At 40.2% G+C, this 288,358-nt stretch overlaps 1 pseudogene; it reads right to left on the reverse strand.

Annotated features, from left to right (window-relative positions):
- Positions 1 to 74,554: 74,554 nt before the first annotated feature.
- Positions 74,555 to 74,959, reverse strand: LOC133752239 (small integral membrane protein 14-like; annotated as a pseudogene).
- Between the last annotated feature and the right edge of the window lie 213,399 nt (positions 74,960 to 288,358).

Below are 288,358 nucleotides of genomic sequence, written 5' to 3' on the forward strand. Positions count from 1 at the left end.
TCCCTGGCCACAGCAGAGAGCTGGCCTGGAAGAGGGGCAACCGGGACAGGATCGGTGCCCCGACCGGGACTAGAACCCGGTGTGCTGGCGCCACAAGGCGGAGGATTAGCCTAGTGAGCCGCGGTGCGGGCGGCTGAAACTTATTTTAAGGATAAAAACAAAACCAGTACCAAACAGAAAGGAGTTCCGGAATCCTTTTCAAATGATTTCAGTGTAGATAGTGGATGAGATCAATTTTAAAGAAAAATCATAGTAGATTATAGTCTCGCACTCTAGAGGTGAGATTTATGAGCTAAGTCACAAAAATGCTCAGAGGTGAGTCAACAAATGTAAAGAAAGAAACTTTTTAACAAATGTAAAACAATCAAGTGTAACATACACACACACCACAACACAACAAGACAAACTCAAGTTAATAAATGTAAATCAAGAAAAATCTGACAGAACAGAGAGCATTCCAAATGTTTTGGTATTTGTTTTAAATTATTTTCTATCTAACCTAAATTAATTTGTATTTCAGTGTTTCGTGCAGAAATAGAGCATTTTTTTAGGGGTGGGTGTTGTAGTCCAGCAATTTCAGCTGCTTCTTGGGACACCTGCATCATGTTTGCTGAGTCAACCAGTTAATATAATTCCTCTCTCTCTCTCTCTCTCTCTTTCTCTCTCTCTGTTGCTCTTTCAAAGAAATGTAAATAAATAATAAACACTTAAAAAGTAGGGCATTTTTATGCTTATAGGTCATACACTAGACATACGAGAGAGAAGGACCAAGATAAATAATAGAAGAAAATAATTCAAAGAATACAAGCTTAATTTCATAGGTTCTAGGAGATGTTGCAAACACAAAAAGAGTAGATGCAATGGAAAATAATACACAGAAAACAAGAGAGGAATCTTAGAATTAACATTATAATTGCCAAAGTCATTTAAAATACTTAACATATCAGCTGTAATACATTTTCAGAACTAATGATTAAATATTTTGAAAGATAACTTCGCTCATCTTCTCAGAATTCAAATTAAATTGTCTAGGAACATTGACCAGAATACTTTCAACTAGCTGTGGTATCAGATAACTTTGCTTAAACTCATCCCCTTATTTTTTTTTATTTTTTATTACTATTATCAATATTTATTTACTTTTTAAAAAAATATTTACTTATATTTATTTAAAGACTTACAGAGAGGCAGAAAGAGAGAGAGAGAGAGAGAGAGAGAGAGAGGTCTTCCATATGCTGGTTCACTGCTCAGATGGTCACAAGGGCTGGAACTGTGCTGATATGAAGCCAGGAGCCAGGAGCTTTTTCCAGGTCTCCCATGTGGGTGCAGGAGCCCAAGGACTTGGGCCATCTTCCACTGCTTTCCAGGCCATAGCAGAGGGCTGGATCAGAAGTGGAGCAGTGGGGCCGACGCTGCGGCTCACTAGGCTAATCCTCCGCCTTGCGGCACTGGCACACCGGGTTCTAGTCCCTATTGGGGCGCCGGATTCTGTCCTGGTTGCCCCTCTTCCAGGCCAGTTCTCTGCTATGGCCTGGGAAGGCAGTGGAGGATGGCCCAAGTGCTTGGGCCCTGCACCCCATGGGAGACCAGGAGAAGCACCTGGCTCCTGCCATCGGATCAGCGCCGTGCACCGGTCGCAGCGCACCATTTGTGGCGGCCATTGGAGGGTGAACCAACGGCAAAGGAAGACCTTTCTCTCTGTCTCTCTCTCTCACTGTCCACTCTGCCTGTCAAAAAATAAAAAATAAAAAAATAAAAAATTTAAAAAAAGAAGTGGAGCAGTGGGATGTGAACCAGTGCCCTAAAAATGGGATGCCGGCCCTGTAGGCAGCAGCTTTACCTGATATGCCATTGCGCTGGGCCCTCATCTCTAATTAAAAGTCACTACTGAAAAGCTCACTCTAGACTGTGACTCAGAAATCCAACTTCACTCCATCTTTAGCTCAGCATTTATGGTTTCCAAGTTGCACTGGTGTCTGTCAGTCTTCAGATGAAAACTATAGAGTATCAGGTAGCTCAGTTAATATTTTACACCAATGTATACCAAAAAGGACATACAAAATTTCCATTAATCTCCCATTGGCCAGAACAAGTCACATGGGCCCTAATTATGAGCACAGGTGCTGAAAGTTATGCTTTACGGTGTTCCACTTAAAAATGAAATATGTTGGTAACTGTGTGGCTTCCATTTTCAGCAGAAGGAGACAGATAACTTAAGACAGAAAGTTAGAGTTATGAAAGAAATACCCAAAGAGTGCACCATCCAGCTAACGAGAAAGGACCGAACCAAATAAGGGGAAGGAAATCTTAAATTAGAACGGAAGTGTTTGGAATTAAGAAATAGTTATTTAATTGAAGTGCTCTGTAGAGTACAATGCAGAACTGAAGTATTATGAACAGGTACATATATTAAAATCCCATAACTTTGAATATAAAGGAAAAACTCTAGAAGCTTCCATAGAAGAGCAGAAATTTATTCATAAAGAAAACAATACCAGATAGGCCTTCACTCTTCAACTCAGCACATGGAAACCCAAATATAATTCACTTTGATAACTTCAAAATTTAAAGAATGCAAGTTTCTATTTTCTTCAACATGGTTTCAACTACATAATTTCACTGTTTTAAGAATGAGATATGCATTTACATAATCATAATGTTATGAATGTTATTATTGCTTTTGTTTGCTATATATCAACAGTGCTGGATACAGAAAAAAATGAAAAAAATTCTTAAATTCTGAGGGAGAGAAAAACACTTTTAAAACTGGACTTCTGGGGCTAGTGCTGTGGTATAACAGGTAAAGCCACCGCCTGTAGTGCCGGCATCCCATATGGGTGCCAGTTCAAGTCTCAGCTGCTCCACTTCTGATCCAGCTCTCTGCTATGGCCTAGGAAAGCAGTGGAGGATGGCCCAAGTCCTTGGGTCCCTGCACCCATGTATGCGACCCAGAGGAGACTCTTGGCTCCTGACTTTGGATCAGCACAGTTCTGGCCATTGTGGCCATCCTGGGAGCAAACCATCAGATGGAAAACTTCTCTCTCTCTACCTCTGACTCTCTGTAACTCTGCCTTTCAAATAAATAAACAAATCTTAAAAAAAAAAGAAAAAAAACTAGTTTTCTATATCTAATAAAATGTGAGAGCAAAAGACAATAGATTTACTCATGACAAATTTTGAATGTTCATTATCTAAGTAGATTTAATTAACATATTCATAAGCATATAAACTCATCAAAATTAAAATAATATAATACAGAGAATGAAATGAGCTAAAATAAACAACAGCAATTGAGCATTATATTGACTAGGAAATCCAGAAAAAAATTAAGTGTAATCTAACATGTGGAAATACAAGCATAATACCTACTAATAACTTCAAAAATTTATAGGATGTCAGACTACATTTTCTTCCACATTGTTTCAATGACACAATTTCATTGTTTTATGAATGAAGTATACATTTACATAATCATAGCAATATGAGTGCTATTATTGTTTGTGTGATGAAAAACCCAGATATAGGCAAAGCACAAAGAATTCAATGGTATTCAACAAAATGGAAATATTTTATATTAAACCTTGTCAATGTTAAAGTATTTACAATAACTTTAAGGGTAAGAAGACATACAAGAAATGATAAGGTCATTATTTTCTTCTGTTTTCTAGCATAAAATTAGCAGTTACTTTCAAAACATGATAAATCAAGTACAAGGTATTCAAGTTTAGTGTTTAGGCAGCACGCCGGCCGCAGCTGCCATTGTGGGGGTGATCCAACGGAAAAAGGAAGACCTTTCTCTCTGTCTCTATCTCTCTTACTGTCCACTCTGCCTGTCAAAATTAAAAAGTTCAGTGTTAAGCCCTAAATAAGAAAATCTTTGAAAAAAAATAGTAATATATCCAATAATATTGGAAGTGGGCAGTAGAAGACATAAAAAGGGGATGTGAATAGATTTTCTAAAATTGGGATAAAATAAAGTTCATCTAGAAGACAACAATCAGAATTGGAGTATACATGTAGTACATAATTTTAAATGGTAACAAAAGAAAATTAAAACCAGAAACATTTACAGTACTTTTTTTCTCTAAGTCATAGAGTTAAGGGCAAGCCCCTTACAGTTACATTTGTTTCTTCATAGTTGATATGTTTTAATTGCAAAAACATTAATTTTATACTTATGAAGTCAGAAGGATATAGTACAAATAACCAAATCAGTGCCGGTAGATCTCAAAGATTCAAAGATTCTGTCCTTTCTCCTAAGACAGTCTCTCAAGTTTTAATTTTGTTTTGGCTGGGAATATTCATTAATATTACTTATTTTTAGTAATATGAAACTTTCTAAAGATAGATACTATGAGATTGAATGGTTGTCTCTATTCTTATCAAATGTTTCTACTTCGAGCATGTAGTTGTGAGAAATTCCTAACTGGATGCCATAAAAATTAATTAAAACACTGACTGGGGCCAGCATAGGGCCAGATAGACTTCCCTTGGCATGGGTGAGATTTCCAATGCTCAGAACGCTCTTCATCTCCTCACAAGATTTCCCTGAGATGCTGTAAAACCTGTTGCTTCTGTACAAGTGTTACCCTACGCTTTTATCACTTGCATCGTTTCAAAGGGCATTTGGCTAATTAAAACTCATGGATAAGTTGAACTTGATGTTTAAGAATGCCTCAAAAAGTTTGTGAAAACTGGAATTAAAAGATACTATTTTAGTGCAAAGAATTTTGAAATCCATGCATGATTTTTTTCACCTTTTGAAGCTTCGTTGCATGCATGGATTCAAAATTTTTTACAGCAAACTGAATTTGCATCATTTAATTTCTTCTGCCATGAACTCTTTGAAGCCCCCTTATATTTGATTCCCTGTACTCTTCTTAGGAATTGCTGAAAATCAAACACACACACACACACGATGTGGCAGTCTATCCACAAAATATTCTTTATAAAATATTATTCTTCCAAAGAAGTCATTCTGGAGAGATCTTCTCAAATATTTGTCAGCACAGATTTAATGTAAAACAGTTTTTAAAGAATTATTTTATTTATTTGAAAGTTACAGAGAGAGGTAGAGACAAAGAGAGAGGTCTTCCATCTGCTGGTTCACTCCCCAAATGGCAGCAATGGCCAGAGGTGGGCTGATCCAAAACCAGGAGCCAGGAGCCAGGAGCTTTTCCCGGATCTCTCACATGGTGCAGGGCTCCAAGCACTTGGGTCATCTACTGCTTTCCCAAGCCATAGCAGAGAGCTGGATCAGAAGTAGAGTTGCTGGGACTCAAACCTGTGCCCATATGGGATGCGAGCACTGCAGGCCATGGCTTTAACCCGTTGTGCCACAGTGCCAGCCCTGGTAAAACAATTTTTAACCTAATGTCAATATGTGCATATTTAAAAAAAAAAGATTTATTTATTTATTTGAAAGTCAGAGTTACACAGAGAGAGAAGGAGAGGCAGAGAGAGAGAGACAGAGACAGAGACAGAGAGACAGACAGAGATAGAGACAGAGACAGAGAGAAAGGTCTTCCATCCACTGGTTCACTCCCCAGATGGCCGCAATGGCCGGAGCTGTGCTAATCCAAAGCCAGGAGCCAGGAGCTTCTTCCAGGTCTCCCATGCAGGTGCAGGGGTTCAAACACTTGGGCCATCCTCCATTGCTTCCCAGGCATATTAGTGGGGAGGTGCATAGGAAGTGGAGCATCTGGGTCTCGAACCAGCGCCCAAAAGGGATGTCAACACTGTAGAGGTGGCGGCTTTACCCGTTATGCCACAACACCAGCCCCAATCACATCGGTTTTAAAAGGCAACAAAAGTAATGACAAAAGACACACGACTAACAAAGAAAAAAGTAGTTTATCAAATATATATATATATATATATATATATATATATATATACGCTTACAGAGGATTAATTCCAGTTTTGTAATCATATATATTTTTTAACAAGGAACAAAAAGTTATCCAGAAAAAAAAATAAAGGATATAATTTTACAGAAAATAAAAAGATAAATGAACATTATGAATAAAACAAGTAATTTCACTTTATTCATAATTAAATATATATTAAAATAACCATAAATAGCACTTTCAATCAAATAGATTTGCAAAATGCAGATTATACTAGTATACTTCAAAAAGCTCATAGAAAATTGGAATTAAAAATCAAGTAGTATATATTTGTGCTAGCATTTTTGATTTTTCATGATGTTACAAGCTCCCTGCCCAATGTCCAATCATGCTCCATGAGGCCGGTTGCTTGAAGAGAGAACTTTAATATCGTTACCTTTGAGGAAGCAGGCAGGAGAAGTAGGTCTCCCACTTGCCTCTCTGGCTGAGGTCTGGGAGGAAGCATTATTAATGTGGTAGAGGAGAGCACAAATGCAGGATGCTAGATCAGGCCAGCAGGGTGAGATGGACTACGGCTGTGTCTGAGGGACCCCGGGTTTCTAAAAAGGGTCTGTCTACCCAACCTCCCCTGTTGCCCTGGCGTTTTCAATTCTGCCAGGCAGAGCCCCTCTCTTCTGCGCGTGTCCAGACTTAGCAGCATGGCCCATTCTGGACTCACTCTGCAAGCATACATCCGTGTCCTAAAAAGCAGACAATTAAAAAACATGCTTAGAGCCATTGTTAAAGCATAAAATTGGGAAACCATCAGGAAAAGGATGGAGAAGAATAGTACGAGGTTCTTGGGTTTGGAACCATGTCAAGGCTGAAGCAGGTAAAAAGGCGGCCCAACATCAATCACACGCACTTTGCATGAGCTCTTGGGAGATCTCCCAGACACATTCTGGAATCCAAGCATACAAAATGGCCCTTTCATGCAGTTTGTTGAGAGTGTGATAGTACTTGGACATTTGTTATTGTTTATCAAAATTTAAAGCCCATGCTCCGCTTGATCCACCCCACATTTTGTTTGTAGGAACATCCCCTCAGTGGAAAGACTGAATTTGTGTTGGAGAAGGGATCACTGTTAATTCAAAACACTAATGTAATTTCATCTTTCATTCCAATAATATTCAAACATCTAGGCCTTGTTCCTTAACGAATCCAAGGGTCCTCCACAAAGCACATGCTCCTTGAAGAGTGTCGTTTTGGGACAGAGTGGTGAACATAATTTGGTATTTTGATGCTGTCAGAGACCTCAACAAACTCCCAAGGCGGTAAAAGCCATTTTCTATCAAATGTCTAGAAGACAAAACTGTCCCAGGGATTATATACACTTTACTTCTAATATCCCATGCTCTTATCAAGGCAGATAGTCCTGTCTGCGCTTTTGACTAAGAGAATTTGCTTCTTAAAAGTGGGAGAGAAGTTTTGGACTCCAAAGGGAGGCGGGCTTTCAGAGGCCATGGTGGCATCCTTTGTGTAGGCAGAGAGGGGAGAGTTTCTGTATTGTCCAATAGTTGCTGCCTATGACTGAGGCTGGAGACAGGAACTGAGCATGGCCATATGCTAAGCTCTGGGTAGGTGCAATTAGTGCCTCCCTGCAAAAGTCATCAGACTTTAAATTTAGACTTATAAATGTATTCTCTTATTTGTCTGCAGTAGAAATGAAGATAGGCTTAGCTGTTCTTCATGCTGAAGCCAGACAGGAAAAAAAATCTTATCAATGTGTTGGACTGCTTATGTGAGGGAGGTGGGAGAATTCGTGTTTATGAAAGTCAGGGTATCACTGATGATAGTTACAACATCAGACAGTGGTTTTAAGAAACAGGGATTTCACAGCCTCCTATAAGTGGAGAGGCAGAGAAGATCATAAGTTGACAGACTGGTCAAATAATGTTAGGGTTTCTGGTCAGTGTCTCTGTGCCCTCCTCAGTTGACGAGACTGTGGCTGACAAGTGAGCACCATTTCCCCAGAAGGGTAGAAGGGAACTCTTAGATGTGTTTCTCCTTTGAAGTAAAGACAGTTACCAGATGCATTGATATCTCACTTGCCAGGGTGGTTTCATGTGAATTGCCATGGGTAGTTCACTTCAATCAACACTCAGTATATGGGACTGAACAAAACCCACAAAACATGAAAAAAAAAAAAGCCTAAGCAATGATGTCTGAAAAATTTGCATTTGATCACACTTTTAAAACTAAAAAAAATGTTTTTATTTGTTTGAAGAGAGGGCCAAGAATGAGGGACAGAGATTTTCCATTTGCTAGTTCACTATAAGCAGTCAGGGCTGGGCCAGACTGAACGCATTAGCCAGGGACATAACCCAGATCTCTCTCGAGTGAGTAAGGGACACATAGACCCGATCCATCACCTGCTGCATCCCAGGGTGAGCATTGTCAGAAATTCAGAATCAAGGTCAGAGTTAGGACTGAAAGCCAAGCATTCTGATCTGTGATGTGGGTCCCCAGGGCCACCCTAACTGCTTTATAAATGCATACGAGCAAAAATAGGGCTGCTTAAAAGTTTCAGAAATATATTTCATATGTTTTATTCACTTATGCAAGTTCTTATCCAAAATGTCCTTCTGTATGTTGGCACATTCATTCTTATAAATACAGACCTTATACATCTTTGGTAGTTATGTAACAATTTTCCAATCTTGATCTTTGACAGTAATGCTAGGATTGCTAGCACATTACTAAAGTATAAGTATGACTAAGTGTAACTTCCATAGTTGAGATGCCATGACATGCTTGTCTGTGAATCTTTTGGGTGAGTGATAAAATATCATCAATCACCCCGTTCACTCACTCCTTTTTTCAAATGGAACTTGCAATTCAGGTGCTTTCACCACTGTGGTTAATTTCAAAACCTCAGTACTGAAGAGGCTTAATAATTTGGGGGGAAAATCTGTGGATTTATTTTATTTCTACTGATTGAAATGTATTGGTTTTTAGAGGAAATGTCTTTCAGTTCCAAATTATGTATATTGTGCAGCCTCTGTATGTATTTTCCAAGTGATTTAAATGAATTTGAATCAGCTCATTAGGTTCCAGACTGGTGCTGAACATAATGAGTCATTCCTAAATTAATATTGTCTACCCTGAATTACTCTTGTCTAAATCACTTTAATAACTGGCAAGATTCATACTTTTCAAAATGATGGCCACATTCAAATGAATCCTGCAACAGTTCATTAAGTAATGATGTCATTTATGTTCCCTGGGTCAGCAAATATGCTCCTGCTCAGCTTTAAAAATGGACTGACTATGAGCGGGTAAACAGGTATTTTGTATGCATTGGACATTCCTACATGCACAGAAGGGAGTCATTATGTTGACATGAAATATTTTAATTTGGGACATTGCTGTGTTTCAGATTTAGCCTCATATTTTTCTTCTTTTCTTAGCATACCAGCTTATTGGATGCATGTTCCTGTCTTTCAGAAGCAGTTATCAAATGTTTTGCCACATATCACTGACTACTGGCCATTAGAAAGGATATGGGGGGACTAGCATTGTGATACAATCGATTAGGCCACCATCTGCACCACCAGCATCGCATAAGAGTGCCACTTTGAATCATGGCTGCTCCAATTCTGATCCAGCTCCCTGCTAACGCACCCGGGAAGGCAGCAGAGGATGGTCCAAGTGCTTGGGACCTGCCACTCCCGTGGGAGACCCTGTAGAGTTCCAGACTCTCCTGGTTTCAACCAGTCCCAGTCATGGCCATCATGGACATTTGGGGAGTGAACCAGTGGATGGAAGATCTCTCCTCACCCCCAATAAATTGAGATGGGGACCACATAAAACATACTTATAGGGAAAGCAAAAAGCTTGATGCTAAAAATTTTGTTTCTCTTAAATGAAGGTTAGTGCTTAACATCTTAGCATATAGATGAATGACCTCTACTACATCAACTTGTAGTAGTTCTAGAATAAAATCACCAGAAAGAATCCCTTACCCTCTCCTGAGAAGTTCCTCTCATAAGACACAAAAGTTATCTTAGTTCACAGTGCCAGATGATTTTAAGAACCTGAAGTATAACCATAATAGTGAATTTATTAACTTAATTCATTGAGAGGGATTTACAAGATGTAAAATATCTGTTATTGAGTAAAATGATGTAAAATAACTGCTGCATGAAATGTACACTCATAAACGTATATATTTGTTTGAAAGATTTATTTATTTGTTTTGAAAATCAGAGTTACAAAGAGCGAGAGAGAAACAGAGCAAAATCTTCCATCTGCTAGTTCACTTCCCCAGATGAAAGCCAGGGAAAAAGCTGGGCCAGGCTGAAACCAGGGGCCAGGAGCTTCACCCAGGCCCAAACACTTGGGCCATCTTCTGCTGTTTTTCCAGGCCATTAATGGAGCTGGGTGAGAGGTGGAGCAGCAGGGACTGGAACTGGTGCTCATATGGGATGGCAGCATTGCAAATGGGGGATTTACACTGGTGTATCAACACTACAAAGCTGGTCCCTTTGTGGTGTTGTTTAATTTCGGTTTTCCATGAACTTTTTGAAATACTTTCATATGTGTCCACTTATATCTAATTTCTGGTATACAGTTGTTCACAGAAATCTAATTACCATTTTCATATGTGTAAATATATATATATGGTGTATACATACATGAAATATTAGCTGATCTAAATGGAAAAACTGACATCAATAACAATTTTTTGAAGATTTATTTATTTATTTGAAAGGCAGAAAGAGAGAGAGAGAGAGAGAGAGGTCTTCCATCCTCTGGTTCACTCCCCAAATGGCCACAACTGCTGGAGCTGGGCCAATCCAAAGCCAGAAGCCAGAAGCCAGAAGCCAGGAGCCAGGAGCCAGGAGCCAGGAGCTTTTTCCAGGTCTCGCATGTGGGTGCAAGGGCCTAGGGACTTGAGCCATCTTCTATTGCTTTCCCTGGAGCATTAGCAGGGAGCAGGATCAGAAGTGGAGCAGCCAGGACTCAAAACGGCGCCCATATGGGATGCTGACACAGCATCGTCACAGTGCTGGCCCCAATAACAATTTTTTAATCTTCTTTTTTACTTATGTATTTGCATGCATTTCATAAATACAACATTAGGAATATAGTAATTATTCCACTGTACCTGTCCTCCCACTTACTCTCCCACCCCTCTTCCTCTTCCCTCTCCTATTTCCTGTATTTGTGCTGTATTTCACTAAGATTTACTTTCATTTAACTTTATATACGAAGGATTAACTGTATTCTAGGTAAAGAGTTCAACACTTTGTATGAGAAAGAAAAGGAAAAAGAAAAAGAAAAAACCAAACAATAAACTGTTCCTCAACAGTCCAGACAAGGACTATTCAAAGTAACTGCATCTCAGGGCCAACACTGTGGCATAGCAGGAAAAGCTTCCACCTACAGTGCTGGCATCCCATATGGGTGCTGGTTCGAGTCCTGGCTGCTGCACTTCTTATCCAGCTCCCTGCTAATGTGTCTGGGAAAGCAGACGATGGCTCAAGTCTTTGGACCCTGTACCCACATGAGAGACCCAGAAGAAGCTCCTGGCTCCTGGCTCCTGGCTTAGAATTGGCCCAGCTCTAGGCCAGTGCCGCAGCTCAATAGGCTAATCCTCCACCTGCGGCGCTGGCACCTTGGGTTCTAGTCCCAGTCGGGGTGCCGGATTCTGTCCCGGTTGCCCCTCTTCCAGGCCAGCTCTCTGCTGTGGCCAGGGAGTGCAGTGGAGGATGGCCCAGGTCCTTGGGCCCTGCACCCACATGGGAGACCAGGAGAAGCACCTGGCTCCTGGCTTTGGATCAGCGTGGTGCGCCGGCCACAGCGGCCAGTGAGGGGTGAACCAACGGAAAAAGGAAGACCTTTCTCTCTGTCTCTCTCTCTCACTGTCCACTCTGCCTGTCAAAAAAAAAAAAAAAAAAAGCATTGGCCCAGCTCCAGCCATCGCAGCCATTTAGGAAGTGAACCAGCAGATGGAGGACCTCTCTCTCTGCCTCTGCCTCTTTGTAACTCTGCCTTTCCAATAAATAAATAAATCCCTTTTAAAAGAATAAAGTTATTACATCTCAAAGGTGATTTCACTTTTTTTCCTTTCCACTATTCCCTTCCTTCCTCCCCCTTTTTTTTTCTTTTAGAAACTTAATTATTTTTAAAAAAAGAACCCAAGAAGGATACATCTTTTGCAAGCTGGTAGATAGAACTATAACTTATGAGACATAAGACTATCCTCCACGTAATGTTTTAAAAGGAAGTGATTCTTGAGAACAAGTTTTACTCTTAAGAAAAAATGATACAACTCTGTGAGAACAGAGGTCTTTCATGGAAAATTAGTGCACAGTGACTCTTGTCGTTTATTTAACAATTAACACTCTTATGTGTGATGTTGGTGATCATCCGGGCTCTTGACATGAGCTGCCGAGACTATAAAGCCTTTTGGATCCACTAACTCAACAAGACCGAAAACAAAGAGGAAGTTCTCTGCTCCCTTCAGAAAACAGTATGTCCTTCTTTGGTGGCCGTCTCTTTCCACTGGGGTCTCACCCACAGAGGTCCTTTATGTAGAGCATTTTTTGCCACAGTATCTTGGCTTTCCATGCCTGAAATGATACCCTGGGCTTTTCAGGCAGACCAGAATGCCTTATGGGTTAATTCTTAGGTCAGAGTACTACTTAAGGCAATTGTCATTCTGTGAGTACGGACTACTTCTCATGTTGGAGCATTTACTTCTTTGTAATTCCATCTACTATTATTACCAAACACTTAGTCCTATTTATATGATCACTTTACCACTTAATCTTTTCCATATGATCTCTATCAATAACGATTTTAGTAGGAGACTTCAATTCCACACTTTCAAAACATAGAACTTTGAATGCCACAGTTAATTTTGTAGGACTGTGCTGAAGATTGTTTAAAAAAAAAACAGAAATATCTTACCTGGAGAGTGGGACAGCTATAGTGGGAAACCCATGTTTGACCATGACAGAAAGTATCATGACCTAGAAAGCAAGATAAACCAGAGACCATATAACCATTTCCAAAATGGTAACCTAAGTTGGATTGGGACTTCCAGCCCCTACATTCTCTCTCTCTCTAATAGAAAAGGGTTAACCCTGTCTGGTTGAGCATTACATAATCTAAAGTCTCCATGGTTATTTTTACACAATCCAAACAAGAAACTTGCAAACTCAAGCCTATCTGACTAGTAATGATTTAAAAAAATAGAAAGTAGATAAGACCATGAAGATTGGAATGAGCAAAAAGGGCTTTTAATCATAACAAGATAGATAAAAGGTTGGGGAAAGAGATGGATAGATACAAAACTTCAAACAAAAATGTGAATCTGTAAAAAGCAAGTGGACATTTTGAACTAAATAATACAATAAGTGACTTCACAGACCTTAATGTTATGAGCACTGTTGCTCAGGAGAGACAAGTTGTTAACATGCAGACGGGATGGGTGATATTTTTTTGCTACTTATGAGGCATATTTCTGTATGTTAATAACTTGTTATGTAGCTGTTAAGGTATTGGAATTTGATAAACAAATGAACACAGGGCCCTTTTACAATAAAAATTCTATGAAATTAAGGACTTTAATGGGCAGCTTTGATAGTATATTGAACCTAGCAACATGAGTGAATTGAATGAAAGACAAATGAGGGGCCATCACTGTGGCATAGTGGGTAAAGCTGCTGCCTGCAGTGCCAGCATACCATATGGGTGCTGGTTCAAGTCCTGACTGCTCCACTTCTGATCCAGCTCCCTGCTGTGGCCTGGGAAAGCAGTAGAAGATGGCCCAAGTCCTTGGACCCCTGCACCTGTGTGGGAGACCTGGAAGAAACTCCTGGCTCCTGGATTCAGACTGGTGCAGTTCCAGCCATGGTGCCCAAATGGGGAGTGAACCAGCGGATGAAAGACCTCTCTCTCTCTCTCTCTCTCTCTCTCTCTCTCTCTCTCTCTCTCTGCATCTCCTTCTCTGTGTAACTCTTTCAAATAAATAAATAAATCTTTAAAAAAAATAAAGAAAGGGGGCAGCTCCAAAATGGCGGAATAGGGAGGGAGCGCACTGATAGTCTGGGAAAAGATAGTTAAATAAAAGTGGAGATACTGTAGTTTCAGGGAAGAGTTAGGGAAAAAATTGCAGAGGAAACTCTTCCAGAACTAGTGGGACATGGTGGACCTACATGGAGGGCACAGCCGCCCACAGCTAGGGACCCCAGCTGCCGAGTCTACGCACCAATGCTAGAAAGGGAGGTGAGGTGAAACCTCAATAGCCTGAGACACTGGCAGGAAAGTGGCAGGAAGAGCCTAGAGGTAACGAGGCTTGAGTCCCTGTGGGGGAAAGCTCACCAGGCTAACTAGAAGAGAGAAAAAATAAATAAAAGAGACTGGTACAGACATGATTCTCTTTCTCCACTCACATTACAAAGGCGAGCAAGACAAAGTGCAGGTGCCATTTTGGACATACATAACAGCTGTGCCACCTAAGGGCTGCGCCCGCCCTCAGCCAAGCAGGAAAACCTGACTCTGGAGGGAAGAAATAATAGGAGGTTAGGACCTAGTGAATGTGTAGAGCTAATGAACTGGGACTGTGAAAAAAAACTGAGGGTGTGTGGGAGAATTCACAGAGTGTCTGAAACATGAGTACTTGGTGGGAGACACCACAAACTCAGGTGAGAGATTGCAGGGGAATCTGAGCTTACACTGAGGACTGCACAGATCCTTTGGGTGGTCCTTGGGACAAAGCGGATGAATATTATACCCACAGAGGCTAGCCCTCAGGCACTGATTGCATTCAAGGAGAATAGCTCAGCTGTGTGGAATTACTTCCCTTCTGAATAATAAAAGAGAGAGAGAGAGAGAGAGAGAGAGAGAGAGATTGATTTACCACGCCAAACCTGGGTGTCACCTTTGGCACACCCTTAACCCTGAAGAACTAATCAGAGCTCTCTGGCCACACCCACCACAAGCCTCTAAAGAGTCAAAAAAGCAGGCAGTCCACTTAATCTATAGTCATAGTATAATTAGAAAAGCCACCACAGCGAGGAAAAAAAAAGAAGAAACCAAAGAATGTCTCCACAATGCCAAGCAACAAATATAGAGACCGAGGAAACAAGAACAAGGAAGACACTATTATGCCCCCAAATGAACATGACACTCCAATACAAGATTATGAAGATGATGAGATAGAAGAAATGCAAGATATGAATTTCAAAAAATGTATGATAAGAACATTTAGAAGTTGTCAAAAACAAATTCATGAACTACAGAAATCTTTACTGGACAGAATAGAAAATCTGTCTCTTGAAAATGAAATCTTAAGGAGGAATCAAAATGAAATGAGGAATCTAATAGAACATGAAATTGTGATATTGAAGATAAATAAAAAAAATTAATTCAATAGATCAAATAACAAATGCATTTGAGAGCCTTAACAACACAATCAGTGAGATAGAAGAGAGAATATCAGAAGACAGAGCACAGGAAAGTATACAGTCAAACCAAAGAAAAGAAGGGGAAATTAGAAATTTAAAAAATATTGTTGGGAATCTACAGGACACTATTAAAAAACCCAACATTCGGGTTCTAGGAGTTCCTGAAGGCATGGAGAGAGAGAAAGGATTAGAAGGCCTTTTTAGTGAAATACTAGCAGAAAAATTCCCGGGTTTTGAGAAGGACAGAGATATCCTAGTACAGGAAGCTCATAGAACCCCTAATAAACATGACCAAAAGAGATCCTCACCACGACACGTCGTAATCAAACTCACCACAGTGAAACGAAAAGAAAAGATCCTAAAATGTGCAAGAGAGAAACGTCGGTTTACTCTCAGAGGATCTCCAGTTAGACTCACAGCAGACTTCTCATCAGAAACCATACAAGCTAGAAGGGAATGGTGAGATATAGCCCAGGCACTAAGAGAAAAAAAAAAAAAACTGCCATCCCAGAATATTATATCCTGCAAAGCTCTCTTTTGTGAATGAAGGTGAAATAAAGACCTTTCATAGAAAAGAGAAATTGAAAGAATTTGTCACCACTCGCCCAGCCCTGCAAAAGATGCTTAAAGATGTGTCACAAACAGAAACACAGAAACACGGCCATCAATATGAAAGAAGGTAAAGGAATAAAAACTCCCAGTAAACGATCACAGGAAGTTCTTGCATATACTAGAAATATCTTTGGGAAAATGACAGGGCAAAGTTACTACTTATCAATAGTCACATTGAATGTTAATGGCCTCAACTCTCCAGTTAAAAGACACAGACTGGCTAAATGGATTAAGGAACAAAACCCATCTATTTGCTGCTTACAAGAAACACATCTTTCCAATATAGATGCATGCAGACTGAAAGTGAAAGGCTGGAAAAAGATATTACATGCCAACAAAAAACAAAAAAGAGCAGGTGTAGCCATCTTAATATAAGACAAAATAAACTTTAACACAAAAACTGTTAAGAGAGACAAAGAGGGGCACTATATAATGATTAAGGGATCCATTCAACAGGAAGATGTAACTATTATAAATGTATATGAACCTAATTACAGGGCACTGGTTTATTTAAAAGATTTGTTAAGGGACTTAAAGGGAAACCTAGACTCCAATACAATAGTGCCGGGGAACTTCAATACTTCACTCTCAATAATAGATCAACCGGACAGAAGATCAACAAGGAGACAGAAGATTTAATTAACACTATAGGCCAAATGGATCTAACAGATATCTACAGAACTTTTCATCCTACACTTAAAAAATTTACAATCTTCTCAGTAGTTCATGGAACCTACTCTAGGATTGACCACATGCTAGGCCATAAAGCAAGTCTCAGCAAATTCAAAAGAATTAGAATCATACCATGCAGCTTCTCAGACCACAGTGGAATGAAGCTGGAAATTAGCAACTCAGGAATCCCTAGAGCATATACAAACACATGGAGATTGAACAACATACTCCTGAATGAACACTGGGTCATAGAAGAAATCAAAAGAGAAATCAAAAACTTTCTGGAAATAAATGAGGATAACAACACAACATATCAAAACTTATAGGATATAGCAAAAGCAGTGTTAAGAGGAAAGTTTATAGCAATAGGTGTCTACATCAAGAAATTGGAAAGGCACCAAATAAATGAGCTATCAAGGCATCTCAAGGAACTAGAAAAACTGCAGCAAACCAGACCCAAATCTAGTAGGAGAAGAGAAATAATTAAAATCAGAGAAGAAATCAACAGGATTGAATACAAAAAAATTACAAAAAATCAGCCAAATGAAGAACTGGTTTTTTGAAAAAATAAACAAAATTGACACACCATTGGCCCAACTAACTAAAAAAAAGAAGAGAAAAGACCCAAATCAATAAAATCAGAGATGAAAAAGGAAATGTAACAACAGACAACACAGAAATAAAAAAATCATCAGGAATTACTACAAGGACTTGTATGCCAGCAAACAGGGAAATCTATCAGAAATGGATAGATTGCTGGACACATACAACCTACCTAAATTGAACCAGGAAGACATAGAAAACCTAAACAGACCCATAACTGAGACAGAAAATGAATCAGTAATAAAGGCCCTCCCAACAAAGAAAAGCCCAGGACCAGATGGATTCACTGCTGAGTTCTACCAGACATTTAGAGAAGAACTAACTCCAATTCTTCTCAAACTATTCAGAACAATCGAAAAAGAGGGAATCCTCCCAAATACTTTCTATGAAGCCAGCATCACCTTAATCCATAAGCAGGAAAAAGTTGCAGCATTGAAAGAGAATTTCAGACCAAAATTCGAGATGAACATAGACACAGAAATTCTCAATAAAATCCTGGCTAACAGAATACAACAACACATCAGGATGATCATCCACCCAGATTATTTGGGATTTATCCCTGGTATGCAGGGATGGTTCAATGTTTGCAAATCAATCAATGTGATATACCACATTAACACACTGCAGAAGAAAAACCATATGATTATCTCAATAGATGCAAAGAAAGAATTCAATAAAATACAACACCCTTTCATGATGAAAACTCTAAGCAAACTGGGTATAGAAGGAACATTCCTCAATACAATCAAAGCAATTTATGAAAAACCCATGGCCAGCATCCTATTGAATGGGGAAAAGTTGGAAGCATTTCCGCTGAGATCTGGTACCAGACAGGGATGCCCATTCTCACCACTGCTATTCAATATAGTTCTGGAAGTTTTAGCCAGAACTATTACGCAAGAAAAATATATTAAAGGCATACAAATGGGGAGAGAAGCAGTCAAACTATCCCTCTTTGCAGATGATATGATTATGTAGAGGATCCAAAGAACTCTACTAAGAGACTATTAGAACTCATAGAAGAGTTTGGCAAAGTAGCAGGATATAAAATCAATGCACAAAAATCAACAGCCTTTGTATACACAGGCAATGCCATGACTGATCAAGAACTGCTAAGATCAGTCCCATTCACAATAACTACAAAAGCAATCAAATACCTTGAAAAAAACTTAACCAAGGATGTTGAAGATCTCTACGATGAGATTTACAAAATCTTAAAGAAAGAAATAGAAGAGGATACCAAAAAATGGAAAAATCTTCCATGCTCATAGATTGGAAGAATCAATATCATCAAAATGTCCATTCACCCAAAAGCAATTTATAGATTCAATGCAATAACTATCAAAATGCCAAACACATTCTTCTCAGATCTGGAAAAAATGATGCTGAAATGCACATGGAGGCACAGGAGACCTCGAATAGCTAAAGCAATTGTACAACAAAAACAAAGCTGGAGGCCTCACAATACCAGATTTCAGGATATAATACAGGGCAGTCGTAACAAAAACAACATGGTACTGGTACAGAAACAGATGGATAGACCAATGCAAAGAATAGAAACACAAGAAATGGATCCAAACATTTACAGCCAACTAATATTTGATCCAGGATCTAAAACCAATTCCTGGAGCAAGGACAGTCTATTCAATAAATGGTGCTGGGAAAACTGGATTTTCATGTCCAGAAGCATGAAGCAAAACCCCTACCTTACACCTTACACAAAAATCTCCTCAGCATGGACTAAAGACCTAAATCAAAGACCTGGCACCATCAAATTTTTAGAGAACATTGGAGAAACCCTGCAAGATATTGGCACAGGCAAAGACTTCTTGGAAAAGACCCAGAGGCACAGGCAGTCAAAGCCAAAATTAACTATTGGGATTGCATCAAATTGAGAAGTTTCTGTACTGCAAAAGAAGCAATCAGGAAAGTGAAGAGGCAACTGACAGAATGGGAAAAAATATTTGCAAACTATGCAACAGATAAAGGATTAATAACCAGAATCTACAAAGAGATCAAGAAACTCCACAACAACAAAACAACAACCCACTTAAGAGATGGGCCAAGGACCTCAATAGACATTTTTCCAAAGAGGAAATCCAAATGGCCAACAGACACATGAAAAAATGTTCAGGATCACTAGCCATCAGGGAAATGCAAATCAAAACCACAATGAGGTTTCACCTCATCCCAGTTAGAATGGCTCACATTCAGAAATCTACCAACAACAGATGCTGGCCAGAATGTGGGGAAAAAGGGACACTAACCCACTGTTGGTGGGAATGCAAACTGGCAAAACCACTATGGAAGTCAGTCTGGAGATTCCTCAGAAACCTGAACATAACCCTACCAAACAACCCAGCCATCCCACTCATTGGAATTTACCCAAAGGAAATTAAATTGGCAAATAAAAAAGCGGTCTGCAACTTAATGTTTATTGCAGCTCAATTCACAATAGCTAAGACCTGGAACCAACCCAAATGCCCATCAACAGTAGACTGGATAAAGAAATTATGTGATATGTATTCTATAGAATACTATATAGCAGTAAAAAACAATGAAATCTGGTCATTTGCAACAAATGGAGGGATCTGTAAAACATCATGCTAAGTGAAATAAGCCAGTCCCAAAGGGACAAATATCATGTGTTCTCCCTGATCAGTGACAACTAACTGAGCACCAAAAACGAAACCTGTTGAAGTGAAATGGACACTATGAGAAACAGTGACTTGATCAGCCCTTGCCCTGACTGTTGATGAACAACTTAATACTTTATTCCTTTTAGTATTTTTTTGTTCTACTTAATACTAGTGGTTTAACACTTTAATTAACACACAATTATTCTTAGGTGTTTAAATTTAACTGAAAAGTGGTCCTTGTTAAATATAAGGGTGTGAATAAGAGAGGGAGGAGATGTACAGTTTGGGACATGCTCAATCGGACTTGCCCCAAACAGTAGAGTTAGAAATGTGCCAGGGGATTTCAATACAATCCCATCAAGATTGCACGTACCAATGCCATCTTACTAGTCAAAGTGATCAGTTTCAGTTCATAATTGATCATAATGATAGGATTAAGTGTCAAAGGGATCACATAGACAAGACTAGTGTCTGCTAATACTAACTGATAGAATTAAAAAGGAGAGAATGATCCAACATGGGAAGCGGGATACACAGCAGACTCATAGAATGGCAGATGTCCTCAACAGCACTCTGGCCCCAAAATCAGCCCTTAAGGCATTCAGATCTGGCTGAAGAGCCCATGAGAGTATTTTAGGCATGGAAAGCCAAGACACTCTGGCAAAAAAAAAAAAAAAAAAAAAACAAAACCTAAAGGAAAGATCTATGCGAGTGAGATCCCATCATCAAAGAAGGAGGTATCTTTCTCTGAAGGGAAGAGAGAACTTCCACTTTAACTATGGCCTTGTCTAAATAAGATTGGAGTTGGTGAACTCAAAAGGCTCATGACAAGAGCCTAGGGTGATTACTGATGCCATAAACAAGAGTGTCAATTGTTAAGTTAACAATAGGAGTCCCTGTGCACTTACTCCCCATGTAGGATCTCTGTCCTTAATGTGTTGTACAATGGGAATTAATGCTATAACTAGTACTCAAACAGTACTTTACACTTTGTGTATCTGTGTGGGTGCAATGTGTTGCAATCTTTACTTAATATATACTAAATTGATCTTCTGTATATAAACATAATTGAAAATGAATCTTGATGTAAATGGAATGGGAGAGGGTGCAGGAGATGGGAGGGTTTCGGGTGTGAGGGAAGTCATGGGGTGGGAGGAAGCCACTGTAATCCAAAAGCTGTACTTTGGAGATTTATATTTATTAAATAAAATTTAAAAATAAAAAAATAAAGAAAGACAAATGAAATATTTGAAACTGGTGCTGAGAGAGAAAAAGATAGGGGAAAAAGGTGAAAACACATGAATGACCCTCCGTAAGTCCAATTTTTGTGTGCAAATATTTTTGTATGCAAGTATTATTATATTCTTATATGCAAGTATTGTTGTATACTTGTATGCAAGAATTCTCATATTCTTGTATGCAAGTATTCTTAGGGAGAAGAAAGAGAGTACCAGTACAAAGAGGGAAGAAATAACTGCTGAATATCTTCCAAAATTGATCTAGAGTCAACAAGTCCAATAATGAAGCAATACATGTCCATGTCACATTGCAGGAAACCAAAGACAAACATAAAACCTTAATAGCAGCCATATAACAAAGACACATCACTTTCAAATGACAGCAACTTGGATTGGCTTTAAAAACAATAGACTTTTGAAAGTGACAAAGTGGGCTTTTTAACGTACTAAAAAATATAATGAGAATTCTATGTCCAGTGGAAAACATATTTTATAAGTGAAAGAAAATATAAAATGATTTCTGGGGTAGACATTTGACACTGTTTAAATCACTGCTTGGGACTCTCCCATCCTCTATGGGAGTGCCTGGTTCAACCTCTGGCTACTTTGATCCAGCTTCTGATCTAGCTTCTTGCTAATATACACCCTAGAAGGCAGCAGGTGATGGCCCAAGTAGTTGGGTCCCTGCCACCCCAGTTTGAGAGATCTGGATTGAATTCCAGGCTCCTGACTTAGACCTGACTCATCTTGGACTCTTGAAGGCATTGGGGAACAATTCAGAAGGTGGATGATCTCTTTCTTGTCTCTCTCTCTCTTTCATAAAATAAAAATATATAAATATAAAATGATTTTAGAGAACCAAAAACTACTCATATTTCTTAATGAATCTACTAGCAAAGAGGTTGAAAAATCACTACATATAGAGAAAGAGAATAATTGAAATCTTAGACAAATAGACAACCCATGGAAACACCAATTAAATTCATAAACACCTACAAATATTGATTAATAAAAAAGAGGAAAAAACAATTTACAGAATTAAGAACACAAAATAAGTCATTACTAAGAATATTCAGGCATCAAAGGAGTTGGCATTATGAACAATTTAATGTGAGTCAACTTAGGAAATTATATGAAATAGATATTTTTGAGTAAAAATCAATTGCCCAATTTAAAGTCTTAATCTATCAAAGAACTTGAATCTCCTGCCAGAAACACCATCAGAAAGAAATGTCCAGACCCATATGGCCTCAATCATTGTTTTCCAAACATTCAAGACAGAAGTGTTTCCAATATTAAACAAATTCAACCAGAAAGAAGACAAATGAGAGAACACTCCTCAACACTTTTTTTAAGTCCTAGGAAAACCCAACACTGGAACTTCACAAGGAAATTAAAAGAAAGGAAAATTACAGACTAATTTCTTTAAGTCATACAAATGCAAGAATCCTACATCTAATCCTACAATATATATCCAGCAACATATAAATAGGATAATATATCACGAAAAGTGTGGTTTATTCCAGGAATTTAAAGACGGTTTAGCATTTGGAAAAACACATACATATGTTCACCAAAAGACGTCTACATGAATATTCATAGTAGCTGTATGCATGAAGACAATCTCAAAACTAACCAAAGACCCTATCAACAGTAGAATGGATAAATAAATTGGGGTGTATTCACATAATGAAATACTCTGTAGCAATGAGAATGAACAGCTATTTACCAACAGAGTACTGAGGGAGACGAGTCAGAATGAAAACACACCCATTTAAGAGACATTGCACTGGAGTATAGAATTAGGTACAAGTGATCCATCACATTAAAACTTTGGATAACAATTCCCCTGGGGATGAAGGAAGGACCATGAATAGCTGGAGGCAGGTGGGGGACAATTGGAGGTCCCATAGGTAGTTTTACTTATCAAAGTCAATCAAGCTCTCCATGGATGATGTGTGCAGTTTTCTGTGTGCATATTTACTTCAATACCAAATTATAAAGAATAAATGGGTTCATGGCTGGTATCGCGGCTCAGTAGGCTAATCCTCCACCTGCGGCTCTGGCACACTGGGTTCTAGTCCCAATCAGGGCACTGGATTCTGTCCCGGTTGCCCCTCTTCCAGGCCAGCTCTCTGCTGTGGCCCGGGAGTGCAGTGGAGGATGGCCCAAGTCCTTGGGCCCTGCACTCGCATGGGAGACCAGGAGAAGCACCAGGCTCCTGGCTTCGGATCAGTGCAGTACGCCAGCCGCAGCGCGCCAGCCGCAGCGCGCCAGCCGCAGCGGCCATTGGAGGGTGTACCAACGGTAAAAGGAAGACCTTTTTTTCTGTCTTTCTCTCTCACTGTCCACTCTGCCTGTCAAAAAAATTTTTAAAAAAAGAATAAATGGGTTTAACTTGGAAAATATGCCTTATATGATAATGCTTTGTTTTAGAGATGCATGTCTAATAAGAAAAAAGTTTTGTCCTTTACTCCATTGCTGCCACCCATCAGGTGTGTTATTTAATGGAACAAGGAGATATGGGATAATGTCGTGGTATTTGAAGTAGGAGGTACTCTGTGTATGGTATGTTTACCTGATCCAGGATTGCCTCTACCTTTCAGTATTGATTATGATTTTACTTTTTCTTCAAGTAGAATTATTCACTATAGGATGAAAGTTATCCATTGATCAAAAGTAAGAAAGTAAGAAAACATCCCACAAATCCATTAGAGAAGTAGTTTAACTTTGAGTACCATCATTTACTGGATCAATCTTCTGGAAAATTTCCAAAAAAATTTTTTTAAGATTTATTTATTTTATTTGAAAGTCAGAGTTACACAGTTAGAGAAGCAGAGAGTGAGAGAGAGAGAGAGGTCTTCCTCCCTCTGGTTCATTCTCCAATCGGCTGCAATGGCCACAGCTGCACCAATCCGAAGCCAGGAGCCAGGAGCTTCTTCCAGGTCTCCCATGGGGGTGCAGGGGCCCAAGCACTTGGGCCATCCTCCAATGCCTTCCCAAGCCACAGCAGAGAGCTGGACGGGAAGTGGAGCAGCCAGAACACGAACCGGCCCCCATATGGGATGCCAGCACTGAAGGCGGCAGCTTTACCCGCTACGCCACAGCCCCAGCCCCTCAAAGTTTTAAAATATAGCTGATTCTATAAATGAAGTCCCACAACTGTGGTTCTGAGTTGATTTTCTAATTTTTTGGGGGTAGGAAAGTCAATTTGCATAATCAGTTTCTGAAACAATTGTGTGTATTTCCCCTGCTAATATCTGCCAAAAGGGGGGTATTCTTTGATCTGTGGCATTTGAGGGAGAAAGATAATTAATCTAAACTGCTGTCAATTCAAATTGATACTTATTTAAAAGCATCTATAATGTATTAAGTCCAGGAACTAGAGATGTGATGATTAATATGTTAATAGTGGTTACCAATTTGTAAATAAATCAATTAAAGCACAGCATACGATTGAAATTAATCTATATACAGATTGAGTAGCCATAGGAGAAGCAATGGTTTATAATCATAGTGTAGAGTGGGAAATGTTCTATTAACCCAGAAATGCATTAATACACATTTCTTAGGCAGGCACAAGCAAAGATATTTCTACTAAAAGAAACAGCACTTCTAAAAGTAGTATAATTTGGGGGCTGACATTGTGGTGTAGTGGGTTAAGCTACAGCCTATATGGGCACCAGTTCAAGTCCTGGCTGCTTCACTTCTGATCCTGCTCCCTGCTAGTGTGGCTGGGAAAGCAGCAGAAGACGCCCATGTCCTTGGGCTCCTGCCACCCATGTGGGAGGTAATTTTCAAAACATTATGTAAAATCATTGCTTTGCTCTCCTCCCCTTTCAAGAAATGTTAATGTACTGATATAACATCATTGAACTGGAAACAATAGAAAATTGCTCCATTCTGGGATAGAGGAGCTAAAACAAATAACAACTTGAAAATATACTAGGTGTGTTTCTGTCTTACATTATGAAGTTTAGTACCCCAAGAAATTCGCACAGGAATGGCAACACAGGTGAGAGGCAGCCTCATTAAAATGTACAGCCTGGTGGAGGCTCTGTCTTGTAACATTCCAGAAGACTTTCTTGTATTACTAACAAGAAAAACTCTAGTACCCTAGCCTTCTTCCACAACTTGGCCAAGATTTAGATCTATTTTAGTGCTTACATCATTATTCTCTTCCTGAATTCAAGTTATGAAGATTTGGTCATTGATTTACTGTACTGTATGGGAGCTATTTTATCATGGTAGAGTAGCATGCTGCTGTATGGAAATCAGAATTTCATAAATATCTACTATCAAAGGCTTGAGTTTAAATTACCAGTTTTTCTAGCCTTTAGGTTTGCCTTTCCCATCTTTGACTTTTCATTTGGAGATTTCTGTGAGGGGTGATTTGGTGTAAGTAAAATCCTTTGAGGGTTTTTTTTTTTTTTCTTAAAGATTTATATAAATCTTGAATTGGAATGAGCCAGGAACTCCATCCGGGACTCACATATAGGTGCAGGGGCCCAAGCACTTGGACCATCTTCTGCTGCTTTGCCAGGCGCATTAGCAGGGAGCTTGACGTGAAGTGGAGCAGCTGGGACTTGAATCTGTGCTCATAAGGGACAACCCTGTCTCTGGTGGTAGCTGAACGTGCTGCACCACAACGCCAGCCCACTTTGAGGTTCCTTAAAATAAAATATTTGGGATGTGAATCTCTCTTATTTTCTTAAATCAAAGAAACAAGTGAAAGTTTTAGTTTAAATTTATCTGCAAAATGATGCCAAAAAGCTTCAAAGAGCAGGCATCTAGGGAACAATTTGAGTGAAGCACACTTTTACCCCCATTTTTATACTTGCTCTCATGTAGGAAGCAGTAAAAAAAAAATAGCTCTGGCAAGAAAAAAAAAAAAAACAACTTCCCTTAGAAATTACACTTTTACAAAACATGAAAGTTTCTAGATACCTTAATTACCTAGGTAATTAAGAAAGCAATCAGAGTTGCATTTGGTAATGAGAAACGTTACACTTTGCATTTGTTTGACAAAATTACAGCAAAAACTCATTTTTTCTGATTCTTATTGAAATCTCCTTTTCAAAGATAATATCCATTCAAATTACTTTTAAGATATTAGTTTAATAGCCTTAAATAACACAGCTGTTTTGCATATACAAATAATTATTTGGCTGTGACTGCTTCTATTCTTTATTTAGAAAAAATAAACCTATTATCATCAACGTGTAACAGACTAGATGAATTATTACTACTTTCAAATGTCAAAATCAAGGCACTATTAATATTTTCTAGATCAAATATCCATAGGGCTATTAAATAGTAATTACTTCTCAGATGTCTAATATACCTAGAAATTTATGGCATTGTCTTCCTCTCTTTGTAACTTTATCCACTGTTGTCGTTACTGTCACTGACAGTGGAGTTTGGGTAGGTTGCCTACTCCTGTGCCTATTTGTTGATCTTCTCTTTTAAAATGCAAAGAAAATCAAAGCATAGGAAAAGATAAAAGAACAAAATTGACCCTTGCCCAAGGAAATGCTCCATAGTTGGTCTATAATCTAGCATTGCTGTTTCCCCTCATTCTTTTGACCTGCAGATTGTCAAAGGCGAGACAAGAAAATGTCTACACTGTAGATTTAATTCAACATGGGAATTCATGCTTGTGTTCCCTTATGTCCAACAGATTATACTTCTGTATGCTCTGTTATTCCTAGCACAGATCCATGTACCATGGGCAAAAGCTGATAATGTTAGCAATGGTGACAGATGATGGAGATGATAATGGTTATGATGATTTGATAAAGGCAACTTATACTAAGAAAAGGCTTTCAGCAAGAAGTTAGTAGTGTCACCAAGTGCTCATAGAAATTGAGTATGCATCAAAGGATTTAGCACATTACCAAAGAATAAATCTGCGGTAGAAGTGGTATAAATTGCAGTGCAATCTATGTGATGAAATACAGTGTAACATAAATATCAATTTTATACTATGTAATTTGGCTTTTGGAAGCTGCTACTGAACATTTTAAATGTATTCCAGATGCCTGCAAATTGTACAGTGTCAGGAATAGAACTTGCTGGGGTCCTTTCTGTTTAGATACGCTATCACAGTAATTTTCATCTGCCATCAATAAAGTGGGCCCATGGATGAAAAGACAACAGCATCTGGAAGTCAGTTGATGATATCTTTTTGGGCCTTGGATAATTTGCTTATTTTGAAGAGCCACAGCCAATATCTCTTTCCCCCATCAAGTTGTCAGGAGCATTTTGTATCCATGCATAGAGCTGTAAATTTCTGAATTTGTCGGCCTGAGTCCTTGGGTGTTGAGATAACAGACTTCTGTATTTTTTGTGTGAGAGATCCAGCTAACAATCCTGCCTTACTCATTGTTATATGCACATTACAGAGTGAGCAATTTTTTAAAAAAAAAGTAAAAGAAGGAAGAAAGGGAGGGAGGAAGGTAAGAGGAGAGAGGGGAGGGAGGTATAGGAGGAGGGAAAGTGAGGAGGAGGAGGAAAGAAGAAAGATTTTTCTTGCTAAAGTAAATCCAGATTATCATTCCAAAGAAGTGTTTTACATAGGAAATACAATGCAAACTACACCTACAACTAGATTTCTTCCATTAGTCATATTTAAACAGTAAAAAGTGAAACTAACTTTAATAATATAGTTTAGTTATTCCAAAATAGTACTTCAAGATGTAATCAAATTTAAAAACAGAATTTTCATATTTTTTGCACCACTTCTTTGATCTGGTATGCATCTTAAATTGTAGCATGTCTTAGTTTAGACTAATCTTGTTTCAACTACTTCATTGCCACATGCGCCAGTGGCTACTCTATTGGACAGTGTAGCTATAAGACCAACCTGTGGACATAGTTTCTAACTGTAATCATGTTGATGCTTGATTTCTCCCCCTGTCTTAGCCTACTTTTTTCATCCATTTCTTCCCATGTACAAGCACTGTACAAGAAAATTTAACTCAGAGACTTTGTATAGGGAAATTTAACTAAGTCAATGCTTAATTAAAAAAAAAAAAAAAACAAACCTTGTCGGGGCAGTGTTTAGTGCTGTGATTGGGCCACTGTTTGAGGGGTCCACATCCCATATCAGAGTGCCTCGGTTCAAACTCTGCCTCTACTCCAGTATCAGCTTCCTATTAGTGTGAGCAGGAGCCAACAGGTGATGGCTCGTGTATTTGAGTCCTTGCCGACCATGTGGAAGACAGGAACCGAGCACCTGGCTCCCCCACCATTTGAAGAGTGATCCATTGGATGGGAGGCCTCTTTCACTATTTCTCTCCCTCTCCCTCTCTTTCTCTCTCTTCGCCTCTCAAATAAAACAATGTTGAAAATAATGCTTACTTAATAATCACACATATTTCTTTTTGCTATCACCTTATCCTTGTCATATTCCCTGTCTCCCCATTTGCTGTCAAAAATCTACCCATTTATTTCCCTATCTCACTAAATGAATAACATATATTCTGTAGAAATGTTGAGCACTTGGTAGAGTAACAAACTCAGAAACTACCGATTTGGACTTTGTTTTCCGGTTAAGAGAACAATGGGGATACAAGGCATTTGCAGCACTTCTGTCTCTGGAGCAGGCTTTGCCCATTCTTCACTTCTCAAAATGAAATCCCTGGGTGAAGAGTGTTCAGTATGACTGATAAAAGCATTCGTATAAAATGTCAAAGCATAAACCTTTTTAAAAGACAAGTGTCATGGAAGACAGTTTGGAGATTCCTCAGAAACCTGAATATACCCTACCACATGACCCAGCCATCACACTCCTTGGAATATACCCAAAGGAAATTAAATTGGCAAATAAAAAAGCTGTCTGAACCTCAAGTTTATTGCAACTCATTTCACAATAGTTAAGACATGGAATCAACCTAAATGCCCATCAACAGTAGACTGGATGAAGAAATTATGGGATATGTACCCTATAAAATATTATACAGCAGTAAAAAATGAAATCTGGTCATTTGCAACAAAATGGAGGAATCTGGAAAACATCATGCTGAGTGAAATAAGCCAGTCCCAAAGAGACAAATATCATATGTTCTTCCTGATCTGTGACAACTAACTGAGCACCTAAAAGGAAACCTGTAGAAATGAAATGGACACTACAAGAATTGACGATTGATCAGCCCTGTGCTGACTGTTGAGGAACAACTTGCTATTTTATTCCTTTTAGTATTTTTTTTAGTTCATTGGTTGAACTCTTTAATTAACACACAATTATTCTTTGGTGTTTAAATTTAACTGAAAACTGATCTCTGTTAAATATAAGAGTGGGAATAAAAGAGGGAGGAGATGTACAGTTCAGCACATGCTCACTCGGACTTACCCCTAATGGTAGAACTAGAAATATGCCAGGGGATTCCAATTCAATCACATCAAGGTGGCATGTACCAATGCCATCTTACTAGTCAAAGTGATCAGTTTAAGTTCATAATTGATCAAAAAATAGGATTAAGTGTCAAAGGGATCACATAGACAAGACTAGTGTCTGCTAATACTAACTGATAGAATTAAAAGGAGAGAATGATCCAACATGGGAAGCGGGATACACAGCAGACTCATAGAATGGCAGATGTCCTAAACAGCACTCTGGCCTCAGAATCAGCCCTTAAGGCATTCGGATCTGGCTAAAAAGCCCATGAGAGTTTCTCAGGCATGGAAAGCCAATAAACTGTGGCAAAAAACAAGAAAAAGAAAAAACTCTGTGAGTGAGATCCCAGTGGAAAGAACAGGCCATCAAAGAAGGAGGTACCTTTCTCTGTAGTAAGAAGGGATGTTGGCAATTTCCTGCAGGATATATTTGAAGTTCTCCTTTTTATAAAGCTAGCCCAAGCATAGTGATGAATAACCTGGAAACTCTATCCAGGTTGGCAGAAAGTTGACTAACAAGGAAACATATTATCCTCTTCAAAAAGTACTGACTTGGAATAACACTGAAATTTTACACATGGGAGGTAGCTATTCACTTTAATTTATTGTACTTTTTTGCTTTTCTGTTTGTTTAATACATTTATTTATTTGCATAAATAGAACAGATTTCATGTATATCATATATATGGCTTTAAGAACATAATGATACTTCCCACTCTTCCCTCTTCTTCCTTTCTTAGTTTTATTTTAATTTGGGGGATATCAAACTTCCAGTTTACTTTATATTCATGAGCTAAATCCTCTACTAAGTAAAGAATTCAACAAATACAGAGTAGAATGACCACTGCTCCTCAGGAGTATAGACAAGGGCTATAAACAATAATGAAATCACAATAAACAAAAAATTCTGCTGACAGGCAAGTTAGTGAGGGCATTAACTAGATTTTAGAATCAATTCAAAAGAGGCTAAAATTAGAGAGGATGCAAAGTGTTTCTACACCTTGTGAATTAAACTCCAAATTGTTCTGTAGTGTGATCAAATCCATTTTATTCATGGTGGATCCACATGCCCATTTCCTAAGAAATCCTTTAGACTTTATTTAAAGATTTATTTTTTATTTGAAAGGCAGAGTTACAGAGAGCAGAGGCAGAGAGAAAGAGGTCTTCCATCTGCTGGTTCACTCCCCAGGTGGCTGCAATGGCCAGCTGTGCCAATCCGGAGCCAGGGGCCAGGATCTTCTTCTGGGTCTCTCACATGGGTGCAGGCGCCTAAGCACTTGGGCCATCTTCTCCTGCTTTCCCAGGCCACAACAGAGAGCTGGATCAGAAGCTGAGCAGCTGGACTCAAACCAGCACCCATACTGGATGCCGGCACTGCAGGCTGCAGCTTTACCCACTTGGCCACAGTGCCGGCCCCAGAAATTCTTTAGACTTGATCACAAGAAGAAGCTTGGGGAATGTACATGTTTTGTTTGTTTGGTTTCAAGAGTGAGGATAATCTATGAAAAAAATAAAGTGCAAAAATGGAAAAAAATGGGGGGAAAGAAACTATATTACCACAAACCAAATTATTAAATGAAGGTAGAATATCATTATGAATTTGGATTGGACATGGAGTCAGAAGATTTTCATTACAGTCATAATGTGTGACCTTGTATAAAACACTGAATCTCTTGAACCACCATTTTCATCTTTAAATAGGGTGATTGCATTCAATGATTATTAAACTCATTGGTAATGAAATTTTTGCATGATTCCAAGGTTCCAAGCAGTTTGTATAAAGAAGTTTGATATTATGCTGTTTGCTTTGCCCTTATTGGAGGTATATTCCTGGACCAAAGGGTATGACTGAGTTTTGGAACAGATAAACCCAAGTTTAAATTTCACACGTACTATTCAACTATATAACCCTGAGCAAACTACTGGCTCAGAGAAACAGAGATACTATTGCCTGTATCTCTGAGTTCTGATTATATCTTTGAATAATATCTGGAACAAAATTGTCTTTAAAAATAATTCTTTCTTTTCAGTTACTGGGAGGCCATTTTTCTGACTCATCTCTCTTATTAGCAAGAAAAGTAGCCCTTGGCTTCTTCTCCTTTTGCCTGTGCAAGGCAATATGGGTAGAAAAGGGGTGATTGTCTCTCTTTCCAGTCCTGGGAAATGATGTCTGAGGTTCCAGGAGAGACTGTACCTTATAAAAGATCACCTAAGAAGGCCGTAGGAACTCAGGGGAGCCAGATGGGTGTGTAAGCAAATAAGCAGAGAGATATGAAGAACTGTACTTAGAATTCAACATCACAAAAGAGCTCCAGAGAGAAAATTCACAACACTGTGGGAATGGAGGAAAGAGACAGGAAAACTGACTGGTGGATGTGTCTGACTCTACAGCAGAAATCTTTTCAGGTTTTCATGCGGGCACAGGGCACAAGCGACTTTCAGCAAGCCTGGCATTTTAATTCACACACCATAAGATAGGGTTTGGGACCTTTCCACATCAAAATTGCAAAAGAACCCTGCTTTGCATGTGTCATAATCTAAAATAAAGCCCGTATCATTGCAGTCCATCTCCCTCTGCATTTAGCACATCAGGTTAGCATATTCTGCATGATTTGTCTAGATACATGAAGGTATTACATATGTCATATTGTTGCTTATATCTAATATCTCCTGCTTAATGTGTCCAAGAACATAATTTTTTATTTGAGCAATTTGCATATGCATATTGCCTCATTATCTTAATATAATACGGTTTGGGAAGACTGATTCCTAAATAGATGATGGGAATACAATTACCTTGATGAGATCTGTTTTAAATCATCAGAAAACTTTCTAAATGTGTTTACATTCTGCTTTGTATGAATTAATCATTAAAGCAAGAAAACGGATACAGCAAAAAGGTTGTATGATTTCTTAAGTAGGTTTTCTATTTTTCTATAGACGCATCCCAGAACGTGTTCCGTTGACTGTATGTTATGTCTAGACTGAGAAGATGTACTGTCAGAGAAGGGGAGGTAAAGCCAAAGAAGCCTGATTTGAGGAGGATTACTTCAAGACAGAAGCATGTTGAATGTCTTATTTGCTTTTAAGAAATGCACATTTTTACCAAATACATAAACATTACATATGATTTCATTATTTTGGTGGAATTTATTTGGTTTTAGCACTCTACATTAGATAAGCCATAGATCGGACACTGTATATCGTATGGATTAGTGTTATATAAACTGCTTCAGGAATAGCAATTAGTGAGAAATAAAGGAGCATAGCTAATATTTAGTCATCCAATCATATATTAATTCACCTATGAAAATTTTTTTATTAAACTATTATTTAATGAATATACATTTCCAAAGTACAGCTTATGGGTTACAATGGCTTCCCCCTCCCAAAACTTCCCTCCCACCCACAGCCCTCCCCTTTCCCACTCCCTCTACCCTTCGAATCACATCATGATTCATTTTCAATTCTCTTTATATACAGAAGATCAGTTTAGTATGTATTAGGTAACGATTTCAACAGTTTGCCCCCATATAGCAACACAGAGTGAAAAAAAAATACTGTTGGAGTACTAGTTATAGCATTAAATAAGAGTGTACAGCACATTAAAGACAGAGATCCTACATAATATATATATATATATATATATATTTAAATTAATTAGTTTTCTATGCCATTTCAAATTTGACACCAGGTTTTTTTCTTTTCATTTCCAATTATCTTTATATACAGAAGATCGATTCAGTATATAATTAGTAAAGATCTCATCAGTTTGTACCCACACAGAAACACAAAGTGTAAAAATACTGTTTCAGTACTAGTTATAGCATCACTGCACATTAGACAACACATTAAGGACAGATCCCACATGGGATGTAAGTACACAGTGACTTCTGTTGCTGACTTAACAATTTGACACTCCTGTTCATGGCGTCAGTAATCTCCCTAGGCTCTAGTCATGAGTTGCCATGGCTATGGAAGCCTTTAGAGTTCGCTGACTTTGATCTTATTCCAATAGGGTCATAGACAAAGTGGAAGTTCTCTCCTCCCTTCAGAGAAAGGTACCTCCTTCTTTGATGGCCCCGTTCTTTCCACTGGGATCTCACTCACAGAGATCTTTCATTTAGGTCTTCTTTTTTTTTTTTTTTCTTTTCCATGGTATATTGGCTTTCCATGCCTACAATACTCTCATGGGCTCTTCAGCCAGATCCGAATGCCTTAAGGGCTGATTCTGAGGCCAGAGTGTTGTTTAGGACATCTGCCATTCTATGAGTCTGCCGTGTATCTCACTTCCCATGTTGGATATTTCTCTCCCTTTTTGATTCTATCAGTTAGTATTAGCAGACACTTGTCTTGTTTGTGTGATCCCTTTGTTTCTTAGACCTATCCAAGCCATCGAATGTGAACTGAAATTGATCACTTGGACTAGTGAGATGGCATTGGTACATGCCACCTTGATGGGATTGTATTGGAATCCCCTGGCACATTTCTAACTCCATCATTTGGGGCAAGTCCAATTGAGCATGTCCCCAATTGTACATCTCTTCCCTCTCTTATTCCCACTCTTATATTGAACAGGGATCACTTTTCAGTCAAAATTTAAACACCTAAGAAAAATTGTGTGTTAATTATAGAGTTCAACCATTAGTACTAGAACAACAACAACAACAACAACAAATACTAAAAAGGATAAAGTATTACATTGTACATCTAGAGTCAGGACAAGAGCTGGTCAGGTCATTGTTTCTTATAGTGTCCATTTCACTTCAACAGGTTTCCCCTTTGGTGCTCAGTTGTCGCCAATCAGGGAAAACAAATGATATTTATCTCTTTGGGACTGGCTTAATTCACTCAGCATGATGTTTTCCAGATTCCTCCATTTGGTTGCAAATGACTGGGTTTCATTGTTCCTTACTGCTGTATAGTATTCTATGGAGTACATGTCCCATAATTTCTTTATCCAGTCTCCTGTTGATGGGCATTTGGGTTGGTTCCAGGTCTTAGCTATTGTGAATTGAGCTGCAATAAACATTAATGTACAGATGGCTTTTTTATTTGCCAAATTAATTTCCTTTGGGTAAATTCCAATGAGTGGGATGGCTGGGTTGTATGGTAGGGTTATGTTCAGGTTTCTGAGGAATCTCCAGACTGACTTCCATAGTGTCTTAACCAGTTTGCATTCCCACCAACAGTGGGTTAGTGTCCCTTTTTCCCCACATCCTCTCCAGCATCTGTTGTTGGTAGATTTCTGAATGTGAGCCATTCTCACTGGAGTGAGGTGAAACCTCATTGTGGTTTTGATTTGCATTTCCCTGATTGCTAGTGATCTTGAACATTTTTTCATGTGTCTGTTGGCCATTTGGATTTCCTCTTTCAAAAAATGACTATTGAGGTTTGGCCCATCTCTTAAGTGGGTTGTTTGTTCTGTTGTTGTGGATTTTCTTGATTTCTTTGTAGATTCTGGTTATCAACCCTTTATCTGTAGTATAGTTTGCAAATATTTTTTCCCATTCTGTCGGTTGCCTCTTCACTTTCCTGACTGTTTCTTTTGAAGTACAGAAACTTCTCAATTTGATGCAATCCCAAATGTTAATTTTGGTTTTGATTGCCTGTGCTCCTGGGGTCTTTTCCAAGACGTCTTTGCCTGTACCTATATCTTGCAGGGTTTCTCCAATGCTCTCTAATAATTTGATGGTTTCGGGTTGTAGATTTAAGTCTTTAATCCATGTTGAGTGAATTTTTGTGTAAGGTGAAAGGTATGGGTCTTGCTTCAAGCTTCTGCACGTGGAAATCCAATTTTCCCAGCACCATTTATTGAATAGACTGTCCTTATTCCAGGGATTAGTTTTGGATCTTTGATCAAATATAAGTTGGCTGTAGATGTTTGGATTGATTTCTGGTGTTTCTATTCTGTTCCATTGGTCTATCCATCTGTTTCTGTACCAGTACCATGCTGTTTTGATAACAACTGCCCTGTAGTATGATCTGAAATCTGGTATTGTGATGCCTCCGGCTTTGTTTTTGTTGTACAAGATTGCTTTGGCTATTCGAGGTCTTCTGTGTCTCCATATGAATTTCAGCATCATTTTTCCAGATCTGAGAAGAAGGTCTTCGGTATCTTGATTGGTATTGCATTGAATGTATAAATTGCTTTTGGGAGAATGGACATTTTGATGATATTGATTCTTCCAATCCATGAGCATGGAAATTTTCTCCATTTTTTGGTATCCTCTTCTATTTCTTTCTTTAAGGTTTTGTAGTTTTCATCATAGAGATCTTTAACGTCCTTGGATATTCTCTCTTCTGCTTCACCCATTCTGTTTTTAAGGCTCTCTAATGTGTTTGCCATTTTATCTATTGAGTTCTTCATTTCATTATGGTTTCTTGTCACTATCACAGTTTCATGTTCTACTAGTTGTTTCATTTCATTTTGATTCCTCCTTAATACTTCATTTTCACGAGAGAGATTTTCTATCTTGTCCATTAAGGATTTCTGTAGTTCAAGAATTTGTTTTTGAGAACTTCTTAATGTTCTTATCAATGTTTTGAGATCCGCTTCTTGCATTTCCTCTATCTCTTCATCTTCATAATCTTGGATTGGGGTGTCTTGTTCATTTGGGGGCATCATAGTGTCTTCCTTGTTCTTGTTACCTCGGTTTCTACGTTTGTTGTTTGGCATGTTGGAGATAATTTATGGGTTGTTTTTTTTTTTTTTTTTGGCTGTGGTGTTTTTTTCTCGTTATACTATGCCTCTATGTAGGCTGTCTGCTTTGATGGATCCTTAGAGGCTGTGATGGGTGTGGCCAGAGAGCTCTGCTTGATTCTTCAGGTTTAAGGCTGTGCAAAAAGCAACTCACCCAGATTGTTCTCTCACTTGCTCCTTGCTGGCTCTCTCTCTCTCTCTCTCTTTTTTTTTTTTTTTTTGACTCAGTTGGGAAGTAATTGGCACAGGTGAGTGGAATTGAGGGTAGTTGAAATCTGGCCTCTGTGAGTATTCGTTTGATCTACCCCTGGGACCACACAAAGAGTTTATGCAGCCCTCAATGTGTTCTTAAGTTTCACCAAAGTTCCAAAGTTACTGAGTTTGTGTGCTCATTGGTGGCGCTTTACATATGTAAAATGTCACCTGCTCTTTGTTTTGCTCGGTGAGTGAAGAGAGAGGCCTCTGGGTTTCCCCCCCAATGTCTTGGGTTTCTGACGTTTTTGTCTTACCTCCCGTTCGTTCCCACACTGGCGAGATTCTGACACTCCGCTCCCGCGGTTGGGTTTCCACGCGGTGGGCTCCCTGTAGGTCCTCTGTGTCACATACACTAGATCCAGAAGCGTTTCCTCTGCAGTTTTTTTCTTGAGTCTTTTCCTGAGGCTACAGTAATTCCACTTTTATGAAACTTTATTTTCCCAAACTGCGGCGCACATCCTCACTATCCGCCATCTTGGCTCCGCCCCCTCCTATGAAAATATTTCTAATCATCTGCTGTATGTCAGGCATAAAGCCTTTAGAAGGCAGGAGTACAGCGATAGGAATGACAGAATCCGCCCTTCCAGGCATCCCTCTGCTTAGAATATCATACAGATAAATAAGCAATTACCATTGATTTTCACATGACCTGGAGCTAAGGGCAAATCCCTAAAAAGTATCACAGTGTTCCCCTGCTCGAAATTCATATGCCTTGCTCTCTCACTTGGATTACAAAATCTTAGTTTGTTCAGAAAGATAGGAATATGCTAGCTCTAGCCAAGATTTGAATTTTGTACAACGTATACCCTACCTGGTGCTGACTGTATTCCATTAAAGCATTTCAGAAATTCAAAGGAAGAAAGGAAGAGCGGTAGATGATAGGAGACGAGGGAAAATTATTTTACTATATATCATTGCCTGTACAGACTTTGTCGTCAGAAACATTAATGAATTTTCTATCATCAACTTCTGGTAGTGTGACTTGGAGAAAAAGCATTTAACCTTTCAGAGACTCATTTGCATATTCATATTATGAGGAAGAGGATAGTCATGCTATTGGGTGGCTATAAATATTGGAAAAGGTGAAGGAATCCTGGCAGAGCATACAATATCGGGGCATGAGAGCTGCCAGAGTTCTACATAAAATGATAAAATTCAGTACAGTCAGCATCTGATACTGAAATCTTGGGACTGAGTCAGAATTCTGATCATTCTCTTCTTGAAAAGCATTCTTGTCTTCCCAAATCCCACAGAAATTTCTAAAGCTGACTTTACCTCCATTACCCCCCAGAAGACAGCCTCTCATATACCAACCTTCCTTGAGATTCTCTTCTCTGAATATCCCCAAATCATCAGCAAATCATTGATAAGATGGATAAGTCCATGCCAGGGAGTTTGGTGTGATGAGCTTAACAGAAGAGACAGGGACAAGAGCAACTGATCATCATTTTCTAGGGGAGGGAAGTCATTGCTGTCTTTGAGCTTTGGTTTCTTGACTTGTGCAACAGGAGTAGAAATTTCTAAGTATTCAATGAACAATGGAATGTGCAGAATAGAATCTTACAATATGTAATCAACTTAACATTTCTTTATGTACTATTTTCATAAGGCTATGGTTGCAACAGAAACTTTATTCTCTCATAGTTCAGGAGGGTGAAAGTCTAAAATCGGGTGTTGCCAGGTTTGGTTCCTTCTGGAAGTTCCAAGGGAGTGTCTTTTCCGTGTCTCTCTTCTTTTCTGATTGCCAGAGAGCCTTGGCTTGCTTTGGCTTGTAGCTGTCTTACTCCAATGACTGTCTCTGTTGTCACATGATATCTTCTGTGTGAATCCTTTATGTTTCTGTGTCTAAATTTTTGCCTCCAGTCTTTTATACATATACAAGTCATGGGATTCAAGGTATATACTAATCTAGCATGATCTCATTTTAACTTAATTAATTCTATCTGCAAGTGTTCTATCTGCATGGAAGATCACAGGCTGAGGCTCCCAAAGGACATGAGTAGTTTGGAACATTATACAATCGACAGTTTCTTTCTACTATTGTGTTCTCCCACAGCATCTCATATAATGTTGAACATACACTAGGTGTTTTAAGAGGTAGTAGTTAATTGATAATGAATCTAAATTTGTCAGAAAATCCTTGACTCCATACCTAAGGACTGTGTCTATTAAGTTCAAATATCTCTCTGAAAACTTCAATTTATTGTTCACAAACAAGACTGAATCATTAACACAGCAAGACGAAAGTCTACTTCAAAACCCACACACTAGTTACTATTTAGTAATGACAAAATAATAACATGAAGGCAAGAGCCAGGAGCACTTTCTGCTTAGAGGGTACACCATGACTAGAGTTTTTCTAATAATATGAAAATGTATATAAAGGTTAGAATTGTAGCCTCATAAAAGTGGCAAAAATCCTAAAATAGATATTATTTTACTGGTAACTCGATACCTATGTTTTGGAAATAGTATGCATTTTTCCCCATGTTTTGGCAAGTTCTTTCAAAATGTGGACTGTGGGTCAGGCATTTTGTGTAGTAGCTATGATGCCTAGGACAACTGCATTCCATACTGGGGTGTCCAGGTTCAAGTCCCAACTACACTTCTAATCCAGCTTCCTGGCAATGCACACCCTGGGAGGCAGCAGGTGATGCTCATGTACTTGGGCCACCCATAGGAAAGATGAAGATTAAGTTCTGGGCTCTGGACATAGGCCTGGTCCATCCCTGGCTGCTGTGAACATCTGGGGAGTGAACAAGAGGATGGATGATCTCTCCTCTCTCTCTCTCTCTCTCACTCTCTCTCTCTCTCTCTCCCCCACTTTCCCTCTCTCTGTCACTCTTCCTCCCTCTCTCTCTCTCTCCCACCTCTTTCTTTCTCACTTTCTCTGCCTTTCAGATAAGTAAGAATAAATTAATAATAACTCAAACAAGCACAAAAAATTAAAATGTGGAACTTGTGAATTAGAGGACCGAGTTAACCAAATTAATCCTAGTATCAGCTTCTATAAAAGGTAATAGGACTCTCCAGACACTTATTTTACCATCAATTTCTCTTGCAAAGATGTAGGAACAACTGAAAACTAACTCTGAGGGGAACTGCAAAGATAAACTTTTGGCAAGTGGCCCTCTCCAAAAGCTGTTTGAAGTTTAACAGTCATACTTACGTTTCCACCTGCCACCTCTATTTCGTCATACTGTAGTAGTAGAAAATACTAATATTCATGATTAAAATAATATTTGTAGGCAATAAACAACACACATAGTAGGGGTTTCAGTATGACAATTTAGGCTGGCAAGAGATCCATGGGTGTTATTCAAATGCAGTATATAGAACCATTATGGAGATTGCTGATAGAGTTCATAGCTTTACTTTTGGGATAAAGTCTATAGTTGTTGGAATGCTGAACAACCTTTCATCATCCTGTCCTATTTGTCACTTGCCCATCTCCACCAATTACAACTCTGCCATAATTATTCCTTCTTGAAAACACATGAACTCTGACCATTTTTTGAAGACACCAATCTCTCCAGCCTATGTACCTTTATGTATACGGGTTTTCCTAACCAGAATATCTTCCTTTGGATTATTTGTTATGTGTAGTAAATATATATATATATATATATATATATATATATATATATATCTGTTATAGGAGGCATACTATATCTTTTTGTAATTTAGTTCTATAAAATTAGATTATCTTTATTTTGGTGATAAGCAACAACATAATAGTACAATCAGGGAATGAGGATTGGATAGAGAGTTGGCTTCTTATGTGAATGGCTCCAGCCCTGTTCTCTTGCAATTTTCTAACGTTGGCTGTATCCTCAAGATGTAGAAGTTTCAAGATATATATCCAGTCATGTCTGTTAGAAAAAAAAAATGACTTTTGTCTTGCATCTCTAAAGAGAAAAAAAAAATTCCAGAACCCACAGCCAAGTCCCCATGATATTCCTATGATTAGGATTATGCCATATGTTCCTCATTCCTGAAACAAACATGAGAGTTGCTGGAATTACCTGTGTTGAATAGGTATTGAGATGCTATGCTGTTGTGCCATATTATACCTTGGAAATAGGGATCGAAGTTAATTCAAAATATTCGGTATAACCTTTGAATTTATAAAGCCAGATCCATGGATATTTTATGGTCTTCTGGCCCCAATTTCAAATTGTGAGGAAGAAAGTAAAGTCTTCACTTGAATATTTCACTTACTAATTGTGTGATACTATTCAAATAATTTTTGCTTCTCTGGAAAATTGTGCCTTTGGATTTATACTAAAGATTTTTGGCAGGAAACCATGATTTCAGGTGTGTGTGCATGTGTGTGCACTTTTACGCTGCTATGAGAAAGTACATAGTCACTTTAATAAATGAGAGTAAATATGAGAGAGAAAATAATATGTTCAAGACAGGTCTGATGATATTACTCAGAAGTTCACATACATCATTTCACTTTTAATTCCCATTTTATATGAGCTTATAAAGCTGACTTTTAGCCCCAGTCCATCTGCAGAGACAATCCAAAGAATTTTCTGTGAAAGAAATATTTTATTTCTATGCTGTCCGATATAAGTGGTCACTAGCTATAACCATGGCTATCAAGCATGGAAAATGCGGCAAGTGTCACCAAGAAAGTGAACTTTGTATTGTATTTCATTTCCTCTACTTCAGATAAATAATAAAATTTAAAAATCAAAAGAAAAAATCCAATCACCCTTGACCATGTCGTATCTTTCATTTCCGAAATATAACAAATTTATCTCTTTCCTTCAGATGTCACTGTAACTCTCTTATAACCCTCATTCAGATTACAAATTTATTTACTTTTATTTTTCATTTTATTTGAAAGACAGACAATGAGAGATCTTCTATCCACCGATTCACTCTCCAAATGTCTGCAACAGCCAGGGCAGAGTCAAATTGAAGTCAGGAGCCAGGAAGTTAATCCAGTCTCTCACATTGGTGGCGGGGACCAATCTGCTGCCTCCTGGAGTGAACATTAGCAGGAAGCTGGATGCTAAGTAGAGGAGCCAGGACTTCAACCAGGAACTTTTGTTCTTCCAAGATATCTCTTTTTGATTTGCTTTCCTGATTTTTCCTAAGTGCAACATATTTTCTACAATTCAAATATGCCATAATTTACCTACATAAACATTTCTGTTGTTCCTTAATGACCACTGATAAACCTCTCCTGTTTCTCATTGGCGTATATGTTGCTTCAACTCACTTCCAGTTTCATTCTCACAACCCCAAGCAATCATCCAAGCTATCCAAATATTGCAGTTTAGCCATGAACAGAATTCTCTAGAATCTGTGCATTTTGATAATCTACTCCCTTGTCAAGAGCATCTTTTACCACTCTTTTTGACTTATGAACCCTCATCATTGAGACTTAAGTGAGTAGCTGGCATTATGGTGCGGTGGGGTAAGCCACTGCCTGTGATGCTGGCATCCAACATCAATAGTGCCAGTTTGAGACTTGGCTGTTCCACTGCCGATCCAACTCTCTGCTAATACACCTGAGAAGGAAGTAGATGATGCACCAACTACTAGGGCCCTTGCCACCCACTTGGGAGACCCAGACAGTGTTCCAGGCTCCAGGCTTTAGCCTGGCTAAATCCCAGTCATTGAGACCATTTAGGGAGTCAATCAGGGGATGGAAATTGTCTCTTCTCTCTGTTTCTCCCCTCTTTGTCACTCTGCCTTTCAAATAACAAATATTTTAAAAAAGATTTAAATGAACATAATTTTAGTTTTGTTAAGCTTTCTGAAAACAGGGCTAATCTAGAGATCTTGTAGGAGTCTCCTCAATGTTCTCTTAGGGTTTTTGTTTTTTTTTTTTTTTTTTTTTTTTTTTTTTTGACAGGCAGAGTGGACAGTGAAAGAAAGAGAGAGACAGAGAGAAAGGTCTTCCTTTGCCGTTGGTTCACCCCCCAATGGCTGCTGTTGCCAGCGCACTGCACTGATCCGAAGCCAGGAGCCAGGTGCTTCTCCTGGTCTCCCATGCGAGTGCAGGGCCCAAGGACTTGGGCCATCCTCCACTGCACTCCCGGGCCACAGCAGAGAGCTGGACTGGGAGAGGAGTGACCAGGACAGAATCCAGCGCCCCAGCCGGGACTAGAACCTGGGGTGTCAGCGCTGCAGGTGGAGGATTAGCCTATTGAGCCACGGCGCTGGCGCTCTTAGTTCTTAATATTAAGGACTTTCCAGAGGCCTTTGCATCTACCAGTGACTGCAAAGATCTCCCCTGAAGTCCTCAGACAGTATAAGACTAAAACTCTAATAACACAGAAAAAACACGCTTGGTATTAAGAGCAGAAGGTCCTAGTGAGTACCTGCAAATTCCTCCTCTTTTCTGTCCACCATCAGACCTCTAGGAGATATTAAAAGGTTGCTCCATAAGTGCTTCACAGGACAACTAAGGAATTGGTGTAGACTAATAATTCAGTTATTTTTAGAATTAGATGAGACATTGAACAGCTTCACCCAGAATGTCAGTGTTGGGAATTTGAATTTACAAACAGTAGATGTTAAATTTCAGCAAGGGTTTTACCCACCACTTCTCAAGAGCAGGTCTAGAGTTTTCTATAAAACTGTATTTGATTTAAGACTTTACAGCATAAAAGCTAAGTGAATCTTTTTTAGCGTTGAAAATCCTATACTTCTTTTCAAAGGCTTGTAACTTAAAAACCGCTTCTATGTTTCAAAGTTCCCTAAAAGAATTTTTTCTTCTAGCCATAGATTTTACAAGAAAATGTTCAAATGATGAAAAAAGGAAAAGAAAAAGCTTTTACCAGAAAGTTAATAGGGTAGCCTAAATGGAACTTGAAATGGAAGCACTCACGCCTCAATGTGACTCTCCATGGAACTTCGAAGGGAATGACAGCATGACAGCCTTCCCTCCATGCAGGCATGAGGGTGGCAGTAATTGTCATTAGCTGGGGTGGTTGCCTCATTTCTGAATACATTTTAACCGCACTAAAGTGGTTGTCCATGGCACTTAGACTGTTTAAGCACCAAATGGTCATTGGCTGGAAAATTAACTTGCCTCTGTGGGTCTTGTGCTCAGCTTTGGAGAGAGAGCAATCTGTTGTCACTTTCTGTCTCAAAGATAACAAGGTCCTCAAATATAAGATATTGGAAATACCCTCTTGGACTCTTACCAAAAGAAACTGATTAGTGGCTTTTCCCATTCTTTTTCCAACCTTTGTCCTGAAAAATGCTTATCTAAACCCCAATGATGGTCTTTCTATAAAAGGAACCTTCCCTGCTGGTACAGAGTGAGACTTTGAACATTATTTTTGCATGAATTAGAATGTGTGCACCTGTCTCGCCCAAAGCCTGAGACATCTACTGCTCTTGAAAATATGCATTATTTAACCTATTTGTTTTATGTAGCTAACACATGGAATCAATCTAAATGCCTGTCAAATGAAGACTGGATAAAGAAATTAGGGGACATGTACTCTATGGAACTCTACACAGCAGTGAAAAAAATGAAACCCATATATAAAAATAGCAACACTGGGGCCAGTGCTGTGGTGTAGTGGGTTAAGCCAACCCCTGTAACAATGGCATCCCGTACTGGAGCATCAGCTCGAGTCTCAGCTGCTTGGTTTCCAGACCAACTCTCTATTGATGCACTTTGGAAAGCAATGAAATATGTCGAAGTACTTCAGCAGTTACATGAGAGACCTGAATGGAGTCCGAGGCTCTTGAATTCTTTCCTGTCCAACCCTGGCCATTGCAACCATTTGGGGAGTGAACTAATGGATGGAAGATCTCTTTTTCCGTCTCTCCCTCTGACTCTGTCACTCTGCTTTTCAAATAAATAAAATAAATTTTAAAATAGAAATAGCAACCTCATACAAACTCTTTTAAAAATTAATTGAAGAATGACTATTTTACCACTCAGAAGCCCAATATTATCATAACCAAATACAGGAAAATACCTTAGAGAAAAAACAAGTTCAGCAGTAAATAGGAAAATGCAGCAAGATCACATCAAATTTATCACATAACATTTTAAAATCAATCCATGTAATTCACTGTATTTACAGAAAAGGAGAAAATATACAATCATCTTAATAAATAATGACAAACCTTCATGAAATTAAAAATTCATCCATGGCGAAATGTCTGAGCTTCTGAATGGATATTCTCAAGATAACAAATATATCTATGAAAAGCAAAAGGTAAATCATATGTCAGTGAAACATATATATATATATATATATATGTATATATATATATATTTGCAATAGAACAATGTCTGGTGAAAGTAGACTTTGTAGAAGTATTAATTATTATTAGCTAAAATGTGAGAACATCAAATACTAATCAATAGAAAAATCAATAAGTAAAGTAAGTATTTTTCAGTGTTTTCTTATTGAGGAAATAAAAAGAAGTTAGTGAAAGCCAACTGGCCGGCGCCGTGGCTCAATACGCTAATCCTCCGCCTGCAGCGCCGGCACACTGGGTTCTAGTCCCGGTCAGGGCACCGGATTCTGTCCTGGTTGCCCCTCTTCCAGGCCAGCTCTCTGCTATGGCCCGGGAAGGCAGTGGAGGATGGCCCAAGTGCTTGGGCCCTGCACCCCATGGGAGACCAGGAGAAGCACCTGGCTCCTGGCTTAAGATCAGCGCAGTGCGCTGGCCGCGGTGACCATTGGAGGGTGAGCCAACGGAAAAGGAAGACCTTTCTCTCTGTCTCTCTCTTTCCCTGTCCACTCTGCCTGTCAAAAAAAAAATAAAAATAAAAAAAAGAAGAAAGAAAGCCAACTAAAAAAACACAGGATAGCCAGGTAAATTTCCAATCACACGAACAATCACTATGGACAGTGCATACAGAAGCCAGTCCATTCTAGTTTGTCAGAGTTGATTGTACGCCTCTTTTCCCATCCTGTTTGAGTATCTTCATGTTGTTAGCTAAAAATTATCCACATGGGAGCTTCCAGAGCATGGAAATCAGCAACTGTATCAAATTTTTTCCTGCTCAGGGCCCAAAAAGTGGGTGTTAATCATCAAGTAGCAAAACCACAGATGATTTGTTGCAGGAGAAATTCCCAATCGAAGACTCAATAGAAAAAACAATCCCAAGCTTTCTTTAATTAAGAAAGGAAAAAATTAAATTTCACCGAGACCAATGATGTAACTCCAGATTTGTATGAACTCGTAAGAATATGGTATGTGCTTTAAGCAAGAGTGTTTGTTTTTAAATCTGCTATTGTATTATAATCCTTTTCCAGTGTTTAACAAATTGCATGTGATGTGGTAATTATGAAGCATAAGAAAAGACAGACTGAAAAACTTTTACCAAGATACAAAAGTAATAAATGTAGAACTTTGAAAGGTGGCTCCTTTCATTTGTGTTGAATGTCTGTGTTTCTGTCTCCTTTCTTGGCACACAATGAAGAACAAGGAATTAAAGCCAAACTGAAAAGGAGACTGAGTCATATGCTGTCTTCTTTCCTTTTGTTCCACATTTATGAAAAGGAAAGATTAAAAATCAGCTCATTCACTGCTCTTTCTAGCACATGTTGAATAAAAGAAATTGATGCAATACAAATAGACTTCCTTTTGTGTCGTATTTCTCAGCACCCCCCTGCAGCTTTATTTCTCAAACTTCCACTCACAATTATTTCATGTGCCTTTTTGTTGGTCTTTTGTATTTGTCATCTTTGAAATATTTTTAGCCAGATATCTTAACATGTTAGTTGGATAAATAATTTTTTTAAAAAAAGATAGTAACAAATCACTCACTAGAGAGTCCTGGTTTAGCTTGAGACATGAAAAAAAAAATACTGTTTAATAGCACTATCCCTGGAGTAGCTTCTGCGAAGCAAGAGATCTTTTCTATCACCTGAGTCCTCCAGAGATTTTTTTTTTTTTTTTGCCTAACATTGGCTTTTACTTATAAGAAGGTCAAGGCTCCAGTATCATGGGGATATGGGGACAACTTGCCTGCATTTATGGTTATTTTTTCCTGCTTGAAAGGATAGCATAGTGTACTGGAACACCATGGATATTGGGGTCTACAGAAAACCAGGCTTTTATCACTGATTGCCACAAGCTAGGGGCAATTCTTAATATCTAAACATATCAGTTCCCCCTCCTATATGATCATCTGTACTTCACAAGTTATTCTGAAATCAAGTTAAATGCCTACTGAGCATTTGACATGTAGACAACGTTCAATGAAGAATGGTTTATGTTGTTATAATTGCTGCAATAACCATTGTTGGTGCAGAACAAATAGTCTCATAGTGTTAACATTCGTACATGTTTGGTAATGGCCAAGCTTTAGTCAAACACAGATTACATAGTAACATTTTTCTTTGGAAGTGGGAGAGGGCTGTTTGGTTATTTGTGTTTATTGCAGTTATTTTCATTATTTTAAAATATTTTTATTTTATTACTTATTCAAAAGACAGAGCATTAAAAGGGGGGGGTGCAGGGAGAGTGAGAGTGAGAGCAATAGCGAGAACGAGAGAGAGAGAGATTTTCCAGATGCAGGTTCTCTTCCCAAATGCTGACAAAGGCCAGGACTGGGGCAGGTCAAAATCAAGAGTGTAGAACTCCATCCGGGTCTCCCACGTGGGTGGCAGGGGCTCAAGCACTTGTGTCAGCCTACACTGCCTTCCCAGGCACACTAGCAGGGAGCTGGAACGGAAGCAGAGCAGCCAGGACTTGAACAGGCACTGTGATATGGGATGTATGGGATGTCGCTGTTGCAAGTGGCAGCTAAACCCACTACACAACACCGACTCCTATTGTATCTATTTTAAAACTTTGGTGGTATAAGAATCTCTTGGTTTGCTTAGTAAAATTGAAGGCCCCAGTTTCCAACCATAGAGCTTTTGATTTTTTAGGTCTGTTGTGAGCTAGGATGAGCCTAAATTAATATTCCAGGCTCTTGCCTTTTACTTAGAGAATTCTATTTTTTTTTTTTATAATTTTATTTATTTATTTAGACAGGCAGAGTAGATAGTGAGAGAGAGAGAGACAAAGTTCTTCCTTTTTGTCGTTGGTTCACCCTCCAATGGCCGCGGCGGCCGGCGCATCTCACTGATCCTAAGCCAGGAGCCAGGTGCTTCTCCTGGTGTCACATGCTGGTGCAGGGCCCAAGCACTTGGGCCATCCTCCACTGCCTTCCCGGGCCATAGCAGAGAGCTGGCCTGGAAGAGGAGCAACCGGGATAGGATCCGGCGCCCTGACCGGGACTAGAACCCAGTGTGCCAGCACTGCAGGCAGAGGATTAGCCTATTAAGCCACGGCGCCAGCCAAGAATTCTAAGTACAGGCACAAACTCGGAGTGCAACATGATAAGGCTTATTTACAAAGTGAAAAGAATACCCAGGCATTTGAGGGCTTCATTGAGGGAGAGTGGGTCAGGAAAAAAAGGAATTTCATACCCTGTTCTGCTAGTCCTGGGCCCATGAGGTAGAGAGAGAGAAAGAGCACCCTCTCCTATAGCAGGTTTCTTATAGCTTCTAAAAGGGGATTGGTCACACAGTACTGCCCCCAGGTCCCAGGTAAGGGGAGGTGCACTGGGGAGGAGCCATCTGGTTGACAGGTGGGTTGATAGGATTACAAAGGTGGGAGCCCATGAGCTGTCTGTCTCCCTGATTTCCCCACATCAGGTCTCAGATTTGCTTTGTAAGAAGCAATCTTGTAATTCTTACACAGAGGATTTCAGGAATATATCTGAGGAAACGAAAGTTTGTTTTACAATTGGTCGTGTACTTCCATTGTTTTGTGTTCAGTCTTCACAGTAAACCTAGAAGACGCATGAACATCTTTCTGCAAGACTTCAGATCTGTTTAAATATACCCACAACGGACTGTGCGTTTCCAATCATCGTTCCACCTGGTCACGCAGGCGTGTGCTGAGCAGTGTGGGATCAGCCAGGCCCTTAGCAGAGTCACACACCACATTGTGTTTGTTGTAATCTAGTTCTTGGACCAGTTCTCAGACCTGGGACTCTCTGTGATTCTGCAGCCCAGGGCTGGCCTTGAAGGCTGGTAAAGTGTGCAGCCGCACACCACTCTGCACCAAGAGGGAACCTATGAAGTTCTCTGTTCTTACCATCTTGAAATGCTCATTAATTCTTGAATCAAAAAGGCCCTACATTTCCATTCATTCGTGTAGCTGATTGGGTTGAGGGCACTTACTCCTATAAAGAAGTTCAATCACTCTCAAGGCACAAATAAAGAAAGAGTCTCAGATATAGGCTCATTTATCCAAAATCACACACACACCAGTTAATATTAATGAAGTTAGGATTTAAATTCAGGCCAAAGCCCCATCCGTTCCCCCAAGGATCTTAACTCTGCAAGGAATTGCAGCAGTCACTTGGGAAAGGTGTGTGTCTAGGAGAGGCCTCCAGGCACAACGGGAATTAAAGAGCAGTTTGTGAGGAGGTAGATGGAAAACAGGCAGTTAGCCTGAGTCTCTCAGAAGTCCCTATAAGAGGATGTAAAATGCGTGCTTCTCCCCAGAAGTTGCCATTAGCAGGACAAGTGCCAAACCACACTCCTTTGAGTTTCCAGTTTTATCACAAGAATAGCAAGGAAGTAATGATTCCACCCTTCTGAGTTTTAGTTTACCTGAGACTAGAAAGGGGAAGTTGCCATCACAGGCTTCTATGTTTTTGTTTGTTTTATCATGAGCAAGCTAGACCACATTAGGATTGCTGCCTTCTGATGGGTTTTGTCCCCACCTTCTGATTGATTGCTAGCAGCTGTTCTGTGTTGTTTTTTCCCCTACAAAATCGTGCTCAACAGACTGGACCACCATAGTTTCTCGGGTCCGCCTCTCTCCTCCCTGTGGCTGAGGCAGGAGGTTTCTGACTTAAATAAATCTTGCTTTGCTCACTGCCTTGTCCACCTGGAAATTCTTCTTCCATGTGAGACAGGAACCAAGGTCACCTTTCTTTGGCACCGTTTAAGTCACAGTAGCTCGTCCTGAGGAGTACAACTAGCAACTCAGGCCGTGGATCCTAACTTGATCATATGCAGATCAACACTTCCCGCTACAGCTATAAGCCCGTTTTCCCAAGTTGCTGCCTGAGGTGAGACAGATATCAGACTACATTCCTCGCTTGCCCCTTATTTCAAAATTTGAAAATATTAATTAGTATCGTCCTCTCTAAATTTTGGCTAAGGCAGAAAAGATGTAATATTCCTTTTGATATGTCTACCAGTGTTTCTCCTTTGCAGAACATGCTAGAATGAGTCCTATGTTTCTCTCCTTCTTGTGTCTTCAATTTCATTTCTCAAGAGTACTTTTAAAGTACGAATGAAAAAGACAGAGGAAACATGACAGAACTAGATAGAAATGCTCAGTGAATAAGAACATTTTTCATGAGCTTTATGTGTAACAAAAGCATTTGGCTTTGTTTCATTTATAAATAGAACTAAGAGAACTCAGAAACACCTATAACTTTGGAGCCCTGAATAGCCGTCAGCACAGGATATACAGTGCAGACCTTACAGACACAACCAGGGCCTGGTGCATCCAAGACAGTGGGCAGAGGAAGAGAGGAGAATTTTGCCGGCAGGAGAAAATGGGTTTGCTTCCCAGATCAAGTCTTTGAGAATGATGTCACCTTGGGAAATATTTTGAGCTCCTCTCAGCCTGGGCTTCACATTCTTGAAATGGAAATTTTATTCCTTACTTCAGAGGGTGTATTCTAATTTTGAATACAAATGGACCTGAAGCAGACAATACACTGTTAATTCCCCTTCCTGGGAAATGTTCTCCTAGATCTCCCTCCCACTGATCTGAAGCTTCCTTCCATTGTGAGAGCTGTAGAGACAGCAAAAGGAAGGGGCAGTTAAACAGAGAATGAAACAGGAGAGGAAGAGATGGGAAAAAAACTGCAGTAGGGAATTCAGGCTGGGCACTAGAGGAAGGTGAACCCAGAAAGAGGTAGGAAAAGATTTCAATGGCTTTTAGTTCTTTTTTTTTAAATTTTTTTTTTTTTTATTTTGACAGGCAGAGTTAGTGAGAGAGAAAGACAGAGAGAAAGGTCTGCCTTCCATTGGTGCACTGCGCCAATCTGAAGCCAGGAGCCAGGTGCTTCCTCCTGGCCTCCCATGCTGGTGCAGGGCCCAAGCACGAATAGCCAGCCCTGCCCTTACTCCTAGGTCCTTACCCTGTGGACATTTCCACCAGCTGTATAATAGCGTTGTTCATTACCAGGAGAAATGCACACGGGAGAAATGGAGATAGTCTAGGATGAGGGGGAGTTGGCTTTGACCCTGGATGCCATTCTTTCTGGGACATTCCTCCAACACGGTTGTTCTTTGCTGTTGTTGCTGTAATTGTTATCATATCTGAGAGGGAAAGAGAAAGAGATCTTCCATCTACTGGTTCACTCCCCCAGATACCTGCACTGGCTAGGTCTGGGCCAGGCCAAAGCCAGGAGTTGAGAATTCAATCTTGGGCCCCTAAGTGAGTGTCAGGGACCCAAGCACCAGGTCCATTACCACTGCCTCCCGGGGTCTCCATTGGCAAAATGGCTGGAATCAGGAGTGGGAATCAAATCCAAGCACCTGACACAGGATGCAAACATCTTAGCCAACATCTTAATCACCAGGCTAACCTCCCACCCCAAGAGAATAGTTCTTAAATTATAATGAGCAACAGAACCCCACGGCATGGGACTCACTAAAGCTAACTGAAGATACTCCATCAGTTTTTGTTTCAATAGTTATGGGGTAGGGCCCTACGGTGCACATTTCTAACAGACTTCCAGGTGGTACTGATGGTGCAAGACTAGGCAGCCTGCGACAAGCACTGCTTGCAGAGATTAGTGGCACTGCCACTGGAAGCAATTGTTAGGGTTCCAAAGTTAGCGTATTAATGATGTCTAATCTGGAAGTTTCCTGTTCACAGTGTCCAGCTCCAGATGCCTTCACACTGACATCAGGAATTATTACACACAGCTGGTCCCTAAAAATGCAGTCCTAAAGTTGGTATCAATCCTCCAAATTTGAAATCTTTTTTTTTTTTTTTATGTCTTAGATGTTTGATTTCTCCCACTTCAAAGACCTGTTTTGTTTTGCCGTCAGCAGTAGCTGCTTAGAGAAAAAGGGGTAAAATCTTTCTGGGGAGTCTAACCTTTTAAGAACCATTATAGAACAGAGCTGAGCTTCTGAAAGCTGCATTAGGAAGACAGCTGTGGAAGAAGCCTTTTGAGGAAGTCTCCAAGTCTGCCATTTGGAAGCCCTTTTAACCACCTCCCATGTCCTAAGACCTCAAGCTTTCATTCTTTTGGACAAAAATGATGTTTCCAAGCTTTTCCTTTAGTTGCTTAGGACTTCGACACACGAACTCACTGTGTGTGTGTGTGTGTGTGTTTTATTTCTAACTACGTGGCCTGTACTCTCTGTTAGCTCAGGGTAGCCTGCTGCCAATGTATGTGTCCATGGGACCCTGAAGATAAAGTCGAAAGGTGGATCCTGAAACGAGCAAGTGATCTCCTTGATAAGACTGTGATTCCTGGCTGACATTTGCATCTCTAAAGGGTAGCAATGGCAGGTCTGTGTGATGGGTGCTTGCTTAACTACTGAGTCAAAATAGCTGACTAGAAGGGAAAAGGCATGAATCTATTTTTGTAGCACTATTGGCTGGAAATTAAGGTTCAGCGATGTGTTTTTTTAAAAGATTTATTTATTTATTTATTTGACAGGTAGAGTTACAGACAGTGAGAGGGAGAGACAGAAAGGTCTTCCTTCCATTGGTTCACTCCCCAGATGGCCACAATAGCCAGAGCTGCACCAATCCGAAGCCAAGAGGCAAGTGTTTCTTCCTGGTCTCCCATGTGGGTGCAGGGACCCAAGCACTTGGGCCATCCTCCACTCCCTTCCCAGGCCATAGCAGAGAGCTGGATTGGAAGAAGAGCAGCTGGGACTAGAACCAGCGCCCATATGGGATGCCGGCGCCACAGGCAGAGCATTAACCTACTACACCACAGAGCCAGCCCCAAGGTTCAGCCATGTTTAGAGAAATACAATTTTGTTCTACTACAATACCTAATCACCATCTTGCCTACTATTAAATGGACAAGCAAATCCTCTGATTCCTCAAAAAACAAGGAAACATGGAAACGAGGTATCACAAACTACCCACCAATTTAAAAAGAGAAAAATCTTCTCCAATGTAATTTCCTAATCGGTTTTTCAGACTGTCAAGACTTTTCTGTCTGTACCTTGAAATCCTCAGAATTAAATATGATTTTCACATTATTTGACAGTAAACATGGACTGGTTAAGGAACCAATCACACTAGCACGACTGGCTATATACAACCCCTGAGGATATCCGAGTGCAAATTACTTTAATATCCATGCTGACTACAAAGCACCCTCCTCATCATTATCAGTCACTAACATATCTTAGGCTTGCACATTCTGCGATGTTGGTTTAGGATCAAGATCTAGAGCTGAGTCCGTACCCTGCCTTCATGTCCTCCAGTCCTTAGAACACACCCAAGTCTTCTGGAATGTAATGATAAATTCTGTCTGTCAGTGGGAAACTCGGTGGGACACAACTGATTGAGAAAACGGAATCCCAGAACCAACTGAAAAGAGGCTGCCTGGGAAGACGGAAGCAAAAGGCGGCAGTATTTCTGCAATGACTTCTTTTTTTTTTTTTTTTTTTTTTTTTTTTTTTTTTTTTTTTTTGGATTTTTTTTTTAACTTTTATTTAATGAATATAAATTTCCAGTGTACAGCTTATGGATTACAATGGCTTCCCCTTCCCATAACTTCCCTCCCACCCGCAACCCTCCCATCTCCCGCTCCCTCTCCCCTTCCATTTGCATCAAGATTCATTTTCAATTCTCTTTATATACAGAAGATCAAGTTAGTATAAAGATTTCAACAGTTTGCACCCACATAGAAACACAAAGTGAAACATACTGTTTGAGTACTAGTTATAGCATCAAATCACAATGTACAGCACATTAAGGACAGAGATCCCACATGAGGAGCAAGTGCACAGTGGCTCCTGTTGTTGACCCAACAAATTGACACTCTAGTTTATGGCGCCAGTAACCACCCTAGGCTGTCATCATGAGTTGCCAAGGCTATGGAAGCCTTCCAAGTTTGCCGACTCTGATCATATTTAGACAAGGTCATAAAAGACAGAGTGAGGATAGTAACCAATGATCCTAAGAGTGGCAATTACCAGGTTTGAACAATTATACAGCATTAAGTGGGGAAGAGGACCATCAGTACACACAGGTTGGGAGTAGAGCCATTGGTGGTAGAGTAGAGGTTATGATTACAAAGGAATGAGGCCCAAGTGCACTAGACAGGGCCTAGAACAAAGGACAGAGTCATTATTAGAGGAGCTAAGAAAGGTGCTGTCTAAGCTACAATTAAGTTTTCTGATTGAGAGGCAAATAGAACCTGATAGAAGGGGCTTGATAATAATCTGGTGGGCTTTAGGCCTTGTAAATTCAGAGGCCCAGACCTATCTATCTCTTCACATGGGATATATCCTAAGGGAGGTGTGAACCTCCTAGGGGAAGGCACTCTGTTGACTTTCATTACTTGGCTGGCCTGGGAGGAGAGCTGGCCAGGTAAAGGCCGGTGGCATCTCTAACAAGAAATTTACAGTTCTGCCTGCAATGTTGCTGACCCTACTTGACCATCCCCTCAGCTGCAGTGGTCCCTTTGGAAGTTGGGCTGAGTGAAGGGCTTTTCAGCTTAGAGCCAATAAGATCTGTGGCTCTGACCTGGGCATCCTTAGACTCCAGGGCAGGTCCATTTCCAGTGATCCAACTCTTGGCAGAGCTGCCAGGGCTCTTCACAAGCTGACTTCTGCTGAAGCCCAGGCTTACCACATTGAAAGCCACTGCAGTGGACTGGCCTGTTGGGTCTCCTTGAGGGCAGATCACTGTACAGATCAGCCATTAATAGGCCTGCCACCCATTGCTTCTGATGCCGAGCTTTCTTTTCCTCCTGGCTTGTGTTAAAGCAGACCAGAGGATGCAAGTCAAGGGAGTGCCCGTGTCCCATCTCTAATCTTCGGTGGCCTGAACTACAAGTCTATAGTCACAGGCATGTTCTGTAGTAGTTTTTCTAAGGTAGACAATGCCCATGAGGAAAATTATATTCTCACTTTAAAACTTTCTTTCCCTTTGGTCTGAAAGGGAGGTTTTTTCTACTTACTGTATACTTCGCTGATGGCGAAGTGAATCTAGCTATGAGATTATTATTTAAGTTCTTATTTTGGCTATGCTAAAAACGGAATCCCAGAACCAACTGAAAAGAGGCTGCCTGGGAAGACGGAAGCAAAAGGCGGCAGTATTTCTGCAATGACTTCTGAAGTCGAGATAAAGGAGACCAGGAAGGCTGTATGCCTGAGTTGTCAGCAACTCCGTAGGTGGCCCACAGGTCTTCCACACCGGCTTCCATCCATTAGGCTAGTGTGAGAGCTAACTCCAGTGAGGCCCACAAAAGTGGGCTGCTTGTGTGTACCCATGAAAAATATGTCCTACCCTTACACAAAGTAGACCAAATCGCGTACCCAACCAGGCAAGAGAATCTAACACAAATATGAGAACATTAGCCAATACAATAATACAATAATATTAATTTAAACAAAAACTTCAACCCTCAACATGCTGAACATGAAGCAGAGAAAACAGTAAATAGATAATGAAATTGATAATTTAAGACATAAGAAAGAAGGATGGGTCCTTAAAACAGTAAGTTGCTATGAATAAGGAATGGAATGGAAAATTGGAGCATCAAAATAAAAGTGTAGAGATACATTTGGGAAGTAATCCAAGAATGCATTTCAAATTTATGAAGTTTAAAAATAATTTAACTGACAGAGAATAGATTCTGAAATTTAAAAATTCATTAAATTGGGATCCAAAAAAAAGTAAGAAGAGTACAGATGGAAAAGAATAACCACAGATATGATAGAAAACTGCCCTGCATTGAAGAGAAGCAAATGTTGATGGTGAGAAGGTCCCCCAGATTGTAACAAGAAGTGCAGGAAAAATGACCCCTGAGGAAAGGAGATACATGAGAACATCTCTATGCATTTACATCATCTTCCTCTGCCAGGGGACATGCCTGTTGAAGTGCGGGGGAGTCGCCCGAGCACGGCACGCCAGTCCACAGGAGATGAAGCGACAAAGCTGGGGATTCTGGATTTCCAAGCCATTTGGAGCGTGCAGGCAAGAGGGAGCAGTGCCTGCCTCAGGGAATGTCTCAGCCATCGGGAGAATTCATGCTGGGCTCCTGGCCAGGGGTTCCTCTGTGATGCTTGGTGGGTATACCTTGTGGTGGAGGTAACAATGGGACACTGTGGTTAGATAAGTTAGGAAATGCTTGCTGGGTGACAGTGTTCTGCTCTAGCTGGGATAGATAGATCTTTCAGGGAAAAAAAAAATCCCAATCATTCACCTGAGACACCAGATGGACCATGCCTTTTGAGTAATATGCCATAGATTAAGGACAGGACATTACCCTAGAGCTTAACAGAACTCTACATAGTCCACAGCAAAGAAGCAAACTGACCCTCACAGAAACAACAACATTAGAATAATCCATTTAAAGGGATACAAATAATACACTCCGTACAGTGTGTCACAAATAATTGTCAGCATTCAATAAAAAAGCATAAAATAGGAGAGAAAGCAGGGAAATGTCGCCATAACTGAGAGAGAGAGAGAATATAAACAGTGAAGCAGTATAGCATCGATAATGATAAATTAAGGGTATATGTTGCAATCCCTAGCATAAAAACTAAAACATAATGCCAGTTAGTAAATATGTAGTACAGATTAAAATCCAGTCAGGAATTAAAATGAAACATTTTAACATTTTCAAAAAATATTTTAAAGATTTATTTATTTATTTATTTGAAAGACAGAGTTTCAAGGAGAGAAAGAGACAAAGAGACAGAGAGAGGCTGCCGAGTGTGGGCCCTGCTGAAGCCAGGAGCCTGGACCTCCATCTGGGTCTTCTATGAGAGTGGCAGAGACCCAAGAACTCCTGGAGCACATGTGGTATACAGGTGGTGCAGGAAGTGGCTTAACCACTGCCCCACAATACAGGCCCCCAGTACTTCTTTAAATAATTGAAGAAACCCAAAATAAGGAAGAAATGGAGGAAGGAGAAAAAGACAAAAAACAAAACAAAAAAAAAAAACAGATGAACAGCTACAATCAAACAGCCAGATGGTATAAGAAATCTAACCATGAAAGTGAGTATGATATAAACACACAATTCAAATCATAGAAAGATTATCAGACACATTGGAAAAATAAAACCAAAATATTCATTGTCTACAAGATAAATATTTCACAAATAATTCTCAGAAGGGTCAAATATAAAATATGAAACATGCAAAAGGTAAGCATAAAAAATCCTGTCTATTCTGAAGGCAAAGTGGACTTCAAGGTAAGCATATCACATGCAGAGAGAAGGATGATTATATTATGCTAAAAGAAACATAATCACCGTAAATGTATACGCACTGAATGAGAGGGTTTCAAAATACCACAACGGAGGCTGACGTAGTGGCATAGTGGGCTAAGCCTCTGCCTGTGATGCCTACATTACATATGGACCCCAGTTCAAGTCTTGGCTGCTCTACTTCCAGTCCAGCTCCCTGCTAATGGCCTAGGAAAAGCTGCAGAAGATGGCCCAAGTACTTGGGCTCCTGAATCGGCTTGGAAGACCCAGATGAAGCTCCTGGCTTCCATCTTTGGCCCAGCCCAGTCTTGGCCATAGAGGCCATTTGGGGAGTGATCCAGAAGATGGAGTTCTGTGGGGTTGGAGGGTGTCTCCTTCTTTCTCTGTAACTTTGCCTTTCAAATAAATGAATAAATCCTCAAAAAAATACCACAGCACAATAACCAACAGAACTAAATGAAGGAAAGGAATTCACTATCAACACAGTAAATGTTGACACTAGGCTGTTGGAAGTCAATAGAACAGAAAAAACTCAGTAAGAATAAAGACTATTTTAATGACAGCATCAACCAAGTTTACTGATGAATGTTTTAAGAACACTGCATACAACATAATAAAGTATTTTTTCCAAATCCACATGGAATATTCAACTAAGAGATCATATGCTGCCCATAAAATATATATCAATGATTTCACAAGATTGAAATATAATGAAGTATATCCTCTGATGGCAATAAGCTTACATAAAAATCAGTAACAATCAGACTCCACATACTTAAACCTTTTTTTAAAAATAAAAATCCAAAGATCAAAGAAATACTTACAAATGAACTTGAAAGCATTTCAAACTGAATTATATTCAAAATACAACATATCAAAAATGTATTTGGTGCAGTTAAGCAGTGGATTGAGGACATCTTTTGCATTAAAAAAAACTTGCAATTAATGATGGAAAGTTAGAAACCAATGACCTGTTTCTACCCTGAGAAGCTAGGAAAGGAACAGCAAATTAATCCTGAAGCATGGAGAGGAAAGGAATAATAAGAGCTGGAATCAATCAGATGGAAAAGAGAGCAGCAAAGTAGGAACTTCACAAAGTTAACAGTGACTCTTGGAATAGATTCAGGGAAAAAAAAAGAGAATCCCCAACAAACCTTACCAAAAGGAAAGGGAGGAAAATGCCAGTTACCTGTATGGGAACTGAAAGAGGGGTTTCTCTAGAGCCTGTAGAAAATGAAGGCTTAATAAGGCGACACGGTGAGCAATGCAGAACTTTACTTGTACAACTTACCCAAGATAGCCAAACTCCTTAGAAGCACTCCGTATTAAAACTAACAAAAAATTACAAAGTTGTGATGGTGCTGTATCTGTTAAAGAAATTATGAAGAATATTTTTCACAAAACTCTTTAGGGCCATGTGATTTTTTTTGTGTGAATTCTATATATGACATATATGTAGGGTAAGTTAATACTAGCTATACACAATGCTTTTATACAATGAAAGAAAAAGACACACATCTTGACCTGCTAAGTGAAAAGGGAGCAATCCAAGTGACAACCCTGACAAAATATTATAGGAATAAAATTACCAACTGATGTATCATGACAAAATGTAATTATATAATATCTAACAACTTTTAAAATAGTTATATCATCATGACCATGAGCAATGCTAGAAATACAAGGTTAAATTAACTTTCACAATCAAATTAATGTATTTTACCATAGTAATACAATGAAGTATAAAAATGTAATTCCAACAGATGCCGAAAAATATTTAAAAAGAAAATCTACCAACTGGATTTGGCATTTGGCATAGTAGTTAACCCACTTAGAATGTCAACATCCCTTGTCAGAGTGGCTAGGTTTGAATCCCAGCTTCATTTCCAATTCTAGCCTCCTGCTGATGCCTATTCAGAGAGCAACAGGTGATGGCTCAAGTAGTTGAGTCTCTGTTACCCACGTGGGAGACCCTGACTGAGTTTTGCATTCCAAGATTTTGGCCCGGCCCACTTATGCTGTTGCAGGCATTTGGAGAGTGAACCAGGGAGATCTCTCTCTCTCTCATTGTGTGTGTGTGTCTCTCTCTCTGTGTGTGTGCACAATGCCTCTGCCTTTCAAATAAATACAAATAGATATTTTTTTTTTTTTAAATCTACCAACCATTCAGGATAAAAGTTCTTCAGGAAACTAAGAATGGGGGAACATCATCCCTAATCCGATGAAAGGTGCAGATGAGAGACCTACGACTAACATGCAATTTGATGATGAAAGATTGATTATATTCCCCTAAGAACAGGATCAAAACAAGATTTCCCCTCATTTTTCCAACAGTGTACTAAAAGTTCCAGAAAATGCAATAAAGCAAGAAAAAGAAAGAAACCAACTGACTGAAAACAACTACTGTTATTCATATTCTTCTCCTCCCTATCCTTCTCCTCCTCCTCCTCCTCCTTCTTCTCCTCCTCCTCCTTCTCCACCTCCTCCTCCTCCTCCTCCTCCTTCTCCTCCTTCTCCTTCTCCTTCTCCTTCTCCTCCTCCTCCTCCTCCTCCTCCTCCTCCTTCTTCTCCTCTTCCTCCTCCTCCTTCTCCTGCTTCTCCTCCTCCTCCTCCTCCTCCTCCTTCTCCTTCTCCTGATCAGATCAGGTTAATCAACATTTCCCCCCTTTGATGTTACTTTAAGATTGGATCTAGGGAGCTCCTCTCTTCTGTTTGTTCTAGGAAATCTGCAAGATGACATTGTGGACTACAGTCATCCAGTAATGTGGTATAACATGAGGAATTTTTACTTCTACTACATAATTCTTATTCAATACTCACTTTCCAGTTTTCCTGTAGGCTCCCCACCTCTCCTAGAAATGAGTTATCACCATTCTTTGCTCAGATTTGAGATTTTATAGCTTCCACATGTGAGGGAGAACATGTTGCTTTTGTCTATGTCTGGTTTGTTTCACTTAAAAGAATGTCCACCAGTTCCATCAAGTTGGCTGCAAATGACAGGATTCCATTCATTTTATGGCAGAATAATATTTTCTTGTATATAAATACCACATTTTCCTTATCACTTCATCCAATGATAGAAACCATGGTTGATTCCATATCTTGGCTATAGTGAAAAGTGGTGGTATTATCTCTGATACAATGAATTCATGTCTTTTCTATAAACACTGTGTTGTAGGTTTGATAGATCTTATGAAAGTTCTACTTATAGCTTTTCAGGAAATCTCCATAATGTTTTCCAAAGGAACTCAACTAATTTATATTCCCATAAACTGTGTATGAGAGTTGTGGAATTTATTATTTTATGTCCTTCTGATAGTCATTCTAACTGGGGTGAGGTGATATCTCATCTCATCATGATTTGCATTTCCCTGATAGCTAGCAGTAGTGAGTATTTGTTCATTTATCTATTGATCATTTTTAGTTCTTCTTTTTAGAAATATTTATTCTGGTCCTTTGCCCATAACTAACTGGATTGTTTGCTTTTTTTGTGGTTGGGTTTTTTGAGTTCCTGATATATGTTGGATAGTAATCCTTTGTGAGATAAGCAGCTTACAAATATTTTTTTCCCATTCTACTGGACATCTATTTATTTTGTTATTTCCTTTGTTGCACAAAATTTTTTTATTTTGATGTAATTCCATTTGCTTAGTTTTGCTTTTCTTCCCTGTACATATCTAAAATTGATCGCATACCCAAATGTCTTAAGTCAGGTTATGGGATGCATTCAGCTTTATTAGTTTTATTGCAGCAATTTCATGTTTTCAGGCCTTCCACTTGGGTTTCTGATCCTTCTTGAGTTGGTTTTTGTATAATTTTTAGATATAATTTTGGATTTCTATGAATGTATATCCAGTTTTTTCTCACAAGTTTATTCTCTGCTGTATGTTCTTGATACCTTTGTCAAACATCATTTGACTGTATGTACTGTATGTATGTGGATTAATTGGAGGTTCTGTATTCTGTTCTATTGATTCATGTATCAGGTTTTTGTCACTCCCAGGTTGTTTTAATTACCATGACTTTGTTGAGTGCTTTGAAGTCAGAACTTGTGGTACTTCCCACTTTAATAGTTTCCTTTGGATAACTTTGGTGATTCTAAATATTTTGTAGTTCCACATGAATTTTTAGATTTTTTTATATTTCTACAAAGAAAGTTATTGGTATTTTTATGAATATTGCATTGAATCCATAGAATGCTTTGGGAAGTATGGCATTTGAGCTATATTAATTCTCCTGATTCATGAACATGATATATCGTTCTATTTTTGCATGTCTTTATGATTTCTTTAATCAATGCTTTATAATTTTTGTTTAAAGCCTCTTCATCTCTCTGGTTAAATAAACATGTCTTACATGCTCCATGGTATTGTTTTGGGGTTTCTTGGGAAGCAATTATGAATAGGATTGCTTTCTTGATTTCCCTTTCATTAAGATCATTATTGGTGTATAAAATTGTGAACTTGATTTGTATGTTGATTTTGTATCCTGCAAATTCATTGAATTTTTGTTTATCTTTTATAATAGCCTCTTGGTGGTATTCAGATTTTACTGTGTATAAATCATGTCTGCAAATGTGAATATTTTAATTTCCTCTTTTCCAATTTGGATGCCTTTTATTTCTTTCTCTTCCCTCATTTTTCTTTGGATGTCCTTTGTTTGTTCCTCTTCACTAATTACATTTGCTAATGCTTCCAATATTACAATGAATAACAGTGGTGAAAGAAAACATCTTTGTCTTGTTCCAGATGGTAGAGGAAAAACCATAAATTTTTCTCCATTTAGTCTGATATAGGTGGTGGGTTTGTTGTGTATAGGGTTTATCACTTTGAGGTATATTGTTTTTGCATCTAACCCGTGGAACACTTTTTTCATGAAGAGATGTTGAATCTTAACAAATACTTCTTATATACCTATTGAAATGATCATGAGGTTTTTGTTCTTCATTCTATTGATGCAAATTATTAAATTTATTGATTTGTGAATACTGAACCATCCTGGCATCCTGGGATTAATCTTACTTGCTCATGCTCTGTGATCTTTTTGATGTAGTGTTGGATTTGATTTGCTAATTTTTGTGAGAACTTTTTCATGTATGTTCATCAAGGAACAGTTTTCTTTGTGTTTTTTCTTGGATTTCATTATCAGACTAATGCTGGCTTCATAAACTAGTTTGGCAGAGTGGCTGCCTCTTCAATTTTTTTGGAACATTTCTAGATGTATTGGGGTTGATTTTCTTTAAATGTTTTGTAGAATTTGGTTATGAAGACAACAAGTCCTGGACTTTTCTTTGAAGGGAGACTGCTTCAATCTCATTACTTATTATTTGTCTGTTTACATTTACATATTTTCTTGATTTAATCTTAGTAAATTGTATGTGTCCAGAAAATCATGCATTTCTTCAAGGCCTTCCAGGTTGTCAGTACATAGTTGTTCATGATAGTTTCTTATGAATCTTTATATTTATATCATATCAGTGCAATGTCTCCATTTCATATTTAATATCACTTATTGTAATTTTTCTCTCTTCTTTTTTAATATGCCTCAAGTTTTATGTATTTATCTTTCCAAAAGATCCATTTTTCTTTTTGTTAACCTCTTATATTTTTTGTTTTAATTTCACTTATCTCCATTCTAATTGGATTGGCTCAACTCCAGCCATTGTGGTCATTTGGGGAGTGAACCAGCGGATGGAAGACCTTTCTCTCTCTGTCTCTACCTCTCTCTGTAACTATGTCTTTCAAATAAATAAAAACAAATCTTTAAAAAAAATTTTAGTTGCAGTGAGGAACCTCAAATCCTACCAGTGAACGTTTTATATGCTGTTACATTGAAATTCATTCATCTGTCTTGAATAGTTAAAGGATCTTTTGTTTATGCATGATTTCAAAACATAAAGTACATATATCCAAATTATACCAAAGAACTGCCAAATAGAAGATTGAGACAATGTTAATGTTAGACAAAATTGATTTGAGGTAAATAGGACAAAGGATAGAATGAGGCACATTTTCCCTGGATATTCAGGTTCCTAGCAATATGCTCTTATCTCCTACATTGAGAAGACAAAAATCGTGACAATAGTAAAAGGGCAGTTCCACGTCTGTCTCTCAGAATTTGGCAGACAAGGGAAAAAAATCAAAAGTAAAGAAAATTTAAATAATTAACAAGTCTCATTGTATGGGAAATATGATGGAAACAAAGAAGAATTAGGAAAGAAGGAAGGATTCAGTCTCTGAATTCAATAAATATAACATGTTAATTATTACTAATATGCCTATGAAATTAAAATGTAAGTGGCATGATACCAAGTGGCAGAGAAAATTCTCATAGGTTACAGAGAACAGAAATAATAGTGGGCCGGTGCCACGACTCAATAGGCTAATCCTCTGCCTGTTGCACCGGCACACTGGGTTCTAGTCCCGGTCGGGGCGCCGGGTTCTGTCCCGGTCACTCCTCTTCCTGTCCAGCTCTCTGCTGTGGCCTGGGAGTGCAGTAGAAGATGGCCCAAGTGCTTGGGCCCTGCACCTGCATGGGAGACCAGGAGAAGCACCTGGCTCCTGGCTTCAGATTGGCACAGTGCGCTGGCCGTTGAGGCGGGGTGAGCTAATGGAAAAGGAAGACCCTTCTCTCTGTCTCTCTCTCTCACTGTGCACTCTGCCTATCAAAAATAATAATAATAATAATAATAATAATAATAGTGATCAATCTCCTGATCATGATGCAAAAAAGTAACAGGTACCAAAAGAAGAGATCCCAACTGTTTGCTGAACGTTTCATTTATCATCCCTAATAATGAACAGGTGGTCAGGGGCAACCAGGTAATACTTGAGCAGACTGCATACATTGAATGTCAAACACCCCTATGGAATGAGATGGAAAGTGACTCTTTAGTTATCACAAAATTGGATATATCTTCTCCTTTGTATTATTTATAATAAATATAAATACGACATGCATGTTTCTTTCAATAGTAAGTGACAGAGGCTTAATGAAATAAAAAAGAATTTTTGATTCCCCATAGTGGAAAGCCATAGAACAGGTCTAGTGTAGGCATGAATCAGTTTGAGTTCTCCAACTGGGTTCTTCAGTTTTTGACTCCTGAGCTTTCGATTGTCATTTCTAGTGTCTGGCCTTTTCCCTCCAACACCTGATCTGTGTATGTTGGCATGGTGACTCCCATCTCCAGATCTGCAAACTTCCAGCTTAGCAACTCCACTGCAGGAGAATTTCCCTTTCCAAGCAGCTGCAACACAAATTCTGAGTAAGACTCCCACTTCCAATAGCATTCCCTAAACAGCAAAGGAAAGTGTCTGCAAGATATGATAATCTTAATCAATAGTGAAAACAAAATTGATGTGTTTTAAAATCCTCATTTGGAAAGTTAATTTTCACTCTAGGAATAGGAGGAAAATTCCATAGTTTGATGAATGTCACAAAGAGAAAACAATTATGAAATTTTATTGAAAGGGCATAAAATTGAAATAAAATATCACATACAAATTATGTAAAATGCAAAATTATAAAAAGTCAATTCCTGCCAAATTAAGCATGATTTAAATCCCCAGAGATTTTTTTTTTTAAAGAATCTTGGCAAGGGTATTGTAACATTTATCTGCCAACGAAAAAGTGAAGTAAAACTCACTAATCTAAGATATCACATTAGAGTGTATTTATAAGTACAGAGGAAAAAAAATTCACTAAAGTTACAATGATTAGTGCACTGTAATATTGACACATGAACTGATAAGTAAATTTAGAAACCCAATGGGGAAAACTTCATGAATAACTGAGAATTCTCTGTATGAAAAATTTTACACTTTAAATCACCAGGGTCAGAAAAACTCTACTAGATTAGTGTGTTAATGCTGGTGTTGGAATTTGACCCCTTAAAAATATATGAAAATGTGGCCCCTGAAAGTTCCCCAGATGTCCCATCTGGGGTGCCACGTATGTTATCAGAATTTGGGGTGCCATTCGATATCACCATATGCTTATTAATAAATCCCCAATATTAATAAGCCCGAGTGGGTTTTTGCCTAGTATTTAGAGAAGAATTCTAAATACCAGCACAAATGAACTAGGAAGCATGGTATATTTTAAAGTTTTTATTCAGGGAGAGAAATCATAGGAGAGTGAGGGCTTTATCTACAGGAGAGAGGTAGATCTGGCTTCATACTGAGCACCAGGAACCAGCCACGTGGAGGAGCATCTAGGCCAGGAAGCATGGGGCGGGTGGCCCAAGGCCACGTGCCCTGGAGGCGCAGGGCTGCAGCCAGCCCCCTACTGGCAAGAGGCCAAGGAAAAGAAGAGACCAGACACACCCTGTCCCAGGCTTTTAATCCACTTCCAAAGGGGAGTGGTTAATTAACCTGATTGGTCAGGGGGCACTCAGGGGTGGCCAGGTAGGGGCATGAGATCACAAAGGGGCGTGATGAAGGCTTAGTCTTCCAGCTCACAAACCTAATCAATTTTAACCTGTATGCCTGTCTACTTCAATACCATTGGTTAAGCTATTGGAGAGAAATATTCAATTTTTTTCTTAAATTAGATTTTTTTATGTCAGCAGGTATATTTTTATAACATATTTTTCTGTTTGAATTCATATTTATAAAACCATACATTGCTTATTTTCATCAAAATGATTTAAGATCAAAGAAAATAAAAGAATATAAAAAAAATACACAAGAGTTTGGAGAAGAAGGCAGGCAGGCTCTGGCCCAGTGTGGAACTTAGACTGGATGGAAAGGTGATAAGTAAGAAAGCACATAAGATGTGATTACCTTTTTTGAGCCACAAATTTTGGAAAATTGAAGAAAGGGGGAAGGGGTGATATAGAACTTTATATTTATGGAGAAAAGAGTTGGAGATAACTCTGAATTTCTTTCTCTGTTTAATTTTTCTAATTTTGAGAGCAGAAGAGGCCAGCTTTAAAATTTTAACATACAAAACTTATTTTTATATCCAGGAATTTCTAGAAATTTTATATACAAAAAAAATCCAACTACATGCTATTTTCCATCTAAAAAGATTGTGGTAGATCATACTCTCTGGAGGAGAAGGATTTTGGGATGAGCATAGGAAATACATACAACAAGGACACTCACACATACCCACACATATAAATACCCATGTGATTGTTCTTCACCACCTTATTAACAACCACAAAAGCAGCATGAACTTGAGTAGACATACACTTCCACAAACCCTTAGGGTCTATGTCCTCGCTGTCCTTTTGGGGTTATTTTTCTAGCTCTCATTGGCTTTCACAGCTGCCTAGGCTTTTCAAATGCCCTGTTGTCATAGACGTTGTTTTCCCAGATCAGATGGCTGGAATTACAGTCATTGGTAACCATGAGGATGGGTTTCCTGGGACCAACCTCCAATTTGGTAGAGTTCTATTGAAATGCCAATCAGTGTTCCAGGCAGCAGGGGAAGAAGGTTTCCCCCGGGCATTTATATTCTGAAATGTAAATTACGGTTTGCCTTGACGTCCACTGCAATCTTGAAGATGTCCTCCTCCCTTTGTTCAGAAAACATTTTCCGTGCAGCTGGGAATGCTGCTTCCAATTAACAGACAAATCTGCCTATAAGGAAAGTAAGACTCCCGACATTCCGACATTCTCAGAGTTACACAAGGTGGGTTTTCTCACATCTGCCATGGCAGTGCTGCAGTATCGCGAGAGAATCTGACTTGGTTGGAAGGTGATAGATTTAGATTGGAAACTCTTTACAATGAGTTATACTTGTTGAACTTTAAGAATATGAACAAGCACCCTGTGCAAGCCTATGTGAGTTTGTCTGCCACCATAATTAGCAAACATTTTATAAACACAAACAGACAAGGATCTATTTTGTAATTCAAATTGTCACTTGTAAATATTTGTTTTCCTCTGAGAAATGTTAGAAATAATGAGGAAGTAATGACTGCTTTTGAGAAAAATCAAAGCTATGTATATTCTTGCATTCACCCATGCATAAAATACTGATTTTCCTGTCTGTATGTCCTTTCCACCTTCTCCCAATTGTGATAAATTGAATCATTAGTTTCAAACCTTCAGTTCCTCTCCCTCCCATAGATACACCTTTGTAGCATTATCTGCAGACCCTTTCACTAAAAGTGAAGTCTATTTCACCTTTGCTCGGCTTGGCGGTATTTGAAGATCTGATGCAAGCCATGGCTCAAAATAAGTGTTTGAAAATCTCAAACAACTGATTTTCTGTTTATAAACAGTTTGGATAAAAAAACAGTTGTTGAACAACAGGAATAGGACATAGATCCTTATGGTCCCATTTCCTAATTTTCATGATAAAAAGAACAACAACAACCAAAAAAAAAAAAAAACCCTCTCAAAAATGGCCAATTCCAAGCTACTGATAAATGCAAAGCTAGAAAAAAATTTCTGGTAATACTACTGCCATATCAACATACCAGATATAAATAACTCCAAGAACCCTGATGCACAGAACATAGAAGACAATTAGAAAGTGATGAGTGTATTTATTTTTTATTTTGGATATAATGTATTAGAGGGTACCTTTATATAGTTAATTTTTAATAATGACCTAACGATCACTCAGCAAATGCTGACAATTTTACATTGTTTTCTAGCAAATGAGTATGGTCAGGCGCATAGCACAGCCGTGACCGAAACACCCTTTTCAGTTTGGCCACACTGTTTTGCACCTCAACCTTGGCTTTGACAAGAAAGTGCCCCAGCCAGTCCTCTGGGTGAGTGAGGACAGACACATGAAGTAATCGTCTCTAGCTTACGACTTGATGCAGTATCACCCTACTAACAGCTACTATCTCAGGGATTTTCCAGTTACCAGGTACCATGGTATGACTGTTGGAATAGATGACTGATAGTACACCTTCTTAAAAATTGCATCACATTATATTCCTAAAAGAATCATTGAGATGTTTATTAGTAACTGAAATATTCATCATGTATTTTTATATTTTTTGTAGAATTTGATCTAAAAAGATATTAAGGCATATCCTGGATTGTTTGGCTGGCCAGTTTATCATCAGGGATTGCTCTGTGGTTTTAGTGTCTATGTTTGATTGGCATTGATGATTATTTTGATGTTATGCATCCATGGTAAAAACATTTAGCTATTAACGTATCAGTAAAATATTAGCAGGGCATAGTTTAATGTCAACTGACTGAAGTCACTCCCAAGCCTGAGGCTGCATTCAATCACCAGGATTAATGATGAACTTCTTTTTGCTGTGGTAACTCACAATTAAAGGATATTTCCACAGAAAGAGATTTTTGTGTCATCAGCTCTATACTAAGATGACACACCGGTTTGACATCAAAAAATGCCGGTGTAATAGTCAGTGGAAATAATTTTATTACAGTTTTCTAATGGAAGAGAAGAGAATTTTTTGTGCTACGATCTATTTGCAACAAGTGGTGGTCAGCGCATGCAGTGGTTTCATGGCATAGGGCATTGTAGGCATACAGCCTCAAAATGACATGTGTACTAGCAAACTATTTCATATTCACATCACAACCAAAACATGTTTCAGGAAATAATCTCCCTCCTTATAATTTTGCCTGCTTGTACCCCAACCTAAGTGACCAGCAATTTCCACCTGCCCCTTCCCTGGTCACCACTCCTTCTGCCCTTTTTCTTGTACTGATGCTGGAAAGGTTACTCAAATCTGGTCCGATTACTACTGAAAACCAGTGGAGGGGCTGGCACTGTGGCATAGCCAGTAAAGCCGCCACCTGCAGTGCCAGCATCCCATATGGGCGCCAGTTCAAGTTCCAGCTGCTCCACTTCTGATCCAGCTCTCTGCTATGGCCTGGGAAAGCAGTAGAAGACAGCCCGTGTCTTTGGGCCCCTGGCTACCCTGCAAACTCTGGAGTGACTAGACCATATTCCAGACTCATTGGTTTCCATGCTACTTTTCTAATTCTGGCATATACAGCTTTTGTCCTTGATGCTGTCTCTGTTCTGAGTTTGTTTCTTACACATACACTCTTACAGTTCGTATCTTTAATAAAGTGAGACCTTCTCTGATCATCGTACCCCAAATTAATATCACCTGTCAACCATTTCCCCCATTATTACTGTCAGTGCGCTATCATCCTATAAGCCACGGTGTAGTAATTTGCTCTGCTTGTGATCTGTTTCCTCTGCAAGAATACAAGCTCCATGTGGTCAGGCGTTGGCTGTACTCAGTTCAGTAATATTCTCACCACCTGGGACCATGTCTGCACATGACAGATGCCCAGTAGTCGTTGATTACGTAAGTCCTTGTTTATCAAGTTGGGATATTAGATTAGACTCTATGTGAAACTTATGGCATTTTCATATGGAAACCTCCCAGGCAATAGTAATAGCAACAACACTTTTCTTATTTAAGGGTCAAATGTGGGTGGTAATGGATAAGATGGAAGGAAACTTAAACCTAAGAAACAGGTACATTTTTAAATGTGGTAAATAAGTGTAACAGATCTGATAACTTTTCAACACTATTTAGACGGTTTGGACTTCACATTATAAAATAACAAATTTCAAATTCACTCAGATCTCTCTCCATTTAAATTCTCAAGAGAAAGTAAATAAAGTGACAGATGAAACAAATGTGATGAAAGCCTTACATTCTTGGGTACTTCTCCTTATGTTTGAACTCAGTAAAAAGCTGACTTCTCTCTGGAGATTTTGCCAACAAATAAACATACTTTGCCTTTGCCGGTCTTCTTTTCTACCAGGCACACTAGCTATGCATTCACTGTTCAGCACCCCCTAGTTTCTTTTATAAGACTTTTTTTTTTTTTTAGTTCAAGGCTTATATACCATTAGCCATAACCTGTGCTCAGATTATATCCAATTTCCTTGATTTTCTTGGATTCCCATTCTGTCTGTAATGTATGCCCACATCTATGCATCATAATAATGCTAGAAATATGACATTCTTCAAGATGTCAGTGATTCCCTGCTTTCACTCTGCTTAACTTTCCTTGCCTTGGAATGAACCATCAAAGATCTGAACTCCTCTTTTCTCACAATAACTCAGATAACTTCTCTTTACCTTTTCTACTTGAATATGAATTTGTAATGGAATAAAGTGAAATATATTTCTCATTGTTTCCTGAGTATATATTCTTGCTATTGTTTAAAATACTTTGGCTGTATATAAACATGTTGAGACTAAATACCCAATATCCACGTACCTACCACTCAAGGTGGAAAAAAAATTAACAAAATGTGGTAGGACCATTGTATACTCCTACTAGGTTCTCATACTTATGGTCAATCATGCAATGTAATTACTCTTATTTAATGTAATTACTTTATTTAATAGTTATTTATTAAATATGGACTGGAAGAAGTTAAGATGTGAAGATGGAGAGTAGATTTCTCACCTAACAACTCCCGTCCTTGGGGACTTAGGCTTATCTTATGTCCATCCATATAAAGAAAACAGCAACCCAGCAAGATGAATATCTTGCTAAGATTTTTTGTTTTACTTATTTGAAAGGCAGAGTTACAGATCCACAGGGAAGAGACAGAGGGAGAGGTGTTATAAAAGCACAGAACATGGACTCCTTGTCTGGCTTTGGGAAAGGGTGTGAAATAGGCTTCCTTGAAGCAAATCATATAGCTATAATGAGTTTTAAGGAATAGATAGTTAAGATGCAGTGCAAAGCAACTGGAAGTCACAGCAAGCAAAGGAGAGGATATGAACAAAGTATCATCAACTACAAGCCATATCACATGTATTCAACATGCAATGGTAGTGGATTTTTTTTTTATTTTTTATATTTGAAAGATTGATTGATTAACTGATTTGAAGGAGAGAAGGAGGTGGGGAGAGAGAGGGAGAGAGATCTTCCATCTGTAGGTTCACTCCCCAGCACGTGCTGCAATGGCCAGGGGTGGGCCAGGCCGAAGACAGGAATCAGGAGCTTCTTCCAGGTCTCCCATGTAGGCACAGGGACTCAGCACTTAGCCATCTCCTGCTGCTTTTCCAGGCCATTAACAGGGAACTGGATTGGAAGTGGAGCATCCAGTTCTTGAACTGCAGGAGGCAGTTTACCCTGTATGCCACAACACCGCCTCTAAGGGAGTGGTTGGCTTTGAAAGTTCAGAGTAGTGATCAAAGAGTACTTCCTTTATAGAAGTGATGTCAGTTAATTAAAGTACTTAGAATACTGCCTGACACCCATAAATAACTCGACGGTTATTAACCAAATAGTAGGAGACCCTTAAAGCCAGACTGTAGTGCTAGGATTGTAGAGAACATTCAAAGGGAGAGGGGAGGGCCACGGGAGGGAGGGAGGGTGGGGGGGAAGCCACAACAATACAAAAGTTGCACTTTGTAAATTCATATTTATGAAATAAAAAATAAAAAAAAGAAGCTGAAAAAAAAGAACACTATGAGATTTTTGGAGAGGATTATGACGCGACACAGGGGAACACGTGAAGTGGCTGCAGTTTCAAGTAAGAGATGGAAGGTCTAGGGAAGAAGTGGTAACAGTGGGGATGAGGAGGGATGCATTCAACAGCGACTTGAGCAACTGAACAGCTCTGCAATGGCAGTTGACTACGAGGGACAAACACACAAGGTGGTAGATAGATACTGAGGACATACCCTGTGCGTCCCTCGCTAACCCATCCGACACTTGGTTCTCAACGCTGTGTATGCTCAACAAATGCGGCTGATGATGACAGACTATGAAACAACATTCTCTAACGAGGTGTATTACGACATCTGACATTAATGGATTATGTGCATTCAAAGCAATTACAGCTGCATGTGCCCAGCGGAATTAGCAAGGTTTTGGGTACTTAAGAAAAAGGCAGGTATTAATTTTTTAAAACAAAAACATGCTTCTGACAATAATTCCTGGATTGAGAGTGAAAGCCATTTGTTGTGTGATTGAGAAAATTTCGTCTCCAGAGTAGTGTACTAATTGTGTCTGTCAGGTTCGTGTTCTTTAATTGTTCTGTGAGATGAATATATGCTTTATTATGATAATTTCACGAGTCGGCTTAAAATACAATAGGGAATGTATCATGGCAATCCTGGCAGCTTTGAATTATGGAGAACTAGGCTTAACTAGCCATCTAAATTTAATAACCAATAATTCAACTTTCTCTGCCTATTCTACATTTAGCATATGCAAAGAAGAGTTTTAGGAAGTAAAAGAAAAATAATAAAGAGCATAAACTCCTTCTTGCATTAGGCTAGAAAAAGCACATTAGAGAAAAACTTAATTATGGCTGAAATAGGTGTAAGACACAGGGTAGCCCCACAAGGATCTGAGACCCAGGGGAAGACGAGGTGGCACTGCACGTTTTAAAATCAGGGTGGCAAATAACAGAGATGCATGCTAGAAGAACAATTTTGGCTGCAGTATAGAGAACAAATGGAGGCAAAGGGTTACAGAGTGTGGCCAGGCCAGATATAATTAGGACCTTCCCCAGGGTGGCAGTGCAGAGAGCATGGAGATAACAAGATGATAGGCAAAGGAGTTTGGGAGTAGAGCAGAAGAACATGGAAGTGGTGCCTACTGAGCAAGTGATGATGAAGGTCCCTGGTATGAAGGTGCTTAGAACACGTGTGACACAGGACATGCACTGCGAGTGTGGACAGCCCTGGCCTTCTTCCAGCCTCCCGGCAGGCAGGATCTGGGAGCATCAGGATGCACTCCTGAGAATTTCCAGGTGATGGATGGGCATTCCGGGCCTCCACATGTGGGTCAGGACTTCCTGCCGGAAGAGGAGTGGCACCGGGGACAGGTGGGCCGCGGCGTGGCTATGCACACCCCAGACTTGCTCTCACTCACCAGAACTTCTCCCTCTCTCTTTTAATTAAGTGCTTGCTGGGCGTCACTCAAAAACCCCCTCATGTTTCACCTGTGACTCCTAGTCCACCCGTTTGAATGGTACAAACGTTTCCTCTGCAGGAAGCAACAGTGGCGCGGGTGGAAAACAAGGAGCAGGAAAAACCCAGGGAGCTTCCTAAGGGCGAGGAAATCGCAGGTGTTCGTCGACGTGTTAGCTTGTACATGTCCCTCCTTCTTCACGGTGCAATGACCATCAAAGACCTCTGACTCTAAAGGGAATAAAACCAGCTATGGCTCTCCCAGTCACCATTCCACGAGTGCTGGTTTGCCACTGGAAGCTTCCCAGGGCAGGAAAGCTCTCCTCCAGGGAACAGTGAGAGAGTTATCAACTCACTCTGGTAATCCTCTGGGACCCCAAAAAGAGGGGGGGAAATGATCTAAGTCTGGCACCTAGGTTCTTTCCGGAGTGGGTTGTCATGGCAACAGCACACAGCCACTGTTCTCAGGATCCCAGGGCCTTGGCAGATCTCATGAGTTTCTCTGCCTCAGCTCCTATGTATGCACAGACATATGGATACCAGAATTCATGCCAGGATGGAAGAGAGGATTTGAAATTCGAGCCAAGACTCCTCTGCGTTGTACAGGACCTCAACCAACCTCCTAGCATTTAGCCTGCTCTGCACCACGGCTGATAGATAGCATGGCCCACCTGGTTCCTGTGCCCACTGGAGCCCTGTCGCCCCAGCTGTAAAGGAGGGAGGAGGACCCGCGAGCTCCAAGGTTAATGTCAGCTCCAGCATGCCCGGATCTCAGCAGTTTTATAGGATTTTCTCCCAGAGATCTTGGAGTACTGTTGTATAAGCACCTCCGTTAGGAGTGTCGCTATCTATCGAGAGCTTCATTGTTATTCAAGAACACATTTAACTCATTATATTTACTTTAAAGAACTAAGAAGTCAAGCTTGTATGTGTGTGTGCACTTGCTGAAGGTTGATTATAAGGGTGTGAGTATGACTTGCTCTTTTATAAAAATAATTTAAGATTAAGATTTACGAGGGACTCTTCCGGCTGCGGGCTGAAATGACCTGTGGCTCTGGAACACGGTTCTAAGATGTGTTCTTCACTTATTAAGTGTGGTGTCTTGAAGAGACTCATGACCAGCTGGGCTTAGCTGGGAGTGTTGATCAGAACTCCGAGGTGGAGAGTGGGTGTCTCTCAGCTGGTGGCTGGTTTTGGAGAGGGAATCCCGGAAGCGCAGGCATTCCGAGAGTCGGGGAAGAACCTAACTTCTTCTTTTGTGAATCATGTTTATTTAAGTTTTACATTAGACACTTTTAATAGGGGGGAGGACCAGTAAACAACCATTTCACTTCTTTTCCTCTCCCACTCAAGCCACAATAAACCAGTTCTCTAATGGGTGATACATATTTCAGCTGTAATGTGTAAAATACTTCAAGAGCTACCATGGTCCCAAATACTAGAGAAAACTTCCACCTGCAGATAAACTACCAAGGTACCTGTAAATACGGTGTGGTTCTAATTCTCTTCCATACAGTCCCAGATAACCCCAAATAACTTCATACATACCTTACGAAAAAAATTTAAAATCTTGTCAAAATTATTTAAAATAGTCAAATGCAGATACCTCAGATTTCCTTCAATCAGGCCAGAAATCACAACAAAAATATGACCAAAGTTACAAACAGAATGAGTGGAAAATTGAAGTTTAGGAGAACCCAAAAGCCCCACGTATATTTTAATATAATCATTTACTCAATTCTACTGTTGATAGGAATGATGAAAATACAGGAAGCAAAAATAAGTTTGCAAGTGAAATTTCAGAAGCTCATGGAAACAATACCATCTCATATTGCAGATGGGAAAGGAAAAACAGTTGTAGTGGGGTTAAGAGTACTCTGGTCAACTTTGTCCATTTGGTCATGCAAGGTGTTAACCGTTTTCACTTCCCGATCACACAGTTCGTCCACAGGAGGAGCTGGTGGGTTTTGTCCATTATGAAGAAGGGTTGGCTTTCCGGGTAGGTTGGATGGATCCTCTTAGGTTAGGAGGTCTCAGTAAGAGGCCTGCAGTAGGTAGCCAGGCCATCAGGATCATAGTAACCCATGCCACCATGCACCAGAGCAACCTGGCAATCCTGGAGACAGTGTTTGTGCAGTGGGACTGGCACTGCCATGCAGATGGATCAGCCTTCTCATCGCATGCTCCTGGGAGCAAACACCTTCCCAGGGATCCAGTCCACCTTCTGCCATGATGACCGCGTGATCTTATTTAACTGTCTGAGCAGGCGGGGAGGGTCGGGGGGGTAGTGTGGGACCGGGGCTCAGCAGAGGGACCACCTGGAGCTTCCAGACGCTGCTGCGGCTCCTGGCCGCCGGCTGACTCCGCTCCTGTGTCTGGATTTGATTGACCGCCCTCGACTTCTTTTGACCTGGCCTCTGGAAACACAGAAACAGTCACGGGTGCCATGTTATAAGAGTTTTGTGCATCACTAAACCCCATCGTCCATTTTTTGGCTTCTCAGGAGTATGGTCCTCCAGTTTTTGCCACTTCTACCTCAATTCCCTTTAAGTTTCCTTCTGTCCTTTATTTTTACTATGCCCTGAAATCCTCTAAGAAAATTCCTTCCTCACGTCTCTTAGCTTATTAATCCACATTGCAGATGTATCTTTTTTGGTATTTATGCCATCTATTGAATATTTTATTTAATCTACTAAATATGTAATGCCAAGTATTTCAGCTAACTTCTTCTTTTTTTAAAAAAAAAAAGATTTATTCATTTACTTGAAAGTCAGTTACACAGAGAGAGAAGGAGAGGCAGAGAGAGAGGGAGAGACAGGTCCTCCATCTGTTGGTTCACTCCCCAGATGGCCGCAACAGCCGGAGCTGGGCCAATACAAAGCCAGGAGCCAGGAGCTTCCCTGGGTCTCCCATGCAGGTACAAGGGCCCAAGGACCTGGGCCATCTTCTACTGCTTTCCCAGGTCATAGCAGAGAGCTGAATGGGAAGTGGAGCAGCCAGGACTAGAACCGGTGCCCATATGGGATGCTGGCACTGCAGGCAGCAGCCCAACCCGTTACACCACAGCGCCACCCCCTCAACTAGTTTCTTATTTAAAGTTTCTCTTCCACACTTCATATTGCTAATACCTTCCTTGTTGAGATATATTTATTGTACTAATTTTAAAGTCATCTGTGTGACTCTTTCCTTTTTGTGAAGTATTTGTAACCTTAGTGGCCAGTCATCTTTTTCTTGGGTTCTGGCTCTATAATAATGTGTAATGTGATAGATCAAAGATGTGTTCTGAGTCCACACCCCAACTAAGAACACGGGACAAGCCCCAAACCCCACAGGAAGGTCTTGGATGCTCCTCTGTATTGTTATTCTTTGGGCAAGTTGAAAGTCAGAGATCATTTTTCAATTGTCACAGAAAAAAAAATATATGGAATAAAAAGATATTCCCACACTCTAGTCTGCCAGCCGTGGGATTTAAGGAAAGAGTGTGAAGTAGGGGATACACAGCGTTGTCTGCACAGCCCTTCACCTTAGCAGCTGATTGGTGCTGGCTGCATGTGGACCACCCAATACCATTGCCCTGGCCATTGCAATTTCTGTGAGAAAAGGTCAAGAAACAGCTTCTTAAATGTCTAACTTCTCATTGCATGTCCCCAGTCCACCACCTCTCTCTCTCTCTCTCTCTCTCTCTCTCTCTCTCTCTCACACACACACACACACACACACACTGGGGCGTGACCACACTTTACATCCCTTCTGAAGACTCTAATCTTTTATGTCTGTGATTTCACCAGGATGGATGCAGAAAAGGATGCCCATAGCTCACGCCAACCTTTCACCCCATCAGGGATGGAAAACTCCTCCAGTGGAGTCTTAATTCTGTATGCTTGCTGACTTGCTCCACAAAGAAAGGAGTGGCAAAATAATCAAGTTTTCTGATCATAAAACTCTCTAGTGATATGTCAGCTCAATACATGTGTTTAAATAAGGATTTTGATGGAATTATATCCAAGAAAAAATAATAACTATTATCGTCACCATCATCATTATTGCAGTGGTGGTGGTTGTTATAAAAATTCTAATTTATTGAGGATACCCTATGTTCCTTATACAGTAATAATAACTTCATATATACATACATATATATATATATATATATATATATAGTCATTTGTAATCCACAGCATCTGTATGGATTCTCTTAGTAAGGTCATATGTAAACCTACAGAGTTTACAGTCTAAAATAAAGTGAAATAAAATAAAGAATTTGGTCCTTTATCACACTCTCTCTTTAAGAAGTTTTTCATTTTATTGATTTGAATGGCAGAGTTACAGCAAGAGAAGAGAGATGGAAAGAGAAGGGGGGAGGTGGAGGGGCAGAGAGAGAAAGAAAGACAGAGAGAAATCTTCCATCCACTGGTCCACACCCCAAATGGCCTCAACCATCGAGGCTGGGCCAGCCTGAAACCAAGAACCAGGAGCTTCTTCTGGGTCCCCATGTGGGTTCAGGGACCCAAGGTCTTGGGCTATCTTCTGCTGCTTTCCCAGGCACATTAGCAGGAAGCTGGATCAGAAGTGGAGAAGCTGGGACTTGAACTGGTGCCCATATGGGACGTCTTTGCTGCAAGAAGCGTGTTAGCTTACTATGGCACTGTGCCAGTACCTATCACAATCTCTTAAAGGAAATAAACAGAAACCTCTGGAATCTCCTATTCCCAGCTTTCCGAGTTCTTGGCCTTCCCACATTCCCCAGACTCTCTAACTACACTTTTGTTTCCCATGTACTTAAATGTTTTCTTTTGTTTAAGATTTGTTGATTTCATTTCTTTTCTAAGTCTTTCCCTTCATGGTCCTGGATCTTTGATCACATGCTGTTTTTTGTTTTTGTTTTTGACAGGCAGAGTGGACAGTGAGAGAGACAGAGAGAAAGGTCTTCCTTTTTCCATTGGTTCACCCCTCAATGGCCACTGCGGCCGGCACGCTGCGGCCAGCGCACTGCGCTGATCTGAAGCCAGGAGCCAGGTGCTTCTCCTGCTCTCCCATGGGGTGCAGGGCCCAAGCACTTGGGCCATCCTCCACTGCACTCCCGGGCCACAGCAGAGAGCTGGCCTGGAAGAGGAGCAACCAGGACAGAATCCGGCGCCCCGACCGGGACTAGAACCTGGTGTGCTGGCGCCACAGGCGGAGGACTAGCCTAGTGAGCCATGGTGCCAGCCATATGCTGTTTTGCTTGTTTCCCATCACAGCAGCTTTCTCCGTCAGAGACAGATTCCATAAAGGGATCTAAGTCTGGAAAGCAAGGTTAGCAATTCTCTTGGGTAGCTTGAGCGAAGGGGACATAATTTCTGAATATTTTCTTTATTAATATTTTTCCATTACCTAAATATAACCAAACCTACTTATTTCAATAATATTCTTAATTTGATGTCGTAACCACTTTTTTCATGTCACGACACATGAAAATTTTGCCTAAATTTACAGTAGATTTTCTTGAAAGTGAGGAAGCAGGACTTTGAAGCTGGTCTGATGCCGCTGTCCACCCTTTGAACACTCCACAAGGTCGCAATACTTTCTCACGCTAAGGTGCACTTTCAGAAAGGACATCAAGCTCCAGACCTGCAGGCTTCCTCTCCATCTACGATCTACTGTATTTAAGCGAATCTGTGTGAGCACTGTGCTTTTGTTTCTGCTTGCTCATTCCCAACGAGCTGCTCACCTGAAGCTGCCGCCGCAATTTTCGCTGTCAGACACATAACCAGTGCGACAGCTATTAGCAGCCCATTAGTAGGCACTCGGGCAGGGCTAGACAATTTCTGTGCTAACGCTTTTATTGTGGCGTTTAAAGTCATTCGATTAATAAATAATAAACCACCTGCTAGAGGTATTCATTATGCTGGTATATTAAAGATGATTACGTTATCAAACGGAAGCAGCATTTCACAGAATTCTGCCATGTTCATGAACTTATTACCAACTCAGGAAACACACAGCTCATCCTCTAAAACGAGGATTGGATTTGCCATTGCCATGAATTCCAGAGGAAGGCCTATCTATTTATGAAAGAGATATCCCTAAGGAATTGAAGGTCCTCCTACCTGTGGGAATCTTGTTATACCAGTGAACTAATGAAGCATCAGGTATGAAAGGGGAGAGACTCCCGAGATGCGACGGTTTGGTTGCATCTGTGGATCAAGTCTCTAAAAGTAAAAGCAAAAGAAAAGCAAGCATTTGAACAATTGCTTAGATAACATTTTAATTGCCTTCACAACTAATTCCAGGAACTTTATACCAGATATAAACCAGCTACCTTGTTGTTTCCTATGTAGAATACAAGGAGAATTGAGGACACTCCATCAGGTGTTCAGAGGTTGCAAATCTGAAACTTCATGTCAAAGGCTGGGCTCTCTCTTCCTTCCCTCTGCATACTTGAGCTCAAAAAGAGTTGATTTGCTGTTAATCAACAAATACTCAATGAATGAATTAAAGAACAAATGAACTTTTTATTTCTGTGCTTTGGGAATTTACAAAGTACATTTGCTATCAGACACTAATACATGATAGGAGTTTGTGTTATCACTACCACTACCTTACAAATAAAAAAAAGCCAAGGCACATACAAAACAAAACAAACAAAAAAGAAAGAAGGACTTTGGGTCAAAGAAAGACTATTTGAAATTATAGTTCTGTCCCCACAGAAGTTTAGTTTGGGAATTACTTGCCAAGCTCCGTCTCCCCTGCAATGAAATGACAAACTGTCAAATTCTGGAGTCATCGAGAAGTTTGAAGACTGACGTGGAGGGGACTGCTAGGAACCCAATACATCTTTCATTCCTCTCCCCCACTTCCTACCTATGTTTAGGAAAATCTTAATTTTGTTGTAAAACAAGATGTAAGAAATTTCTCTGTAAACTTTCCTCAGTAACTGTTTTTGCTGTTAGATGTACCTTCCTTAAGTTTTCTGACCTTGGGCCGGCACAGTGGCTCACTAGGCTAATCCTCTGCCTGTGACGCCAGCACCATGGGTTCTAGTCCTGGTCGGGGCGCCGGATTCTGTCCCAGTTGCCCCTCTTCCAGGCCAGCTGTCTGCTGTGGCCAGGGAGTGCAGTGGAAGATGGCCCAGGTCCTTGGGCCCTACGCCCGCATGGGAGGCCAGGAGAAGCACCTGGATCCTGGCTTCGGATCAGCGTGGTGCGCCAGCCACAATGGCCATTGGGGGGTGAATCAACAGAAAGGAAGACCTTTCTCTCTGTCTCTCTCTCTCTCTCTCTCACTGTCCACTCTGCCTGCCAAAAAAAAAAAAAAAAAAGAAAGAAAGAAAAAGTTTTCTGACCTTAGAAAATATAGCAAAATAGAAATTTTCCATTAACTTTAATGTAATCACAGATCACTAAAACTATAGTAGTGTAACATTTTTAAGCATTGGTTTCACAAAGTTATAAAACAAAGTTTTTAGAAAACTACATTTGCTACCCTATTATTTACCACAGATCAGGGGAAACATATGGTATTTGTCTTTTGGGGACTGGATTATTTCACTAAGTATAGTGGTTTTCAGTTGCATTCATTTTGTTGCAAAAGACAGGATTTCATTCTTTTTATGGCTGAGTAATATTCCATAGTGTATATATACCATAATTTCTTTATCTAGTTATCATCTAGTTGTTATGTCATCTAGTTGATGACATCTTGGTTGATTCCATATCTTAGCTATTGAGAACTAATATAATTATAGGACTGAAATTGACATTTTTAGATTGGATGATTGCTTACAACTCTTGTTTCTATTGTTGGAGAACAGTGTTTTTTTCTTCTTACTATTTGTTGAACTCTTTAATTAATATAGAGTCAATCTTATGAGTCTAAAATGAACTGAAATTAGATTATCATAAAAATTAAGAGAGGAAATACGAGAGGAAGGAGGAGGAAGCGTGGGGAGCTTGGGCAGGAGGGAGGGTAGGGTGGGAAGTATCACTGTGCTCCTAAAACTGTATATATAAGATACATGAAATTTGTATATCTTAAATAATGTTAAAAAACACTTCTTTTGCAGCAATACTGATACACACAATAGACATTTCTTCATTTCTTTTTTTTCTTTCTTTTTTTTTAATTTTAGCTCCCACATGTAGGGGAGCGTATGCAGTATTTGTTTTTATGTGTTCAGCTTATTACTTTAAAGTTTACTGTAGAAAGGTGAAAGGGTCATTTTTCTTTTCAATTATTGTTTATAACCATTGTCTATATTCCCACTACATTAGGGTCTTTCTTTGCATTTCACTTGTTGTACTTTTATTTGGCAAAGTATTAAGCTATTAAAATATTAAATATTAAAATATTTAAGTGTTAAGCCTTTAAAATTTAAAATATATTATCTCAAAAACTAAAAAAAGAAAGAAAGGAAGAAGGGAGGAGGGTGGGGGAAAGAAAGGTGAAAGAATTGTATCTACAAATCACATGGAATCTGTTAGAAACTATTAAAAATTAAAATTGAAGAACTGAAAAAGAGTTTAAATCTGAAAAGAAATTTTCCATTAATTTCATAAGGTGGCTTAATTTTCCTTATTACTCCTGAATGTTCATTCCACCCCACGGTGTTGAGTCTATCACATTGGAGGCTAAGAAAAGGATAAATTTAGAAGTGCAGATCTTGTCTTTATTTAAAACTTTGATATTTGTTTTAGCATAGTTTAAAATGTTGCATAAAAACAGCTTGTTTAATTACTGAGCTTATTTTTTGTTTGTTTTGTCACCCTCTTGACTTCTGCGGGTGACGAGAGTTCCTCACTTGTCTCATGTAAGTCAAAATCTGCCTTAAGCCAGAGAATTCCAGAAGTATTAAAATAATGAGAGACGTCCCTGGTATTGAGCCCTCCAAGGCACTGGACATTGAAGAACATACTACCTTTTTGTTGAGGCTGAAAATAAGGGCTTTTTAGAGTTTAAATTGAAAAGATTTGATTTGGTTTTATTGGTTGCAGTTTCTGTTTGTTTTTGTATTCTCATTTTTAACTCAGTTTTACGCATGCTACGGATAATGTCAATTAGGGGCTGAGGAGAGGAGCTAAAGATGTTCCCATATCATAAATCTGACATCTGATATTGTATCAGTCACTTCTCCAGAGATGGGACTTACGAGAGCAGTGGCCTCACAGCTCCCTTGAGACTCTAATTGCTAAGTTTTAATGATGGATTGTACTGCATGGTGACCACAATTCATAAGTAATACAAAGTTTGCTCTCAATATCCATAGGTTCTGGATCCAACTGAGGATCAAGAATATCTGAAAAAATATTTGCATTTCCACTAAATATATACAGACCTGTTTTCCTAGCTATCATTCCTTAACCGATACAGTGTAATAACTACTTACAAACCATTAGCACTGGATTAGCTGTTGTAAGCAATCCAGAGACGATTGAAAGTATGCAGGAGGATGTGTGCAGGTTATATGCTTATACTCTGCCATGTTACATAAAGAACTTGGGTGTCTAGGTTTTGTTATCCACTGGGGGCTATCCAAGACCCTTAACGGTTAAGACACTGATTAAGATGCCAGGGCCCTACACTGAAATAACTGGGATCAACACCACCCTCCAGCTCCTGGCCCCAGCTTCCTCCTCAATGTGGACACTCAGACACATTGGTGATGGCTCAAGCACTCGGGTTCTCGGCTCCCGGCTTCAGCCTCAGCCCTGTCCCAGCTGTTTCAGGCATTTGGAGATTAGAATAGAGTACGAGAACATTCTCTGTCTCTCTCTCTTTCTGCTTCTCAGACCAATCGACTTTTAAATCACATTGCACCATCTCATTATACACAATTAGGTGTCAATTAAATTTTATTTTTAAAAAATGTCTTCTCTTGGTCGGCGCCACGGCTCACTAGGCTAATCCTCTGCCTGCAGCGTTGGCACACCGGGTTCTAGTCCTGGTCGGGGCACCGGATTCTGTCCCGGTTGCCCCTCTTCCAGGCCAGCTCTCTGCTGTGGCCCGGGAAGGCAGTGGAGGATGGCCCAAGTGCTTGGGCCCTGCACCCTACGGGAGACCAGGAGAAGCACCTGGCTCCTGGCTTCGGATCAGCAAGATGCGCCTACCACGGCAGCCATTGGAGGGTGAACCAACGGTAAAGGAAGACCTTTCTCTCTGTCTCTCTCTCTCTCACTGTCCACTCTGCCTATCAAAAATAATAATAATAATAATAATAATAAAAAATGTCTTCTCTCCCTCAGAGCAGCAAAGACTGTGCCTGCCAGGGTTGTCCAGAACCCTAGACACCACTCCCTGTTTCCTCAAGTCTATTGGCCCTGGAGCATGCAAGCCAAGTCCAGGGGACCCCAGCCCGCCCTGCGGGAGCTGACGCCTTGGTTCTCCGCCCATCATCAGCTCAGCTGGAGTCAGAGCAAGATGTGCTACATCTGGCTTCACAGAGGGTCACTGCACTGGTTACCTTGCTGACAAAAAATAAATAAATCCCGGGCTTAATCCTGATAACAGACCTCATTTTGGCAGAAGCTTTAAAATGAGAAACCAAAATTGACTCTGTTGGGGAAAAAAGGAACAGTGTGTCCAGCAGGAATAATTTAGTTTAGGAATTCCCCAAAGAAGGCCTACTCACAGAATTAACAATAATTAACATTTATGGCCTGCTTGCAAGGAACCCAATGCTGTTTGTAAGGATTTTCATGCTGTATTTTCTCAGGGGCCTTCTGACATAGACTTGTTGAAGGTCCTGAGCTGTGGCAAGCTCCAGAATATGCACTCTTGGGATTAGGATACATGCTTCTCAGTTTATTAAGAAAAGTCAGCTTTAGGAAAACGTACACAGGGATTATTTTATAGAAATGTTGGTGGTTGCTATGTGTGGTATGTTTATTTATATGTGCGTATTCCAAAACGTCTTGGATTTTAGCCTTGTGGTTAAGATTCCCGTGTTCAATCCCTTACTTCATGTCCTGACGTCCGATTCCTGCTGATTCAGAGCCTGTGAGGTCTGAGGCCCCTCACGTGAGACAGCTGCATTGTGCTCTCCCCTCCGCCACCTCCAGCATTAGTTCTGAACCAGTGCCTGATATTGTGGGCATTTGAAGAATGAACCAGTGGACGACAGCATTCTCTCTCGCTCTCTCTTTCCTCCCCATTCCATCTCTCTTGCCTCTCTTCATCACTCTGCTTCTTAAATTAACACACTGCTCCTTTAAACTATGGAAAATGTGTCAATGAAAAACCTTTGCAAGGATCTCAAAAATTCACAGCAAAATAAACCAATCTTTCAATTCCATTTTCCATGATCTTTCTGAAGTCCTTTCATGTGTGAGGGACCCTTCATGAAAGGCAAAAATTCCAAGGCAAAAATTGGAGGAATATTTCAAGAAACGTTCAAGAAATGTTTCCTTTGCAAATCTTAGCAGAGCATTGAGCAGGCTAATGTGAACGGGAATTCTCCACGGGATGAGTTTTAAGTGCATTACTTTTGGGTGGTGTTGTATTTTGTCCTGACACTTTTGTGGTTAACAGTAGCTGAGAAGTTCATCACCAGAAACAGGTCCAAGAATGCCACCATAGCCCAGATCTCAACCTGGTCCCTTGCTGTCATACCAGCCTCTGCGTAACTGTGGAATATTTAACAACGTGTGGCCACGCATACATACCATCCCCAAGGGAGCGACCAGAGTGGCAGGACACGTTTGGCGAGGCAGTTGGCTGAAAGGGCAGGTGATGACTCAGAAAAGCACACAGAACCGTTGGGGTTTCTTAATGGGTGCTGGCTGCCTGAGGAAGGGGTAAGGAGGGACTTAGTGGAGCTTGCTGGGTCTGTTGCTATGTAAACCCGGTCTCTGGGGAAGCGACTGGCACAACAATATCAGATGTCACCGGTGCAGACATTTGGCAGATGCAGTATTTATCTGGGTACAAGTGAAGAGTGAATTCCAAATGCGTGAGCATGGGAGTGTGGGCAGATGGGTGTGGATGTGTGCATACCTTGTTTTTTACATCCACTGTCCCCAGATGAGACCAGAATTTCAAAGGGGACATTTGGTGCATACTGATAGAGACGGTTTAATTTTTACAAAGACGAGACACCGGCCTCGGCTTTTAAGCAAGTACCTCATACATGAACACGTGGATACTCTCACAGGGATTTGTGGAGGGAACCAAACTGCCTGTGGCTCCCAGGGGAAAATGGAGCTATTACTCTGCTTCCAAAGCACCTGTCAGATCTCCTGTAATACCTCAAATCAGAGCTTGCCTTTCATGTGACAGGGACTCTTACAGGTCTCAGAGCTTGTTCTAGGGAAAAAAGGAGAGCGGATAGATGGGGGTTATTTGAAGTTAAAGTTGACAGAGAAAGGAGAAGCAGATATTCATATTGATATGAGATATTCTGTCTTTGTTACACATTTTTATTCCTGCTTGGCCAGTGGCTGAATAGAGTCAAAATTCTGGCTAGGGGCCTGTGTAGTGACGTGGTACATAAAGCCACTGCCTGCAATGCTGGCCTCCCATATGGATGCTGGTTCATCTCCCAGCTTCTCTGCTTCCAATTCATCTCCTTATTAAAGGCCTGAAAAAGCAACAGAAGACCCAAGTGCTTGGGCCCCTGCACCCATGTGGGAGACCCAGGGGAAGCTCCTGGCTTCAGCCTTCCCCAATGCTGGCCATTGAAACCATCTGGTATGTAAATCAGCAAACAGAAGCTCTCTCTGTGTGTTTCTCCCTCTCTCTGTTACTCTTTCAACTAAATAAATAAATCTTTAGGAAAAAAAAAAAGTCTGATTGCCTCAAAGCAGGTGCCCAGGGTATTTCAATTGTTTTGAATTGGATTAAATTGAATCAAATAGATTTTGTGTTTTCACCTGTATCCAAGGAAAGGTTATTGAGACTGATCCTGGAGAGACAAAGAGTAGCATCAGCGTATAATGAGACGCATAAACCAAGAGGGAATGAACTGTGTCTGGCACAAGAGGTGCTAGCTGGCAAGGAGGAGTCTCAGTCTTTAAGATCAGAAGCAGAGTTTAACTGAGATCAGAAGTGAGGGCTCAGAAAGGAAATGGATCGGAACAAGAAAGCAATTTGGGGCTGGGAGGCTGGAGAACAACCCAGAAGCCCTATACCCAGGGCAAATGTTGGAGAAGGGTTGGAAGTAAAAGCACAACTCCTGTGGTATCTAGGACTTGGTTAGGAAATGATAAGATTCAGAGCATTCGATGCTAGTTGTTCCAGTTGTTACCCATCATGGTGACCAATATTCTCCAAACCAGAGGAGCAAAGATCTATAGAATTATTAGGACAGATTAAATCAAATCAAGCAGTGTTTTGTGCTTGATCTTGAAAATCCTTACCTCTCTCACTGCACATAAACCAGAGAATCATAAATGATTAGATTTTTTCATTGCATGAAGACATGGAGGTGAAGCACATGAACCAAAAAAAGCATAATTCTCATTAAATAAGACACTTTTCACATAAGTGTTTACTAAATTTTTTGGTATTAATTTTTGAATTCAGAATGGGGAATCAAACTGGAGGCATCACAATACCTTCAAAGCACACCACAGAGCTACAGTAATTAAAACAGTATGGTATTGACATCAAAATCAGTACACAGATCATTGGAACAGATTAGAGCCCAGAAATTAATCCACATGCATACATACAGCCAACTGATTAATGGAAGCGCTCAGACCACACAATGGAATAAGGATAGTCTCTTCAATAAATGGTGCTGGCAAAACTGGAGTTATATCTGTAGAAGAATGAACGTGGACCCAAGCCTTTCACTGTATACAAAAATCAACTCAATATGGATCAGAGATCTAAATTTAAGACCTGAGACTATGAAGTTTTTGGAAGGAAACATAGGGGAAACACTCCAAGACATTGGTATAGGGTATTTCTTCTTGGACAAGACCCCAAAGCATGGACAACAAAAGCAAAACTAAACAAATGGGACTATATCAAACTCAGAAGCATTTGCACAGCAAAAGAAATGAACCACAGAGTGAAGAGACATCCAACAGAATGGGAAAATATTTGCAAACCAATTGTCTGACCAAGGATTAGCATCCCAGATGTATCAGCAACTTAAAAATCACAGAAATAACAGCAAAAAATCCAACCAATCCAGAATGGGGAATTCATTTGGAAATGGTAAAGTTCTGCTCTCTTCTGCTCAGGAAGTCACAGCATCAACAGTCTGGCATGCTCTTGGAAAGACAATGAATCCATCATCTACCTGAAAGCTGCACTGCAGGGGCCCCAAGACAATTCCACGTGTGCTGGACTCATTTGGAAACCTCCATCACTGCACAACCCTGAGCTAATTACCACTTAACCTCCCAAATTTTCATTTTGTCTCCTTTGAAATTTTCCCAATAGCTATTCCCAGCCCTTGCCCAATGATTTCTTGTGTGCCAAGTACTCTTCCAAATTCTTTATATGAAGTTTCCCATTTTAATTTCCATGAACATTCAATAACTCAGAGTAAAACTATTCCCATTTTTTTGACAGGCAGAGTGGACAGTGAGAGAGAGAGAGACAGAGAGAAAGGTCTTCCTTTGCTGTTGGTTCACCCTCCAATGGCCGCCATGGCCGGCACGCTGTGGCCGGCACATCGCGCTGATCCGAAGCCAGGAGACAGGTGCTTCTCCTGGTCTCCCATGTGGGTGCAGGGCTCAAGCACTTGGGCCATCCTCATCTGCACTCCCGGGCCACAGCAGAGAGCTGGCCTGGAAGAGGGGCCACCGGGACAGAATCAGGTGCCCCGACCAGGACTAGAACCCGGTGTGCTGGCGCAGCAGGTGGAGGATTAGCCTATTGAGTCATGGCGCCAGCCACTATTCCCATTTTAAAAATGAGGAATTGAAATTTTTTTCACCAAGTCACATTGTTTTAAGTGTCAGCACCGGGATTTGAATTCAGGCTGTGTGTTTCTCCAACTTACTTGTTTGGGCTCAGCATGTGGTTTATTGGCTAACTTACCACTTGGGATGCCCACATTCTATCAGAGTCCCTCTCCGGTCCCAGCGACTCTGCTTCTGATCCAGCTTCCTGTCACTGTGCACTAAAGGGAGCAACAGGTGATGGCTCATAAGGCTGAGTCTGTGCTACCACCTGGGAATACCAGATTGCGTTCCAGGCTCCTAGCTTTCGGCCTGGTCCAGCCAAAGCCATTGCGAGCATTTGGGGAGTGAACCAACAGATGGAAGATGTCTCTCCACCTGTCTCTCTGCCTTTCAAATAAAATGAAGATAACTTTTTAAAAATTTAAATAACAAGGCTATATAACCAATTATGCTTCCTCTCAGGGAAAATTTTGCAATATGAATATAGCAAGGGAGAAATGCAAAACAGACACACACTGAACCAGAAAATATCCTTTTTCTCCTGATTTTGTTCAGCACTCTTACTTCCCGGTCCCATTCTACGTTATGTGCAGGCGAGAAGCAAACTGCTGGTTCCCAGGGGTTTTAACTCCCAGGCAATTCTGTCGGAATTCCAAAATTGAGACCTTGTGTCTTTTGTTTGCAACATTGTGATATGGAGGTTCTTTGCTGGTTTTTGATTTAATTCAGACTGGAGGGGATATGGCACTTGCCCACGTTCTGTTAAGAAGTCTGCGCTACAACATTCCTAGGCGTTTGCGATCATGTCAAAGACATCACATTGTTTGTTCTAAAAAGGTTTGGATCTCTGACGGCTCTATTTTCTCCCGACACTGACTTGTACAACCATCGTATGGCTCTCTCTGTGGATGCCCCCTGCAGCAAGCACATTTCGCCTGAGCTGCCGACCACCATTTCCCAAAATTAGTCCTCAGCGTGGCGTGCAGCATTCTGATCCATTAGCTGCTGGCTGAGCTGGGCTCCTCTGTGCCTCCTCTGTGTTTGCTTCCGTCTCCTGCCCTGCTGGGCTCCTCTGCAGGGAGCTTCCGTTTTAGCTGAAGCTCTAGCAGACATCTACAAAACACGAAATGTCGGGCCAATCTACAACCATTCAGTGTAGCCACCGATTATGGGAGGTTTAGAGGTTTGGATGGCTTTCCTTTCATGATCAAAGACAAGAAATACACCTGGAAGTGCCATCATTTTTTCACAGTTACATGGACCTAACCTTGTCGCATGCTTATGAGCCATTTCAAAGTAATGCAGTGCAGTGGGAAATGAAAGAAATAAGGTGGGATGAATATATCTACAAAGATCCTAAGGACTCATGATTTATTTGAATAAAATTGGAAACTAGAAAGTCAGTAGCATTTTAAAAAGATGAGGCTATTACTGCCCCCACTAGCCCAGTGCATTATAAATTCTTCGAATGAGCTTCGGAGGCTCTATGAGCCCTGCTATGCTACAGTTTGTAGTTGCATTTCGTGGGGGAGGGTATTCATACTTTTTATATTGCTTTAACAGATTCTCCAAAGGCACTATGACATAATGTATTAAGGATATAGAAGTAGAAAAGATATGAGTTCAGTGTTCATGTCTCTACTAACTGAAAATTCATCTCACATTGATGTACCCTTACTGAGTGCCAAAGGTATGCCAAGCACAGTAGCAGGTGCAAAGAATGGCACCGAACTTCAGATCTCTTTCCTTAACAACCAAAACCCTACAGAGAGAGCTATTTGCTACCTCTTAATTAACATCTTCTTTCCTTTGTTTGCCTCTCGGATCTTTTAAAAGATTTATGTATTTATTTGAAAGTCAGAGTTATAGTGAGAGAGGGAGAGCTGGAGAGAGGTCCTCCATCCACTGGTCAGAAATGGAACAGCTGGAACTCAAACAGCACACATCTGAGATGCTGGCACTGTAGACGATGGCCTAACCTGCTATGCCACAGTGCCTGTCCCATGCCTTGTGCAGTCTGTACACTTTGTTGTCACTCGTAGTGGGCTCTCTTTTATCTAACCCTCATTTTTCCCAGATCTCATCCAGGCTAAGAAAATAATGAGATGGATTTTGATATGTTGGCCTGAGAAGAACATAGGCTCTCTTCTAGTGTGATAGAGCACGAGTGAAATATAGCATATAACAAAGAAAAATAACCTATACAACGCAAAGTGCCCAATTATACTCTTGCTGCTACTAAGTATCTCAGACCTATGTGAAGGCCCTACCCTTGCATTCCTTCATCCTCAGATCTCAAAATCCCAACCTCCATCCAGGATAAGAACAACTGATATCAGATTGATCCCTGTCTTATCCTGAAGACCTTATAGCAAATCAGGCTTTGCAATTGTAGGGAAGGAGATGAGGTAAAAGATGGAGTCCTTGGGCCAATGTGGGATCTCTCTGCTGATCTGAGTGGTTGACCGTAGCTGCACTTCAGTGAGCTGAGTCAAGGTTATGTCCCTATGGAGAGAACATACTGGTGGAATACTACTTGGTTCACTTTAGATTTTCTAAAGTGGTTTAAGGTAAATTTGCTCTGCCCCAAACTGGAATTTCAGATTAAGTAAAAAATACAATTAGTTTCTTAGTAATTATTTGTTCAAGAATATAAATGTAAAGATTTATATGAACAATATAATACTCTAGTACTGTCTGTTTGGGAGACAAAAATGTTTTCTGGGAAAATTGTGTCTTACATCTTATTACTAGAAGTCATAAACATTGGGAAACAGGCAACTCAAGGTCCTATATGTCATTGCATGTCTATGAATTCAAGATTGAGGGTATTGGTCTAGGTAACTTTGGGGGACCCTTTATGATTATCTGTTTCCAGTAAAGGATCCCAATGTGCATACACCAAGGTTGTCCTTTAGGTTCCAAGGTAACCAACAGTCTTTTTAGCATGTGCTGTTTTCACAGATGTTGTCAATACCAAGTAAATTTCCACTCTGGAGATTTGCCTATGGGACAGCAGGCTGTGGTTAACTTTTTCTGTATTTTCAGTCTGATTCTTGGTGTCTTGTAACCAAGCATACCTACCATCAGCACATTTGCTGATACGAAAATTTTTCATTTCTGTTTTTTCTTCCTAAGACAGCAGCTTATTTTTTTTTTCCACTTGCTAACCTTGAAAGACCTGGAAATGCTGAAAATAATTCAGAAAGCTTGCTGTTTGCTTCTTCTTTTATTAAATCTTTTTTCCTTTTCTGTCTTGTTCTTTTTCAATTTTCACTCCTCCCCCGTCCTTCAGTTTTTTCTTTTCCCAAAGTTAAACTGCTATGACTTAGCTGACTGAGATGTCCATCAGATCCTTCACATATTAAAGCAGATTAAAAACGGAGTGAAGGCAGATAGTTTACATGAGAACAAACGGAAGCTCTGTAGATTTCACAGCATTCCTAATCCTGAGACGTCATCTTTCTTCCCTGCTCTTCAAGGCCATGTTTACTTTTCCTCTCATATTTTTTCTTGGATAATATCGCATCTATTTTTATTCCCTCTTGAGATATTTATCAGTTAGGCTGTCTGTTAAGTCATGGCAGAACTTAATGACTTAACACAATCACCATCTGTTAAGCCCACGTTTCTGTACGTTGTCAGTTTGCACTGGGCTCAACTGGGGAGTTCTGCTGATCTGGCCCGGGTTGATTGACATTCCCTGGACCCGTCGCAGCCTCCGGATTGGCTGGGGGCCTCGCTGGTCAAAGATGGCCTGGACAGAATGCTCTATTTCATGTGCTCTTTCATCTTTCCACTTGTCAGCAGGAGCCTTCTCACATGGCAACCACAGCAGGACAGCTGAAGAGTGAGAGGAAAAGCACAAAATCTCTAGAGGCCATCCCAAAACCTGCCCACACGACATTTGGCTGTATTTTCTTGCACAATTCATGACAAAGATTAGAAGACTTGTGCTCTGCTTCCTGATAGGAAAGCGAAGGTTTACAATCATTTTTGTAATCCCTCATAGAGAACAGCGAGGGTAATACCATGTAGCTCAGACATTTGAGTTTGGCCTCTGAATATCAGGGTAAAATCTCATATTTACTTGCTGATTATGTAATGTTCCGTGCTTCTCTGTGGCCCCATTCCCACATGTTAACAGGGGTAAGAAGACATAGGATTGGTGAAGATAAAAGCAAAATAATACAAGAGCTAAGCACAGTGCCTGAAACTGTATTTTAGCTATTGTCATCATTTTTGTTGTTAGAGTTTTAGCATTGTTCTTTATTCATACGGATGCTGGATAATCTATCATCTTTACAATTGCACCTCGTCAATGCCTTGTGAATTCCTGTGAGCTCTACAGCAATCTTTGCCTTGAAGAAATCCTAGTCCTGCATTTTTTAGCCACATATACTCTTTTTTTAAAAAAAAATTATTTATTTTGAAAGTCAGAGTTAGAAAGAGAGAGAGAGAAAATCTTCCATATACTGGTTCACGCCTCAGATGGCCACAAAGGCCCAGGCTACACCAAGCTGAAGCACAGAGCCAGGAAGCAGGAGCTTCATCTGGGTCTCCAATGTGGGTATAGGGGCCCCAGCACCTGGGCCATTCTCCCCTGCTTTCCTGGGCCATCAACAGGGAGGTGGATCAGAAGTGGAGCAGCCCAGGCACAAAGAGGCGCCCACACGGGATGCTGGCATCACAGTCTGTGGCTTTGCCTGCTCGGCGACAATGCTGACCCCCATATACACTCTTGATCCTGGCATAGCAAATGTGCACCACTCTTCCAATTTCATGACAAGATGCAAGTAGTTGATTTTAGCAGGTTTTCCAGATTTTTTTTAAACAGACCTCCAGAAAGCCAGCACCAGCTGGACAAAGGCAGTACCAGATAACACCTGATAGTGTTCCCTTCTTTCTCTATTTTTATTTCTATTATTTCTATTTATTTCAAATTAAGTATAAATGAGGGCACCTCATAAAGTTCATGGAAAACGGAATTAAAAGACAAGCTTATTCTGGAGCAAAATCCTAGAGTAGTATTTTCATAATGTATATTTTTGATGAACTTTTTGAAAACCTCTTATGGCTCAGCGCCCACTTTCATTTTAAAAAATCATAGAGGTCTCCAAAGATCTATTTACCTTATACCTAACAACATTAATCATTTTAGGAATTAAAACTTAAAATAGTCCTGAATTATTTTTAAAATATCCATAATGAACCTGTTACATGTTAATACAAGTAACATATTTTTGTGGAAAATAGCTATATTTTCCCAGACAGCAAAGGATATAAGGAGAGTGATTTTGTTTTATATACTCTGAAAAAAATATTTAACATCTGACTAAACACACAGCAAGTGGGTCTCATCCCTGCTTCTGTGGTCAATGAGTTGTGGTAGGTTGTGAGGCAGCTGCACAGCTATATTATCACAAATGAAAACATGCCAACGGCTCCCTGACAGGGTCCCAGGACCCACTGGTGCTCAGACCACCCTTTGAGAACAGCACATTTAAGAATCTACCTCCAAATATCTAGGGCTAGCCCTAGTAGTAACACAGAATAAGAGATATTTCAGGTGAAAAAATGGCCTGGCCTGAGGGAGAACTTCTGTGGACACGGAGAAGCTTCCTTTCCATACTGCCTCTGCCCCTGGGGTCTGCCCCACCCCAATGACCTGATTGATGTGTGGTCCCCTCCCACACCAGCCATGGTTGCTGGGGCCAAACACGGATACCCACATCTGACTATGCCAGCCTCGTCCTTCTCAGGAGCTTGGAACTGACACAGTCATTTTCTCCTCCAGTTTAAGTTACATCCTGCCCAAATTTATAGCCATGTTTCCCACCACAAGGAAAAATGCCACATTGTGTTGATCGTAACAGTTACATGTCTTAAAGTGTGTGTTGAGGAAGGGATGTTAACATCTTAACATTAGATTTTTTGGGTTTTGATGTAAACCCTGCTTCTACAAATACAAGATGTGCATCATACTGAGTTGTCTCTTGGGATTCCTTTGCTAAATAATATGTGACATCAAGGCACTTTGCAATTTTAAATTTCCACATAAAAGCTCAATGATGGTACTCATCATCATCATTACCTTATTATTATATGTAGATTATATGTAAATATGTACATATAATCTTAGTGCTTTGAGTATATGTATTATATATAAGTATGTATATATATATATATATATATATATAAAATCTTCGTGCTTTAAAATAATTCAAAATAAAAACCAACAATTTCATCACAGAAAAAAACAAGATAATATACATTTTTTTTTTCCATCTTGGTGTTCCACTTGGGTGGCACCAGCCCAAGTGCTTGAGCCATCTTACATTGCCTTCCCAGGCACATCAGCAGGGAGCTGAATTAGAGGCAGAGCATCTAAGAACTGAACCTGTGCACTGATATGGATGCTGCTGTCAAAGGTGGCAACTTAACCCAGCATGCTATCCCCAAGAGAATAGTCTTAGTCCTAAGTGTTAAGTTGATTTAGCAATGACTTTAATCGTATAACTTCATTCATATAATTAATAAAATACCCAATATAAGTCGACTGAAAAAATACATATTTTAATGAGTATATTAGCCAAATTTTATCACTATTATCACTATTAGAAGATATTTCATTATTATCATTATTAGAAGATATTTTTTGTCTAAGATTACAATGCTCAAAGTGAGGTGTGAGATTCTGTTGGAAATAAAGTTATTGGAGAGAGAGAAATCTCATGGCTAGAGTTCTAGTGATGAGAAAGAGTACAGTATGAACAGTGTATCTTAGACACAAAGAATGTTGGGGTAGTGTGGTATGAGATGAAGCTGGGTGAAGAGACACACATGGACTTCCAGAAATGGAAATCATTTCAAATTTTTCATAAAAGAATATATGATAATTTAGTTGATGGTAGATACAGAGAGTTAATTCTAGAAATGTTTTTGAAAGATGTTTCTGATTTCAATGTGGAAAAGAATTTAGCATGAGCACCCGAGGGAGAAAACTGTTCTTATGCGGGAAGCTGTATAACAGCGAATACTGGTATAGCTAGAGAAAGGGGAGAGATGAAAGAGAGTTGGGAATAAAAAACCAAAAAGATATGGGGTTGCACTGAGTGATAAGGATTACCGAAAAGAAAGGGTCAAGAATAATGAGTTTCTAGCTGATCAGATTTCAGGCATATTGGTCACTCACTGGGATAGGGGAACTGGAGGATATTCTAGAACTTCCATGGAGGCAAGAAGTGGAAGAGAATATGGGCATGTTGGATTCAGGGACCGTAATGAAACATTCTGGACAGTATATGAGGTGGACGTTCGGCTATATGGGGCTGGGGTCTGAAAGCTTTGTCCTGGGAGTGGACATGAAAACATGGAGTCGCCTGAATATAGAGGAAGGCAGATAGAGCACTCATGATTGTGGTCCTCAATGCTGAGAAATTCACTGGGTCACGGAGAAAATCATGTAAGTGAGGCAGACGAGGGATTTCCAGGGAGGAACAAGGAAAATGAAGAGATCACAGATTCACAGACAAGGGTTTGTGTATTTTAGAGCCACTATCACTGTAACGTGTATGAAGGACGGATTTGAGAGGACAAGGCTGGCACAGAGACTTTTCAAGCAATTGTAGTACTACAGGCACACGGGAGGCTGAATGGCATCACACGTTGGGTTGGAAAAGAGGATGATTGAGATATGCTTAGAAAGTAAAGAGATCTGGATTTCATAGTAATTTGTTTGTATCAGGAAGAGTATTAAGACAGTTATAAAACCAAATTTTTAAGATAAGGTGGTAGCCTGAAAGCAAATTTAGATGAACTGTTAAAATACATGATTAGTGGCTGGCGCCGCGGCTCACTAGGCTGATCCTCCACCTTGCAGCACCGGCACCCCGGGTTCTAGTCCCGGTCGGGGCGCTGGATTCTGTCCCTATTGCTCCTCTTCCAAGCCAGCTCTGCTATGGCCCGGGAAGGCAGTGGAGGATGGCCCAAGTCCTTGGGCCCTGCACCCCATGGGAGACCAGGAGAAGCACCTGGCTCCTGGCTTCAGATCAGCGTGATGCGCCGGCTGCAGCGCGCCGGCCATGGTGGCTATTGGAGGGTGAACCAACGGCAAAAAAGGAAGACCTTTCTCTCTGTCTCTCTCTCTCACTGTCCACTCTGCCTGCCAAAAAAAAAAAAAAAGAATAAAAATCGTGAAGTGTGATTGAGCATATTGAGCCTGAGACACCAGCTTCTCTGAAGTTATTCCTGGAGGATTTCTCAAAATAACCTTGAAAAACAGGTGAAGGGGAGGACTGCACTGGAAATAAAGATTTGGGAATAACGAATTCATTTTTCATAATTAAATTCATGAAAGGTGAAAATTTCCATGAAGATTGTGGAATGAAGGAAATAATGGGACAGTCGATCGGAAAGTTACAAAACATCAGGGTCAAATGGCACAAGAGGATGCTGTCAAGAGTCAGTGATGGGAGAAAGATGTAGAGCAGATTCTACCCACACAGAACAATGCATGACACAGGGGCCAGCACATTTAAAACTCAGAAAGAGATAAAAGAGGGAGAGAACAAAAATAAGGGGTATTTTGTGATCTAGAGTCAGAGCACTGGTAAGCGCTTGGAATAGATATTTAATGCGCATTTTTCACTGGACGAAAGTGTAACGCAAACATGCTGGTTTAAGTATTCAGAAAAAAACCTCCCTTAAAATGTCAGTCCCCGCCACGGATCATTATTAGTAGTCTCCAGGGCGATAGAGATAAAGGTGAAGCACCGGCAGAGGAAATTCTGATTTAAAGTTTTTTCTGTCTTGACATCATGTTTGGCCTTTAGTCTTGTGGTTAGAAGGAGCAAAGCAGACAGTGTGGGGGTAGGGGAAAGATGATGTCCACAGACATACTTTACATGATAAGGCAACCCCAAAGGCACTTCCTCCTTAGGTCACTGCGGTCTTTGGCTCTGTACCTGATCTTGCTGGCTGGGAAATCTGATGTTGCCAGGTCTGGAAAGCTGAACACAGTAGGTAACCAAAGTCTCAAATGGATTTCCATATGCTGGGAAGCTGACTGAATCCCTGTGGCTTTGGGTTGACCCACTTTCCCACGTTCACCAACTTCAGTCAAGTCGTGTTAGACCAGAGGCATCTGGTAAGCAGATGAGGGCAAGGAGTGTGGGAAGGGTTTGATCCTAAATGCCCAGTCTCAGTAATAGAGTCAGGACTGACCCACACCTCAGGGTTTCTTTCCAGAACACAGAAAATCCATCATCTTGTTCAGAGGTTCTCCCCTGGGGGACTGCCGAGAACACTGAATACTTCCTTCTTTTAGTTCATCTTTCTTTGAGCATCATTCATACTTCTTGTCTTCAGTTGAGTCAGAAAGCACATGAACTTATAAAATAAAATTCACTGTAGGAGTAAATTTAGGGCCCAGGGTGGTCAGCATCTATCTAAGGGTTGGGTGACCTTAAACAAGTTAACAACTTGATTATTTTCTTATATTTCTTCATTTTATGTGGAAAAACCACTATTTAACCTTCATATGTATCATGAAGACACAGCAAATGATGCACTTAGCCCTATATTTGTATATAATAAACACTCATAAGTTATAGAGATTATTTTCTCTCTAGAAGTGATTCTAATCTATCTACCTATCCATCTATCTAATCTGTCTATCTTGTATCGTCTATCTTCTTTCCCCCTCCTGGTATTTTCTCCCTGGTATTAGTTGGACATTGTTTCCTTCAATACAGTACACATGCAAACTCCCAGTGGTCATGTGCTGACACTGACAGGTGGCAGGTGAGAGGAAGTGACTCACTCTCACAGTTCTATGCATTTTAGTGTTCTTGAGCCTTTTAAACATATCAATAATTTTCAGATTAACAGAAAGTAATACGTGGGATGGCATCAAATGAATTGCTTGTTAAGTATTACTTTACTTCATCAAATAATTTTAAATTTTATGAGCTGTAAAAGTATGTAAGAACAATTCCTAATAACATTAAGAGAACTAAAATACACCACAGCTCTCAAAGGAAACCCTATAATCACAATGAGTGTCAGGAAATACTGAGAAAAGAATGACTAATTGCAAACAAAGTATAATAAAGCAACATGGTGCTATTCAAAGAGAGATGCTAGATGTGAATAGTCAACAAAGCATAATCAACGTGAAAAAACAAAATGTGGGAAAAATGCATTACAATCACAACCCATGTATGCTAGCTATTGGAGAAAAGTTGATAGCTGGATATGGTCACGATGGAAGATTCCACTCAAATTAATCACAGTGACATTTGGCCTAATTTAGACATGGGTATTCACATGTGAAATATGTCTTATAGAAATGCAATTGATTAAAATCACTGAGAATCCTTTCTCTCAAGTCTCTAGTCATGGATGGCTGTGTGTTATTCTCACAGGAGTTTAACCATGTGATCTGTCAATTCAGTATTTGAGAATAACAGACCTGTTAATTGTCTTTACAATTTAAATGTATCAATAATTAAGGCTTCATTTGTAACTCTATTAAGTGACAGTAGATCTATGTATTTTAAAATAAATAAAGCCAATTATCTTTCCTGTTAACTGCTTTATTACTTCAGCAGCATCATCATCCATAAGGAACTACTCAGGCCCAACCACTAGAGCTCATTGCTCATTAAGTATCATTATTTGAGTTATAGTTAATTTTTAGTTGCAACTTTAAGTGTGTTGATAAATTTCAGCTTCCCAAGATTTTGACCTAGGTATTTTAACAATCAAGGTATAATCACATTCATTGTCTCAAACAAAAATGTCAAGTTTCTAGGTTTCTTCTCAAGAGTAGGGTCATTGCTAACGGATCACCAGTTTAATTTTTTTTTTTGACAGGCAGAGTTAGACAGTAGAGAGAGAGAGACTGAGAGAAAGGTCTTCCTTCCATTGGTTCACTCCCCCAAATGGCCACTATGGCTGGCGCTGCGCCGATCCGAAGCCAGAAGCCAGGTGCTTCTCCTGGTCTCCCATGCGGGTGCAGGGCCCAAGCACTTGGGCCATCCTCCACTGCCTTCCCCGGCCACACCAGAGAGCTGGACTGGAAGAGGAGCAACCGGGACTAGAACCCGGTGTGCACTCGCTGCAGGTGGAGGATTAGCCTAGTGAGCCGCGGTGCTGGCCCACCGGTTTAATTTTGCTTTTACTTGAGCTTGACTTGCTTGTGAAATAAATTTTTATATGGACTTAAAATACCCTTTATTCTGGCCGGCGCTGCGACTCACTAGGCTAATCCTCCGCCTGCGGTGCGGCACCCTGGGTTCTAGTCCCGGTTGGGGTGCTGGATTCTGTCCCGGTCGCTCCTCTTCCAGTCCAGCTCTCTGCTATGGCCTGGGAAGGCAGTGGAGGATGGCCTAAGTGCTTGGGCCCTGCACCCACATGGGAGACCATGAGGAAGCACCTGGCTCCTGCCTTCGGATGGGCGCAGCGCGCTGGCTGTAGCAGCCATTTGGGGCGTGAACCAACGGAAGGAAGACCTTTCTGTCTCTCTCTCTCTCTCACTGTCTAATTCTACCTGTCAAAAAAAAATACCTTTATTCTATGAAATAGTTCAAAAGGGCTGCAATTTAATCACACTGAAACAAAAATGATATATTTAAAAATATATGTTGACAAGTGTAGATAATTCAGTCCAAAAATGAAAGACATTTTTAAATAGATGGACAGAGTGAGGATTTTTGCAAATTCCTTAAACTGGACTGCTCAATTCTCTTGGAGGGAAAAAAAAATGTGGTTAGTGTTAATTACTTTGGCCCTGATGGAGGGCACACACGCACATACGCACATACACATATATCCTGGAGAAACAGATCCTTTGTGGAGAAGCAACAAGTTATAACTATCGTCCTTTGTTGTTTTTCTATGTTTTGTGCTGTGGATGTGGGCGGAGGCGGCGGGGAGGTGGGTTGGGGCTGACTTCTTGGGAAGTCAATTAAAATGTGCACATTGGATTTCAGAGCTCTACAGCCCATCTCCACTCCGTTCCCTGGATTTGACTCCCAGTACTGCTCCTTGTAGAGGTTTGACTTTGAAAGTTCAGGCATTTTAAGTTTTACTCATGTGCAAAGCATATCTTGATTTCTTTAATGTAGCTTTCAAGCGTGTTCTGTATGTATTTCACCCTTGCATAATTCAGAAGTAGTGGAACAGATTGTGTTCAGACTGGGTAAAAGCAATTACTAAACCTTTAGACGAGGGCGAGTCATGGTCCCTGAAATAATTTTTGAGACGGCCCTGATGGCACGTGAGAGGTCGTGGAAAGTCTTCGTTGACAACTGGGCAGCACGGTGCGTTCTAGTGCACATTTCTTCCCGGCGGTCTGTAATCCACTCCAGGTGTTGAGTGGCACATTTCACACCCTGCGTTGACTTCAGTTTTAGCATGTGCTCCTGGCTTTATAGTCATCATAAATTCTAACAGCAATGACAATTACTCAATATCAAATATTGGCTTAGCATTTGAACACTGGCAAGTTCCCTAAAACCTTTCAAACTGAAAATACATGTTCTTATCCTTTCATCTACGGATCCAGTTACATAGTCAAAATCCACATCACTTACAACAATGTTAAGATTGTTAGGCCAGAATATGTTCTGAAGCCAAATGTGACAGGTCCCCTCCTGAAACCCACGTAACACTTGTGTAGTCTCCTCTTAAGACACTTATTATCTGCCAAGGGTACAGTTGGTTCTGCCGAATTGTACTGTCCATACGTCCACCATGATGTTTCCACATTTGCAGTCTCCAAGGTGCGCTTCCTCAGCATTTAGAGTTTAGTTGAACTGGCAGATGGAGCTATAGAGGATGTGCAGAGAGAAACCGCGTGTACGTAAGAGGCAGTCTGATGTCACACAGCAAGGGAGGGCTGTAGCGTCCAATTGATCTGTGATCCAGGCCTTCATTTGTCTCTGTCTCCCCTGGCTTATTTCAGTGTCGCTGCCCCTTGGATTCCTGTTGTAAAATGCACTCTAACATTTTCTATATATGCCTGTTTGCTTGTTGTGGGGAAGAAACACACTCTACATGAAAATGAGGTGGATCGATTTAACTGCTTACAAGTTGGTAGCTACCGTTAACATCCTATGTTATTTTTCAATATGGTTTATCCATCATGTACATCTATTTGGAAACTGGTCAAGGAAAATAGAGGGAAATTTTTGAGCATTAGGATGTTTAGCATATTGTGTGCATGCTTGTAACATATCCACATGTAGTAAATGACAAATGTGCTAAGACATTATTAAACAAATGTAGAAGTAAGGATTAATCTTCATTCTGAAGAATAATTAACTAATACAGCCTTGTTCACTCATGAACATTTATTATGGTGTGAATGATGTAATATAACAAGGCTGCAAAACACAGAAGTCAATTAAAACCTCCATATATGTCTAGCCACCTGCCTTTGGCTCCAGAAAAGACATCTTTAGTACCTATTATCTCTGATACATCTTCCTGGTGAGTTTGCACCAGTGAATATAAGCAAACTTACCATGCCAGTCCCCAAGCCCAGCCTTGGCCCCCGGAGAGAGAGGGAAGGAATGGGGAGGGCACCAGAAACAGGCAGAGGAGAAATGCGAGTTCATGCTGTTAACCAAAGCAGGACACACCCTAATCCCCCAAAAGAAATCATAGGCAAGAAAGACTAGAAACAAACTATCTCTTTTTTATTATTTTGTTTTATTCAATTTTTTATTTATATAAGTGGAACACATTTCCTGTATCTCATACATACAGTTTTAAGGACATAATGACACTTCCCACCCCACCTTCCCTCCCTCCCTACTCTGACCCTTCTTTCCTTGTTTTTCTTTTAACTTGTGATAATATACTTTTTTTCTTTGAGAATAAGTTTTATCATTAATTGAAGAAACACCTAAGGAAACAAGCAATGGAGTTGAACACTTAGGCTTATCTAAAACTTATGAGACATAAGAGTATCTTCCACTTAATACACTAAAACAGAATATATCTTTGAGAACAAATTTTACTATTAATTCTCCCAATACAACTCTTTGAGGACAGAGGTCCTGCATGGGAAGTTAGTGCACAGTGACTCCTGGTGTTAATTTAGCAAGTAACACTCATGTATGACATCAGTGATCACCGGAGGCTCTTGACATGGGCTGCCCAGGCTATGGAAGCCTTTTGAGTCCACAAATTCCATCGATATTTAGACAAGGCCATAAGTAAAGTGGGAGTTCTCTCCTCCCCTCAGAGAAAAGTACTCCCTTCTTTGATGACCACTTCTTTCCACTGGGGTCTCACTCACAGAGGTCCTTCATGCAGGACACTTTCTGCCACAGGGTCTTGGCTTTCCATGCTTGAAATGCTCTCGTGGGCTTTTCAGACAGACCAGGAACCCTTAAGGGCTGATTCTGAGGTCAGTGTGCAACTTTAAGCAATTGTCATTTGGTGAGTCTGCTGTGTGGACTGCTTCTCATGTTCAAGCCTTTTTAATTCTATTTATTATTATTACCAACCACTTAATCCTATTTATATGATCACTTTGACATTTAATCCTATCTATATGATCGCTTTGATGCTTAATCCCCCTATGATCACTTTAACACTTAAAATGCTTCCCCCTGCCCCCGGCTTGTGGGGATTTGGCATCTCATGGCAAGTTTTTAAACTGTACCCTTAGAAGTAAGTCCATAGAATGCATGGATCTTTTCTGAAGCCCACCATTGTCCTGCAATTGTTCTTCCTCAGAGAAGCACCAAATTGTGCACCAAATGCTGGCTGTTGACTCAATATCCCCACTTAAATATTGCCTGTCTGGATTTTGCTGTACAATGACCTTATTATTATGTTCAATCTCTCTCCTCTCTTCTTGATGTAGTTGCTGTCTGGAATCTTATTCACAGTAAATCGGAAGCGAGTTATTTCCAGCCATGCCTGAGTTTTTTCTTGACAAACTTTTTAAAATATATATATTTTTTGACAGGTAGAGTTATAGACAGTGAGAGAGAGAGAGACAGAGAGAAAAGTTTTCCTTCTGTTGGTTCACTCCCCAAATGGCCACTACGGCCAGCGCTGCACCAATCTGAAGCCAGGAGCCAGGTGCTTCTCCTGGTCTCCCATACGGGTGCAGGGCCCAAGCACTTGGGCCATCCTCCACTGCCCCCCCAGGCCACAGCAGACAGCTGGACTGGAAGAGGAGCAACTGGGACAGAATCTGGCGCCCCGACCGGGACTAGAATTTGCGGTGCTGGCGCCGCAGGCGGAGGATTAGCCTAGTGAGCCATGGTGCCGGCCCCTAAAATATATTTTTTAAAACATTTCACTGAAACATACAAATTGTACATATTTGTTGGGTACCATGTGATGTGTCAGTGTATTCACTATGCGATTCCTTGTTAGTCTTAGTTGTCACATGCTGATGGACCACACTGCAGAACTCTCTCCATGGATCACATTGATTCTTGCGCTTGGGTGCTCTGAAAAGCCTTTGCAAGTAGAAGCTACTTTGTGCTTGCTCATTATCAGAGGAGATCCATGGAAGCAGCTTTCCCAGGCTAAGCTTTCTGACCTGTGACTCCTCCCATGGAATGTTGATGTAACATCTGTCCATGAAAAGAAACAGTTTTCTTCTTTTCCAGAACTAGTAACAAATAAGCATTATGAAGTCCTAAATACCGAATGCTTATGAGAAACAAATATCAGTAAAGGAGAATCGGGATTGAGAACAGGGTATCATTATGTGAGCTGAGTACACCTGACATACCTTCCCTCTCAGTGACCAAGGCGAGCTCAGCAGTGTGTATGCTGTGTGTGTGTCATGGGTGTGCATGTCTGTTAGAAATGATTAGGGAAGAACCTTCTAAAAAGATAAAAGCAAAATTTCGACATGGGTCTGGCATTGGGTTTATGAAGCTAGAAACATTCCATTAAAAGACTGGTGGCTTGCAATTCTCAACATTGTGGTTGAGGCTAAGAACATTCTGGGTTGCAATCATTTATTTTGACTCTTCAGGTAGATGGGACAAAGATTCATAGTGTGTGTGTGTGTGTGTGCATGACACACACATGTGCCCTCATCCTTCTTGCATGAATTACCTCCCTATCCACGTGTTCTTCTTTCCATTATTCCCTCACTGCAATTTCTACATGCTTAATGTTCTTACTTTTAAAGTTCAAGCAAAATATCACTCACTCTACACTGTTAACCTGGTCCTCTATCACTCGCAATCCTTTCTTCTTCTGAATTCACCGAACATTGTTTCATATCTGGTTCTTTCTAGGGACGTTTTGTGTCATGTGTTAAATTCAGATTGAACATATTTTATTCATTCCCCAGTAGAACAGGACTATCACAGTATGCATATCTGACACATTCTTGGTCCTCAGAAAATCAATGTTCAGTGAATGTAAAACACTAATGAATATTATATGCAAATCTAAGCTCTAATGTGCAGGTAAAGGAAGTGAATATGCCAGTGCCAGGTTAAATTCTAAATATTCCCCCCAAATCTGAGTGGGTTCTTCAAGCAATAATAGTGTTTCAGCTGTGGAATATATGTTTATCCCCTCAAACCCTGGTCAACCAGTCTATAGAGCTGTCTCTCAAAGTTGCCCACCTGTAACCTAATAGATAATGCTATTTCTGTCTTACTTCCTGAATTTATTTTGTTTTCAAGTCTTATTTCATTTTTTGCTCACTCACTTGACTATGTATTGCTACTTTATACATTTAAATATAGATGCAGTGGATTTTGAGTGCTTACCCAGCGTACAGAGTCTTGTATTTCAAATCCCTGTGTTCTCCTTTGCATGCTGTGATAATGTTCCTGCCACATTTGCCTACAGAATGGAAGGTGTTGGTTCCTGGAATCTCAGAATCTCAGAGCTGTAACCTGTTGTAACTTCACGTTGGTCAGCATCAATCTGATGGATAGATCACCTTGCCAGAAAGCAGACACTCGAATTTGCCCGTACAACGTGGCCACCTCCACTACTAAGAGCTTACAAAATCCACTTGGAACAAACAGCAAATTCCTCTTTTGACTGCTTCCACTTTAGAGTCTATTGTTCTGACTTGGTTGACTGGATTTTGCTGATTTTATTTATGTATGTGTCATCTATTTTTGTATTGAGCACCAACTGTTCTGAAAGTCAAGACTGGACTTAAACATATCAGTATAATTCATCTCTAGTCAGCCATCCCAAACTAAGTCAGCCAGAATTTCAATGTGAAGCCTTAAAAGAGAAATGAACCACAGTAGGCATTTGATGCTGTCATTAAGTTGTGCAACCTGGGGTGCCTGCGTCCCATAGCGGAGTACCTGGTTCAAGCCCCAACTCTATTTTTGATCCATCTTCCTCCTAATATGAATCCTGGGAGGCATCAGATGCTGGCTCGTGTACTTGGGTCCCTGCCACCCTCGTGGGAGACCAGGATGGAATTCCTGGCTGCTGGATTCAGTCTGGCCTAGCCTGACTTGTTGTGAGCATTTGGGGAGTGAACCAGTGGATGCAAGATCTATGCCTATTTCTGTGTCTCTGCTTATCGGATAAAATGAAAATAAATATTTCAAAAATACAAAGAAAATACTTGCATTTCCACAACAATAGAATCCCTGGCTTTGGTCTTTTCACTATCGCTCAGTCTAAGTCTGGATTTAAACTCCAGTACTCATTTATTTATTTAAAAAAAATTATTTATTTGAATGGCAGAGTTACAGAGAGGAAGAGAGAGAGAGAGAGAAATTGAGAAATCTTCCATTCACTGGTTCATTCCCCCAGATTGTCACAATAGCCAGGGATTGGCCAAGCCAAAGCCAAAAGCCAGGGGCTTCATTCAAGTCTCCCATAAGGGTGCAGGGCCCCAAGAACTTCAGTCATTTTCTGTTGCTTTCTCAGATACACTAGTAGGGAGCTGGATCAGAAGTGGAGAAGCCAGGGCTCAAACTGGAGCCTATATGGGATGCTGGTGTCACAGGAGGCAGCTTTACCTGCTACACCACAACGAAGACCCTTAACTTATTATTTAAGATTTAATTTTTTTTATCTACTTGAATGACAGAGTGACAGAGAGAGAGATGAAGGCAGAGATGGAGAGAGAGCTCCAAATTGCTGCAGCAGCCAGGCCTGGGCCAGACTCAATCCAGGAGCCCAGAATTCCATCTGGGTCTGTCACATGGGTGGCAGTGGCCCAAGTGCTTTGGTCATCTGCTGCTGCTTTCCCAGGAGCACTATCAGAAAACTGGAGCAGAAGTGGAGCAGTCAGGACTCATTCTGGCACTCGGATATGCGGTGCCAGGATCACAGATGGCAGCTTAACACAGCAAGGGGCCCCTGGTCCCCATTTAAACTGCAAGCTTTTGAGTATTTTTTTGAAGCTCTCCAAGGCTCAGCTTCTTGATTTCCAAAATGCTGGTGGTGGTATCTGCCTGTGTGACATGATTACTGTGGTCATAAGTAAGTGCTTAGATGTCCTTTATAAGCTGCTCATACATGCGCATGCATGTGGGCTAAGGGCTAACGGACACTCAAAACATTACCTGAAGTGGGATTCCTAAGCAATTGTGTGACCCTGGAAGAGGAGAACAATCCCAGACGCATCGTTAATCAGAATACACACTGTTACGAGGGATATTGGAGGCCAAATGTCACTACCAACTTGTCCCAACATGGTCCCTTTAAATGCCTCATGAATGTTTGGGTGTGGAAAGTTCAAGAAAGGCTGTGTTGAGTGTCTTATTATAGACTGATTTTCCTTCTGGCCACTCTCATACTCCAATCCTGTTTCCTTTGGCTCGCTCATTTCCTCAAATTTCTCAGATGTGGCTGGAAACAATTTTCCTGTTAGTGATCGATTCATACCAGTTGTAGTTAAGGAGTGCCTTCAACGCACCCAACACGCACACCCAGATTTATAGCTAATGTCAAGGTAACTCCAACAAGAAACCTTTTAGCAGACAACAGGACAACAGGAGGGTCTCTCCTTTTTGGACAATGGGTTCCTGCAAGGGATATCCTTGAAAGGTTCATGAATTTCACTAGAAAATGTCCTCCCTCAACTCTAGTCTACTCTTTTCCATTTGAAACTCAGTGAGCCTAACAGCGACTGATCCTTTCTCTGACCTGGAGAGGGCTGTGGCACTGGGAGCCCTAAGAGTTTGGCTTAGCACCTTGCATTGCCTGTGCAGTGATCATAGAAGAAATCACATTTTTCAATGCTGTGGCTTAAGGAGGAGTAGTGTGTCTAGGATCTGCTGGTGTAGGATTTTTCATTTAATTAAATCTGAGTTTGTTTCTGCCCAAGAGACCCCACTGATAAAGGAAGGGTGCTGAAAAAGCTTTGTTGGTATTTAAGTCCCACATAACTTTTCCTGATGTAATTAAAGTCTGCCCATTGATTTCGGTTCTTGGGGAAGGTTATTGTTTCTGAGTCAACACTGTCATCATTGCTTAGCGTCTGTATGGTAGCTTTATTAGTCCCGTGACCTTGGGCAAGTCACTTAACCTTTCTGACTTTTGGTACAGGGCGGAGTTATTAGTGCCTTCCAAACAGAGCTGTTGTCAGGGTTAAAGGAGATAATGTATGTGGAAGTGCCTCAGGACCTAGAGCAGCCGCTCACCTGCATTATCTCAGGGCATCCTTAAGATCCCAGTGGGCAGATGATAGCCTAGGTTGTTTGCTTGGAGAGTATGTGAACTCTAAACTCCGGATGAAGATTTGGGTTCAGAAAAGAGGGATAAACTGCCCACTATCACAGAGCTGGGGGGCTGCTCTTTTCATCTGTCACTTATAACACATTGGACTTACATGCATTTCCTAAGACCAAAACCTGAACGTCTTTAGGAATCCCACATTGACTCTCAACATTTTGCAAAAATCAGACATTTAAAAGAACACAGGAAAAATGGTATTGAGAATCTATAAGTGTCCTAGAACGGAAGCATCACTTGGAGCAGAACCAGTGCTGTGCTGAGATGGTTCCCTCTTGTGAGCGTTGAGAAGAATTTTGTGAGCCAGTTGTTAAACACTGCCATGATTATAAATTTAGTTTTAGAAATGTAGCTATTTATAGTAAAAATCAGCAATATTCAAAAAATTCCACTTCCTGATTCTTTACTACACTTATTATCACCTATGCTCTTGAGCATGCTGTATGTAAGTGGTAGAAATATTATATGGGGCAAGCATTGTGGCATAGAGGGTTAAGCTGTGGCCTGCAGTGCCAACATCACAGATAGGCACCAGTTCAACTCCCAGCTGCTCCATTTCCTATCCACCTCCCTGCTGATGTGCCTGGGAGGGCAGAAGAAGATGGCCCAAGTACTTGGGCCCCTGCACCCATGTGGGGGACATGGAAGCACCTCCTGGCTCCTGGCTTTGGCCTGGCCCAGCCCCAGCCATTGTGGCCATTGGGAGAGTGAACCAGTGGATCAGCAGTTGGAGGACCTGTCTCTCTGTAACTCTGCCTTTCAAATAAATAAATCAAATCTTTATATAAAAAAAAGAGAAATATTACATAATGGTAGGTTATTCCACAAAGTGATGGCTGTCACTTCTGATGTTAGGCTAATAAAAACTGTGGCTTCCGTCTTGGGTTTCTCACTCTAGGGAGGCCAGCTGCTACGCTTTTAGAACACCCAGAGTGCCCATGGAGAGGCCCATGTACCAAGGAGCTGAGACCTCCAACCTACAGCCAGAGGGCACCTGAGGCCTGCCAACACCCACAGAAGTTTGGAAGTCCCCAGATGGCCGTGGTCCTGGCTGGCAACTGGAATGCGGGCTCCCAGGACACTGGTTAACCAGATCAGCTGGATGAGCCACTCCCAGCAGCAAAGCCTGTTTCAAAGTCTGATTTGAGAGGGGCCCCAGTAAGGCCAGGAAACATCCACTTTTTCTTCAACGTTACAAAGTTGTAGACAAGCCCAAAATTATACCCTCCGGCAGTATAAATATTGGCCCTATCTTTTGTTGGCTAGTAGGTCAAAGAAAAGGCAGCTTTTCTATCTGAAGCTATTTGTTTGGGAAAGAGAATTATTATTTCAAGTGTGACTTTAGAACTAAAGTAACGGTCTCCTGCTTGCCAGTCTTTATTTCATTCTGCATGCTTGTACGGACTGTCAACATACACAAGAATATCTCTGGAAGGTCAGTGCGGGGTGTAAACAGTTACTTCCCACAGGTCAGCGTTGCGGGATTGTAATTCTTTGGGTAAGGGAAAGAAGATGGATGATAATAATGTTACAGCAGTACCCAGTGAGGTGAGCAGGGTAAGCAACATGAGGAAGCTTCAGAAAAGTTTGAGAAAAAGTGGAATTGAAAGATAGTGTATTTTCTCTGTGAACATCTAGAGGAAACCTCAGATTTTATATAAGCTAAAACAACTAAAGCTAAACTCTTGAGTATTTTGGGCTAGGGCACTGGACAATGAAAATATCTTCACAGCTATATCTCTTAGGAGTTTAGTTTTTAAAAGACAGTTATTTATTTATTTGAAAGGCAGATTTACAGAGAGAGGGGAAGATAGAGAGGGAGAGGGAGAGGGAGAGGGAGAGGGAGAAGGACAGAGATCTTCCATCTGCTGGTTCCATTCTCCAAATGGATGCAACAAGCCAGAGCTGGGCCAGGACAAAGCAAGGAGCCAGGTGCTTTACCTGGGCCACCCACGGGGGCACAGGGCAGGTGCATTAACAGGGAGCTGGGTTGAGGTGGAGCAGCCAACACAATAACCAGCAACCAAATGGGAAACAGGCATTGCAGATGGGGCTTAACCTGCTACATCACAATGCTGGCCCTGAAGAGATCAATGTTTTTAAAGAAATAACATGTCGATGATTAAAAAATGTAAATTGACACAGAAAATTAAAAGAATACTATGAGGTCAAGGAGGGAACTTTGCAAACCTGGTCACAAAATAGTCATTTTATAGAAAGAAAAAGATCTATGCTTTGAATTTTATTTCTTTTATACAGTATTCACTCAATTCACCAATAGGCTTCTATGCTTTTAGGCATAAGGAAATGTGGATTACAAGACAACCTTAGTTTGGTGCAAACATTTTTGAAATTCATGCACAATTTTTTCCATAGTATGTACTTTTCATGAAATTTTTGTAGACTCCTTGAACAAAGCATACGTATATATATATATATATACATATATATACATATATATATACACATATATATACATATATATATACATATATATACATATATATATATATACATATATATATATATATATATATATATATAAAATAAATTTAAAGGTTACCTATATAATGATCAGTGTGTTAAATAGCAAGGATAAATCCTATTGAACTGCAGTAACTTTAAACAAACAGAAATTGATACTATCTTTTTAAACAAATGTTCATAGTTCTCTATAATTTTTGAATTAGTACAGACAACTATTTTTCACCTAGTTATCACCTTTAATCACACTGCTTTATTTAGATATACGGGATAACTAGAGAAAAAAAATCCAGTGACATTTAGTCTACTGTAAGAAATGACTGGGGCCAGCTCTGTGGCTCAGCGGGTTAAAGCCCCAGCCTGCAACGCTGGGATCCAATATGGGTGCTGGTTCTAGTCCTGGCTGCTCCTCTTCTGATCCAGCTCCCTGCTAATGCACCTGGGAAAGAAGCAGAGAATGGCTCAAGTTGCTGGGGCTCCTGCCACCCACATGGGAAACCTGAATGAAACTCTTGGCTCCTGGTTTTGCATCAGCCCAGCTCCAGCTGTTGCAGCCATTTGGGGAGTGGAACAACAGGTGGAAGATCCTTCTGTCTCTGTTTCTACCTCTCTCTGTAACTATGCCTTTCAAATAAATAAAATAAATCTTTTTCAAAAAAGAAATGACCACTCACTTTTTACAATTTTAATATTTTTTAAAAGATTTATCTTATTTATTTGAAAGACAGAGTTACAGAGAGAGGTAGAGACAGAGAGGTCTTTCATCCACTGGTTCACTCCCCAGATGACTGCAATGGCCAGGGCTGCGCCTATCCGAAGCCAGGAACTCCCTCTGGGTCTCCCACGTGGGTGCAGGGGCCCAAGGACCTGGGCCATCTTCCACTGTCTCCCCAGGCAATAGCAGAGAGCTGGATTGGAAGAGGAGCAGCCAGGACTAGAGCTGGTGCCCATATGGGATGCTGTTGTTTCAGGCCAGGGCTTTAACCCGCTGCACCACAGCGCTGGCCCCCAATTTTAACATTTTTGGGGTGCTAACAATAATCATATAAATGAGGTCACTCAAATATATTTGAGTATAATTTATAACTGCTTAAAAGATACAAGTCAATTATATTTATTGACTATTGTTTTGCACCTGTTTTTTATTGAGAAATCATCCAAGGGTGATATATTAGACAACTCAACCAGGTGTCCAAGGTCCTGAAATTAAATTTCTGGAAATTAGTTTCATCTGACACACCAGATGCCTGTGATTGGTAGCATTCTAAGAATTTCATGACAGCAATGCCCTTAGAAAGGCGCCCAGAGGAGGCGTTCCTCTGGTAGAACCTCCTCACTCCACAGTGACCTCCGGGCTTCCTGTTTAGCTTTCAGCTCCCAGAGCTGTGCTCTGCTGGGCCCCAGCGCCTCGGGGGACCACGGTTAGTGTCTCTGTCCATAGATTTCCAGGATTCCAGCATGCTGCGTCTCTCCTCTGTCGTCTCCTCCCCACAACACAGATGGTTGTTTCCCGGACAGTCCCCTCATTTTAGGCTTCACTGCCGTACAAGGACACCACATGGTAGACTCCTGGTTATCACCAGACGTGTGGACATCTTTCAGATCCTCAATTCTATCAGGAAATCAAGAAATAAAAATTAGCTCTCAAAGAATGTATTTCTTTTTGGAGTCCTTTCTGGGAGAAAAATCTCAGAATTCGGGTTCATAGGTATAAAGAATAAGTGCTATTTAATGATGCTTGAAATAACCAGTGCTGTTACCTTGGCTACTCCTAGACGTGGCACAAGCCATCTCCTAAACTCAGCAACCAAGCTCCTGAAGCAAAACATTTTCATAAAGGATTCTTTTTTGGGACTTGAGAGTTTCCTCAGTCATGATGTGCATCTTTTTGGAGATACTCAGAATTACAAAAGCCACAAAAATCGATACAAGAGTTCTTCAAAACATTCTTGGAAAATCAAATTAAAACATAACTTTACTTTAGTACCAAAAAATTTTTAAGTGCCTACATATGAGGATCTCTTAAAGAGTTCACAAAAGGATGCATGGTTTTTATTTTAAAATATGCACAGATTTCAAATAATTTAGCAAGGAAATCAACTTATCTCTTAATTCTATTTTCCATAAAATTTTGAATGTCCATGCACATATACACACACTTTATTCAACAACATTGTCAGGAATGTAACTTGACCTTATTGCAATTATGCTGTTGAGAAATAAAAAAGAAATCCTCATGAAATCCATGGGACAATATCTTGCTGACTGTTGTGCACACAAAAATTTCCAATATTTTGGGAAATATATGAAAGCTGCCCATAATTTTAAATGCCATAATAGTTGCTAAATGAAATCATTTCTTGTCTTGAATCATGAGCCCAAAAGCATTTCCACAGATAAGATTCTCAATAAGCAAGGGTTTGAGTCATTGTTTATTCTATGGTCTTGGAGCAAAGGGAGTTCAGGCAGTGTAGGTGCAATTGCTGAAATAAGGAAAGATCTCAACCTTTCTCCCTCATTTCTGAGTGTGTTATTATTGTTCATTTTGTTTTGTTTGTTGTAAGGTTGTAATTTGGGGGGACGTTGGAGGATGGGGATTTTCTACACCACTTTTTATATTTGTTATTTTTAGACAATGATATTTTTACAATTTTTTGGCAGAGTTAATGCACAAAATTACAGTAAGGCGGAATTCAGACTTCGCGGACATTTTGGTTTTTACAAATCTATATGCATGTGTGCTATTTCAGTCTCTAACTTTTCGCAGCCAAGGCTGATGGGCTGTTGCAAGACTGTTTTCTAGGCAAAGCCTCTTTCTCCTGACAAGCAGACAGGCTGCCTCCTTCAAATTTAGCCGCGCGCGCACGTGTGTGTGTGTGTGTGTGTGTGAAACCTTACTCAGCCCTCCTCTCTGGCTGAAAGCATTTAAGTAGGACCAGGAAAAGTCCTCCATTGACCCTCAGCACTGCACTGCATTCCTGCTCCCCAGACGCAAAGGTTTCTGTTTGCCCCTCCAGGCTCTGCCCCTCAATTCTAGAAGCCTAGTTTGTTGCCTCCTTCTGAACTCCACAGCCACGGCTGTGCATCCCAAACTTCCTCCTCCTGTTCCTCTATTCAGTGCCGACGACAGCGGGCAATCATTCGTCTTATCTTGTGCTTCACATTTTCAGCTTTCTCCATGTGCCGCTGAGTACACATTTACATTTTTATTTCTCCTTCCACTTGATAGTTTCACAGAACTTCTCCAAAGGAAAGGGGCACATATGATTTTATGCCAATATTTTTAAAATAAAAGCTTACTTTTTTGCTTTAGATGCATTGTATAGATCATATATAATTGAAAAATTAATCCAGTTCAGGCCATTATAGGATTATTGAATAGTTTTTTAATAGTACAATATGAAGACTTAGTTCTTGCATTTTTGATAAATGTTTTTTGTATATTTGAAAGGCAGAGATACAAAGACAGAGAAGGAGAGACAGAGAGAGAAAGAGAGAGAGACAGAGAAGAATCCTCCATCTGTTGGTTTACTCCCCAAATGGACAAAATGTCCTGGGCTGGAGCAGGCCGATGCCAGGAGCCAGCAGCATCTTCCAAGTCTCCTTCCTGGGTGGCAGAGCCCAGGCACTTGGGCCATTGTCTGCTGCTTTCCCAGGCCATTAGCAGGGAGTTGGATGGGAAGTGGAGCAGCCATGACACTTTTACACCCATATGTGATGCTGGCATTGTAAGCTCTATCTTAACACGCTATTCCACAGCACTAGCCCAGGTTCTTACATTATTATCTATGTGCTTTATTATTTTTCTGTAAGTATCTAATTTCTTTATTCCAGTTCTTACATTTAATTTAAATCACATTACTATTTCATTTTGCATTATAATGTATTGTTATAAATTGCTAATATCTATTATGTTTAAAACACTTTGTTACTATTTTATACATTTTTAATATAAAGAGAACAAATTTCATGTGTTTAATAGATGCAGTTCTAAGAAGATAACCATACTTTCCTCTCTCTTTCCCTCTCTTAATCTCCTCTACTTCTTTTATTTTTTTTCCTTTAATTTTTGCAATAACATACTTTCTTTTTTTTTCTAAAGATTTATTTATTCATTTGAAAGTCAGAGCCACACAGAGAGAAGAGAGGCAGAGAGAGAGAGGTCTTCCATTTGATGGTTCACTACCCAGATGGCAGCATCAGCCGGAGCTGCCACAGATCCAAATCCAGAATCCAGGAGCCTGCTACGGGTCTCCCATGCAGGCGCAGGGGCCCAAGGACTTGGGCCATCTTCCATTGCTTTCCCAGGCCACCACAGAGAGCTGGACCAGAAGAGGAGCAGCCAGGACTAGAACCTGTGCCCATATGGGATGCCGGCGCCCCAGGCCAGAGCGTCAGCCCACTGTACCACAGCGTCAGCCCCAATAACATACTTTCAAATTACTTTATATTCACAGGCTTAATGCACCACTAATCACATTGCTCAATACGTGGAAAGTAGAAAGACCATTGCTACACAGGATTATAGACAAGGTCCATAAACAATAATAAAATTGTAAGATTTCAGTTCATTGTTATACACGTTTTGTGTTCTATATTATCTACCACAAATCAGAAGACATGTAATATTTGTCTTTTTGAGACTGGCTTATTTTGGTAAGCATAATGGTTTCCAGTTGCTTCCTTTTTGTTGCACAAGAGGGCATTTCATTCTTTTTTATGATTAACTTGTATCCCATCATATATATGTACCACATTTTCTTTATCCACTCATCAGTTGATGGGACATCTGGGTTGATTCTACATGTTAGCTATTGTGATTTGAGTTGATGTAAGCCTGAGGGTACAAATAACTCTTTCATATGCTGATTTTATTTTGTTTGCCTAAATTCCAAGAGGAACTGCTGGGTCATATGATAGAACTATTTTAAGATTTCTGAGGCATTGTCATACTGTCTTCCATAATGATTCTACTGTTCCCACCATCAGTGGGTTAGGCTGCCTGCCTACCTGTTTCTTCACATACTCGCCAGCACTTTTTTATTTTTTGGGTGATAAGCATACTCGCTGGGGTGAGGCAAAATGGAATTGTGCTTTTTCTTTGCATTTACCTCAATGACTAGTGATCCTGAGCATTATTTTTTTATCTGTTGGCCATCTGCATGTCACCCTTTAAAAAATGTCTGTTCATGTCTCTTGTCCTTTTTTATTTTTTTTTTTTAAAGATTTCGTTTATTTATTTGAGAGATAGAGTTACAGACATACAGATGGAGAGACAGAGAAAGAGGTTTTCCATCTGTTAGTTCTCTCCCCAGGTGGCTGCAAAGGCTGGAGCTGGGCCAAGCTGAAGCCAGAAGCCAGGAGCTTCTTCAAGGTCTCCCACATGGGTACAGGGGCCCAAGGACTTGGGCCATCTTTCACTGCTTTCTCAGGCCATAGCAGAGAGCTGGATCTGAAGCAGAGCAGCCAGGACACAAACCAGCACCCATGTGGGATACCGGCGCCACAGGTGGAGGCTAGCCTACTGTGCTGCAGCACTGGCCCCCTTGTCCTCGTTCTTAACTGGATTGTTTGCTTTGTTGTCGTTGGGTTTCTTGAGACCCTTAGGTATTCTCTATATTAATCCTGTATCAGATTCATAGTTTGCAAATATTTTCTCCCGTTCTGTCAGTTGCTTCTTCACTTTGTTGATTGTCTCCTTTGCTGTGCAGAAGCTACTTTGCTTGATGCAATCCCATTTGTCTATTTTTGCTTCTGTTGCCTTTGCTGCTGGGGTATTATCCAAGAAGTCTTTGCCTATGCCACTGTCTTCCAAAGTTTCCCAAATCTTTTCCTCTAGTAATTTGATGATATCAAGTCATAGATATACATCCTTGAAGCATTGTGAACTGATTTTGTATGAGATGTTTCATACTTCTGCATGCAGAGATCCAATTTCCTTAAAACCACTTGTTTGAAACATTGGCATCTAATTTTTGACTGCATGAATCTTTGTTTTCTGTTGCTAATGACACAATATCCAGGACTGTGTAAATGATAAAGAAAAGAAATTTACTTTACCTCACAGTTCTGGTCCAAGTTTGAAAGGCCACATCTGGTAATAGCCTTTTCATTAACAACACCTGAAGGCAGTACAGTGAACCATATAATGACAGAAAGAGAGCACAAGAGATCTAGCCCAGCTGGTTTTCATAGCAGACTGGACTCAAGATGGCTGATTTGCCATTAATACATTAATCCTGTGAACAAATTAATCCACTCATGAGGACAGGGTGTTAATCATTTATTAAAGGTTCTAGCTGGTGTCTCTTTTCAATTTTTCATAGTAGGCATTAAATTTCAACATGAATTTTAGAGCATAAAAACCATATTTAAATCATAGCTACCTGCTTCATAATGATACAATTACATGCTGTAGTTTTATATTCTAATAAACTAAAGTTACTCTTCCAGTAGATTCCTCAACGAAGTCTCAAGGTAAAGCTATCCCCTCAAGATATCTTATGCATTTTATAATGCTGTTCTTTTGCCATCATGCTTGAATGATAGCCACTGCTCCTAACTTGTAGGTTCTAGAAGAGCTTCAAAGAGAGATGAAATTTGAATTGTTCTTTAAAGATGATAAGAGCTTTCATCTTTTTTGATGGATGAAATCTTGTCATTTGCAGCAACAAAAATGGGACTTGAGGTCATTATGCTAAGTGAAATAAGTCAAGCATAGAAAAACAGGTACTTTATGTTCCCATTCATCCATGGTATCTAAAAAAGTTGATCTCTTAAAAGAGCATAGTGGTGGTCACAATCAGCTGAGAAGAGCAGAGCCAAGGGAAGGAAACGGAAAGACTAGGTAACACAGAAAACATTTTACTTATATAGGAGTAAGAATTTCTGGTGTTCTATTTCACAAGAAGATAACCATATATAGCAATGATGTACTATATTTTTTTCTGAAACAAATGCTAAAAGAAAGAATTTTGAATGCTTTTGCAGTAAAAACATGACATGCATTCTAGGAGAGGTATGTATTTACCCTGATTTGGACATTATGCAATAAATACATGTATCAAAACATCATAAACATGAGTCCCATAAAGTACATAGTTTTAGGTGTTTGATTTAATTTTATGTGTTTGTTAAATCAGATTTCAAATGATGATAACAGTTTTGAATAAGGATGGAAAATAAGCTTTCTAGCTGATGGGACAGCACGAATTAAGATAGACTCAAGAGTTGAAATGATCAGCAACTGCCTACCCTACAATTCCCTGTGAATTAGTGACAGGGAAGAACCTTTCTGTATGCTGTATAGATTCCTTATTACTCAAAACAGTATCTAGAACATATGTCTCAAGAAAAACGTGTTAAATGAATGATAACACAAATTAAACATTGCTTAGAACCAGATACCAAAAAAAGTAAAATCAATGCTTGACTTTAAATCTCATTATTCAAACAGTGTTAACTTGTAATTGGTCTATCTGGAAGATCATTCTAGCAGAATCACGACTGAGGTGTGTGTTGGGATAGGCTGGTGGATGGAAATGGGTCATAGGGAAGAAACTTTATTTAATAGTCCAAGCAAGAGCGAAGGGGCCCAAACTACAGTATAAGTAAAAAAGAGGAAGAAGGAAAGGCATTGTGTTTCCAAGGGAATGCAGAAGATAAACAGTAGGACTTGGTGACTCACTGGATGTGGAGAAGGAGAGGAAGAACTGAAATTCTGAGTGCCCCAGTGGTCGAGAGCGTGAGCACTCATTAGTCACAACTCCTCCATTACTTGAATTGCCTCAAAACTATTTTCAAAATAATTTTTAATCTTCACAGAGTAGTTCCCAGATGAACCTTTTATTAATAATGCATAAGGGATAAATACATCTGCTCATTGAATTTACATCCATTTTTAAGGGCTCTGTTACTGAAATCCATTTACAGCATAGAGTAAAACTCTACAATTTGTTAAAAGAAAGAAATCATATAAGGTGAAAAAAGTTTTAAAGTATGATAAACTAAATTCAATATAAAATAATTGCATCTTTCAAACATATCAAGTAGAATTTGTTAAAAATTGAGAGGTCTTTTTTTAACTTGGCTTGTATCACTCCACTGCAGTATTTAGGTCAGCACTAAACATCAGTTCTAGACAATCATCTCAACTATGTTTTAGAGTGTCTCAGGGCTCCTCAGCAAAAATACCTCTGGCCAAAACATTCTGATGTTGAAGATGTTTGTAAGCCAAATGCCGTGATTAGGCCAAAGTTCTTTGGTTTGGTTGGCAGTTTCGTTTGCAAATTTGCTAAATTTCTGTTCAAGGGCAAACCAGTGAATCTGATCATAAGGCTGGCATATACGACTTTGTCATTGCCTGTGACACATAGAACCAGGTTGTTCCACAGGAGGTAGTATTGGGAATGGGATTTTTGCTGAAGCCTGGGCTATGCCAAGAAGATAGATACACAGCCCACTCCAGGTGCTGCAATGAGGAAACAGAGAGGCACAGAAAACTTCATCACTATATGTGAGGAAACAGTAAGATCCCTGCAAGACAGAGGCACAGAAGGATGGCTGTCGTTCATGCCAAGGTGGCTAAATGGTCAATGTCAAGCACATGCTATGTAGCTCATAAGGTTTCTAAGATGAGGGAGAGCTGAGAGCTAGGGGACTGAAATGGCCAGAAGTATAATCTGATGCCCTAGCTGATGCAGCCAGCTGTGGACGCCTTCCAGCTCACGGATACCCAGGCCTACGTGTTGGGGTAGCAGCCAATGAGCAAGTGTAGCCTCAAGGCAGAGGGCCCACATATCAAAAGCAGAAGGAACATGTACCAAAGGAAACTATGGCATTTGAAAATTTCACACCCAAAAGCCATTAAAGATGAGGCAAGACTATTCTTGAATAGAAAATGGATTCTTGTCCTGAAACAATGGGACTCCAGCCTGAAATTTCCTAGTTTTATAACTTGTGGAACTGTACAATTTGTGCAGAATATATGCAAACATTTTATCTTGTATATTAACCATAAAACTATGTACAAACATGCAAGAATGCAAATGTATGCATATGTACATTCATACTCATTAATGTAAATGCCTCAGCCCCTAGGCATAATATGTCTGCCCACAGCTTCCCTGGAGTTTCCAGGGTAACATAATCAAAGCAAGGACCAGCTCAGCTAGCAGGTGTGTGGGAGGGATTATTTGTCCAGTTGTACAGGTTTAAGATACGCTTCTCAAGACAAATTCAAATAAAGATGTTGTATGCAGATTTTTTTTTAGAGTTGGTCAGATTTCTTTTTTTTTAAACTTTTACTTAATGAATATAAATGTCCAAAGTACAGCTTATGGATTACAATGGCTTCCCCCCTCCCATAACTTCCCACCCACCCGCAACCTTCCCCTTTCCCGCTCCCTCTCCCCTTCCAGTCACATCAAGATTCATTTTCAATTCTTTTTATATACAGAAGATCAGTCTAGTATATATTGAATAAAGATTTCAACAGTTTACACTCACATAGCAGTTTACACTCAGTTTACACTCACAAAGTGAAAGATACTGTTGGAGTACTAGTTATAGGATTAAATCACAATGTACAGCACATTAAGGACAGAGATCCTATATGATACTTTTTAAAAATTGATTAATTTTCCATGCAATGTCCAATTTAAAACCAAGTTGTTTTTTTTCATTTTAAATTATCTTTATATACGGAAGATCAATTCAGTATATACTAAGTAAAAATTTCATCAGTTTGCACCCACACAGAAACACAAAGTGTAAAATACTGTTTCAGTACTAGTTATAGCATTACTTCACATTGGACAACACATTAAGGACAGATCCCACATGAGAAGTAAGTACCCAGTGACTCCTGTTGTTGACTTAACATTTTGACACTCTTGTTTATGGCGTCAGTAATCTCCCTGGGCTCTAGTCATGAGTTGCCAGGGCTATGGAAGCCTTTAGGGTTCGCCAACTTCGATCTTATTCCGACAGGGTCATAGTCAAAGTGGAAGTTCTCTCCTCCCTTCGGAGAAAGGTACCTCCTTCTTTGATGGCCCCGTTCTTTCCACTGGGATCTCACTCGCAGAAATCTTTCATTTAGGTTTTTTTTTTTTTTTTTTTTTTTTTTTTTTTTTTTTTTTTTTGCCATGGTGTCTTGGCTTTCCAAGCCTAAAATACTCTCATGGGCTCTTCAGCCAGATCTGAATGCCTTAAGGGCTGATTCTGAGGCTAGGGTGCTATTTAGGACATCTGCCATTCTATGAGTCTGCTGTGTATCCCGCTTCCCATGTTGGATCCTTCTCTCCCTTATTGATTCTATCAGTTAGTATTAGCAGACACTAGTCTTGTTTGTGTGATCCCTTTGACTCTTAGACCTATCAGTGTGATCAATTGTGAACTGAAGTTGATCACTTGGACTAGTGAGATGGCATTGGTACATGCCACCTTGTTGGGATTGTATTGGAATCCCCTGGCATATTTCTAACTCTACCATTTGGGGCAAGACCAATTGAGCATGTCCCAAATTGTATATCTCCTCCCTCTCTTTTTCCCACTCTTATATTTAACAGGGATCACTTTTCAGATAAGATTTAGACACCTAAGAATAATTGTGTGTTAATTACAGAGTTCAAACAATAGTACTAGAACAAAAAAAATACTTTAATGGATAAAGTATTGCAGATTTATATACTGTACAGGATTTTTCCTAGTGTTTTATCATTCAGCCTTCGTTTTGCATTATTAACATGGGGGTTTTTATTAAGAGAAGTTAAATAAAAACCACCCCCACCAACAAACAGAATTTCACATTTATCTTTGGAGTGTTTTTTTAAAATACACTGTCATGCTTTAGTGAAATTCAGTACTTTCCAAATGATATCACCTTTGTCTTCAGAGAGGTTAGTTACTCCGGTTTCTGAATCCAGCAATAAGAGCATCCTTTGAAGAATTTTAGCATTAACTAATAATCCCTTAATCACAGAAGAGAGTATAAAATCTCAAGTGAAAATGAAATAGGCTAATGATGCAAAATTACGAATTGAGGAAATGAGGGTACAATTTGAAGTGTGCAGGTAAGGCAACCCAGAGAGCTCCCTCAAGCACACAGTGCATCTCTCCCTGCTGAGCCATAGGTAGTTTGTGAACAAGCAGCTGACTGTGCCACAGCCGTACCCTCTTGTTCCCAGAGCTGCCCTGGTGACTGATGGTACACTTGCCTGTAAAAAACAGTACTTAGATGATGCTATTTGAGTATCCTAAGAAAGAAATCATTAGTTAATTAAAGTGCAGTTATTTAAGCACCTGTACCAAGTAATGGGAACTTCAATTCTTCTGATAAAAGGATATTATTTATAATGAGCTTCACCACCAAATGTGTCCTGAATGTGGAAGGCTAATCATTAAACTGTGACTCAGAACATTCCCATAAAATCTGAAGCTTTGGATGCTGATTGCAAAGGGAAATGGGAGATGGGGAGATCATGAGAGCTAATGGAGTAATATCAGGCTCTAAGAGGGCCAATCTTCTCCATCTGTTAGGACAAAAATAGGAGAAGGGTAAGTGATTCAGACCAGGGCATTGTTTTTGTATTTTTCTCCATATTAATATGATAGAAAATCTCAAGAGCAGTCTCCATTGATTTTTTAATATTGTTAAGAATATTGCTTTGGGAAATATCAACCATAACTTCTAGGAAAAACCTCTCAATAATATAAAATGGCTAGGAATAATGCTCCTTGCCCCTCACCATTCTGTCTCCCCTCCCAACAAAAGCCAGTTGTATATTTCACATCCTCAGATACTCTCAGCTACCTTTGTTGTTAGAATCACCTAGCAAGACTCAGAGCACTACCCCCTTCATTAAAGGTTTGAATGCCTGGATTCCAGACATTGGCTGTTATCTTTGGCCACAGAGATCCGTGATGTCATCAGTATTCAGATAATCTTTCAATCTTCAAATCTTCCAGTTCCTCTACTCCCTGTTCTCAAATGAACTTGTCCTCTTACTCTGACTAAGCCATGGCCATACTAATGACTTTTTATTGCCAGTAATTAAAACCCCTGACAATCTCAGGTTTTCTTTTTTGTTTTGAATTTAATGTCCAACCAAAAACATCCTTCAAGATCCCCTGATCCACAAGAAAAGCATCCACAAGAACTCCAGAACCGTTCATTTCTGATCAGACTACTTTGTTTTTCTTACCCTAACTTTCTTGTGCTTTCACATGCTTCCTGGCAAAACACTTCCCATGGTCCATTTTACATCTGCAGGGAACCTTTTCTTTCTTTTTCTTATTCCATTATACTCAACTGGAAACCCAATAACCCTAGTGTAATGTGAATTTCCACCCAGTGTATGCATCCATCCCCCTTGCTGTCTATGTTAGGAGAAAAGCACACGGGTACTGACAGATCTCACTTCCAATTCGTAATCTCTGACCTCAAGAGGACATGTAACATGGTTCCGATGTCATAATCTATGCCTTTAATCTTTGTTTTCTTCTGCTCCCTGAAATACCTTCTCCCCTATTCTCACTCTCAGATGAAGAACTTGTTACTTCACCAGCAAAATGCAGTTAGAATAGATTTGTGCAAGACAGTTCTGCCTGCTAATTTCCACATCATAAATCAGTTTCTATTACTGTGGGTGAACTCGACCTGCTCTTCATTAAGACCACCTCTTTACCTGGGCAAAATTTCCTCCCAACTTCTCGAGAGCATTGCTGGAATATTTATCCCTCCCCCTTCTGTATCGTCAAAGTTTCCCTTTCTATTCTTTAATTCCAATAAGCACACATCCACGTTGGTTTTTCTTTCTTAGAAAAACATATTACCTATTGACCCTCCTAACAACTTCTATTGCCTCCAGCTATTTTATACTCGTTATCTCCTACAGCTCCCATATAGTTCTTCTACATCTTCTCAAGTCATTCTCTTGTCCCTATTGGTCGTATGAAACTGCTTTTTCAGATTTATCTCTGGTCTTCAAGTTGGTAAATCCATGATCAATCCTTAGTCTTCTTAGAACAATACACTGAGTGATCAAGCACCTTGGTTCACTTTGGGCAATCAATGATTACACCTATTGTCCCACTGTTGCTGTTAGTAGTGCCAATATTTATGCTGAAAAGTGTCCTCATCTGGACAATAGGTGGACCCCATGCCTATCAGGAGAACTGAAGAGAGTCATAAACTTCCTCCTTCTTGAAAGACCCACTGCATTCTATCTACCTCCTAACCCAGAGGGCACTATTTTACAACATCTTGTTTGATTGTCCCTCTCTTTCCCTGACATCTAACACACTGAGTGTTCTGTGACTCCATACTTGGATTTCTTCTTCTTAGAAGTATGTAAACCTTCTTGGTAGCAGCTTCCCACCCATGGCTCTAAATACCAATTGCAGGCACTTAGTATACTAGTTAAACATCAGAATTTGATTCCTGGCTGCTGTCCCTGGCCCCAGCTACCTGAAAATGCAGACCTTGTGAGGGATCAGTGATGACTCAAGCAATTGCTACCATGCATGTGAGAGATCTAGATTGTGTTTCCAGCTCTCAGATTTTTGGACCCAGACCCGGATTGTAAAAATTTGGAAAGTGAATCTGCTTTCTTGTCTTGCTACATTAGTGTGGTGGTTAATTATAGGCACTAACTTGAGATGATTAAGAAATACCTAGATGGGGTGGGTATTTGGCATAGAAATAAAATGCCACTTGGAACCCGCACATTCCATATCAGAGCAACTGGGTTCAAGTCCTGGCTCTGCTCCCAATTCCAACTTCCCACTAATGTGCACAGTGGGAGGCAGCTCAAGTGCTTGGATCCTTGCTGTCCCTATGGGAGACCCATACTTGTTGCTGTGAATTCATTCTGAGAGGAGGAGAATGGTGGAGGCAAGAGGTGTGGAGTCACAACACAGGCACCAGGAGTTGGGTGAAAGTGGGCCAGAGGTGAGCAGCCCTCAGACTCATTTATTTCAGTTGGTGCAGCAGCTTATATAGCCAAGGCAGCCAATCCAGTCAAGGGGTAGTTTATGCCCTAACCAATCACTGCCTGTTGCCAGGCAGGCTCCTTTGCCAGGTGGGTTCCGAAGCCATTTCCTGAGTAACTGATGCTCGCTTGCTAACAACCATTTTGGCACAGCCTTCTCACTCCACCACACATACTGAGTTCCAGATCCTGGTTTTGGCCTGGCTCAGACCTGGCTTTTATAGGCTTTTGGGAAGTGAATGGAAGATCTGTCTCTTTCCCCATCTCAGCCTTTCAAGTTAAAAAATAAAAGGAGGGGAAGGGAGAAAATAAATAATTTTGAAACAGTAATAACATTGAAAGTGTTTGTGTTATTCTGCATTACTTTTTAATGATCTGAGGCAAACGGGCCTATGGTGTGAGTTTTTCCAGGTGGAGGCTATGCTATGGAGGACCTGGGCAGGGAGTTAGGCGGAAATAAATGAGCTGGGGATTTTTTTCAGTTTATGTCTCCCGGTCCTGCACTATAAGTCTACACCCCTAATGCCATTCCAGTAAGCCTAGTTTCCATGACGTACTTGTATTTCATCTAGACTTGGAAGTAGGAGACTCCATGGTGAACATGCAGGAACTAAACTCCATGTGGAGACAACATGAGGCTTCCAGAAAAAGTTTACCCACACTAGACCTCACCCAAAAGCCACCTTTTTGCATGATCAATTAGGATACCACCCTCTACTCCAAAAAGGGGACAGTTGGACCTGGGCGTGTCCTTCTGGTCCTTCCCTGGCCTGCCCCCTTGTGCTCTCTCCTTGTGGTCATCTCTGGCCCTCTCATGGAAAGCTGTTCTCTTCATGGAGATACTTGCACTCCTGCATGAATGTTTAAGTCCTGCTCTCATTTTTTCACATTATTTATTGCCTGCTTTGAATTCTTATCACACATGGGGGTAAGAGCTGGGAATAAAAACTGGAAACATATTTCCATAACACTTAGACCATGCGTGCTGTTTTCTGTCTATAGGTGTAAGAGGCTGAACTTTCCTCTGATCACTTTGTCTCATTTGCTTTCTGTGGATTTTCCTAGAGTTTTTTCAGCTGTGCTGTCTTATTGCTATATAGTAACATGATTGATATAGTTGTTAGAGTTTGGAAGAGGAAAAGTATTCTATAGTTCTATAATTAGGTGTCTACTTTGTACTGAGCCTGTACCCCAGGCTATGTCTTTCACAAGGGCTTCTGGGTTTGGATTCATCCCACCCTTGCCTACTCTTTAGGAAAGACAGGAATTCTCAAGAGTGCTACAGTTGTGTATTCCTGTCTGCTGCCTTGAAGGCTAGATTGACCTGTGTAGTTGGGTATTTCTCTCCTGTCTTTGGTAAAACCTTGATAGGGTAGGCTCCAGTAAAATGGTATCTCTTGAAGTCAGGCCTTGTTAAGAACAGAAAATCTTAGCATGTTTAAAAATGGTTATTTTCCCTTTCCTCTGATGGAAATAGAAAGAGATTTTTCCTCTAACCTTCACTGCAAGAATGGATGTAAATGTCAGGAAAGCGTGATCCAATCCCCCTTCACCAAGGCTATGTTCACGTAGAGGGAGATGGTATATGAATGAGTTGATGGAAAACTTCCTGTGGACATTAGAGGGTAGGTTGATCAGTGGGATGTGTCCAGTGTGTGGAGTGATTCCTGAGCTTGTAATTTTTTTTTCCTGTGGTTAAGCCATTGAGATCTGAAGTTAGTTAATACCCATGGAAGTTGGGTTCTTCCCTCCCCCGACGGAGGCTGTGAGATAGGGATTCTATCTTCCTAGATGTGAATGTTCAAAGGGCCAGCTCCAGGTATTTGAGCAAGGCAGTCTTGGTTATAAAACTGGTCAGAGGTTTTTTCATTTACATCTCAAAGGAATGTACGATCACTCAAGGTCTAAAGTAAATGCTCTAAGGAAGTGAAATCAGCAGCTGAGGCCAGGAAGAAGTCTGCCTGACGTCTAATTAAGCTGAGGGAACTCCTGAGGTCCTCTTGGTCACCATTCTATCTCACTTTGATTATTGCATTAATCTCCTTGCTTCTCTGTAACTGAATAACTCGTTAAATATAATAAAATAAAATAACTCTCCCTTAAAACAAAAGAAAACAGCCACTACTTCACTCAGAATAAAAACCAAAGTCCGTAGAATGGCCATCTAGATATTTCATAATCTGCAATGTATCTCAGCACAAAGTCTTAGTGCATAAACCAATATTTTTCTTATTCACAAGTATGTGGGTCAATTGCAGGGTCTTGTTATTTATGCTGAGTTTGCTGGCTCTGCAGAGCTAAACAAGGTTTGTTTGGGTTGGCTCTGTTCTGCTTCCTAGGGCAGAACCCATGGTCTAGCTGGGTATGTCCCTCCCACGGCTGGAGGACAAGTGGGAAAATGTGTGAGCTCTCAAAGGGTAGCATCATCTCACCAGTCAAGATAATAAATCAGGCCGGCGCCATGGCTCAACAGGCTAATCCTCCGCCTTACGGCGCCGGCACACCGGGTTCTAGTCCCGGTCGGGGCACCGATCCTGTCCCGGTTGCCCCTCTTCCAGGCCAGCTCTCTGCTGTGGCCAGGGAGTGCAGTGGAGGATGGCCCAAGTGTTTGGGCTCTGCACCCCATGGGAGACCAGGATAAGCACCTGGCTCCTGCCATCGGAACAGTGTGGTGCACCGGCCGCAGCGCACTACCGCGGCGGCCATTGGAGGGTGAACCAACGGCAAAAAGGAAGACCTTTCTCTCTGTCTCTCTCTCACTGTCCACTATGCATGTCAAAAATAAAATTAAAAAAAATTAAAAAAAAAAAAGATAATAAATCACCCCATCAAACACAAGATCCCAACCCAGAAATGAAGTCACATCCTTTACGTAGGAAGAACTGCTCAGTTACCAGAAAAGATGATGAATACAGAGAGGGTGACAAACTCAGGCCAGTAACACACAACTTATCCCGCTGAATATGCAATGTATTTTGCTAACTTCTTTTGTTTTCTGTGTGTCCACTTTTAGAGAACATTTATTTGTTTGTTTTTCTGTATCTCTAGTATCTAAAACAGCACTCACGGTGAGTTCTCAGTAAAAACATTTAAATAAACTAATGTACTGCATTAAATGATAATTAAAGTGATAAGTGGCATTCTATAAGTATGTAAAGAAGAGGAACAGAAGAGGATATTTAGAAAGCGGTATCAGGGAAGGCATACATTAAAAATACTGTACTAGCTACATCTTAACTGAATATTAATGCATCCAGGATATTTCTATTTTTAAAGATTTATTCATTTATTTGAAAGCTGGAGTAACAGAAAGAGGAAGAGATAGTGAGAAGGAGGTCTTCCATCCACTGGGTCACTCAAAGGGATGCACCAGCGAAGCCAGGAGCTCGGTACTCCAGCTAGGTCTCCCACAGCAATGGCAGGGTCCCAACTACTTGGGTCACCTTCTGCTGCTTTCTCAAGCCCATTAGCAGGGATCTGGATCGGGGACTCAAACTGATGATCCCATATGAGATGCCAGCATCACAAATGGTAACTTAGTCCCCTGTGCCAAAATGCCACATCACATCCTGGAAATTTCAAGGAATATTTTGGTGCTGGGAGTGTTGGCCATTATAAGGAACTCCAAAGTAAGCTGGAATTTCAGCCTAAGCCTACAATTTGTCTGAATTTTGTGTATTTCAAGTTAGTCTGAACACACACTTTAAGATTCAGGAAACTAGGTTATACTGAACAATAATCCTACAGATTTTCTGCCATTATCTCATGCAGGATTGTCCTGTTTTCTCCTCTGGCCTCATTGCCCCGTGTCAGCATCAGCTCTGTCATCACTGACTGAACCAACTGTGAACACCTGATGTCCCCATTAAGAACACTCAAGCCCAAGATCTCCAGGGACGAGGGAAACACTGGGTCCTGCACAGAAGCAGGACTGCTTCTTGACTCTTGGGCCCTGAAGCAGCCCAGCCCACGTCCACAGCCACTCAGTGTTCCAAGAAAGAGTTCTGTCAGCCCCCGTGTCTCCCAGGCCTACCACAGAAGCCTAAAAAGCACACAAGACACAAGCAGGCATCCATCCTTCCAAATCTGTTTTATTAGTCCTTATCTCTTCTGCAGCCCTGCATCCGAATCAAGAGTCCCAAAATATCTCATTTAACAAAGAAAATCCTTCATGCATTTAGAAAGATAGATGGCTGGAGGGACTATAAGGAGTAAGGTTACCAGATAAAATAATCTAACTGGTTGCCAGTTAAACTGTTTCACACAATGAAAATATATCCTCAGTGTAACCAGGTCCCATGCATTGCTTGGTATGTACATGCCTTAAAAATTATTTATTGGGATTTAGGCTTTTCTTGCAGCTTGTATTTTGTTTGCTAAAACAAGCAACCCAAGTAAAGAACTAATTATATGTGTATATGAACAGTGCCTTATCCACAGTTCAGTCAACCAAAAGGCTAGTTACATATTTTTTTTTCTTTATGAGTCTTGAAAATTGCAGATCAAAGTTGGTTAGTTGTTATGTCAGAGAATCAAGTCCAGTGATATAAGCCTGCGCAAAATAAACTGAATAGACATCGAAGCAGTGGGAGATTTGGGGAAGAAACTGAAAATCGAATTGATGTTTGAGAAAAATGATTTTGACAGCAGAGATTTGTACTTTTTAAATCCATAAGGGATGAAGAAAACAGCAAGAATATAAAATCCTTAGACCCTCCACTGAATGCAAAGGTATGATGCAAGTGAAGATGTTGAACATATTAATAATGTATGGTAAAATAATAGCAAATATTTACATCAGAAAAGAGAAGAAAACCACGGTTTTGTTAAGATATGGACTTGTGAAGGTCATCAGTCCTGATTAATAATGGTTCTCCAACTTGCTTTATCATTTCTCAGCCGGACACATGCCTTTATAACCACCATGGACGTGCCTAGTCCCTGTGAAACTACGCCGTCTTGTGCAGTCATCTGATATCTCTTGGCCTTCCTGTTCCATTGAAAGGCAATTCTACAAACGTGTATAAACTCCCAATTGCCTGAGCTTGGCATTGTCCTAGGTATAGGGAAATGATAGCGGATTATAATAAAACTCTGAATTTACCAAACTTAAGACTTGGTTAGTGAGAAAAAAGAAAAGAAATCAGCACCTAAGTGTTGGGTCTGATAGTAGTAAAAATCTGTGCAGAAAATAAATCATGTAAGGGTTGATGGTGGTGGAGAAGGGAGAAGTAGTAATAACAATCCAATGCAGAGACAGTGGGACAGAGAGTGCCTTTGAGTGCAGAGGACAGCCAGAGTGGAGGTCCTGAGGTAGAAGCAGGCAATACACTAGGAAAAGCAAAGCGGCCAGTATGGTTGGAGCCTGGCAAGCAGTAGGTAGAGTGGAAGAAGACGGGAGTCAAGCGCCTGTGGAGTCCTCAGAGCAAGAGCTGCTTTCAGCATGGAACCTAAACTTGATGGGAAACCTTTGGCTGATGTAAAGCAGTAGATCATCCAAGCTGCTGTGCAAAGAATAAACACCAGAGTCAAAGGGTGACACGTGGGAGACTTGTTGTAGTCCGGGTTAGAGATAATGTGGCTAAGAAGAGGTTAGTAATGGTAGAAATTGTCATCTAGTACGATTCTGGATGGATTCCATATATGCTCCAAAGGAATGTGAGGAAAGAAAGATGACTTAACATCAAATGTTTAGGCTTTGGGTAACTGCTCAGTGTATTAAAATGGCAAACATTGAGAAAAGAGCAGGTTGTATCTAAGAGTTGGGAAGATGAGATTGTTGACCCGGATGGGTAGGGTTTGAGTAGATTCTGCAGGTCCAAGGGAAACAGTAGGGTGATAATTTACTGTACATTTCTACACCTCAGAGGAGAAATCAAAGCTGATCATTTTTGTCGGAAGCCATTTGTGCATGATCCTTTCAAGACTGGAAAACACATTGCCAGGCCCCAACCACTTCATGTATTCTGTATCCATTGTTCCTCTCAAGTTTTATCTTTGAAAACTCCACAAAATAGGTATTTCTGTAAATTTCTATTCCATTTTGTAACCAAATTTGGAGTTTTTTGGTAAATTTGTTGAGGCAAACTTTGATTTCATTGCTCATTATTTGTTAGGGTTCGCATAGAAAGTCCACACTAAATTTTAGAACATACAAAGCCAGTTATCACTTCTGATGGAAGGCTTCTCTGTTCTATACTAAACTCTCTCTCTTTTTTAAAATTTTTTTGACAGGCAGAGTGGATAGTGAGAGAGAGAGAGAGAGAAAGGTCTTCCTTTTTGCCATTGGTTCACCCTCCAATGTCCGCTGCGGTCGGCGCATTGCACTGATCTGAAGCCAGGAGCCAGGTGCTTCTCCTGGTCTCCCATGCGGGTGCAGTGCCCAAGGACTTGGGCCATCCTCCACTGCCTTCCCAGGCCATAGCAGGGAGCTGGCCTGGAAGAGGGGCAACTGGGACAGAATCCGGCGCCCCAACTGGGACTAGAACCTGGTGTGCTGGCACCGCTAGGCAGAGGATTAGCCTGTTAAGCCACGGCGCTGGCCTAAACTCTCTCTTCAAATGACCCTCCACTCTGATTGGTGTTCCAGACATTTTGCTACTTTAGTCTTCCCTTTACAGATATGCAAATGTTCAGCACTGCCCATTGAAGAGAATAAATCTTGGAATAAGGTAATCACAGCCATTCTTATCCCTCATTCTGAGCTAAAATTAAAATGAACATTAACATATTTTTCACAACTTCACAGTCTCGTGCTTTGTCTGGAGAACAGGTCTACAATATTTAAAAGAAAATTTTAAAAATAGAAATGCATTTTATGAATACAGTAAATGTTAATGTAAATCAAGGGGTCTACTTCAAGATGTACTTGGGACTGAAATAGTTTAGGTCACTGATACTCAATGGTAAATGCTGGTAGAAATTATTCCAATCAATACAGCTTATAAATGGAGTTATTTCTTTCTGAGTCTGCCAGACTAACTGAAAAACATTGGTCATGTTTTTTTTTTTTTTTAATGAAAGTGAATGCAATGAAATCTTCCACTGTAAAAAAAAAATGTTTAAAACAAACAGTTGAGGACAGTTAGTAGAGAATAAAAAAATAAAATCTTATGTGCAGGGGCAACAATGGAAAGACTGGCAATGACTGTATCTAATCTTCTACATTAAAAACAAATTAGTGTTGCTTCCTTAAAAGCATTTCTTCTCGTGCAGTGAAAACACAGCAGTTCTCTGCACTTTGACATTAGTGAAATGCCTGTTAAAGTGTGTCATGAAATATGACCCAGAAAATTGGTTTAAATTGACTTACAAAAGGACACAGTAGCATGGACTGAAAACTAGCTAAATCATGAGAAAGAGCAATGATCATTACAACTGTGGCCTTTCAAATATTTGGGGTCCCTGTGTATAGTTAACCTATTTATTAGGGATATTTTCATCATTACAGTCTGCAAATGTAGCAGTTTAGGAAATGCCAGATTCATACTGGTGCTCATATGAATTGTGGGTTGGATTAAAGATGTTCACAAATGACTTGACATTCTTCTCAAAAAGATGTGAAGTTGATGTCTCCTCTTCACGAACATGGGCAACTCTGTGACTGCTTTGACCAACAGAATTATAGAAATGACCCGTGATAATGTCCTAACTCATTAGTAAAATATTCTACTCCAGTCTTGCAGGCCATGTGTTCTGTTTGCTCCATATGAGACTCAGCCAATCCACTGTGACAAACCCAGACCACACAGAGAAGACACTCCTGGGTGCTGCAGAAGACAGAGGAGCTGAGCTCCAGGGGGCTTCAAGGCCACCATTCAACCCAAAACCTTGCAGGAGAACCATTCAGCCCAAAAGTTAGTTCACCTGACACCATCCCCAGCCACTGTCTGATGACCAATGTGTAAGAAATCCCAAGCAAGAACCCAAAGCAGAACCCTGGAATCTGTGGAGCTACAAGGAATTATAGTAAATCTGAAAGAGTTGTTATGTAGTGGGATGGTTTTTACACGGTGGTTGATAACCAGATAACTTGTTTATTAACAAACATTGCAAGTAAAACATAAAAAATATAATTTGTCAGCAAAAATGGATACTCTAACTGATTTACATGGGAAAGTATATACTGAGAATTGAGATTAAATTACATACACAAATTTAATCCCTAATCATCACAAAGTTTTCATAAACTTTTTTTTTAAAGTTTTTTTTTGTGGCCAGTGCTATGGTGCAGCAGGTTAGGACTCTGCTTATGATGCCGGCATCTCACATCAGAGCATCTTCTCTAGTCCCAGTTGCTCTGCTTCCAATACAGCTTCCTGCTAATGTGCCCGGGGAGTAGCAAATGATGGCCCAACATCTTGGTTCTCTGCCACTGATGTAGGAGACCCAGCTAGTGTTTAGGCTTCTGGCTTCAGCCTGGGCCAGTCCCAGCTGTTCCAGCAATTTAGGGGAGTGAGTCAGTAATGGGAGAGCTCTCTCTCTCCCTCTCCCCACCGCAACCCATCTTTCTGCCATGAATTCAAATAAATAAATTTAAATAAATCTTAAAATATTTTTCTCTTTTGGGTCAGTAGAAGGAAGAGTTTTGTTAAATCAGCTTTGTTTTATTTTTATTTGACAGGCAGAGTTAGACAGTGAGAGAGAAAGACAGAGAAAGGTCTTCCTTCCGTTGGTTCACCCCCCAAATGGCCGCTACAGCCAGCGTGCTGCGCCGATCCAAAGCAAGGAGCCAGGTGCTTCCTCCTGGTCGCCCATGGGGTGCAGGACCCAAGGACTTGGACCATCCTCCACTGCCTTCCCGGGCCACAGCAGAGAGCTGGACTGGAAGAGGAGCGACTGAGACAGAATCCGGTGCCCCAACCAGGACTAGAACCCGGGGTGCCGGCTCCACAGGTGGAGGGTTAGCCTAGTGAGCCCCGGCGCTGGCCTAAATCAGTTTTATTAAACAGCCTGGTTTAAGAAATATGTATTGTTATATCTTAATAATATATAAAAGGGTTACCAGGACTTTATTTTTTATTATTTTACTGATGATAGATTATATTATGAAGATGTCACATTAAATTTTTAAAGCCACCCGACTGTAGACTGTTGAGGAACACTTCTCTTAGTTTTCTTTACTCCATTCAGTCTTTCTTTTCTTTTTCTTTCTTCCTTTTTATTTTTATTTCTCGGATAAAACAGGGGCTAGAGCAGGAAAGGGGAGGAATGGGTGGGAGGTCAGGTAGGGTGGGAAGAATTACTATGTGCATAATATTATATTTATGAGATACAAATAAATTAAAAATAAATTTTAAAAAGACAAAAAAGAATCATTCCAGAGGCCAGTGCTGTGGTGCAGTGGATTAAGCAGCAGCCTGCAGCTCTGGTATCCCACAAGGGCACTGGTTCGAGTCCCGGATGCTTCACTTCAGGTCCAGCTTCCTGGTGATGTGCCTAGGAAAGCAACCAAAGATGGCTCAACTCCCTAGGCCCCTGCCACCAATGCGGGAGACCCAGATAAATTTCCTGTCTCCTGGATTTGGACCAGCACAGTTCTGGTCATTGTGGCCATTTGGGGGAGTGAATCAGCGGTTAGATTTCTCTGTTTCTCTAATTCTGCCTTCAAATAATTAAATAAATCCTATTAAAAAAATCTTAGTTTGAATGTACTATTTGGGTTTTAACTTCCTGACTAATATAGAAGAAATTATTGCATAAAAATGATTGAATATAAAAAGAGCCATCCTAAGGTTACACTATATTTAGAGTTATACGGAAAACATTTTAAAACAAATCAAAATTTCTTTTGTGAAAATAGTATCATCGTTTTAAAGAATTAGAGTGACACTTATGAAATAGCAGCCAACACAGCATCGTTTTAGCTCATGTAGGCTCTCAACAACACTTGTTAATCAAGTCGTTGAAGGACTGGCTTACGCACAGTGGTTCCATGCCATGAAGACAGACAACGCTGTACATCTTTGGTTATATCCCTCGTGCAAGGAAACGCTTCAGCCCACAAGGCAAACAGATTTACATAAATCAACATCTGGAAGGTGTCTTTCAGTGATCCATCTTTACGTAAACTCGGACAGCTTATGTCATAGTATTAAGCATCCCAGTACAATTTGGATCTGGATTTTAGACATGGACTGTCTCCAATTCTATAAAGAAAGAAAAGAGAGGGAGAGATTTAAGTCAGCTTGCTATTTTTTTTTTTTCAGAACTCATAGCAAATAACACAGGAAATAAAATGCTGACATTTAAGCACCTTGTAATGCTTTAACAACTAATTTAGACTTTCTTTTTGCAAAATCTTTTGATTAAAAAAATAATTGGGAAGAGCAACCAGATACTTCAAACTGTGTGAACTTTGAAATTGCCACCTCCATAAAAAAATTCTCTTTTTCTCCCTCCATTCTAGAACTGTGATCAACTAACACACGCCATCACCGAGTCTGCTGGGACTCATGCCAGCACTTCAACTTGCCACATTATTAAGACTCTATAAAGCATATTTGTGTTTGGGCCACTCTCCTTATGAAAGATGAAGTCAAAAGAGAGAACAGGTTTGTACATGAAGTCAGACCGGTGAGAAGGATGAGGAAGAGAATAACGTTAGAACAAGGACGCTTCCTTGGCGTTTTGGTTTTTAGTATGCATGGAGATTTTTTTCATGTTTTCACCAGAGTAAAGGGTACTTGAATAAAATTGGATTGAGAAAAAAGAATTTCACTTCCTGATACTTCCTTTTATTCCCATATACACTTGAATCAGAGCGAAAGCTAAACAGACATTGTCCTGAATTTAGTAGGTCTCATTTTTGCTCAGATGTTTTTTTTTTTTTTTTTTTTTTTTTTAGTCACTGCTGTACCAAATATTAGGATACACGTGTGTGTGTGTGTTGGGGTGCAGGATGTCAAAGTATTCTTTAAGCAAGAAGTTTCAAAGTTGTTGGCAAGGGTGCAGACGGTTCTTTATGGAAAGGCATCTGGCAGTGGGGGCTGGCGCCATGGCTCACTTGGTTAATCCTCCGCCTGCGCCGCTGACATCTCATATGGGCACCTGTTCTGTCCTGGTTGCTCCTCTTCCAGTCCAGCTCTCTGCTGTGGCCTGGGGGGGTGGGCAGTTGAGGATGGCCCAAGTGCTTGGACCCCTGTACCTGCATGGGAGACTAGGAGGAAGCACCTCACTCCTGGCTTCATCGTAGTGGCCATTTGGGGAGTGAACCAAGGGAAGGAAGATCCTTCTCTTTATCTCTCTCTCTCACTGTTTAACTCTATCTGTAAAAAAAAAATTAAAAAAAAAAAGTAAATCTGCGAAAGTAAAACATTATATAGAGATTTTCTAAATGTCAAGGTTAAAAGGTTAAGGAACTATTTCCTGAGACATTTTGGCATAAAAATCAAAACACCAATATCAGCTCCAAAATTCCACTGATGAATTTTATCAAATATTTAAGTCATCAGTTTTGCACAAACTTTTCAAAGGAAGGAAAGAAAAGGAACTATTGACCTATTTGTTTCATGGGGCCATATATTTTTATATGAGTGTGTAATAAGCATGACAGAAAAGAAATTCACAGGACAATGACTCCCATAAGCAGAGATATAAATAAATAAAATATAAAATTGATATATGGTGAATATTATAATGTATTATAAAACTATTTTAGATTAGAAATGTTATTGAGAAAAAATCACTTAGGTAGATATATTATCCTGGAATGGATCTGAAGATTTTTAAAAGGCATATTCTCAACATTGTTTAGATGTTCATTGCAGCCACAATGAAAATAACAGCTTTTTTTCTGAAGAGAGTGACTGGCTGATTCTAACGTTTACATAGAAATTGAAACTGAAAAAAGGCAAGAAAATATACAAGGAGAAAGCAAACTTGAGGTATTGCATTTCCCCAAATTAATATAACATGAAACCTACAGTGTTTCATTAAGGTAAGGTAAAAATATATACCAACAGAACAGAATGCAGAATGGACAAAATCATACACATACGGGACAGAATTCACAGTAGGATTCTGTTCCTACTTGTAAGGAAATTTCAAAACAAAACATTCATGGAAATGGAATTAAAAGATAATTTTATTTAGATTTTCTAATAAATTTTCGAAGACTCCATATATATATGCATGTGTATATATATTAAATATACATACATACATATATGATCACTTGATTTATGATAAAAATGACCCTAAAATTCAAAGCACAAATGATATCTTTTAAAGGAGAAGTTTCTGGATCTTATATACATATCAGTATGGAAGAAATTTGGTCATGATTCTTAATTCACCCCATGCAGAAAAATCAATACCAAATGGATTATAGAATGCAATATGCACAGTGAAGTTTTATAAGATAATATTAAAATATCCACAAACTTGAGTTCAACAAGTGTTCCTTAATCAGAACACAGAAAGCACTAATCATAAGGATGAAATAATAAATTGCACTACATTAAAATTTTAAATTTCCTTCAATTAAAAGACATCAACAAGTAACAAGGCTATTAGTACTATGAAAAACATTATGCATGGATTTTAAAATATTTTTGCATAAAAATTGGTACACTAAATTGTACTGTATGTCTGTACCAGGATCTAGTTTGAGACACTAAGAATGGCATGTGGAGGCATTTGACATGGCAGTTAATACTTGGATTAGGATGTTTCTATCCCACAATGGAGTATTTAGAGTCAATTCCTGGTCCCAGCTCCTGATTTCAACTTTTTGCCAAAGTAGACCACAGCAAGTGGAGGTAATGGCTAAAGCGCTTGGGTATCTACTACCCACATGGAGATCTGGAGTTGAGTTCCCAACTCCTAACTTTGGCCCCAGCCTAGCCCCAAGTATTAAGAGCACTTGGGGAATCAAATATCTCATGAGACATTTCTCTGCACTGTGAAAATAAATAATTTATATAAAAAGAAGAAGAAAAGGGTATCAGTTTGATATGAGCCCCATCAGCACAACATGAATTCTGCTAATATTCAAGTAAGAACAAACACCAAAGTTATGGTGATACTTGAGGAGAGCAGTTGTGAGATCACTCATGCTTTATGAAAGATGATGGGGTAAAGCTTGCAAAGAAATCAGTAGTTTACAATTTGAGAACTCGTTTCAAGAAGGAAGGAGATAATGTTGAAGAGGAATCCCTTAACAGCAGATGATCTAAATCAACTTGTGAGAAAAATAATTCACCTTGTTCAGTACCAGAGACTAACAGCAGAAACAATCGCTGAAACCATAGACATCTTGCCTGGCTCAGCTTACGCAATTCTGACTGAAAAACGAAAGTGGGACAAACTTTCTATTCAATAGGTGCCGAAGCTATTGTGCCCAGATTGAATACAGGTAAGAGAACTCTCAATGGAAATTTAATTTTTTTGCATTTCTTGTTGTAAATGTTATTAAAGTACACAAGTTTCATGTATTTCCTTTAGACAGATTTAGGAACATAGTGACACTTTCCACCCTACCCTCTCTCCCACTCATGCTCCGCACCTTCTTCCTCCTCCCTCTCCCATTCGCACTCTTAATTTTTAGAAGACTTATTTTCAGTTTACTTAACGATCATATAACTAATCCTACACTTAGTGAAAGAATTCAACAAATAGTATGAAAAAAGGAAAAAAACAAAAAACCACTATTCCACGACGAAAGAGACAAGGGCTATAACAATCATCAAATCTCGAAATGTTTGTTTCACTCCATACATTACATTCAAGTTCTCTATTAGTTACCTCAGACCAGGGAAAACATCTGATATCTGTCTTTTTTGGGACTGGCTTATTTCACTAAGTATAACAGTTTCTAGTTGCATCCATCTTGTTGCAAAAGATAAGACTTCTTTTTTTTTTTTTTACAGCTGAATAAAAGTTTATATAGTGTATATATGCCATAGTGTGTATATGCCATAATTTCTTTATCCAGTAAACATAGTGTATGTATGGTTATAATTGTTTACAAAAGTATCTTGGGCTTCATGGATCTTATACTGATAAATAAAATTATATATTTATTTTTATCTCTTAAATTCATTTTTTATAAACATTTCAAAGTTCCCTCTATGGATTGTAAAGGATTGAGAGAATCCAAGACACTCTTAGAATAAAACAAAGCAAAGAGATTTATTTTGTAAGCTGTGAAGACTTATTTTATAGGAGGGGAAAAAAGTAAGATGAGCCGGAACAAATGCAAAGATAGGGAATAGAATGTAATAGTCCAGAAACAACCAGCTTCTAGATGTACAAGAAAAATCACCCTGAAGGGGAGAATTTTAAGCAAACCCTAATACAGTAAATGTTCAATAAAAAAGACAGCAGTAGATCTTGATCACTAGGTGGCAAATTGCCATATCCAGAATAGAAAACTCATAAAATAAAAAGGGAAAGAGCTAATGCAAAAAATAGTCAAGAATTCTGAACAGAAACATTGTGAAAGAATATATTCAAATGGCTAATAAGCTTAAAGGGGGACTCAGCTTTACACATTAGGGAAATTCTAAATAAAATCATATTGTTTTTACAACAAACAAAAAAAAAATCAAAGCGTACTATAGTTAAGACAGTCATTTTAATAGCATAGTCAGTGGAGAACGTGACCAGGAGTGTCAGTCGTTAGTTTTCCATAGGAGCTTAACCTTATTGAAAAATAGTCCAATCGGGAGATATTCTTAGACTCCTCACATATTTACTTACTTTCCTGAAGGAAGAAAACAGATGAAACACGTATGACAGCAGAATCAGATAAATACTCTAAAATTCCAGGCGTTGTGGCCCCCCCACCCCGAGTTTGTGTCTTTGCTTGTCTTTCCCACCTGGTGGTCGTTTGTTCCTGTGGTACAGTACATGACGGTCCCACACTGGTGACACTTTGGTGCTCCCGTCAGCCAACTGGATCACTCCCAGATTCAGAGTTTTACATCATTTTAGCATTTCCTTTGTGTTTTTACATGTTGTGATGAGCCACTGATAGTATTTTGATTTAAAATGAAGCATAATTACTCTGTTAGTACATTTTTAGTGTCACTAACTCATTTTTAAAATTTGAATGATGTACAGAATTCAATTTGTTTTTAATGCAATATCAATATTTGCTCATGTTTTCTAAATTCCTTTTAAAATAAAGTTAATTCTGTAAAAAAAATCATATTGTGGTAACATTAGAAAATAATTTTCCCATTTTCAACATTTATATAGATCATGTGGAACAATTAGCACTCTCATACTGTATTAGTGGCTACATAAACACTACAACCACAATGAAGTCTCAGGTGTGTGTCTGCTAAATTTGAACATACTTATAACTAAGCAGTTCTACTTCTCTGTATTCATCCACAAATATGTGCACATATATATGCCAAAAATACATCTGCAAAACCATTTATGAAGTCAAAATAGATTGTAATATAACCACATGGTTGGAATACTATATAGCAAAGACAATAAACAAACTAAAGTGGTATGTCAATACAGAGGCAGACAAAATACTCAATTAAACATGCCAGGCACAAATGAAAATTCACTAAACTCTTCTGTTTATATTGTCTTAAATGCACACGACTGATTTACGGTATTAAGGTTGTAATAACAGTGATCCTTCTGAAGGAGAAAGACTGAAGTACTGGAAGCCTAATAATCTATAGCTTGACCCAGTTTTGACTTTGTCATATACCTTGCACTGAACAACTGAGATCTGTGTCCTTTTATGTATGTGAAGTCTATTACAAACATTTTAAAATGAAAGTTAATTTATATTTGTTTAAGGGAAAGCAAGTTAAAGTCTCTCTAAAAGGAAAAAGAATTTGTCATGATACTTATCTTCACTACTGGAAAAAAAAATTTTAAAAATTTAAAAGTTTCTAAGGATCTACTAAAAATAAAATAAATTCCAAAAATATGTTCCCCTAAGCAACAGATATACAATCTAGGTATAAAATGATTGGCATATATATATATATATATATATATATGAAACATATATATTCATATATATATATATATATATAAGAAACATGTATGGCACCTATCACTAACTACATTTAAAATTTTTGACAATGAAATTTGTTAAATTACAATTTTAAAAATGGAAAAGTTCCCAGGGTTGATCAGTATAAATATTGAATCTGTGTAATTATCATTTTGCCATCTACTTTCTTCTGGTGCGAATTCCTTCTTTGTAGTGAATTTCATCTTCTTTACTCCCATTGTTTTCCTCACCTCATTTGACTCATTTTGACCACCTTCATTTAAGCTGGTTATTTTAATGTATCAACATCCCTCAATTAGTCTTCTTTTTTCAGGAAAAGAGATGCATTTCATGTTTCTTCATGGAACTAGGAAGACCGATTTGAACTCTTGTCTCCTGGAGTAACTATGCTTCTACTGTAAGCTGTCCCTTTTCATTTTGCTTATCCCTTTACTCCCTCTGATGTTGTAAAACATCTATGCACAGGTCATGTACTGGTGCTGTTTTGGTCATAAGAATTCTTTGCACTGGGGTACTGCACTGTCTGCTGGAAAATACTGTACAGAACGTAGGCGGGGAATGAGCAGGACGGGCGGAAACCTGCAGTGTCCTTTTCCCCCAGTATTTCCTTATTTGATCTGCCCTCTCTTCTGAGGACAGATTTCTGGGCAGTTTGCTGCCAGGGTGGACTGGGAGGCCGGCGAGGAAGCTTGGCCAGTTGCAGAGCGTGTCTCGTTATCTGGTGATTTTCCTTGCTCCTGCACCCTCCCTGGAAGCCATTCAGTCAGCTGTCTCACAGCCAGGAGTCTTGGGTTATACATAACAAGGTGATGTGCCTTCAGCTTCTTTCTCTTCTGCTCTAGTTACCTGCCACTCTCGGCTGCTCCATTCCTCCTGTCCTTGGTGGCCAGCAGGATGAAGCAGACTCAGAGAATAAAGAAAAGCTATAGCAGAGGGAATTTTCAATGGGAAACTGTAAAGACAAAATGTCAGAAAACTTCAGCTTTGGAGCTGTGACTGATACTGTGGCTTGCTGAGAGTGATGCTCTGCTTGATTGATATTGATTTCCCAATATATTATAAAGGTGGGACAGAACTCAGCTTCATGCTGGAGACCACAGATACCAGCTGGTGAAAGAGGGCTTTAGAAATCTTCTCCGAGTTGCTAGCATGAAATGTATGGAGGCTGTCATCGGGAGAGAAGGGTGTCTTTCTGGATGGATGTGGGTTTTGGCGATCACGATGTTCTTTTAGTCCATGCACTTGTTTTTATGGTGCTCAGCGCACCAGTAGATGTCTCAGACTCCTAACTGTTGGCAACCTTGGGGATTTTGAACATGTGTGAATGTCAGCCGGGTAAATCAGGCCTCCCGATGTTAGTGTGAGACGGTTATGAGCTTGTGAGTGTTTGCACTGAGTAGTGTAGACACGAAGCATCACCCCACGGCTCTTAGTATTGAAGCTTTCAGAGGCTATGTCACAATCTCTCTGAAGATATGCTGTGTTATTATCAACTGTTTCTATTAATTGTATTTATAATTCAATTTGGGAGAAAACTAAGAAACACATATACGCAAAAACAACAGAAAAAGTGGGACTATGTCGCTCCCATTACCACCACCATGTTTTATATGAATATTCATATAATGAGATCATCAAGGAATTTTATTTCTAATTTTCTTTTCTCATATAACTATATAGAGAGCAATAGATTTCTTTCCATATCAACCCAACAGCCTTTTACAACATCATGCTTTAAAGTCCCTAAATGTCTATTACATAATTTAATGTGCTTTTCCTATTGTATTTACTTTTACTTCAGGGATTGCCCTCTTATTTTTCATTTTTAGCAAACTTTCAAAGACTATTCTATATCATCATTTAGTGAAGTGAATGTAGAAATACACTTTTTTGGATTAAAGGGAGTTTGAAGTTTTAAGGCTTCTGTTACATTTCATCAAGTTTCCTGCTGCAAAATTTGCACTGATTGTAATTCTAAATTTTAGGAGAATGACTATCACCCAGTACCGTCTCTGATCTACCTATTGATCAATAGTTAGTTACATCGTTGTCAAATCAAAAACTTGAATATGGGATAGATTTTTTTAAGTTGTGTTTTTTTAATTATAGTAACAGAAAACATTATAAATTTAATGCAATTGTTATTTTATTAGTTCATTGCCTGTGCAAATCCATTCACCGTGTTTTCCAACCAGAGATTTTTCCTTCAAAAGTCAATTCATAATTTTATGTTTGTGTATTGTATAATGTCACAGTATTATAAAAAGGCAGAATCAGATAGGAAGGGAGCACACTATTAGTCTCGGTGAGAGACAGGTTAATAAAAGTGGAGATACTTCAGGGTCAAGGAAGAGTAGGGGAAAAAACAGCAGAGGAAACTTTTCTGGAACTAGTGATTCACTGTGGACCTGCGTGGAGAGCGTGGGAGCCCAAGTTCGGGACACCAGCGGCAGACTCAACACACCAGCGCTGGAACGCGAGGTGAGCCGAACCTCAATAGCCCGAAACACCAGTGGGCAAGCGGAAAGAGGAGACTAGAAGGAATGAGGCTTGAAACTCCGTGGAGAAAAGTTCACCAGGCTAACTAGAAGAGAGAGAGGAAAAAAAAAGTGACCGATACGGACACGAGTTTCTCTCTCTCCGCTCACCCCTCAAAGGCAAGCAAGACAAAGAGCAGGCGCCATTTTGGTCATACGTCATAAGCAAGGCGACCTCAGGTCTGCACCGGCCCTGAGCCTAGCAGAAAAACCTGACTCTGGGGGTAGGCGTGAAATAACAGGAGATTAGCATCTAACTTGACAACCCAGTGGGAGACTGCAGGAGAATTGGAGCCCACACTGAGGGCAGCACAGATTCCCTGTGTGGTCCTTGGGAAAGAGCTTCCAATCTCTGGCTCCTGTGGGTATATAATTTGCCTAACTACCTCCAATTACGTTCAGCTGTGCAGAATTACTTCCCTTTTGAATAAAAAAAGAAAGAAAGAAAGAGAGATTTACCACACCTAACCTGGGAGTGTCATCTTTGACACACCCTCAACCCTGAGGAACCAAACACAGCTCTCAGTCCACACTCATCTCAAGCCTCTAAGGCTCCACCGAAAGCAGACAGTCCACTTAATATAGAGCTATAGTGTAACAAGAAAAAACACCACAGTGAAGAAACCAAATATCTCCAACATGCCAAACAACAAACGCAAAAACCGAGGTAACAAGAACAAGGAAGATACTATGACACCCCCAAATGAAAAAGACACCCCAATTCAAGATTATGAAGATGATGAGATAGAAGAAATGCAAGAAGCAGATCTCAAAAAATTGATAAGAACATTAAGAAGTTCTCAAAAACAAATTATTGAACTACAGAAATCCTTCATGGACAAGATAGAAAATCTCTCTCGTGAAAAATGAAATATTAAGGAGGAATCAAAATGAAATGAAACAACTAGTAGAACAAGAAACTGTGATAGTGACGAGAAATCATAATGAAATGAAGAATTCAATAGATCAAGTGACAAACACATTAGAGAGCCTTGAAAACAGAATGGGTGAAGCAGAAGAGAGAATATCAGACTTAGAAGACAGAGAACAGGAAAGGAAACAGGCAAACCAAAGAAAAGAAGAAGAAATCAGAAATTTAAAAAATATTGTCCTACAGGATACTATTAAAAAACCCAACATTCGGGTTCTAGGAGTTCCTGAAGGCATGGAGAGGGAGAAAGGATTAGAAGGCATTTTCAGTGACATACTAGCAGAAAATTTTCCGGGTTTGGAGAAGGACAGAGACATCTTAGTACAGGAAGCTTATAGAACCCCTAATAAACATGACCAAAAGAGATCCTCACCACGACATGTTGTAATCAAACTCACCACAGTGAAACATAAAGAAAAGATCCTAAAATGTGCAAGAGAGAAACGTCAGATTACTCTCAGAGGATCTCCAATTAGACTCACAGCAGACTTCTCATCAGAACCCTACAAGCTAGAAGGGAATGGCGAGACACAGCCCAGGTACTAAGAGAGAAAAACTGCCAGCCCAGAATATTATATCCAGCAAAGCTCTCATTTGTGAATGAAGGTGAAGTAAAGACTTTTCATAGCAAACAGAAACTGAAAGAATTTGTTGCCACTCATCCTGCCCTGCAAAAGATGCTTAAAGATGTGTTACACACAGAAACACAGAAACATGGTCACCAATATGAAAGAAGGTAAAGGAAGGAAACCTCATAGCAAAAGATCACAGGAAGCTCAATTTCTCTTTGACATAGAATTAAACTCTGATGCTTTGTTAAAGCAATGTGTTAAAGTAATCTATTATGTTCTCTTGATGTCTGTTACATTCTAATTGTTCAAAAACAGCTGAATTTTTATTAAGAGCTATGGGTTATTTAAATATGTGCTTATTTTCAAAGATTTGAATAATCACCTTGTAACAATGATCAAATTTGGTCTATATTATGTCATGATTTTAAGGAATCTTATTTCAACCAGATATTTTGGATTTTGAGCCTTCTTGGCATTCTTGACAGGCATTCAAAAAATCAAAGTTTCAAACAATCTGGTCTCTAAAATTTCCAGTAAATCCTGGACTTTGGTTTTTTCAGTTTGGGCCCAACTGAAAAAATCGAAGGACCTATGTCTCTCATCTTATAGAGACACCAACTAATCAGGCTATTTGGATTATATTAGAAGTACTGTCCAGATGTGATGTGGTATCAGACTTTAAGTTTCTATAATGGAAAATGCTATTAATACAAATGTTTGAGAATTAAAAAGTCTAATGATCTTGTGTTACTAGACATGATAGTTATATTAATGAGAAAGCCCCAGAGGCCTAAAGGGTTAAATACTTGTAAAATCCTACAGGTGCTTTCAAAAATACTGTGAAGTAAGCAAGTGCCTCTTGTTGGTTGATGAGTTTATAATTTTAAACATGGCGACTTAAAGTCTTTTGTCATCCACAGTTATATATGATGTGCTGCTCATAAAACTAAAGCGTTGTTGGTTCTGTGTTTAGCTGTCCTCCTATAGGTTCCTATGGACTTTTCCCAGCCACTTCTATTGTATTCAGTACTTTGGGATGGCTCTGTAAACAGATGAAGCCAATAATGTATTAACAGTACAAACTGAGAGAAAGTACAGTTAACTGAGGTTACTAAAAACAAAAAGCAATTCAAATCAATTGGCAATCTACAAAAAGAGTTAAAGATTTTAAAAGCTATTATTAAAATTGCTATATTGGTCTACTACGCTATGTTATATGTGTGTACATATTGTATGTCCACATGGGGAAATTTTATTAAGAGTTTTATTTTAAATGGCTTATGGATACGATTGTCCATAAATTTAAGCTGCTAAAATCAATCAAAGATACATTTTAATTTGTGTGACCTGAATCTGTGTATCATATGTTTTAAACTTGTTGGTAGAAAGAAACTAAAAACATTTTAGATGGTTGTGCTTAAGTTTACTGGTTAAACAAAGTACACCATGTTAGATATTTAAGAGGTGTTTTCAAATACATGATTCTTAAAATTTAAAAAAAAAAGGCAGAATCAATAGGAGATATAGACAGATATATGAAGGAGGATTTATTTATTAGGGGACACTGTTCACATGATTGGCAACTAAGAAGTCCCACAACAGGCCATCTGCAGATGGAAGGAAAGACAGGGTTGCTGGTAGTGTGGCTCAGTGCAAGTACAGAGGCCACAGCACCAGGGAAGCCAAAGTGTAGCTCTCAATTCAAAGCTGAGGGCCTGGGTACAAGTGAGGGGCGACTGATGTCAAGTTCTGCAGTCCATAGGCCAGCAAGTCTGGAGTTCTGATAGCCAGGCCTGGGATGCAGCAAGTTCAGCATGCCCCAGCTAAGAGCAAGGGACCAATCTGCTTTCTGTATTTATCCTCTCCAGGTCCACAGCCCATTGGCACTGCTACCCGCGTGGAGGCCAGGTTCTCCCACCTCATGCGCTCAGGCTCATACACTAACATCGTTTGGAAACACCCTCACAGACATCCCCAACAACAAGCCTTTCCAGGTTTCTAAGTGTTCCTTTCATCCAGTCAAGTTGACACCTAAAATTAACAATCCAATCACTCTGTGCATTGGTCGTTATTAAGTTACTTTAATTTGGTCACTTACTTTTTAATTTGCTCATAGCCATTTTACAATAAAAGAAATATGCTCACTTTTAGGTAATAAAATTGATCAGTATTTTGTATTATGGTTTCTAAGCCTACTGTTATAGCATGAAATAGTTTTGGGAATCCAAAATTGTATCTCTGCTTTAATATTTTTATAAATTTATTTTACTGCAGTAGGATATTAATGCACCCATACTTAATTTGATGTCAGGACTCCAATATACCTCCTCAACTTATTCAGACATAATTCACTGAACTAATTATTTTATCTGTTGCTCAAAATGCCAATTGTATTATATAAAAAGTGGTTATGACATGCTCTTGGGTCGATTTCTCAACTGCTGAGTCATTTTCATTGCTTATATTTCACTGTTTATAATTTCCTGCACTGTTATCTGCCCTCATTCCTCTTCTTTATTCCCAAAGTTTTCAGTATTATTTCTTATTTTTTTTAACTTGGAGACAAACTAAGGAATACATTTCTGAAGGTCCTCATGCAGTTCCACTGGAATGTTAAATAGAATCGAGCTGGATGGAATTAATATCTGTACTCTATTGGATCTATGTATTCAAGCATATAATCATATAGTTTTGTGTAAAATTCTTCCATTGATCAAATAATGAGCTGTTTTCCAAAACTTCCAAAGGGATACCCTAATCAAAATTTATTGGAAAGTATTGATATTTTATTTATTTCAGAACCTATAAATTACAAAGTCATTATCTGACATAATTCACTCATAACTTACCTAGGAATGATCATTTAAGCAGTGGTACTAGTGATTTTGAGCAAGAGTTTGAACTTAATTATTATTGCTCTTTTAGGTACACATATTTGATCGAATCAAAGTTGATCATTAGCATCTTCATAAATGTTCAGTATCCATTCACACCTATAGTTATCATCACTCTAGATGGTCATATATTTTATTACATTTGTTCTTTTTTATCCTGGATACCTTTCAGTGAAAAACTTACCTCCTCTATAAGTCTTTAATAATAAGCTTCTATGTTGTACTCCACAGTTAATGTTTTGTGATTTGTAGATATTTACTCTGTTGCTGTCTTATCATTCTCTGGACATTTTTTTTCTTAAATATATGAAGTATTTGTTTAATTGAAAATTCATTTTACTTTCACAAATTACCTTTTGGCTGTACTTAAAAGTTATTGTCAAACTGAAGGTCACATATATTTTCTCCTAGATTTCTTATAGAAGCTAGAAGTTTTATCCATCTATATTTAGGTTTATGCTCCACTTTTAGTTAATTTTGCAAAAGGTGTAAGATCTGTGTCTACATTCTTTTTTATATAGATGTGCATCCAATTGTTCCAGCACCATTTATCTAAAACACTGTGCTTTGTCCAGTGAATCCTCTTTATTCCTTTGTCGAAGGTCAGTAGACTACCTTTATATAAAGCTATTTCTGGTTCTCTGTTCTTTCCCATTGGTCTACTGTTGCATCTTCATTCTTTAAATAGTGTCATGCTGTCTTTATTACTGCAGTTTTATATTAAATTTTGAGGTCAAGTAGTATAATCTTGAAATTCATTCTTCTTTTTCAACACTAATGATCCATGACTTATGACTGCTTGGCTTGCATTTTTTTTATTTTATATTGGTATGATAACAACATGCATTCAGTAAAGCTGTACTTCGAATTGGGTTAGCAAATATGGTACAGTGGCCCTTGAGCCCATCAGCCACAAAATATTGAGGACAAATACCCAATTCTAGGATGTCCAGCAGGGTAGGTAGATACAATGCACTTTTTACTTAAGATATTTAGTAACATCATTGTTAGAAGAGGATCATATGTATTATGATCACTAGTCTAGGATTTTTGCCTTCCAATGTAAAGTTTAGAATAAATTTATCACTATCTAAAAATAAATAGGATTTGAGAATCTCTAGAGATCATCGGGATGAAATGAACTTTTGCCAGTATTAAATCATCCAATCTCCATCCATTCTTGATTTTTATTTTTTTTTAATTTTTAAAGTATATAACAGACATGACAGGTGTACATTTTTATGGACTATTATGTGGTGTTTTGTTACATGTGCATATTACATGATGCCTAATCAAGGTAAAAATATTTATCCTTTCAAGCCTTTAGCATTTTTATAGTGAAAACATCCAAAAATCTATCTTCTAGGGTTTTTTTAAATAAAGAAATCTACAGCATGATAACAGTGTCTATAGTCACCCTACTTTACAATAGAGCCCCAGGGCTTCTTACAACTCTATTTTTAACCTACTACCTATCAATCAATCTTTCCCCACCCCTTCCTTCTCACATTCCTCATCTGCCTTAACTATTCTGTATATTAACCTCTTGTCAGGTGTTTAGCTCCCAAACATTTTCTTCCATTCCTTAGATTGTTTCTTTGCTCCATGCAGTGTTTTCATTGTTATGCAAAGCTTTTTAACTTTATGAATTGCCATTTTGGGTTTTATTACCCTGTACTTTTGAAGTCTAATCTAGTAAAACCTTGCCCATTCCAATGTCCTGAAGTGTTTTCTCAATGTTTTCCTTGAGTAGTTTTCAAAATTTCAGGTCCCACATTTAGATATTTAATCCATTTTGAGTTGAGCTGTGTTCATGGTAAGATGTGGGGATCCAGTATCAGTCTTCTGCATGTGTATATCCACCTTTCCCAGCACTGTTTAGTAAGAAGAATGTCCTCTTTCTGATACGTGTTGTTACCACTGTTGTCAAAGACTGGTTGACTATAGATACATGAGTTACTTCTGTGGTATCTACTGTGCCCCATTGGTCTACAGATCTGTTTTGGTACCAATACCATCCTGTATTAAGTCTTGTAGCATTAACTGACATGAAAAATGCCTTCTTCATCCTACTGATGAAACTATTCTTTTTTTAAAAAATATTGATCAATATTTTTTTGTGTGTGTATGTTGTTTGTTTTTGTTTTTGTGGGGGAGTGAGAAGGTAGGGGGACTTATAATACTTGGAATAGATCCCACATAGCTATAGAGTATAGTATACTTTTTATGTACTACTGGATTTGATTTGTTAACATGTTGTTGAGGATTACTTATTTATGTTCACACACACACACACACAAAAAAAAAAAAGAGCTCTAATTTGTTTTTCCAATAATGTCTTTAACTGTGTTTGGGATTAACATGAATGTGGTATCATAGAGTAATTAATAATTGTTGTTCCTCTTCTATTTTTTGGAAGAAATTATGGGAAATTACTATCATTTCTTAAATATTTGATAAAATCTACAAATGAATCTATTATATAGGCATGTTTTAAGGTTATTATATTAATTCAATCTATATAGGCTTATTGCAAATTGTCTGTTACTTTGAATGAGCTCTGATAGTGTGTGGCTGTAGCAGGATTAGGGAAATTTCACTTCTGCCAAGGGACATTTGGGCATTTATATCATCATTCGTTTCCCATGCAGAATTGTCAGCTTAAAAATTAGCCCAATATAGATTTATTGAATTTCAAGCCGCACCTGTGGCTGCCTTGGCAGGGCCAGACCAAATGATTTCACAAGCCTTATGCAGCCTGTGGACCAGACATCTCCCACACTTGTTCAAGGATATTGTTCACTCTATGTGAATTATCAAATGCAAAGCCATACATTTATTTACCATATGAACTTATTGCCTTTTTAGTCTCAATGGAATCAGTATGATTTCTGATATTTGTAATATGTGTTTTCTTTTTTCTGTCTTAGTTAACCTATCTAGTGATTTATTGATCTTGTTCTTTTCAAAGAATGGGTTTTGGGTTTCATGATTTTTCTCTATTGTTTTCCTGTTCACAATTTCATTGATTATTATTTATCTTATTCTGCTTGTTTTAAGTTTAATTTGATTTCTTTTTTCCTTATTTCATAGAATGGAAGCTTAGGTTATTAATTTTAGATTTCTCTTCCTAATATATACACTTACTGATACTAATTTCCATCAAAACACTAATTTCACTGCATCTAAAAATTTTGAGAATATTTTTGTTTTCAGTGATTCAAATTAAATGTCTCTTGACACATTTTATTTTACTCATATATTATTTTGGAGTGTGTTTTCTTATTTCCAAATATTTGGGGATTTTCCTCCTATCATTCTATTATTGATTTCTGAATTGATTCCATTTGTATCTGAATATATTTTATGCAATTTATATTAATTTACAGATGTTAAGATTTTTCTAGGGCCCATATGATATTATATATGTTAACGTTCCATGTGAGCTTTGTAGGAATGTGTATTCTACCTTTTTGGACAGAGTACTTTGTAAATGTCATTTAAATTAAGCTGGTAGTGTTCTTCAGGTCTACTATACACTTGCTGAATTCTACTTCACTCTCTTCTTGCTTGCATGATTTCTGATGAAAATTAACCCACAATTCTTTGATAAGTTCTCTCCCCAATTCCAACTCCGGCTTCTTCAATATGCTGTGGGGCTGTTTTCCTTTTTTCTTTTTCACTTTAATATAACACTCATGGTAAGATATTCTGATACTTTTAATGCATGGAATTCTCTGAGCACCAACCAGAATTTGTTGTCTGTCATCAGCTGAAAAGTTTTCAGTCATTGTTGCTTAAAATACTCATACTCCCCTTTCTATTTTTTCCTTTGATATTTCACTTAAGCATATAGTATATTCTTAGAAATTAACCCATACTTTTTGCATATTTTGGGATTTTTCGTTCTTTCTTCGCTTCACATTTCGATCTAGGAGGCGTCTATCACCATCTCTTCACATCTGCTTTCCCTTTTGTTGGCCCTATTCAGGATACTGAAGAGATGAAGGCCATTCTTTGTGTCTCCAAGTGTGTGTGTGGTTTTTTGCTTTGATGTCTAGCGTTTTCTTTTTATGCTCTTACCCATCTCTCAGCTTCCAGTACTCATTTGTTATTACATGTCTCTACATTTTTTATTAAAGCTCTTATTACTTGAGAGACAGAGTGACAGACAGACAGACAGACAAAGAGAACGCCCATGTAATAGTTCACTCTCACAAGAGCACAAAACCCTCAACTGAATTTGGCTGAAGCAAGGGGCCTTGTCTCCTCTCTGGATGGCAGGGACCCAAGTACTTGAGGCATCATTTGCTGCCTCCCAGGGTCTATATTACTTGGAATCTACAATTGGGAGCCATAGCTAGGAACAGAATCCAAGCACTCTGATATGGGATGTGGGCATTGTAACTTCTCTTCCAAACAGCCAACCTAATCCAAGGTGTTTTTTTCTCCCCCTTGTGGATGTTAAAAGGTTTAAATAAATAGATTACTATAAAGTCTCCATACAATTATACAACACTAAGTGCTAGAAAGGAAATGTACCAGGTGCTGTGGTAAAAACAAACTATTCAAGGAGACACACTATCAGTGAAGACATCCCTGAGGGGAAAGCTATGTTCAACCTGAGATATGGACACAGCGGTGTCAAAATGAAGCAGAATGTGGAAGGTCATTACAGGAGAAAATGTTCGAGATGTTCTAGAAAATAGCAATTAAAGGTTGAAGGCAGAGGATGGGGAAAATTAGTGTGAGTAAAAGCAGCTTCCTGAGTTAGAGAGAGGCAAAGCTAGAACTTCTCAAGTTAGGGGGAAAAATGGCCAGATTTTGGATTGCTTCCTGATGATGGTAGTAAGTCACGGAAAGATTTAGAGCAGAGGAGTGATATTATCTCCTTTATATTTTTAAAAGGCCACTTTTACAACTCAAGTCGTTGAAAACTAATTAGAAAGGAGGAAGAGAGAAACAGGAAGGCAAATTCAAACCAGTTTGCAGTAGACTGTGTGGTGCAACATGGTGGTCATTGTATATATGGCTCTTGAACGCTCAAAATGCCACCAGTATGACCAAACAACATGTGTTTAGATTTATTTAACTTTGATTTAAAAAAAAATTTATGCAAGTGTCATGTATTTTATATGTACAGTTTTAGGAACACAGTGATCATTCCCACCCAAACCTCAATCCTGCCCATGCCCTCGGCCTTCTTCCTCCTCCCTCTCCCATTCCCACTCTTAATTTTTGCAAAGATCTACTTTCAGTTTACATAAGGACATAACGTTAACCATACACTAAGAAAAGAGTTCAACAAATAGTATGAAGAAAAAAGCACCGTTTCTCACAGAAGAGACAAGAGCTGAAAATAATCATTGAATCTCAACTTAAAAATGAAACCTGTGTGGAATATTTTCCCCTTAAATGCAATTTAATTCCATAGGAGTACATTTGATAATAACAGTTATGACATGTACTCATAGATATTACTGTAATACTGAAATGTCCCTGTCAGACAAATACTTTACTTCTCTTATCACATATAAACACTTCCATTTTTAGTCAGTGTCTAGAATTTTTCCTCTATGTATTGATGTAACATTGTCATGTGACTAGTTAAATATTTGTGCAGATCATATGTGGTTCAAGACATCCATCCAAATTTTAATTTTAATTAAGTGCTCTTTGTTTTAATTATTACATGATAAAATTATCTTTTTGATTTAAATACGTATAGGTGAATGCTAAAATTTAAGGCAAAGGTATGCCACTGATGCAAGCATGGAAATGCAGCAGATCCCCCAAAACTGTAGTGACACAGACCTAAGAAGAAGGTCACAATTTCATTATGAATAGAAACGCAATTTGTTGAAGCAGAGAAAAATGAAATTTTGATAAAGACAATATTATGAATTGCATTCAGCAAATACAAAGTAGATCTAGTATTTCCTTCCAATAGCCAAAAGAGGGGAAAGATTAGTCACCTAAAGTTAGACTTTTTGTCTCCAGCTATTTTAATTTTTGCTTCGATTTTTATTTTATTGATTGGACAAAGAAGTTCTTTCTCATTCACTGGTTTGCTCCCCAAATGCCCGGGAGCCCAGAAATCGATCTGAGCCTCTCTCGTGGCTGGCAAGGACCCAATGGCTTGAGCCTTCATCTGCTACCTCTGAGGGTGCACATTAGCAAGAAGCTGGGATCAAGACTGCATCCAGACCCTGAACCCAAGTCTTCTGGAATGAGTCAGGTGTCCTAGCCAACACCCTAGCCACCAGGTCAAAATCTGTGCCTAAAATTTTTTATGTGATTTGAGGAGAATTTGAAAACAACATTGGCCAGCTATAAAATGGGTTGATATTTGACACAGAGAAAAGATAAAACATTTTAAATGTAGACATACTAAGACAATCATCAGGGCCGGCACTGTGGTGCAGTGGGTTGAAGCCCTGGCCTGAAGTGCCAGCATCCCATATGGGCACCGGTTCTAGTCCCAGCTGTTCTTCTTCCGATCCAGCTCTCTACTATGGCCTCAGATAGCAGTAGAAGATGGCCCGAGTCCTTGGGCCCCTACACTCATGTGGGAGACCTGGAAGAAGCCCCTGGCCCCTGGCTTCGGATCAGCACAGCTCCAGCCATTGCAGCTGGTTGGAGAGTGAAACATCAGATGGAAGACCTCTCTCTCTGTCTCATAAATCTTAAAAACAAAAAGACAATCATCACTTCAGTCACAGAAATTTGGTTACAAATTTTATAAAATGCTATTTTTTTACAAAAATAGAAATATATTTGATTATACTATCAATCAATTGTTCACAGAAGCATTTATTAATATCAGAAAAACAAGTAATTCAAAATATATTTTTAATAAAGATCTGTGTTGTTTATTTGAAAGGCAGATTTACAAAGAGATTTTTCCACCCACTCATTCATTCCCAAAATGCTGCAATGATGGGGCTGGGCTAGTTTAAAGCCAGGAACTTCATCTGGGTCTCCAGTGTGGGTGTGGGGGCCCAAGCACTTGGGTCATCCTCCACTGCTTTCCCAGGCACATTAGCAGGGAGCTGGTATGGAAGTGGAAAAGCCAGGCCCTGAACCATCGCCCATATGGGATACTGGCATTGCCTGCAACAGCTCATCCCACTATGGCACTACATTGGACCCCAAAATGTTTTTAAAATTTGATATTTAACATTTTCAGATACTCCAAAAATTAACCTTAAAATATGGTTTGTTTCAGAAGACATCCACATTTGAGAGAAATGCCAACTCACAGCACAAAATAAGAAATTGTGTAATGCATATTACTGCAGCGAAGGAGAATTACAGCTCGATACCTCTTGTAAGACAATGCTCCAGCTGTGTTAAGTCAAAAATCTTTGCAGACAGCTCTTTTACTTACAAATTTAATTTCCTTTGGGTAAATTCCAAGGAGTGAGATGGCTGGGTTGTATGGTAGGGTTATATTTAGGTTTCTGAGCAATCTCCAAACTAACTTCCATAGTGGCTTTACCCCAAAGGAAATTAAACTGGCAAATAAAAGAGCTGTCTGCACCTCAATGTTTGTTTCAGCTCAATTCACAGTAGCTAAGACATGGAATCAACCTAAATACCAATCAACAGAAGACTGGGTAATAAAATTATGGGATATGTACTCTGTAGAATACTATACAGCAGTAAAATGAAATCTGGTCATTTGCAACAAAATGGAGGAATCTGGAAAACATCATGCTGAGTGAAATGAGCCAGTCCCAAAGGGACAAATATCATATGGTCTCCCTGATTGGTGACAACTAACTGAGCACCTATGAAGAAACCTGTTGAAGTGAAATGACTTGATCAGCCCTTGTTCTGACTGTCGAGCAACAACTTACTATTTTATTCCTTCAAGTATTTTTTTGTTCTACTTAAAACTATTGGTTGAACTCTTTAATTAACACACAATTATTCTTATTCATTTAAATTTAACTGAAAGGTGAGCCCTGTTAAATATAAGAGTATAAGAGTGAGAATACGAGAGGGAAGAGATGTACAGTATGGCACATATTCACCCAGACTTACCCCTAATGGTAGAGCTAGAAATGTGCCAGAGGATTCCAATTAAATCCCATCAAGGTGGCATGTACCAATGCTATCTTACTTGTTAAAGTGATCAGTTTAAGTTCATAATTGATCAAAAAGATAGGATTAAGCGTCAAAGGGATTACATAAATAAGACTAATGTCTGCAAATAATAATTGATAGAATTAAAAAGGAGAGACTGATCCTACATGGGAAGCAGGATACACAGCAGACTCATAGAATGGCAAAAGCCCTAAACAGCACTCTGGCCTCAGAATCAGCCCTGAAGGCATTCATTCATATTTGGCTAAAAAGCCCCATGAGAGTTTTGCAGGCATGGAAAGCCAAAAAAAAAAAAAAAAAATTAACCTAAATGAAAGATCTCTGTGAGTGAGATCCCAGCGGAAAGAATGGGCCATCAAAGAAGGAAGTACCTTTCTCTGAAGAGAGGAGAGAACTTCCACTTTGACTATGGCCTTGTGTAAATAAGACCGGAGATGGCAAACTCAAGAGGCTTCCGTAGCCTTGGCAGCTCATGACAAGAGCCTCGGGTGATTAGTGACGTCATAAATAAGAGTGTCAATTGTTAAAGCAACAATGATAGTCACTGTGCACCTGCTCCCCTTGTAGGACCTCTGTTCTTAATGTGTTGTACTATGCGAATTAATGGTAAAACTACTACTCAAACAGCACTGTATACTTTGTGTGTCTTTGTGGGTGCAGTCTGTTGAAATCTTTACTTAGTATATACTAAGTTGATTTTCTGTATATAACAATAATTGAAAATGAATCATGATGAATGAGATGGTAGAGGGAGTGGGAGATGGGATGGTTGCAGGTGGGAGGGAGGTTATGGGGGGAAAAACCGCTATAATTCAAAAGTGGTACTTTGGAAATTTATATTTATTAAATTAAAGTTGATAAAAAAAGAAAAAAGAAAAAAAATCTGGGATTGTTCCTAGCTTTAAAACTGAGTTGATTTTTCTTTTATTGTTTTGTTCCAGTGTATGATACATATTAAAATAACTTATGATTAATTTTCCATATTAAACTGTGAAATTTATGGATATATTCATTAAAATAGATCAATATAGATACTCAAACATTATAGCTCAACAACTGTTTCTGGAAATATTTGTAGAATAGAAGACAAAGTCATTGTTTTTGGCAGTGTTTGTTGGTTGTCAACAATGAAATTTTACAGATTTATTGTACTGGCAACTCTAAGTCAACATTTTCTTGACAAAAGGAATGCTTGTTTATTCAATATTCGATTGTTTGATTTATTTGAATATGTCAAAATTGAATAATTCAGATATTCAGAACATCAAAGATAAAAAATGGCAGTATAATTTATTTCCTGATTGATATAACTTTGCATATAAATGAGTTAAATTTGAAGCTTTAAAGAAAGTAATTGCTTATTTATAACCAACAGAAATTTATGTGAATTTGTATTGAAACTGAAACTTTATAAGAATTATAATTTTGTACATTCTTCAAAACTGAATCAATATGTGGAAGATTCTAATTATAGTTGACAGCATTATGCAAATTGGCTCTAAATGTTACAAGAAAAAATTTAAATCTTTTATTAATATTATTAATTTAATTGTCACTTTTCAATGTATACAATATTCCTTTAACTTGATGTTAATAAAACTGATTTTTAATGTGATTTAGTGAATTTGCCTCACTTCAACAGTTTTGAAAGTAATGTTTTAAATTCTAAATCAAATCAAACATTCTAAAAACCATGAACTAGGCCAGTGCCGCAGCTCAATAGGCTAATCCTCCACCTGCGGCACCAGCACACCGGGTTCTAGTCCCAGTCAGGGCGCCGGATTCTGTCCTGGTTGCTCCTCTTCCAGGCCAGCTCTCTGCTGTGGCCCAGGAGTGCAGTGGAGGATGGCCCAAGTGCTTGGGCCCTGCACCCCATGGGAGAGCAGGAGAAGCACCTGGCTCCTGGCTTCGGATCAGCGCGGTGCGCCAGCCACAGCAGCCTTTGGGGGGTGAACCAATGGAAAAAGGAAGACCTTTCTCTCTGTCTCTCTCTCTTTCTCACTGTCCACTCTGCCTGTCAAATAATAAATAAATAAATAAACAAAACAAAACAAAAATAAAAACATGAGCTAATTTTGTATGTGGATTAACATAATAAATGAAAAATAATTTTACTACTCAGTTCAGATTTTGCAAAGCTTTTCAGCATGCTTGGAATAGCATGGATTTATAAATTTACTTTTCAATCTGCAAATTTTTATAGAATATAGATCGTGTATTTACAATCAAATTGAGGTTTGCTAAATATACATTTGACTTTTAAGAATTAGTGTAAAAATTGAAAAATGTTTCATTAATATTGTCTTATAGTCATTACAAGCTGACATAAAACTATGATGCATAGATTGAATTCTATATTCCCCGTAGCTCATTGTTGGCTTCCAGAAAATGTACAATTGCATATGAGACTCACGTTGTATTTCTTTTTTATGACACAGGTCTCAACAAGAAGTCAGATTTGTACTAGATTAGAGGCAGTAGAAATGAGAAAAGTGGAGAGAGGACAGATATATTGATGGATAAAGTATGCAAGATTTACTGATGGCTTTGGATGACAGGTGGAAAAAAATGAGAAGAAGCAAGAATGACTTCCAAGTTTCTGGCCAGAATTTCTCGGCAGAAAATGGGGCTACAAACTGAGAAAAGTCAACTATGTGCAGAATGAATATGGGAATTACATTCTCTTAGACTTCCTCACACAGCACATGGCCCATTCATGGGAACTATAGTTCCTCTACTGTGATACGGAACACTAGAACTTACTAAGGATATCCAACTGGGCTTTGGTACTCGTTATGCAGTCTCCCTTTGCGCCCTCCCCACGACCCACCTATCACTTCCAACCTTCAGACATCACATGTAAGTTCAGATGGACATTCTTTTACTCCCATATCTGAGGAGAACAAGTGGTGTTTGTCATTCTGTATCTAGTTTATTTCAATTAGCAGAGTGATCCCCAGGTCATTCTTTTTGAAGGCTGAATACTATCCCATTGTGTAGTCATACCGTGATGTCTGTATCCGTTCATACATGCACAGGAATAGAGGATGATTCTACATCTTGCTGGTTGTGAATACCGCTGTAGTTAACATGGGAGTTCAATTGTCTTTCTCATTATTTATTTCCCTTTGGATGTGTGCCACAGTAATGGAGTAGCTGAATCACATATCACATTTATTTTTGGATTTTGGGGAACTCTCCACAATCTTCCCAAAAATTTCATTCTCCCCAGCAGTGTATAATGGTTCCCTTTTCTGTTCCTCCTTACTGAATTTGCAATTTTTTTGGTCTTTGAGTAGCCAGTTCTAGCTGGAATGAATGTAACCTAAGTTGTACCTCTTTGTGGCTTTCACTTGCATTTCTCTGACAAATAATGACCTTGAGCTTTTTTTCATTTATTGAGCTTTCCTTCCATGTATTGGTTGGTAATTTTTATTTAGTCTTTTTGAACAATGTCTGTTCAGATCCCTTGTCTATTTATTGACTAGATTGCTTGTGCTTTTGTTGGTGAGTTTTTTTAAGCTCCTATGTACTCTGGATATTACTCCTTTGTCAGATAAACAATTGGCAAGTATTTTCTCCCATTATGTTGTCTCTTCACTCTATTGTTTCCTTTGCTATGCTGAACAATGATGTGTTGATCATGGTTATTGTGAAGCTGCAATGGACATGGGAGTACAGATATTATGTGGCATGGTGCATCCGTCTCCTTTGCATGTAGACCTGGAAGAGGAATTGCTGTGTCACATGGTAATTCAGTTGGTGATTCTTTCAGGAACTGTTTGCCACAGAGCCTATGCCAATCTCCACTCTCACCAACAGTATATAAAGGACTGGTTTTCTCCATTTCCTGGCCAGAACCTATTCTTGTATTTTTGACTATTTTTGTTTTGTTTTTAGACCATCCTAAAAAGCAGAAGATTATATGTAGTTGTGGTTTTGATTTTCATTTCCCTGATGATTAAAGATATTGAATACCTTTTTATGTACTTCTTGGAGAAGTATCTATTCAGATGATTTGCCCATTTTTAAGATTTGCTAGTTTATTTTATTTATTTGTTATTGATCTGTGTGAGTTCATTATATATTTTGAATAGCAATATCTTATCAAACATATGGACCACAAATATTTTCTCCTAATCTGTAGGCTGAGTTTTATTTTGCTTTTTTCTTTTGCTGTATAGAAAGGTTTCAGGTTGATGGAGTCCTACTTATTTGTTTTTGGTTTTCTTGCCCATGCTTTGGATTTTTGCTTTAGTTTTCATTGCTTTTTGCTTTTTAACAATCCTATATTTTTCCTGTGACTTGGATTACTCTTAGAACTATTTCCCATGACTTATATATTCTTCTATTGATTTGTAAAGTATTGATCTCAATTTTGTTAGTGTCAGTTACCAGAAATATGAAATCCCCAAAACTTCTGTGTGGTCATTTAACTCTAAAGTGTAAAGAGTAATTGACTATTTAATAATCATTATTCACATTACATATCTCAATACCAATTTCTCATTTTTATTATAAGAATGTAATTTCACAGTTCTTTTCTGTGTAATATTTGTTCTCTTTCAGAAATTATTTCTGATCTTTATATTCTCATACATTATTAACAAATAATATGACATAAATTTTATGTCTATAAGTTTGTTTCTTGATCCTTTTCTCTCCCAATGCTATGCCTTTCTCATTCATGAAATCTTTGTTTTGACTTTTTTTTATTGGTTGCTCTATTTCTATCGGTAATATATTCAGGAAAGAAACAAAGATAATAAATTATCTAAATTGCTGGATATTGTTGAATGAATATTTTATCCTTGGAATAAAAACAATAATAACATAATAATCAACTAATAATGTATTATAAGTTACTATATGAGCTATTATATATAAAAGTAAGTAAAAAGTTGTGATTACATAAATATGAAATTCATTTGCCTCAAAATGCATAGGAATTTTTCTTTTTCCATTTTTTTAACTAATACTTAGCATTGCATAACATTCTGTTGCCAAAAAATTTTATTGTAGACAGGCACTGATTAATTTTGTAAAAGTTTTGTGTATGTGTGTGTGTGTGTATGTGTGAGAGAGAAAGAGAGAGAGAGAGAGAGAGATCTTCCTGTCTAGATGGTTGGAGAAAAAGAATGTGAATTTTTCAAAATACTACTTTGTGTTAGGTTCTTTCATTCTACCTGGGCTGGAGCAATTTCTATTAACAAAACACGTGGACATCCTGTTCTCAGAAATGTTCAGTATTGCTTTTTGAATGCTTATTTTCCGTGTAATTTTTTCATCGTGTGCACACGATGAGGCTTTAATGTTGACATGTGCTCACTTCCGGATTGGTGAACGCAAGCGCAGAGGATTTCTTAGGTTCTCAACACCAATCACATTGCAATGCCTCTCTTTTGCATGTGAGAAAAGAAACCTATTTTGTTGACATCTTAAAAATAATACAACAATTGGAATAGTACCAAGCAGAGTCCATAGTATAAGGAGGCAAGAAGAAAAACCTGAGGTTATTACTCTGAGGTTGAGACTATTTTTCTAATATTTCTAACATTAAAATATATTTCCAACAGTAGTTGTTTGGTTGAGATGTGGCTTGGGATGTCCACATCCCACATCAAAGTGCCTGGGTTTAAGTTCCAGGCCTGACCCAATTCCAGCTTCCAGCTAATGCATACCCTGGGAGGCAGCAGGTATTGGCTCAAGCACTTGGGTCCGTGCCACCCAATGGGAAAGAACCAGACTGAGTTCCTGAATCCTTACTTTGGCTTGGTGCAGAACTGGCTACTGTGGGCATTCCAGGAGGGAACCAGCAGTGTGCGATCCATCTTTGTCTGTCTGTCTCTGTCTCTTTCTTGTGAATTTTTTTTCCCAAAATGAACCTCAGAAGAAAAAAATGATTTCAGCAGCTGAAAGGGATACATCTCAGGAGGTGCAATTTGGAGACTAGCAGGTCTCAGTGGAGGGGACTTATATACACCTGCAAGAAAAAGAATCATTTGCAAATCTCTCTGCGTGCGACTACACAACCAGGCAAGACTGTGCTTTTTTAATAAGGAGTCAATGCAGTGGCAAAGCAGTCATCAGCTTATGCAAATTCCTGTGGGTACAGAAAAGGGGACCTTTTAAGCTGCCTATTATTTTATTATTGCTGAAAGCAAGAAAAGAAAGGCAGAAAGGGAAAGTGGGGTGGGAAAATTAAGGATCTAATAACAGTGAGAGCTTGCTGCCCAGGTTGTGTCTCTTGCTGGGTTTGAATGATTTTTCTTTGTCGACAGTCTTGCACTGGGCTATTTTTAGCATCTCTTTAATAATTGAGCTGTAGCAATTGTGCTCAGCAGCTGGAACAGGCAGTGGAATAGCAGCTCAAAGAAATAGTGCGGCAGGGCCGTAATTTAAGTCAAGTAGCATTATGGGGCACACCTTCCTCAAGGGTGGGATGCTGAGGCGGGGAAACACGTGCGTGCACACACACACACATCTGAGAAGAATGGAAAGACGGAAGGAGCAAAATGAATGGTGGGGGGGTCTTGTGTGTGTGTCGGGGGCTGGTTAAATTTAGATTTTTAGAACTAGTTTTCAGGGTGCCTCCTTGGGCAGGTTCTTTCAACGGCAGAGGACGTGAGAAGGGTGGGCTTCACTGCTTGATGTGGCCAACAGGGTGGGAAAACTCAGGCTGCCAACAGAGCTGGTGCTGTCCTTACTCGTAGGGCCGACTCTGGTACAGGCACTATTCACCACCCCCCCCCCCCCAATACTGTGAGTGGCATGAAACTGACGACTTGGGAGAGGGCACTTTTGCCACTGAAAGAGGGACTGACCGTGTCCTACCCTGAAAGGTGAGGGCAAGGGTGGACATCTTGGAATGATGGATTTTCAACCCAGCATCAAATACCTGATTTAGGTCACGATGCTCCTCACGTCCCTGACATTGCTGGCTTTGTGTTGCTGTCTCTCTTCTGGACGGAGTCTGCAGGGCCGCTGGTGAAACCGAGAGCTGCCGAAGAGAAACTCGGTGAGTGGGTTTCTGAGTTCCATCAGAGGAGACGTTGAACCTGAGCAATTCAGGCAAATAACAGTAAATACATCAGTAATCAAGATAATCTGCGTTTAAGGACACACATGTGGCTGCCAGTTGGGTCCCTTGTATCACGTATCAGAGTTCCTGGGTTTCAGTCTTGACCTTGATCCTTCTTCCAGCTTCCTGCCAACTTACGTCCTGGGAAGCTGCAGGGAAGACTGAAATCCTTGGGTCCTTGATACCCACGTGGGAAGCCTAGATGGGCTTCCTGGCTCCTAGCTTTGGCCTAGGCCAGCCCTAACTGTTGCAGCCGTATGGGGCGTGAACCCTTAAGTAGAAAATTTCTCTCTGTCTCTCTGTCTTTCTGTGCTCTCTTTCTTTCAATTTTTTTAAAGCACACACCAAAAAAGATTAGCCCTGGTTAATTAAACGATCAAGTTCATCATTACCTTGCCACATGGCATCGATCTGCTTTGATCAGGTGGAGACTGTATGGTAGCTGAGCGTCAAGCTTGCTTCTGGAGCGTTGCATGTTTTCTCTTCTATTTTCCCTCTTCACCTCTGCTGCTCTGTAGTCGTCTGTGCCTGGCACCGCCTCCCATGGTTTACCTCTCTTGCCTCCGCTCTTCTGCACGGTGTTTCCTCTGCCCTGCTACTTCCCCTCTGCTCTCTACCTGGGGTTTAGGTTGGGCAGTTAGTAAGAGAAAGCTTCCAGCCTGAGCTAGGCTGGTATGACATTCCATCCAGTAGAGGTCAACATGACAAAGGGAATTTCCACAAATACAGGCTTATGCCCAGGCTGCGGTTAGCATGATACCACAAACAGGAGGCTACTCGTGACTGCTTGCAAGGTGAACAGACTGTTCTCCCCCAGACTTCTGCATTCTTTCATGATCAAAAGAGTCCTTTACTTTAAAATTAATTTTAAATAATTTTGAAATAGAGAGCCAATGTAAAGTTAAAGGTTTCTCACAGTCCTTAAACATCAGGGTAAATATCAATTCATGCTTTCTTCCAAAAAGGAAAAGAAACCAAAAAGGGGGAGGACATTCGGTGAAAATGTCAGTCCTGGCAGGTGGGTTTAAATACCTGGCATGTGCTTCCAGGTCTGTCGTCAGCCAAAAAGAAGCGGCAGGTGTAACAAACTTGAACAACCACTAAAAGAATTAAGTTGGATGAGCCTGGAACCTGATCTCTTGTAGCTGTACTCATTGGTTTATAATGAAAGAACAATTGGATAGGAAAACATTTTCAGCAAATACAGAGAAGACAAGGGGTATTTGTATAGTTGCCTTTTGATCTCTCTCTCTCTCTCTCTCTCTCTCTCTCTCTCTCTCTCTCTTCCTCCCAGGACACAGAGCACGCAGGTGCTGTCTTCTACCGGCTAGCAGGGAGAGGTGTTCATGCATCGTTACACTGCAGGCATGTAGAAGAATGTCGATTTTCAACTTCACAGACTTCCTGAGTGTCCAGTGCAGCGCAAATCGGATCCCTAACACTGAAAATGAGACCTGATGGGTTCCGAGGGATTAGAACTTCAGAGTGGGGATTCGTCCTCCCGGATTGGCAGGACTCTGACCGCAGAATTCAGTTACACTCTCTATTACCTTTCTAGGGCACCTGTAACTGAATCACAAGCTGAGTGGCTTAAAACAATAGAAATTTGTTCTCTTCGTCTAAAAGAACAAAATTCCCAAATCAGCTTCCGTCAAGACATCCACAGGGCCGAGTTCCCTCTGGGAACCAGGGGAGAGTCTAGAGAGAGCGTTGATGTCCCCTGGATTCTGGACTTGCCTCTACTCTCTGCCTCCAAAGCCACATGGCCTCCTCCCCTTCAAACAAATTTCCCTCTGTTTCACTGACTTTTTTTTTAAGTGGTACATGGTGTTATTTTTCTCATTAACTATGGCCAACTCTCAACTCTCTTATTCATGGCTGTTCATAGATGACTTTTTTATTTATATAAGGGGAAAACTTAATGAAATACACACACATATGTATACATATATAGTTTTAACAACATAATAATCCTCAGCTTTACTCTTTTTAAAAATATTTATTTTACTTGAAAGAGAGTTACACACACATGCACAGAGAGAGAGAGAGAGAGAGAGAGAGAGGTCTTCCATGTGCTTGTCCTCTCCCCAAATGGCCACAATGGCAGGTTAGTCCGGTCTGAAGCCAGGATCTAGGAGCTTCTTCTGGGTCTGCCATGTGGGTGCAGGGGCCCAAGCACTTGGGCTGTCTTCTGCTGCTTTCTCTTACACATTAGCAGGGAGCTGAGTCAGAAGTGGAGCAGCCAGGTCTTGAACCCAGCACCCATATGGGATGCTGGCACTGCAGGTTATAGCTTTAACTCACTGCACCACAGTTCTGGCCCCCTGAGCTTCACTCTTACAAGGACATTTATCACTGGATTGTGGGCCCATCATCATAATTCAGGAGAACCTACCCATTGTAGCAGTTGGTTTAAAATTTCACCGTCAAAGATTCTTTTCCCAAATTGGGTAATATCTACAGATTCTGGAGATTAGGATGTGGACATACCGTTTGGGCACCACTATTCAGCCCTCTGCATACATCATGTACAACTCAATGCTGAGGGCCCCAGGGCTGTTCAGACGCCATTGATATCCCACACAGACATTTTACGTTGCTGTTGTTCTTGTTTCTTCCCTGGTGGTGATTACAACAAGAACAGTCAGCCTATTGACTGACTAGTAGAGTTAATCACTTTTAATTAATCACTTTTCAGATTTTGACACAGAGAATCAGAGTTTCCTTTAGTAGGGTGGATTCACTTATTTAAAACTCCAATTTGTGTGAAAATAAAGTGATCATTATTATCCCTATCTTATAGACAATGGAATTGAGATATAGAAATGTTGGGGAACTTACTGAAGGGCATTTCAGTAACTGTTAGTAGCACTGGTACTTACCCCAGATAGCTCAGTTCCTAAACTGCTGATTGAAACTGCCTCCAGTTAAGCTTTTGTGCTCTCTAGGATCTCTTCGTTCAGTTGCAATTTTTTACATGAGATTTGTTTGTGGCTTGCACAGGATTTTGAGCTGGGGGGCAGCTCTGGTTCTTGGTGGTGATCAGGTCATTCTGTACCCATTCTCATATCTGCACGCAAATCACAGAGGAGGAAGAAAAACTAGAGGGACCCTGTGAAGGAGGTGAGGGACAAAGGGACAAAGAGAAAGAAACAGAAGTTACAGAGAGAGAGAGACCAAAAGTCAATGGAAAACAGAAAAATGAAATTTCTTTGAGGGAAAGAAGGCAGGGATTCACATATGTTTTTGGACACCAAAAACTCCTTTAACGATTTACTCCGCTAGCTGGTAGTACTCAAAATCCCTGCCAGTCTTTCCTTGTTATCCCTAATTGATGGCTGGAAACTTAGGCCACCCCGTCAGCAAGCGAGTTAGACACTGGAACTTAGATAGCCAGACAACGAAAATGAGGCAAAAACAGAAGCGGAAGAAACAGTTCAAACAGAATACTCAGCAACCCCCAAGCCTGATACTGACTTCTGAAAGCAAACTCTGTCACACCTAATCAGCCCTTAATTCAGAGGTAAATAATTAGGAGAGAGACAGATTCAGTTACCCCCACGGGGGAGAAGACATAAGGCAGTATTTATGTACGTCACTGTTACTTAAGGGGGGATGACTTCAGTTCTGCACCAAACCATGTTCTCAAGTTGCTTAATGCAAATGGAAAATAAAGGGCCAGCCTTGTGGAGTAGCGGATGGAGTTGCCATTTGCAATGCTAGTATCCCTTTTGGGTGCCAGTTCCTGTACCGGCTGCTCCACTTCCGAACCAGCTCCAGGCTAACGGCCTAGAAAAGCAGCTGAAGATGACTCAAGTGTTTGGGCCCCTGCCATTCACATAGGATACCTGGATGAAGCGCCTGGCTTCAGCCTGGCTCAGTCCTACTGTTGTGGTTGCTTGGGAAATGAGCCAGCAGATGGAAGTCCTTTGTTTCTCCTAATCTCTCTGTCACTCTGTCTTTCAAATAAATGACCCCATATTAGGACATACAATTTTTCCCATTATTTATTATCCCTTATTGTATTTATACAGTAATAGGACTTGGAGAATAGGATACCGGGTCCCCCGGAAGCAAATTTCTACAAAAAGGAGTAGCTATAGACATACAAAGAGCGGAATGTTCTATGCAGAAGGACCCGAGATGTTCTCAGATAGAATCTTCCAATATCTACTTCTGGGAAAATCTCATCCATGCCTTCTATAAATACTTGGTGATTTTTTTCCTTACGTACCACCTGCACAGTTAGAATACCTGTAGATTAAGATTGTCACTTCAATTCTTTGACATGTGCTTTGGTCTATATTTTCATAGGCACTGGATTCCTCTATTTTTCCTTTAAAGCAGTGAAATTTCAACTAGAATATTTGTCTTTTAAGCTGTTTGCCTTTTTATTAAATAATGTCATTTTCCTATTGAATAAGAAGCAATGCATATTCTCATAGATAATTTACAAATCTGGACAATTTTTAAAAAGATGAAACTATCCAATAATCCTAATACCCACAGATGACCTCTATTAACATTGACTGTATTATCTTAAAGCTTTCTTCAGATTTATAGACATATAATATAAAAAGAAATATTACTATGTAAGGAATATTGGTTTTCATCCTTTTTACTTAACATCAAATAATTAGTGTTTTCTGATCTTGAATATTCTTCACGATGTGATTTTTAAATGGACATTGTGTGGTCTGGTTGTCATTTTTAGCTCTTGTTCATACTTCTATGAACTGTGATCTTCCTGCTTTCTACTTGTTGACTATTATGGTTAGTGGTGAGTTAATCCTGTGAACATGGAGTGGATTAAAATTATGTCTTTGCAAACTGATGGAGAGGGGAGAGGAAGAGTGAGGGAAGTGTGGTTGTTGGAACTGAACCTACAGTGTGAACAAAATCCTTTCTCTTTATATTAATTTTTTTTAAAAAAAGAATAACATGGTTCTCCATTAATATGCGTATCAGTCAAGGGTTCCCAGAGATACCGAATCAATCAAATGGAGAGAGAGAAGGTGAGGGAGGGAGAGAAAAAGGGAGAGAGAAAAAGAGAGAGAGAGGTTTGCTGTAAGGGTTGGGTCTTAGACTATGGAGACTTCCAGACTCACCTTCTGGAAGCTCGACCAGTGGCTGAAAGAGATGAAGGAAGAGTTCATGTTCTAGTCTCAAGTTCATCAATGACGAAGAGCCACTGTTACAGAGGAAGTTTGAAGACAGCCTTCTGGACAACCCATTCTTATTCAGTTGAGGGTCAACCTTTTCACTCGCTATGGCTTTAACTGATTGAAAGCCTACCCACATTATGAATGACAATTTACTGAAGTTCATGAATGTTACATCTTCATCTCAACCAAAAGTAGCCTGACAGAAATTCCAGAAATAATGTGTTTCATCTCTTGACCTTGTCCAGTTGACTCATAAAATTGACTGTTAGCATCTATATACAGGCATATCATGAAGATATTACCAATTAGCTCCAGCCCTTCACAATAAAGTGGATTCTATAAATTTCTTGGTGTCTTAATGCATTTAAAAGTTACATTTACACTACACAGTAGTCAATTAATTGTGCAGTAGTTTTGTATATAAAGAAAATGTAATATGTATTACTCCACCATAAAAAGAATGAAATACTGGCATTTGCAACAAACTGTGTGGAGCAGAGATCATTATGCTAAGTTAAATAAGCCAGACCAAGAAAGACAAACATCCTGTGTTTTTCTGTTATTTGTGGAAGTTAATATATAGAGAGTATAAAAACTGTGTGAATGTCATATCACTTGGTATATACTTAAAATATTACTTCACTGAGTCGTATCCTGTACATGAGAATGTACCCTTCTTTACCTACATTATGATCATTGTCATGCTTTCTCACTATCTTTGTTCAAAAAATACATATGTACATGTAAAATAAATACATAAAATGTATATTTTTTGATTTTCAAAATACTATTAAAATATGCTAACAATCATCTGAGCCACCTTCAGCAAATGTTTTTTGCTGAAAGTCAGTCTTACTCCAATATTGATGGCTACTCACCGATCGAGGTGATGGTTGCTGAAGGCTGCAGAAGCTGTGACAATTTCTGAAAATAAGGCAGTGAAGTTTGCTGCAACTGATACTTTTTTTCACAAGGATTTCTCTGGGATGTAAGTCGCTGTATGATAGCATTTTACTCACAGCAGAACTCCCTTTAAAATTGGAGTCAGGGGCAGGGGTTTAGCAAAGCAGTTAAAATACTAGTTAAGATGCCCATGTCCCATACGGGGAACCTGGGTTCAATTTCAAGTTCTGGCCCCTGACTCCAGCTTCCTGCAGGTGCAGACCTTGAGGACCGTGATGATGAGTCCGATAATTGGAGGTCTCCTGCCACTCATGCGGGAGACCTAGAATGAGTTTCTAAATCCCAGCTTCCGCTAGCCCATCTGCCAGTGGTGGCAGGCATTTGGGGAGTGCGCCAAGAGAGGGGAGCTCTCTCTCTCTCTGTCTTTGTCTCTTTGCCTTTCCCCAGTTAAAAAAAAATTGGAGTAAATCTTGTCAAATCCTGCTGCTTCAGTTTACAGTTTTCTCAAGTCTGTGAAAGTATAAATAAAGGAAGAAAAATGGAGTTTTTTATAAAGCATTGCAAGGACTTATGTGCTGCCTTCCCTGTGTGGAAGAAATGGAGAAAAGCCTTAGGATATTGGAAGTATCCTTTATTGCATAGCGATAATATTGTTTTAGTACTGAAACCATATGGATCACGATTTGGTAAACATTATAATTGTATACTATCATACTGCTTTGTTCTTCTCTTTAATTGGCATACATTTTTATGACTTCTATTTCACATAATATGATGTATTTGTGTTCACAGTGCCTTTTTATAATGATAAAATAAGTCTAGAATTATTTTGGATAAAAATGTATGACTTCTCTATTTTCATACCATGTTTGTAGACCACAGACAAACTTAAGAACTGATGTGAGGTCATAAAAACATCCACAGTGCAATGTTGGTTAACACTGGTGTTCAGAATTTCCAGAAAAGGAATGGCGTCCTCACGCAGGAGGCCAGCACAGACAGGTGCACTCTCTGAGAGGAGCAGGAGGAATTGAGCACCTTGACTGGTTCTGACATTAGTGGGCATAGCACAGCCAGATCTTTGTACCCTGCCTTGAGAATTTGCCCAACTGTAAAATTATATTCTACATAGTTTTAAGTGGGAATATGATGCATGTTACTTCTGGAAGCCATCACATGTTCCCTATAAATTATGTCACCAATCAGCTTTTACTGTGGGTAGTCAGTGGAAACATTTTTTTTTTTTTTACCTTCACCTCAACTGCCAGCGAATGGCAAAGAAAGCCAATTTAATTGTTGCAAAATCTATAACATGAAGGTTGAGTAAACTGAATCATTTACTATTGTCTTAAACATCTTTATGGTAATAAAATTGCCTATTGTTTTACCCGATGCAAAGTTAATTACTAGCAAGCCTTTTGACAGCTTCTAACTGACAGATATTGAACTGGCTACATTAAAAGTTCTGCATGGCAATATTACCTAGTTAATTCTTCTTTATCTGGACTTTTCATGTAGATTTAGAACTTTGTTGATCAATGACATGATTTTCATAGAGTCAATTTTCAGTTGATAAAGTATGGTTTTAATTAAAACATGTGGTAACACTAAAACTGTGGATTCAGACATTTTATATCATTGTGAATGCCTTCTCTTTTATAATGAAGTCTACTGAGAGCTCAAATCTATTTTTATCTTTTAAAAATTTTTGTTCTACAGTTCATTGTGACAGGACAGTTGTGTACTATACACTGCACTACCTTTGTCTTTTACTAGATTATGACCTCAATGTCTCTAATATACATTTCTGCAACTACAACGACAAAATGAATTATTAACTATGCAACAGGTTTTCTATAGGAATTTAATAAGATAATATATATAAAGCACTGAATGTAAGATCTAGTTATGGTAAGTGTTGTAGACATCCATTAACTTTTTTTTATTTGACAGATAGAGTTAGACAGTGAGAGAGAGAGACAGAGAGAAAGGTCTTCCTTCCATTGGTTCACTCCCCAAATAGCCGCTACGTCTGGCACTGCGCTGATCCGAAGCCAGGAGCCAGGTGCTTCTCCTGGTCTCCCATGTGGGTGCAGGGCCCAAGGACCTTGGCCATCCTCCACTGCCTTCCCAGGCCACAGCAGAGAGCTGGACTGGAAGAGGAGCAATCGGGACTAGAACCACGCCCATATCGGATGCCAGCACCGCAGGCAGAGGATTAACCAAGTGAGCCATGGCGCCGGCCCCTACATCCATTAACTTTTAATTCAGCATATTCAATTTGTATGGAAAGCTATATCATTCAAATTTTTATTCTTCAATTCTTTCTTCAACTTCACAACAGTGCTCATGAAATGTTTGTGAACATTTAAAATAAATAAATAAAAACTCTCTTGCTGCTTTGTCAACTAAGTTTATGAACTATTCCAAGCATTTTAACTATTTTCATAGCATCTTCATCAAGAGTAGATTCCATCTCAAGAATCACCTTCTTTGTTCAGTCGTAAAGCAGCTCCTCATATATTAAAATTTTTCATGAGATCGGTGCAATTCAGCCGCATCTTCAGGCTCTCCTTCTAATTCTAGTTATTTTACAAGTTGCAGCACATCTGTAAATACTGCCTCAACGTCAGCCATGAGGATTAGAACCAACTTCCTCCAACTCCTTTTAACATGGACATTTTCATCTCTTCCAGGAATCACGACCACTTTTGACATCTGGAATGTTGATTCCTTTCCAGAAGGATTTTTGGTAACTTCTCTCAGACCCATCAGAGAGTCACTATCTATGTCATCTACAGCCTTACGAAACATAATACTTAAATAATAAGACAAAAGTCAAGAGTGCTCTTTTGTCCTAGGTCTCCAGAATAGATATTGTGTTGAGAGGCATAAAAAACAAACACTAGTCTTATACATCTCCATCAGAACTCTTGGGTGAGTGGTACATTTTCAATGAGCAGTGGTAATCTGAAAGGCATCTTTTCTTCTGATAGTAGGCCTGAATACTATGCTTAACATACACAACTAAACTTTGTTGTGAACAGATGTATTGTCATCTAGATTTTGCTGTTTCATTTGTAGATCACAGGCACAACAGATTTAGAGTAATACTTTTATTTAAAAAGACGAATTGCTTTTATGTGAAAGGCAGAGTTATGGGGCAGGAGAGAGAAAAGAAAGGAGAGAGAGAAAGGGGAGAAGAGAGTGGAGGGTAGGGGAGGAGAGGGGAGGGAAGGAGAGGGCAGGGGAGGGGAGGCGAGAGAAGGGGAGGGTAGGACTTTCTATCTGCTGGTTCACTCCCCCAAAAGTTGCAACAGCCAGGGCTGGTCCGGGCATGGAGCTTGGAACTGCACGTGGTTCTCCCAGATTTTCTGTAATTCTTAAGGGCCCTAGGATTTCTGGGAAAATCACTGAATATTGACTCTAATTTGAAGTTATCAGCTGCACAAGGCCTTTACAGAAGGGCAGCCTGTCGCTTAAGGTTAGCGTTTGGACTGTCTTGCTTTCAGCATGACTAGGCTTAATCATTTCCTGCTTTTGATTTGAAATGATAGATGCATATGAGTCTTCCCTTCACGTGAGCACGCACAGGCCATGGTAAGGCTATTGGGTGGATTCAGTTTACTGTTGTGTCTCAAAGAATTAGGAGATCATGAGAGAGGGATCATGGCTGGTTGGTATTAGCCAGAACATGTAAATGTTTATTAATTAAGTCCACAATTTTATATGGGTGCGATTGGTGAACCTTCCAAACAATCGCAGTAGCAACATCAAAGATCAGTGATCACAGCTATAGAAGATCCCATTATAACAAAGTTTGAAGTATTTTGAGAAGTAACAACATATGATGGGGACATAAAATGAGCACATGCTGTCGAAAAAATGGCACCAATAGACTTGTTGAATTCAGGGTTGCCACAAACCTTCAATTTGTAGAATGTGATGTGTCTGTGAATCTCAATAATGTAAAGCACAATAAAATGAGTTATGCTGGGGTCACTATAATTCTTTAATCACGTTTTCTGCAGGGTATATAGGTGCACGGAACGTTATAAGAAATTGTCCTCTTTCACTCATGATAATCACTGATATATTACTACACAACTCTTCCTACTACGAACAGGTGGAGTTTTTTTTAAGCACGGCAACCCAGACCCCCCAGACTGTCAGTCACTCAGAGTGGATGTGTCACGAGAAAGATGTGCGTCCTTTCATTCCGTGTGTTTCTCATCACCTGGTGTGAAATCATGGTCTGCTCCCACTGCCCAGTAGTCAGTGTCGCTGGGGCAATGCTGTATATGTATATGTATATCTATATGTGTGTATGTAAATGTGTGTATGTAAATGTGTGTATGTGTGTATGTGTATATGTGTATATGTAAATGTGTGTATGTATATAGGTATATGTATATATATAATTGTGTATGTGTATATGTATATGTGTGTATGTGTATATGTATATGTGTATGTGTAAATGTGTGTATGTGTGTATGTGTATATGTATATGTGTATGTGTATATGTGTATGTGTGTATGTGTATATGTATATGTAAGTGTGTATGTATATATGTATATGTATATGTGTGTATATGTATATGTGTATATGTAAATGTGTGTATGTATATATGTATATGTATATGTGTATGTGTGTATGTGTATATGTATATGTGTATATGTAAATGTGTGTATGTATATATGTATATGTGTATGTGTATATGTATATGTATATGTGTGTATATATAGGGACCTTGCCTGTCCCCAGGATACCATCACAGTGCTCTTTGTCATCTCAGCTGCTCCAACCATAGGAGTTTAAATTTACCCAGATTCAATGCCTAGCTCACCATTCCCCACTCTACTTTCTAAGCCCGTTTTCTCCATGGTCTTTGTTTTCAGTTGGTTGTATTGAAGGAAGGAGGATACAGGAGGTTATAGGGAATTAACAATGCTACAACATCTCAAAAAGCAACACATGTGCAAGAGAGGTCTAGGGAGGCAGATCATTTTTCACTATTTTTTTTTCCATTTGGTCACGGCGAAGTGGTGGGAGGTGCCAATTGTCTTCCTAACTCCTACACTCCCACCCATCCAACACCTAAATTTTCTTTTTTACAGAAAAGTCTAATTATGACATCAAGTGCATTTCAGGTATGTCTGTGACTGTGACCTAATTACTGGGAAAAAATCGCTCCAGATTCTGGATTTAGGTTTTCTATTGGTATTGGTGAGATTTTCACCTGGACTCGTATTTTCATTGGTAGAGAATTTGAGAAAGACTGCTTCTGAACCTGCAAATGAGACATAATTTTAACTGATGACATGTTTTACATATGAATTCCCATCACTCTTATCTGGAGCTCTTATAGGCACACTGCAGCCACAAAGGCTGGTGCCCTAACAAATTGAAGTGACTTGATGGACTCAAAGCTATTTCTTAATGCTCTATTGTAGATTTTACATTTGCAACATTAACTAATTGCTTTGAATGTGAAATCTAATTAAGACTTCATTGTGCCATCTGTGTTCTTTGGTTAAAGGACATGTACTATTTAACATGTGCTGAAAAGGAGGTATTGAAAGAGTTACTTAAAATTCAATTCCTTCCATTCTCAGAGACAGGATGGAGGCAAAGCATAATATTCCATTGTAAGATCCAGACTTTAAAGGTCCCTTAGAATCGTAGCTAATTTGCTCATTCGTTACAGGCTATAGATTGTACCACAAAATTTACCCTCACAACCTTAGCCATGGGGAAGAGAGAGAAGTTTACACACATACACATTAATAAGATAATAGAAAAACCTTAATAACACACACACAAACACACAAATTTTCTGTGAATAATGCCTTGTCTTCTGTCACCTCAGTGAATTCAAATGAGAAGTGTTTTGCCTGTTGTACTGGAAAGTATGGGAATTTCTTCGGCCTGCAAATGGACTGACTTCTAAATAATGTTGTCTCTCCTTGTCACGTGGTGCAAGTTAGCGAGTAGGAAAGGCAGGAAATCAAGAACGCGTGCTACGGGACTAACCCCACAAAGCTGCAGTAAACTGACTTCCATGATTTCGCCCACACCAGCGCCCATATGGGACTCATCCGGCTTCCAACAGTCACGTGATGCTTGCAAAGATGGTGGCGGTAATAGAGGGTTGGCTGGGATGCCAAGCTCAGTTGCCGAGGAAGCGTCCCCTGTGTCCTGTTCCGTCTGAGGGACAGCACTGTCGGCATTTACCCCTTGTAGGGCTCAGACAAAAGACTTGAGCGCTCTGCAGTTTATTTGTAGACCAGCAGCTGCAGGCTCAACTTCAAGATGCAGCGAAGCCGTGTCAAGGCTGCACACATCTGTTGTGAAAGAGAAACCTGAGACAAATGGGCAGGGGCTGCTGATTGTCCTGACGGTGGGCACAGGGAGACAGCAGTTCTTTGTCAGCGGAGGTGTGTACTCAGGGCAACCAGGCCAGCGGTGTAGGCAACAGCGTCCACTCCCTGGTCCTTCTTTAAAATGGCCTCCTTATTCCCTCACCAGCAGTGGTCTCAGCCTGTTCTGCACTGCCGAGACAGAACACCACAACCTGGATAATTTATACAGAACAGACATTTGTCTCTCACAGTTTCAGGGGCTGGGAGGTCAGGGGCCAGCATCCGGTGTAGGCTTTCCTGCTGTGTCCTAGTGCGGCCGAGGGCAGACATGGCCACAGCAAGGGAGCGTGTCAGCTCCTGTCCATCCTATCTCAAGGCACCAGTCTGATCATGGCGACTGCGACCTCACACATCATCCAGACTTAGTTACTTCCCAGAGGCCCCACTTCCAAATACCATTAATAGATGGATTTTGAAGTTAAGCTTCTAAGGCATGAACTTTTCAGGGACACAGTCATACCCTACCAGCAGTCATCAGTTTACAGGTACAAAACACAGGAAAGGAGCCAACGCTGTGGCATAGTAGGTTAAGCTTCTGCCTGTGGCATTGGCATCCCTTGTGGGCACGTTTATGTCCCCGCTGCTCCTCTTCCCATCCAGCTCTCTGCTGTGGCCTGAGAAAGCAGTGAAAGACGACCCAAGTCCTTGGGGCCCTGCGCCCGTGTGAAAGGCCTGGAAGAAGCTTCTGGCTCCTGGCTTTGGATCAGCGCAGCTCTGGCCATTGCAGCCATTTTACAAGTAAACCAGCAGATGGAAGACCTCTCTCTCTCTCTCTCTCTCTCTCTCTGCCTCTCTGTATGTAAATCTGCCTCTCAAATAAATAAATCTTAAAAAAAAAAAAAAAACCACAGGAAAAATAGAGTGAAACAAAGTCTCTTTTCCCTTGGTTTTGAAGCTGTGTGTCTTAAATACAACAAGCCCTGCAGAAGACCTGTGTACAACATAGTGATTATAGTTACTAATAATATGCTGTATTCTATGTGAGTCAAGTTCATATGTTGTCTTGATTTAGCCTTCCCAGAATGTATGATTAGTTCAGAGCATGTTGTACATAAGTACATATGGTTTTAATTATCAATTAAGTAAGTTAGGAAAAAATAGCATTGATTGGGGCAGTGGGAACTTCAGACCCTCACCCACTACATGAGAACTGCTACCTCTTTTTTTAAATGCCTGTCCCAATTAAACATCAAGCAGATTCATTTATGATCAGAGTATTCATAGCAACCATATCTGATAGGCAAAGCAGACTTTGTGTTCTGACACGATAGAGGGCAGTTAGGCTTACAGGTGTTAAGTGCTTTCTTCAAGGTCATGTACCTTGTAGCTGATGCAGGATGAACAGCCAGTTGTTACAGCAGCTCCGAGTCACGTGGGCATACACACTCCTTAGTTTGAATTCTGATGCCATCATTATTTTTTTCTCCGAAACCGAGTTTCCTTTTCTGTTCATGTTGATGTAGGAATAAAATGTAATAATTTATACCTGACAACAACAACAAAATCCAGCAACAACAACATCAACAACGAGATAGGAGTGACATACCTAGGATTATCCCTGGCAAGTAACATGACACAAGAACAGGCAATTTTCCCACCACCTCTAAGCATGCAGACCTACCTAAAGGACCTACCTTAAGACAGTTTTTGTTTAACAGAGAGTCAGAGGGACAGAGCTCCCATTCACTGGTTCACTCCCCAAATTCTGGGACCAGCTAAGGCTGGGCTAGGGCCAGAGCTGGGTATGCAGTCCAGGTATTCCATGTGATTGGCAGGAACACAACTACTGAAGCCAACAGCACTGCCTCCCAGGGTCCGTGTTGGTAGAGAACTGCAGTCAGAAGCCAGGTTCCAAACTGCCTGCTGCAATGTGGTAGAGGTGTCTCAGCCACAAAGCGAAGCACCCACTGTATCTCAAAGGAAATTTAAAAGAATCTGTAGGATTCCAGCTGTCCCCTAAAGCGAGAGTCTCAACTCAGGGACAGCCACACCTCGGCCAGATTACGCTCTGGTTTCTGGATGTCATCGCCTACAGGTAACGCGGCTTTTTATTTAAGGTCTTCTGCGTGAAGTTCTCCCCAGTCACCTGATCAGCTCTTGCCCACTCCTTCTGACTGTGGATGGAAGAGGACCAGGCAAGTGAGGTCAGTGGTCATTTGAAGCCATCCTCGCGAGAACAAATGAGAAATATTAGATTCTAAAAGGAAAACGCTGTGGTTTCCAGTTTACACCTTTGGATGCTACGTGGTTTTAGACTTAGGGAGAGCTCTTAAAAAAAAATTCCACAGCAGACCCCTCACATTCACACACACTTATACGTGCCAAAGCGCCTGACCCTTGCAGAATGAATTCTGTTGCTGGAATGCCTCGTTCTCTTTATTGACTCCCGCAACAACCCGTGCTTCTTCAATGGACGAGGCTTCAGGTAGCACCTGGGGACCCTTAGCAACTCGAGCAGATTTGGAGGTTCCCTAGTCATGTCACTTTTACATATAAAATAAATTTATGCCGATAGCATATAAATCCACTGGGCCCTTGCTGTTTGCCTAGCACCATACCAAGGTTTAACAAACAATCCCACTCTGAGTTGGGTTATATTAGTGCTTTCACTTCACAGGAAAAGAAACTCCAAAAATCTCCTGGAGGTATTCAGAGCAGTCACTTAACATCACATTTACCATGTGCACTGTCAACTCTTTATCTGCCTATCTAAATATACACACATACATAATATGTACAAATGTAATAAACATATATATACATTCTTCTCAAAAACACTATGGAAGGAGAAGTATTATTTTATTCTCATTTACAAATGGGAAAATGGAGGCAAGGAGAGGCTAAGAAATCGCTCAGACTCATACAGTTACAAGCGGTGCGTAGCAGACTGGATTCTAGAGTTTCTGTCCAGAGTCAACACTCTTAATCACTAGGCTACAGAGCCTCTGAAGTGCTCAAAAAGGATCTCTGTAGAAACAGGTGGATGAATGTATGGGTGAACACTCCTACAGTGATGTAGCCAATACAGGATGAAACAGAAACCCTGCATCTCAGCAACGGTGCCATCAAGCTTCTCACCTTGTCTGAAGTTATATAGTTGGCATGGATTTCCCTTTAAAAAGATAAAACCCTCAGTTTTCTGCGTTCATCAGCGATATGGTGAGATATTAATTGCTCTGGGAGTGTTGCCTCTTGGTTAATGCAAATGTATTTTACTTACCATTCCTTACAGTAATTAGACAAAATATTCTAAATATATTGTGGAAAAATTAATGAGAAAGAATCACACATGTATTAGTAAGCTCCCTCATGAGCAGGAGAAATACCACCTGGTTTAACGTAACTGATGTTCATATTCAGAAGGGAGAACAGGAGACACAATCTATAGAAAATGTAGCATGAAAAGCAAGTTTTCTCATTTGTATTTATCACTATATAGATAATATCTGATTCACAAAAAATTGGCAATTGTTTCAGAATGTATTTGCTTTTTAAAATATATGCTACCTTTCACAGAAGTCTTAGATTCACAGTAAATTCGGACAGAAGGTACAGAGAGATCCCATAGGCCCGAGGACCTCCTACACGCGTGCATGTATGACAACATGCATCCACCATTAAGGTAACACACAGAGGATTTCCACAGCCCTACAGATCCTCTGTGCTCTGCCAGCTCATGCCTCCTGCCTGCAATCTCTTATATACAGTGAGACTGTAACTGTCTACGTAGCTTTGTCTCTTCCGAAGTGTCATTTAGTTGGTTCATACAGTATGCAGGCTTTTCAGACTGCACACCATTTGTTTCTTCATTTGGTGACACACATTTAATTATTTCAAGTCTTTCCACTGCTTGGTGCTTTCTGTATTGTCAATGAATAACACTCTTCTGCGGGATTGTGCATGAAGGACATCCTGGTGGCCTCCAGGTTTTCACAAATAAGAATAAAGCTGCTAGTAAGAGCCAAGTGCAGTGGCCGACGTTGTGATGTAGTGGGAAAAGTAGTGCCTGCGAGGCCAGCATCACCACATGGAGCCTACTTCATGCCCTGGCTGCTCCACTTCTGATCCAGCTCCCCACTAACGGCCTGGGAAAAGCACTGGAAGATGGCCCAAGTGCTTGGCCACTGCCAGCCACATGGGAGACCTGGAGAAATCTCCTGGCTCCAGGATTCAGCCTTGCCCAGTGTTGGCTGTTGTGACCTTCTGGGGAGTGAACCAGTGGATAGAAGATCTCTCTCTCTCTCTCTCTGTCCCCAACCTGTCTCTCCCTCTCTTTCTGTAGCTCTTTCAAATAAATTAGTACAATCTTTAAAAATATATCCAATTGATATTTCTCCTGGTTGATACTCATTTTAAACCAATTTAGGAACTAACAAATAGTGTTAACTATTGAATTATATAGTAAAAGTACTTTTGCATGAAGCTGTCAGTCTGTCTTCCAAGGTGGTTATACCACTTTGCATGCCCAACAACCAATGAGGTTCTGCTGTTCACCACATCTTTGTCAGCATTTGGAGTTTCTGTTCTGGGTTTGGGCCATGCCAAAAATGCACAGTGCTATTTCGTTGTTGTTTTAATTTGCATTTCCATGTTGTCATATTATGTAGAACATTATTTTTCATTTGCTTATTTGACATGTGCATATCTTATTTAGTAAGGTGTCTCCAAAAGTGTTTGGTTCATTTTTGATGGTGTTTGTCTCCCATCTGCCTGCAGTGGACCAGACTGGGGCATAGTTGAAGCCAGGAGCTGAGAACTCAATTAAGGTCTCCCATACGGTATCAGGAGCTCAACTACTTAAGCCGTTACCTACTGCCTCCGAAGGTATACAAAACAGGACATGGAATCAGTGCTCCAGACATGACTCTAATCCAGACACTGTCATGTGGGACATAGGCATCTTAACCACTATTTTAACTGCAAGGCTAAGTGCCCACACTAGTGTTGATTTATTTATGGTTGAGTAAGAGTTGTTCATATATTTTGGATAGGTCTTTCAGAAATGACTTTTATGATTTTTTTAATCATCATGTGTCTTCTTTTCTCTTTATTCTCTTTGTAGTGTCTTTTACTGTGAAGAGATTTTACACTTGATTTAATTTTTATTTATTTATATCATTTAAGGGACACGAAGAGAGAAAGGGAGACACACACACACACACACACACAGAGCAGGTTGCTAGAGTTGGGAGACAGAGCCAGGATTGAGACATTCAGATATGGGACACAGTTGTTTTAACCAAGTGCCCACTCCCAAGCTCTAAATATGATGAGGTTCACATTAGAAATAATTTTCCATCCCTTACAATCCTTGGTGTTGTATCTCAAACATCACAGCCAACGTCCAGGTCAGGTAGATTTTCTTTACATAGATCTGAGTGTCTGCCCTATGTCTACAGGCATCAGATCCTCTCAAATTTTGTTTAAATGAGAAAAATCTGAATTTCTCCTTCACATTTGAAGGATAATTTACCAGGATACAACGTCTAGGTTGGTGGGATCTTTTCCTCTCAACATTTAAAAAGTTTTACTCTGGTCTCCTCCTGCTTGAATGGTGTCTGGGACATCAGCTGTAACTCTTCCTTTTACTGCTGTTTACGTAAGGCATTCTTCTTGCTCTGGCTTCCTGTAGGATTTTTAAAATTTTTCTTTGGTTTTCTGTAATTTGAAATGACACAGTTAGGGATAATTTTCCTGGCATTTGCCCTGCGTGGTGTTCTCTGAGCTTCCAGGATCGGTAGTTTGATCTGATATTAACTTAGGGAAATTCTTGCTTATTTTTATTTCAAATATTTCTGTTCTTCTTTTCTGTTTTCCTCTTCCTTATAGGTATTTTACACATTCTGTAGTTGTCACACAGACCTTGAATGTTCACTTTTTTTTTTTTTTTTTTTGCTTTTTGCCCCTTTGTTTCTCAAATTTGTTTCTTTGAACTATCCTAAGGCTTAATAGATCCTTTCCTCATTATGTCCAGAAATGGGCCCATTAAAGGCATTCTCTATTTCTGCGATCTTGTTTTGTATATCTAGCATTCCTTCCTGGTTCCTGAGAATTCCCATCTTTCTGTTTCCATTGCTTGTCTGTTCATTCATGATGTCTACTTTATCCCTAGAGCCTAATCAAAGTCTTATATAATTCCCAGTTTGATCATTCCAAGGCCCTGACATATCTCAGTCTGTGGTACCTGTTTGCTCTCTTTGAAATGGTGGTTTTTTTTTTTTTTTTTTTTTTTTTGAGTATGCCTTGTAATTTTTTCCTTGATAGTCAGCCATGGTGTGTTGGGTAAGATGAACTGCCATAAATAGGTGTTTAGTATGTGGTGGTCAGAAGGGAGGGCCTTGGAGGTGTTCTGCAGCCCTGCCACGAGTTATCAGACTTCGGTGAGCTCATTCCCCTGAGTGGGAAGCTCACAGGTACTCCTCCAAGCCCTCCGCCGTGGTGGGACGGGATTGGCAGAGGCGGTTTCACAGAGAAAGCTGGAGGAACTGGAATTGGCCCTGTGTCTCACCCCCAGGAAGTTTGGCTCTGATAAAAACCCAGCCTCAGTCCATCTTAATCAGTTCCTTCTGAGAGCAGCCTTCATTAGGAACAGAACGCTTTGCCGTGTTTATTATAAGTGATGCTTTTTCCCCTCGCCTTCCGAGGGTCCCTGGGAGAATTTGGTAGAGCTTGGTTAAAAAAAAAAATCACAAAAACACAGTGGAGCTTTCCTAAGATTGGATCCCCCGAGGTTTTTAACTCTCAGGGTTGTTTACACTGGTTGTCAAGCAGTTTGTCAATTACAACTCAGGCATTCCTTACTCCTGGGCCAATTCATGGGGAGATGTTTCTGAGGACCTCTGTCCTCAACTGTGGTTCTTTGTAATTGCCTTTGGGAGCTCCCAATTTGGGAGCGACTGGCGTGTTCTTAGATCTTGCCTGTCTTACACATCTAAGCAGAGTGCTGATTTTTCCATTTGTTAAGCCCTTCACTCTTGTTAGGAAGGAATGACAAAGTCCATGCCTATTACATGCTGGACCAGAAACCACAAGCCTTTGGTTTTCTTAAAGACCCCCAAAACCTCCTAGATCTACAGACAGACAACTTTGGTCAAACGGATCCAGGATCTAAAATCCAGGTGCGGATTCGTGCAGGATCCTTAGCTGACTTATCTTTTTAAGCAAATATTATTTTTATAACTATACATTATGAAAATATTGGAAAATATAGAAAAACATAAAGATGAAATTTATATGTCAGTATTTTAATTAATATATTGATATATGTGTCCAGCAATGTGAGTTGTTTCTTTAAGTCTGCATTTTATAAAGTGGTGAATGTAGTTTCATGTTGACTTTTACTATTTTTTTTAAAAACATAATTTAATGCAGAATATTCTACTGATTAGGTGAGCCACACTGTATTTAACCAAACCCCAATTCAACACTTAGGTTTTCTGTTTTAAACAACGCTATGTCACACATTCCTGAACACTGTCTGTATCTCTGATAGCATCTTCAGATTATCTAACTATTTCTCAGTAATTTAATGAAGCATTGATATCTTAAGAAAAACTAAGTAAAATATGGTTTGCAAAGTACAGTTAAATAGAAAAAATTTGAAAGTGGTATGTGCTTTTTCTTTTATAAGTAAAAGTATTAGTTGTATATAAATTCAACCAATGGTTTTCAGATTAGAGTTGTCGAAATTGCATCTTCATAGCAATTAAAAATATCTTATTATCAAGATTATTCTAGTTTCAGTGTGAGGATTTGGAATGGCAATTTCTTTACAATGCTTACATATACTATTGGTGGGCCCTTAGGAGAATTATAGAAGTAGTAAGCATTTTCTCTTGGAAGAAAGAAAATTTTTAAGTATTTAGCATATGCAACTTAGAATGGTATAATTAGCATCCATTTGGATACTATTTTAGTCTACTGTTAAGATCATGTGAAATACAAGAGCACTTACTATCCAAAGATAATTTTGAATTTTAAAAAAATGTTTGTTTGTTTTTTTATTTATTTGAAAGGCAGAATGACAGAGGGAGAGAGAGGGAAGGGGAGAGAGAGAGAGGGAAATATCTTCCATCTGCTGGTTCACTCCACAGCTGGCTGCAATAACCAGGTCTGGGAAGACCAAAGCCAAGAGCCAGGAGCTGGAAAGAGCCCAGGCACTCTGGCCATCCTCTACCGTGGGCAATAGCAGGGAGCTGCATCTGAAGGTGAGCAGCTGAGACTTGAGCTGGCACGCTCATATGCGATGCCAGTGATGCAAGCAGCTGCTTAACCTATTGTGCCACAGCGCAGGCCCTGATCGTCTTGAATTTTACAAAGGGCTCATGTGTTTACACATAGTCTGTGATGAAAGTATACTAAATAAAACAACATTTTCTCATGTGAAGAATCCTCATTCCCCCCCAAAAAAGACGAAATAGAAACATTCTTGACTTTGACTCTAAGTACCATCCACATATTCCCACGTCCATTTTTCTTGCTGCCATTTAAATATTTACGTGATTAACAGGTGCACTCTTTTTTTTTTTTTTTTTTTTTAGGCATTTTATTTTTTTTTTATTTTTTTATTTTTTTTTTAACTTTTATTTAATGAATATAAATTTCCAGTGTACAGCTTATGGATTACAATGGCTCCCCCCCCCCATAACTTCCCTCCCACCCACAACCCTCCCCCCTCCCGCTCCCTCTCCCCTTCCATTTGCATCAAGATTCATTTTCAATTCTCTTTATATACAGAAGATCAATTTAGTATAAAGATTTCAACAGTTTGCACCCACATAGAAACACAAAGTGAAACATACTGTTTGAGTACTAGTTATAGCATTAAATCACAATGTACAGCACATTAAGGACAGAGATCCCACATGAGGAGCAAGTGCACAGTGGCTCCTGTTGTTGACCCAACAAATTGACACTCTAGTTTATGGCGCCAGTAACCATCTTAGGCTGTCGTCATGAGTTGCCAAGGCTATGGAAGCCTTCCAAGTTTTCCGACTCTGATCATATTTAGACAAGGTCATAAAAGACAGAGTGAGGATAGTAACCAATGATCCTAAGAGTGGCATTTACCAGGTTTGAACAATTATACAGCATTAAGTGGGGAAGAGGACCATCAGTACACACATGTTGGGAGTAGAGCGATTGGTGGTAGAGTAGAGGTTATGATTACAAAGGAATGAGGCCCAAGTGCACTAGACAGGGCCTAGAACAAAGGACAGAGTCATTATTAGAGGAGCACTCTTTTAAAACCCGAGTATCTCCAGGATGCTTGAGTTGGTTTAAATACGTGGCTAACAATCCCGATGTGAAAGGTTGTCACTCTTTGGGGAAGAGGAAAGAGTGAGCATGCAGACAGAGGGTTGCAGTTGGCAGCTCCTCAAGGAAGTCTTGTTGTGGCTATGCCTTTGGTGGCCATGCAGTCAAGCTACGGCTGGAGAAAATGTCCCCGGTGTTGCTCTTCCACAACTCTTCATTCCATTAATGAACTATAAAATCTTTGCTTTTCTATGAAGGAGTGCTAAAGTAGAAAACTCTAAAGGCAAACTCATCAAGAGCTGATTCTCTTTGTTTTTTTCTTTATTATTGACTACAACTCTCGTATTAATACATTATTAATGCAAAAAGCAGATTCAATAATATTCATAGATACAATTTCAAGAATATATTGTAAGGGCCAGCACTGTGGCATAGCGGGTGAGGCTGCCGCCTGCAGAGCCAGCATCCAATTTGGGCGCCTGTTCAAGTCCCAGCTGCTCCACTTCCAATACAGCTCTCTGCTATGACCTGGGGAAGCAGTAGACGATGGGCCAAGTCCTTGGGCCCCTGCACCCACATGGGAGACCTGGAAGAAGCTCCTGGCTCCTGGCTTCAGATCAGCACAGTTCTGGCAAAGCCAGGAGCTTCATCCAAGTCTCCTTCGTGGGTGGCAGAAGTCCAAACACTCAGGTCACCTCCTTCTGCTTTCCCAGGAGCAGTAGGGACACCAACCTGCACTAATATGGGATGTTGGTGTCACCTTTACCCACTCTGTCACAATGCCAGACCTGAGGTAACATTTTTTAAAATTTGCTTTGTAGTCAAAGGCTTATTGTTACACTAAATAAAAAGTTCAACAAATAAAATTAAAAAGACCATAGATCAACACAATTACAGGCAATAATCGAATGAAAAAATTATAGGCAATAATCGAATGAAAAAAATGTCAGTTTTACTCACATAAAGTAAACTTTAAAATAACCATAGATGATTAAAACTATAGAAGTATATCATTTTTAGCTATTTGTTTGACAAAAATATAAAACAAAGCTTGACAAAACTATATTTGCGGTATATGGATTTCTTTCTCTTGTTTGTTTTTGTGTTAATTTTTTCTGTTGTTTTTTTTTTTAAATTTTATCTCCCCCGTATAAGGGAGAACACACAGAATTTGTCCTTCTGTGATCCATTTTGATGCAAATGGTAGAATTTCATTTCTTTTTGTAGCTAAATACTATTCCATTGTGTGCATCTGTGTGCGTCACATTTTCTTTATTCATTAATCTGATACTGGACACCTTGCCTGATTCCATATTTTGGCTACTGTGAACAGTACTGCTATAAACGTGATCATGTGGAGCTGCCTACAGACTGTCTAGAGACCTAACCAGGTGCTGCACCCTCCCACGCAGCCACAGTGTTTCCACAGTCTAGGCATACACGGCTCTCGAGGATCCACTCTGCCCTGCCAGTCCATCCTGTCCACAGAGTGGCGGAAACACTCCCAGAGCCAGCTGCCTGTGGCTACTCCATCACGCAGCCTAAGCCCCAGAGCCTGTGATGTGCTGGGAGGCTGGGGGCACCTCACAGTCCTACGTGAGCGCCTAACCCCCGCAATCCTCCCAAACTCGAGCATCTCCTCTCAGCTGGTTGCTGGGCACGCAGACACAAGTTGGGCCAGCTCTTATGTACATCCCAAACAACACCTGCCCTTTCAGGAATTGCAAGGCACTGTTGTTGGGGGTCAAGGAGAGAGAAACATGCAGTTTGTTTCCCCTCTAGGTTGGCAGGTGCACCGTCCCCCACAGGCCTCCAGGCCAGACTAGGGGTATCAGCACAGACTTATCACTAGCAGGCAGGGCTGCTGCAGCCTGGACCACCTCACTCTTTAAAGTTGATGTTATGGGTCTCAGCCGCTGTGGTCCTGTGTTGTTTCTGTGTCCGTGCTGTGTGTCTGCACCCTCCACGTAGATCCACGGCCGTCCCTCTAACTTCTGTGGAGTTTGCTGGCAGTTTTCTCCCTAACTCTTCCCTGAGATTGCGCTCTCTCCTCTATTTAAACTATCTTTCCCTAGACGAGAGCAGTAATCTCCCTCTCTATTCTGCCATCTTGGAGACATTCTGTGACGTGCACACTTCATCCACCTATGATTTCAATCATCGCCGGAGGGGCAGTGATTTGCCAGTTCCGCTTCACCTCCTACGACTGGCTTATCCCAGCCAGTAAGCACCAGGTTCTCTCTGCATTTTCTCAAGGGCCTTCTCTAAAGTTTCTGTGATCCCTGGGCTGATGTTTGCACACTCATTCTGGAAGTGTAGGGGAGTTAATAACCACGAGACGACTCCATAGGTAGTAGAGCAAGTGGACCAATTCCCAAGCTGCTCATCTATCTCCAGGTGGTCTTCTCTGGAAAGTATCCCACCTGCCCCTCAGGTGGGCCCAGAGGAGGGAAGTCCCTGTTGCTTAGGGGAACATTGATGACAAATCTTTTTTCTGGCCCTTCCTCCTTGCCTTTCTCATTGTCTTTACTCCCTCATTCCTACTTCTTGGAATCACTTCCCAATTTAACCTCTAGTACTCACAAACTAAAACAACATAGTTTGGTTTAAATTAAAAAAAAATAGGTAAAATAAACTTAGGAAAATTGTTCTTTTCTCATGAAAATTTTCAAAAGGTGATATAGCTAAAGGTACAATCAATACAAGAATGTACAAATATCGATAGTTATTTCTTTAAGGATCATTGAATTTTAATAAAACATTATAGATTTCACCAAAAGGATCAAAACACAAGGTTGACTGATTCTGAAATTCGACTCAGCTTAGATCTTCCATGGGAAGGAATTTGAGATAACACCTTGTCTTAAAACAGTAGTTAACATAGCATCAAAGCTTCCACGTTATTTGATATCATCAAGTAAACAGAGCAAAACAGGAACAATTCTTCCTGCCACTCTCCTTCCAAAATGCGATTGCCCCTGCAAAGTAAAAAGTAAAGGTCTGAGACGCTGTGTCAATCTGAATACAGCTTCTTGTGAGAGCAGCCATTAGGAGAGAACAACTCATGCTGAGATAATTGGTGTAAGATTAGATTGGATCGCAGTGCCCCCTGAACATTCTAGATCGCAAGCCAATGATGTTGTTTGTTAGGCTGCTGTCTTTAGTCTCCTGTAGTTTACTGGAATTGACCATTCAATATAAGGAACATTCTGGAAATGACTGAAATGGAAGGAAAAACAGTCACACTAAAAGCAAATTCATTTGAGGATGAAAAATTAACACATCTCCGTAAATGTCAAAACTTCATGGCTTGTTTTAAAAAACGAAAGGTCAACAGTAAATATTCATTTTCTCATTAAGCTTGTCAATTTAATTTCCTGACAGATGGGTGAGATAAATCACTCAGAGACATCGGGCATCGACTGGTCTGCCCTTCGGAATGACCCAGTCCAATTGTTCCACACAGCGCGGTTCTTTCCCACCCTAACTGGCACAGCCTCCGGATGAGTCATGTTCAGAATCATTCTCTGTGATGCACACCACTCGTTCTCACAACATTCAGACTGAGATGGTGTCAAAATTACCAATATTTTCAAACTAAAAATATTGAACAATACCAGAGTCAGGACTCAATCTAATGGCTCTGAAATTTCTGACTGTAACTATGCTAGGATACCTTGAACAGCATTTTCATAAGTTGAGCTTTACCAGATACAGCATGAAGTATACTCATTTTAATTGCATAGCTTGATGGATTATTTCATAAGTAAAGAGCTCTATAGCCACTACTTCATCAAAATGTAAAATTCTCACAAAGCTTCTCTCGAACCCCTTACCAATGTGTAACCTAGAAAGAATTACTATTCTGACTTCTGTCACCATTTGGTTAGTTTTCTATGTTCTTAAACTGTGTAGAAATGGATTCATATGCACTTGGAAATATTTTTATCAGCAGATTTTTATTATCTGTACCTCTATTATTAACATTATTTGGAGTATGTTGATTGAGAACCCAGTATCTTAGAAATGGAAAAGAAAATTTATATTAGGCTCTATGAACACCTCTAGTAACGGTAGTGTAGCCCTCTTTAAGACAGGCCCAACTGACATTCGCACCTTGAAATGGCTTTGGGGAAAGCTAGATACCCTGAAGAATCTCTCTATATAAATTACGTAGAATTGTTAATTAAATTTAACCAGTATCTTTTTAATTGTACGAATGACTTCACAGACCTACAAAGTAAATTACCAAGGACCAAGAGGATTAAAGCCAGTGGAAAACTAGAAAAGTAATTTCATACTCTGTCCGCGGCAGCCGTGCCCTCAGCACACAGAGGAAACCACAATCCACAGGCAGGAAGAGGCTACGGAAGATTCTGCCTGTTTCAAGGACACCTGGCTTGAGGCTGCCTCTTCCAGCAGGACACATCACAGTGACCCACGTGGAGTCACGGGCAGACTAGGAGAAAGCCTCCTTCAGCTGCATAAGGAGGTGACAAGGAGAGTATTCCCACCTGAGTGGACTCTGGGCGACAAAACCAGACACATATGCATTTATTTTATTTTTTATTAACATAAAGATTGCATGCATTCCATAGTACAGTCCCAAGCAGACAACCACACTTCACTGCCTTCCCCCAACCCTCCCCTCTCCGCCTTCCATCAGGTTTTGCAAAGACGTAATTTCATCTGTTTAGAATACGCAAGTATGGCAGTCACTTTGCCTGGGTTTGATATTATAGCTTCATGGTCTAAAAATTCTTACAAAGGAACTAATATAAAAATGGTCAAACTCTGGGCACTCACCCGAGGAGCCACATATCCCCTGGAATCTACTGGATCCTCATGGAGAAAGCCCTTCAAACGTGAGTTCAAGATCCACAATATACACACATGAAAGTCAAGATAGATGTGCAGATATCAACATTATTCATGTGATTTTCATTAGTGGCCATCTGTTAAAATTTGATAAAACAATAAAAGCGAAATCAATAGGATAAATGAATAAAACACTATAAAAAGATCAGGAAGATGAGTGTAATGTAAAATTTTGTGATGAATTATGTAAACATATACGTATATTTGAATATTTATATATGACACATACCATAAGTGGAAAACATATTTAAGATAGTTATCCAGAAGAAAAACAGAATTTTGTAAATGAAAAACATGAAATAATTTAAGAAAAGTAAAGAAGAGGACATGCTAATAAAACATAATGTACATTTATTAAGTGTTTCAAGGTATGGGAATTCAGATAAAAAGTCATTGAATACTATTCAAATAGAAAAAAAAAAGTCATATGCTATTCCAGAATTGATATAAATCATGAAATTTTAGATCTACAAACTATAATGGATCCCAAACATAATAAATATAAATGAAACCACGCCAAGTAGAAAAAATGTGGAATACCCAAGAAAATTAAAATGTGAAAGGCAGGATGTGTGATGGGCATCAATACTTCCCAAGTCAAGATAATCCACCCCAAGTCAAGATAATCCATCCCAGGTCAAGATAATCCATCCCAAGTCAAGATAATCCATCCCAGGTCAAGATAATCCATCCCAAGTCAAGATGATCCACCCTAAGCCGAAGTGCCTGACTTTGACTCCTGGCTCAAGCTCTTGATTCTAGCTTCCTACTATTGCAGATTCTTGAAAGCAGTGGTGATGGCAAGAGTGATTGGGTTCCTCCCACTCATGTCAGAGGCCTGGGCTGAGCTGCCAGTTTTGGGCCCAGCCCAGCCTCGGCCACTGCAAGCCTTGGGGAGTGAAACAATAGCTGGGAGTTCTCTCTTTCTGTCTCTCTTTTTCTCAAATAAATAAGTTAAAAAAATGATTTAAACATAAAATAAAGGTAGGAAGTAAATAAATCAGATTATAGGAATGATACTGAAGATTTCTCAAAAGCAGAAATAAAGTTTGAAGAGACAAAAATACAGATAAAATATGAGAATAAAATAATCAACATAGATTTTCATGCCCAACAATATTACTATCAAACAATAAATACTAAAAAAGGTATTTGAAATACGCCAAAAATCACAAAGTCCATGTGTACTTTTCCTTTTTCTTACGTCACTCTGTAGCTTTGTAAACCAAGTCAAATCCACTTACTTACACACATGTAAAATTCTTTAAAAAGCTATGTAAGAAAATGAAACTTGACATTACACCAGAAATATTTAACCTAAATGTAATGCCACGTGCATGACCAAGTTTGGCATATCACACAAATACAAGAAACCTTAATATTAGAAAGCATTCAAAAATATATATTAAAGTGACATTAATCCCTTTCTTTTGAATGATACACCTTCATCCATCTTTCAGCTAATATATTATAGAAATTAAATAACCTACTATAAAGTCTAGCACAAAATAGTTATATTTTGTATTCTAAATATGAATTTAAATAAGCATTTTGGATGTTTTATGACTCGGATATGACTATATAATATGCATTAACACAAACAGAGTGACTGAAAGCAATCCACACACTTACTGTCTTGGAAGCTGTGTGGGCCTCAGAGCAGCGTGCTTAGATTCGCTGTTTCAGGATCTCACGTGGCCACAGCGGAGGTGCTAGCTGGGCTGCCATATACTCTGAAATTCAATCAGGAAAAACTCACTGCCCGTGTCTTATGGGTTTTGGTAGCCATTTAGTTCCATCCGGGCTACCAGACTGAGTGCCTACGTTATCTTTCTGGCCGTTACCTAGAAGTAATCATGAATTCCTTGTCAACTGGGACCTCCTATTAAGACCACTTCCTGAGAGACTCCAGAGTGTCTCCTAGAAGTGTGGATCACAAACTCAAATGTCATAAGCACAGCAGTGACATCCAGGACTGTTGCCATCTTTTGTTGATGAGAAGCAAGTTACAAGCCCCATCCAAGTTGAAGGGGCAAAAAGTCACAGAGCGTGAGTACCAAGTCAGGAATTTGAGGGCCACCTTAGACTATACGTGCTACAAATGTATTTATGGACTTATCTGTTAGCTCTAAATATATGACAAATATTTTTCTTAACCTCTCTTTCTCTTCTTTTTCTTTTCTTTTCTGTTTGAACTTGCACTTATCCCGCCATCGAGCTGGTGATACGGATTATTCTTATGTTGAGGTAGGGGGCACCATTGGTGCATCATGATCTTAGCCATCTATCCACATCACAACATATACTATGACTCGAGGGTTATTTTAACAAGGTTATGCCACAGGAACCTGTGGCATGGGCAATCTTTCCTAATAATTAAGTAATTTAAAGAGATGATGATACTGGAGGAAAAGAAAGCCAACTGCATAGAAACTCACTTGATGCTTCAAATCATGCAGTACGGCATTGAAAGAATGGATTTGCACATTTCATTGCATACAACTAACTCAAGTTGGAACCTACTAGACTGAGAATAAAATTCTCTTGTGTGTTAGTTGGGATTTTGTTATTCTATCTTGGCAGAATGAATTTTTCGGGGAAGTAATCATTTATGTCTATTCCATTGTCCTTTAGACAAGGCTAATTTCTCTCAAACAACCGGAGCTCATTAATTTAGACTACTTCTTGGAAGTCTAGCCAAAGTGTTCAGAAATAACTACAAATCGTTCTCACTATAAAACAGCACTGTACTGTGGATTATGAAGCACAGGATGTTATAATTAATAAAGATTCTATGTGTCGTTGTAACTCAACTATATCAACAAGAGACTGTCCTCTTCCACCACAATGTAATCACACAACTCTTTCCTTTATCAGAAATACCAAAAACACTCTCCTCCTCTGAACACCAGCTCTCCTCCCCTTTGTTAACCATCCTGTTAGACCTCAGTTCCATCTTTACTTGCTCAATAGCGCCTCCCCTGATCTTCTAAAGGAGAGTTTATCTCAATATTAATGCATTTCCAAGCAACATGTAGTTCTTTTCCCTAATAATTAACATTAACTGCAATATCCTGTAGTTAATGTAAATGTATGGTTAATGTCTATCTGATTACTAGATTGTAAGCTGTATTAGGGCTCTGTGTGTTTCGTTGGTCATTTTCTAAGTCATGTATTCACAAAAGGGGTCAGTAAATCTCTGTTGTTGATTCAGTTTATCATGCTTTCACCATAATGCTCTCTCCGACTGTGGTCATGTATGTGAGTACTCAGAGGGAAGCAGCAACTTGAAAAGCTGGTGCTGTACTATCTGTACTGTGGTATACAGAGATCTTTTAGACAGGCTCAGGGACCAACAGATCTTTAATTTCATGATGAAAATTATAGCTTGTCTGATTACTCTTTGTCATCACTTAATGGCCAAGAACAGGCAACAAAAAGGGAGAGTAGCACGTGGGAGGAATTAACAGTACAAAGGCTGGTTTATACCACGTTCCTTCAAAACCCAACACAATGTACCAAGATGAGTTCCAAAGGTACCCACAGTGTGATGCCTTGCATGATACAATTTTGTTGTCCGAATAAGCAAGGGAAGAAGACAAAATCTCTAAAGACAATGGAGCAGAAACACTTCATGCTCACTCCATGAGGAAGGGGGTGGATAGAGGATACTGACGCGGCTTGGATGTCAGGAGCTAAGAGCTCCTGCAGGTATAAAGCGAAGACATATGCCACCATGGGTAATTAGTGATTGTAAGGAAAAGGGATAACTTCTTTGATATGCATTCATTTTGCTCTTTGTAGGAGAAATGCAGGAGCAAGCACAGAGAAAGTTATCCTGACCCTAATCATTAATGGAAACACTCTCTTCCAATGATAACTAAGTGTCCAATAGTCAGAACTCTGAAACATTGCCCATCTTCTTTCTTCCTACCCCTGTTCTGAGCAATAGAGCCTTCCAATAACATTCAAAGATGACAGCAAACATTGCCTAGAGAAATCGTCAAGTAAAAGCCACCTAAGGTACACTTGAATAAATAGTCTGATTAGATATGCTCTTACATTTTATCCTAAGTAGAAATACTATAGACCACAGTATACTGAAAATGATAAATAGTGTAATTAGCAATTTTAGGAACTAATATTCTTAGAAATATTTTAAAACTCTCTTAAGCAATATTTGAATCAAAGACAAAAAACAACATTCCAATGATATACTACAAATTGGCAGTAATAATCTCTGAATAGAAAACCAAACATTTAGACAACTAAAAAAGACATTACATCATCCACACACTTGCATTATTAAACCAGAAAGAAGAAAATCAATCACTTCTATCAAAATCTTGAAAAAAAAATCACAATAAGGAAAATGGAATTAAAATCCTAGTAAAAGAAACATACCAGTTAATAGATTTAAAAAGTGCTGTAAAAAATATGTCCTTAATACATGAAGCCAGGTGTTACTGATTTTTTAATCTAATAGCACCTAATTTTTTTTTATACAGACTAAAATGGGAAACTAATCACAAATTACTGAAAAGGAGGAGAAATAATCACAACTTGGGAAATAGAAAATTTACCGTAAAGCATATGCAAAGTTATAAAATCTAGGTGCATTCTTAGAAAAGTAGAAGTTAATTTAGTTACTAAGTGTTATTGAAATGTTTTAGAAAGAACATTCAGCAGTCATTTCTGGTTATAAATCCTTAATAAAGTAGAAATAAATGGAAAGTTTTTTTAAGATATATTTATCTTTTGAAAGGCAGAATGAGAGAGAGAGAGAGAAAGAGAGAGAGAGAGAGAGAGATTGGTTGATTGATTGATTATTGGTCCATTAGTTCCCTTCCCAAATGGCCGCAATGACCAGAACTTAGACCAGGCTGAAGCCAGGAGCCAAGAACTCCATCCAGATCTTCTACATGTGTGTCAGGGCCCAATCACTTGGGTCGTCTTCCACTGCTTTCCCAGGGACATTAGCCAGAAGCTGGACCTGAAGTGTAGCAACTGGACTCAAACTAGCAGTTGTATGGTATGCCTGACATTGCAGGTAGTAGCATAGCCTACTGTGACACAATGCAGGCACTGAGAGCTTTGATACAATCTATTTCTCACTATCTCTCACACAAGCAAAGCATAAATACCCCCCACCCACAAACACACTCATATACACAGACATAAAATTTCTAGAAACAATAAAAGTGTGTAAGTACTACTATAATTTATTAGTATTGTGAATATACTGGCCAATACAATTAGTTAAGAGTATAAAATAAGATGTAAATATTGAAAGAAAACATTATTATTATTGTTTGGTGATACACCTAGAAAATACATGGGGAGATATTGTGGTACGTGGGTTTAGCTACCACTGTGACACCAACATCACACATCAGAGATCTGGTTCAAGTCCCAGCTGCTTCTCGTCTCACTCAACTCTCTGTTGATGTGCCTGGGAAAGCATCAAAAGATGGCCCCAGTGCTAGGGCCCCTGCACCCATGTAGGGCACCAGGATGGAGTCCCTGTATCCTGGCTCTGGCTTGGCCTAGACCAGGCCATGGCAGACATTTGAGGAATTGATCAGGGGATGAAACATCTCTCTGTCCCTCTCTCTCTGTCACTCTGATTTTCGAATACATACATACATAAAAATCTTTTTTAAAAAGAAAAAGAAAGCACATGAGGGGAGAAAAAGAAGAAACTAGTTACAAAAAATGGTTACAAAATTACTCTACTAATATTCATCTACACAATAACAAATTAGGAAATAGGGAGAAGAGAGAGATCCACATCAGGGGCAAGAGACACTGCCCCTTAGCACAAAGTTAGTGTGTAACTGACCCAAGAAGTCCTTAGAATTCTACTTAAGGGTATCACAGAAGACTGGAATAAAGCAGGACACTTAACTGGTCTTAGATAAGAAGACTCAAGCACTCAAGACATCAGTATTCCCTACCATGATCCTTACACTTTAATTTCAAAGGGTTTTATAGGAGGCTTCTCAGATATTAGTATATATGTAAGTTTGTAGGTGGTTGGGATGGGGACTGTGTGTGTGTGTGTGTAAGACAATGAGAGACTGGAGGAGACAGAGAGGAGAAGAGAGGGAGGGAAAGGGAGTGAAAGGGGGGGGAGGGGAGGGAAGAGGAGGGATGAGAACATAAATGTACGTAATGAGAAGAAACAAATTAATATAACAAAATAGATACAGCAGAAGGGGAGGGCATTAGGCAGAGCTGTTAAAAAGCTGCTTCGGATGACCACATTCCACATCACAGTGCCGGTTCCAGCTCCACTTAAATTTCTGTTGTCTACTAATGCACACCCTAGGAGGCCACAGGGGATGCCTCAAGTAGTTGAGCCCCTGTCGCCAGCAGAGGAGACAGGACTGAGTTCTGGACCCCTGGCTTTGGCCTCTCCCAACCCAGAGTTGCTGTTGCAGGCATCTGGGGAGTGATGAGAAGATGGAAGATCTCTGTCTGTCTCTCTGCTTCTGCCTTTCAGGTAAATATATTTTTAAGTAAAGAGAATACCTTCTAATATTTATTTTAATGTGACAAGGAATAAAGTATTCTATATAATACACTATATAAAGTGTAATTATTTGATTTTAATGTTGGAAGACAGAAAAATTAATGAAATAAACTTAGATTTCCAGGTCTGATCTAGAAAAAATGTTACAGCAAGTAAATAAAAAGAATGTTATTTCAAACAACTGGTGCAATTGTCTGTGTTTGGAGAAAAAGAAAATATGCAGTATCTATCTCCCTCTTTAAACCAAAAGACAGTTATACTAAATTATTAAATGTCATAAAATATTTAAAAATAACTCAAAGAAAGCACAAGTGATTTATTTGCATCTTCCTTGAAAGGAGCAAACATGACTAACTATAAACTAAATTCCAGAAAAAGTATTACATCTGACATAAATGCTAAAAAAATTATACCAAATACAGACTTTAGAAAAAGAGTGATAACAAATATATTATAGAAGTAAATTCTTGTATTATAGGTAAAATCATATTTCAGGCAAGGAATTTTTATAAATTATAAGAAACAGGGGCACTCTTTGAGGAAAAAATAGTCAAAATATGCAAAGTCAGCACAGCAAGAAAGGAAGTACAGTGGCAAATGATGATGAGAAAAATATATTGAATTTCACTAGTAACAATGCAAATAAGATAAGTTGGCACATTTTCCATAAATAAATATCTTAATATCTACAAAATTTAAAAGTTTGTTCATATTTAAATAAGCCAATTAAAAAGAATATTTGAGGCAATGTGGAAAAGTTTAATATAAACTTGGAATTAGATTATAATAAGGAATTACTAATTGTGTTGTGTTTGATGATGATATTGTGGTTCTATAAAGAAGTAACCTTATATGTTGAAAGCACAAAGTGAAAATTTGAGAATGACATGGAGTGATGTCAGATTTCTTTTAGAATACATCAGGAAGAGTAGAAGAAACTAAAAAATGGCAATATGTTAATGTATCTAATGCTGGCTTGTGTGCAGGTACATTTTCCTATTCCTTTGACAGATGTGTCCTTGGATTTTCCACAATAGGAAGTGAAATAGGATAACCCGCTGCTATACAGTGTAGACCACCATGTAAAGAAGTGGGCACTTTCTTGACCCCACTAGTAAGCTGAAATGGGGTGCCCGTTTGTTAACTCACATTCTGGTCGCATGTTGGCAACCCTCAATAAAACTCTGCTTTCGCAGCTGCTGGGGTAGCACCCAGTTCTGGTGACCATCCACACTGTTGCACTACTTCTGCTCAGTACCCATGAGCACATCCTTCTCGCTGGTCACTAGCTACTGTGCTTCCTCCAGGCTCCCTCTTGAATGATTTCAGTTCATTCTTGTCCACACCTTTACATGGAAAGTACTGACCTACTGGAGAGGCACAAGTGATAACCAGGTGTACAGAGAGGAAAGGTTAGCGTTTACAGTCCCCTCCCTCCAGCATGGGGAGCTGCTTTGGCCTTCCACTTCATCCTGTTAACAGTGATGGTAGCAATGATGTAGCCAACTTGTTAAGATTGCACATACAACTTATATAACAGTCTCTGGCATGTAAAAAGGGTCTGATAAGCCAACCCTAACATTACTCATATAAATATACCTCTAATTCTTATTTTCATACAATCGAGGGCCTGCTTGATATCTCCACAGGCATCTATATAGATGTCCAACTTTAATTTTTCACGTTACTCCTAAATGTGGTCATCTTTCCGTGACATTTATGCCAGCAATTAATACAATCCAGTTTGTTTTTGCGAGGAAGAAATCTATTGCATTAGTTTCCTCTTGCTGCAGTAGCGAATTCCCACAAACTTTGTGGCTTGAAAGAATACAAACTTATTTTCTAACAATTCTGGAGGTCAGAGGTCTGAATTGGGTCTCACTGAGATAAACTCAAAGTATTGGCAGGACTGAATCCTTCTGGAGGATCTAGGGGAGGAGAATCTGTCTCCTGGCCCTCTTTAGCATTTAGAGGTTGCTCAGGTTCCTAGGTTCAATGCCCTTTCCTCCATCTTCAAAAACAACTGTATGATACCCTCTAATCTCTCTCCAACTATAACTCTTAACTTTATTAAAAAAAGTTTAAAGCATTTTCATTTATTCTATTTTTACTTATTTGAAAGACAGAGAGGAAGAGGGAGAGAGAGAGAGAGACGGAGAGACAGAGAGGGAGAGAGGGAGAGAGAGATCATCTATCAGCTAGTTAATGCCTGGATCAGATGCCTGCACTGTAGGCAGAAGCTTAGCACACTACACCAAAGCACCAGCCCTTATCTTATACCTTTTTTAAAAAATAGAAAATTATACAGTACATTAGCATGATCTGTGCAATAAAACTCTAGAACTTTTTCTCCTCTCCAGCTAAAACTTAGTACCCATTAATCAAGTTTCCCCAAACCCACCAACTCTTCTCTCTTTCTCAGTCTCTGGGAGCAATCATTAGTTTGTAACTTCTATGCGCTCACTTTTGCTTTATGTACACAAATGAGTGAGGTCATATGACCTTTGTGTTTCTGTGCTTGGCTTACAACACTCAACATAGTGACCTCCAGTTCTATAGTTTATGTGGCAAATGGCATGATTTTATGCATTTTTATAACTCAGTAGTATCACATGGATATATATTACCATATTTTCTTAATACATTAATCTATTGATGGACATAGGTTGTTCCCATTTCTTGGCTATTACAAATAGTGCTGCAATAAACGTGAGATGCTACAGTCTCTCAGATACACTAATTTCATTCCCATTGGCTATACACCTGGGTAAATTTACTGGATCGTGTAATAATTCTATTTAAATTTTTTGAGGAAACTGCATAGTGTTTTCCACATAGAATAGTAATTTACATTACCAAAATGGTTATCTTTTTTCCACATCCTCAGTAGCACTTTTTATCTTTTGTCTTTTCTGTACCAGACAGACCTCTTTTTTTTTTTTTTTTTGATAGGCAGAGTGGACAGTGAGAGAGAGACACAGAGAGAAAGGTCTTCCTTTACCTTTGGTTCACTCTCCAATGGCCGCCACTGCCAGCGCACTGCGGTCCTGCGCACAGCGCTGATCCCAAAGCAGGAGCCAGGTGCTTCTCCTGGTCTCCCATGGGGTGCAGGGCCCAAGGACCTGGGCCATCCTCCACTGCACTCCCGGGCCACAGCAGAGAGCTGACCTGGAAGCGGGGCAGCCAGGACAGAATCCGGAGCCCCGACTGGGACTAGAACCTGGTGTGCCGGCGCCGCAAGGTAGAGGATTAGCCTATTTAGCCGCGGCACCGGATAATAACCAATCCAGCTGAAGTGAGCTGATATCTCATTGTGAATTGATTTGCAATTTTTGATGATTCATGATATTGAGCTTTTTTCATGTATCTGTTTGCAATGTATATCTTCCTTCCAGAAATGCTTGCTTTGGTCTACTGCTCATTTTCTAAATTGAACTATTTGGTTGTTTGTTATTGTTTGCTTTTTGCTTCTGGGTTGTTTGGTAGCTTCTATTCTTATGTTCTCCTTTTCTACAAATAAAGAAGTTTTGTGATTATATTAACCCCCAGGATAATCCAGGGTAATCTACTTATTGTAAGGGCAGCAGATTAGCAATGTCAATTCCCTCTTGCCACATAAAGTAATATATTCACAGGTTCTGAAGATTAGTGAACAGAGTTCTTTAGAGGGCAATTTCTTTCTGCCAGGAATAGCTGATTTCTCCTTATTTCTGACTTAAAACCCACATCAAGTCCTGACGTTTTTGGATTTTTTTTCTTGTTTATGTTTTTACACCATTTTAGGTTGGTAGTAAAACTGAGCATAAAGTACAGATATAGTCCATACCCCATCCACACATTGTAACTTTTCATCATTAATACCCTCCACCAAAATGATGCACTCATTTTAATTAATGAATCTACCTTGATTCATTATTATTACCCAATGCTTAGGTTTCCCACAAGGGTTCATTCCTGGTGTTGTACAGTCTGTGAATACAGACAAATTTCTAATGACGTGCATCCTGAATTACAGGATCATACAGAAGTCTGTCCCTGCTCTGCAAATGCTCTGTGCTCTGCCTGTGGGTCCCTCCCTCACCCTCAACCTCAGGCAACCACTGAGACTTTCACTGTTTCCACAGTTTCACCTTTTCCAGAATGTCATACAATCGGGATCACACATTGTATAGTGTTTTTAGACTGAGTTCTTCCACTTAATAATGTATATTTGTAATTTTCCCATGTCTTTTCATGACTCGGCATCTTATTTTTTATCATAAATAACATTTGTCTCAAACTCTATTTATTTATCCACCCACTAAAGGACATTTTGATTGTTCCCGCGTTTTGGCAAACACGAATGAAGCTGCCATAAGCATCTATCACACCAGCAGCATAAATAAAAAAGATGGTATGATTACCACCTAAATAGCAGCAGAAGAAGCATTTATGATAAAAATGGAATAAGAGGTATAGAACAATACAGCTCCACATAATGAAGGATAAATATGACAGACCCACAGCCGAAAGTATGTGGAATGGGGAAAATGTGAAAGCATTTCCTCTAAGATCTGGAATCAGACAATGATGTCCATTCTCACTGCTCTAATCCAATGAAGTACTAAAAGTTTTAGCCAGAGCCAATAGGCAAGATAAAGAAACTAAAAGGCAAACAAATTTGAAAGTGGGAACTCAAATTGTCCCTGTTTTTAGATTAGATGATTTTATATAGGGAGAAATCTGGAGGTTCTGCCAAGATACTATTAGAACTGATAAACAAAATCAATAAATTCACAGTATACACAAACAACATGAGCATTTTATGTACACCAACACTGAGCTCCCCGAGAAATAAAGCGCAAGAGCAATGTCATTCATAACAGCTAAGAAGATCTACCTTGGAATGAATTTAAACAAGGTTGGAAAGAATTCTACAATCAAAATGACAAAAATTCAATGAAAGAAATTGAAGAAGACACACAAAAATGTCATGACCTTCCATGTGCATAGATTGAAAGAACTAGTATTATTAAAATGCCTATATCACCAACATAAATTTAGATATTCAGTGCAATCCCTGCCAGAACACCAATGATATTCTTCACAGAGCTAAGCAAAACAATCCTAAAATTCATATGAAAGCACAAAAGGTCCCAAACAAGCAAAATAATTCTGAACAAAGAACAAAGCTGGAAGAATCACAATACCATATTTCAAGATATACTGCTGAGCCATTCCAACCCAAAGATCAGGGTACTTGCATAAAAACAGACAGAAAGGCCAATGAAACATAACTGAGATTCCAGAAGTTAATCCACTCATCTAAAGCCAAATGATCTCTGACAAAGTCATCAAAAAACATCCACTGGAAGAAGGACAATCTCTTTAGTAAATGGTGTTTGGAAAACTGGATATGTATATGTAGTAGACTGAAACTTTACCACTATTGTACATTCTACATACACATACTCACAAAATCAACTAAAATGGAGAAAAATAGAAATATAAGACCTGAAGTTATGAAACTACTAGAAGAAAACAGAGGGAACATTCCAAGATAATGGCATAGGCAAGTGCTTTTGTGGGTAGGACCCCAAAACATAGGCAACAAAGGCAAAATTAGACAAATGGGATTATGTCAATCTAACAGTGAAACAAAGAATAAACAAAGTGAAGAGACATCAGAGAGACTGGAATAAAAACATTTGCGAGCTGTTCATCTGACAAAAGATTAATATCCAGAGTATTTAAGGAATTCAGAAAACTCACAAGCAATTCAGTTAAGAAGTGAGCAATGGATCTGAATAGACATTTCTCAGGAGGGGTAATATAAATGGACAACAAATACATGAGAAAAATTCAAATAGCTCTAGCCCTCAGGAAAATGCAAATCAAAACTGCAATGAAGTATTATCTCACTCTAGTTAGAATAACTGTTACCAAAATGAAAAAGACTAAAAAATGCTGGTGAGGATGTGGAGAAAGGGAAACTATCAAACCTGTTTTGCAAATGAAAATTAGTAACAGCCATTCTGTATGGGGATTTCTTAAAACACTAAGGACAGATCTATGATAGGACCTAGCTTTCGGACTTCTGAATAGGTATCTGAAGGAAATGATACCAGCACTCCCATACTCACTGCAGCACTCTTCACAATAATCTACATATGGAATCAACCTGGATGTCCCTTCTGTGGATGAATGGGTAAGGAAACTGTGGTTTATATGCACAATGGAACATCCTTCAGCCATGAAACAAAGAATGAAATTCTGATACTTGCAGAAAAGTGGATGAAAAGGGAGAGGATTATGTCAAGTGAAATTAGACAAACACAGCCATGCTTTCTCACTGTAGTTAAAAAATATAGTTTATCTACACTGTGGACCTTATTATAGGTTGGAAAAGAGATTGGAGAATAGGGGTAGGTTAAATTTGTGTACCAAAACAGACGGAGAGCAGCAACAAGTTCTAGTGTTTTATAGCACAGTGGGATGACAATAGTTCAATATAACCTATTCTGTACCGTACAAAGAACTGGAAGAGGGGAGCTGCTAAACTCCAAGTGCAGAGAATAGATAAGAAAATGTAAAGGCAAAATGTTTGGCTTCATTGGTTTATACTGAGTGTATGTGTTGAAAAAAGGCACTGTTCCCAATAAATATTCAAATATTGCCTATTAATAAAAAATTAAAGATAATAATTTTAAAAACTTTTTAAGACTATGATCTCTCTCAAGAGAAAACAGGTGCCAGAAGCATCCTCTCCAAGAGGGGGGAATATATATACCCTCCACGTGGCTATCCTCCATTGCTCTGATCTCATGTCAGCTCTCCACATTGGCCAAACTCTACAGAAAGCCGAGGACATGGGAGCTCTGTTGCTCAACCCAGGCATCTTCCCAAGACAAAGAGAACAGTGGACATGGGTGAGACATTTTTTTGCAAGGGCAAACAGAACATGTGTGTTCCAGGTAGGGGACAGAATAAGTGAACAGGAGTTAGAGGGTCCATCCTGAAAAGTAATGATGCATATGCCTGAACAAGGAGAAACAAGGACAGCATGGAAAACAGCCAGATATTAAAATCCATGAACATGAATTCTTGCATGTCTTCTTCAATTTCCTCCACCAGTTTTTAAAAATTTTAACTATAGAGCTCTTTCACATCCTTGTTTAAATACGAGTTTTAGTCAATGAGAAGCTACAGCAGGTTTTTGAACAGGGAAATGAGATTTAAAAATGGCCTCATGAAAATTATGTTGGCTCTTGTGTGCAGGTTAATGGAAATTTGGGAAGTTCCAGTCCAGTCTTGAATAAATGTCAACATCCAGTCTAGCTTGATAGCCTCCAAAGTAGAAAATAAATGTTTTAAACTGCTGTGGTTACCTGTATCTAAGTATTTATTTATTATTTATTTATTTTTGATAGAGTTAGACAGTGAGAGAGACAGAAAGGTTTTCCTTCTGTTGGTTCACCTCCCAAATGGCCGCGATGAATGGAGCTGTGCTGATCTGAAGCCAGGAGCCAGGTGCTTCCTCCTGGTCTCCCATGTGGGTGCAGTGGCCCAAGCACTTGGGCCATCCTCCATGTTCCCCCCCCCCCCCCGGCCACAGCAGAGAGCTGGATTGGAAGAGGAGCAACCGGGACAGAATCCGGCGCCCATATAGGATGCTGGCGCCGCAGGTGGAGGATTAACCAAGTGAGCCATGGCGCCAGCCCCTATCTAGGTATATTTGAACAATAATCACTTTACAATTTGAGGCAACTTTTTTTTTCAGGAGATTTTCAAAGGATAAGAACCACTTTAAGGTTGTGGATATAAATTGCCAAATTACCCTTCCATAACTTGTATCGATTTATAGTCCTCACCAATAGCTATGGAAGTGTCAGTTTTCCCAATGGCTATGGTCACTGATTTTCTTTTCCTACCTGATAGGTCAATGCACATTCCTTCCACGAACCTTGTAATGTCTCACAGACATCTCTTTCACCATACTTTTTTTTTGTATTTTTCACCTATTTATGTGTTCGTCCTAAGTCATCAGGAGTATTTCACTTCGATTCAACTTGGGAATCTTTGAGAGCCAAAGTAAACAGAGCATCTCAGAGGGGAAGGAGATGAAAGAGATGATATTCTTAGGGCGAAACTGAAAAGCTATATCGAATAAATGCATGGACTTGATCAGCAAAAGGAGTTCACTAAAATACATCATATAAAACATCAAGGAAGGGGCGGAGCCAAGATGGCGGATAGTGAGGACATGGGCCGTAGTTTGGGAAAATAAAGTTTCATAAAAGTGGAATTACTGTAGCCTCAGGAAAAGACTCAAGAAAAAAGCTGCAGAGGAAACACTTCCGGATCTAGTGGATGTGACACAGAGGACCTACAGGGAGCCCACCGCGTGGAAACCACCGCGTGGAAACTCAACCACGGGAGAGGAGCCGCAGACTCTCCCCAGCGCGGGAACGGGAGGGAGGTAAGACAAAGACAGCAGAAACCCGAGACATTGGGGGGGGGGGAGCAGAGGCCTCTCTTGTCACTCAACCAGCAAAACAAAGAGCGCCATTTTACATATCTAAAGCGCAGCCACAAACTCAGTAACTTCGGAATTTGGTGAAACTTGAGAACACATTGAGGGCTGCATAAACTCTTTGTGTGGTCCCAGGGGTAGATCAAACGAATACTCACAGAGGCCAGATTTCAATTACCCTCAATTTCACTCAGCCATTCGGGATTACTTCCCAACTGAGTCAAAAAAAAAAAAAAAAAAAAAAAAGAGAGAGAGAGAGAGAGAGAGCAATCCAGTAAGGAGCAAGGGAGTAAACAATCTGGGTGAGTCGCTTTTTGCACAGCCTTAAACCTGAAGAATCAAGCAGAGCTCTCTGGCCACACCCATCACAGCCACTAAGGATCCATCAAAGCAGACAGCCCACTTAGAGGCATAGTATAACGAGAAAAAAAACACCACAGCAAAAAAAAAAAAAAAAAAAAAAAAAAAAACCACCATAAATTATCTCCAACATGCCAAACAACAAACGTAGAAGCCGAGGTAACAAGAGCAAGGAAGACACTATGATGCCTCCAAATGAACAAGACACTCCAATCCAAGATTATGAAGATGAAGAGATAGAGGAAATGCAGGAAGCAGATCTCAAAAAATTGATAAGAACATTAAGAAGTTCTCAAAAACAAATTCTTGAACTACAGAAATCCTTAATGGATAAGATTGAAAATCTCTCTCGTGAAAATGAAATATTAAGGAGGAATCAAAATGAAATGAAACAACTAGTAGAACATGAAACCGTGATAGTGACAAAAAACCACAACGAAATGAAGAACTCAATAGATCAAATGACAAACGCATTAGACAGCCTTAAAAACAGAATGGGTGAAGCAGAAGAGAGAATATCGGAATTACAAGACAGAGAACAGGAAAGGAAACAGTCAAATCAAAGAAAAGAAGAAGAAATCAGAAATCTAAAAAATACTGTCAGGAATCTACAGGATACTATTAAAAAACCCAACATTCGGGTTCTAGGAGTTCCTGAAGGCATGGAGAGGGAGAAAGGATTAGAAGGCCTTTTTAGTGAGATACTAGCAGAAAATTTCCCAGGTTTGGAGAAGGACAGAGACATCCTAGTACAAGAAGCTCATAGAACCCCTAATAAACATGACCAAAAGAGATCCTCACCACGACACGTCGTAATCAAACTCAACACAGTGAAACACAAAGAAAAGATCCTAAAATGTGCAAGAGAGAAACGCCAGATTACTCTCAGAGGATCTCCAATTAGACTCACAGCTGACTTCTCATCAGAAACCCTACAAGCTAGGAGAGAATGGCGAGATATAGCCCAGGTACTAAGAGAGAAAAACTGCCAGCCCAGAATATTATATCCACCAAAGCTCTCATTTGTGAATGAAGGTGAAATAAAGACCTTTCACAGCAAACAGAAACTGAAAGAATTTGTCGCCACTCGTCCAGCCCTGCAAAAGATGCTTAAAGATGTCTTACATACAGAAACACAGAAACACGGTCACCAATATGAAAGAAGGTAAAGGAAGGAAACCTCACAGCAAAAGATCACAGGAGTCTCAAACCATGTATTAGAAAAAATCTTTGGCAAATGACAGGGCAAAGTTACTCCTTCTCAATCGTCACATTGAATGTTAATGGCTTGAACTGTCCAGTTAAAAGACACCGATTGGCGGATTGGGTTAAAGAACAAAACCCATCTTTTTGCTGCTTACAAGAAACTCATCTTTCCAATAATGATCCATACAGGCTGAAAGTGAAAGGCTGGAAAAAAATATACCATGCCAACAGAAATGAAAAAAGAGCGGGCGTAGCCATCTTAATATCGGACAACATAAACTTTACCACAAAAACTGTTAGGAGAGACAAAGAGGGGCACTATTTAATGATTAAGGGATCCATTCAACAGGAAGATATAACGATTATCAATGTATATGCACCTAATTACAGGGCACCAGCTTATTTAAAAGACTTGTTAAGGGACTTAAAGGGAGACTTAGACCCCAATACAATAGTACTGGGGGACTTTAATACTCCACTTGCAGAGATAGACAGATCAACAGGACAGAAGATCAACAAGGAGACAGTAGATTTAAACCACACTATAGCCCAAATGGATCTAACAGATATCTACAGAACATTTCATCCTACATCTAAGGACTTTACATTCTTCTCAGCAGTACATAGAACCTTCTCTAGGATTAACCATATACTAGGCCATAAAGCAAGTCTCAGCAAATTCAAAAGAATTAAAATCATACCATGCAGCTTCTCAGACCACAAAGGAATGAAATTGGAAATTAGCAACTCAGGAATCCCTAGAACACGTGCAAACACATGGAGATTGAACAACATGCTCCTGAATGAACAATGGGTCATAGAAGAAATTAAAAGAGAAATCAAAAATTTTCTGGAAGTAAATGAGGATAAAAGCACAACATACCAAAACCTCTGGGATATAGCAAAAACAGTGTTAAGAGGAAAGTTTATATCAATAGGTGCCTACATCAAGAAATTGGAAAGGCACCAAATAGATGAGCTTTCAAGTCATCTCAAGGATCTAGAAAATCTGCAGCAAACCAAACCCAAACCCAGTAGGAGAAGAGAAATAATTAAAATCAAAGAAGAAATCAACAGGATTGAATCCAAAAAAAATTACAAAAAATCAGCCAAACGAGGAGCTGGTTTTTTGAAAAAATAAGCAAAATTGACACCCCATTGGCCCAACTAACTAAAAAAAGAAAAAACCCAAATCAATAGGATCAGAGATGAAAAGGGAAACATAACAACAGACACCACAGAAATAAAAAGAATCATCAGAAATTATTACAAGGACTTGTATGCCAGCAACAGGGAAATCTATCAGAAATGGACAGATTCTTGGACACATACAACCTACCTAAATTGAGCCAGGAAGACATAGAAACCTAAACAGACCCATAACTGACACAGAAATTGAAACAGTAATAAAGGCCCTCCCAACAAAGAAAAGCCCAGGGCCTGATGGATTCACTGCTGAGTTCTACCAGACATTTAGAGAAGAACTAACTCCAATTCTTCTCAAACTATTCAAAACAATCGAAAAAGAGGGAATCCTCCTAAATCCTTTCTATGAAGCCAGCATCACCTTAATTCCTAAGCCGGAAAAAGATGCAGCATTGAAAGAGAATTACAGACCAATATCCCTGATGAACATAGATGCAAAAATACTCAATAAAATTCTGGCCAATAGAATGCAACAACACATCAGAAAGATCATCCACACAGACCAAGTGGGATTTATCCCTGATATGCAGGGATGGTTCAACGTTCGCAAAACAATCAATGTAATACACTACATTAACAGACTGCAGAAGAAAAACCATATGATTCTCTCAATAGACGCAGAGAAAGCATTTGATAAAATACAACACCCTTTCATGATGAAAACTCTAAGCAAACTGGGTATGGAAGGAACATTCTTCAATACAATCAAAGCAATATATGAAAAACCCACGGCCAACATCCTATTGAATGGGGAAAAGTTGGAAGCATTTCCGCTGAGATCCGGTACCAGACAGGGATGCCCACTCTCACCACTGCTATTCAATATAGTTCTGGAAGTTCTAGCCAGAGCTATTAGGCAAGAAAAAGAAATTAAAGGGATACAAATTGGGAAGGAAGAACTCAAACTATCCCTCTTTGCAGATGATATGATTCTTTATTTAGGGGACCCAAAGAACTCTACTAAGAGACTACTGGAACTCATCGAAGAGTTTGGCAAAGTAGCAGGATATAAAATCAATGCACAAAAATCAACAGCCTTTGTATACACAGGCAATGCCACGGCTGAGGAAGAACTTCTAAGATCAATCCCATTCACAATAGCTACAAAAACAATCAAATACCTTGGAATAAACTTAACCAAGGATGTTAAAGATCTCTATGATGAAAACTACAAAACCTTAAAGAAAGAAATAGAAGAGGATACCAAAAAATGGAGATATCTTCCATGCTCATGGATTGGAAGAATCAATATCATCAAAATGTCTATTCTCCCAAAAGCAATTTATACATTCAATGCAATACCAATCAAGATACCAAAGACCTTCTTCTTAGATCTGGAAAAAATGATGCTGAAATTCATATGGAGTCACAGAAGACCTCGAATAGCCAAAGCAATCTTGTACAACAAAAACAAAGCCGGAGGCATCACAATACCAGATTTCAGGACATACTACAGGGCAGTTTTTATCAAAACAGCATGGTACTGGTACAGAAACAGAAGGATAGACCAATGGAACAGAATAGAAACACCAGAAATCAATCCAAACATCTACAGCCAACTTATATTTGATCAAAGATTCAAAACTAATCCCTGGAATAAGGACAGCCTATTCAATAAATGGTGCTGGGATAATTGGATTTCCACTTGCAGAAGCTTGAAGCAAGACCCATACCTATCACCTTACACAAAAATTCACTCAACATGGATTAAAGACTTAAATCTACGACCCGAAACCATCAAATTATTAGAGAGCATTGGAGAAACCCTGCAAGATATAGGTACAGGCAAAGGCTTCTTGGAAAAGACCCCAGGAGCACAGGCAGTAAAAACCAAAATTAACATTTGGGATTGCATCAAATTGAGAAGTTTCTGTACTTCAAAAGAAACAGTCAGGAAAGTGAAGAGGCAACCGATAGAATGGGAAAAAATATTTGCAAACTATACTACAGATAAAGGGCTGATAACCAGAATCTACAAAGAAATCAAGAAAATCCACAACAACAGAACAAACAACCCACTTAAGAAATGGGCCAAGGACCTCAATAGACATTTTTCGAAAGAGGAAATCCAAATGGCCAACAGACACATGAAAAAATGTTCAAGATCACTAGCCATCAGAGAAATGCAAATCAAAACCACAATGAGGTTTCACCTCACCCTGGTTAGAATGGCTCACATTCAGAAATCTACCAACAACAGATGCTGGAGAGGATGTGGGGAAAAAGGGACACTAACCCACTGTTGGTGGGAATGCAAACTGGTTAAGCCACTATGGAAGTCAGTCTGGAGATTCCTCAGAAACCTGAACATAACCCTACCATACAACCCAGCCATCCCACTCCTTGGAATTTACCCAAAGGAAATTAATTAGGCTAATAAAAAAGCTGTCTGCACATTAATGTTTATTGCAGCTCAATTTACAATAGCTAAGACCTGGAATCAACCCAAATGCCCATCAACAGTAGACTGGATAAAGCAATTATGGGACATGTACTCCATAGAATACTATACAGCAGTAAGAAACAATGAAACCCAGTCATTTGCAACAAGATGGAGGAATCTGGAAAACATCATGCTGAGTGAATTAAGCCAGTCCCAAAGAGACAAATTTCATTTGTTATCCCTGATCGGCGACAACTGAGCACCAAAGGGGAAACCTGTGGAAGTGAAATGGACAATATAAGAAACTATGACCTGATCAGCTCTTGTCCTGGCTCTAGATGTACAATGTAATACTTTATCCTTTTTAGTATTTGTTGTTGTTGTTGTTGTTGTTGTTCTAGTACTAGTGGTTGAACTCTGTAATTAACACACAATTATTCTTAGGTGTTTAAATTTTAACTGATAAGTGATCCCTGTTAAATATAAGAGTGAGAATAAGAAAGGGAGGAGATGTACAATTTGGGACATGCACAATCTGACTTGCCGCAAATGATGGAGTTAGAAATGTACCAGGGGATTCCAATACAATCCCATCAAAGTGGCATGTACCAATGCCATCTCACTAGTCCAAGTGATTAATTTCAGTTCACAACCGATGGCTCTGATAGGTCTAAGAGTCAAAGGGATCACACAAGCAAGACAAGTGTCTGCTAATACTAACTGATAGAATCAAAAAGGGAGAGAAAGATCCAACATGGGAAATGGGATACACAGCAGACTCATAGAATGGCAGGCTTCCTAAACAACACTCTGGCCTCAGAATCAGCCCTTAAGGCATTCGGATCTGGCTGAAGAGCCCATGAGAGCATTGTAGGCATGGAAAGCCAAGACACCATGGAAAAGAAATAAAAAAAAGAAGAAGACCTAAATGAAAGATCTCTACGAGTGAGATCCCAGTGGAAAGAACGGGGCCATCAAAGAAGGAAGTACCTTCCTCTGAAGGGAGGAGAGAACTTCCACTTTGACTATGACCCTATCGGAATAAGATCAAAGTCATCAAACTCTAAAGGCTTCCATAGCCCTGGCAACTCATGACTAGAGCCTAGGGAGATTACTGACGCCATGAACAGGAGTGTCAAATTGTTAAGTCAGCAACAGGAGTCACTGTGTACTTACATCCCATGTGGGATATGTCCTTAATGTGTTATCTAATGTGCAGTGATGCTATAACTAGTACTGAAACAGTATTTTTACACTTTTTGTTTCTGTGTGGGTGCAAACTGATGTGATCTTTACTAATTATATACTGAATCGATCTTCTGTATATAAAGATAATTGGAAATGAAAAAAAAAAAACCTGGTGTTAAATTGGAAATGGCATAGAAAATTAATTAATTTTTTTAAAAAAATATTATGTAGGATCTCTGTCTTTAATGTGCTGTACACTCTTATTTAATGCTATAACTAGTACTCCAACAGTATTTTTTTTTCACTATGTGTTGCTATATGGCGGCAAACTGTTGAAATCGTTACCTAATATATACTAAACTGATCTTCTGTATATAAAGAGAATTGAAAATGAATCATGATGTGATTGGAAGGGGAGAGGGAGCGGGAAAGGGGAGGGTTGCAGGTGGGAGGGAAGTTTTGGGAGGGGGAAGCCATTGTAACCCATAAGCAGTACTTTGGAAATTTATATTCATTAAATAAAAGTTTAATTAAAAAAAAACATCAAGGAAGAAAGCCAAATCATTTTGTATCCCTAATAAAGTAAATGTGTTTGTGTGTGTGTGTGTGTGTGACAGAGAGAGAGAGAGATTGAGATTGTGTTGTGAACATGAGTTGGGGGGCATTCGTTTATGTAAAACCATGATAGAGTGTCAAGATAAGGAGTGTACTCACTATTAGAAGTACTGGTAGCTGGAGCTGGTGTTTTGGGCTGGGGGTTAAGCTACTCCTTGTGATGCCAGCATCCTATATGAGTACCTCTTTGAGTCCCAGCTGTTCCACTTCCAATCCAACTCCCAGGCAGTGTGCCTGGGAAAGCAGCAGAAGATGGCCCAAGTACTTGTGCACCCACTTGGGAGACCTGGATGGAGTTCCAGGCTTCTGGCTTTGGAGTGGACCTGGCTGTCACAACCATTTGAGGAATAAAGCAGCCGGTTGAAGATCTCTCTCTCTCTCTCTCTCTCTCTCTCTCTCCCACCCCTCAGTCATTCCCTCACTCTCTGTCACTGTCCCTTTCAAATAAATACATATTTTTTAAAAAAGAATGAACAGCTGGTAGGTTTGGCATCTTGTTCCGATGATGATCAATCTATAGAAATGTAACAAAACAGAGCGACAAGATGACAATAAGTGATAAATCTGAGTTAATTAAGCAGTTGTATAAAGTCCAGGGTAGAAGAGCTGCTTTGATGAAACCAGATAAGGATCTGATCAGAAATCAGAAATTATCAGTGAGAAATGCAGGCAAGTACTAAAGTAGCAGAGAGAAAGGTTGAAGGCGAGGAAAAAAAGGTAATATATAGGCATTGCATACCTGGATCTAAACAAAACTGAAAGCTATCAGCTTTTATGTAAGACTAAAGAAAAGGGAGAAGATATATGAATTAAAAGTACAATGAAGACCTTACTACAGGGCCCATTCATATGAGAAAAGGTGGGTGCCCTTCATGTCTGTAGAAAAATGAATTGAGATACACAACTTGAAAGTTAATATCATTTGACATTATGACTAGAAAAAAAGCTCAGTAGTCACATTATTGTATGGTATTTTTTCTTGTAAATAAGAGATTTAAGATGTATATATTAAATATATATATATATATAAACCTATAGCATCTAGATTAGTATTCTATTCAATTAGCACTTGAGACAGGATATAATATTTTATTAAAGTTCCCCCTTAACAAAAAATGAAAATAGGAAAGGAATTCAGCCATTAAGAGAAAATGAAATAGGGTTTGTTTGCACAGACCCAAGGTCTCTGTAAGATGAGAAACTTCAGTTTATTCTACTTCTGCACTTGCACTCAAGACCGGTTGGAAAGCGCTCTATGGAGATTGCTTATTGCAATAATTATATACTATAACATAGACATTTGACTTCAGACTACAAAACTGGAATCTTACTGGCATGGGTTTTCTTCACTGGGAAAAACAGGCAACCAAAAATAGAAGTGTGTGTGTGTGTGCGTGTGTGCGTGTGTGTGTGTGTCCATTTGCCGAAGCCATTGCAGCAGATGGTGAGCGAATACACCTGGGAGGGACATCCACTAATCAGGGATTCAAAAGTGTGCAAAGAACCTACACAGATCGGAAGCATCCTATCCAGATATGGAATGGTGAGGGGACACAGCATCTCTGAATTGCTTCAGTGGCCAGGATTCTGGATATAACCGTTGCCTGTGCTTTTGGCCCCGTGGTCTCCTGTTACACTTAGTCTTCTCAACAGCTGCCTAATTCCTCAACTGCTCTTCTGAGTGGGGACGATAATGTTCCTTCCCCTCCCACACAGAAGAACTTTCATTCTGGCACCTGTTTATTTTGGCATTAATTTCCTATTGGTTTCTCTGTGTGCCGTCTTGATTTCCTAGGTTTTTACATCTTCAGTCTGATGAGCACTCTTGTCCCTGATTGAAAGGTAGTAGCTGTAACACCCGAGAACATCAAGTCTGATCCTCCATCACAAATATCGCTAATACAGGTTTGCTTCGTACACCCCAGCCACTGCCTCCTCTGCAAAGTCCTGTTTTCAACTCCCCAGTTTCCATCAAATAGTCTTCCATTTCTCTGTTTGCATAAACTGAAGACAGTGAGATCAGAGGATTAGACCACTAGGACAAGAAGAGATGTTGGGAAACTTCTAGTTGCTACCCTGGAGATTAATTTTGTTCTGAATGCAAAATCCCTTCAGATGTTACCAATTGCTTAAGATTAATTGATAAGGACAGTGGTACTGACTGCACAGGACACGCTCCTCAGATTCATGAAGATGTTTAAAGTTCAAAGTCAGTTAACAGTTACCAGGTAAAGCATGAATGCTAACAGCTGCTGGATTAGGGTAGAGATTCAATTTAGGAGTGGATGCTAGGAAGTGTGGCCAACTGGAGGCCCCTTGGTTCACTGGAGCTTGTCCTCAGAAGATAGCTCTTTCCAAGAGAGTTGTTTGTGTGGGCTACCAAGGTCTCCCTGTGCATCCTAGCTTCCCATTTAAGTGGTCCTCTGCAGACAACTCACCACTGAACTAACGGGGCTGTACAATTCTGACCTATGCACCCCCAAAATATAAGCTTGGTCCAGTGTTAGCTTTCACAAGCATTTGAGGAATGAAGCAGCAGGTGGAAGGTCATACATCACTCCTTCTCCTTCCGTGTCTCTCTTTCTCCTTCCCTCCCCCTCTCTGTTACACTGCATTTCAAATAAATTATGTTTTTTCACTACTTTTAAAACATTTATTTATTTATTGTATGTCAGAGTTACAAAGAGAGAGGGAGAGACACACACAGAGAAAGAGACAGAGAGGTTGAGAGGGAGAGAGGGAAAGAGAGAGAGAGAGAGACGTTCCATCTGCTGGTTCAGGACCCAGATGGCCGCAATGGTCAGTGCTGGGCCAGCCAATCCCAGGAGCCTGGGCCATCGTCTGCTGCTTTTCCCAGGCCATTAGCAGAACAGTGGATTAGAAGTGGAGCACCAGGACACGAATCATCACCCATATGGGATTCTGCGGCAGCATTACCCGCTACACCACAATGTCAGCATTAAATTAATTCATTTAAAAATTACTATTTGACAAAACACTTCATCCATTTTCTTTTCCCAAATGTGGGCTCATGTTACCTAACAAGTAAAAGAACTACACACATAAATGCACAGTGCACTTTCACCTATCGAAAATCTCTTCAGAAGTGCAGGGCCCATCAGAAATAATCGGAAGACTGAAGCATTACCTCAAGACCTTGCAATATGAAGAAGCACAAAGGATGTTTGCTCAGATCTACTCTGTGCATGCAAGGAACCCAGCAAATACTTTCCAGATGATATTGATGTCAAAAGAGTTTTGTTCTTCTATTTGGCCGTAATATTATTAATCTCAAGCAGATCTACATACTGAGTCTCTCCTAAAATAGACCATTTGGATTCCCTTGCCAATTCTTTTCATTACTTTTCTGAAATTGATCAATTTTATCCCTGGCTTGTTTGACCGTCAACAAGGAAATTGAATTGCTTTTGAATAAATGAATGGGTTTCCATTCCTTTTCCTACTTGAAAGAAAACACTTATTTGTAGCACAAATAAATACCACACATGTCCATTCCCACAATACAGAAATTCTTTGAAGAATTCACTCCGTTGGAAAATATACTGCAGGAAAGAAAGCATACATGAGTCTGGAAAATGCAGTGGGGTGAAAAATAAGCCTGACAGCGTGTGTACCTATTTATTCCTTGTATGAAGGACAGCTGTGGCAGCAAAAGTTCTAGTTATTTTAGGCATCTCCTCACCATAAGCCTGGGTGGGGTGAGGTTTAGGAATATCTACACAAGGCATTCTAGAATTTGTGTTAATGTTATTTGATTCATCGTGTTTTTTTTTGTTGATTCATTTTAGTGAAAGAGTCATAAAATACTATCAGTTACTAATGGCTAAATTCTGTGTAGAGTAGATGTCACAGAATTCCATAATTAGTCTTTAGTTAAAAGACCATCACCTAGTCACCATGGGCTTTCTCCATGGCCTTTATTTATTTTTTATTTTTTTAAAGATTTATTTATTTACTTGAGAGTCAGAGTTACACAGAGAGAGAAGGAGAGGCAGAAAAAGAGAGAGAGAGAGAGAGAGAGAGAGAGAGACTTCCATCCTATGGTTCACTCCCCAGTTGACCACAATGGCCAGAGCTGAGCCGATCCGAAGCCAGGAGCAGGAGCTTCTTCCAGGTCTCCCACACAGGTGCAGGGGCCCAAGGACTTGGGCCATCTTCTACTGCTTTCCCAGGCCACAGCAGAGAGCTGGATCCAAAGTGGAACAGCTGGGCCTGAACCAGTGCCCAAATAGGATGCTGGCACTACAGGTGGCGCCTTTTTACTCACTATGTCACAGCACTGGTCCCTCAATATTTTAATCTTAATTTCAACAGTTTTATGTTGAAATATTCAGGTTTAGCCTTAAGATTTTTAAAACTTCAACAAGTTAAAGGAAAATACCAAGGTTAAATTTTTTTTTAATCTTGGTAAAAATGAAATTATGCAGGCAAAAAAGAGTGTTGTGGAGTATTTAAAATATTGGGAGAAAAATACCCACCAACATTGCATTCAGAATCCTAAGGAAATGTCCTTCAAAAGTAATGGGGAAATATTGAATTTCTCAGAAAATTAACATTAAGGACATCTGTTGCCAGGAAACCCGCATTGTAAGGAATGGTAAAAGAAAGTTTTCAGAGAGAGAGAAATGAAGAGGTTAGAAACTCAGATCAGCATAAAGAAAGGAAGAGATTTATAAAATAAAAAAGAGAGATAAATGAAAACTTCATTTTTTTTCTCATTTTACTTGCTCTAACAGGAAAGAATTAATTCAAAATAGTATAACAATGCATTGATAATATACATGCCTATGTGTAAGTAACAGGAATGATAGCAACAATGCATGAAATGGGAGGGGTAGGTTAGAAATTCTTCATTAATACAGGATACATCTCTAGGAAGCAGCATAGTGGTGGTGTTTGAAATTGGGCCAGGACTAATTGTAACTAAGCATCGCAAACTGTAGCACAACCACTAAAAATAAAAGGTAAAAGAAGAAAGTACAATTGAAGCACATAAAAGGAGAGAAAATGGAATCAAATACTCCATTAAAATCACAAATGACATAAAAATTGTGGAAGACAAAATAGGAATAAAGAACAGTAACTAAAGTGTAAAATATCAACCTGCCAATATCAATAATCACTTTAACCATCAATAGTCTAACTACAACAAATGTAAGATGGATACTGTCAGAGTGAATTAAAAAGTAAGCCCCAACTCTATATTGCCTAAAAGAAACACACTTTAATTTTTTTTAAAGATTTTATTTATTTATTTGAGAGGTAGAGTTACAGACAGTGAGAGAGAGGGACAGAGAGAAAGCTTCTCCATCCATTAGTTCATTCCCCAAATGGCCACAGTGGCTGGAGCTGGGCCGATCTGAAACCAGGAACCAGGAGCCTCTTCCGGGTCTACTGCTTTCCCCAGCCGTAGCAGAGAGCTGGATTGGAAGAGGAGCAGCCGGGACTAGCACCAGTGCCCATATGGGATGCTGGCGCCACAGGCGGGGGATTAACCTACTGTGCCATGGGCGCCAGCCCCAAAGACAAACATAAATTAAAAAAAAAAAGAAAAACTGATGAACTTCCAGTGTCTAGTCTGGCATGAAGGGAACTTAGCAGTCAACATTCTGCTCTGATGTTAAAAAGCTGAACCAACTGAAAAAATCAGAAATCCCTTTTGGACCCAGGGGAGAACTGTAGCATGAAAATTAGAGTGACAAGAAGCATACCCAGTAGAAACCCAGAAGCAACCACACCTTAGGAGCCACTGCGAGGGTAGAAAAATCTAAACTGTGATTGACAAATTGTTGGAGGATCAGTGTCTACAGCTCTGCATTTTAAACTCCAGAGGGACCCTGTTATAGTGCAATAGTATACTTGGGGCCCTGCCCCTCACGTGGGAAGCCTGGATAGAATTCTTGGAGCTCATGGCTTCCACCTGTTCCTGTCCCAGCCCCAGCTGTTGTGGCCATTTGGGGATTGAGCCAGTGGATGCAAGATCTCTCTCTCTCTCTCTCTCCCTCCCTCCCTCCCCCTCTCTCACTCTGCCTTTCAAATAAATAAGTAAATATTTTAAACATTTGAAGTATAAATAAAGACTTTTTCAGATAAACAAAAGCTGGCAAATTCATTCCCAGTATAATAGTCTGGTATGAGAAGTGGGAAGAAAGTTCTTAAAGAGGTAGAAAGCAACTTAGGGAATGCCAACCCTCCTGATTAGCCAAGGAATACAGAGCTGATGGTGAGTCCAGCAGCCTCCCCTCCCAAGCAAACCTTTAAATGTTAGGGTTGGTGCTCAAGGGAAATATTGGTTATGACCTGGAAGCAACTTGCCCTCTGAGGATGCTCACCCTCTCCTTCTCATCCTCAGATTTTGGGCTGATGTAGACTAGAGGCTTGCCCTCTCTGTAGAACAGAAAAGAGAGGGCCCTAAAGGCAACCATCTTCCTGCTCTATTTCTGCCACAGCAAAACAGAGATTTCTCCTGTGCCCTAATCCCCAGGTGCCGTTTGCTTCCCAGGCACAGTCTCATTTCACTTCCTGCCTATCTTCTGCTGTTAGGACACCTGCGTGGGAACAGGTGCTGGGACGTCGTCCCCAAGTACTTGGGGATTTCAGGGTGATCAAGAGAGGGGGAAGTGTGGTTACGGTTTTCCCTGACCGTCTCCTCCTTCTCTGGCAGCCAAGGCCTTGTACACTCAGTTTCTCCATCCCAATCCTCAAGGAGCTGCAGGAACTTTGTTTTCTTGATGAAGCCCTAAAACAAATGGTGTTGCAGAGAAGGCAATGCAAGTGTTGGACTTAGCTCCCTGGGGCCACAGTCTGATGCCGGACGTGGATGAACATATACACTTCACACAGCCACCTTGATTGTATCCATTTCTCTGCTCGTAGATGCATTGTCTCTCAGAATTTTCACATGTGATAGTTTGTGCATTATAGTTTTTCTCTATCTTATCTTCTCCCCATGGTATTTTTTTTTTTTGACACATGTGATAGTTTGTGCATTATAGTTTTTCTCTATCTTATCTTCTCCCCATGGTATTTTTTTTTTTTTGACAGTGAGAGAGAGACAGAGAGAAAGGTCTTCCTTTGCCATTGGTTCACCCTCCAATGGCTGCCGTGGCCAGCGTGCTGTAGCAGGCGCACTATGCTGATCCAAAGCCAGGAGCCAGGTGCTTCTCCTGGTCTCCCATGGGGTGCAGGGCCCAAGCACTTGGGCCATCCTCCACTGCCTTCCCGGGCCACAGCAGAGAGCTGGTCTGGAAGAGGGGCAACCGGGACAGAATCCGGTGCCCCAACCAGGACTAGAACCCGGTGTGCCGGCACTGCAAGGCGGAGGATTAGCCTATTGAGCCTTAGCGCCGGCCTCCCCCATGGTATTTTAATTTTTTTAAAAAGTATTTATTTCTAAAAATAGTCAGAAAAATATTTTTCTAAAAAATATTCATGACAGATTTCAGAGAAAAGAGAAAGTTTTATGGGCTACTTTGTATCATATAAAAAGGTACATGCTTATGGGCTATCATGTTATGTCTGTATACTTTAAGTAAACAACAGGAAATGCTATCCTAGCAGTTGAAATAGAATAACAATTATTATTTTCACAAGATCCGCTACCATTCCATAATAGTATGTTTCCATAAAAAAATAGGAAACAAATTTTTATAAAGCAATTTTAAAACAGAGAAACAAAGCATATGTACAAATCAATGGACATTTTTAGAACATTTTATAGAAATTCATGTAAAAGGAAAAAAAAATAATAACCAGAAGAGAAGAGCTGGTAGATTCCAAATATACCAAAAAGGTATGATTATAAGATTAGCTACCTGGTGTAACCAATTATTGCTGTGAATCTGTGTTGAAATGTTGATCTCTACCCTACAAAATATGGAAGCATTATGGAAGGAAACCTCATTGAATATACTATGTGATTTAGTTATAACAACCATGTGCAGATATTGCAAGTGCTGATTACTGATTTAACAGAAATGTTTTGTATAATCGTGATGAAAGGGTGGAGGAAAGCGATGGAAGCCATCTGAGGACGATGTGAAGAGAGGAAACCACAGTACCCAAGGGAGGAACCACCAGGTCCTGCGCAGCCCTGATCACCATGAACCAGATTTGTAAGTCTCCATCAGGAGCAAGGAGCAAAGACAGAGGAAATCACTGGGATTTTAGAAGAAAGTAGGAGTGAGAAGCAAGGGTGGGATAGGAGACTCCTTTAACTTTGCATTTTAGCCTTGGTGTACTTTTCTTTCTTTTTTTTTTTTTTTTTTCATTTTTAAGCCATAGTCTTATAATAATTTGATAGAATAATGTTTAATTTTCTGTATATCAGGAAATATCTTGATGAGATTTAGAAACAATTAGTAAGCCAAAGACAGTGCCTAACATATACATAAAAAAGGTATTTAAGATAATTGCATGCTGTGGTTTTAAAACAATGCAAGTCACAAGAAAATGGGGAAGAGACGCAAAAGACAAAGGAAAGAAAAATAACAATGACCATGCAAAAATGTTCAGTTTCAACTTTCAATTCACAGGATTTTCACCAATTTTGCAAGCCAGATTGAGAAGATTAAAAAAAAAACAAATCTTTTTTACATAGTGAGTGACTCTGTAGTATGGAATTTAAATTGAATAACATTTCTGGAGAGTGTATTTTAGGACTTATTAAAATATTTTCATAATGTATATTCATTTTAAAGTGTGATTCGACTTCCAAAATATATCCTAAGAGAGTGATGTGGGCTTGATGCTGTGGCAAATGGTGAGGGTATTTACATTATGCCTGGCTACAATAACCATGATTGAAATGTTAGACTCCTAACAAAACCTACATGGCAAGTGATGTGAATTAGTTAATATACATGAAACATTTCAAACAATATGTGAATACAATAGCATGTTTGTCCGTGAAAGATCTTGAGAGAGCATTGCCGTGCGTACCATGTTGCCAAGTTCCTGGAAGACCAACATCCACGTCTCTGCGTTGACAGCAGCACGACATCTCCTACTGGCCCATTCTAACCCCAGAGGAGTGGAGATTTTCTGTGGTTCCAGTGCAGAGGGTGAGCACCAGTGGCTCACCAGGGTAAGTGGACCAGCTTTGTGTGTAAGGGATTCTGCTGACTTCCTCTAGGTCCAATCCCTGTGCCCAGCCCTGCCTCCCAGAGCGAAAGTCCTGTGTCGCTTCTGCAGGAAGCTTCTCCTTCCTCCTCAGTGGACACTCTGGCTCCAGCTTCCTCTCCTGGGATGCAAGGTTCCTCTCCCTGGGCCGAGTTTCCACCTTCCTCTTGTTCCCATGTCACCGCCCCCCACCATCCTGCTCACTGTTTTTTGCTTGATAAACATTTCCTTTCTTTCCATAAGCATTGTAATTCATTTGGGGAATGGAACGAACAACCAAACACCTGTTTATCAGGAAATAGCAACATCATAAATTTTGACATCAAGAATGTAACTCAGGGGCCAGCGCCGTGACTCACTTGGTTAATCCTCCGCCTAAGGCGCTGGCATCCCATATGGGCACCGGGTTCTAGTCCCTGTTGCTGTTCTTCCAGTCCAGCTCTCTGCTGTGGCCCGGGAAGGCAGTGGAGGATGGCCCAAGTGCTTGTCCCTGCACTCGCATGGGAGACCAGGAGGAGGCACCTGGCTCCTGGCTTCAGATTGGCACAGCGCCATCCTTGGCGGCCATTTGGGGGATGAACCAATGGAAGGAAGACCTTTCTCTCTGTCTCTCTCTCTGTCTATAACACTACCTGTCAAATAAATAATAAAAAATACGAAAAAAGAAACAATGTAACTTCAAGAACTTCCAATGGCATAACTCCCAGGTGCATTTTGAAATGGATGGTTGTTATTGGATCTTTTCTTTTTATTTTTTTTTATTTTTTATTTTTATTTTATTTTATTTTTGACAGGCAGAGTGGATAGTGAGAGAGAGACAGAGAGAAAGGTCTTCCTTTGCCGTTGGTTCACCCTCCAATGGCCGCTGCGGTAGGCGCTGTGGCCGGCGCACCACGCTGATCCGATGGCAGGAGCCAGGTGCTTCTCCTGGTCTCCCATGGGGTGCAGGGCCCAAGCACTTGGGCCATCCTCCACTGCACTCCCGGGCCACAGCAGAGAGCTGGCCTGGAAGAGGGGCAACCGGGACAGGATTGGTGCCCCGACCGGGCCTAGAACCCGGTGTGCCGGCGCCGCAAGGTGGAGGATTAGCCTAGTGAGCCACGGCGCCGGCCCGTTATTGGATCTTTTCTAAAAAGTTAGTATGAATAGACATTTTTCAAAAGAGGAAATCCAAATGGCCAACAGACACATGAAAAAATGTTCAAGATCACTAGCCATCAGGGAAATGCAAATCAAAATCACAATGAGGTTTCACCTCACCCTGGTTAGAATGGCTCACATTCAGAAACCTACCAACAACAGATGCTGGAGAGGATGTGGGGAAAAAGGGACACTAACCCACTGTTGGTGGGAATGCAAACTGGTTAAGCCACTATGGAAGTCAGTCTGGAGATTCCTCAGAAACCTGAACATAACCCTACCATACAACCCAGCCATCCCACTCCTTGGAATTTACCCAAAGGAAATTAAGTTGGCAAATAAAAAAGCCATCTGCACATTAACGTTTATTGCAGCTCAATTCACAATAGCTAAGACCTGGAACCAACCCAAATGCCCATCAACAGTAGACTGGATAAAGCAATTATGGGACATGTACTCCATAGAATACTATACAGCAGTCAAAAACAATGAAACCCAGTCATTTGCAACAAGATGGAGCAATCTGGCAAACATCATGTTGAGTGAATTAAGCCAGTCCCAAAGGGACAAATATCATATGTTCTCCCTGATCGGCGACAACTAACTGAGCACCAAAGGGGAAACCTGTTGAAGTGAAATGGACACTATGAGAAATAGTGACTTGATCAGCTCTTGTCCTGGCTCTAGATGTACAATGTAATACTTTATCCTTTTTAGTATTTTGTTGTTGTTGTTGTTCTAGTACTAGTGGTTGAACTCTGTAATTAACACACAATTATTCTTAGGTGTTTAAATTTTAACTGAAAAGTGATCCCTGTTCAATATAAGAGTGGGAAAAAGAGAGGGAGGAGATGTACATTTCGGGACATGCTCAATCGGACTTGCCCCAAATGGTAGAGTTAGAAATGTGCCAGGGGATTCCAATACAATCCCATCAAAGTGGCATGTACCAATGCCATCTCTCTAGTCCAAGTGATCAATTTCAGTTCACAATTGATCACACTGATAGGTCTAAGAGTCAAATGGATCACACAAACAAGACTAGTGTCTGCTAACACTAACTGATAGAATAAAAAAGGGAGAGAACGATCCAACGTGGGAAGTGGGATACACAGCAGACTCATAGAATGGTAGATGTCCTAAATAGCACTCTGGGCTCAGAATCAGCCCTTAAGGCACTCAGATATGGCTGAAGAGCCCATGAGAGTATTTAGGCATGGAAAGCCAAGACACTCTGGCAAAAAAAAAAAAAAAAAAACCTAAATGAAAGATCTCTGCAAGTGAAATCCCAGTGGAAAGAACAGGCCATGAAAGAAGGAGGTACCTTTCTCTGAAGGGGGGAGAGAACTTCCACTTTGGCTACGACCTTGTCTAAATATGATCAGAGTTGGTGAACTCTAAAGGCTTCCATAGCATTGGCAACTCATGACTAGAGCCTAGGGAGATTACTGATGCCATAAACAAGAGTGTCAGATTGTTAAGTCAACAACAGGAGTCACTGTGTACTTATGTCTCATGTGGGATCTGTCCTTAATGTGTTGTCCAATGTGAAGTAATGCTATAACTAGTACTGAAACAGTATTTTACACTTTGTGTTTCTGTGTGGGTGCAAACTGATGAAATCTTTTCTTAATGTATACTAAATCAATCTTCTGTATATAAAAATAAGTGAAAATGTTGGCTGGCGCCGCAGCTCACTAGGCTAATCCTCCACCTTGCAGCACCGGCACACCGGGTTCTAGTCCCGGTCGGGGCACCGATCCTGTCCCGGTTGCCCCTCTTCCAGGCCAGCTCTCTGCTGTGGCCAGGGAGTGCAGTGGAGGATGGCCCAAGTGCTTGGGCCCTGCACCCCATGGGAGACCAGGAGAAGCACGTGGCTCCTGCCATCGGATCAGCGCGGTGCGCCAGCCGCAGCGCTCTCACCACGGCGGCCATTGGAGGGTGAACCAACGGCAAAAAGGAAGACCTTTCTCTCTGTCTCTCTCTCACTGTCCACTCTGCCTGTCAAAAAAAAAAGAAAAAAAAATTGAAAATGAATCTTGATGTGAATGGAATGGGAGAGGGAGTGGGAGATGGGAGGGGTGCAAGTAGGAGGGAAATTATGGGGGGAAGCCACTGTAACCCATAAACTGCACTTTAGAAATTTGTATTTACTAAATATTAAAAAATAAATAAATAAATAAATAAAATTTGACTAGAAACTAGAAAAAAAAAAAAGGAAGTATGGGGAAATTCCTGAGAATGGGTTGTGTGGGAACGTTTTTTTAAGATTTATTTATTTATTTAAAAGGCAGAATGACAGAGAGATCGGGAGAGAGACACAGAGCTCTTTCATTCACTGGTTCACTCCCCAAATTGATGCAATAGCTAGGGCTAGACCAGGCCAAAGCCAGTACCTTGGAAACTGCATCCAGATTTCTCACATGAGAGCAAGGGGTCCAAGCACTTGGGCCATCTTCTCCTGCTTTCCCAGGCACATTAGCATGGAGCTGGACCAGAAGTGGAGCAGCCAGGACTTGAACTGGAGCCCGTATGGGATGCCAGCCTGGTAGGCAGTGGTTTAACTTTCTGTGCACAATGCCAATCTCATGTGGGGATTTTTTGACCGTATTTCTTTTCTCTGACTCAGAATCATAAGCTGTCCTGTTTCTTGCCAATCACAGGTCTGCCCCACCCCGCTCCTTTAGTGGACAGCTCATCTCAAAGCGGGCATGTTCACTAGTGAGGCCAGCTCTTCTGACGGTCCATGGAGTCACACCAGCTTCAGGGAAGCTCGTGGTGTTGGTATTCTCAGCCTATAGTTATTGGAATTGCCAATCAGGGAATGCCTCGTACTGTGAAGAGCCCTTCTTTTAGCTATTTGGACTGTGGGATTCTGTGTTTAAAAAGAAAGATTCTGTGTTGACTTGGGAATATTCTCACATAGAGGCATGCTATGTAAGATGGTAACACGTATAACCAGGTTTATGGTTTGGAGTGGAAGGTGCTGGTCATGTTCTGCCCAGTTCCCACAGGGTCAGATACGTTTCTCTAAAAATCACTTTCCTACCCCCTCCAGTTTGGTTGTGCCTTCGTTCTGAAGAGCTAGCACCTGTGACTTTTTGTCCGAGGACCGCCGTGTAGCTGCCGTAGTCTGCTGTATCTAAATGGGTAGAGAGATTCTATCACTGTGCGGCGGTTTTTGGCCAATGACTCTGGACGCAGGAGTATGAAAGCTTTTTGCTTTTGCCCTGGGTCAAAATAACTGATGCATGACTTACACTCCTGAGTGTCCCTGTAGGATGACCGGCGACTGTGCCTCGTGGAACTCTGCCCGAGAGCTCACCTTGATTGCTTTCCTGGGCCTCCCTGTGCTGTTTGCTGACTCTCTGATAAGTTTCCCCGGTGACACTTCCTTAATGCATCACTTGCACACAGATAGCAGGCACTGGTTCTAAGGAACTTGGCCTGCGAGGTGGGGAATCCGCTTAGATTATTCCTATGCAACAGAAGAGTGCACCAACCCTCTCTGTAGCTGGAGTGCTTCTGGTGAGGTGATGCCTACTGTAGACTGAGGGAAAATGATTTCCATTGCAGAGTGGGGAAAGCAACAAGAAGACATTCTCAGATGGGTAAGTTGTCAGACAATATGGCATCTGTATGTTATTCTTCGGAAGCTTTTCTCAAGTCATAAACCTCTGTTGAATGAAATAAATAGAACTCAAGAATGAGCAATTTGGAGTAAATCAGTTTGAAGAACTTATCTTTTGTGCAGATACAAAACAGAAAGAATATGCTGAACATTCAGGACACTTTACAGAGTGTTGCAAACATAACCCAGGAATGTGACAGTGCGTGAAAAAACAGAGACCCTGACCTCATGACACTTGCATTTAAATGAAGGAGACACACAGTGATAGTGACAATAAATGTTAAACTATGACTGTCCTGGAAACCGTGATATGAAATTTGGGCTAACAAATCCAAAGATGAACACAAATTCCTCACAATTCCCTTTGCTCTTTAAATGTTAATAGTTACCTATAACTGATAGTCACAGAATTTCCCAAGAATTCTTTTTTTAAAAAACTTTTATTTAATGAATATAAATTTCCAAAGTACAGCTTATGGATTACAATGGCTTCCCCCACCATAACTTCCCTCCCACTCGCAACCCTCCCCTTTCCCACTCCCTCTCCCCTTCGATTCACATCAAGATTCATTTTCAATTCTCTTTATATATAGAAGATCAGTTTAGTATATATTAAGTAAAGATTTCAACAGTTTGCCCTCTCATAGCAACACAAAGTGAAAAATACTGTTGGAGTGCTAGTTATATCATTAAATCACAATGTACAGCACATTAAGGACAGAGATCCTACATATTTTTTAAAAAATTGATTAATTTTCTATGCAGTTTCCAATTTAACACCAATTTTTTTTTCATTTTCAATTATCTTTATATACAGAAGATCGATTCAGTATATACTAAGTAAAGATTTCCAACATAGTGTCTGTTTGACTGTCAAAGAGAGTTTAGCCTGACATTCACTATGATGTTCGTGAACAGTAGTTCTGTCTCCAACAAGTGGACGTGGGTCAGAACAACAACAGAACCACCAGTCCCCAGATCCTGTGATCTCTATTCCCATACCCTCACAATTTCACACCACTAACTCCCTCTTTGGATGTCAAGAAAGAACTCTTGAATAATCAGTTCAAAAAGCACATGAAGGGGGCCAGGGCTGTAGCATAGTAGGCTAAGACTCTGCCTGCAGCACTGGCATCCCCTGTGGGAGCTGGTTTGTGTCCTGGCTGTTCCTCTTCTGGTCCAGCTCTCTGCTTATGGCCTAGAAAAGCAGTGGAAGATGGCCCAAGTGCTTGGGACCCTGCACCCAAGTGGGAGACCCAGATGATGCTCCTGGCTCCTGATTTTGGATCTGCCCAGTTCTGGCCATTGCAGCCATTTGGGAGTGAACCAACAGATGGAAAACCTTTCTCTCTCCCTCTCTCTGTCTGTAACTCTACCTCTCAAATAAATAAATAAAATATTTTAAAAAGCATTTAAGATGCACACAGTGTGTGTCAGAATGGAGACTTTGGGGGCACAGATGTGAATGTCATAGGACTTGCCCTGAGGAAGGCACAGTCTCAGATAACAAGTCCCATGCTCATCCCAAGTAAATTCACTCCAACAGGAAAATTATTTCCTATTACAAGAGTCACTTGTACTAGCAATAAAGTCCTGTCTTAATTTAACTCCTCAGAAGAATTCACATCACAAAAATGAGAATTTGGGGAAATGCTTCATTCAGGAGTATATGCCTGGATTTTGAATTTTGGTTTCCACTAAGCCCAGTTCAGTGGATGAGAGTAGGTTGACTCTCACATCAAAAAGAATGCAAAGCTATACCTACTTAACCTGTAGCCAGTTCCTGTTGGAAAAATAATAAGCAAGTCTTAGAGAAGAGGAAAAGAGTCGCTAGACATTCTTCAGTTCTTTTAATCTTGTGAAGGATGGGATATAAATCAATAAATAACAATAACATCAAGAGATGAAATTACATTTTCTATCCACTTAAGAACACTGGAAAGAAGTGGTTGGTTCCAATAGCTTTCTTCCTTTAAAAGTAATAACAGACGATCTTTCATTCCAAAACTAGGACATGAGTCTAGCCTGAGTAAATGGCCTTTTGGTGCCCTGGAAGTCTTTCAAAAAACAAATTGAAAAATAAGTCTATGTCATGATTTTTTTTCTTAAACTTTTTCAGATTAAAAATGTTTACATGTTAAAGTCATGACTTAAATACCCCCACAAAGTTGATATCTGCTTGAGATCGTAGATCTAGCTGGAATCTCAGAGGTCAAGTGATCCATTTCAAGTGATAAAAACATGATTTATCCAGCTACTTTTTGGTATTTTCATATGACAATTTATCTAAATATGAAACATTATGCCAAAAATTGGACTAAAGTGGGCCCAAGATTGCAGTTTGTCCTTCGTGCAGTTAAGCATTTCCTGCTATGCCAAAGGTATTTCAGTTCCTTAATTTATAATTCTTGAGTCCTTTCCCCATATGGGCTTCATAAAAAAGGTAGTGAGATTTACCTTCACAGAACAAGGTACCATCACACCATTTAGCTTGAGATGTAAAGTAATTTACCTAAATGTTCAAGTAGACAGTGCTGAACAGATATTTGCTCAGTGTTCATCTATATATGCTTTCTTTCATTTGTTTATTCTTACTTTCTTTTATTCTATTTTAATTGAAAGGCAGAATTATATACACACACACGCACACACACACACACGCACACACACACACGCACAGAGAGAGAGAGAGAGATACCCTCCTTTTGCTAATTCACTTCCCAAATGGCCACAATGGCCAGGGCTGGGCCAGGCCCTGAATCCAGGTGTAAGGTGTTTCATCTAGGTCTCCCACGTGTCTCCCCTCTGAAACAGGCTCCAGTACATGGGCCATCATCCACTTCTTTCCCAGGCACATCAGCGGGGCACTGGATCAAAAGTGGAGCAGCTGGGACTCTGTCAGTTACATGGGATGCTGGTGCTACAGGCTGCAGTTTAACCTATTATGCCACAACACTGGTTCTTCCTCCATTTTTAAAGGTTTATTTATTTGTGTGTTTATTTATCTAAAAGTCAAAGCTACAAGTGAGAAGGAGAGAGAGAGAGACAGAGAGACAGAGAGAGAGAGACAGAGATAGAGCGCCCTATATGTTTCCATTTTATAAATCAGTTGTTCTTCTCTCAGCATCTCAATTTTTAAACAGGGAGTTTTGAGAGAGAGTTGCTAGAGGAGAGGCTGCTTGGAGACCATTTATTTCAATAGATTCTGGGTTTTAGCCTTCCAAAAATTCCGAGGTCCACAGCATAACAACAAGGAAGGAAGAAGTCAGTTCAAGTCCTGGCTGCTCCATGTACAATCCAGCTTTCTGCTCTTGACCTGGGAAAGGCAGCAGAAGATGGTCCAAGTGTTGGGCTCCTGCCACCCACGTGGGAGGGCTGGATGAAGCACCTGGCTTCAGCCTGGCCCACAGCTCTCCATTAGGGCCACCTAGGGAGTGAAGCAGTGGATCTAAGACCTCTCTCACTCTTTCTCTCTCTTTCAAACAAATAAATAAATAATATAAATAAAAAAAGAAGTAAACATACTGAAAAGGAGAGCTAGCTAATAAAGTGAGCTATAAACATTCAGGGGAATACTAAGTAGTTATAAATATTGAGACAGAATCTTTCAGGTAATCCTTCACTCAAAACTGTGCACACATGGTCCTAGTAAGTGGGGATTTGGAGATAAACACCATAAACAACACCCACTATCTTGGAGCAGCCCATTGGCCTGGCAGTAAATATGCTGGCTAAGGCACCCACAGGCCATATTAGAGTACCCAGATTCTATTCCCCACTCCAGCTTCTAGCTTCAACTTTGCCAAGGTTGAATTAAGTGACTGCTCAAGTTAATTGGGCCTCTGCCACTCACATGGAGATTGGGATTGAGATTCCTGAATTTGGCTCCATTCTAGCTCCAGGCTTGGGGAGTAAACCTGTAGATGGAAGTAGTCTCACTCTCTCTGCCTCTTAAATAAACAAATAAACATACAAACTTTTTTTTAAGCTTCATTTTCCTTTTAGAGCTTACATTTGAGTAGGAGAGACAAATGACAAATAAGCAAACAAAAGTGAGTAAGCAATGCTAGTTATAACTCATCAGAAATGCCTTGAAGTAGAGCAAAATAGAATCAGGGTTAGACAGGAAGACTGATAGGAGCCTCTGTGTGTGCAAAGAGGAAGAAAACAAAGTGGTTAAGTAAGAGAAGGGGTCGAGATGTCAAGGAAACCTGTCTTAAAAGCAACCAGCGGCATTTACAGGTCAATGGTCCTGCCCTTAACACTATAAGAAAGGCTCAGCGTCTGACTCCTGGAAGACTTCTTCCCAGTAACAAAACACCATGGGGGATCTTGCACCCAGGAAGTTTCCACACCCAGCAACACTGGGGACAAGGAAGGGGAGATGGAGGAAAGAACTGTGTTCCACACCCATTAAAAACGCCAGACTGGATATCAGGTTTTTTGCCAAGTTGTCACCTGATCCGCCAGGTGTACCTTTTCATTAAACTTTGCTTGTCTCCCCTCTGAGTCTCTCTTCTCATCAGTAGACGAGCTCTGTGCCAGCATAACCGGTACTGCTCTCAGCAGTTGTTTTGCTTCCCTGGTAGGATTTGGGTAGTGCCTAGTTTCAACTTCCAGCAGTTCCAGTAATACAAAGAGATGGAAACGAGCTAAAAAGGTGCTGTCCACACAGGGGCTTTCAGAACCATGACCACAGGAACAGAGTAGAGTGAGGTTAAGGAAGAGAATTCTAGTCATTGTGAACAAGGGAAAGAAATACTTGAATAAGATCAAGAAAGTCAGAGTGGGAAAATTGTAGGAGCTAAACTCAGGGGGAGGGAGTATGGATCATGGAAGACCTTGGGAACTGCAGTAAGCAATTTGGATTTTGTTTTAGTTACACTGGGAGGATTTTGTGCAAGATAATAACCATATTCCTGTTTTTAAAGATCATATTGGTGGGGCCGATGCTGGCACAGAAGGATAAGCCTCCAATTGTGGTGCTGGCATCCCATAGGGTGCTGTTTCATGTCCTAGCTGTCCATCTTCCAATCCAGCTCTCTGCTAATGGCCTGAGAAAGCAGTAGAAAATGGCCCAAGTGCTTCGGCCCCCACACCCACATTGGAGACCCGGAAGAAGCTCCTGACTCCTGGCTTCATATTGGGCCGGCTCCAGCCGTTGCGGCCATTTGAGTAGTGAACCAGCAGATGGAAGATCTCTCCCTCACTTCTGTAATGCTGCCTCTCAAAAATAAATAAATAAAAATCTTTTAAAAAATGAGGTCATGTTGGCAGCCAAGAGAAAGGGTACTGTTCAGGAGGCTTCATGTTGTAGACTTGGAGACTGATGCTGGGGGGAGGGGGCTCTGCAGGAAACCATGTGCAAAGGTCTCCCATGCATAGTTGGATTACACAATGAAAAAGCAAAACATTTCTAAAGTGTGAATCTAATCAAGTCAAAATAGAAAGATAGTGCAATTAGTCTATAACTCCTTTTCTGAGAGGGGCAAGAAATCCAAAAAGCACGCCCTTTGTTCACTCGGAGTAGGGAAGCTAAGCTGAGCACCAACAGTACAAGCCAAAGATTGGAGAAGCGGAGCCTGACTTGCAAATCAACTTCTCCACCTGCTGGATGCTGAGGTTCGTATATGCGTGGCCGACAACAGGACTGAGAGGGAGGATACACAGTATGTGGGAGGAGTATTCCTCACGTCTCTGGGAACGGGTGGCATGCTACACAGAACTGGAAGCCACCTCTTTTTGTCTTTTTATGGTCTCTTCCAGCAGTTGTCATGGTGACTGTCAATAGCCACGGAGCTGGAGCTGATAGACATGTCATGTAGCACGGAAATTAGAGGATAATGAAGTTAGAGATGTTCTGATGGTGGTAAGGGAGCCATTTTGGATCCTGCTGGTTCTGACCAGTTAGCCTGAAAGGGAACTGTTGACTACAAGGCACAGGTAGGGCATTAGCCTACTGTGCCACAGTGCTGGTCTCTTCTCTCTCCCATTCAAACAAAAAGTAAATTAATTTTAAAAATATATAATGTATCATTTCAGAGTCCAGGGCCCACCGTGTTTGGCTCCTTCTCAGTTTCTTGTTTACTTAGGGCAACAATGCTATTGCATAGAATAGAGAAAATGATGAGAAGAATCTGAGGCTCACAGATTGTGCCAAGCCTGAAGGACAGGGAGCAGTTGCTAGCAGACACGGGGGATCCATCCACTTTGGGTGCTGCGAATAATCAGCCTCAAGCAGGAGCTGCTCAAAGGAAAACTTTTCTCCTGACAAACAAAGGATACGGTGAGAAGGCAGAGTTCCCTAAAGAAATCGTCTCCAGGGACGTAGCCTGTTAAGCCGCCACCAGCAGCATGGACATCCTACAAAGGGCCAGTTCTAGTCCCAGCTGTTCCACTTCCAATCCAGCTCCCTGGTAACGCAATTGGGGAAGCAACAGAAGATGGCCCAACGGCCTGGGCCCCTGCACCTGTGTGGGGGTGAACCCGCAGATGGAAGGCTTTTCCTCTCTCTTTGTCTAACCCTGCCTTTCAAATAAATAAAATAAGTCTTAGAAAGAAAGAAAGAGAGAGAGAGAGAAAGAGAGAGAGAGAGAGAGAGAGAGAGAGAGGAAGGAAGGAAGGAAGGAAGGAAGGAAGGAAGGAAGGAAGGAAGGAAGGAAGGAAGAAAAGAAAGAGAGACGGTCTCCCTGAGAAGCAGTTTGCTGAGACTTTTATAGCAAGGGTTAGGGAAGTGTTCAGAAGGCAGAAAAGGAGAAGCAGGAGGGGGTTTCCTACGTGCAATATGCATCCAGGATGTAGAAAAGGGGGAGCGAGAAGACGCTTCCTGCCCAAGCATTCATTCACTCTAGGTTTAAAAACTCGAAGTCAGACTGGTCTCTCGCAGCTTTCCTTGGTCGACTGGCTGTCCACCTCCATGTGCAATAGTAAGAGACAAGATTTCTGGGAGTATCCCCTGAAAAAAAATAACCTCAAGCAACTGTTCCCATGCCCGGCTGCTGCCTGAATCCTCCACTCAGTTACACAGTGAACCAAGCACAGTAGGAGAGACAGCAGGCCTGGGGGTGGAGGGAGAGTGCAGGAAGACTGGCAGCTGGCAAGGAGCCAACGCCACCGAGCGGCAAGCTGCACAGTCACTCTCTTTTCCTGGGCTTCCATCAGTGTGCTCTTCCCAACAACACCCTGGCTTCATCTTGAAGCAATAACGCTGTTAGAAGAGTTATTTACTGATATATGTACTGATCTGAAGGTCAGTAATTTTAGGAGTCATGTCCTAGCAAAAAGGCAAGCAAGTGACCCAAGTTAGGGCAGCAGGAGGTTTCCTCCCTGGGAATGAAAAGGCTGGACTGTGCGCTGTCCCCTGTGTCCTTGCACCATGTCCTGACAGATTGGGACTGCGGTTCTGCTGTTACTTCTAGAACTGCCTGGCTTCTGCGTTGCTCCTCTAACTTCTCATCAATTCAGTGAGCATTTGACACGCTTCCGGGTGTTTCATTTTGCTTAAATGTACTGAAGGTAAATTTCCGTCATGGGCTTTCAAGGCTTCCCGGTTGGTTCAGCAGACAAATTCTGAAATTAAAAAAGTTAGAAAGGGCCGGCGCTGTGGCTCAACAGGCTAATCCTCCGCCTTGCGGCGCCGGCACACCGGGTTCTAGTCCCGGTCGGGGCACCGATCCTGTCCCGGTTGCCCCTCTTCCAGTCCAGCTCTCTGCTGTGGCCAGGGAGTGCAGTGGAGGATGGCCCAAGTGCTTGGGCCCTGCACCCCATGGGAGACCAGGAGAAGCACCTGGCTCCTGGCTTCGGATCAGCGCGATGAGCCGGCCGCAGCGGCCATTGGAGGGTGAACCAACGGCAAAAGGAAGACCTTTCTCTCTGTCTCTCTCTCTCACTGTCCACTCTGCCTGTCAAAAATTAAAAAAAAAAGAAAAAAAAAAAAGAAAAAAGTTAGAAAGGAAATGTAAACGGATACTCTTAAGACTACAAGGAGTTTCAGGACAAATAGCAACCACAGGTGCTATCAAATAGCAGGTCAGATGTAGGTACGTCCTCTGCAAGGCAGCAGAGGCAGGCTTCTGACGAAGGCAAGACGCACTAAACTTTCATCCGACGCTCATGCCATTGGAAGTTCCATGAACAGGGCAAGGCTGTGATGGTACCTTTGGCTGGCTGGCTCTGGGCGACGTCATCAAAGCTGTCATAGAAATTTCTCATGATTGTGCAGTGTCGACGCCGCAGAATTACCCTGTGCCCTCGAAGTCAGTAAGACTGCACGGGGTCAGCTGTTCCAATCTCTTCCCTAAGAGAACAAATTGAAATGGACTTTACTACATGTGAGTCGTTTTATTTTGATACAGAAGAAAGTAGTTCTTTTTTTTCTCAGATGTGGGTAATCACTGTCTTGCCAACTGAGATTCAGGGTTCAGATGGTACTAGCACTGGTACTCTGAGAGTAAGAAAACCCTTAGCCCTTTTAGGATCTGATGCAGAGGTTAAAAATGGCAGGCCCAGCCTCCCATCCGTTCCCACATTGCCAATTGCATCTTTCTTTTCTTTTTCTTCAGATTTTTTATTTGCATACATTTCATAAACACTTTAGGGATATGGTAATTCTTCCCACCCATCCTCCTAACCCTCTTCTTCCCACCTCTGTCCCCAGTCTTGTTTTTTTCACTAAGATCTGCTTTCATTTAACTCTACACACAGGAGATTAACTCTATTCTAGGTAAAGGGTTCAGCACTTTGTATGAGGAAGAAAAAGAAAGAAAAAATCAAAATAAACAAACAAAAAAGAGAAACTAAAAACAAAACCATAAAAAAGAACAAAACTATTCCTCAACAGTCCAGGCAGGGGCTGTTCAAAGTCATTGTATCTCTTGGAGCTGGCGCTGTGGCGCCGTGGGTTAATCCTCTACCTGTAGCGCTGGCATTCCATGTGGGCGCAGGTTCTAGTCCCAGCTGCTCCTCTTCTAATCCAGCTCTCTGCTATGGCCTGGGAAAGCAGTGGAGGATGCCCCAAGTGCTTGGGACCCCTGCACCCACGTAGGAGACCAGGAAGAGGACCTGGCTCCTGGCTTCAGATTAGTGCAGCTCCAGCCGTTGCAGCCATTTGGAGAGTGAACCAACGGATGGAAGACCTTTGTCTCCGTCTCTCCCTCTCACTGTCTGTAACTCTGCCTCTTAAATAAATAAATAAAATCTTTTTTTTTTTTTCTTAAAAAGTCATTGCATCTCAATGGTAATTTTGGTTTTGTTTTATCTTTAAAGAGGGACCCAAGAATGATACATTTTGGGAGAACACTTAGACACAGCTATAATTTGTTTGACATAAGAATATTCTCCACTTTATACACTAGAAGGAAATAATTCTTTGAGAACAAGCTTTACTATGAAGTCTCACACTACAACTGCTTGAGGACAGAGGTCCTGCAAGTTAGTGCACAGTGACTCCTGTTGTTTATTTAATAATTAACACTCTTATGTATGGTTTCAGTGATCACCCAAGGCTCTTAGAAGCTTTTGGATCCACAAACTCCTTCGGGCATAGAAAGCCAAGACACTGTGGCAAAAAATGCCCTACACGAAGGACCTCTGTGGGCGAGACCCCAGTGGAAAGAAGCGGGTACCAAAGAAGGATGCACTCCCCTCTGAAGGGAGGAGAGAGCTTCCACTTTGCCCATTGCATCTTGCTCTGTGTCCCTACCAGCCATGCATAACTGTAACAGAGATAGCTCCAAACCCCAAGGGTAAGAAATGTCTCCTTTTCCCGTTTATTCTAATCATATCAAAGCTAGAGAGAGTCCCTCCCACCTGAATGACAGACTCTCCCTTCTCCCTCACTCTACCATTAGGCACACAGGAAACTAGACCTCTGTGGGCAGGAGAGACAGGAAGAAGCCTGCTCCCGTGTGCTGTGTTCTCTACTATGTTCCTTGGAACATCTCTAATGGGTGCACAGTATCAGCCGCTGATACCACATTACATCTGTCTTAATGCCTACCCACTATCAAGAATACTAGATGCCAAAAGGATCCTTGGCTGCAGCTCCCTAGGCAGTGTCCAGACCTCAATGCCTCATATCCAGTCACCTCAACCTCCCCCACTCAAAAATCATTATTCTGTTCTCTTCTTTCCCCCAAATTCAGTATAATCCCCTTCTCTCATACTTCAGAGCCACAACAGGTAGAGGTGGAGAGGAAAGGCTAACACTACATCTCTATTGTTTTAATAATGACCTTCTCTGTAAAATAGTATACATAACATATTTCTTACTGTGTCCTCATTGTTTGTACTTCTCTTTGATTGTAAAATCCTTGAGGATAGGGGAAATTTAATCAACCTTTACACACCCTTTCCCCAGCTCCTGGACCCATTGAGTTCTCCATAAATGCTTGTTAAATAAAACATCATGAAAACTCACTATGTAGACCCCTCTTAATGTCTGTGCTCAGTTCCCAAGAACAGCTTTTGTGTGAAGTCATAAAAATGCATTGATGACTATATAGCATCCCCAAACCAAGATTTTTAAAGGCTGTTCAATAATTAAATGCTGAGGAACAATTTAAAGCTTGCATAGTTTTCTCTCAAATACTCTCTAGAGACAGCTGGTGCTCGCCAGGGTTCATGGGCTTCATTAAGAGTTCATTTTCCTGTCTTCAGTGCTGGATGTACAAGGATGAAATAAAAAGGGTGGAAAGGGGAGTACAGGTTGTTTGAATGGGGTCTGGAAAGCAGCAGAGCCCTCACATCAGTTGTGAAATTGTAGAATACTCAGTCTTGACCATACTAGCATTTAATGTTTTAAGTGCAATCAAACAAGTTGTTTCATAGGCATAGGATGGCATTACATGATTAAGGTTATAAGGTTCAGTTCAATCCGTTAGGGGCCTGCAACAATCTCATTATGTATTTTATGCCTCGCTTTCTCTCTCTAGATAATGGGATTTATAAACTGCTGTCCCAAAGAATGAGTCAGAAATACATTCAGGGAGCCAGAGTTGTGGAGTAGCAGGTAAAGCTACTACTTGCAGTCCCGGCATCCCATATGGGTACTGGTTCGAGTCCCAGCTGCTCCACTTCCTATCCAGCTCTCTGTTATGGTCTGGGAAAACAGTAGAAGATGGCCCAAGTCCTTGGGCCCCTGCATCTACGTGGGAGACCCGGAAGAAGCTTTGAATCAGCCCAGCTCTAGCCATTGCAGCCATTTGGGGAGTGAACCAGCGGATGGAAGACCTTTCTCTCTGTCTCTCCCTCTCATTGTCTGTAACTCTACCTGTCAAAAAGAAAAAAAAAAAAAAAAGAAAAAGAAATATCTTCAGATTTTCCGCATGCCTAACAGCACATACATCCTGCTTAGGAGTTTGGTTCAAATGGAGATTTGGCTTGCCCAGGTTAGCATTCTTTAAAATTAAGACTGGAGTGTTCTCTTTTCTAACTACTCAGATCTCCAAGCCCTTGGAGTCATGATAAGATTGCTTAGAACTAACTCCCTACCTCAATCTGCAACCCATCATAGGAACCTCTTTCAGTTCCGAACTATTCATACACCACCTGTTCCTCCTCCTCCAAGAAACCTGTATCTTAGATCATTTCCCACCATTCTCTTAGTAGGTACTACTTGGTATTACTTATCACTATGGATTACAGCAGTAAATATTGCTACTACAGAAGAAAATAGTGTGATTCCTAGAGATAGTTTTCAACCCTAAAGAACGAACTTTGCTGAAGATTTTAAAATATTTTAATAATTTTTTTTGAAATTTATTTTCACTTTATTGAAAAGGCAAACACAGAAAGCTAAACAAAAATCTTTCACTTCTAGTGTACTTCTCAAGTGCCCACAACAACTAGGGTTGGGCAAACTCAAACCAAAAGCCCGAGGGCCCGTGTTGTGGTGCAGTGGATTCAGCAGCTGATTGCAACGCTGGCACCCCATGTCGGAGCACCAGTTTGCACCCTGGATGTACCACGTGCAATTCCAGATCCCTGGTGATGTGCCTGGGAAGGAAGTGGATGATGGCCCAAGTACTAGAGGCTCTGCCATTCATATAGGAATGCTGGATGGAGATCTTCTCCTGGCATCAGCTTGGCCCAGCCTCAGCCATTGGGGACATTTGTGTAGTGACGCAGCAGATGGAAGATCTTTCTCTTTCTGTTACTCCCTCTATCTCTCACTTTCATTCAAATAAATAAAATGAATCTATTAAAAAAAAAAAAACAGGAAGCAAGGACTGAATCCTTGTCTTCCATGTGGGTGGAGGGACCCAAATGTAAGCGCAAGCTTGCAAGGTGAACAAACTGTGGAGCAAAGAAGAGACATGGTGCTCTCAGTTCTGCCGTGGCTATGATAGGGGACGACTTAATGGCTGCAGGAGAGAAGATTCCACTGTGGACTATGAAGTCTGTGGGGTAGACTTCAGAAATGTGAATATCTTGAGACTCATCATATATTGAGGCAGAGAGAGAGAGAGAGAGAGAAAGAGGTCTTCCATCTTCGGATTCACTCCCCAGATGGCCACAACAGCTGGAGCTGGGCTGATCTGAAGCCAGGAGCCAAGAGCTTCTTCCAAGTCTCCCACATGAGTGAGGGGCCCAAGGACTTAGGCCATCTTCTACTGCTTTCCCAGGCCATAGCAGAGAGCTGGATGGGAAAGGGAGCAGCCAGGACTTGTACCAGGGCCCATATGGGATGCTGGCACTACATGCAGTGGCTTTACCCACTACGCCACAGCACCAGCTGCTCATGATGTATTCTTATAAATGCTTTGTAAATGATTAATGTTACACCACAACATAGGATTCTAATCTTTATTAACTTCCTTATGCTGGTCAACTCAACTCAATCAAAGATGGAAATGGAAAAATACTCTAGTTTCTTGATTGCTCTTAGCATGTCTGCTTTACAATATTCAGTTAACGTTTGAATTATTAATTAATTCAATAGATACTCAGAAATTTCTACTCATACAGATGCTGGTGATTCAGCAAGAGGCAAAACAGGCAAAATTTCTAGCAACTTGACATTTTTGTTCTAGTGAAGGACATTAAATACTTGAAGATATTAGACATCCATTATGTTTTGCTGAAAAAGTTAGGTTTGATGAAGAGAAGTAGTGGATAGTAGTAAATCGGTGGCCGAGGGACATAATTACTACATTGCAGTGGCATTTAATTCAAATATATGAACACCAGTTTACTCAATCAGGGAAGCTTTGACGTGACAGGAGAAGGTACTATGAGCCATCCAAGCACAGCCCCCAGGAAAGTGAAGACACTTTAACTGATCTAAATGCTTGCTTTCAAAAAAGAGGTGCGTTTTCATCTTGCTTTGAAGTTTCAAGTTGGAATTTCAAGTCACTGGATCATAACATACGGAAACTGGACTTTTACAAGACCTCATTGGTCCTCCTTCATGGTAAAGACATCAACCATTGATCCAGTGGATCCAGTGGATGTTTAGCCTAGAGATTAAGATAACCATATCCTACCTCAAAATACCTGCACTCAATTCTCAGTTCCAGAACTGACCCCAGCTTCCTGCCAATGCCGACTCTACCGGGGAGCCAGCGGTGATAGCTCAAGTAATTAGATTGCTGCCACCCCTGTGGGAGATTGGGATTGAGTTCCCAAATCCTGATTTTGTCTCAGCCCCATCCCCAGTCATTGCAGAAATTTGAAGAGTGAATCACAATATGCGAATTCCCTTTCTGTGTCTCTCTATGTCTGGTACGAAGCAATCCCAATAACTTAAGACATAAAGAATTGAGTACATTGAGGAGTTTACAGTTGCAACAACCTTCATGGCCACGATTTGTCTTTCAGTTGCACCCTTTCCTTCATTGAAGAAAACCATGGATCTGTCTGAGGAGCCTTGAGGATAGGATCATGGCTACATCACCATGGTGACATCTTCTCAAAGAAACAAAAACCCTGTTTTAGTGTCTGGGATTAAGATCTAGGCATAGTTGTCACGATTGCGCTGGTGAGCATGTAGAAGCAGCTTTTACTTTGAGTTTTAGATGAATTGTTTTTTTAAAAATGCAAGTCTAAAAACAGTGCAGAATTTTCTGTAAAGCACAAGATCTGAGATTCTAATGATCCTGCAATTTATCTGCCATAGCCCACGTGGGATTCTAAATGTTTTGTACCATGGTGAGCCAGATACACACATCAGCAAACTCTGGTTTTCTATTTACCTGAAAAGCCAGTTTGAGTTTATGTTTGCTGTCAATTAATGATGAATGTTTTAGAATGGAAGCAGAATACTAATAGATTTCCTCCGCTTCATCCACTAGGTTTCATCCACCAACACTTAAATTTCATCACCTTTACCATCCCCTTTGACTTAGAATTTTGCAGTTTTGAGATTTTGATAGTAAAATAAATGCAGGACATTCAAGACAGCTGATGGACTTGACAGCAATTTGAATGACTTCGTCAAGTTTGGCATTTTCTACAATGCATGTGTAAACTGTAACATGTTATGATGAAAAGACAGAGCAATCATTCATCAATATTCTGCTGAGCTATTCACATGTACAAGCGCCCATTAATTATCTGATGTGCCAGGTAGAGTGGATGCCTGCTGGGGAGAATCAGGTAGGTGTTTTTTGGGAGCTTCATATTTGCTCACACCAAAGTTGTAGTGACGTATCTCAGACCACACTGAAGTAAATATATCATTGAGCATCCAAAATTTCTTCTATTATTTAGTGTGGGCTCTACGTGACTATAATGTTACTAAACATGCCAGAAATAAGTCCTAAACATTTAGGTTTTGTACCATATCTGTTAATGTGATAAAATAATGAAGTACAAAAAGAAAAAAAAAATGCCAAACCAGACAGGACTAGACCTTCTTTTCATTCAATGGATCAATAGGAGTACATTTACTATTTGATGTTCCTGTGCAAAGAGAACAACTTCTAGGTGGAATATCTATTATCTCACCAAATGGACTTCAATCATCAGTCCACCAAAATCAAATCATATACAATCAGCAAACTGAAAAATATTGAGCCTTCTTTCATTTTTTTTATAACCAACTACATTTGAAGAGTCAGTTGCCTTTTGTGATATTAACCAGCAATGTTTTCCCTGTGGTTCCCTGGAGAAAAACAAAACAAAATAAACAATAAAAGCATTTCCATAGAAATCAGGCGAATAGAATCAAAGACGCTGAGAAGATTCTGTGGGTCTTGCTTTCTTCTCACTCATTCTAGTTGAGAGTTAAGGAGCTTCCCTCTGTTCTTTCCTCTGCTCTTTGTTCCATTACCACATCGCGAAACTGAAGCACAAGGCCCAGTGCACATCAGATCAGCACCAACAGGTCCAGACTTCAGCGTGGCTCCATGGATTCAGGCTCCAGGCACTCTCTGTGGACCAAGCCCTATCCCCATCAGTATGTTCAATATCCCTATTCAAGGTCTGTATGGTATGGACAAAGCTAGGCCTAGCAGAGGCAGAGTTTTGCATAGAGGGGGAACTAAAAACACAGTAAATTTGAGTCCATGTAAATATTTATTCTACCTAATTGTTGTAAGAGGGATGACACTTTTTGAAATACGTGTCCAATAGTTGGTTTGAAGGACAGGAAGGCTTTGAGACTCAAGGGAAGTGTTCTTTAAGAGAGACACCCATAGGAAGGAGAATGGGATTTCCAACACTTACCTTCCACACAAACATAGATTTGAACAACCATCCACACATGAAGATACTTTCACAAGAACTGAGGGATCCAGGAGAGAGATGACAGTGTATTGGTGGGGTACAGGACAAAGGAAAGACACATTGGAGAGGGCAGAAGGCCAGTTTCCCATTAATCCCTCCCCAAGTCCATGCAGTGCAGCTAAAGAGAAACACATGTGTGGGGAAATGAGGGTGAAGTGAAGCCACACGTTGCCATGAACTCCGGCACTAACTCACACAGGTGGAACTCAAGAAGACGTCAGCTTCCCTTGACACAAACTTCAGCACCAGGCCATTTCCTGGCACCCTGGGATTTACACCTGATGCAGCATGAGGTAATAGGCCAACAGCCACAGATACAAGCTCCAGACACCCAAGCTCCAGAATAAGATATATATATATATGTATATATATATATATATATATATATATATATATATATAATAAGGTATATATTTTGCAAAGAAAAACGATTAGGTATACTCACAACAGTTGCAGAAGTATAATAATTATGAGTAGATGAACTGTATTCATAAATACATAGACCTAAAAGGGTAATGCATAAATGCTTATCATTATGGCTGTGTGAACCCTCATTTGCATTCATGGTTATCTGAGATAGCACGACAGAAAACCTGCCTTTTGCCAAAAACCCCGATGCAGCACCACTGCAAATCCAGTCACCCAAAGAGCTAAGATATCAAGAAATTTTATCTTTCATGAATGCATCTATTTAAAAAGCCTTTTAATTTATTGAGGAAATTTAAACATTTTAAATGCATTCACAAAGTTAATATATGCAAAAAGTTAACCTTGTGATAATGTGCTTTTCAAAGAATGCATAAAATGTTAGAATTCTGTAAAATATCTTACAAGGTTTGTAGTTTGGAGTTCTCAGAATTTCAACATTTGGGATTATACTCTTGTGGGATGTGATTTTCAAGATTTTAATCTTTAGAGAATTTTATTCTTCAGGAGTTCAGCATTCAGGATTGTAGTGGTCAGGATTGTGTCGTTTGGGGCTATGACTGACACCACATTGCTGTATTATTTAGAGTACACAAGCTATGGAAACAATTCAAATCCATTTATGGAAGAATGGTCACCTAGACGTGCATGCACACACACACAATGTAATAATTCCCAATCTTAACAAAGAAGGAAATCTTGTCATTTGTAGTAACATCAGTGAGCATAAAGGGCATCCTGTTTATGTGTGCTAATCCAGGAAAGACCCATGGTCTCACTATATGTGGATTCCAGAGAAATGAAACTCATAGCAGCAAGCAGAATGATGGCCGCATGGGACAGGGAGTAGAATAAATGGGATATGTTGTCCAAAGTGTGTGAAACGCATTAAGCAGTAAATAAATTATGAGAATCTGATGTATAACGTGGTGACTACAGTTAATAGTATTGTATAGTATAGCTGAAATTTATTAGGCACAAAGATGTTAATATTCTCACCACCACCACCCAAACAGAAAAGTAACGATGTGAAGTGATAGATACAATAATGAACCAGATTCTTGTAATCACAGTGCCTGCCTGTTTGTGTGTGTGCATCAAAACATCATGTATTCCATCTTAAACGTTTATAGTTTTTGCTTGTTAACTATGGTTCAATAAAGCTAGGAAAAAGAATAATGGGATACTACTATTCTATAGTACTAATATTAAAATAGCAAACATATTGTGATTACATGCAATTACCTTCTCTAAATTACATATATATGACCTCTGAAAGAGATAGTAACCTGGAAAATTATCAACTAATCAAATAGCATAAAGGGTTGAAGAATTATGTCAACACATGCTAAGATATCACTTATACTTTCTATTGAGATTCTAGAGTTTTTCCTGTTAAAGAAATACTATCAAATGTTGGACAGTCTGAAAAATTACTGCAGGTTGAAATAATAAAACAAATAAACACTTTCATCTTAAAAGGGGGAGGAGAGCAGGTGTAACTACTCTAGGTCAAACTCTCTGGAGCTAGGAGATGACCAATCGGATGCCAAGAAAGGAACATGCATGGAAAGGAAGCAATTAGAGACTTCACACTCTCTCTTCATATTTCCAAGGTGCACTCACGTTTCTGTTTTTCTGGGATTCTGGAGTTGCTTAATTTTTTACTTGACAAGAAAACTAAGAAAATCACTGAATTTGGGGGAACTCAACAGATAGGTTTAAAATCAGGTCATTCCATTCCTATTAAACTTCATGGGACCTGAATACATATATAAACATATTAGTACTAGTAATGTAATCACTTTCTCAGAAATACATCAAAACAGCAGAAATTTTTTAGCTATTATTAATTGTGCTGCATATTGGAGGCACTAATGATAGATTCTGAAATACTGTAAACAAGAACATGCTATTAAGGTTGATAGAATAGCAGTACAAGAGAATTATTGTTCTCATAATCAGCACTGCTCTGAATGTTTTAATCCAAAAAAAATTGTCTGTTCACGAAAGATGTGAAAAGATAAATAATTTACAAGACATTAAGTGATTTAGCTGTCCTATCTGTTATAATTCAGCTTACTATTCTGTATGAAGAAAGACAACACAACAGAGGTAGGGAATAATTTGTATTTTCCTCTCTATAATCTTGTGCTTTGAAGCTACTAATAACACATATAATCTGTGGTAAAATTAGGAAAAAGTCTATCAAAATAATCTCTGACTAGATTTCCAGAAAGTTCCTACTACAGATTTTCCATTAGAATTCTTCTATGAGTCATTCCAGATAACTATAGGTCTTTTGGTTCAATCACAAAAAAAAAGAAAAGAAAAGAAAAGAAAAGAAAAGAAAAGAAAAGAAAAGAAAAGAAAAGAAAAGAAAAGAAAAGAAAAGAAAAGAAAAGAAATATTTATGTTTACATTCTGCTTTATCTTCCTGGCGTATGCAGTGAATATTCCAATGAGATTGGCTTTCTAGAATTCTGAAGCCTATTTCTTTTCTTCACTATGAAACTATAAATAGAATGCCAAGATCTGAAAATCCTTCTTCCTGGCATGATTGATTCTTTCTCTTTGATTCAATTAAAACCAATCTATATTCCCAGTCCTGACTTGTTCAAAACTTTATGAGTTTATTTTTGATTCTGCTATCATTTATTAACTCAGCCCCAACACAGTAGCATCTCTGAATAGATAGTGAGAGAGAGAGACAGAGAAAGGTCTTCCTTTCTCTGGTTCACCCCCAAAATGGCCAATACGGCCGGCTCTGTGCTGATCGAAAGCCAGGAGCCATGTGCTTCCTCCTGGTCTCCCATGCGGGTGCAGGGCCCAAGCACTTGGGCCATCCTCCACTGCACTCCCGGGCCATGGCAGAGAGCTGGACTGGAAGAGGAGCAACCGGAACAGAATCCGGTGCCCATATGGGATGCCAGCACCGCAGGTGGAGGATTAGCCAAGTGAGCCACGGCGTCAGCCCCGGCCATCTTTACTTTTAACATGGATCTGCTGAAGGCCAGGTTGGAAAGCAATCCAATCTGCTCACCAGTGCCCCTGCTCTTTGTTCAGTAACATCCTAAGACCCAGGACTCCCCTAATCAAGCCATGACCCTCCTGTTTACACCGGGGACTCTGTCTCAAAAGCTGTATCTTACCCACTCCAAATGCTGTCGAAAATTATCTGTTTTATAAACTTCAGGGAACCTGACCCTCTGCATGGTGTGGGAAATAACCATCCTAACTTCCAATCCAGGTTTGTATCTTACACAGAGAAAAACATCCTAAGTGGAGAATAGTAATATGTACAGGTAGGAAAAAGATTTATTCAACAGTGAGGGACTTAACATACACTCATCATGAGTGGGCCAGAGGGATGCCTGTGAAACACACACACACACACACAGAGTCACTCACAGAGTGTATCACCTCTAGGCACAGTCCACGGTGAAGCAACCTGTCTCGCACTATCCACCTCTTCTTATGAGGTAGCTGGTGGTACTCTAATCAGATATACAAATGGGGTGGGGTCTTTGCAAGCACTGTGGTCCCGGATGAGACAGACACCTCTTGGGAAGGTGGGCATATAAAGCCAATAAAGAGGCAAATGTTACTTCGCAGCGGTACAAGAATGCCAGCTCACCTAAACTTTTACTAACTGCCTAGTTACACTTCATCATTTCATAGCGCCAGAGAGTTAAGCACATGAACCAGTTCAGACAATGCTATGAAAGAGAAAATAGCTATTTCCATGTCTCTTTTCTCTGACTCAATGAGTGTTTTAACATAGACAGTGCACTTACTCAAAAGCGGCTGTCTAATAGAAATTGCAGTTAACGGGGAAAGGAAAATCCCAGGCCAGAAGAAAAATACCGTTTAGTTTTAGGAAAACATGAGGCCATGATGAATATTAACTATCCTCTTATATGGGAGGTGAAGGTCTTTATCTACATACATCTCTTGATTGAATGCAATACTTAAGAGCCATAAGACCTAAGTCAAAACTAGAACATTTACCCTACTAGAAACTGCTGCCTTTCACAGCCAATCATTTTCACTGTTTTCTTTTTTTTATATTTTTTACTTTTATTTGACAGGTAGAGTTATAGACAGTGACAGGGAGAGACAGAGAAAAGTCTTCCTTCCATTGGTTCACTCCTCAAATGGCTGCTACAGCCAGCGCTGCGCTGATCTGAAGCCAGGAGCCAGGTGCTTCTTCCTGGTCTCCCATGTGGATGCAGAGCCCCAAGCACCTGGGCCATCCTCCACTGCTTTCCCAGGCCACAGCAGAGAGCTGGACTGGAAGAGGAGCAACTGGAACTGGAACCTGGTGCCCATATGGGATACTGGCGTCGCAGGTGGAGGATTAACCAAGTGAGCCACGGCGCCATCCCCTCACCATTTTCTCCTTTCTTTACAGCAAACTTCAGACTATGACAATCCATGTGGGGTGAGCTTATGGTTATGATATGTCTTTGTGTATGTGTTTCCTTAAACAGCAAACTGTCACTATGCCACCCTCAAATGTCTAACAAGGTGCTCAAATTATATAAATACAGTTTGGTATAGCAGCTGAATAGGATAGTAAAGATAAATAAGCAAACAATAACAGGAAGAGGATTCACGAGTTTATCATTAGATGGTAGCAGACCTGTGTTAACTGCTATCCTTTTTTTAATGTATTAATATATTTATTTGAGAGACACACAGAGAGATATAGAGATATATAGAGATGAGAGGGGGAGCAGCTATCTCTCACCTAATGGTCCGCCCCCCAAGTGCCTGCAATGGCCCAGGGTGGGCTGAGGCCAAATCAGGCAGTTGGGAACTTAACCCATGTCTCCCATAAAGGTGGCAGGAACCCAGCTACTAGAGCCAATACTGCTGCTTCCTGGGCTCTGCCTAGACAGGACGCCAGTGAGGAGCTGGAGCCAATCATCAAATCCATGTATTTGGATACGGAATATAGGGATCTTAACCACTAAGCCGCGCACCCACTCCCAGCTAACTGTTTTTCCCACTTAACTTAATTTACAAGTACAAGGCTTATAGGAATAGAGAAGAATATTGTGCTATGTAAGAAGAGTTGAGAATTCTGGAAGTAGCAGATTTCCCTGCACAGCCGACCAGATTTACTAGAACATTCCAGGCCATTTCTTTGCTATTAAAATTTATTTATTTATGTATTTATTTTAAAGATAGAGTGTGAGGAGGGGGATGGAGAGAGAGAGAGACCTTCAATCCACTGGGCCACTCCCCAAATGGTCTCATTGGCTGGGAGTCCTCTGTATCCATCCAGATCTCCCACATGGGTGCAGGAACTCAAGTACTGTTTTTTTGTTTTTTTGTTTGTTTGTTTGTTTTCCATCTTCTGCTGCCTTCCTAGATGCATTAGCAAGAGCTGGATCAGAAGCAGAGCAACTAGGACTCCAGCCCACGCTGCCACATGAGATACCAGCATCACAAGTGTGGATTAACCCACTGCCCTACAATGCCAGCCCCTCCCTACAGCTTCTTAACTAAATTTCCACTTAGCCACCCAGTAACTTGGAAAAATATTCCATAAAACTGAGTCTTGTAGTTCAGGTCACAGAAGACTAGAGATGGGACACGGGCACTCCCTTGACTTGCATCCTCTGGTCTGCTTTAACACAAACCAGGAGGAAAAGAAAGCTAGGCATCAGAAGCAATGGGTGGCAGGCCTATTAATGGCTGATCTGTACAGTGATCTGCCCTCAAGGAGACCCAACAGGCCAATCCACTGCAGTGGCTTTCAAAGTGGTAAGCCTGGGCTTCAGCAGAAGTCAGCTTGTGAAGAGCCCTGGCAGCTCTGCCAAGAGTTGGATCACTGGAAATGGACCTGCCCTGGAGTCGAAGGATGCCCAGGTCAGAGCCACAGATCTTATTGGCTCTAAGCTGAAAAGCCCTTCACTCAGCCCAACTTCCAAAGTGACCACTGCAGCTGAGGGGATGGTCAAGTAGGGTCAGCAACACTGAAGGCAGAACTGTAAATTTCTTGTTAGAGATGCCACCTGCCTTTACCTGGCCAGCTCTCCTCCCAGGCCAGCTAAGTAATGAAAGTCAACAGAGTGCCTTCCCCTAGGAGGTTCTCACCTCCCTTAGGATGTACCCCATGTGAAGAGATAGATAGGTCTGGGCCTCTTAAATTACAAGGCCTAAAGCCCACCAGATTATTATCAAGCCCCTTCTGTCAGGTTCTATTTGCCTCTCAATCAGAAAACTTAATTGTAGCTTAGACAGCACCTTTCTTAGCTCCTCTAATAATGACTCTGTCCTTTGTTCTAGACCCTGTCTAGCACACTTGGGCCTCATTCCTTCGTAATCATAACCTCTACTCTACCTCCAATGGCTCTACTCCCAACCTGTGTGTACTGATGGTCCTCTTCCCCACTTAATGCTGTAATATTGTTCAGACCTGGTTAATGCCACTCTTAGGATCACTGGTTACTATCCTCACCCTGTCTTTTATGACCTTGTCTAAATGTGATCAGAGTCGGCGAACTTGGAAGGCTTTCATAGCCTTGGCAACTCATGACGAGAGCCTAGGGTGGTTACTGGCACCATAAACTAGAGTGTCAATTTGTTGGGTCAACAACAGGAGTCACTGTGCACTTGCTCCTCATGTGGGATCTTTGTCCTTAATGTGCTGTACATTTTGATTTAATGCTATAACTAGTACTCCAACAGTATGTTTCACTTTGTGTTTCTATGTGGATGCAAACTGTTGAAATCTTTACTTAATATATACTAAATTGATCTTCTGTATATAAAGAGAATTGAAAATGAATCTTGATGTGAATGGAAGGGGAGAGGGAGTGGGAGAGGGGAGGGTTGCGGGTGGGAGGGAAATTATGGGAGGGGGAAGCCATTGTAATCCATAAGCTGTACATTGGAAATTTATATTCATTAAATAAAAGTTTAAAAAAAAGTAAAAAAAAAAAACTGAGTCTCAACAGACACTTTTTGTGTGAGAGAGTTTGTGGAGCCAGACCTTGGGAAGGGACAGAGAGAGAGAGGCTGTGACATAATTGCCCCTTAGCCTGGAGAAAACATTCCTCTTTATGGATACTCACAGCATTCTAAGTCTCATTGTGCACTAAAAGCTGATCCTATGAACCCCAGAGGCTTCCTATCCAACTCTCTACTCCAAGCAGATGCCAATTGGTTCTGTGGCATGGTAGCTAAGACACTTAGTAAGCAGGAAGAAAGCCATGGCTCTGCTGAAGAAGTAAGACTTCCTTATTTCACCTATAGGAAAACATGCTTATGTCTGTACAACACCATCTTGGCATTCCTATAGGCTTATTTCTTAAGACAGTGATTGCTAAATATTTAATATAATGTTTCTTCAAAGACTCCTACAGCCTCACAATATCCATCAAATTTTAATAAAAACAAAATAAGGCAAAAATAAAAATAGCATCTGGAAAGAGGTACACATTATCTTTATTTATTATTTATATATTTTTTATTTAAAAAGTAGAGTGACAGGGTGTGGGGAGAGTAATATATATATATATATAGAGAGAGAGAGAGAGAGAGAGAGAGAGAAAGTTTTTATCCTCTGGTTCACTACCTGATTGGCTGTAGTATTTGGGGCAAGGAAGGGCTGAAGCTAAGAACCAGGAACTCCATCTGGGTCTCCCATGTCACTGGCAGTGATCCAAGCCTTGGGCCATCTTCTCCTACTTTCCCAGGCAGATTAGCAGGGAGCTGGATCAGAAGAGGAGCAGCCAGGACTCAAGCCTGCTCTCTGTTGTGGAATGTTGGCCTTGCAAGCAGCCACTTGCTCTGCTGGGCCCCAGCACAGGTGTGATGCACACTTCTGCTGGTGTTTCCCCCACTTCCTTTTTTATCTTTAATGCACATTGCACCTTTTGTAGAGCTACATTGCGTGTAATTCTCTCACTTCTCAAGATCATTCTGATTTCACTGCAGAGGCTGAAAATTTCCCCACCATGGAACCATTCTGGATTCACTTCCTGTCATGATTGCTATCCATAATGAGTGTCATCTGTGATAAATTATGAAGCACCCCACATGTATGCCTTCAAGGCTGTGAGGCTGTGCACGTGGTATTCTTTCGTCATTTCACAGTGCTTGTCAGCAATCCTAACCCCTTCCACCCTTTCCTTGGGTTCCATGTCACCTTTTTCATCCATGCATGGGTTCCACATCGATAGAAACCAGCTTCCAAGATGGCTCCCAAATATCCTCATCTCCTGCTATGTGTGCGTTTGTTAGGCTTCTCCTATAATCAATCCCAGTTGGTCACAACTGACAGCATTGGCCTTCCAAGACCTGTAATCAAAATAGCCATAGCAACATCTACTATGCTCTTTTGGATTGTATCAAGGGCTACTCTGCTCTTGGGGGAAGACACATGTGACACCATCAGGAAGTACCAGAGGCCCACAGAGAGAAGAACCAAGGGCTCCTGCCCATAGCCATTACCAAGTTGGCAGCCATGTGCATGAGCTACCTTGAAAGCCATCCTCCAGCCATAGGGCAACTTGCAGGTCACTACAACAGCTCTAATCAACATCTAACCTTGTCTTACATTTAACACTCAGGTAGCCCACCAACCCACATCACCACTGAATTCCTGACCCACAGAAACTGCAGGAGACCTGAAGAGTTTATTGTTCTTTGTAGCACTAAATTTTGGGTTAATTTGTTACACAACAATAGATAACTGATATGGCATTCTTCATGCCTGCCTCAATGCGGGGTAGGTGGTGTCTCACTGTGGTTCAATGGCCTTTAGTTCTTTCAGATTTCATACTAACCCCATACTGTATGTTCTTGTCTACCGTACTACCTTATCTAGCTGTCTTCTATTATTTGAACATTTATTCCACAAAGCCAGGTACCAAAAGGTTGGAAAAAATCCAACTTTGGTGTTTGGAGGTGGGGACTTCAGGGGGAGTGTGCATGGTCTTGGGTCATGTTGTTAGCATTCCGCATGATTATATCCTGGTGGCTTCATGAGGCCTCAGAGATGTAGAAAGACACACACTCCCCTATATCTTGCCAAGTGGCGCTCTGCAGCCCTTCACGACTCCTCCATCAAGAAAACCATCAGAAGCCAACCCAATGTAACCTCTGCAAAGCCCCAGGGTCAGGAGCCAAAATAAACCACTCTCCTTTATAGTTGGGCTGCCTCACAGAATTCGTTGCATTTGACAAATTTGAATAATGCAGAAAATTGGTACTTTCAGAATTAGTTTATGGGAAGAAGTTGAAAGCGTCTGAGGTACAGGCTTGAAAAAGCAGTAAGTATCCAGAACGCTGACATAAATGTGGATACTAAAGCCATGCTGATGTGATTTCAAATGGAAATGAGGGTTCCATTGGGAATGGAACTAAAGGTCATCCTTGTTATACCATGACAAAGAGTCTGGCTTTATTGTGTCTGTGCCTGGAGACTTTGTGCATGGCCAAACTTAAAGACAATAGACTGGCTTATCTGATGAAAGAGATTTCAAGGCAGCAAAGCACTCGGGCGGTGGTAGGGATGCTATTGACTGCTTTTAATACATTTTACAGTAAAACTCAAGGACAAAAAGGAGCAAAAAGAAGAAAGATCTGGAAAACTTGCTGCCTAGCCAGAGAAAAAGCATAGAAAAGTTGATGTTGAACAGTACAATGTGAAGGAAAAGCCACATGCTGAAGAGGTTAGTGCATATTAGAGGGAGCAATTTGCTACTCAAGAAACAGTGAAAGAAAGACTCTTGGGAAGTTTCCAGGCTACCTTTCCCATTGGTGGCCCAGAAGCCTGGAAGGACAGACCTATGTCATGGAAACTCGGGCCACTTTCTATTGGTTGGTCCAGACTTCCTCAGGATTCATTCCCTGCCTTCGGCTGGCAAATCACTCTACATCTACAGCCGTGTTTCAGGTGGGCCTTGGCGTCAGCCATGTGATGCTGGCTTGGCAGGTGCTCAGAATGCAAGAGTTAGGAGGTCATGACAGCTCCCTCCAAGTTTCCATGGTAAAGCTTGGAAGGCCAGGTGATGTACTACAGGATTTGCAGTCTCTGAATGGAGTCCCTGACATGGTGATGCCTAGTGAAGTTGGAGGTGCAGAGCCAGTGTGAGGACCCAGTAAGGCAGAGCAATGCCAACGTGCTATGCCAGGCTTGGAAATCTTCAGACATCCACATGAAGGCCCTGAGAGCAGCCATGAGGGCTGCAGCCAGTGCAATCATAGGAGTTGCGCTTCTCGAGCTCTTAGGGTCCCATCTGTGCCTCAGTGTGACCCAGAGGCCACATCTGGAAATTCCAGATTGAAGGTTTGCCTTGCTGGGATTCAGACTTGCTCTAGTCTCATTCTTCTTTCCTCTTTCCTATCCCTCCCTTTTCTATTGGAAATGTTTACTCTGTGCCTGTTCTACAATTGATTCTTGGAAGTATAAAACTTGCTATTGATTGGATAGAGAATCTCAGCTGAAAAACTTGGCTTGGGTCTCAGATGAGACTTTGGACTTGGAACTTTTGAGTTAGTGCTATAGTGACCTATGACCTTGGAACTATTGGGGAAGGAATAAATGTTTGGCATAGTGAGAGGGAGATGAACCTTTGAGGACCAGGGTAGAATGCTATGGCTTGTGTATAGTTTGGTTGTCTCCTTAAAGCTCCTGTGTTAAAAGTTTGCTCCCTAAGGCGGTGCTACTGGGAGATGATGAAACCATTAGGAGATGGCCCGGCATAGGAAGCCCTCACAGTATTGGCAGCTGTCATTTCACCTCTTGAGCTTTTGTGAGAGTGCTGATGTATAGACAGGGTCTCAGTCTCCTCCATGGGATCCTGCATGTACTCTGGCATGGCCACCCACCACTGTCTCACAGGCCCAAACCCTGAAACTCTGCACCGAGCATATCTTTTTCTCTTCACAAAGTCAGTTTCCTCAAATACGTCCTTGTAACAATAAAAAGCTGGCTAGTAAAATACTCTGTCTCATCTGTGGAGGTTGTATGCCACAGTAGAATTTCATTATCACAAGTAATACATGCTCCATATTGGTAGGAATGAAATAATAATCTCAGCCTTGTTATCTATGGTGAAGGAAGAAAGATAAGCAAATATCATCCGATTCTCTTGTTCCTAGATTTTCATATGCATGAAACATTTAATTGAAAGTGATAATCATGTGTTCTCTAGACAATCCCTCAGTCATATGCAATGAGGGAAAGTCTTCATCAATATACTTCTAGAAGGATCAGGATGGCGGCAGAGTGGGCTAAGCTACTACTTCGACGTTGGCATCCCATATCAGAGTTGGCTTAGTTAAGTCCCCAGTTTGGATGCTCAGATCCCACATCAGAGTGTTCCATGCAGTCCCAGTTCTGGCTTCCAACTTCAGCTTCCCGCCAGGAAAGACCCTGGGAGGCAGCAGACAACGGCTCAAATGGTTGGCTTGCTGCCACCTATGTGGGACACCTGGATGAGTTCACTTCTTCCGTCTTGCACTGGCCCAGTCCCGGCCAATGCAGGCACTTGGAGAATGGAACGGACCTCTCTCTCTTTCTTTATGTCCCTCTCTCTCTCTCTCTCTGCATCTCAAATAAAACAAAACAACAATAACAACAAAATAAACCACGCCATCAGCGTGAGGGTGGATGCTTAAACTCCAGTTCTTAATAGGAAGATAAATAGCTGTCACATCCAATTTTTTAAAAAGAAAACTACATTGTGACAACTACATAAATGGGACAAATTCACTAATGGAATATTTGAGCCCAAACTTTCTTGTTCCTTGTGGTGATTTCCTACCAGATAAATTTAACTACTGCAAATAAGAACGTTTTCCTGAATTCTTCTGCTGATGTGGTTTTGGACAAGAATCGGCTATAAGAGAAATTGAAGCTATGGAAGTTGGAAGTAAAGGAGCAGCCACAGCTAAACTTGGAATATCAGCATGGAGGCAGGCACTGTCACGGCAGGTGCACTGTTGCAGATCCACTGGCTCAGCTCCTTAGCGGAGGGAGGCAGCAGAAGCTCTTTCTGTCTTCCAGCCATCACCCGTCTTCCTTTCAGCTTCTCTATCCCTAGCACACGGTTAATTCCACAGTACAGGCCCCTTACCTCTCTGATGTAGAAGACTAATCAATGTTCGGGCTTCCCTCGCAGAAACCAGTACATCCATTCTGCTCCAGCTTGTTCTTGTTCTCACTTTGTTTCCATCTTCCCATTTAAGCATTGGTATCCAGGGATCAATGATTTAACAAAAATTCCTGAATATTCAGCAATCAGTGTCACCAACCTGGCTACTTTAGGTCCAGCAGCAGGGACAAGAGCCAATTGTACATGGTGAAATCCCTACAAGGAATCTCTACTTTGGAGTTTACATAGATGGGATGCATATAGAAAGACATAACCAGACACAGAATCTAGTCCTCTGCATCATAGTTATACTACTTAAGAAAGCTGATAAGTTAAAGAACTAAGTCCTTAACAGTGGAGGTCAGTGTTGTGGCACAGTGGGTTAAGCCACCCCATGCAATGATGGCATCCCCTATGAATGCCAGCTCAAGTCCAAGCTGCTCTGCTTTCAATCCAGCTCCCTGCTAATGCACCTGGGAAAGCAGTGGAAGATGGTCCACGTCTTTGGGACCCTGTCACCCATGTTGGAGACCAAGAAGGAGTTCCAGCCCCCTGGCTTTGGCCTGACCTAGCCACGATAGTTGCAGCCATTTGGATAGTGAACCAGCAGATGGGAAATCTCTCTCTCTCTCTCTCTCTCTCTCTCTCTCCCCCACCTACATTTCAAATAAATAAATAAACATTAATAGATAAAAGGTACTCATTACAAGAAATTGCTAATGAAGGTTAATAATTTTCACCATACAATTGCTGAAAGGTTTTAAATTTTATCTGAAATATTTTACCAGAAATATCACTATGAATGGCATTAACAAATTCAAAAATGATGTTTTATATTCTACAAAGGCCAAGACAGAAAAGGAATCAGGTTTGTACATCTACAGGCTTAGCTCATCATGCCAGCTCTCCCTGTCATTCACTCTGAGAAATAAGTACAAGGTTAGATGGGAGATAGACATGTGCACTTCATGTGCTCTGGACTTCAAAAGTTGTTTTTTGAACAGAAAACATCACTACTGGTCCCAGAACATGATTCGTTGGAGGCTCATGCCATCTTGGATCACAGTTCTGAGGCTGTGTCACTGGGCACCTGTGTCTATCAACTCCAGGAATCCCACAAAACTTAGCAGGATGGACGTGGATGATCAAGCCATGCTCAAGGAGACTGGATTTTTGCTTTATGTATCAGACGTAGATCTTCTGACTTACGTAGAACCAAACAGTCTGGGCCCACTGACGCTGCAACGGATGCAATTCATGTCCTGCTTTTTTATCATTACTGCCTTTCATTCCCCTCCTGTGGCTTAGCACTTAGTGTGTTCAACGGAGGTCTTTGGCATAATCAGGTAGTATTTATTCTAACAAAATAGTGCTGAATATATGAATGTTTCAGGAGGCCTTTGTGGGCCACACTACTGATATGCTGCTTTAGATACAGCTAATATAAGGACTACTTTCATTGAATAGTTCTCTTTATTTATTTCTACTAATTTAGCATGGACCTAGACAGATGCTTTCTTAATTACTCCAGAGCAGTTTTTGTTGTGTTTCGTTTCGTTTTGTTTTGCTGTTAGAATATTTAGTGAAACTCTCTGAGTACTTTACATGCTTTCCCTGTTGAAACAAATGCTTATATTGGAAAAGCGTTGGTTTTTTTTTTTGTTGTTTTTTTTGTTTTGTTTTGTTTTGTTTTGATGACTCCAAGCCAGTGTTTCTTGGCTTATGTGGATGTGGTACGGCCTGCTGTGTTGTTTGTGCCCTAAAGCACTGGCCCACTACCATTTTGTCTTTTGGCATGAACTTCAAATCTAAGAGTGCTGGACAGAAGCTGCACCGGGGTGTCCTAATGAGGCTGGCCAACACGTCCTCACGGCTGCGGAGGAAAACGGAGTGTCAGATAAGCTGCCCAGTGCCCTGACAAGCTAGCGCGTTGTGATAATGCAGTTTAAGATCTTGTTACATTATTTATTACTTCTCTCCCCCCAGTCTCTGAACTGCAGTTTTGTTTTGTTACTTCTTATACCCTCAGAGCTGGGGAGATGGTTGTTTCGTGATAATTATAAAGCCATTTATAATTTGATCATGCTTTTGGGGGCAAAAACAAGAGAAAATCAAGATCTCTGGTGGTTTGCTTTTTCACGGATTGCTTACTGCAACTGGTAAGTTCCACTGGCTACAGGGACATTAACTGTACGTGAGTTAAGATCATAGCCGACGTGTACTAGAACCGTGTCAAACAAGCATGAGAAATGGGAGTAAATTAAGACTCCCTAAGCACGGACGTTCTCCTGCCGCTCCCGTAGGGCTCCACTGTGTTGCTGTGTTGGCTCAGGAGCTGCTGGACATAGGAGCAGGCACGCAGCTTCTCGGGCAGCTGTACTCCATTCCCTCCAGTTTCAGCATCACTGCATGGCCAGGGAGATGGAGCACAGAGATGCAAGCAAGGAAGAAAGAACAAGGGATAAACATTTCTTCAAGAATTTACCAGGACAGGTGTGTAAAAATAATTCAAAGTCATCAGGAAAGGCACGTTAAAGGAAATAAAATGACGCACTACAATTAATTTGCTTAAATCAAAAGAACGCCATAAAGGAGGAGTAGAGAAATGCAACAGAATTATGACAGACATAAATTTAATCACATCAATGATAATATTAAATGTGACTGCATTAAGTAATCCAAAAAGGTGACACCATCAGACTAGGTTAAAACACAGTTTCCAAATTACATGATGTGTACAGGACACACATTTAGATATAAATAGATGGCAAGTACAAGTGCAGAAATGATGTGTAGAAATCATAAAAATGCTAGGGTTTTTACACTGATATCAGACACAATCACTACAATTTTGTAAAAGGACCATTGTTTAAAAATATTTATTATTTATTTGAGAGGCAGAGTTACATACAGAGAGAGGAGAGACAGAGAAAGATCTTCCATCCACTGGTTCACTCCCCAAATGGCTGCATAGGCCAGAGCTGAGCCAATCTGAAGTCAGGAGCCAGGAGCCTCATCTGTATCTCCCATGTGGGTGCAGGGGCCCAAGTGCTTGGGCCATCCTCCTCTGCTTTCCCAGACACAGTAGTAGGTGCTGGATCAGTAGAGCAGAAGGGACTCAAAATGACAACCATATGGGATGCCGGCACTGCAGGTGGCGGCTTAACCGGCTATGCCATAGCACTGGGCCCTGAGAGGAACATTCTATGATGATAGTCAATTCCTAAGAAAGATATGAGCATCATAAAAACTGCTATATGTGTACCTGATAACAGAACCACAAAATACATGAAGCAAAAAATGAAATAATTAAAGGGAAAGTTGAGAATTAGCAGTAACAGTTGCATACTTCAGTAGCACTTTCAATAATGGACAGAACAGCAAGACAGAAAATCAACAAGGAAGTAGGAGACTTGAAAATCACCACAAACCAACTAGACCTAACAGATCTGAAGGGAAATCCACCCAAACAGGCAGAGTACACGTTTTTCTCAGCACACAATGAACATTTTCCAGGACATATCATGAGCTAGGCCATAAAACAAACCTCAATAAATGCAAAAAGACTGAAAAACATACAAAATTTCTTCACTAATTATAACGACATATGAAAGCAATAACAGAAAAAAAACTAAGGAAAATGCACAAATAAAAGGGAATAATACACTCTAGCCAATGAGTCAAAGAAGATATACCAGGGAAAATAATATAATTTTATTTAAATGTTTTTATTTTAAATATTTAAAATTGATGAAAAATTACAAATAACCAGATTTCCTACCTTTAATTCATTGGGGAAAAGAAAATTGGGCTATATCTAAAGCAAGCAGAAGAAATGAAAAATTGAAGAGTAATGTAGAAATTAATGAAATAGAAAACAAAAAGGAATAGAAACAAAATAAAAATAAAACTCCAAAGTTCTTTGGAAAGATCAACAAAATGAAGAAACCTTTAACTACACTAGAAAAAAAGATATGCAAATTGCTAAAACCAGGAAATGAACAGAGGACATTAAGACTAACCTTACAAAATAAAATGTATCAAAAGAAAGAATATGGACAACCACAGGCCAACAAGTTGGACACCTTGCATAAAAAGTACAAGTCCTTAGAAAACCACACACTATTATTAATATGAATAATTAATAATTAATGTGAATAATATTATAGTATATATTATAATATAATGATAGTCAATAAACATGAATAAAATAATTAATAATAAGAATTAATATGAATAAAACAAATAATTAATGCTAAGTTTCACAAATCCTTTCAAAAAAGAAAGAGAAGAGAACCCTTCCCAGCTCATGCTAAGGCCAGTATTATTCTGATATCAAAAGCAAATAAAGACATCACAAAAAAGAATATAATGACCAATACCTCTTACAAAGATACATGAAAAAATTCTCAAAATATGCAAACAAATGCTAATGAATGTTGTTTTAAGAACTGGAATTAATTAATGCAACACATCTTATCAACTTATGCACTGCTGATGGGAATGTAAAATGGTGCTTTGAGAAAAAGTTTGGCAATTTCTAAAAAAAAGGCAAATGTAGAGTTACATATATGTGTATATATATGCATACACACACACATATATAACAATGTTAGAAAAACACAGTTTGGAGTCATAAATGAATAGAGTCTGAAAGCCATAAGATTGGATAAGGTTACCACAGAAAGAGGGCAGATCTGGGAGAAGCAAAGCTGTGCCTACTCCAAGTAGAAAACTCAGCAAAGGGAACAGGACTCACAAAATTATACTGGGAAAAAAGTGCTCCTAATTGGTGCAATTTTTTTTCAAAAATATTTGGAAAATACATATTATAAAAAAACCTAAGCACAGATTTCAAAAAAAAATATTGCACTAAAATAAGTTAATTTGTTTTCTTCCATTCTCCTACAAACCTTTTTTATGTACTCTTGCAGTATCACAAAGAATATTTTCACTTCCCAGGCGTTTGGAAAGTGAACCAATGCATAGTGCACTTACTCGTGCGCGCTCTCTCTCTGTCAGATAAAAAGAAAATAAATAAACAAATTAATAAATATCACATTGCGAAGAACGGATATGTTGATAGAATGAGTTTTCTCAGTTATGAACATGAACGTCTCTCCATTTATTTTTCTTTGATTTCTTTCATCAGACTCTTGCCTCATAGATATCTTGTACATGTTTTGCTAGGCTTACATATGATTATTTCATTTTTTGGTGCTAATGTAAATGATATTACAATACAATTTTAATTTTCACTTGGTTCATTTCAAGTATTTAAGAAAGCAATTGACTTTTGTATATTAATTTTATATTCTGCAACCATGTCATAATAGTTCATTAGTTCCAGGACTGTTTTTTTTCCTTTGTTTCAAATTTTGCACATAAATAATCATGTCATCTACAAAGAAATTTTATTTCTTCCTTTCCAAGAAATTTAATGTTAATTTTACATTTATTCAGCTAGGAACTGAGATACAGAGAGATTAAGAAGCCCACCCAAAGTCATATAACTAATCAGTAACAGAGCCAGGATTTAATTTCAAGTTTCCTACTTCTGACACTGAATTCTGAGTCACTATACCAACAAATATGTTCATGAACATTACGTGAGTTTTGAAGTGTAATTTGGAAGTGAGACCTCTTGAGCAAGTGGGCCCTTCTCTGCAGCCACTGTAACCCTCAGACATGAAGTAGCTGATGAGTGAAATAGGCCCGCTTTGCGGCTGAATAACAAATCCCAAAAGTTGCCCTGAATAATGGATCAGGAGTGAAACTTTAACATACTTGTCACAATTCTGGAATATTCCGTGTTTAATATATTCTTGATTGATAATGAATTGTGCAATTAAATTTTGTTAATCCTGATTCAAGGAATCTCTAAAAGTCATGATCTGATTGCTGAAAATTACAATGACCTTGCAATATTACGCTGTATGGTACCATACCTACATAGGATTTAAACATTCTTACTTTGTTCATCAAGGTATCTGACATAAGTGAGTAAAGATGAAGTGGGAAGAAAATTAAATGAAATTTTTGTGCATGACTCTTGATTTTATACATAGTATAACAAATAGAAATTCCTTCAAAGTCGTCATTGCAAAAGCAACTTTAAATACTGTACACCTAGTGACCTGATTAAAAAGCTTATTATTATATATTTTAATAAGGTGCCAAACTTTAAGATATTTATAAAACAGCTGAAAGACCTCAAGACCTCAATTTCCCTTTCTCACCAAGAGCATTCTTCAGCTTAAAACCTCGTTATTTTTAAAACCTCAAAGCTCTCTAATGTATTTTCACACAGGAAAGTTCACTGAATTGTTTAACTTTCTGGAACACAGCAGAAAAATCAAAGTAGGTTCACACTAGTATGCTGTCTACATAGACAACGTGAAGAGTAGGCAATAGTCTGGTAAGCTAGGAATCAGGTAGTAAAATTTTAACTAAAGGAGCAATGCTGTTGCAGGAGGGACTTTGAAACATCAGTCATTAAGGTAATAGAAAAATAATGATGTCAGGAGACCACCAGGTGAAACTGGAGTGGATGATGTATTACACGGCTTCCATTTCTCCCTCGTTGACGAGAGAGTTTATTAGAGTAGCAGATTTTGGAAACCTTTCAAGGGTCAGATGACTAATGTGAGAAGAAATTAGCTGTGAGTGGATAGTTGAGCCCCGTGTATTTGGAGCAAGCGGAGTGGAAAGCTTGTAACCGTTGTGGTGTTACGAAAGGGTAGAAGGTTTTTGTTTTTTGGTTTTTGGGTTTTTTTTGCTTGTTTTATTTTTTCCACTTACTAGGCCCAAACTTCCCATCTGTAATTATAGCAGCAACCAGAGGAACATGTACTAACAGTTACTGGGATTTTATGCCAAGCACTGTGCTAAGAGTACTTAGGATATGTTATTCCATTCCACAGATGGGAAAACAGGTTAAGCAGCACATATAGTTTACCTATGGTCACAGATAGTACCTGGTTTACCTATGGTCACAGATAGTACCTGGCTTTGTGCACTCTGATTCCAAGGTGCCCTATTGCTACACTATGTTCACAGATGAGAAACTTAAATGCTCACTCTGGCCAGCAAAGGATATAAATTATTGAAGCAAATGAGTGTAAAAACAATCAGAAGTGATAGAAGCTGTGACAAAAAACCACCTCATATTTATTCCTTATAAAGATTTCATTTTAGTTTTCTTTATTAAAAAAATTAAAAATATCTACTGGCCCAAGACAGATTCAGCATACAGTTCACCAACTGAAAAATACAGGATGAAATCCATGGACATTGTGAAAAGTCAGACCCGGACCAACAGTCTGTTTATTTTCTTATTCTGGGAAATAAGTGGATTATTTCAATTAACATCTTCCTCAACTGTTAAACAAAATGGCAATGGTGCCCATAGAGTTTGCCCTTTCTCTTTGTCCCCTGCACATATCTCCCATATCCAGGTGCAGCCTATAAATAATAAACAAAGAAAAAACTTCATACATATGAGGGAACTTGGCATCTTGGGATTTGATTATTCTAATTATGTAATAAGCATCCAACCATGAAGGCCACCAAGCAAAGAAACAGGAACCAAAAGGTATCAAAAACAGACCCCAAAAGACTTTAAATGTTGGAGTTATCACATGAATTTTAGTGAAAAAGAAGTTAAACATATCTGTAAGTAATAAGAAACTATGTGTCAAATTCTTTGTTAGAATTAATTATTCAGAAGAAAAAAATAAATAAAATTTAGTTGAAAATGACACTGAATATAGCAACAATTTAGTTGGTCTAGGATTTTTCCAGGGAAATACAGGATACAAAGAGCCTTTCAAGAGGAAAAAAAAAATCTTTCAAGTGAATACAGGATATGAAGAAATGAAAGAATTAGGTATCCTTTAATTTTGAAATTTAAAAAAAAAAAAGTATTCATTTATTTGGAGAGAGAGAGAGAGAGATTGGGAGAGAGATCCCATCAGCTGTTTCACACCCCAAATGCCCACATCAACTGGATCTGGGCTGAGGCTGAGAGTTAAGGTGAAGCCAGGAGCCAGAAACCAACAACTCAGCTCAGGTCTCCCTTTGGGTAGCAGGAGCACAATGACTGGAGACCCCACCTCTGCCTCCCAGGGTGTGCAATACCAGGAAGCTGGAGAATGGAGCCCAAGGTGAGCATTGAAATCAGGCACTCTGATACAGGATATGAGTGTCTTACTACTAAGCCAAGCAGCTGCCCAAGAATTAGGCATCATTTAAAACTGAGTAGCCCTTGGGGCTGGCGCTGTGGCCTGACAGGTAAAGCTGCCGCCTTCAAGGCCGGCATCCCATATGGGCGCCAGTTCAAGACCCGGCTGCTCCACTTCCCATCCAGCTCTCTGCTATGGCCTGGGAAAGCAGTAGAAGATGGCCCATGTCCTTGGGCACCTGCACACACATGGAAGACCCAAAAGAAGCTCCTGACTCCTGGCTTCATATCGGCTCAGCTCCAGCCATTGTGGCCAACTGGGTAATGAACCATCAGATGGAAGAACTCTCTCTGACTCTCCTCTCTCTGGGTAACTCTGACTTTCAAATAAATAAATAAACCTTAAAAAAAAAAAAGTAGCCTAGTTCGGTGAATAGGATATTCAATGTGAAGGCTGAAGAAAACGTTGGTGCAGGAGGTTAAAGGTCAAGTCTGCAGTGCCTTCATGGACATTATTATTACCAACTCTACCCCTAAACGTGACCACCTCTCTCACCTTAAAACCTAAGCAAACTTTTATCTTTTGGTCTTGTCATCCTGAGAGTTTTTAACCCACTCCGTACAGCTGACCCAAGGAAAGATCTGAGAGGAATCTTTAAAGCAAGAGGAAAGAAAAACTGACAGTTGTGTAAAAAAATAACTGTAGAAAGCGTTGGATCCTCAATCATCTTAAGATATATTTTAAAACTCTATGTTATGTGATGAAAAAAATTCCTTTGGAAGGATTTTTAACTTCTTGGCCTGCTCATGTAGTCATGCAACTGTCAGCGAAACGAATTATAATTTAGGATTTCATAAGATACTACAGATATGTGTTTGTTATAGATATAATCGGTTACAATAGCTAAATACACTAGGATCAAGCATTCTTTTTGGTGTATCTATCATCTAGTACAATTTCAGCGTTATAGATGTGGTAAATAACAATGATCGTATATTTATAGCCAAAAAGTACATCTTACAATGAAGGAATGAAAAATAACTCTGAGAAGAGAGAAGAGATGCTTATCCCTGCCAACAATGGGGATTTAGACAAATTTCTGGAAGGTAACAGGTGGATGGAAACGGATAGATAGTGAATCTGGAGCAGCGAGAAACAGCCTAGAGCGCCCTGGGGTAAGAAGTGCACTTCCCCCAGCAGAGTTTCAAACTGCAGAATTGCACTTCAGGGAGTGAGAAAGAGAGAGACAGGAGCCAAGATGGTTTATCTAAAACCTTCTTCTGGAACAAGCGTCTCAGTCATCACATCTCTCCTATCTCATACTTTCCAGTATACTGAACCCCTCCCAGAGCTCCTTCAACCTCCTGCATTAAATGTAAGGGGTTCTCTCCAAAGAAACAAGACAATGTTCCTGGAGAAAACTGGAGCTCCCAGCCTGAGTGTGGATGACTGTCTCTGGAGCGAATATGAACCGATTTAAAGCAGTGATTTATCCTTTAGCATTGATCTTGAATCTGTGCATCACAAATTAGGGCGAGGCTCAGCAAGGTGGTTCTCATCCACATGATAGCTACCGTATTTGCTCAGCTGCATCCAATTGACAACTGGACTCAGTTGGACAGCTTCACTCATATGTTTGTTGCCTTAGTAATCTTCCATCTCTCCCTCTCCTCCCTCCACCTCCACCTCCACCTCCACCTCTCCTCTACCTCCACCTCTCCTCTACCTCCACCTCCACCTCCACCTCCACCTCCACCTCCACCTCTCCTCTACCTCCACCTCCACCTCCACCTCCACCTCCACCTCCACCTCTCCTCTACCTCCACCTCCACCTCCACCTCCACCTCCATCTCCACCTCCACCTCCACCTCCACCTCCACCTCCACCTCTCCTCTACCTCCACCTCCACCTCCACCTCCACCTCCACCTCCACCTCTCCTCTACCTCCACCTCCACCTCCACCTCCACCTCCATCTCCACCTCCACCTCCACCTCCACCTCCACCTCCACCTCTCCTCTACCTCCACCTCCACCTCCACCTCCACCTCCACCTCCACCTCTCCTCTACCTCCACCTCCACCTCCACCTCCACCTCCATCTCCACCTCCACCTCCACCTCCACCTCCACCTCCACCTCTCCTCTACCTCCACCTCCACCTCCACCTCCACCTCCACCTCCACCTCTCCTCTACCTCCACCTCCACCTCCACCTCCACCTCCATCTCCACCTCCACCTCCACCTCCACCTCCACCTCCACCTCTCCTCTACCTCCACCTCCACCTCCACCTCCACCTCTCCTCCCTCCACCTCCACCTCCACCTCCACCTCCACCTCCACCTCCACCTCCACCTCCACCTCTCCTCTACCTCCACCTCCACCTCCACCTCCACCTCCACCTCTCCTCTACCTCCACCTCCACCTCCACCTCCACCTCTCCTCTACCTCCACCTCCACCTCCACCTCCACCTCCACCTCCACCTCCACCTCTCCTCCACCTCCACCTCCACCTCCACCTCCACCTCCACCTCCACCTCTCCTCTACCTCCACCTCCACCTCCACCTCCACCTCCACCTCCACCTCCACCTCTCCTCTACCTCCACCTCCACCTCCACCTCCACCTCCACCTCTCCTCCCTCCACCTCCACCTCCACCTCCACCTCTCCTCTACCTCCACCTCCACCTCCACCTCCACCTCCACCTTCACCTCCACCTCCATCTCCACCTCCACCTCTCCTCTACCTCCACCTCTCCTCTACCTCCACCTCCACCTCCACCTCCACCTCCACCTCCACCTCTCCTCTACCTCCACCTCCACCTCCACCTCCACCTCCACCTCTCCTCTACCTCCACCTCCACCTCCACCTCCACCTCTCCTCTACCTCCACCTCCACCTCCACCTCCACCTCCACCTCTCCTCTACCTCCACCTCCACCTCCACCTCCACCTCCATCTCCACCTCCACCTCCACCTCCACCTCTACCTCTACCTCCACCTCCACCTCTCCTCTACCTCCACCTCCACCTCCACCTCCACCTCCACCTCCACCTCCACCTCTCCTCTACCTCCACCTCCACCTCCACCTCCACCTCCACCTCTCCTCTACCTCCACCTCCACCTCCACCTCCATCTCCACCTCCACCTCCACCTCCACCTCTACCTCTACCTCCACCTCCACCTCTCCCTTTCCATTATTCAATAGTTTGACTGAAGAGAATCTACAGCATCACGCCTGGCTTTCTAGAGGTCATTCCTCTGGGACAAGCCCCAGTTTCAAGCCCAGACAATCGTTGCTTATTTCAGGTCTACTGATGTCACATGGGTTGAAGCAATGGTCTTCTACACCAACCTAGAAGAAAACACATTTTGGGGGCAGGCATCTGGCCTAGCAGTTAAGCCACTAGTTGTGACCCTGCGTTTCATATTGGAGTGCTTGAGTTTGAGTTCTCACTCTGCCCCACATTCCAGCTTCCTATTAAAGTGCTCCTTGGGAATCAGCTTAAGTGGTTGGGCTCTTGCAACTCAAGTGGGTGACCTGGGATGAATTCCTGGCTTCCTGCTTTTGCCTGATCTAGCCCCAGGAATTGGAAGCATTCGGGAGTTAACCAGTGAAAAGGAACTCTCTCTCTCTCTCTCTCTCTCTCTCCCTCCCCCCCCCCCGATGTCTCTTGTGATCCAATAAATATATTTTAAACAAAAAAGAGTGCGACTATTTGAACTAGATAAATGTAGCAAAGCCTTTGAACTCCTTTGGGGGAAATCATTGTCAACTTAAGATTTCCATATACGGCCAAAATGAAAGTTAAAAAAAAAAAGTGTAAGACAAAATAAACACTTGCTCAGCTATGGACTCAGAAATTTTATTTTAATTTGCTTTCTTGGAAAAATAATTATTAACTATTAACTCTATTGAAACCAAACCAAAAAAAAAAAAATTAAGTGAAAAAAGAAAAAGGAGAAAATGTGAGGAATCCAACTGACCAATCAGAAAAGCCATAAAAAGGAATCCTCCAGGAGAGGGGGGTGTTGGTCACATGAAATGGCTTTGTTTATTATTTGGGATTAAAACTGGATGGGGTGGGAAGAGAGGCAAACTTTTAATTCTCATTAAACTCCATCAGTACAAATCAAATTACTACTTAATGATTGTAGTGCTTAATTTAATTTACTCTACAGTGATTTTAAAAGCAGTCTTACTAGGGAAAGTTTCTTTACAAAAGCTTTCTTCAATGCCAAAACAAAATTTGCTTGAAGGTTACTAAGTTTTCTATGTTCTCATAATCTTCTCATTTACATTTCTAAGATCTTCTGTGATGTAAATTTCATATCCTTTGGGATTTTCATTATTTCCAAGTTGTGTCTGAAAGTGAGCATGATTTTCATCTGTCCCTGTAACTCTTTTTTTTTTTTTTTTTTTTTTTATTCTTGACCTTCTTCCCACTCAGTTTTCCTTTAATTACATGTAGACTTGCTGACTGGAAGATATTGTCCATGGCACCCTTGTTTTACCTTTCTAATTCTGCACTTATTAAGAAACTTAGGCTTTCCAAAAAGCGCAACACCATTCAAAAGAGGGGGCATAGGTGATCAACAACATTGTTCCTTTTCAACTGCACGGATGATAGATTGAAGAGGAAAATAAAATTAAGAAAAGAAATGAAGGGGGTGCGGAGAGGATGAAGGGAGGAAGCAGGGCAATAGAGAACAGAGAGGAAGAGAGACATGCGCTTGGAAAAATGGGACTGTAACAAACCTTGTACAACACATCTGAAAGGAGAAGAAGTCACGTTCTTCTGGGGAAGAAATCGCATTTTGTGGACATTGTCTAATTTGACCTGATGATACTCAACATCTTGAGGACAATAACGGTTTGTGATATGATGGGATTGTGATGTCTCCCTTCTTCACTAATGTTTCCTCTGTGTGAGATATTATAATTAAATCTCTCAGCTGGCAACCTGTCTTCTCGGAGCTCCAAGCCATCATAGAAGACTCAGAGGTGAAAGTGTATTTATGTAGGTGTGAATTGTGTGTGCGACAATCGTGGAGCTTTTCCTATGTTCTATAGAGATCTTGAGGTTATTTTTTAAATTGGAGTTATGTCATCAAGCCAAATATATCTGACTCCTGTGCTAAACAGCTGGCCATTTCCTAGCCACAAAAGAGGTTTGACTATCTCACAACCGGGAAAAATCCAGTTCAACATACATATGACCGTGTTACACAATATGCCACAGATTTCACTTGTGCTTATCAGAAACACCTGTTAGATATCTGACTGGCAACTCTCAAAGCCCATGCCCTTTGTATGTGTTAGCTGTTGCTGTACAACAAACTGCTCCTAAGCCCTGTGGCTTAGAACAAGCACCACCGTGAGCTCTGAATTCTGTGGGTTGGCCATGGAGCCTGAGTCAGCGGTGTGGTCCTCCTCTCTCAGCAGGCTGCCTCATGGATCTGGTTCAGCCTCCAGGAGTAGACTGGCTGTTTGCTGGAGCACCTCACAGCAACAGCACCGTGTGTCCCTTCTCATCCTCCTGATACCTGGCCACAGTGACTCTCGGCTGGACAGGCTTCTGAGACAGGGAACATGACCATGGGAAGCATCGTCAGGGCTAAACTTGAAGCCAACACTCACATCTGCTACATTCTGTTATCCAAAGAAAACCACAATCACAGCTCACACACAAGAACTCTACCTCCTGAAAAGAGCAAGAGCAAAGTCATCTTACAAAGATGTGAGACTCAAATTACAGCCATTTTTGAAAACATCCACATTATCCTCTTTACATTCCCTTCTGGTATTTCCTCTAGGGTCCTTTACTCCTTAGTGTCAAATCCAGGACAAATCACAGATTCACTGTGGATATCAGGCTGTATTCCAGCAATGAGTAGGTGCCTTAACATTCAAACCTACACTTAGAGTGTTAACAGAGAAGGCGTGGCTCTTAATTTCTAATGAAAATGAAAATGTTCTACACTTAGGACATTTTCTTCATCATCTTCACACAATATCTGGTACAACCAGTTTGCATCCAAATCAGTCTTTTTTTTTTTCTTCAATGTGAGTTACAAGCATATCTTTTATTTTTAATTGATGTATAATTCACTTACCTTAAAATTCACCATTTTAGAGTATACTATTCAATGGGTTTTAGTATATTCAGAGTCATGTAACCATCATCAGAATCAATTTTAGAATTTTTCACCAGCCCCAAAAGAAATATATGCCAACTAACAGTCACTCCTCCTCGCCCTCTCCCAGATATGCAACCATGAATCTGCTTTCTGTTTCTATGGGTTTAAATCTTCTGGACATGTACTTAGCTTCTTAGCATGACATTCTCAAGGGTCATCCATGTGGGCTCACATTGTGGCATAGCAAGTTAAGCTATGATGACTTGTTATGACTGAATATATTCTAGTGTGTAGATATACCACATTTGTCCATTCATCCATTGACAGATAGTCGTATTTTTTTTCTTTTTTAAAAAATTTACTTAAGATACACAGATTTCATTCATTTCATATACACAGATTTAGGAACATAGTGATACTTCCCACCCTACAATCCCTCCCACCCTCACTCCCACTCTTCTTCCTCCTCCCTCTCTTATTCCCATCCTTAATTTTTTTTTTTTTTTTGACAGGCAGAGTGGACAGTGAGAGAGAGAGAGACAGAGAGAAAGGTCTTCCTTTTGCCATTGGTTCACCCTCCAATGGCCGCCGCGGCTGGCGCGCTGCGGCCCGCGCACCGCGCTGATCCGATGGCAGGAGCCAGGTGCTTCTCCTGGTCTCCCATGGGGTGCAGGGCCCAAGGACTTGGGCTATCCTCCACTGCACTCCCCGGCCACAGCAGAGAGCTGGCCTGGAAGAGGGGCAACCAGGACAGGATCGGTGCCCCAACCGGGACTAGAACCCGGTGTGCTGGCGCCGCAAGGCGGAGGATTAGCCTAGTGAGCCGCGGCGCCGGCCCCCATCCTTAATTTTTACAAAGATCTATTTACAGTTTATTTTATACTCATAAGATTAGCACATCCAATCATTGTTTAAACAGCAATAAATAAAAATGCTGGGAAACACCTGTCATTACTCAGAATTCACTGAGGAGCTCTGGAATATTCCATCCACACTTGCATCAGCTGATGCTTAGGGAAGCTAAGGCAACTCTATCGGCAAAGCATGCAGCGGGCTACTCACTGTGCGTATTTCAGCATCTTTGGCTTCCATTAGATCTCAGCCTAGTTGGGTAACTAGGTCAAAGTGGCAGCTCTGATTTGGAGTCAAGAAACTGAGAGAATGGGGAGGCTGTGGAACATATGAAAAGGGGATTTATTTATTTAATTTTATATATTTATCAGATGAGAAAAAGATTGCTGAACTTTGCAGTCTGATGGCTGATAAAGACAGGATTAAGAGCCCAGCATTGTGGCATAGTAAGTAGTCACCATCTGCGATGCCGGCATAGCCTGTGGGAGCTGGGCCATGGTCTGGCTGCTCCACTTCCACTCCCTGCTAATGAATCTGAGAAAAGCAGTGGAAGATGATCCACGATGGCCCCTGACCCCCACACCGGGGGCCTGGACGAAGCTCCTGTCTTCTGGCTTCGGCCCAGCCAAGAGCTGGGATGGGGAGATAGCTTCCTTTCTCTCTCTCTCTCTCTCTCTCTCTCTCTCTCTCTCTCTCCCCCCTTCTCTCTGTCTTTCTCTTCCTCTCTTTGTCTGTAACTCTGACTTTCAAAATAAATAAATCTTTTTTAAAAAAGACAGGACTACAGTGAAAATTATCAGTAGTTGATTCCCCAAGATACATATGAAAGCCTAGCCTAGGGAAAAATTATATTTATTATTGTCATTTAATTTATCTTTAGATGCAGAGAAAACATAGGTTAGTAAATGAGTAGTTCTTCCCTGAGTGAAGATATGTAAGATCAGAGATGGTTTCCCTGCTGAGGTGGCACTGTAGAAAGACCAGTGGATTGTGCCACAAACCCTGAGTTATCTGTCTCCAAGTACTGAAGTTGTTGCGTGCTATGAAATGCTACCATTCAGAATGACAGCAGAGGCACAGCCTGACAAGTACATGGTGACAATTATTGGTTTCTAACAGGGATTGCCAAGCTTGTGTCCTTAGCTTTGTGAGTTAGCTCTAATAGCCAGAGAAATCAATGAGAAACCATGCTTTGCCGTAAGTCTTTCAGACAAGGTTGCTGTTAATTGCTCCAAAACTGCAGGTCCAAGTGTGTTATCAACCTTCCGTCACAAGTGGCCCTGTTCTGATGTAATTCCCTTTTAAATTGCTGTTTGTACAGAATCACGGAAGAGCAGAGCCGTAATGGCCCCAGGAGGCATGGCATCTACTTTTTGATGATTGGATTCTTTTCTGTAGGTAAGACCCTTGGTGACATCGTAAACAAATGAAAGAGGAGCACTTGACTTGAAGAGCACATAGGGGATGGCGTCTATTCAACCACTCCCCAGGCATAACAGTTGCAGTAACTCTGGAAGAACCTCCCAGGGCACTCTGTCACCTGGCAAGATGGTGAACATCACTGTCTTGTCTGGAGCCTGCTCTTACACAGAAGAAAATGGAACCCAAGGTAATCAACTGATTACTAGAGGTCATACAGCAAACAGTTGTCATAGCAACCCAAGGTTCACGTTGCCTTCTTCTCTACCATGGTGAATCTCCTACATCCATTAAACCATAAATATCAGGAGTAGGACAGGAAGTCCAGAATCCCTTCATCTCCTTCCATGAAACAACTTGCAAAACAATAAATCTCAAAACTTCAAGATCTTGTTGACAATGCACTGCTGACAATATTGACTCCATTCCCATAACTATTTAACCAAAATTCCCGGGGTCAGAATGAGAGATGGGGAGTTTTAGAACTTCCGTCTGATATGATGTAGCTTCCCAGGCAATAGGCTTTAGATTTGCCACTGAGATTACTGTTCTAGAGGCACTGTGACTTAGAAATCTTGAACTTAGAACCTCCTATGAAAAAGACTGTGTGAGTAATATTAATCTTAGCACAGGGAGAGGATGACCTCAGAGGGGGAATCTTACATGTAGAGTTTATTAACAGCTGTGGTTTGGGAAAACAATGTATATCGCCACCACTCCCGCTTAACAAATTTCTGCTTAAAACCCATTTCTTGTGTATTAGCACATGACTGTAAGGTCCAATGGGAAAAACTATGAGAGGCTGATTACTACTTCCTTTAGCTGTCATGCTATTGTCAACAGCTGACAGCAAGAATCAGAATTTTGGCTCCCAAAATTAAGACAGTTAAAGATCTCTTCCAAAAACTCTGTGTGTGTGTGTGTCTTCTAACTTCATAATGTTTATATTTTTATTTTCGCATATCTTCATTTTGAATTGAAAGGCAGAGAGACAGAGCTCTTCCATCTGCTGATTCACTCCCTAGCTGTCCACAACTGGTGGGGCTGTGTCAGGCCAAAGCCAAGAGCCAGGAGCTCAGTCTAGATCTTGCATGTGGGTGCCAGGGACCCAACCACTGGAGTTATCACCTGCTACTTCCCATAGTGCACATTGGCAGGAAGTCAGAATCGGAGGCAGAGCCAGAACTCAAACCCAGGCATTTTGATATGGGATGCAGAGTTCCCAAATGACTACCAAACCATTGTGCCAAATGACCACCCCAAACTTCATACTATCTAAATTGAAAAATCCAAGTTCATCCAAATGAGGTTAAGAAGAGATATTCTTCTTTATAAAAATGATTAGTTTTGCAGGCTTTGAAGGGATCTCACAAGTCAAAATGGTATTCACATAACAACAGGGAGGGATCAGAACTGATGGACCCAGATATATAATTGTTGCCTGCTTAAAAATTGAACCAAAGCCAGGAGAGCGAGTGAGTGCTTCGAATAGATTACCAAGTGATTTACAAAATTAAGTTCTGTTTGAGTGATATATAAGTGAAATTTGATCTAAGAATAACCAAAACAAATTGAGATAAAGAGAGTTAATTGAAATTGGAAAGAATTGACCGGTGCTGCGGCTCACTAGGCTAATCCTCTGCCTGCAGCGCCAGCACCCCAGGTTCTAGTTCCAGTCGGGGCGCTGGATTCTGTCCCAGTTGCTCCTCTTCCAGTCCAGCTCTCTGCTGTGGCCTGGGAGTGCAGTGGAGGATGGCCCAAGTGCTTAGGCCCTGCATCCGCATGGGAGACCAGGAGGAAGCACCTGGCTCCTGGCTTTGGATCAGCACAGTGCGCCGGCTGTAGCAGCCATTTGGTGAGTGAACCAACGGAAAAAGGAAGACCTTTCTCTGTCTCTCTCTCACTGTCTAACTCTGCCTGTCAAAAAAAAAAAAAAAAAAAAAAAGTTGGGAAGAATGACTTGAGAACTTTGTAAATAACCACTGATTTTTTTTTACAAATTATTTTTATTTTAAAACTTTCCTAAAAATAAAAAAAAAAAAACCCCTCGATTCTTGAACCAGACATGCAGAGACTGTTTTTCAGACTTCTTAGCAAATGAAATCGATGCACAGAATTCAGGACTGGACAAAAATCATGACCTCCAGATGTGGTTTCACTGCAGTGTAAGCTCTTGTGAGAGGGATGTGTAGAGGCAGCTTGGTTTCCATAAAGAAGACAGTATGGGAGGCTCTGGTGTCTCCCATGCATGCCCTGCTCCCAGCCCTGGCTGGGACAGCAGGAGAGGCACGGGGGACATCGGAAATACTGCTGCAAGAGGGGACGTGGTCTCAGTCCGTGGGCAAGGCAGCAAGAATGGCACGTGAACACGCGTGGACTTTGAAACCAAACAATTCCATAGGTGTTACCTATGCCCCTGAGATCTTGAATGAATGAATTATTTCACCAATGTGTGCTTGTGCCATCTCCGGGACGCAGTTTTCTCTTATAAAATGATAAAGATGAGAATACTAGCTTCCTTTCAAATTTGCTGAATTCTGGTGTTTTTTGTACCTGGAGGACAGTAAGTTCTCCTTAATAATTGGTTTTCTACTCAACCTTCATGAGAGCTTCCCTGTCCACATGCCTTTCCTTTGTTTTCCTTTGACAGGTGCCAGTTAGCTTGCATTGTTTAATGAACCACTCCAAAACACTTGAAGCAACAACCATTTCCTGAGTTCTTGGGTCTGCAGATCGTAAATTTGAACATGGTTTAGTTAAATGGTTATGGGTTTGACTGGTTTTGCTCCTGCCTCTTCATTCATCTGATTAGTCAATCATGACAGTCCAGAACAATGGAGGCCTCCCTCACTATGGAGAGCCTGGTTATTCCTGGGAGATGGGAGGTTGTCAAGGTTACAAGAGAGTGGGTCCAGAAATGGAGCAAACACAATGTATTTTCTGCCCCATTCTCTTGACTAAATAAAATCATAATCCAAGCCTAGATCTAATACATGCAAAAGGAATTCTCTCTTTCTCTCTCTTTCTCCCTCTCTCTCTCTCTCAGATCTTCCATCAGCTGGTTCACTCCCCCAAATGCCAGCAAAGCAGGGACCAAGTCAGGCCTAAGCCAAGAGCCAGGAACTTCAACCTGGTTTCCCACGTGAGTGGCTGGGATCCAAGCACATCGTCTGCTGCTTCCCGGGGTGCATATTAGCAGGAAGCTGGATAAGAAGCAGAAGCAGAACTTGAACCCAGACACTCCAAGCGGGAAGCGGGTGTTCCAAGGAGCAGCTTAACCACAACACTGTCCTGAAGTTCCGTGTCTTGGTAGAGAAGCTGGAAACGGTGCAATTTTTGCAATATAGCACGGGAGATAAACTTTGCTGGAGTCTATTTGAATTGATGGAAGAAGCACTGCGCTCCGAGCAGAAGGCTACAGTCACATCAGCGAGTCTTATATCATCACCTACATACGGGGCACCTGTACCACATGCCCTGTTATTTTACTTTAACTGAAAATTGCATCTCCTTGTGGTTCATCTCAGGGCTTTGACAAGCATGGATTCTATGCATTTATTTATCTGGGGTTTGGAGGCTTCCCCTATTCTCGTAGTTTTTATTTTTTCTTTCTGACAGGTGTCCTGGGAAATTGTTCTGGAGCAGCAATCTGGCCCTTCTTCTCATTTTGCCAATCGGATCACCCTAGGGTAGGCTGATTTAACAGGAGTAATTAATCATTGTGTTTTCCGAAATTGGAAGCCAAGGCACATTAGCCTCATACCAGAGAGCATGCATGCAAGGGAGGGGGTTATAAAGAACTGTGTGTAATGAGAGAGGTGAGAGTCTTATAATTAAGGAGGAGCATAAATAATAATGAAAGTCATTAGTGCCACTCAGTTGAAAGAGTGTCATAAATGTAATTGGGACATTAAAGTGAAATCCATTATGACAAACATTAACACATACAAGGGAGGGGAAATGTGGTTATCTTGGGTTTGACAGATAGTGTCAGCTTCCAGTGGGGCCCAGATGGCATTCAGGACAATGTTATGAGCAGTTTTATTTTAATATTTTTGGTTATGTGATATTTGGGAATCGAATGACACAGACACATGAGGAGTTTTTGCACGCCTGGCCTTGAAGCGTCTGGCAGAGAAGAGAGGTCACCAAAGGCAGCGGTGACTGGAGCGCTTCCATCGTGAATGCACGACGTTTTTTTTTTTTTTTTTTTCCTTAGGTGTTGCAATAACTCAAGGCAGATGATGCCGTCTGGCATTTTTTCCTCTCTGAAATTCCCTGATGAACCAGACATGCAGTTTGGATGCTTTCTCTAAAAAATAGCAAAGTGTGGGGAGGACGACAGGGATGAGAATGAGGACATTTAAACAATTATGCAAGAAATTATATGATGCTAAAATTGAACACGGACAGACTGCTCAATGGCAGGATTCCCACTCGTGCAGAGTTTTGCAATGGGGAAGATTTTTCCTTTCTCTCCAGGACTGTAATTTCTGAGCATGAAATAATTCAGAATATAAAACAAAGAAAAATTTAATGTGTCTAGAAATGGAAGCAAGAAGAAGGAAATGAAGGTTGTGGTTAAAAAGAGAGAAAATTAATATGAAAACTGTGGGGGGGGTGTGGGTGTGTACATGACGGAGGCTTGTTTTCAAAGAAGAGAATGATAAATAATGGTGGTGGTTTGGAAAAGAAAAAATTTTTCTCTGAGGTTCCTTTTCAGGGCAGTCCATAGTCAAGATCACATATCTGCTGTATAGTGGTAACCTGATGATCCAATGCATCTGTGTACATAAAGGACCTAGCACGTTGATGGGCAAATAAAAAGCTCTGAATACAAGGGAGCCATAAAACCCATTATGATAAGTGTTAGTATTATTACATATCAAAGCTGGCGGAGTAATCCATTTATTTGGGGTCTGGAATTATTTCTGCATGATGAAATAGAGGGAAGGGTGAGCTGACATCTGTGTTAAGCCTACTGCGTGCACAGAGATTTAACTCCTATGTTGACTCATTTAATCCACATTGCAAAGCTGCTCAATAGGTATTATTGCTGATAATTTAGCAAAGCATCAGAGTTCAAGGCATGTAAAGCAGTCTAAGAGCCACTTGTGCATAATAAATGTTCAATAAATGTTAACTCTTATGATTGTCATGCTCTAGGTCACACCACTAACCACTGGGAAAATCCAGACTTCAATCTCACTCTGCTGCTCATTCCAATTGCACCAAGCTGTCAATCATCTGACTCACATGAAACAGTGCACACCCACACAAATGGACCTTCTCTAGTGAAAAGGCTATGGAGACAGCTGGGGTGTATCTGCAAGCTTTGAAGTCTGCAGCCAGAAACTTGTGTAATAATCATTGCTATCATCCCTTAGATGCATGGTTTTTTTAGTGCACATGTAGATATGGTGCCCAGAGTCCTCCTGATGGAAGGTCTTGTTTCTTGCCAGCTGATTCTGTTGTCAATTCCTCAGAATTAGTTTGGTCATCAATAATCATCTCATATAAGGCTAAGACCATGGCTGAAGCAGTCCATACTTAATAAATGATACTGTAGAGTATAAGGCTGTAGACATTCCAATTCAGTAGAAATAACTGAAGGACTACTATAGCACTAGCAGTCCTGATTAGCAAGTCTAGGGGATGGCACTGGCTAAAGCTACTGCACCTTGGTTTCTCCCTCCCCCCCTTACATAGGAGTGAACCACAAGGGCTCCTTTAAATGCACGTTCTGCAGACTGAACAGACTCAGAATCAGATTCCTGGGGAATTCAATTTTGAATCAGCAGAGGGGAGCAGTAAGGTGGTTATCTAAGACATTTCATGACATCGCACTGAGTGGGCTCATTGTAGAATGGAGAATTCTAGTCAGTATCTCCATTCCCACCAGGAGAAGTCGTCTTCCCACGTTGCAGGTCATCGCTAGGGAATGTGTCGGCAGGCAGAGGACATTGTACCTGTCGTATGTGAACTTCCCCCATGTGCTCTGATGTAGAAGACATCCATTTAAAAGGAGCATCAAGGCAACAGAGAAGGGAAAAAGCAAAAAAGAGCAACACTTGGGCCAAGGAGGGTATGTAGGACAGTTTTCAGTATGTCTTGATTTAGGAAGCCTGTTTTGTCATCTAAATGAAAGATAGCAAACTTGGACCAATGTAAAAGTTGGGCTAAGAAAAAGTACATGGATGATGGAGAGTGGAGTCATTTGTTTTTAAATTATATTTTCCTTTATTTTAAATAAAATGTGTAGTGTACAAATATTATCTCAGTGTGACAAAGAAGCAAACGTGTTGTCCCTAGAGTCTGATGTTAAACCCATTCTGCTCATTCTAGAGGCTTCCGTTAAGTAAAGAACACTGATAGCCTAGAGTTCTGCTAGCAGGAAATATTTTTGTTTGTTTTTAGAATTTTCAAGTCCTTTTTGTGACTAATTTAAAATTCACACTTCATTTTAAGATTTGTTTCTTCAAACCTCCTCAGTTATTTGTAAAAAATAGTAATATAGTTTACAATTTTAAAAATAAGGAAACACTTGTTCCAATGAGCTATTGGCATCCTGAGAGTGTTTATTGATATATTATTTTTTCTTAAAAATGTCTAATTTTTGGAGACATGTTCTGTACATATTATAATAAATTATAGTAATTCAATATCCATTCTTTCTTTTTTTATTTTTGACTGGACTGTAATATTTATTTATTTATTTATTTATTTTTTGCCAAGCAGAGTTAGACAGTGAGAGAGAGAGACAGAGAGAGAGTTATAGACAGTGAGAGAGAGACAGAGAGAAAGGTCTTCCTTCTGTTGGTTCACTCCCCTAATGGCCGCTACGGCCAGAACTACGCCGATCCGAAGCCAAGAGCCGGGTATTTCCTCCCAGTCTCCCATGCAGGTGCGGGGACCCAAGGACTTGGCCATCCTCCGCTGCCCTCCCGGGCCACAGCAGAGAGCTGGACTGGAAGAGGAGCAACCAGGACTAGTACCCGGTGCCCCAACCAGGACTAGAACCCGGGGTGCCGGCACCGCAGGAGGAGGATTAGCCAAGTGAGCCACGGTGCCGTCCTGGGCTGTACTTTTTAAAGCACATTGTTTTTCAAGTGAATATTTAGATAATCATTTTTCAGTTACTCTATGTATCTATCATAAAATCTCTTCCCATTATAGCCTTGGCTCTCCCACACCACCTTTAAAATGTCTTTTAGAATGGTTGCTTTCATTTCATATTATATATTTAAATTTCATCCATGTCTCTTTGTGACTTAATAACTCGTTTCTTCTTTTAATCAAAAAATATGTGGTTTCATTTTTTATGACTACATATTAATCAATTAACTATTTAAAAGTATGAAATTTAATTTCCCAACATGATTTGAAAGGCAGGTATCATTAATATAGTACTAATTTATATTTGACTTAATCAGAATCAACAACTATGTTGTCCACAATTCTTTTTTCTTTCCCCAAAGAAACTATTTATTTAATGAGTACAAATTTCATAAGTACAACTTTAGGAATATAGTGATTCTTCCCATCATACCTGCACTCCCACCGCCACTCCCATAGTGTACATATCCTATAATTTCTTTATCAAGTCTTCAGTTGATGGCATTGAGGTTGATTCCATATCTTAGCTATTGTGAATTGAGTTGCAATGAACATGGGGGTGCAGATAACTCTTTTATTTGCTGATTTCTTTCCTCTTAGGTAAATTCCCAGCCGTGGGAAGTCTGGGTCATATGGTAGATCCATATTCAGATTTCTGAGGTATCTCCATACTGTCTTTCACAGTGGCTTTACCAGTTTACGTTCCCACCAACAATGGATTAGGGTACCTTTTTCCCCACATCCTTGCAAGCATTTGTTGTTTGTTGATTTCTGTATGAAAGCCATTTTAAATTCTACATTTCACAATTCCAAAAATTGGAAATAATTTCTTCTTGCCTTTACATGTTTTAGTAGAATGCATGTGTGAAGTTCTACAGGAAGCTATTAGAAGACACTTACTAGTTGTGTCATTTAACATTGATAGATTTACACTATTTTCCCTTCATTTAGATTTGCCAAGTTTTCCTATGCTTTTTCCCATTTCAGCTTTATATGTACATTTGAAACTATCACAAAAATCTCTCTACATTTTCAAAATTCCATCATAAGACATAGATTCCTTTCCATCCAAATGGATTTTCATTTCCAAAATACATTTATTGAAGTGTCATCCGCGTTGGAAAAGGTGATACTTCCAGTGAGACTGGCAAACGCAAGGTACTTCTACTTCTGCCATCTCTCTTCCTCCTGGGTCTTTGCCACACTTGGCTAATTGATCAAGGTCTTCCTTCCTGTGGAGTGCAGATGCTACCTTGGAACATATTACTCAAGTTATTTGTTACCAACTGATCACAATTTGCCCTTCAGTTAAAACCTATTTGCCCTCCCTTCTTAAATAGCATCAAGTCAAGGTAAGAAAGTAATTTTGATCAGTATATACTTTGTTTGAAGGAAGCATCAACATTATATTTTCTGATTTAAGTCATTATTCAAGGCAATAGACCCAACTGTTAAACACGGAAGATCTCAAGGTATCTGGTATGTAGGAGACCTTAGAATAACTTGACAAAATCCAGACAACCATGAGATTAATCACGAGAAACAACTCTACCTTAGATAGGCTATGGGAGATGGAATCCATCAAAATATGCTTAACCAATTATAGTTACAGGACAGAGTGAAATAAGGTATCCATAAATAATGGAAATGGGTTCTACCATTGGAAAAAGAGGTTCAAACATCTGATCCACCACGCAAACAACTATGACTGAGGATAGTGTCGATTCGGTCTAATCTCCCTGTAAGCATATTGGTAACCGAATCCCTTAGCAGACAGACTAGTGAGAGCTGGTAGGAGAGAGGGTCCTCATTTATGGAATATGCTTAACAGAATATCTCTGGATTAGGATTTGTTATGCTACACAAGACGGCCATCAATGAATTCATGAAGTATGATTACCAAGGGATATTACGGAAGCTCCACAACCGTCTGGAATATCAGATGAAAGTGTTTCGCTACCCAAATGTTTCCTACTGTGTAAGACTCCAGGAAACGAGAATCAGAGGCTTCATAGATTTATGTGGCCCGGAGATCCTTTGTCCCCTAAAGGAAGAAAAAAACCAAGTAACAAAAATCACGGAGGTGAGCAGGCAGAAGTGCAAAAATGTCTGTTTCCTTTTCTTTTTGAGCATGAAGTCCAGTAATACTGTTCAAAATTGAAACATAATTCTAATAAAATGTTTTAATCTCAGCCTATTAATGTGTTCATGATTTTATACTTCTAGGGATTCTTATGAAATCCCATCTCTAAAGCAAAAGAAATGCTTATCTGTTGTTTTATAAATCCTTTCATTTTATTTCTATTTTTCATTCTTCTATATTCAAATAATTTCTCATTTTTATCTAAAACTAGTATGCATCAAAAATCCCTTTAGAATAATTTCTTGCTGGGCTGGCGCTGGGGTACAGTAGGTTAATCCTCTGCCTGTGTTGCCAGCATCCCATATTGGCACCGGTTCTAATCTCAGCTGCTCCACTTCCAATCCATCTCTCTGCTATGGCCTAGGAAAGCAGTAGAAGATGGCCCAAGTGCTTGGGCTCTGCACCCCCTGGGAGACCAGGAGAAGCACCTGGCTCCTGCCTTTGGATCAGCGTGGTGCACCGGCCGCAGCATGCCAGCCGCGGCGGCCATTGGAGGGTGAACCAACGGCAAAAGGAAGACCTTTCTGTCTCTCTCACTGTCCACTCTGCCTGTCACAAAAAAAAAAAAAAAAAAAAAAAGCTGTGTAGGGATTTGAGAGATGGACCACATAAACCTGTCTTGGAAGCTTTACCATAAGGAAAACACTAGTATATGAACACAAATCAAGACTTCTGGTTGATCATATGTTGGGCAGTTTTAAGTCTTTGACATTTGACTTTTCGAAGCAGTGTCTTAAATAGGGTGCACAATGCAATGTCACAACTGTGTCAAGTAGTTGATGGGGAACCACAAGTTCTTTTATATATGTATATATATTTGACAGGTAGAGTTAGTGAGAGACAGAGACAGAGAGAAAGGTCTTCTCTCCACTGGTTCACTCCCCCAATGGCTGCTATCGCCAGCGCTGCGCAGATCTGAAGCCAGGAGCCAGGAGCTTCTTCCTGGTCTCCCATGCGGGTGCAGGGCCCAAGCACCTGGGCCACCCTCCACTGCTTTCCCAGGCCACAGCAGAGAGCTGGACTGGAAGAGGAGTAGCCGGGATGAGAATCTGGTGCCCATATGGGATGCTGGCACCACAGGTGGAGGATTAACCAAGTGAGCCACGGCACCGGCCCCTACAAAGTTCTAAGAATTAAAACAGAGAGATGTGGATTGCAATCTTGACTCCAACACTCTAAACTTTTACAAATAACTTTAGAAAGGATGTGAATCTGTGGAAGCTTGATATTTGAAAGAGAAGTTAGGACACTCTTTGAGATGCTCGCTTCCTACACAGAAAGGCCTAGTCAAGTCTCAGCTCTGCTCCAAATTCGAGCTCACTGTTGATGTTCACTGCCAGAAACAGCAGATGGTGGCTCCAGATCTCTGCCATCTATGTGCGACTGGGATTGAGTTTCGTGCTCCCAGTCTCAGCCTGCCCCAGTTCTGGCTATCGTGGGTATTGTGGGTGTTTGAATCAATGGTTGGAATCTCCCTCTCTGTCTCTCTGTCTCTCTCTTTCCTCTCCTCTCTCACTCTCCTTCTCTCCCTTTTAAATAAAATAAATACTTTTTAATTATGAATTTCCAAAGTGACACCCTTCATTTTCATCATCATTTAAGAGATGACATTAAAAACTTTTGCTCAATACATTTTGAACGTGGGGATATGAAGCATGGTCTGGTATTATTACAATTAATAATAAAGAAATTTATAGCAGAAGAGAGAGAGACTGATGTAACTAAAGCCAAAACTAAGAGGCATTGACTTATCAATCAGAAACTAGATATTAAGAAAACATATCACAGGTTGGAAAGTTGGAAACATGTTTGGTAAAAGTGTTACCGGTAGTAACCTTGGAAGCAAATCACATACCTTACAAATGTGACTCCATAGGAAAAGACAATGGAGATAGACATGTTAGTAGTGTGCACAGAATATGACTTCATACACTTGGCCAAGTATAAAAAGAAAGAGTTGAACTTCAGATAGAATGTTGGAAATATTATGTTGGAAAAACAGGCAGCCTCTAGACCAGAGCTAAGGTGGCTGATAAAAATATTGTGAATGGAAAAATGCCCAACCAAGCTGATTATTTCAATAAATTTATACAAGTAAAAATTGAAATGATTGTAATCTACATACTTATTATAAAACTTTTTTAGTAGATTCAAGTACATCAGGTAAAACATTAGAAAGAATAAGGCCTTGAAACCTATTGCTGCAGATAATAGTAGGTCAAGGAGAGCAAGAGGGAGTGAGGGCCAGGGGTGTGTGTTGGGGGTGGAAATATCTGCAGGGGTGGCTTTCCGGGAGGATAGGGGGAGAAGAAAAGTGAACAATTTAGAGAAGTCACTGTGCGTATAGATATTAGCACATAGAATACAGTGGGATGAAGCCCGTTACATTTTGGAAGAGAATCACTCACAGAGAAACCAACAGTGTAACATTTAAAATGTCCCTTTGGCTTTCAAATGTCCCCATCACAATGCCTAAAGATACACGCCTAAGGACAAGGGCCAACGTGGATAACGGAACAAGAGGAACTCACGGAGCACAGTTCCCAGACACTTAAGAACTAAGGTAAGAAAGCTCCAGCCAGAAACAGGACTTCAAGGATTGTGAATCCAGAGGGTGGAAAGCCTAAAGAATGCTGACCCACAGGGGTTACAGAATTGCCACAAGCCACTGACGGCTGTGCACCGCCCACTCATCCACTTTGCCTATTCTATTAGCATGGGCTGCCCTCCTTAGGTCACTTGCCCTCCTTAGGTCACTCCCTCTAATTCACACGTTTCCGGAACTGTTTCTAGGCCGTTTGCAGACTTGATATAGTGATTACCACACATCATCAGGATGGCCTAGACTTTGAATAAATGTGTTGGTTAGTTAGCATTTGTGGCTGTCTCCTATGACAACAGATAAGTGTCTTTTATGTGTGGGAAGAAAGAACAGGAGACATATGGTGAGCAGTAGTACGTGGAATTACAGGATTTAAATGTTTATATGACTGAAAGTAAAAATGTCGAGGATATCTGGATTTAATAATTATTGCTCATGTCTGGGTATACTACTGGTGACTCAGTAGCACTTAGATGAGTAAGAATATATAGAAAAGCATATTTTTAAAAATCACTGGTGTAAAATTTGTTTTTCTTGCCTTCCCTTCAAGTAAAATCTATAATTAAGTGGATATCATGGAGTGTGTTCCCTATTTTGTGTTGTGACAGTGTTATAAATACAGTAGACATACATTCAAGGTGTAGACAACTTAAATATGAAGCAAATGTTAACCATCCAAAAACATGGAGTGTGTTTTCAGAAATGCACTTTTTCTGCTAAAATATTTCTTATTTTCTTTTCTTTTTTTTATTCATTAAACTTTTATTTAATGAATATAAATTTCCAAAGTACAGCTTATGGGTTAATATTTCTTATTTTCTACAAAAGATACTAAGTAAAGGAAATCACAAAATTAGATAAAATTTTAATAAAGATATAATTGGCATTTATATCTTGAAATTTGTTCAAATCATATCTACTACATTTTAGCCATAATATTATTCGCAACTTTAGTCTTCAATGTCCAGCCATTTGACAATGAGAATGATCAGAAGCATGCTTTAGGTATATTGCTACATGTATCAAATAAGAATAGTGAATGCACAATTAAATTTGAATTCTAGATAAGCAGAAGTAATTTTCAGTACAAGCATATCCCAAATATTGCATAAGACATACCTATAAATAATCATATACTTCAATCTAAAATTCAAATTTAGCTAGCTATATTGTATTTTATCATTCGACTCTGAATTATATATATGTGATTTGAAGCAATGGCCATCTTTAAATTTAGCAACATAAAACATTTTCATGGAATGGGAACACATTTGTTTTCTATTTCTAGGCCATAGGGCAAAAGTCTTAGAGAAGGGTTTTCCCTCTGAGGTCTGGAATAGTATTATTAGTCATGAGAGCAGGATTGCAGAATTATGACTCATAACCTACTGGCACTGAGTTCTCTTTTTTGAATGATATTGAAATAAGCATATTCTTTATTACCTGTGTAGTTTGTGTATTTTTGTGTGGATATGTATGTGTTCTCACCAAATATCGGTCTCTTTAAAGCCCAAGATTCAGAGTACACATCCATCACATCCAGCTATAAAAACAGTGGGGCCAATAAAAGAGCCGACAGATACAGGTCTCTACAGATACACATGCTCCAGCGTACTTCCCAGTACTCCTCTGAAGAACGTTCATAGAACCAGATCTGGCCAGTGGACTGTCAGATCTGTGTCAAAGCATTTCACAGTGGGTGTAACTCACTTTAGGTGTCTCCTGACACTGAGAACACGGTAAGGGGGCAACACTGTGATCATTTTGTGACTGTAATCTAAAAACGTTGAATTAACGATTCTATCAAAATTAAATATATTTACATGTTTCATTTAATAAATTGCTTCGGTAAATCTTGAACATTATTTTTTTCTAGGTAAAAATTCGGTCATTTATTTCAACCAGACTCCATCACACGTATTATTTGGAATTCTGCTTACACGTAGACCAATTGGAGGATATTGTTATTTAAACCTTGCTGATTTTCCTCAAAAAAGTTGTGAAACTTTAGGCATATAGATGTTCAATATTTCCAGGGGACTGGCATGGTGGCACGGTGAGTTAGACTGCTGTTCGTGGCCCAGGGGTCCCATATAGGATTTCCAGTTTGAGCCCCAGCTGCTCCACTTCCCATGCAGATTTTCTACTACTGTGCTTGAGAAGGCAGTCGATGCTGGTCCCAGTACCTGGGTGCATAACACCCGTGTCGGAGATCAGGACGGAAACCCTGGCTCCTTGCTTCAGTCTGGCTCTGGCTGTTGCAGCCATCTAGGGCAGGAGCCGGCATTCATTTCTCTCTCTCTCTCTCTCTCTCTCTCTCTCTCTCTCTCTCTGTCTCACTCTGCCTGTGAAATAAATATCTTTAAAACATAATTTGCAAATAATTTTAACTTCAGGGTTTTTTTTTCTAATTTGCATATTGGGTTTCCATGGCTGCTGTACCACATTATCATACACATAGTAGCCTAAGACAACAGAGTTATCCTCGCATTTCTGGGGGCCTGAGGTCTGAAATCGTTATCATTGGGCAGAAACCAAGGTGCGAGCTTCAGAAGCTCCTCAAGGTCTGGTCTTGGTTCCTTCCGGCTGTGTTGGCTGGAGACATCGTAGTTTTGCAGACACATAGCTCCAGTCTTTGCCTCCATCTTTCCGTTGGTTTTCCTCTTCTGTTTGTGTAATCGCATGTGCTTTCCATTCAAGGACACTTGCCGTTGTCTACAGCCCACCAGGATAATCCAGAATGAGCTCTTCATTCCAAGATTCTTCCTTTAGTCACCTCTACAAACACTTTTTCCAAATACCAGGGCTCTTCAGAGTTCATCGAAATGCATATTATGAATAAACTATACATGAGTTTCAAAAATTATCATTTAATTCTATTTTCCACTAGTTTTTTCAAATGTATCACATGTGAAGCAAAAACTGATAGAACTACAAGGAGAAATATACAAAACCACAGTTGTAACAAAATTTTAATACCCCACTCAATAACTGACAGAGCAAACTCAATAGTTAATAGAGCAAACAGAACAATCAGTAAGGAGAGGGAAACCCTGAAAACACTATCAACACACTTGACTTGCTGTCATTTATGAACACCGTGCCCAACAATGGCAAAGAAATACTCATTCCTTCATAGTGCAAGTCAAAGATTGACCAAGCCAGACCACACTGGGAGCTATAAAACAAGTGTTGATAAATGAAAAAGCATGCTTTGCCTTGTATCCTAAGACAGGCTGACTCACGTCCTGCCAATGCCTTCTTTCAACATGGGATGAGAGTAACTGGGAGAATAAAGCAACGCAAGGGAGATGGAAGTGGGTGAGGGTGAGGGAAGCAAGTTGGGAAAATCTGAGGGGAGAATTGATGAGGCAGCTATTAAAAATTATGAAGACGGTCTGAGAAAAAGGAATGTCAAGTTGTGTTTCTAGCGATCATAGACTGTTTACAAAGAAATGCAAACTAAGGATTTAAGCTACTTTAAAATCATTACTGTCCAGGGAGACATGGAGGGCACAACACTTCTACAGAACAACAGATACCAAGAAAAATTAGCTAAAATATCTTGCAACACATTGCTTTTGCTGCACTTAGTTTAATAATTTTTTGTTTGTTTCTTTACCCGTCATGAAGCTTTCATGAGCCTGGTAATGGTCCCTATTCTCTGTGTCCACGTGTCTATCCAGATGGAAAAGCTTTCACCAGCTCCCCGACAAGCTTCACCTTGTGTTGTGTCGTTTATAACTGGGCAGTAGACCCTCCTCTCCCTTACTGCAAGAAAGATTTAGAAAATACTGATAGAAAAAAAAAGCAGCGTCACAACTGACTCAGATAAATTTGGTCTATCATTGGCAACCTGGCCACCATGAACAAAATCAGAATTTATATCAAGTCTTTCTGGGTCTCTTCTTCCTTATATGTGGAAAGTAAAATTTAAAAACCAAACAAAAAAGAAAGAAATGTCTGTGTGTATCAGTATTGCTGCAAGTACAAAGTTGTAAAACTTTGTTTCACACATTTGTCAAACCAGTGGTCAAGAATGCCATACAACAATTTTTCATGACGTGTGATTAATTTAAAATTTACTGAATATGGGTGAAATGGTCCATATTTTATTCAATTATTGTTTATATTCATTGTCTATTTTCCCACAGGGTATTTTTGCCATTTACTGGTTAAATTTCTTATTCTGCACAGTATTAAGACTTTTTACTGTAATATAATTTTGAAATGTTATTGCAAAAACTAAGAAAAAGAAAGAAAAGGAGAAGAAAAGAGGGTGAAAGGGAGAGGGGGAGGGAGTGAGGAAGAGAATATCATGATATTTTTAGAATTGTGTAAACAAATCACATTGGATCCATTAAAATGAATTAAATTTAAAAAGTGTAAATTTTTTTCATAAAGAAAAATACATCAGAGTCTGTAGATAATGCCAGTGGTACTGACCATTTAAAATAGAGTATTTTTTAAAAGATTTTATTTATTTGAGAGGTAGAATTACAGACAGTGAGAGAGACAGAGAGAAAGGTCTTCCTTCTGTGGGTTCACTCCTCAAATGGCTACAATGGCTGGAACTGTGCCAATCTGAAGCCAGGAGCCAGGTGCTTCTTCCTGGTCTCCCATGCGGGTGCAGGAGCCCAAGGACTTGGGCCATCTTCTACCGCTTTCCCAGGCCACAGCAGAGAGCTGGATTGGAAGAGGATCAGCCAGGATTAGAGCCGGCGCTCATATGAGATGCCGGATCCGCAGGCGGAGGATTAACCTACAGCACCACAGCACTGGCCCCTAAAGAACTATATTTATTTAATCAAGGAAATGAGATATTTATTTAAAGAATGATGAATATATCCATACCTTGTTTCTGATGGAATAGTAGACTAGGTTTTCAATACTTAAACATGAACACAGGGGCCTGCACTGTGGCACAGTGGGTTAACGCCCTGTCCTGCAGCGCTGGCATCCCATATGGGCACTGGTTCGAGACCCAGCTACTCCACTTCCAATCCAGCTCTCTGCTGTGGCCTGGGAGGGCAGTGGAGGATGATCCAAGTGCTTAGGCCCCTGCACCCATGTGGGAGACCCAGAAGAGGTTCCTGGCTCCTGGCTTTGGGTTGGCGTAGCTCTTGCTATTGCGGCCAATTGAGGAGTGAACCAGCGAAGGAAGACATTCTCTCTCTCTCTCTCTCTCTGACTGTCCTCTCTCTGTGTAACTCTTTCAAATAAATAAAATAAATCTTTAAAAAAATTTTAAAAAATAAATAAACATGAACACATTCTGTGGTCTAAGAAATCATATGAAACACATGTCATTGAGGATCTCCTGCAGAGTTAGTGCAGTATGTTCATGACATTGTTGCCAAAAGAAAAAAGCTAAAAAGCATAAACAACAAATATTTGTCACAGAAATAATACTTAACCACACCATAGAGTATTACTTAGGATGGAGAAGGAATAAGAAAACTACGTGAATATAAAAACATGGGTAAATCCTGGCAATACACTATTGAGTGCAAAAAAGCATGCTAAGGCTAGGTACTGCATATACATTTCAGTCTTCATAAAAATCTAAAAGTTAAATAAATCTGGAGAATGCATTGATTTGAAAGCTAAAAGCAGGAATGACAGAACATAGGTCAAGGCAGCAATGACATTCAGCAATGAAACTACAGAATGGGATTTGGAGGATTTCACAGGTAGATTTCAAATACTATTGACAATATTCTAGATAACATTCTAGATAATGTTTGGTGAATGGATATAGAACAATTCACTTTGTGTTATATGTCCATATATATACACTCATATCATATATAGCTTTGTGTTATAAAATATATTTTTTAAATTAAAACATAGGTTAAAAGTCTTTTCCACAAATAACTTTTTATACTCTGATAAGAATCATACTTTACAGCTTTTTGAAGATTCATTTATTGACTTTTTTGAAATACAGAGGGAGAGAGAAACAGATAGGTCTTTCATCTGCTGGTTCACTCCTCGAATGGCCGTAAAGGCACATCTGAGCATCTCCTGCGGGGGTGGTAAGGCCCAGGACCTGGGCCATCTTCCAGTGCCTTGGCAGACACATTAGCAAGATGGATCAGAAGTGGAGCAGCCAAGACTTGAACTGGCTTTCTGATATAGGACGTTGTCATCATAAGCAGCAGTTTCATCTTGATGCTCTCTAAATGACAGTGTATCAGGGGTACATTGAAAAAAAAAAAAACAAATGCAGGAACTTAGGGATACCAAAGAAAGAAACATAAAGAAATACAGAAAAAAGAATATTGGATTTTGTCCATACCGTGCTGGGCCTGACGCAGTGGAATGATAGCCAAGTCTCTGAGTAAATTCTATGGGAAGCAGTAGACTCAAATATTACATTGGAAACATGGTAGAGTAGCTAACGTCTCAGACCCCGTCAGTGGCTATAGCAAAATGCCAAAGCTTAGGTGGCTTATAAACACCAAAAGAGTACATCTCTCATTTCTGGAGGCTGAAAGTCCAAGACCAGGGTGCGTCCATGCCCAGGTTCTGTGAGCTCCTTCTCCCAAGTCGCAGACTATCTGATTCCCGCAGTGCCTTCACATGGCAGCAAGGACAAGAGAGTTCCCGAGGTTTGCTCCCAAAAGGACACGCATCCCATTCATGTGGGCAACATCCTCACAATCTGATTGACTCCCAATGGCTCCACCTGCCAATATGTCACGTTGGATACTAGAATGTCAACCTATTGATCTTGATATTGACTGGAAGGGATGTGTACAATATTATTACATAGGAAATTTGAAGGCACTCATTTTTCTAATGTATCTTTTCAGTCTCGTAATTGAAAGTGAGTGGTGCAAAATCTTATTTATGTCCATGTGGAGAACACATGCTGGAAGAAAAGCTACTACTTTGGTTTCATCCAGAGATTAGCTCTATCTTGGGAAGGAGAAATTATTGTCAGGTGCTTTGCAGTGTATCTGAGGGAGGAAACCTCCAGAGCAGATAAGCGTAGACGGAGTTCCTGAAGTGAACATTCAGCAATGTGAATGGTGATAATGACAATGAGACAAGAGTGACCAATGACTGATGTAATCGCAGTGGCACCTGACCTCCAGCTCTTGGGAAAATGAGATGAGTCCAGGCCAGATGAGTGGTGCATCACGTAACCAGAGCATCCAGTGCTGCAGCAGCGACTCCCTTCAACGTACAGTTTTAAAAACACCTGCACTCACTAAC

This window comes from Lepus europaeus, chromosome 2, assembly GCF_033115175.1.
Source record: "Lepus europaeus isolate LE1 chromosome 2, mLepTim1.pri, whole genome shotgun sequence".
In the NCBI taxonomy this organism is placed as follows: domain Eukaryota; kingdom Metazoa; phylum Chordata; class Mammalia; order Lagomorpha; family Leporidae; genus Lepus; species Lepus europaeus.